General features: G+C 39.1%; 14 protein-coding genes across 25 annotated transcripts; 5 read left to right on the top strand and 9 right to left on the bottom strand.

Annotated features, from left to right (window-relative positions):
• The first annotated feature begins 423 nt into the window (after positions 1–423).
• On the top strand, positions 424–17,894 carry CCZ1 (CCZ1 homolog, vacuolar protein trafficking and biogenesis associated). The gene is made up of 15 exons (XM_032197378.1): positions 424–670; positions 2,294–2,391; positions 2,520–2,613; positions 2,711–2,785; positions 3,801–3,848; positions 4,487–4,570; positions 6,967–7,142; positions 8,276–8,357; positions 10,132–10,193; positions 11,132–11,243; positions 11,862–11,895; positions 12,238–12,355; positions 15,288–15,446; positions 16,547–16,674; positions 17,553–17,894. The coding sequence occupies exons 1-15, from the start codon at positions 566–568 to the stop codon at positions 17,606–17,608; spliced, it is 1,431 nt and encodes a 476-aa protein (XP_032053269.1). The 5' UTR covers positions 424–565; the 3' UTR covers positions 17,609–17,894.
• On the bottom strand, positions 9,337–34,339 carry LOC116495118 (radial spoke head 10 homolog B2-like). Of its 3 annotated transcripts, none has more exons than XM_032197376.1 (22): positions 34,300–34,339; positions 32,961–33,269; positions 32,149–32,224; positions 31,812–31,880; positions 31,400–31,573; positions 30,834–30,919; positions 30,068–30,188; positions 29,040–29,216; positions 28,204–28,345; positions 27,601–27,722; positions 26,973–27,162; positions 26,133–26,244; positions 25,366–25,445; positions 25,111–25,259; positions 24,203–24,310; positions 23,143–23,319; positions 22,247–22,378; positions 21,029–21,080; positions 20,427–20,543; positions 19,092–19,284; positions 18,462–18,700; positions 9,337–10,340 (listed from the first exon to the last, which is right to left on the bottom strand). In XM_032197376.1, the coding sequence occupies exons 2-21, from the start codon at positions 33,191–33,193 to the stop codon at positions 18,493–18,495; spliced, it is 2,718 nt and encodes a 905-aa protein (XP_032053267.1). In that variant the 5' UTR covers positions 33,194–33,269; positions 34,300–34,339; the 3' UTR covers positions 9,337–10,340; positions 18,462–18,492. The 3 variants fall into 3 exon arrangements, with proteins under 3 accessions (XP_032053267.1, XP_032053268.1, XP_032053266.1); XM_032197377.1 differs by lacking the exon at positions 34,300–34,339 and adding an exon at positions 33,893–33,980 and having other exon boundaries at positions 33,153–33,269; XM_032197375.1 differs by lacking the exon at positions 34,300–34,339 and adding an exon at positions 33,893–33,980.
• Positions 34,340–34,999: 660 nt separating this feature from the next.
• PMS2 (PMS1 homolog 2, mismatch repair system component) lies at positions 35,000–47,554 on the bottom strand. Its single transcript, XM_032197925.1, has 15 exons — positions 47,506–47,554; positions 47,179–47,318; positions 46,583–46,669; positions 45,482–45,584; positions 44,614–44,797; positions 43,937–44,104; positions 42,727–42,824; positions 41,864–41,963; positions 41,498–41,582; positions 40,753–40,905; positions 38,638–39,529; positions 37,612–37,779; positions 37,028–37,128; positions 35,878–36,047; positions 35,000–35,504 (listed from the first exon to the last, which is right to left on the bottom strand). Exons 1-15 carry the CDS (start codon positions 47,526–47,528, stop codon positions 35,361–35,363), a joined length of 2,616 nt encoding a protein of 871 aa, XP_032053816.1. The 5' UTR covers positions 47,529–47,554; the 3' UTR covers positions 35,000–35,360.
• Positions 47,555–47,892: 338 nt separating this feature from the next.
• AIMP2 (aminoacyl tRNA synthetase complex interacting multifunctional protein 2) lies at positions 47,893–51,761 on the top strand. The gene is made up of 4 exons (XM_032197907.1): positions 47,893–48,015; positions 49,750–49,956; positions 50,488–50,719; positions 51,243–51,761. The coding sequence occupies exons 1-4, from the start codon at positions 47,899–47,901 to the stop codon at positions 51,626–51,628; spliced, it is 942 nt and encodes a 313-aa protein (XP_032053798.1). The 5' UTR covers positions 47,893–47,898; the 3' UTR covers positions 51,629–51,761.
• A 59-nt stretch (positions 51,762–51,820) lies between these two features.
• On the bottom strand, positions 51,821–70,005 carry EIF2AK1 (eukaryotic translation initiation factor 2 alpha kinase 1). Its single transcript, XM_032197906.1, has 15 exons — positions 69,486–70,005; positions 68,872–69,030; positions 65,814–65,950; positions 65,010–65,041; positions 64,419–64,518; positions 63,774–63,854; positions 63,270–63,369; positions 62,057–62,108; positions 60,983–61,352; positions 60,603–60,714; positions 58,533–58,639; positions 53,599–53,719; positions 53,396–53,475; positions 52,655–52,888; positions 51,821–52,192 (listed from the first exon to the last, which is right to left on the bottom strand). Exons 1-15 carry the CDS (start codon positions 69,604–69,606, stop codon positions 52,070–52,072), a joined length of 1,929 nt encoding a protein of 642 aa, XP_032053797.1. The 5' UTR covers positions 69,607–70,005; the 3' UTR covers positions 51,821–52,069.
• A 131-nt stretch (positions 70,006–70,136) lies between these two features.
• On the top strand, positions 70,137–91,029 carry USP42 (ubiquitin specific peptidase 42). 5 transcript variants are annotated; one of them, XM_032197901.1, is made up of 20 exons: positions 70,137–70,258; positions 72,634–72,750; positions 74,329–74,566; positions 75,295–75,495; positions 76,649–76,759; positions 76,920–77,022; positions 77,183–77,250; positions 77,407–77,477; positions 78,012–78,094; positions 80,245–80,356; positions 80,715–80,855; positions 81,050–81,150; positions 81,611–81,749; positions 82,441–83,175; positions 83,551–83,639; positions 84,239–85,738; positions 86,222–86,514; positions 87,058–87,140; positions 87,734–87,776; positions 89,332–91,029. In XM_032197901.1, exons 3-20 carry the CDS (start codon positions 74,338–74,340, stop codon positions 89,370–89,372), a joined length of 4,143 nt encoding a protein of 1,380 aa, XP_032053792.1. In that variant the 5' UTR covers positions 70,137–70,258; positions 72,634–72,750; positions 74,329–74,337; the 3' UTR covers positions 89,373–91,029. The 5 variants fall into 5 exon arrangements, with proteins under 5 accessions (XP_032053792.1, XP_032053794.1, XP_032053796.1 ...); XM_032197902.1 differs by lacking the exon at positions 70,137–70,258 and adding an exon at positions 71,591–71,635; XM_032197903.1 differs by lacking the exon at positions 72,634–72,750.
• A 577-nt stretch (positions 91,030–91,606) lies between these two features.
• On the bottom strand, positions 91,607–143,472 carry CYTH3 (cytohesin 3). Of its 3 annotated transcripts, none has more exons than XM_032197291.1 (13): positions 143,328–143,472; positions 116,979–117,061; positions 116,341–116,405; positions 115,840–115,906; positions 111,537–111,655; positions 107,712–107,792; positions 105,657–105,769; positions 103,739–103,887; positions 102,665–102,776; positions 96,539–96,615; positions 96,390–96,461; positions 96,134–96,288; positions 91,607–95,167 (listed from the first exon to the last, which is right to left on the bottom strand). In XM_032197291.1, the coding sequence occupies exons 1-13, from the start codon at positions 143,356–143,358 to the stop codon at positions 95,095–95,097; spliced, it is 1,197 nt and encodes a 398-aa protein (XP_032053182.1). In that variant the 5' UTR covers positions 143,359–143,472; the 3' UTR covers positions 91,607–95,094. The 3 variants fall into 3 exon arrangements, with proteins under 3 accessions (XP_032053182.1, XP_032053185.1, XP_032053183.1); XM_032197294.1 differs by lacking the exon at positions 143,328–143,472 and adding an exon at positions 140,444–140,509 and having other exon boundaries at positions 96,539–96,617; positions 102,664–102,776; XM_032197292.1 differs by lacking the exon at positions 143,328–143,472 and adding an exon at positions 134,755–135,177 and having other exon boundaries at positions 96,539–96,617; positions 102,664–102,776.
• Positions 143,473–143,713: 241 nt separating this feature from the next.
• RAC1 (Rac family small GTPase 1) lies at positions 143,714–189,809 on the top strand. Of its 2 annotated transcripts, XM_032197539.1 has the most exons (10): positions 143,714–143,949; positions 144,060–144,183; positions 146,247–146,329; positions 146,999–147,133; positions 156,643–156,726; positions 181,506–181,577; positions 182,990–183,107; positions 187,095–187,157; positions 187,878–188,037; positions 188,177–189,809. In XM_032197539.1, the coding sequence occupies exons 5-10, from the start codon at positions 156,644–156,646 to the stop codon at positions 188,305–188,307; spliced, it is 627 nt and encodes a 208-aa protein (XP_032053430.1). In that variant the 5' UTR covers positions 143,714–143,949; positions 144,060–144,183; positions 146,247–146,329; positions 146,999–147,133; position 156,643; the 3' UTR covers positions 188,308–189,809. The 2 variants fall into 2 exon arrangements, with proteins under 2 accessions (XP_032053430.1, XP_032053431.1); XM_032197540.1 differs by lacking the exons at positions 143,714–143,949; positions 144,060–144,183; positions 146,247–146,329; positions 146,999–147,133; positions 156,643–156,726 and adding an exon at positions 175,089–175,318.
• On the bottom strand, positions 163,886–165,531 carry LOC116495210 (small integral membrane protein 10-like protein 2A). Its single transcript, XM_032197541.1, has 2 exons — positions 165,313–165,531; positions 163,886–163,946 (listed from the first exon to the last, which is right to left on the bottom strand). The coding sequence occupies exons 1-2, from the start codon at positions 165,496–165,498 to the stop codon at positions 163,926–163,928; spliced, it is 207 nt and encodes a 68-aa protein (XP_032053432.1). The 5' UTR covers positions 165,499–165,531; the 3' UTR covers positions 163,886–163,925.
• An 823-nt stretch (positions 189,810–190,632) lies between the features above and the next one.
• DAGLB (diacylglycerol lipase beta) lies at positions 190,633–203,184 on the bottom strand. The gene is made up of 15 exons (XM_032197912.1): positions 203,069–203,184; positions 202,537–202,688; positions 200,861–201,035; positions 199,934–200,195; positions 198,750–198,875; positions 197,584–197,711; positions 196,436–196,562; positions 195,985–196,068; positions 195,460–195,537; positions 195,007–195,087; positions 194,788–194,915; positions 194,317–194,385; positions 194,151–194,223; positions 192,927–193,180; positions 190,633–191,760 (listed from the first exon to the last, which is right to left on the bottom strand). Exons 1-15 carry the CDS (start codon positions 203,161–203,163, stop codon positions 191,568–191,570), a joined length of 2,025 nt encoding a protein of 674 aa, XP_032053803.1. The 5' UTR covers positions 203,164–203,184; the 3' UTR covers positions 190,633–191,567.
• A 1,823-nt stretch (positions 203,185–205,007) lies between these two features.
• KDELR2 (KDEL endoplasmic reticulum protein retention receptor 2) lies at positions 205,008–216,458 on the bottom strand. Its single transcript, XM_032197801.1, has 5 exons — positions 216,250–216,458; positions 210,208–210,308; positions 207,052–207,210; positions 205,825–206,077; positions 205,008–205,046 (listed from the first exon to the last, which is right to left on the bottom strand). The coding sequence occupies exons 1-5, from the start codon at positions 216,338–216,340 to the stop codon at positions 205,012–205,014; spliced, it is 639 nt and encodes a 212-aa protein (XP_032053692.1). The 5' UTR covers positions 216,341–216,458; the 3' UTR covers positions 205,008–205,011.
• An 8,073-nt stretch (positions 216,459–224,531) lies between these two features.
• On the bottom strand, positions 224,532–256,172 carry OTOA (otoancorin). Its single transcript, XM_032197755.1, has 28 exons — positions 256,094–256,172; positions 255,720–255,748; positions 255,598–255,628; positions 255,477–255,504; positions 254,511–254,598; positions 252,902–253,033; positions 251,553–251,788; positions 251,248–251,351; positions 249,445–249,551; positions 248,859–248,998; positions 246,280–246,403; positions 245,617–245,832; positions 244,914–245,078; positions 244,465–244,605; positions 243,816–243,871; positions 243,363–243,480; positions 242,958–243,031; positions 241,708–241,843; positions 240,701–240,891; positions 238,588–238,681; positions 237,631–237,760; positions 233,911–234,098; positions 230,509–230,664; positions 229,046–229,188; positions 228,512–228,648; positions 227,841–227,938; positions 225,769–225,961; positions 224,532–224,599 (listed from the first exon to the last, which is right to left on the bottom strand). The coding sequence occupies exons 1-28, from the start codon at positions 256,170–256,172 to the stop codon at positions 224,532–224,534; spliced, it is 3,402 nt and encodes a 1,133-aa protein (XP_032053646.1).
• Positions 256,173–261,239: 5,067 nt separating this feature from the next.
• Positions 261,240–280,806, bottom strand: METTL9 (methyltransferase like 9). Of its 2 annotated transcripts, none has more exons than XM_032197892.1 (5): positions 280,529–280,806; positions 276,189–276,379; positions 273,701–273,910; positions 272,466–272,650; positions 261,240–261,970 (listed from the first exon to the last, which is right to left on the bottom strand). In XM_032197892.1, the coding sequence occupies exons 1-5, from the start codon at positions 280,700–280,702 to the stop codon at positions 261,768–261,770; spliced, it is 963 nt and encodes a 320-aa protein (XP_032053783.1). In that variant the 5' UTR covers positions 280,703–280,806; the 3' UTR covers positions 261,240–261,767. The 2 variants fall into 2 exon arrangements, with proteins under 2 accessions (XP_032053783.1, XP_032053782.1); XM_032197891.1 differs by having other exon boundaries at positions 261,240–261,973.
• On the top strand, positions 262,789–269,298 carry IGSF6 (immunoglobulin superfamily member 6). Of its 2 annotated transcripts, none has more exons than XM_032197894.1 (6): positions 262,789–262,879; positions 264,226–264,576; positions 265,389–265,486; positions 266,582–266,638; positions 267,322–267,405; positions 268,952–269,298. In XM_032197894.1, exons 1-6 carry the CDS (start codon positions 262,813–262,815, stop codon positions 268,988–268,990), a joined length of 696 nt encoding a protein of 231 aa, XP_032053785.1. In that variant the 5' UTR covers positions 262,789–262,812; the 3' UTR covers positions 268,991–269,298. The 2 variants fall into 2 exon arrangements, with proteins under 2 accessions (XP_032053785.1, XP_032053784.1); XM_032197893.1 differs by having other exon boundaries at positions 267,322–267,380.
• Positions 280,807–286,191: the final 5,385 nt, after the last annotated feature.

Below are 286,191 nucleotides of genomic sequence, written 5' to 3' on the forward strand. Positions count from 1 at the left end.
ACATGTCCTTCAAGATATTCAAAGTTGTGGATCTCATCTCTCAAACCTTTTTTTTTTTTTTTAACCCTAGAAATAAGGCGTTTCTACTTTTTCAGCTACTGGGCGTCTTTGAGTGGAAGGGAACTGAACCGTGCTGTGGTTTTGCTCTTCAGAAAGGGGCAGCTTTGGCCAAAAGCTTGGTGATTTGGCACCGTCCAAACCGGCAGGACCCCTCGCCTGCAGAGGGGCTGCTGGAGGCTCCAACAGGGCTCGGGGATCACCACTCGCTGAGGGGGACTCCCGCCCCGCTCCCCAGCCCCGTCGCCCCTCACAGCACAGGGCCGTGCCCGAGGCAGGGCTGACCAGCGCCGCCCACCTCTCTCTCTCCGCCGGCTGTGGCGCTGCGGAGCGCCGTGTCCCGCCGGGCACGGGAGCACTTCCCGGGCCGTGCCGTGCCGTTCCGGGGCGGGGGAGAAGGCGGAAGCGGTGTGGGGCTGGTGCCGGTGCCGGCGGAGGGCCCTGGGCTGCTCCCTGATGGTGTGTGGCGGCGGCGGCCGGCCCCAGGCGCGCTCGCTTCCAGCTCGGTATGGCGACGGCGGCGGCGGGGGGAGCCGCCCAGGAGAAGCAGCTCGCTCCGACCCTGCTCAGTTTCTTCATCTACAACCCCAAGCTGGGGCCCAAAGAGGGAGAGGTACCGGAGGGAGGGACGCCGCGGCTCGGGGCTGCGGGGCGAGAAGGGCGCGGGGGCCCTCCGGTGCTGTCCCGGCCCCGGGGCGGCTGTCGGGGCTCGGCTGCCCCTCTCCGAGGCCCTGGGGGCCGGGGGGTTACCGCTTCCCCTGGCTCCTGCGGCCGCCTTCCTCTGGCCGTGTCCTGCTTCTGGCAAAGCAGTGACCAAGATGTTGTCAGTGGTAGCATGTAAAATATTGCAGGTGGTCTGTTAGGTACTGTGTTTTACTCATGCGATAACTTCTTCTAAAATACCTTTTTCAATCGCTATAATCTGGTAAAAAACTTCAGTCATTAATTTAGCTAAATCTAAGCTATTGCTAGTTAGCACTAGCATTACAGTGCTCATGCCACTGTGATTTTTAATTTCAATAAGCCAGAATCTGTATTTGTAGATAATAACATACTGTATGATTTGTGTGATAGCCTTTAGATTTAGTAGTGCTTTTGCACAGGGCTGTGGCTGTACTTACTTATTAGTGACTAACGAGGCTGACTGCACCCTCGGTGAGTCCGTGGATGGCTTGAAGCTGGGGGGAAGCTGTTGATGTGCTGGAGGGCAGGGCTGCTGCTTGGAGGGATCCTCAGCAAGCTGGGGAAACAGCTAGGAGAAATCTCACAAAGCCCGACAAAAGCAAATGCAAAGCCCTGCATGTGGGACAAAACGATCTCGTGCAGCATGGGCTGGCTGGTTAGAAGGCAGCTTTGCAGAACAGGACCAGGGAGTCCTAGTGAACAACAGGTTGTACATGAATCAGCAGTGTGCCCTTGTGGTAGTGAAAACCAACAGCATCCCAGGCTGGTGAGTGAGAGTGTATTAGCAGGTCAAGAGAAGTGGTCGCTTCCCTTTGTTTGTGGTCACTGTGGTCCCCTGGGGCTTCCCAGAGCAGGAAAAACACTGACAGACTGAAGCAGGTCTAGCAGAGAGCCCCTGTTGGTCAGGAGGCTGCAGTACCTGATGTGTCAGGAAACCCTTAGAGAACTGGGTGCGTGCAGCCTGAAAAGCAGAATGGTGTTGGAAGGGGGTCTTGTGGCTGTCTTCACCTGCCTGAGGGGCCCTTAGAGAGAGAATGGAGCCAGGTTCTTCTTGAAGAGGCACAGTGGAAGGATAAGAAGCAATTATGAGATGACATTGCAGCAAGGGAAATTCTGATGAGATAATTTCTTCATGTTGAAGTGGTCATACATCAGATCAGGGCCCAGAAAGTCTGTGCCATCTTCAGCCTTGGAGATACTCAGAACTTGACTGGACAGGGCCCTGAGCAATCTGATCTAGCTTTCAAGCTAGTCATGCTTTGATCTGGCTTTGAAGCTAGCCTTGCTTTGAACAAGCTGTGAAGTGGTTATGGCCTGTTATTTCAATAGCCTTGGAATTTATAAACCATTTTGAAGTGTCTTGGGATGACTGCTGAAGCATGCTTAAATATGACTTTTAGCCGTTATTACAGAAGCCTATTTAGGTACAAGATAAAATTTTGCCTAAAAGACTGTGATTGAAGTTTAAAAACAATCAGAACATGATCTGAGTATTCTTTAACTTTGATTCTGTTAAAATGCATTTTGCTTTGATTCTTATTTTAAATTTTAGGAAGAAAAGAAGATTCTCTTCTATCACCCAAATGAAGTAGAAAAGAATGAAAAAATTAGAAATGTGGGACTGTGTGAAGCTATAGTACAGTTCACAAGGTATAAAGTCTGACTGCATGACTCATTGTATTAGCACAAACAAAATGCTTAACATTTCCCACTCATATATGTTTTCTTTTTGTGTGTGTATATAAATATCTATATCTACATTAATGTTTTCTTTCTAGGACCTTTAGTCCAACAAAACCTGCAAAATCCCTACATACACAGAAGAACAGACAATTTTTCCATGAACCTGAAGAGAATTTCTGGATGGTCATGGTACTTATGCATATGATATGCATATTTCTAAAACATCATATCAGAATGTTCTCAATGCATTCTGCATTGTCTAATGCCAGCCTGTTCCACCTTCTAGGTTGTACGAAACCCTATAATAGAAAAACACAAAGATGGAAAACCAGTCTATGAATATCAGGAAGAAGAATTACTGGTAATACTGAACTCTCCCTTCTCCCCCCTTTTAAATAAGTTATTGCATTTTAAGAGTAGCACCAGAAATACCTTAGTTTGATTCTTACTGAACTGCAGCCAAATTGACTTAAAATATGCATATAGCCATAAATGGAAAAAAGACAAAGTAGTTTTCAATTCAGTTTAGAGAAGACAGCAAGACAGGGAATTATCTAAATAGCAGTTCAAGATCACCTAACAAACATCAGTGAAATACACAGCTGTGAGACTTTTTTGCTTGGAATAGGCAAGTATTTCTTAGGATCTGTTAATTTTTATTTAAGAATCTGTAAGATTCTTGAATGTCATTTTATTAGGTTTAAGTACATGTTTTACAACTTTAAGACTACCAGTAATCTTTACTAATAAGCTGGAAAGCCAAACAGCTAAAACCTATCACAGGATTTCTCATCCAGACTGCAGTATCTTTACGCCAGTTTAATTGTATGCAGGAAAGGTATTTGGTCAGCTGAAATAATGTTTAAAGAGGTGGTTGTTTATGCTGCCTCTGTTCATTACAGTATGCATACTAATGCTGTTACTTCTTTAGTCCTGTGATAAAGATTGGTGTTGTCACTCTGTTTCATCAAACAATAAAAGTATTTTTTTTCATTAAGATTTTAGTGCAATAACAACTTGGTATGATGTCCCACCTCCTTTAGCCTTTGAATATGAAGAAGAGAACAGTGGTCAGAAATAAGTTCATTTTAATTGACCACTGGCCTTAGGGAAATACGCTATTTGTGACTGATATCTTGTGCTTGAGTTAATAATGTTTGATATTAAAGGGGGGAAGGACTCCCTTTGAAATAGTACCTTATACGTATGAAGAAATCTCTAGATGTTGACTGAAAATGCTATTTAACTTTTCAGAGACCAAATTCTCTAATTTGTGCATGTGCCTGCTCTTTGAGTGTTTGTTACGTGTAGTTCATAGCAAGAATATTTGAAATACTGTCTCTGCTTGTACTAATGCCTTGCTCTTTTTTCTGCAGGATAAGGTCTATAGTTCGGTCCTGCAGCAATGCTACAGCATGTACAAGGTAGAGTTAATAATACAGAGGCTCTACTTCTGGGCAGAGAAAGAGATCCTTATGGTACTATTTGGATGTGCAAGCTCATCATTGCTTTGAGATGCTTGTCTCATTGCTGTTGGCTGCAGTAATAACTCTTAATAACTATTCCTGAAGCTGTAATAGTGGTGATGGAAGAGAAAAAATAAAGCTGTTGCAGTTGCCAGTGTTAGTTCATTAGCTTACAGTAAAAATAAGAGCCTTCTAATTTCCGTGAAGTCCAGATTTCTTCTTTTGTGGACAGTTATGACACTAAGCACTTGCTTTTGATGTTTATATTATCTGTTGGAGAAACAATACTGAATAAAGGCCATCAAAATGGCTTTTAGAAAATAAGGAATTAAGATGTTTAAGCAACAACGGTAAGTAACTTCTCTACTAATGGAGAATGTGTTTTCCTTCTCTAATTCTGACCATGCTGCTATGTATACCTGGAGTCTGCAAATCTGAGAGAGGATCTTTCAATAAGGGAGGGGTAAATTGGCATCTATGCGGAGCTGTAGTACTGAGGCACAGAAGCTGTATTGTAATCTAGCTATATTCATAGTCGAGTTACTTGAAATTAAGGTAACTACACAATTATCTGACTGACTTCTTTTAACCACTAGCTTTTCAATGGCACATTTGTGAAAGCCATGGAAGATGGAGGCGTAAAAGTTCTAAAGGAAAGACTAGAGAAGTTCTTCCATCGGGTAAGACTTTATTTTTCAGGCATATACAGTGTGATTCTACATTGGAAATAAAAAGTAAAACGTTTCTCTATGTGGCTTCAGTGTATCTCTAAAACATGAGCAGTGGAAAAGATGTAGCAACAATACAAAAAGCCTAGTTACTTGTTCTTTCCAAATACTTCCTGCTTCCTACTACTTCTTTAAAGGAGTTGAACCACAAAAAGGGTTGTAGTTTGATAGAAGAGTTTAGCTATTGAATATTTTTTTTTTCTAATGGAATCATGTTAATTCTTTGGAAATTCTGCTTTAACGTTTGAATTGGTTAGTGGGATAATCGTTTGTGCAGACCTATCTGAGAAACTGTTAAAGAATGATTCAAATTGGAAAGAACCTGGAGAGGCTATTGTAGTTCAACCACCTGCTCGAAGTAGGGTAACATTGAATTCAAATTAGGTTTCATGTGGCTTTGGCTGGTTGACTCTTAAAAGTATCCAGGGTTGGAGTTTCTACAACCTCCATGCACAGACATTGAAGTTCCATAGCACAGTGAAGTAATTGATAGTTGTGATTTTTAACTATATTTTTTTTCTGTGTGGGATCAATAGTCATGCCTGAGAAGGTTTCAGGAAATAAACCTTGTTTATAACTTGTCTTCAGTATTTAACTTCAATTTTGAACAGCAAATGCTTTAGTAAAAGGATGGAAAGCAAAACTTACTTCTGAGCAGGAAGTCAATCAAATATTTTCATTTAACTTTCATGTAAAGTAGTCACATCTAGCAAAAGTTTGAGTTCCTACATGCAAAGTTTAATCGAGCTGACTTCAGAAGATAGCAGCCAAGTGTCTGTCTGCCCCCATTCTTCTCATTTGCATGGAAGGAAATGGAGGGTTGGTGTCAGCAGTTAGTTCTCTTGTTGTAGAGATTTGAATATTGCTATCTCTGATAATGATAAGAGTGTAGACATTGCATACTGATGTTTAAAATTGTCTCTTATGAACTTTTAAGAAAAAAGTGTAAAAAAAAAAAGCACAATTCAAATCGATTTTAGGATAGGCTTCTTTTTTTTTTTTTTTGGATTGTTTTGTTTTTCTTAGTTTTGGATTTTTCTGTTTGCATGTTGGTTTCTTGTAAGGCTATCATAGACGCTAGAATGAACTCTGTTGGCACAAGGAGTCCTTCTTTGATTTGCTGGTGTACACTTTTGTCTAGGCTGCATTCAAAAAATACAGCATGGCAAAAAGGGAAGTAATAGATCATCTTTAAAACATTAGTTTTCCTTTCAAGCTCCTAGTGAAAATAAAACAGTAGTCACTGAGATTAGTATAACAAACTATTAGTATGTTATTAGTATTAGTAGATTAGTATAACAAACTTTTCCAAGGAAAAGTTTTCTCTTTTTTGCTGGGGAATTAGAAATGCTTAGAAAGTTTGGTCATGCAAATTACTCTGTTGTAACCCTATTGAATGAATTGGTTATGTGCTGATAGCAGGCTTGGTCTGCATTGAAACTGTGAAAGGAAATGAGACTTAGATAATAAACTGTGACAGAGATCTGTCATACTGTCTGTAAGTACCATGGAATAAGTAAATGTGAACAAGAATACACATTTTTAAACGGAATGAGAACAAGCTCTAATTTTTAAGCCAATAAAATTATTCTGCAAAGCTGAAGATTGACCTGAGCAGTTCAATATGTGTGTATGTGCTTGGTTGAATGCAGATATTTTTTTTTTTTTACTGGGTAGACAAAGATCTTTGTAATGACTTGATAACAACTTGCTTTAGCTATGCTGTCTTGTGTGTGTGAAACTAATTTTTGTTGACTATTTCCTACTAGTCTAGTACGGTGGTAATGTATGCAGTGCTGACGAGTGAAGTTCAAAAGCGGGGCTTGTATTATTGCTTGGTATTTGGTAATGTGAAATGACTGTAGAGGGAGCCACTGGATAACTCATTTTTCATAGACCAGGGTGTCTGATAGTGTGTTTAAAATCTACTGGTAAAGCTTACAATGTATCAGGAAAGAGAATAATAAAAATTTTCTTTTGCACATTGCAAGCTAATGTATTTATCTAATATTTCAGTGAAAATATTTCATAGAATTATTCTGTGATTCTATGATCTAATATTACTACAGAGTTATTTCTGAAATTAAATAGTAGTATGATGGGCTGTGCGTTCTTGTCCTCTCCAAGGATCTTGAGCTAGCCTTAAAAGCTGTTGTCCCTCATTAAATAGTAGTAAATTGACATCTGGATCACACTGATACAATAAGGAGTACTTCAGGCAAACAGGACTAGAAGGGATTTTTTGGATTTTTAGTCTAGATTACAGGAAATTAGACTCAAATTTGTCATTTAAATGTACACATTGGAATTTTTCTGAATTCTAAAAACAACTGTCATTATCCTCTTAGTACTTGCAGACACTGCACTTACAATCTTGTGATCTGCTGGACGTATTTTGTGGAATCAGCTTCTTTCCGCTGGATAAAATGACTTACTTGAAAATTCAGTCATTTATTAATAGGATGGAAGAAAGCTTGAACATAGTCAAATATACTGCATTTCTCTACAATGATCAGCTTATCTGGTAGGTACTCTGATAATTTCTTTTATGTGTTTTTAAATTATCATTCTATAAATAAGTGCCATAATAGCAAAGCTGAATCAGTGAACAAGGTGCATGAAAATGCAAAAACAGAATGCTAGGAAGAGTGACATGGAAGAAAGTCTTTGGTCTTTTGCTTTAAAAATCTCTAAGCTGTACCAAATTATTATTTCCAAGTAGCCCTAAGGAGCAGCTATAAGCCTGTTCTTGTAGTTCCATTTTATGTCTCCTAAAATCAATGAATCTCTCCATGCCTGCAATAACTTTAGGTCTTTCCAGTTCTACCAAATATTGATTGGACTTCTATGTGAGTCTTGTTCCTACTAAACTGCTTAAGGTGAAGTCTATGAAACTTTTGAGCTATCATCTCTGCTCTTAAACTAGGTAGTAATATGGCAAGTAGATTCAAAAGTTATTGAGGAAGGAATGTGAGCCTTTTATTAACCTAGCTGCCAGAGCAAACCAAGCAAAAGTTCCAATTTATAGATCTGTATTTAGTTTTGCAGGGGCAACTTAAAGTAATAAGCCTTGAAAAAGCATGTTTGATACTTAATTATTCTTTAATATGTCCCAGCCCTCATTGTGAAAAATACTGGGGGGAAGCATTGTTTTTTTTTTTAAACAAAGACAAGTATTTAAGTTTGCAAAATCAAAGCTAACTTAACTTTTCAGCTAATCTAGGGGGCATTTACTGACGTGACACAGTTGTTCAAGGCATACTGCTTCATTCGCAGCTAAACATTCTATTTTTCAAAGGGTGTGAGGAAATCATAAGAGAATTGCACTGTGTTTCAGATGAGAAATCTTGTGGGTTTTTTTTGGAAAGACTTCAAAAAAAAATCCCGCTACTTTGTACTTACACTATGTAATTATGACATCAAATATGAGTTAGTAGCGGAAGATATGACTTGTGTTTTACAGCAAACATGGATGTTAGTTTGTTTCCTGAAAACAAACCCCATCCTATTAAAAATGAATATTCTGGGACTGAATCTACTGAGACACTGAAATGTTGCTACCCTAGTTTCATGTGTGATTTGCTGCCTGTGGTTGGGGGAAAATGTGTGATTTGAGCACTGCAGGACAAACAGCACTTGCTCTACTTGATGTTCTAGGAGTGGACTGGAACAAGATGACATGAGAATTTTGTACAAATATCTCACAACATCTCTGTTTCCAAGACACATGGAGCCTGAGGTATCATAGTGGGAGTGTTTGTTCTTTTTCCTTCTGTCTATTTTGCAATGCTAAAGCCTAAAATATCAAAGAGGAGCATCTCTTTTCCCATACCCACCTTAAAATTCAGTTTAGGAATGCCTGAGATGTATTGCTTTGGCTGCATTCTACTAAACTCAGTAATGTTTGTACCTATCACTTACAGTATGAATTCCGCTGATAATTCGAGTAAGGGTCCCTGATAGGGAATTTCCTAAGTGTTGATACCTGATGACTCCTTATAGCACCAGTGGAGACCTGCTCAAACTTAAAAGTGAATGCTCTGCATGTTCTTGACTGTCACCCTCGCAAAAGCCTACACTGGTCGAGGCAGAGCTGGGTAGAGCTGAATCTTTTATGAGTAGTGGACAGTGGGATTGAAATAAGCTTACTGCTCTTCCAATATACTTCCATTATCATGAAAAAAAGAGCATTTTAATGGAAGTATTATTTTAAAACAATTTTTTTTAAAAACATGTGCATTTGGGTCTATTAAAGATGTGCAATGTTAGTGATCGAAGCCGTGGAAGCTTTTAAAGTAATTGAGTAAATTGTGTGTGGTTTTCCAGTTAATAAAGTGTTGCTCAAATACACCAGTTTTGATATACAACATTGTAGAAACTCCTTAAGCTGCACAAATACCTAGTAACTGGCCTCTGAGTCTTTGTCCAGCAGCTCAGTGCTTGATGAATAGAACTTTCACACTGCTTAAGGTGAATTTCAGAAGTCATCGAGCCTTATTGACAGGACTTTTTCTTCTCCTGTAACTGAATCAGGCGAGCTTCTTAAAGCTTTTAGTGAGCTTTACAAAAAGAAGACATTTGATTTAGGGTGTTTGTTTCAGTCTTCCATGGATTAGCATATGAAGCTGGAGAGGGGAAAGCTTATTGTTCCCTGAACTTAAAAAAAAAAAAAAAAAAAAAAAAAAAAAGTATTTGTAGCAATTTAATTAGCTGCTACGTGATGTTCACAAACAAAAGGGGAAACCCTAGGTTTCATTTGAGTTTTTCCACCTAAGGATATAAATTTTGATGCTAAGAATAGCAAGGGATCTCATTCCCAGAGAAGACTATGGCAACATAGGTAACAGGTGCTAACTGTTTGAGTTAGTTCTCACAATAACTAACAACAAAACAGGGAGAATAGTGCAGAATATCTTCTAAGAAGAAGAATCATGTAAACACAGAACTGTTTACTTCAGTGAGGATTTTTTGTGTGTGAGCTTAAGTGGCTGATGTAAATAATTACAGGTAGTAGAAAGTGTGTGGCACAGCAAATGAAAAAGTGAGGGCTTAGCTAATGTGTGTGTTGCTAATGTAGAACTTGACTGCAGCAGATAAGGTGAACAGGCCTGCCTTCCCTGTATGTCACTTTGAAGAATTCATTCAGATGTGTTTTGTACCTGCATAATGAAGATACTTCCCTACTTTGTAGTCCTGACCATACTCAGTATTGCAAACAAATCACATCAGCCTAATGGCTAAACAGAACATGGAGTTCTTTAAGACCACATGGAGTTAGTTATCCTTTTCCCCACCCCCAGCAAAGCTCCAAAGTAATAAATGCAAAATCAGAATGTTCTGTTCTGTCAGCATCTCTTTAGCTTTGTCTCCATCATGTTACACAAAGAGTATATATCTTCATGAGCGTTATTTTCTGCAATGGTTTATATATAATATGATATAAAGACAGTCTACAAAAGAGTAATAGAAAATACCTCTAAGCTGTTTTTTTCTTGTGTTCTTTTTTGCTTCAGTTAGCAGGAAGAGATTCTCCAATACGTGCTGAAATGCCAGGAAATCTACAACATTATGGAAGGTAGCTCTTAATAACTGTCACGATCTACTCCTTCTTCCCTCAAGGGCAAAACATTTGAGAGGCGTGAATTTATTTCTGGGGACGTGTTCCACATGTAGTCCATTCCACAGGGTTGCACAGTAGTCAGTACAATGTAAAACTTGACCTCTGAGAGGGAAAAAGAAAAAAAAAAAAAAAGAGAGAAAAATAAATATGCAGAAACAGAAATTAAGCCTTTTCTTCCCTACTGTTCTTAATGCACTGCATGAATAGTTTTGGCAGTGCTCCAGACACTTCTTTTCAGTCAGGCACTTCAGACAAAGGTGTATGTATCTAGTGATTTATTTTTCCTCTGTACTCGGTATGTTAGAGGGGGGAATCCTGTACCTAAGCAGCTGGGCAACATCTCGAATAATTGTGGGTTCAGTCATCTTTCTTTAACCACTATAAATAATAAACCACTGTGCCTGATTTAGTGTATTCTGTTGGGATAGAGGCAGTGGCACGTGCTTTCCTGCTTTTCCCCTCAGAGTTAAGTGTTTCTAATGCATCACTGTTGTATGTAAAGTTAATCTGAATATACTGTTGGAAAGCAGAGGACGAATGCCTTCCCAGTAGCAACAAAAAAGGCTTTTTTTAAAGTCACAACTTGGATGTGGAAGGATTTTGGCTGTTGTTCACCTGACAATCTGTGCAGCTTATTTCCTTATTACTTTTTACTCTGCTTTTCTGATCCTGTTTCTGTAGCAGGAACATATATGCAAATAATACTTCGAAAATAAGAGTGCTGAGATAATATATAAAGGAAAGGGTTCTGTGCCTATCTGGATAGCTGAAAACGTATTGTATGAAAATGCATTCATGCATGCAAGTAATTGCTAGTTTCAAAAACATCTGTTAAATAGGAAAAACTGAAATATAAGAATTCATCACATCTGACCTGTTAAATTATCTTATAGGTTTCTTACTGGACCCTTAAATCTTAATGATCCAGAAGCAAAATGCCGATTCCCCAAAATATTTGTTAACACTGATGACACTTATGAAGAGCTTCATTTAATTGTATATAAGGTATTACATTTTTCTCTGCAATTATTCCTCAGAATTAGGAATCTATATATGAGAAGCCAATGATGTGAAATATTTGTGAACTGCATAAAGAGATGCATTGATTGAGCAAAGAGACAGAAAACTGTGGAATTTCTAGCAGTAGAATTTAAAACCTGAGTCTACTTCTTCCGCTCTCATATACCCTCCGTAAAACAAAAAAAGTTTTATCAAAACAAAATGCCAGCCATAGTAAGTTTACATGATTTCATACCTGGCTTTATATTGCATTAATCCATCGGGAGAAAAAAATAGTATTTTTGTAATGAAATGCAATTCATTGCAGACATACCTCCTTGCATAAATGCAGTTAGTAGCAAATTTTACATTTCCCCTACAGCTTAAATACTCTAAACTAGGCTGAATTTTAAAATCCTAACTATCCCATGTTATGGTAGATTGCAAAGAAATTGTCCTATTAAAGGGTAAGGATAATCACCTTTAAACTAGGTGATTATTTTTATTATTATTATTTAACTGGGTTTACCTATGTGTGACTTCTCTGAAGTATTGTCAAATGACTTTGAGGTAGTTGAGGTAACCTGTTGTAAATGTTTTTTTGCTTTAATTTTTTTGTTCCAGGCCATGAGTGCAGCTGTCTGCTTTATGATTGATGGTAAGTACCTACTAGTATCACTTCTTTGGTGAGACACAGTACAAAACGCATACAACTTGTTTTACTTTTGAAACTACTCAATTTCTTATTTAAGACACTTCATGAGTGCTTTTTATCAGTCTTTTGATTTTATTCCAGCAGTATAGGTAATTCAATTTACACAATAAAATGACTAAATATTGCTTAAAGTTAACCTTATGGATGATTTGGAAAGTGCACAGGTATAACTGAGAAATTTGTCCGAGGACTCTCAAGGATGTTTAAAGAAAGCAACTACAGAAGCTGTACCTTCTACTGTGGGAAGGGAATCTCATCTCTCCTGTTTCTTTACATGCCATGTAGCTTCAATTCCACCTACACTGGAGTTTTGCCGTAAACTGGACAGCATTGTTGGGCCTCAGCTTACCGTGTTAGCATCAGACATATGTGAACAATACAACATCAACAAGAGAATATCAGGGTTTGTACCATGTTTCTGTTGCAGTCCTGCTTTAGTTGGTTAAACATTAGCTTTAATGAACTGCTAATATAATGGTAATATGATTCCCAAATGTTGAAAGCACTGAGTTAATTGTGTATCTTAGGACGTTTATCTACTTTTCTGCATCTTAAGCATTTATAAAGTTCCTGTTGTTGCATATTCAGGCCTCCTTGAAATAATGACATACATGTTATTAATTTTGCAATGAATGTTTATCATGTGGCTGAAGCCTTTTTCCTCTATGTGCATAATTGCTGCAGAAGAATCATGTAAATATTAAGATATTAAATCTCATTTATTGATCAAGTTTCTTCAGCCTCATCCTGAAGATGTCAACAGTCTTTTCAGATACAGCAGGTGGAACTTCTGGGTTTTGCTTTTTACATAAGTGAAATTGAGCTTGGTCTATGGAGATGCATAGTTCAGTGGATTAGTATGCTTGCAGAAATACATACAAGATGGTAAAAATGCAGACTGGACTGATAGTTTCTGTCTGTCCTTGCCATGTTGAAACAGAAATAACAGTTCCTGCAAAACTTTCAGTTTATATTTTGCAACATTTCTTGATCAAACAGGATCTCTTAATGTTCACAAATAGCCTTTGGGCAATTAGAACTTTTGAGTTTCTTAAAAATATTACTGGCTTTGTGCCCACCTCCTTTCTTTTGTTGATTTACTTTGACTTTTGCTTTCCTAGACCGATATTTTCTGTAACATTAAAAACAGAGAATTGTCTTTTTCACACCAAGTAGATGTTGACACAGCAAGCTCTGTCTGAATGTTCCCTTAGACACATGCATCTATAGCTTGGACAGAGTGTATGCAACTCTTAAATCTGTTACAAATGCACACCATGTGTTTATCAGATAGCATGGATGTAAAACCTCTGGGCTTGAGTTGCTGATTGAGAAAAGGGCATAGAAATCAAGTGTGACCTTTCATAAGCAGCTTTATTTTCTTGTGTTCTTCATTTGTAGAAGTACTGTACTTGCACATCAGGGCATAATGGGCTGCTCTTTGTGACACTTCTTTCAAGTGGAAGACGTAGCCTGTAAACAGATGAGTGGGTTTTGAATAACCCAGTTCTTCCTGGGGAAAGACCTAGATGCATCCAGCGTAGTCTACTTTATGGTAGCCTGGCTGAGTGAAGACTGTTTTCCATGGGACTGATGTTCTTGTCTTCCTTTGTTATGTTGAGATATTCCCTTGGTCCCAAGTTCTTGTGCTCTCTTTAATTACCAATTCCTGGCAGGGAAGCACTTGCTTTGTCATAGTTTCTGCCTCATCTGTAGGGCAAGATGGGTGTTTGTTGTTTTTTTTTTGTTGTTTTGTTTTTTTAACTCCTGCAGGTTAAACCCTTATCTCATTTTCCGGTTCCTCCTCCAACTGTCCAATTTAAGAATTTTCTTTCATGCTGCGTTAACCCAATAGGAAGATAGTGAGAACACAGGAGAGGCAACTTTCCTGCTATTGCTTTGGAGCCAAAAGTCTGTGCAACATATTCGATGGAAATCAAAGGTTTTATTTAGGATGCTGAAGCTAGGTTCCTTATCGGAATGATGCTACAAGGAAAAAGAAGTTCTAGATACTAGAATGACTTATGTTGAACAGTTTTGTTTTTATTTTTGGAGTGGATTATTTTTTTTGTTACAATGCAAGCTTTAAAAAGTACTTTTATTCAGAAGTACTGCTTCTCGGTGTGGCCACGTATGGTAGGCGAGGAAAAAATGATTTGTTATTTTTCTATTTTGCAGAACCAAGGTAACAAAGGAAAAAAAAATGAAAAAGTATGCTAATGCTTTAGAAATTTTGAAACAAATCTCTTAAAACTATAGCTGATTCTCCATATAAAATGACTTATTTGTAGGTAAATTTGTTAATTGTGGAACCAAGAACTGCAGTCACATAAAACAAAAAATGAATTAAATCAAAGATAGGTGTGAGTCTTAATTTTTGTAGTGGTAGCATGCCAAATCAGCAGAATTGCAGGGTACAGAGTAGGATGCACTTGAAATTGTGCCAATCTACTAAATCATTAAACTTGGCTTTTTTTTTTTTTTCCCTGTCATCTGGGACTGGTTTTGGCTGCTTTAACCCTCTTAAAGTTTAATGCCACAGTGTCCTGAAAACATGATACAGTTTCTTGACACTAATGCGCTGGGGTGACAGAGACAAAGGGTATCTAGTTGTTTGCTAAGGTGACTGGTGTCATCACAGTATCTCCTTGATTCTGAATAATACATAGGCTGAAGTACCAATTGCTGTTGCCACTTTTTGACGATCTAAATTTGTTGTGGCTTAAACCAAAATTACAGCTCTAAGTGACAGATTTTGTATTACCTTAATAAAAGAGGAAATGGAGGAGGATAACTGAGGCAGGAGTTTGAAAATAGTCTTGGCTGGGCCACAGAAATGATGGTCGAAAACTAATTGCCTGGATGAAGGAAGAGTCATTCCTTTTGACTTAACAAATAAAGATGTGAGTGAAAGATTCCTAAGTAGTCAAGTTAAAGACCCATTTCCATTCAAAGCAGACTGAGCTGACACAGCAAGGAAACAAAATGGTGATGGAAGGAAAAAATAGTTTATTAGAAAGATCTGAACAAAATACTAATGGGATGTGGGACCAGGCCCTTAGACTCCACTGTGTCTATTTCTTAGCATCCTAAGAGAAGGAAAAACTGGTCTTGGAGGGGTTTTTTGTTGTTGTTGTTTTTAATATTATTTAAGTATTGAAATTAAGTTTGATCTTGCTGCAAGTCTTAATGTACTTGGTTTCTGCAATGTGAAAGTAACTTCATGGTGTCTCAGTAAGTTTTACGCTTAGTTGATAAATGTTTTCTGTGAGTCTCGTGCTTATAGAACATGTTAGTATTTGCAAGTCACTTTTTTTTTTTTTTAATCTTCCTAGGGCTGAGAAGGAGCCACAGTTTAAGTTTATCTATTTCAATCACATGAACCTTGCAGAGAAGAGTACTATTCACATGAGGAAAACACCCAGTGTATCACTTGCATCTGTACATCCTGACCTCATGAAGATTCTTGGTGACATCAACAGTGACTTCTCTAGGTAATGCTTAACTATTAAATAGTGTGTAACCCCTTCTGTGAAGTAGATTTTTCAAATGGGTGAAGCTTACGTGCCTTTTTGTTCATGGATGGCTTTCATAGCTCTATAAGGAATTGTGTAATGTGGGACATATTTACTACTTCTAACCAACACAAAATATTATGTCATACATAAATTTTTCTTGTCCTTTTAAAAAATAATTTAGAAGCCCTGGCCCTTTCTTTATCTAACAAAATATCTAATCTATGTGAAGCTTCAGAGTAACCATGATAAACTTAGAAAGGGCCTGAAGTGAAGTGCTTTTGCACTTAAATCCATCTAGTGTCATGATAAGTAGCATAAAGGACCAGGAAACCTGCTTCTGCCTGTTACATTAAACCCTCTGCTGGGGTTTAATAGCTGGCTGCTTTTAGGGTTTGGACAATGGATAAAACACAAGCCTTGCAGTTACTACAGTACTGCTCACAGGAGAGATAAGTGGCTTTTTGTAAAGGGTATCATCTTATCTAATTCAAGGTTGGAGAGACCTTCCTAGAACTACAAAAACTCATAAAAATATGAAAATGTGGAATAATTGTGATGTCTATAGCTCTAACTAGGGACTAGCAATAGTCCCACTCTATATAAGGACAAGTTTTTCATTTTCAGTTTTAAGTCAGAATTTCATCATATTATGGAAGTACCAGGTTTAGTGACAGCCTTATATAATAGACTTAGTTGTTCAGCTTCGTTTGGTTCTATGTTTAACAACTTGATATGGGGTGAGGGTCTACTATCTCTATGTTCTGTAATCTGGTCACAGTGTAGCAAAACATAATGCTATGAAATATGTCCTTACTTCAGGGACAGTGTTTTCTTCGAAGTGCAGGAGTGTTGACCAACAGACAAAGCAAGAATTGTGCCTCCAGATGAGTAAATCATTCTGTGTAGCTTATTTATGAAGTCTCGGAATGATTAATTATGTTGAAGTTAGTACTCTGTTAGTATCTCTTGATACTCCATGACAATTTATGATGTTATTATTAATAAATTAGTACAACTGAAAAATTGATGACTATCAGCTTGCCACCACCTTCTTTACTTTTTGAAACCTCTTTCAGAGTTGACGAAGATGAGGAAATTATTGTGAAGGCAATGAGTGATTACTGGGTAGTTGGGAAAAAGTCTGACCAGCGAGAACTGTATGTTATTTTGAATCAAAAAAATGCAAATCTGATTGAAGTTAATGGTAAGGATTGGTTTTTATTACTTTTAAATACGGTTACTAGTGAAACGTATGCCCATGGAAAAGTAATAAAATCCATCTCATGCAAAATCTAAGAGAGGGAGGGATTGGTGATAGACCAGGTAAGTTTGTGTCAGGTTTTAGTCTGCTTTCTCTATCAGCTATGAAAAAAACAACATAAATATTCATGAGACATTCTTAAATTATTGAGTCATTATTCTTTGAAATAATAGAGGAGTACTTTGTGATATTTAGGAGTAATTAATGATGTGTATTACAGGTTGGAGATGAAAATACTTACATCTGATGTAACCTACCCAGGGATCACGGACATAAAACTTACTTATACATCATGTCACTCCTGTCAGTGATCCTTCTGCCAGTATGAGTGTTTTTAAGAGCAAATCAGTCTTCAGTCTATGAGGGTGCATGAGCATTAAGATGCAATCTATTTTAAATAGATTGATTTTTCAAGAGAAAGGGCAGTTTGAGTATTATTTGCAGCAATTTGGGGGTTCATGGTTTTTATAAACAGGCAATGCTCTGATTTGGATGATAGGAAAGAATTAATATTTTTTCTATTACCTAAACTTAATAACCTAAATTTTAGAAAGAGGATCTGGTTGCACTTACCACTTACACTTCAGCTGCTAAACAATACAACTTACCTTTCAGACAGTCTGGAACTTCAGATTTAACTCAACTTTCTCTTACTGAAGACAAAATTTATTATTTCTACAAGGAAACTCCTACTTTTTTCTATTTGAATTAAATTATACTGTACTTGATGCTTGCCATGGCTTTTCTTGCATAGCTTCCTGTAAAATATACTGATTTCTAAAATTTGATTTTTATTTTATTTTTTTTTATTTTTTTTACAGAAGAAGTGAAGAAACTTTGTGCAACACAATTTAATAATATTTTCTTCTTGGATTGATCTGCAAAGGGCTGATTTATTGAAGATGTCAATGTCAGACACTTGTTCAACATGAGAAGTTATTAGTCATATTATTGACTGGAATAATGACAATAGTAAAGCAATACTTGCTTTGTAAGAATCAAAATTTCTACTAAAATCTGTAAACTGATCATAAAATTTTTAGATTTTAAAAATGTTTATGTGCAAACTAATTAAAAACCAGTCTGAATTCATCTGTACCATTCCATTCTGATGTTATGTGAATATTTTACTGGAAAATAAAATTAATAATTGTTACACTTTTAAGGGCATCTTTTGGTTTCCCTGTGTTGATTTGTAGAAAATTAACAGAAAGTCATGCTGTGATGTGGAATTAGACTGGTTACACAAGACCTCAAAAAAAGTGCTAGAAAATTATTTGTTCTAAGTTGAACTGTTTTTAAAGCTTCTACTTCATCCCGATTCACCTTTTTTGTTGTCAAATTCTTACTTAAACATAGGTCTACTCCAGACTGGACCACAAAAATACTTGCTTATATGAAGCATTTCAATCAAATAGGCAATGATTTAAGGAGAAACCATGTACTTAGGGCATACACTCATGATATGGGATATCAATTCTATACCCGCTTAGCAATGATAGAATGTTTAGTTAATCATCAAATACTGACTTTTGGAATGGTTTTCTTTAAGCAAAGGGTTACACACCTAACTAACATATTCGTTTTCCCAAAGCCCTTCATTTAAAGCAGCTCGCCATGAAGTTTAATTTCCCTGTGAAAATGTGCCATGCAGTTTTATCTCACTTGTGTTTTAAATGCTACTGCAGGTGTTTCTTGGTGTGTTTGTTTTTTCTTCAAAGAATACTTACATACTTGAAGCTTCAGGCCTCATCAGAAGATTTACTTCTTCTTTCTCTTTGCACCTGCAGGCACCTTGGTAACAACAGGGGGTGGTACAATGGATGCCTCTTCCTTTGGAGGAGGTACTAACTGTGCACCAGGCTCCTCTAACTCCTTATTAGCTGTATTCTTGGACTCAGAAGATTCTTTTTCAACTGTGGACTCTTCCTGCCTTTTTGCCTCTTCTGCTTCTCTTTCAGCAATAAGCCTGAGTGAACAAAGTTTCATTTTATGTACTGCAGATTTATACTGGCCAAGCAACTACACCTATATTCACATTATAAGCCGTCATACTGTAGAGAAGCAGAAAGTCCACCTAGTTAATCCTTCAAGTCCAATTTACAGTATTCAAAAATACATTTGACTTGGCTGCCTTTATGCAGAGCAGAACTAGGAAAGATTGTTCTGTAACCTAAAGGGAGCCTGCATTCATTATTCCTGACAGTAACAGAAGTTACATTCTATACGTTGCTTACTACATTTAGATTAGCATACTGTAACTGGGGAAAAAATATACTACTGTATTACAGTGGATTTCCTGTTTTCAATAATTTTGCTAATAGAAGATAAAATATTTTGAGATAAGATCCCATACATACTTTGCCAGCTCCTCATCCTTCATCTTTCTCAGCTCAGCTAACTCAGCATCCTGTATTCGATTTTCTTTTATTTTTTCCCTCAGTGCTTTTTCATGATGGTAGGCAGGAAAGAAGTTTTTTATAAAGAAGATTTGCACCTGATACATCCACTGACCAAATTCCTCGTCTTTTCCAGTTTTGGCTTCTAGTTTATCTGCAACATACAAATTAAACACGTTTATTTAACAGAATATTTATATTTCAAATGCCTGTTGGACTACAATATTTCAGATCTGCTACCCTGCAACAGAAAAGTCTAGCTGCACTGATCATTACGCTCCTCACCTCTTCATATCTGAGCAATACACACTTGTTTCTGCATGGTATAAAAGATGACAACTCAGAAACTGAGAACTGATACATGTGAAAGGGGATAGCCCTTTTGCAGGTCTTCAGACTCATCTCTGGGAGTGGCATCAGAAGAATATAAAAATTCCCTTTAATCTTATGACAGATGTCTTAATTATGCAGTAAGCTGACAACATTTAAGTGCCCATGACTCCCATACATGGGGGAATGGAGGGATTAGCATGCCTCTCTGAAAGAACAGAACTGCATCCAATTGCTGTGGCTATCAAAAAGTAGGCTAGGTTACATCTGCTTGTTCTTTAAGAAACACAGTTTTTTCAGCTCTAACTTTTCAGTCAGATTTCAGTGAAAGACATAATGGACTGCTTAAAAAAAAAACCTGCCTCCTATGTTATTGCATTTGAGTTCTTTACCTATGTAACAAGTTAACAAAAGAACAACCCTAATGAGACCTGCTTGCCAGCCAGAAGGGTGATGTTATAAAAAGGTGAGTAACAAGAAAGTTAGTAGGCTTTATATGAAAATGCTCTTAGCAGTTTTTCTTCTGCGTGAATGCTGGACTGTCATAACAAAACATTTTAACCCAGATAATGGTGGCACGCCATTCCTGAATATACAATAATAATTCTTTTAATAAGTAAAAGATGCAAGAAATAGCCATAATATATTTTATTTATCCAAGATTGAGCTTCCCATACAGTAAATAAAAACTAAAATTTACAGTTGCCCTACAGATAAGATGTGGCATTTTAAAATTGTGGAAATAATATTTAAGTTTTTTACTTTAAATTCTCAATTAAGTTACACTTCCTTTAAAATAACTCTCTTAAATTTTTTCTTCAAAAAAATTCCTCCAGAATTAATGTTCATTTACTGCCCTCTTGTGACAAGCTGAAATCTGCATATACAAATAATATTTCACAACTGAGGAGCTGTGAGGGGTGTGTGTGTGTGCATGTTCATCTTACAACAGTAGGATTGCTTTACCTGTCAGTTCCACTGCTGGAAAGAGATCTTGTCCTTTGTCTGTATCCCAGCTGGACAATGAACAAACAGCTTTGACTTCTCCATGACTTGTGTGGAATGGGAGGACAGGATCTGGTACTGCAAACATAGAAAAAATAAAATGACTCAATCTGTAATTCTCTGTATTAAATATTTGTTTTGATCTTCAGCAAAAACAAATATAGATCATCATCAACCTTCAGGCTTGTTTAGTGGTCGAAACACTTCCGTACCAATTAAAGGATTGTTTATAATGAATACACAGTGCAGAGTTCAATCTCCTGCTTCCATACACAAGAGTGGGACAGACCAGTAAGAATTTAACTTTAAAAAAGCCTCTGAGGATTTTTTGTTTTGTTTTGTTTTAAAAAGCACAGAACAGATTCAAACTTGCCCAGCTAACTGAGCATAACATGTTTTGGAAGCTAAACATGGAGAGGTAAACCTTGTCATAATTACAGAACTGAATGCCACTACCCTCCATAATTACAATACATCCAAGTGTTTCAACAATTAACTACTGTTTTAATCGTCTTTAAATCTGTAGCTGCCTATAGATGCTTGTGGTTAACTACAGTACTCACCCATTAGAAATTCTTGCAGAGACTGCCCTCTGTCTTCACTGGGTCTCAGTGGCTGGCAAGAAGTTTTAAATTCAGTTACTAAATGCTTTGTCTTGTGTTCAAAAAAAATATTGAAATTATATTGTCCATTTGGATCATGCAAATATCTACCCCCAAAGCACTCTCCTAACCAAATACATTCTTCAATTATGCCTATTTCAAAACATTTAACTTACAATAGTGTTTCACACATTCAAATATTAGCAAAACAGTCACAACACTTTGCTTTGACAATGGCCGGGGAATTAGGATTATCCTATTTCAGAGTAAGGGAAAGACACAAGTACAGAGAACAAAAGCTCCTGCTCTTAGACATGCACCTCTGTTCATTGTGCTACATTCTATTAGTCATCTATTTCTGGCTATAGGAATATACTACAGGAACTACATTCAGTGAAAAGAGAAGACCATTATTTAAAAGTGTATCTGAGAAGGATCCTTTGAAATCTTCCCTGCTGTAATCCCAAGCTTTTACTGTATCCCAATGATGCCACTCTTCAGACAAGTGAAAGCAAAAGTCTCACAATAGCTCAGGTCAAACATGGTTCCATTTTCAAAGTGTTGGTATATTTTATTTCATTGTAAGTCAGAAAGTTTTTAAATTCTCTGACTAATCCTTACTATCTTACCCTAGAATCTCAGACATCAAACAGAACATTTTTGTTCTTGGAACATTAAGAATCTCACCATAATCATATTCAGTTATCTTTACTTCACTATCTGATTCTACCCACGGTTAAAAGAATACAGCCTCAGTGGGTGCAAAACTGTAAAGGTGGTGATATTGAAAAAACTGCCAGAAGAAATCTGAGAAGTGTTTTTAGGAAGTATGTTACAGTTACTTTCTCCAGTGCTACTAAATCTCTTTGCCCACTTCTCACCCTCTAACTCCCCACCATGGTAATACAGATAACACACGTCGCTTTATTCACCACTGGCTTCTGCTTTAGTTTATGTAGAAAATACCAACGAATATCCTAAATAAAAATAGCTAAGAGTATGTGTAGGAACAAATGCTTTGTTAGCAGTAGAAATATCCCACTTGTATGCATTCAAGCAAAGGAACACATTTTAATATTAGGTGAAATTCTTGCCCCTTTCAAAACATTTAACTACCTTGGCTTCTCTATCACCCATGAATGGCAAACCCTCAACTTTCAGTATAGGCTTTTTATGTACCTCATGCTTCTTTATGTCATCTTGTGATATGACACTTTTGCTTGAAGACAACCATGAGGAACTGTTGAACTCAACTGCCTCAGAAATGTCATCGTTTATGTCTGTACCCATTATGCTTCTGCTGTAAGCGTACTAGTAAAAAGTGAACAAGATATTCAATACATTTTAAATGAAGATTTTTCTATTAGTCTGTGAAAATGAGCTAGTTTAATTGGCCTGTTTCACTGTGCTACTGCATGACTACTTGCAGTAATGCAAGGTAATAACATTACACAGGAGAGCAAAAAATGGACAGAGAATGGGAAAAGGTGATGTTCAGCAGCACTACGTACTTAGAGACTGAAATCAGTTTCTGAATTCTCTGCAATTTAATTGAAAATATTTTAATCTTGTGCATAACTCATAATAAGTCTTGCTTTCAATTACCCTGTGTCCCTAAATTACATGAGTGTCATAGGCAGCATCTTACAACCTACAGAATCCTTACTCAAAAGATTAGCAAAAAGAGGAGTACAGCATAACCTCTGGGAATGCGCAGGTCCTGTCATGTCCAATAGCTTCAAGGCCATTCTTACAGAGCAATTTTAGACATCCCACTTAGAGCAGGAGAGGCATGTCCTCCACCAGTCAACCCACTTATCAATTCCCCTTTGAACACTGGAAAACTTGAAAGTATTTTACGTGTATTTATAGTTACCTATGAAAATGTGCAAGCCTCTTTATACTGTCTATACTGATAATGCAATCTAAGGTACCAACAAACAGAAAAAGCAGAAGGATCCAATAAAATGAGCATTTATGCAAAAAGAGGAATTTGGTTTCTATGTTCAGGCTTTGCAAGGCCTGACTTTGCCTTCTAAGTGGACATACATTTATCAGGTCTGTATTAACTTTACCTGGGAGAGAGAATATTCTGGACACAGAGAAGCATTTGTGGTTTTCTTGGAGAAAACCTCAACTCTGGAGTTACTTTTCTTCTGATTATCATGATCTACCTGCTCTTTAATCACATCATTGGTAACATACACCAGTGCACAATCAAGAAGAGCTTCAACAAATTCAAGAAAAACCAACTAGAGTAAAACAAAATACAGTTATTAATTCATTAATTTTCACAAATCCTTTCATCACAGATAAATGTGTCTGAGCAAACAAAGAACTCAAAAACTGATTGTTCACAAAGCATCGCCTGGTTCATGTATCTACTCAAACATCCCTTCTTTTGAAGAAAAAAATGAAAATTGAAAAATTCAGTCAGTAATATACTGTCTTATGCCTTATACAAATCTCATTAAAATAAAATACTGAATAGATTTTTGCTGTATCTGGAGCTACAAGAAATTTTTCCCTGAGCAATAACATAAAATTATTGGCATTACTTAAAATGTTTAATTGTACATGATGCTTCCAGAGAGACCAAGAATGGATGTATAATGAATCCTTTATTAATGCTTATACACTGTACTCTCACTTTATCAAATACTATTTAAAATCATATTCAAATCATATTCAGTCTTATTCAATTATGTCATTTACAATAGATTCTCACTGGATAAGAGCTAGTTCTTTAAGGGTGAAGGCCCTCTATGGCATCCCACCTCATAGCTCAAGAGTCATCTACCATTCCTCAGTGGATAGTGACTCTTGGTGACACCTCACGCATCACTAACCAAGTATTTCGCCCTCTGTGTCACAATACTTTTACGGTGTTATCTCTGTGATCAGTGCACAGGTATGCTGAGACTATACCAAAGGCAATATAATAAGCAAAACATGGAGTTACTTGAGCTGTATTAGAAGATACAGGCACAAAACAACAGAAGATAAAAATATTACAAATTTTGTGCTCATTTTTTGTCGTAATAAATTACATTTTCTTCCCATTCTGGCAGAAGAGAAACTGTTTGCAACATTTTCTAAAATTAATTTTAATTGTTCCTGTAGCAACGAACATACCTCCTGCTCCAGGTTGATACTACTGCTGTCATGTAGAGATGGACCATCTTTGACGAGTATTTCCACAAGTCTTGAAGCAGTTAACTGTTTGCTGAGAAGTTTAAAATCCTGTGTAAGATTAAATATTACATGTTAACAGCACTTAAGGCATTCCCATATGAACCTAATCCAATTCCCCTTAAAGCCTGTATCGAAATTTCTATTGGTTTCAAATGATACTTCCACAACACAAATAATGATTGATTGAAATTCTGGATCAACAGAAGTCAACAGTAATTTTTCTGGGAATTCAAGAAGCAGTGTTAAGAACTTGAGAAAGCTCAAAAATAAGAATATTTAACATTACAATTTTACCATCTGATAGTTTTAATTAGAAAATTTCAAGGAAAAGAAAAAAGGCTTGGATTTAAACAGTGAAAGGGACTCAAAACACAGTTATATCAATGGAAATTGTTCCATAGCTTCAGTGCAATCTATGTCTGTCCCTGGATTCCTGAATTTTAGTAAAGAATCTCATGACCACGATGCAGTAAATTAAATGAGTACCTTATTAAAATTCCTTATTTTGTTATTTCAAAAGTTCCCAATTTTTGAGTTCTAACAGTATGACATTTCAGCATATATGTTTTATGGGAGGAAAATGAAAAAACAGCAAAAACATTTATATTCCCTCAAAACATATGTCTAAGATTTGATTATTTGAAATAATCAAGTAAGAAATCAGAAGGCAATCCTGTGAAGAGAACATAAATTTCCATGTAACAACTGTAACATCTGTTGGACAGTTTGTACAAACAGCAATACTCATATTTTTTCAACTGTGCAGAAGTCACAGGGAGAATTTTTTAAATGCCTATAAAAACTGAAAAAAGTGCACCTAATCACACAAAATAACAAAAATAGGTTACATTCAACATCCAAAGGAACTGCCTCATTTTCATTGTGGGTTCAAATGGAGATTTAGTATTTGGTCTACAAAAAGTTCTGTGTATTTCCCAGCATTTGTCTATGTAGCTCAGGACAAAAACCGTACGACGCTGTTCAGAAAACAAGATACCTGTAAAAATGAATTGGGAAAAAACAACAGTTACCAGAAAATTGTGATGTATGTAATATTAAATGAATTTTACACAGTACAGAAGAATATCCAAAATATTACTTACCCTGGATATGACATGCAGTGGGAATAACATTCCTGGACACCATTTCTACAAAACACTTACTCAGATAAGGACCTTTGTCCCTACAGGCGAAAACAAAAATTACATTTTTTCCTTTGCACAAAATGTAAAATTAAAGTTTTTTTTTATTATTATTATGTTTTTTAAAAAAGTACATTTATCCTGTAAAAGTTTTACAACAGATTTTTCTTGGACACTCTTCAGTGAATTTCAGGACTCTTGGTAAAAGTCCTTCCCAAAACCATCTTGAATTATGACTCCCTCGTATAGAACCAAGGAGAGAAGATTCACATTTATTTCTGTTCAATATGAAAATGTCATTTAATTAATGCAAAAAACATTAAGTAGAAATTTCAAAAACACACTCATGTCGTAGGATCAAAAGCCCACTGAAATTCTACAGTCTACCTTGCACTTCAGAAATATTTGCTACAATTTATATAGACTAGTTTAAAAAAAAAAAAAAAAAAGAAAAAAAGAAAGCATTTCACCCATACAACCACCTCCAAAAGCACTAATATTTGGTTTCTGCAATACCACAGCTAGTACTACTTCGTTAATAGTTCCAGTATTGGTTACCGGGATATTTTGCCCAGTATCACAACAGGCAACAGAAAGAATGAATAATCAAGAGTGCAAAGGCAAGCCTGCGTCCTGGGAGAAGCAGAATGAAATGAGAGGAAGAAGTCCTTGTCTGGGAAGAATCAAACATTATGCTGAAATAAATTTCACTGAAAGGTGAAACTTACTTGTGCTCCTTATGATAGATATGAAATGCTAGATGAATAAGGCGAGATAAAAATGTTCTGAAGAGTAAAGTCTCATATGGAGAATGTATCTCCTCAAGTGGTGTTTTATCACCTAAAAAAAATTTGAAAAAATAACATCTATTGCTATCATGTACATTCAAATGCTTTATAACTGTATTGAGCTTATAGCTTTCTTATCCTCTCCGTCTCTACCTATCGCAGTGAAACAACACGCCTGGAAGAATCAGACAAGACACAGCATCACTTCCAAATAAGCAGGGCAAGGGAGCACAGTCCACCTCTATCTATACCTTATCATTTCTCTTTCTAAAAATTCATCCCCTCAGCATATGCAAATAGAAGGGGAAGTGAAGTTGGAGTTAATCCCTTCACACGCTGGGGACACTGCAGTGTGTCTTTATAACAAAGGCACAGTGTCCTGGTTTCAGTTAGAACAGAATTAATTAATTTAGACCCACAGTCTGGGTCTAAATGGAGCTGACCCATAAACTGACTCTATGGAAGAAAAAAAAAAAACAACAAAAAACTACATGCAAACTTGAGATAAGAGCACTTAACAAAAATATGAAAGATTTTTGTCTTCTACCAGTTCTTCTCAGACTTCTTAAAGTTATGTGTAACTGTAGCAACAAGACCAGGGGTGAAAACATTTTTATACAGATGTCTGTCTCCATATAACAACTTTTAAGTGGTATTTTAATTTTGCATTTCTCCCACCTAAGCACCTGAAGTGCTTGTAAAAGTGCTAATACATCCCACTCTCCATAGCTTACTATTAAAATACCTAGATTCTGTATCCTAATCAACGGAAATACAAACCACTCAATATTCGATCCATTTCAGCGAGAGTTATGTTGGAGTGATGAAGCTGGCAGTCCTTCAGAAATCTCCAAAACTGGAGCCTAGTCATAAGGAAGTTGTTGTCATGAGCATCGTCACAGCCTAAGCTGCTGTAGAAACTGTAAATTCTTCTCAGTTCTGTAATATGTCTCAACACAGCAAATTCTACCTAAATAAAGCAGGGTATGTTTTCAGAACAGTCTCACAGAAAGTAGGAAGCAGCTCACATGGAGCATGTAATGCTTCTGATCTTCTAAATTCCTGGCTAAGGGCTCAGCAGAGCATTATTCAAATGAAGTTAAAATGCATATTTTTTGGTGACTGATAAAAATAAATTTGTCTCTGTCTGCTAGCAGACAATCCTCCCAGTAACTGCAAGTAGTTGCTGAGTGCCCTTAAGAATGCTAACGTATTTTTTATTGTTTTCTAGTAGCTGCTCGGTAAGAGTCAATACAGTGCATTCATTATTTGTGCTTTTCTTTTTTCACAGCCTTCAGATTTTTGAAAAATTATTGAAAGAAAAGAATTAGGCTAATATATGTCAACTAGAAATAACATGAATCTCACTGTAGAAAAAAAATGGAAATACTAGATAGTAGGCTCTTACTTGTTTCATTTCTTCCTGTCTCTCTTCCCCTGGCAACAAGTCAAGTAGTGAAGATATATCTAATTCAATATCTGATCCCAGAGTAGAAGGATTTTCTGAGTTGTTAATGATTTCAATGGTTTCTAACATACAAGTAAATAAATCAGAAACAAAATGAAATTAAATACACACAAGTAAAAGAAACTGTACATTATTCCCTCTTGTTTTACTGACTTCAGAGAAAAGCAGACTCCTTTACAGTGAACAGTACATATTTCATAATCAACAGCATAACCATTAAAGTATATTTTTTTTCAAATCCAACCACTAACAAAGAAAAGGCAGATATTATATCTGCTATGAAACTTCTAAACAGTGTTCCAAAACCATAAGAAGATGCAGTGTGGATGTGTCACTGTCACACACTAGAAACAAGAATAGGAGCAAAAGAATATTAAAATAACTTTTAAATTAAAGCAAAAAGTATTAAAATAATGTCTGTCTTCATCAAAGTTCTTCAAAGAAATAGGTCTGGCTCTTGAATTAGTATGAACAGCTTCACATTATAGAAGAAAGAGCAACAAGATCTGAATTGGGTAGAATTCGTGTTCTTAAGTTACTTACCAGTGCCAAAATGACTTCCTGTGCAAATGGCATTCAACTCTTGTGCATTCATTTCACCCACTTGAAAAGCAGGATATCCTACCATATTATCATCTATAAACTCTCCTTCATAAACATTCCCATTCTTGAAAACAAACTTGCCCTACAGACAGATGTAATTGATTAATTTTCTTATGTAATCGAAGACCGGGAAAAAATAACACTAATGCTCTCAATTAAACCTCCTTTTAAACAATCTTGGTTATACAGCATTATACGAGATAAAATGAAACACAAGAATTTTTCATACCCTCTTTTATAAAGTATTTTGTCATCTGTTAATTAAAGTACACTGATGAAATGAAGAATTGCCAACATATCCTTTTTATTTTGTAATGTATTTAGAAAAAACACCCCCCACACAGACCCATATAGAAAGACTGAAGTCAATGTGCCCATGGTTGAGTAGTTTTTTGTTTGTTTGTTTTTAACAATCTGCTAAAGTGAGAACATCTCTGTGCAAGGATAGCTTGAAATCCATTAGCTCATAAATAAAAGCACTGACCAACTGCTGCAAAAATCGAGATGCACAAATTGAATTTCAAGTCTCCACAGTGAAATATATTTCATTATACACATAACACACACCTAACTATAGAGTCAGACCAGTGGCCCAGCAAGGTCCCTTAAAGGCTCCTACTGCTCTCCGTGGACTCTGTCCTTTATGTTAGGATTCCATCCACAATGCAAATTTAATGTAGTTTTTGGTACAGAAATCTTGAGATCCACTATACAAGATCAGAATAGATTCATCTGGTGTTTTCTCTTGCTTTGTCTCATTACTTGTCAATACACACCTTGCCATGCTTCTTATTACAAACCCATTCACCATCGTACACTGCTCCACTGGCATAGATGAACCTCCCACGTCCATGTCGTTCCCCATTTACAAAATTCCCTATGTATTTATTTCTGAAAGGGTACTGAGATGCAGGCATTCTCTTCAGAAACCATATGTGGGTGCCATATCCATGCTGGAAAAAAATCACATGGTTAAAAAAGTCTCCAGAAGAGCTACTTCTGTTACCTGTCCTATTATAAAGGACAACCACCTAGGTAGGCATCTCTACGAGTTGCTACTGGTAAATCTCACAAATAAACGCACACAGTGAATAGCTGTCGTACTTCAAACCATACATAGAACTATGTTCTACAAATGTGCGTGGGAAAAGCATTCAGAGGATATACTGAATGAACATATACTTAAGCAGACTTTACCAACAGGACTCCTAAAAACATCCTTCCTATCTGAATCCTTTCAACTGTAATGCTGAACAGCCAGGTGAGGAACAGCATGCCACACAGCGCCGTGATGTTCCAGAAGCTGGACTCCTTGAAACTTTTATGCAGAGTAAAAAGACAGAGGAAGTGGCTCCTGTTCTTTTTCCAATAGAAAAATATATAGAAGAAACAGAAAATGCCAGAAATGTCCTTATATCATAAAATTTTTACAAGAGGGAGCAGTGAAGTCTCATATTTTACAGATGACACAAGTAAACTGTCACATACGGTCATGGCCAAAGTCTTATCTCACGCTAAGTACAGCCACAAAAATTTAATTTTTCTAATGTGAAATAAGATTCTTAATAATCAAAAAAAAATTTTCAAAATTAAATTATGATTTTGTAAGATTAAGTCAAAAGCCGTTAAAAATGGGAATATTCCAAACATGAGAATTAATTTACAACAAACATCATATTTCCTCCATTTCAACTAGCAACATCATACCATGCTCTTTTGATCTTGCACAAAACTCCCTATCTAGTTTGAACAGAGCAAAGGATAAATGTTCAACTAAAGAGGTTGCTGGGGAAGAAATCAATACCTGTATGCCATACACCCACTGTCCAATATACTCTTGATTATCTGTCAACCACCTCATTCTTCCTCTTCCATGACGTACATTTTTCTCCCACTGACCTTCATAGGTATTGCCAGACTTATAGCTGCAAAAAGAAAAAAATGTTAAGATTTCACACTGAATTCTCAGTGGGTCTTATGGAAGGAGTTTATGAAAAGCCTCAATGCTAATAAATTTAGCATTTCTTAATGTCAAATATTAGTGTTAGTTTGTAAGCTGGCTCACTGTGACATGGATACACAGATTTGACTATACTCACTCTTTACCAAATTTTAACTAATAAACCATTGTAAAAAAATATTAACCAGATCTTTTTTTCTCCAAAGAGTCTTTGTCATAACTAATAAAAATATTATTTTATATGAAACTAGAGCAAATAATTCATTTATTCATGAAAGCACCTCTATCTGTTCAAATCAATTTAGTTCCTTTGTTTTGAAATGTTGATTTGTGGTTTACTAAAGCTGATTCAAGATAATTTAATCTTTATAGTTTATCGTTTCGACAATAACCAGGACAAGTATAAATACATTAACATAAAAATATAACTCATAGAGAAGGTCTACGTTATTACTGTCAATCACTTAGTACAGTTATTTTTTCCACTGGAGGAAGTACATACTACTATGAAATGGCAGCACTTGCACTTGCTTTAAATAATAGGAAAAAACATATGAAAATACATGCAAAATAAATAATATGAAGGTAAGAACAGAAGTGTTATCTTTACCATCTCATTCCCCATCCTTCTTTGACGTTATTTACCCAGTCACCTGAATACCAAGAGGTGTGCTCCCGATCATAAAAAACGGTACCCTGAAAGAAACAGTACCATCAATTTAAATCAATACCTAAGTATTCATCTACACTTAGAAAACATCACTTGGTCTGTCTAACACAGATGGGAGGTGGGTTCACTTTATCCTTTGTGGAAAGTGGTAACGCACTGCTGATAGAATGTGGCTATGGATACAGTCATCAATTTTGGCTTTGTCATCATATAATTGGAGCAGCGTTAAGGACTAACAGAACACACAACAGACCAATTACTCTTTTGGCAGACTACTCATCCTTTCTACTACAAACAAGAGTCCAACGCAGTTGTTTTAATTATTATTCACAACCTCAGAAAAGGTTCTGGGAAAAAAAAAAAAAAAAAAAAAAAAAAGGAATCTCTATGTAGGATAAGACCATGCAATGACACAAAACATTTTTAGAAAATTCCTGCACAAGAGTGGATTATATTCTAGAAAGTACACACTCAAAACTATGCTCTCATTTGATGTTTTTATTTACCTTTCCATGTCTTTTGCCTTTATACCAGTAACCAATATAAGAAACTGGATGGGTACTGCTCCTGAAAAAGCCAAATCCATGCCTAAGTCCATTCTCGATCGATCCTTCATAATAGCTGCCATCACTCCATGTATAGCATCCATTAAACATCTGCACATTCTTAACAAATGTTCCCTAAAAGATTAAATTACAACATTTAAAAAACTAAGACATTTGACTCACTATTCCTCCTTAACGCAAGGAAGATATAACCAACTCTGAGGACTCAGATTTATGGCTGAAATCGCTACCACAGTTCTGCAGTTGCAACCTGTATTGTACCAATTACTGCAATGTAAGTAACTACTTCCCTCAAATTTACACATCTAATCGGCTGTAACAGTGTTCAGTCACAAGGTATAATGCACTTTACCTCATACTTCACTCCATCAGCCCATGTGTAAGTCCCTTGTCCATGCATAAATCCTTCAGAAAACATGCCCTTTAAAAAGAAAGAACAGTACTGTTTGCAAATTTATTCCAACCACAACTGAAGCTTACAGTGATTATAAAATTTCATAATAATAGCATATTAAATTATCTCCAACTACCAGTTGCCAATGAAGCTTTAATGCCAGAAACCAACAGAGCTTTCGATGCTTACACATTTTAAGCACTCAACCTCCACCTACATTAAGAGGAACGTCCTGTTTGATCTAGAAAAATAAGTTGATCCATCACTACTATTTTTAATTAATTTATACACTCACCTTATATGTGTTTCCTCCCTCAAAATATGCAACACCTTCACCCTCATACAATCCATGGACTTTTTCACCTTCATAGCTACAAGGAAAACAAACTAAAGATGAACATTTCAAGTCACCAGTACACCTAAATTATGGCAGACATACAATAAATGACTTCTGTTTTACCATGGTTTGAACACAGGTCGGTTATTGTATCTTGTGTAGAAAATAGAGCTACAGAATTCCCAATTTTCATAATCCTTCCTGTAGTATTTGACACAGTTACCACGTTGCCACAGACCCAAATTATTTTCAATTAAAAAATAAATAAAATCATACTGGTAGCATTTATTAGCTTATAACCAGGCAACTTGGTGAGTATGTGAAACATTACATACAGTTCCCTTGAACTACAAAAGTATTTGTTATACAATGGCATTCATCTGTCTCCCTCAGTTCAGGATATTTGTAAAGGGTATGAACAGTCCTACACATTAAAAGGCAGCAACAACTGAAAATTAATGATGTGGGTAAATTTTTTCTACATGTTGATATATTTAGACTAAACTTCACCACATCTAAACAAAGGTTAAAGAATTAGACTTGTGGCAAGCAGCGAGTGCCAGCAACACTCTAGGATCCAGGAAGGCAGTAGAATTTCTATGTGTATCACTTTTATAGGGTGTCAAGGCTACTAGATCTGAATAACCTCATTTGCTGCCTCAAATCACGGATTTGATCCATATTTGTATGACAAAAATATGTATCACTGTACACCACAGATGCTTAAATGAGAATTCTCAATTTAACTGATATATCTGTAACAACCATACCTTTTTACAATAAGATGAGTAAGAACAGGCTCATCACAGTATTGAGGAATATTTTGGACTGGATGTTCTTCTACCTCCTCTGGACCTTTATCTGATACTGCTGCGCTTGTCTGTGCTTCCTGTAAATCTGTTAGCTTTATTGAACCACTCTCAGTTCTGGCACCTTGTTCAGCAATAGAAGGACGTACAGACCTTTCTGACTTCTTGACATCTTTCTTCTTATCCTTTGCCATAACTACTGAATTGCCTCAACATCTATTATCCTCCCAAATATCTACTGTCTTCTTACGTGAAGATTTTTGCCCATATCTGATGCAAAAACAAACAAAAGCAACACAGATAATTACATGAAAAAATTATCTTTCCTTAAATATATACATACATTCATACAGGTATTTAAAATCAGTGCTGTAAGAGTAATTCCTCAAAGAAGTGTTTTCAGCATGTGGCAGTCAGACTGCAGGGTTAACCAGAACCAACGTCTGCCTCTATGAAATCCATCAAATACTGACAAAACACTATCGTCAGTAGACCAATTTTTGCTATGCAGAGAGGTGTCCATCTTTACTAGGGGAGTTTTAGGGTCTAGATTTAATCATGTAGAAGAGTTGAACACCTTTTCTTTTAAGAGGACAGTTTAGTGGGCTTCTTTAAAGTTACAGTTGCAAGAGTATTTTGGATTTTAACGTGTTTTTGTTGAACTGCAGACAACCACAACATACAAAACCCATTACAGCTTAAGAAAAAAGAGACTATTTTGCTAGTTGTTACTCGAATGCTTTGGGACAGCTTCCCCAGCCACTATGACAAAAAAAATCCCACTCCTCTTTTCACAGACGGGCCACCGCTGCTCTGTAATAGAAGAATCAACGCCACATTTTGCAGCGGCGGGAACCGCCAGAGCCAGCCTCAAGCACCCGCCATGTTCTCACCACAGCCCGGCTCCAGCAGGCGCCTGAGCCCCGCAGGCACTACCACAGCAACTGGCGCCCAGGCTGCGCGGAAGACCCGAGCGGGCGCCAAATGGCGGCCGGCTGCAGCCCCCGGAGCACGGGCAGAGCCGCAGGGCCCCCCGGGCCGCCGCCGCCTCACGGCCGCCGCCCGCTCCCGCGCAGCCGCCCCTTGGCCGGGGCTGCCGTAGCCTTAGCAACTGCAGCGCCCAGTCCGGCCAGGCCCCGCCGCCGCCCGAGGAAAAGCCTGGAGTGGGCCCAGCCCGTGCCGCCCTCAGGGGAGCGGCCGCCCCCTTGTCCGGCGCTGAGGGGAGCCCGGCTTCGTGCTCGCTGGAGGGCCGGAGGAGGTTGTTTCTGCCTTACGCGGGCCGCGAGGGAAACCGTTTTACCTTGGGTTTATTTTACTTTGTGAAATCATGGATTCAAACTGCCTGTTAGCAGATGTTGAACTCGTTCCACAGAGACTGTATTTATGGTACTTGGCACATTCACACTCAAACGTAAGCCAGCTACAGACGCTTGGATGTGGTTTCCGTGTGTGCCCATCAAAGCCACAAAGCTGGGAGAAGCAGCAGATGCAAACCTGCACGAGGACAGCTCCACCATCACAGCCACAGTGCTCCATAAAAAAAGAGCAGTCAAAAATAATAATAAAAAAAAAAACACAAAGTCCCCTAGGTCAAATCTTAGTCCTACAGAAGTCACAGACCTTTTTAGTTGTTTTTTTAATGACAATTTTCTAACTACTGTGATCCACATAAGAGAGAATTTTGTTCTGACATGCAATACTCCCTCTCCCCAGTACCTGGGGAAACAGCTTTATGTGTGTTCATTCTCTGAAAAACAAGCACTGTTCTTGAAAAAAAGTGTTTGAGATATGAATGGGAACAATACTAATTAAAAGTAAATATGCTGGATAAGTTATTCTTTTTGAACATTAACCAGTGATGTAAGTTAATCGTTAAATGCAAAATTAATGCTTGAAGTAATTATCAAATGAAAACCAGCTTTAGTGTAAGTAAAAAACAATTGTATTTCATTTGCAGATCATTTACATTTTCTTGAAATTATCTGTTTGTACATCCTGTATATAATAATTTTATGTTTTATGGTATTACTTGACTTAAATTAACATTACAGTGATTCTTAAGTGTATTTGCTACAACTGAGGGTCACCCACTCTTGCTCTTATATATAAATATTTATTTAAAAAAATCGTGATTACAAAAGTAATACAGAAGGCAAATCACAATAAAAGATGTTATTTACACATGAATTCCAGTATGTAGATATCGTTGATAATGAAACCCTGATTAATGTTTTTAAGTGCTATTTTCAAATTTCCAAACTGGCTAAAATCATTTTTAGTCAAAATAAGAGAACTGTGATAAAAGGTTGAAACATTGCCAAGTTATTAAAATTGAAAGTGTTAATAAACAGAAACTGACTGTTACTCTGATGAAATCAAGTCTAGACTGACTATGTGTCTCATAGTAGGCCTTCCATGGGGGCAGTTCCAGGGATGCTCAATCTCACCCATATGGGTGACCAGTTTTCTCATCTCCTGTATGTTCAGTGCAGTTCCAATCATCACCTGAAAGTAAATGCAAAAAAAAAAAAAATCTTACTCCATATTGACAACTGACATACAGATAAGAGCAGTACTTCCACTACTACAGCAAGGAAAATACTGTGCAAAGCATTAAAAGCAGAAAGACATACAAGAAGACAAAATAGAAACAAGTATGTTGTTCATCACTGCATTAGTTTGAACCAGAATAAAGAATTACCAGGATTCTTCCCAAATTTCACTACACAAAGACAAGGAATAAAATGAAGGATGTTGGCTGCTGACACCTAGTAGTAAATAAACTTCTCTTGAAAGACGTATGCAGATACAGCCACATATGATACGACAGAAAATACTGTATTTACTTGAAAATAAACATCAAGTGCTGTATACTTACAGATTTTCTGCAAGCTCGAGAAGCAAACATCTGTCTGACCCTGGAGGGTCTACACATGACTCCGGGACAGTCACTTAACATGAAGATCAGCTCATCTATGTCTTGTGGACCAAAAGTCCAATTTTTGCTTGTTGGCAAAGATATTAACTTCACTCTCTGAGTTACAGGAGCTGAAAGATTTGCAATAATTAATAAAGAAACAGCCATTATTTTAAATTTATCATTAAAGAAGCATTATTTTTTCTTGAGAGAAAAACTGAGAACCTACTTTGATATGTTACTGTGTTCTGCATATATGACAAAATTTAAATTTATCCTTTTGATGGGATTTTATTAGCTAACCAAAGCAATGACTATAGCAGACATGCTTTTGTTTTGAACATTAACCAAAAATTGTTTGCAAACTTAAAATCAGATAGATCTGATTTCTGACAAACCCTACAATTTCAAAGAGATTTATGAAGGTGTTTTGAGGTTATGTGACTAAAAAATAATCAAGGATTTTTGTTTGTTGCTAAAATATTAATAATTAATAGCATTTCAGGCAAAAAAATGGAGATTCTGAAGTGAAGAATATGGAAAGATCTGTAGTGACTTCCCAAATACTAAAGTGGTAACATACAGTACTTTCACAATCCTTCCCAATAAAGCTCTGAGATGTAAAGCAAGGATAACACATGTATAAGGAGCTTGCAATTTATGCAGTTTGATCAGAAATATATAGCAAGTTAATGCTACAGCCATAAAGACCAAAGAACACTATTTACCAATGCTATCTAATAGTTTAAAATTACTAGATTTACCATTTGCCTGTATCTAACCTTACCGGGACCCACAAGTGTAATAACAAAACAAAATTATTTTAGTGTGACACATCCAGAAAATACACATCCTGTCATAAAGCCGAACAGTGATGCCAAAGAGTCTACAGCAACTTGAAAAAAAAATGGTGAGATAAATATTCTACAGCCTTCTGTTAAATAGTGCAAAACCACCACAGAATGATAATTTTTTTGTTTGTTTGTTTTAAAAAAAAGCCTCTATACAATAATACATTATTTTAATGTTTCTGCCTAAAGGGATTCTTGGATAAGAATGGGAATGAAGCCATAGAACTTCCTTACTTCCAGTAATTTTGACACAAACTCACCATCTTCATTTATCACAAAATCAAACCCATTTTTTCTGAATATTTCTAGGTTTTCAATCAATACTGTTTCATTTACAGCAGTTAAGTTGAGATTTTGAGGCCTGAAAGAGAGAAAAATACAGTATTGCATAGGTACATAGTAAAGACTGCTTAAAGTAGTGACAGCAACACAGGGCTCTCTGGGAGAACATTTCATTTTGCTTTGTAAAAAAATCTGACTACTGAGCAGAACACTTCGTTTCCAATTGTTACTCAACAGAGTAAAATGAACTGGGCAGCACTCCTTGGTGCTATAGCTGTTTCCCATATCTTCACTATATGACCAGGCTTACCAAATTAACATGTAATCCTGCCATGAAATCTGTTTGACCACTGACTTTCTGCATAGCTATGACTATCTGTGGAATTTCATTGTAACTCTATGTGAAGGTTGACTCTTTGGAACACTGAATGTAAAAATAACTTTTGTTGTAAGTATTTTGATTGTGTGAAATACTACGTAAGTATAATCATAGATACCTTTCAAAAACATTGAATTAAACTTGTAAATTAGAATTGTTAGAATAAACAATGAAAATACTTACGCTATCAGCTTCTGACCTTGAAGCACTGTGTGTTGTTGTAACATCTCAAAGTTGTATTTCTCATCAGTAGCATGTTGGTCAATTATGAAAAGATCAGAATTCAATTTTGCTATTATAAACCCTAAATTGAACTGGCCAATGATCTCCATTTTTGCAAACATTTCTTTACTGTATATAGAAAATATAAACAGATTACAAGTCAAACCACATCAGTTTCCATGTTAGTATAAAACTTTAAAACATCATTATCTCCCCTGCAGAACATACTTTACATTTAAAACAAAAACAAATACAAATACAATTGTAATTTAAGCAGGATATGAACAAGAACAAAGAAAATGGTGATCTGGAATCTGGCACTGACTGATGATGCCACTCCTGGCATAGCACAATCCATCCTTAAAACAGGACTTGATCAGCATTCTTCCCATTATAAATACAGCCACTAGCAGTAATAAAATTAGAAACATGCAGTATGGTGATAGTCTAATTGAATAGCACTGAAAGCAGCATCATGGTTTTGAAGTAAGGTAGCACACACTTGCCGCCTTCTTGCTCTAAGAAGGCTTTGTTAATACCTTTTTCTTAAAATCAAAGTTTACAAATCATACACTGTTACTCCCCAGTGATCATCTGAACAAAATTTATTTCCACAGACACGTATCACTGAGTTTTAAATTCACATGAGGGAGAAATATGAGTTATGGAATCTATTTAGTGTGAAATTTGACATTATGAAATTTGACATTCCTCTGAAAATTACAAATCTTAGCCAAGTCAAATCTGAGGTTTGTTGCCTTTTTAATGTTTTTTTTTCCCACATTCTGCTTGTACTTAGTTCAAACAGCTGCAGACCTCTGTCACTCTTGCAAGAATGATGTTTTAATGGCGTAAGCTAGATAAGAGATCCCCAAAATTGGAAAGTAGATTTAAGCATCCTTTCCACCTCCCTCCACAAGACAGTTCATCTTTTTCCTTAAATGTATTGTGTTTATTTATGAGTACATGTTAAGAAGGTTAAAATACCTGATCTCTTTTCTTAATTCATCTTCTGCTACTTTATTTTCTCCAGGACTAATTTTTGCTCTAAATCTTCTGTAATTTTGCGTTTCTGTACTTTTCCGTTGTTGCTGCATTACCTTTCTTACCCTTTCCGCTAAAAGCTTCATAGAGAACTCAAGTGGCACAGTTTTCTTTTTAACTTCCACCGGTACATCAACAGTTGGCATGTAGTTTTTAGTATTCTTCACGTCAGGATGTATACCTGCCTTGAAGTCACCTGACTCACTTTTAAAACATTTTCCTCTTGGGGAAGAGTTACCCGCTTCCAGAGATAAGTTACTTTGATTATTCCAGTCATTCACGCGATTTAACTTAAGTTTACTGCCCAAGACCTGAACATCACATTCCAATGATTTCTCACCATGTCCAGCAGTTTTAGGACACTCATTTTGAAGTTGTTCTTCTGAGCTAGAGATTTCTTCTTCAGGAGGAATAATTACACTTTCACTATTGACGCAGCTCCCAGCTTCTGCTGTATTATATCCAACATCTGATTCAGAGGTGCTACAGAATCCAGAATCTGTATTGTCTTCTAATTTTCTCAAACATCTTTTTGGAATTGACATCTTTGATTCCATCTCATGACAACTCTCAGACTCCTCACTCAAGGCAGTCTTTCGAGTCTTCACAGTACTCAAAACAGTATCCAGTGACAGTTGTCTAGGGGAGCTGTGCTGCTGTTTTGACCTTTTAGGGCTTTGAAAATTACTCTCTGTTTGGTGGAGAGAGAATGACTCCCTTAATCTTGCAAGAGTCATTCTTTTTCCTCCACTGCTTGCATTTTCAGTCTCAGAATCAAGCAGCATTTCTTCCCGAGGCTTTTCTGTCTCTTCAGGAAGTGTTTTCTTCAAGTTGCCTAATAAAACCAGAATAAAAAGTATTTCAAGATTTTAAGTTAACTTATAACTTAAGTTGAAACATACAGGGAATCAAGTGCTTCAGTAAAAGGAGTGAAGGAAGAAGTAGAAAACTAACAAGCTCCTCAAAGGAGCCCTTCAGTTTCAGACCATGACTGAGTAGGAGCTGAAATGTATTACTATCCAATGGACAGGCAGCTACATCTTTAAGAAACTTAATATGAATGAATTTATAGTATCTTTTTAAACTGCAACCGCAATCAGTCCAATCAGCGCTCTTATTTATATTATCAAGAGTTTAAATGACTGAATGACAAAAGTGAATTGCTCTTCCACACCAATGGTCACTACAGAAGTCTGTGGGTGAGGAATTAAGGAGCTGGCACAACAAATACCTCTAGTACATGTGATTCACAGATAATTAGAGGACTTAAATCTTTCAGATTGTTGGTCCAACATGTATTTTACTAGAGATGAACCTAAAATAAATAATACTCTGTCTGCAACTGATCCAATACATAAAAAAGGAAATTAGAAGGGTTTTTATTGAAATGGGAGAGGAAGAAAAGCTCCTGTCAACATTGAAAAGCAACCCTGAAAGTTTACAGTGACGGGAGAAACAGTGATTTCTGTGGTTAATGTAAAAGAACCAAGTACTCAGATTTCAGTTTTTAAGACTTTAACCATTTTTTCAGAAGCACATTTACATAAACGATGATTCTGTCCAATAATCTTCACCTAGCCTTTTTAGTTAGATCATAAGCTCGCAGTAAGCATCCTGATATCGTCCATGACAGGTATAAGAAGTATTCTCTTTTTAAAAAGAACAGCCCAAACAAATCAGATATGACGTTTCATATACTTCCATGGGTTAAAAAATAAATAAATAGCAACAATGAAAAATAAATATACATTCTTTCTCTCTTCTTCTGGGAAGAACACAGAACTCTTCCCAGTATTTTGTGAAAATTCTTTCAGACATCAATTAATTTTTTGTTAATCTTTTCCCTATACAGGTGACTAAAAATCATACTGTATTAATAACTTTCAGTCTTCCTTTATTATATAATATTTCAGTGTAAGCAATACATGAAAAAATCTGCCCTGAAAGGCGTGTTAATTAAAAAACAGAAACTTTTGTAATTTCTTCCTTGGGCTTAAAGCACATTTTTAAACTCTCTACCATATATTATACACAAAACTTTCACATATTGTGTCCCACCTGTAATGTCCAGAAGTTTCTGATTGACGTTCAGCTTGTTAAGGTCACTACCAAACATCTCCATCAGAGAAGTTTTTAAAATTGCTAATAAAAGTTTTTCCTCCTGAAGTAAAATTTGCCTTTTGTCTGGAGTTACATTGATGTCAACACATTCTAAAAATCAAAAGAAAGACAACCATATTATACATGGAAAAATAAGTATTTCTTCCACCCTTTGTTCAAAGTTCCCTGCAGTTTTGCCCTCCATTTTTATTTCACAGGATTGAAAACAAAACCACGGTTAACATTCAAAGTATATCTGCAGATTAAACTTTTTTACCATTCTAGCAAACAAAACAGAAGCTAATTCTGTGCAGTAATATGATGATCTTGTGGTTAGCTTAAATACAAGATAGCATTTTTCTCATTCATTAAGAAGGTACTTCAGAGTCAAGTAGAGACTGCAGAGAAAAAGTAGAACCACAGCTAGACTCCATCCTCACCAAATGTAGATCAAAAAAATCATTTAATTGTATCACTGCATAAAGTTAAGGTTGGAAAAGCCCTCCACGTTCATCTGGTCCAACCATCCCCCTACCACCACCGTCACCCACTAAACCGTGTCCCTGATGGGCCCCCAACCTTTCCTTAAACACCCCCAGGGACTATTTTCTTAATAACTATTATATTATTTAAATAAGTATGATTTATTCCTCAATGAAGTTTTAGCCTTTACAGAAGTTACTGAAAATTATTCATAACTCACCAGAATCCACAGAAATGTTAAGGACAACAAAAGGATACTGGTGTTTATTGTACAAGTGATAAACTTCATTCACAACCTTGACAACCTGCAGAGGTGGAAAATCGATTAAAACTAGTACTATTATCTTGTCTTTCAAACCAGAATGCTATTTAACCCCCCACAAAACAACAAATGCTGTATACCTTATCTCATACAATTAAGCTTTTGTTCACGTGAATGGACCAAATGAAGACATTAACTCAAGACAGGAATTTGCAGCGTCAAGCCACAAATAGGTATATCAGCTACTAATCAATGAAGTGATTTTCAGAGGATAAAAAACAAGTTAGTGTTGCCATTGTTAGGAAACACAAAAAAACAATTCACCTTTGCTGGATCACATGGACGTTGGTTGATAAAGAAAAATTGCCTGTCTGTTGCGCTCCTTCCAACACCATGATCACAACGAGAAATGAAGCCTGTAATACTGTTGAATAAGAAAATAACAGTAAGGTAAAATGGAGGAGGAAAACAAAAGAAATTTTTCTGAGTCAGAGCATATTTCAGGGAAAAGTACTTTTTAAACTGCTAAAAGAAACCCTACTACACAGCATCAGCAAGAATGCATACTTGTTTTCCTCTCCCAGTTCCTTATCTAACAAATGCTTGACGTTCAGCTCTAAAAAGTCGTCAAACATTTGAAAAAAATATTGACTGATTTTAAAAAAGTGGCATTTGTCATTTTTTTTGCTCTGACAGCAGGAGAGGTCAATTGTGAACTGGCATTGGTCAGATATTGATGCATCTATTTGTCAACCTCACCTATAGTGACGGGGAAAAAAACACTTTAAGTAAAGGGTAATTTACTTACACAAACTGATTCACATTCATTTCATACCATTTCTCAGTAACATTACTGAAGAAATACAGGTGTAAACCATGGATACAACTCAGGCATGCAGTTACTCAGAGCACCTTCATGGATGACATTCAACAGAAGATTACAGTAATATAAAACTAGATGGGTCACAAGGAATAGCAGTTCAGTTATTCCCTCTCATCTGACTGCCAACATCTTAGTCCTGTCCTGAGTCATCTTTTTTAATCAAGGGATCTTGTTTCCCAAACTGTATACTAATACCTAATATGCTGTTCTTAGTTATTTTTAGTACTGTTAATTGCATTTTTATTTTCATTTAGCATTATGCTAAAATGCCACTGGCAACACTGTTTTGTACTTCTATAATTACCTATAAAGATTTTGTGGCATGTCAGTAGCGTTAAGTCCATATTCTTCACAAACAGCTTCATTAGGAGGTAGCTGAACAAAAGGGATGAGGCTCTGCAACTAAAAAAAAAAAAGTCAATTTTCTTCTATTACTATTTATTAACCTTAAACTCCATTTGATAAAAGGGTATTTCTTTTCAAGTTGACTCATTCAAACTACCCAAAACCCAAATCTAGCCTAGCAGAAGGCACTAACACTGCTAAGTGCTGAAGGTATCACTACGTTTAAGGATAGATTTAGATTAGACATTAAGAAGTTATTTACTATGAGGGTGGTAAGGCACTAACTAGAACAGGCTGCCCAGAGAAGCTGTGGATGCCCCATCCCCTTTTACTGCACAAGGAGCAGTAAAATATTTTTGGATATTTTGATATTACCTAACCAAGTTATAATCGATATGTTCTACTCAGGTAACACTGAATTTTCATCTACACTTGTTGCTATCTGGCAAGACAAAGTTACATCTTCTGTCTAGTCTTTCAGCTACAGCATGAACAGGCTGTGAAAACTGCAAGAACACTCTGAGGGGTAGAAGGGCTTAACAAGCAGAAGGCAGCTATCAAGCACTCAGTATTCCTGGTAGTTGTAGAGTATGGTTCTAGAAAGGGTGCTTTGAGTTTCTTTCCTTTTTGCTTCCTACTAGATGCTAATAATTATTTTTATAGCTATTATTTAGAAAGCATCAGAGTCCACACTTCTACAGGGGCTGACTGCAACATCCATTTAAAGGTTACTGAGGCAGGCGTTGCCTCAATTTTCTATTTCCCAGTTAAGACTGTCACATCACAACTATTTTTAGGATTATTTTTTAATTGCTTGCTCTTGCAACAGACTTTGATGTCCATAATGTTTTTTGAAAGCACAAATCACACACTTTCAGAGGCTTTCTGTCAGAACAACTCATAAAACTGGCTTCAGAGATATTAAGCATTAACCCTACCTCCTAAACCATCTCATCCATCAAAACAGTTCCTCTCCGATTTAGGAACTCCAGATGAACCATAAAGGCTGCATTGTTTCCCCTTCTTCAACCTGTAGGGTGTGCTAGAAGTCAACACAAGCTCCATCCTTGTGTATTTTTAAAGGTTTCCTGCAGCCCCTCTATTTTAATAAGGCGTTAAAACTACATCTCTCCAACTACATGCTACTGAAAAGGGAGGTAATGTAATACCTGTTTTTGCCCAAATACTGCTCCAATGTTTTCCTTTAAACTAGGACTTCCAGTAGTGGATACCACAGAGCTTTTTTTCCCTTGGCCAACCTGATTAGTGCAATTAATCCGCACTCCTTTTGAAATAATACAGTATGCTTGCAATATCTGGACCATTTTTGCATATTCCTATTAAAGAAAAAAGAAAGTTCACACTTACACAAAATGTCTTTTTAAAACAAAATTGTACAACATTTTCAATATTTGCATGCAACAGAGACTTTATTGTGTCCAAAAGGGGGAGTGTCAGATTTTTTCTAATTGTTACAAGCTAAATGTAGGTGTATATATATATATATATATACACATATATGAAAAATAGATGTGTGCAAATAGTCATATTTATTAATCCATGTCATATTTACAAGATTGATATTCAGTCATTTTTAACACAGCATTCCCTGATTTTAAAATACACAAAAGTGATGTTGTTGTTTCTTTTCAACATATGAAAATTTGAGATTGCGCCTCTAAAACTATTCATTGTAATTCGGAAGTGTGCATATGGGCACACTGCTTATTATATGAAGATGTAAGACAGACGTGAAAGAGTGACAATATCAGAACTGAACATTATTCAGCAGTGAAAAAAATTGAGGTAAGCCAGTCTTAAATTAATAATTTCTGATTTAACCTACCTTTTTAATGTTTCTTTGAAATTCTTTATGTCGTACTGGCAGAGTATAAAACAACTGCTGTATGTTAACAGTTGTTCCTTGTTGTCGTGGATAAGGAGTTTTCTGAGTAATTTTACCATTGTGATCAAATACCAAACGAGTCCCAACCTTTGCAGATTTATGACAGGTAAAAATGGTAACATCACTGATGGAGGGAAGAAGGCAACAGAATTACTGACTGAGCATTACCTTTTCTTAACCATTCCTTACAACCTAGTCAGGCACAGAAAGCATTCATGTATTTTTAATTATAGTTTTCACCACAACCAACTTAAAATAAAACTGAATAGTAGTATAACATTTTGCTAGCTACAACACAAACATTTTTATCCCTTTCATTCTTCTCATATATAATGCAAAGTTAAAATCTGGTTTGGTAGGACACTACACTTGTCATACTAACACACAACAGCAGAATATTCTTGTTGCAAAAAAAGCTGTGCTATTTGAAACACAGTTTCTCTTGGAGGAGTTTAAATGCAGTTTTAATGAATTGCAGTAATTGCAGTCTAGCAAGCAGCACTTAGGTATAACATCAGGGTATCAAAGACTTCTGCAAATGCACAATTCCATCCTGCAGAGACTTGCATACTGAAGTAACGCTAAATTTTGTACATAAAAGGACCATTCAAAAGCTTAGAATCTTAGAATAATTTTGGATGGAAATAACCTCAGGATGTTGTGCAACCTACTACTCAGAATGGAGCTTACCTCAAGTAACTGCAAATTCCAAAGCCTCAATTTATCAATAATGTTAAACTGAAAAGTTGGCTTCAGTCTTTTTTTGAGTATAGTAACTTTCTACTAGTAAGAAGGTTAACGTTAATACCTTAATGCACACAGTGAACTGAGAGCTTCACCTCGAAACCCAAATGTTTCGACATGTACTAGATCAGAAAAATCTTGTATCTTTGATGTGTAATGTTTCAGAGCTGGAAAGAGATATTTAAAATATATATATTTCACTTCAAAGTGACAGTGGTATATGCAAGTAGGCTTTGCATGCATATCAAGAAGCAAAGAAGATTTTTGTATTATTCGTTATTTAGATAATAATCAGAGGCAAAATAATTAAATATGCAATGTTTCCGCTATACAAGATCTCTCTAAAACCCTCAGATATACCTGTTAGTCCATACTTACACCTCAAACTCACACAGCATTATTGGCACGTGCATCACAAGATGCTTCATAGCAGCATGCAGTAACTGCTTCTGCCACTGTTGTACCTGTCACAGATGCTGCCATGCAAAAAAAATCAACTGCAGAGCCATGCTGTGTAACTGTATACAGCAGGCAGGGATAAGCCTGTACACCGTGACCATAGCTGGGAAGAACTCACTCTACACAACCAGCACAGCTCTAGTCACCAGGTAACAACCTTAGCTCCTGACAGTGCTCCTGAACATTACAGGAAAGAGGAAATATGAGTATTTCCATTGCAATGGCTAGTTACATTTATCAGACAGTATCGGGGCTGCCATCATTCTGCATTACTTAAAAATAGCAAATGGAAAATTTGACAGTCAAGCATGTGATGTCAGTTCATGGTCTGCAAATACTCCAGTTTGTAATTCATTTCTCAAAAGCAGTCACTCTCACAAAGTTTGCCTCCTTCAGCAGTGACTGATGACTCAACATGAATAAATCTACATGAACAGTTCTGGGGCATTCTCCTCTATAATTACATCTGTTCTATGTTCCACTTAAACAAGCAATCAAATCAAAGTCTACTTCTGAGCTACAAGAACTATAACCACAACAGCACTTAGGAAGTTCATTCCAGTTTTGCTCAAGTCATGCAAGTATTATGTAAATGCCAAGTACTCATTAAAAATAAGCAGATATAGAAAATTTGTAAAAAACAACAACACAACATAGTAGTAATTATACTGAAAATATATTTTCAACGTGTCCAGGTTAAACTTACTCAAGCCTTCAAAGTTTTCTTCTTCCACTCCACCTCCATTATCTGAAACCTCTATCTGTTCTGTTCCATGGTCCTTCAGTTTTATATCTACAAATTTGACAAATAAAGTCTTTTAACTCTGCATGCTTATAGGCAACATTCAGCATTAATTCTGTACTTTAAAGAGATTTACCATGCAACTGTTTTCCATACAGTTTTAACGAAAACAAAAATTCCTCATATCTGTCAAAACCCAGACAACCTAATGCAAGCCTGCTTGTACTTTCGGGTCATGCTTTGGCCTGTGAGGAAGTTTTCCCCATTGTAACAGCTCTTAGCCTGGCAGTTCTGTTAACTGCACTCCTGCCTTAAAGGTCTGCGAGCTAGAGGCAGCAGAGCCAAATCACCACAGCAATTTAGGAGCAGAGCAGGCTGCCGATGAAGAAACGCAGACAAACTGAGCCTGCACGAGCTCAACTGGTGCCCAGGAACCCAAACGCTTCGTGGATACGAGTGGTAAAATCGCTGCCAACGCACTCTGATGCGCACCCCGCAGCGAGGAAACAGGCACATCCCCAGCCTCGGGGCGGTTCGGGGAGCGCTAACAGGCTCCTTACCGATGTTGGTGGCTCCCGCGTCCAGGCTGTTCTCCACCAGCTCCTTGACGGCGGTGCCGAGGCTCAGGACGACCTGCCCGGAGCAGATGCGATGCACGGACCTGCTGTCGATGGCCCTGATGGCCTTGGCGGGCTCCGGGCTGCAAACAGAGAGAAGTGATGGGGGGCGCGGGCGGCCTCCGGGGGGAACGGCGGGACCCGGGCGGGGCGGGCCCAGCAGGCCACGACTGCTGCGGGGCCCGGCACGGGGAGGGGCAGGGGGAGGCCCCCGGCATCTCCGGGCACACGGAGGCCAAAGGGGCCCGGGCCCCATTCCCGTTCCCTCACCTGGGCTCCGCCGCCGCCTCCATCGCGCCCCCCTCAGCCGCCCGCCTCCTCCACGGCCCCGCTCGCCTCAGGAAGCCCCGCCCCCTCCGGCTTCCGCCATTGGCCACCGGAGAAAAGCGCCCACCAATCCCCATCCCCTCTTCCCCCCTTCCTCGCCAGCAATTGGCCGACAGAACTGCCCAATCGCACCCCGCGCCGTTCTCCCCGCGGCGACACGCTGACTGACTCAGTAGCTCCCCCCTCCCTCCGACCAATAGGAAGAAGGCGAGAGGCACCCGCGCGGCGTCCTCCGGCTCTCATTGGGCGGCGGGCCCGTCAGTACGGAGCCCTGCCCAATGGGCGCGGCGGGGGGGCGGTGCGGCGCGGCGCGGCGCTGCGCGGAGCGGGGGCGCCATGCCGATGTACAAGGTGAAGCCGCTGCACGGGGCGCCGGGCGCGCTGCGGGCCGAGCAGCTGCCGAGCTGCATGTACCGCCTGCCCTGCCTGCACCGCGCCGCGCCGCCCCCGCAGGTAGGAGCGGCCCCGCCGCCACACGGCTCCCCTCACGCGCGGCTCGGGCGCGGCCCCGCGGGGCTCTCGCGGGCTGCGCCTCGGCTCCGGCTCTCATTTTGGGGTCTTTCTCGCTTTTGGGGGTCGTTCTCTCTTTTTTAGGCTCTTTTTCTTTCCTTTTGTTTTTTAAATTCTTTTCTCTGGGGCTGGTCGGGCCGGTTCTAAGCGGCCGGGCGGGGCCGAGGCCCCCGTGTGGTGCCCGTCCCTCCGGCAGCCGAGGCGCGGAGCCTTGGGAGGGGCCGAGGCAGCGCCCGGCCTGGCCCGGACCCGCCCCGGGGATGGGGCCGCCGCAGCCTCTCTGGGCAGCCTGTGCCGGGGCCTCGCCACCCTCTGAGGGAGGATTTGCCTCCTAACCTCGAATCTGCCTCTCCCCTCGTTTAGTTTAAAGCCGTTCCCCCTCGTCTTGTCGGTATCTGATTGAGCAAGGAGTTGTTCTCCGTCTTTTTTTATAAGCCTCCTTTAAGGGCTGAGCGGTCGCAGTGAAACGCCAAGTGCGTCGTGAGTCTGCCTGGCTCCATCCCCTCAGCTCTGTCAGCAGCCCCGTGAATTCCCCAGCACCCACGGCCCGGCTCAGCCCGGCAGCGCCGTGTTCAGAGCATGCGGCTCGCCATGGGGAGCCCTGAAGAGGATTAAGCTCGGGGGGCAGATCTTAACAGGAACCCTCAGTAGCACGCTTAGCACTGCAACAGCCACGGGCTAACCACCAGCCTCCTCCAACACTGGGGTTTATCTTGTATAATTGTGTGCTTGCCAAAACCCATTTGCTTGAAGAAGTGTCTCAGCATATTCTCTATGAGAATGGTGTGTAAGCTGGTGGCGTGATCCCACTTAGATACCTTGCTTATCTCTTTATCCATTAGCCGGAAAGATGAAGTCTGGTCGATAGGTTGGGTTTCTTTAATGGCTGCGTTCAGGAGGCTTAGAAATTGACTACCTACATACAGATTTTTCTTAACATTGATGTAAGGCTGTAAACTTAAAGCCTCCCATGGAAATGTATTCTTCGTCTTTTAAAGAGGTCACATTGTAAGATGGGAGACTTCTAGGCGGAAACTGAGATAACAGAAAAATCCATTGGGATTAGCATATCACAAAATCCATGGGTTTGGGGTTTTGATTTTTTTTTTTCCTCATAAATTCATGTTCTCTGAAACAAAGAGCAATCTCATACAAGGTACCACCCATCTAAAGCTGCAGCTTTCCCTGGCTTTTATTAACAACATGAACTGACAGGAAGCACCCTTGTTTGGCAGCATCAACACAAGCTTCATCGGTTTACTCAGCTAGGCTGAAGGAAATCTTGACAAGCAAATTTTGGCTTTTCACATTTTTAATTCAGCTCATTGCTGCTAACTTTTAAGTGTCTGTAGTTCCGTGGTTGTGGTCTGATTTTTACTAGATTTTGGTTCACTGTAGCTAACAGGTTTGTCTTTTTTTATTTTTTTTTTAAATTAAAAAAAAAAAACAAAAAAACAAAAAAACAGTTTTCACCAATTTGTTTAAAGAAGATATAAACTGTTTCACCACATCCATACAGATTGGAGAGGTAGACAGAGGACCTTAATATGCCATGATGTAGGGTTATGATTTGAATAACACGTTTGAAGTCTTTCAGAATCTGTCAAGTAAGCTGTGAACTATTTAGACTTTGAGCTGATTGAACACTTCTGTGATTTTCTTTTTCCCCTGTTGTAGGAAGAGGTTGACCCATCGCTTCAAGCGCTTGAGTCCCGCCAGGAGGAGATTCTCAAACGCTTATATGAGCTGAAGAGTGCTGTCGATGGTCTCTCAAAGATGATACAAACTCCTGATGCTGACTTTGATGTAACTAACGTAATTCAAACTGATGAATGTTCTACTTTGACAACAAATGGAGCAGATTTAGATCTGATGCTTGGAAAGGTAAGTTCCATTCAGTATATACAAGGATGGATATTTTCTTTGCCCTCAGCTCCGCAGGGGTGTCAGGGAGGCGTTGAAACTTGAAACACTCAGAACTCAATTTACAAGACATTACATTCTTAGGAATAACCTACAACTACCAATTTATTTTGGGCATACAAATTAAAGCTGTAAGTCTTTATAAACATTAAACCATATATATTCTCATTTTAATACCAACCCAAGATGGAATGGCTAATGTGGAAATCACAACAGTTGGTTGTTTCTTTGTTACTAACTGGAACTTTTAACTTCAGGTTGGACTAGAGTTTATTGCGATCATGTTTGTAAATTGTTTTATTATTGAAGAAAGATGTTTAATTCTTTTAAGTAAACCTTAAATGTGCAAACTTGAATTGTTTGAATATCCATAGAATTTTAGACACACGTGCATGACTTTGTACATTCTGGTGTCAAATGAAAAAAAAAAACAGCACTTCAAAGTCTTATTGGGAAAATATCTGCTGATTTATTTTTTTGCTTTCCATTCAGGATTATGGTGCCCTGAAAGATATTGTAATCAATGCAAATCCTTCTCTACCTCCATTGTCGTTATTAGTACTACACAGTCTGCTTTGTGAGCACTATAAAATATTATCAGCTGTTCACACACATTCATCAGTGAAAAGTGTGCCAGAAAGTCTCTTGAAATGCTTTGGAGAGCCAACTAAGAAGCAGCCACGCCATGAGTATCAGTTGGGCTTTACTCTCATCTGGAAGGATGGTAAGAATAAGTTATCTTGTAGGTGAATACTTAATAATAGGTCAGAAAATGAAACTTGGGCTATAAAACAGATGGTTTGCTGTCTTTTTGCTGACACGTGATAGACACTATTGCAGGCAGCATTTTTTGCTCTTCTTGTAAGTATGGACTTGAAATTTCATAGCTGTATGTAGTAATTGGAACAGAGCAGGAAAACTGAATTACTGCTATTAAAATACAAATGGCATTTAACAGGTGGTTATTTGAAAAACACCTCTATGCAAAAATCCTGTGGGTACAGTTTCTGCAAGTAATTTATTGGAATATAAATTAGGTGAGAGACTTTGCAAACTTCAGTCCAATGTGAGCCTTTCTTTTATTTTATGCTAGGTTCTTGCATTAGCTTAAGTATTTAGACTAAGAAAACTGAAAGTTGGTCATAAAGTTAACAGTGGGCTGGCATCGCAAATGAAATAAATTTTGAATTACCAGTTTATTTAGCTTCTCTACCGTGCGGTAATCACTTTTCTTTTCTCGATTTCAGTTCCAAAGCCTCAGATGAAGTTTAGCATTCAAACGATGTGCCCAATTGAAGGAGAAGGGAACATTGCTAGATTTCTCTTTTCCCTTTTTGGCCAGAAGTACAATGCAGTTACTTCAACTCTGATTGACAGCTGGGTTGATACTGCCATCTTCCAGCTAAAAGAAGGGAGCAGTAAAGAGAAAGGAGCAGTCTTGCGATCTATGAATGCTGCCCTGGGCAAGACACCGTGGTTGGTGGGAAATGAACTCACTGTGGCAGACATTGTTGCGTGGTGTGCACTTCAGCAGACAGGTAGTACAAATGCTGCACCAGCCAACGTGCAAAAGTGGATGAAGTCCTGTGAAAACTTAGCACCTTTCAGCTCTGTTATTAAGTTACTAAAGTAAAGCTGTACTCTTCATCATGGTATAATTTTAATCTTTTTCCACCTCGTGGCTAGTGTAGTGGTTTGAGTCCTTTCTGAGCTACTCAATTTCTACAGTTGGACAGAACTCTAAAACCAATAAAAGATTACAGCGACCTTTTGTGTGATCTTCCTTCTTTGTAACCCATGTATAACAAGCATGTTTGTTTATTGAATGAGAGTTATCTGAAGTTGTCCTCTGCAAATACCAGCTCTTGTTTTGTATTTTTAGTTAATTCTTTCACTGTACCCCAGAAACCCCCGTACAGGTTAACTTGGACTCCTTTCTGTTGATGGGAGATTTGCCTTAGCAGAACAATGCAGGCCTTTCAAGAACTGACAGGACAATCAAAATGCATTGAAATGTTTTATGTAAAAAAAGTTTTATATAACTTAATGTACAATAGTTTTGTTCTTCCTGTGCTTAAACTGGAGAACCTAGGCTCATAGGTTCATTTTGTTCATTAGAAAGGCGTCTTAATTTCTCTTTCAATTTTTCTATTTCTTCCTCTTGCTGTCTCAACTTCTGCTGTAGATTATAAATAACCTGAAAGTAAGAGTCAGTTTAGGTCATTTATATACAGGCAAGCATAAAGCCTTACTACTTTATTTGTGTGTCTGTACTGGATTATGAACAAGATTCATTCTGCAACACCCCAGGTATTGGGGGTATTTGATATTACAAATTGAAAAAAAACTGGCTCAAGGAAAGGGAAAATAAATTCTGAGAGCTGACAGAAAGCTTCAGAAACTTACAACACTTATCTCAAGCGGTATGTAAATCAAGTGTCCAGTCTTAATTAAATTACGTTTACCTAATGACCAGAAAGAGAGGCCTAAATATTATTGGGGGGAAAAAATAAAATCGTTCACGCAGTCCTTTTAAGTTATTTGAAAAAAAATAAATACAGGCACAGTAGAGGCAGGGAAGTAAGGGGATCATTATAAAGCACTTTTCTTTCTGTATTTCTTTATCCTGGCAAAGGCTGAGGTTATTGGCATAACTTACATGTTCTGTGGTATGAAATAGTTCACTTTCACGAAGCTGAGCAGCAGTTGGTCTTTCTGTAGATACCTGACTGGTGAGAAGCTTAACATACTTGGCTTGAACAGGCCATTTTTTGTAGAAAGTATGAGGAATGTGGCCATTCCTTAAACGTGTGAGAACTTCTGCTCTTTCCATTTCTGTTCCGAATGGCTGGAAGAGTTCGAACAGGATAACCCCCAAGCTATACATGTCTGACTGGAAAAGGGATGAAGAAAAAGTTCTGAGATAATCCTTATTTTAAATGACTTACTAGATTTCTGCTCACCTAAGTTTCACAGTATAAAAAGGTTTTGTAATGAAGTTCCATGGCAGTGTTAAAGCAACTCAAATTCAAATTACACAGATTCTTCAAGATGAACCTAGAAATGCAAATTTTGCATTTAGCAGCTTAGTTGAAATTTGTTTCAGGAAGAAAATGGAGTAATGGTAGAAGAGATGTTTACCAGCTATGATGCACAGGTGAGGGGCTTGTTCTATTCCTATACTCTATTCTAAGTACGTCTTACAGAAATTAGTAATTTCACCGTAAGACTCTTTTTCAGACGAACTGTACTATTAAAATTAAACATAATTTTTGAAAAATTACATTTCAGGTTCCACAGATAGACGCAAGGTGTAACATTAGACAATCTGAATATCAGTGCCTAATTTGGTAATATTTAACAGAATTTAATTGGCTTCATAGAAAAAAAAAATCCCTACCTTGAAATCATAGTCAGATCCCTGCAGTTGTTCTGGTGAGGCATAGAGGCAAGTCCCCACACCTGAAGTACGTGTCAGACCTTTAAAAAGTCAGTTTAGACTTAACTCAGATAGGGTTACCATTTTACTTTAAAATTTAGTATTAACATTTTTAACATAATAGAAACTTAAATACTGAAACCTACAAAGATTTCTGCTCTTACCATTTATCCGTTCTGTGTGAAACCACTGATCTACATCATCCGAAAGGAGGTCTTTGCATGCTAATCCAAAATCTCCTATTTTAACATGACGATCTGATCCATGTAGAAAGATATTTCTGGGCTATAAAATGAGAGAAAGTCTTACACAAACCTATACAAAGGATTATGATGTATTCAGCTGTTTCAAAATCTGTAACATCCATTCAGAGGGGTAATATAGTGATTATTTAATACTTCTGTTAGTGAGATAGAAAAAAATAGTCATGGACTATCAAATTGTGTGTTAACAAGCACTGTTTGCAAAGACCACACATGAAGGATCTAGGGAAAAGTAAAGAAAGCAAAACAGGAAAAACAAAGATTTAGTGAAAAGGCAAAGTACTTTTTTCTTCTCAGCTGGAAACGGAAATTTGCAGAACAGTAATCTTAACGGGCAAGAATGCATGGCAAATTAGACCAACTAACATAGCAGGAAGGACTGAGATCTTTGGGCAAGGCATAGCATAAAACAAACATACTTTTCTGTATGACAAGCACAGCTGCAATGTGCTACTTTGTTCCAGGAAAGTTGCTAAGAAAGTAAGTGCTGAGAGGCTGCTAAGTAGGGAACGCTGACTGTGGAAAAACTGAAATAGTTTTATCTGTGTGTTTTGGCTGTATAACCACTAAGCAGGCATGTTAGTGCTCTGTGTCTAGGAAAAAGAAATACTTGCCACATGAAAGAAAACATAATATCAAAGTAAAGTTTTTACTTAGTCTCTGCAGCACAAAATTTCTGAACTTAGGTACATTTCTATGAGAAATGAAAACAGTGTTGCTTAGTAAAGATTTTTTTCCTACTAAATAAAATGAACACTGGCAAGAAAACAAAGGGAACAGAAGCCTTTTTCCATTCTTAAACTTTCGCTGCTTTTATAGTATGTTTAAAATCTTGCACTGAATGGTGAGGTTACTTCAAAGCTACTCTCGAACCAGACATCCCGCAACATCACAAACAATGATGGTGCTCAAGTGATAGATTCCCAATCTTTTATTTCTGATTATGGATTTTCATTACAAAATCTACAAGTCCCTTGTCTACGAGTAACATGATCGAGAGAGACAGTAGAGAGACCTGCCACTCTACATTTCCTCCGTTCTCCTGGGAACAGAGGAAGCACTGTGAAGAACTATATGAAGTAATAATGGAAGATGACAACACTTAAAGTCCTACTATCACCCTGTCAGTGAAACAGTGACTGCCTGGGGAGGACCCTTAACTCATAGACCTGCACTCCCTCCAGGTAACCATTTGATTGGGATTATAATTTGTGTTTAAAGAATCTTGTAGATTTAAGAAATCCCACTTTTTCTAATGAAAAAAAAAAAAAATCATTAAAAAGACATTTAATGGTTGTGGCTTCTAATGAAAACAGACTCCAAAATCTTAGTAAAATTGAAGTCACAGGGCTTGCAGGCATAAGTATTACTTCGGGGAAAATGGACTATGTATCTCCAACAGATCACAAGAGGTGCCTTCCACATCTCACATTTCTTTGAAGGAGTCATTGGGCCTCTAGTTAACAGCAATCAAGCTGAACTCATTTACATTAATTTCAGACAGATATTTGTCCGGACCCTCATTGAACTCAACTGTAGTGAAGTTAGAGGGAAGGTCCCCCCAGATAAGTAACTAGCTTAAAGACTTAAAAGAAACAATAAATAGTCAGCTTTCAAGGTGAAAGATACTATCAACTGATTTTTTATGAATTTGTGCTGGGAACTATGCTGAACAACATATTTGTAAATGATTTAGAAAAAGGAGTGTAAGTGGTGAGATGACAAAGTTTACCGACTATACTGTATTATTCAGTGAAATAATGACAAGGTCTGAATGCAAAGAACTGTAGAAGGATCTTGTGATTCTTAACAGGCAGGGAGTACAATGACAAAAGGAATTCAGTGCAAATAAGCATTAAAATGTAAATGAAAGAAAAAGCAATCCAATTTTATATGGGCAACAACTGTCTGCGAGCTGACTGTTACCGCTCAAGAGTGGTAACTGACAACTCCTAAAATGGCAAATTGATGTTCATCAGCAGTCTATAAAGCAAATTGTACATTACCAACTAAGGGGGGATATAAGGAAGAAGACATCATATGATACTACATGAATTAATATGCTGCCATCTTCAGTACTGTCTACAGTTCTGAGCCTCCCATCTCAAAAAGCACATAGAGCTGGAAAAATGTGCAGAGATGGTTCACATGAACGCTGAAAATTTGGAATGGCTTCCATTCAAGGAACCACTAAATAAAAAGCACAAGACAAACTGTTAGGTTTAAAACATCTATTAAATCATGCATGGAATTGAAAAAGTGAGTAGAACACACTACTCAGTAATTAATATAAACAGAAACTATAACTAGAGGTAGTATCTGTTGACTCAGAGTCATATCATTATCGAATACACTTCTTATGCTGAAAACTGCCTTGTTACCATAGATTTTTTTAATGACATTTTCTAAGCTGAAAATAGAGAAGAGACAAGAACTAATCACTAGCTGATGAAGCCATCTATAGCAAATCTGTCCAAGAAGCTGCTAAATTTTGTTGATTTACAACCCAAATCTGATGACAGAACTGACCTATAACAAGCTGTAATCCACACGTCCTGAAGCCCAAGCACTGTATCACAGACATGATGGTTCTGCCTGCTTATGCTTCTTCTATGAGCTTCAGTGACCTGAAGCTGAACTACGATGACTCATTTATCGTCCTATAAAATTGGGAAATAGAGGAACTCAAGGCATAACATCATTTTATGCATTCCTGCTGGGCACACAGAAGCTGTGGTTAGCAAAAATGAATTAATGACCTAACTTCTGCTAGGTCATAGCAACCCATAAGATTTATTCTGACAACTAACATTTTTGCAACCTGTTATGATGCTATGCCCTACCAGTCCAAAAGTATTTTAAATAAAAATAAAAAAAAATGAAACTCTGTTTTATATTACAGAAATAACAAGAGGCTACACAACATTTCATCTCGTACTAAATTTGCCTAGTACTTATAGAGCTGGGAGATCCACTTCAGGCTAATTTCAGAGAGAGATCAGCAAACCTGACAGCATAATACAAAAAAGTGTCTCTGTATCTTGCACACTGTAATACATAGATAGATCCTGAAATGAGTAATTACAAACATGACCATCTGCTACATTCAGGCCAGCAGTCTGATGATGCCTTCCCACCTATACGCATTCTTTTTGAGTATTGTCTCAACATAAAGGACACAGCCAAGTCTGGCTGGACACCTCTTCACATAGCTGCAGGATCACTAAACACTGAGGAAATGGCAGCTTTAATCGCACGTGGAGCAAATACTAATTCTGCTATTCCAACTTGTGGGAGAACTGCCCTTCACATTGCAGTGTGTGCAGCATCATCTAAAGCAAGCAGAATTTTAGGTGTCAACACAGATTGCATCCATTTACTGTTAAGTAACGGAGCCAGCGTAAATATCCAAGATCGTGAAGGACGAACAGCTATTCACGAGGCCTGCTCAGGTGGCAGAAAGGAAATAGTTGACCTCCTGTTAGAGTATAAGGCAGACATGAACACTTTAACAAGAGATGGACAATCTCCACTCTTCTCATTTCTTCAGCGCAGACCAAATTTGAAAGATACAGCACTGTTGAACAAGTTGCTGGGATTCTCCTATCCACTGAAGCTAACAGATAATCAAGGACAACTACCCACTGGACTTCTGCTCCCAGAATTCCAAGCATTGAAAGACTTCCTTTTAACATTATCACAGAAATTACTGTCCCTGCAGGATATCTGCAAAATCACTGCTAGAAGAATCTATGGTGAAAACAACAAGCACTGGCTCAAAAATAAGCTCCCAGTAACTGTATGGAATTCTTTATACAGCTACCAGGAGTTTGGAAAATACAGCCATGACGACGCTAAACAGGAAAGCAAACTGAAAAACTGTTAACCCAGAAACAGCCCATAGAAAATTAAAATTGATCCAGAATGAAGATTAATCTTGTGTGTTTTTACATCATTCCACGTTTTCTTATGTGGAGTTTTAGTAACTAAGATAAGATTTACAATAATTTCCTCATACAGGTGTCACCTCAGGTGCAGAGAACCTTTGAAGGAAGCACCGTAAAATACACATTCACATCATTGATAATCAATTCCATGAGTTTAAGCTGGGGGGAGGGAGACACGACAAGATGTATTCTACCTATGTTTCACATTTAATTCAGCAAGTCAAAACTGTTACGATTAGCATTCCAAAAACCTACAGAGGAACATAAAATGGGCATCTATTCTAATGCATTCAAAGTGTATTTTTCTAAGTCTGATCTTAACTACATTTAACATGAATGAAAACAAACTTTTAATTCTTTCACTGTAGTCACCTACAATTTCAGTCCCTTACATTTGATAACAACCATTTTAAAAGACAGCAGTTATTTGCAACTGAGGAAAAAATTATCAAAAAGTAAGCACGTAATAACTACAATTTGAACTTATTTTCGAAAGCTAACTGATTTGGTGTTAGAAATTGAGGAGCTCTCAAAGGTCTTTGCTTATTTTTATAGTTACCTAAAAGACTGCTTTTTAGGTAATTTAGCTCCTACCCTGTTTAAGGAAGGAACAAATAAAACTAATCTGTCCATCCCTGTTTAGGACAAGACAAGGGCTTCACAAACTAGAAGGCATTTCCAGAGCTTAATCAGAATTTAAGTAATTCAGAAATATAGTAAGGAAACACAGTAATGGTATAAAGGAGGCAATTCATTTTTCATATATAATATAGCTAAATTCTTAAGAGCCCAGGTCCTCTCAAATTAACCATGAAGTTGCTTTCATCCTCCCATGATGTAAGCTATCTTTGTTTTCTTTAACCTCAAGTGATAATTCAATGAACTTACTTTAATGTCTCGATGCATCACTCCCATGCTGTGGATATAGCATACTCCTTCTAATAGCTCCTGAAAAATTTTCATTGTCCAGTTGACATCCACAAGATGGTATGGACCTTAAAAGAATTTAAAATCTGTATTATTTCAGCTAATTTTGCTGGCTTATTTTAGTTTATGATACTATGTCTTGTTGAAATTCGTTTATTTATGAAAAAAAAAAAAGAATAGAATGAACACAGCTTAAAGAATGAAATTTCCCATAGTTCTCCTAAGAGAGTGTTTTGAAACAGTAGAAAGTTACTCAGATCAAAATTCAGAAGGCAACAGTTCATGGGACATGAATGCATCTGCATGAAAAGATTTGTCCAAACCCCACCATAGTTATTAGATTAAAAATTTAACCATTACAGACTCCAAAGTATCCTCACTGTGTGTATATTTGACTCTGATTTAAATTCTCCTAGGCCCCAGTAATGACTGGCAGTTGTGGTTTCCATATATTAATTAAAACGTTTGTAAAACTGTACTTATTTGTTCTGGATTAAGAGAGCCATGAACTGCATTAAAAACAAACCAATGATATTCTTATCACTCGACAAGAGGATCAGAATGGTATACGAAAATGAAAAGAAAAACAGGTTATTGTCTTCCTTATAACATAAATGATGGAGTCTGAAAATCAAGGAAAACACATGACAATCTCTTAAATGCTGTGAAACATCGATGGACTTAAATGCTGTGAAACATTGATGGACTTTTTTTTATTGTTATCTGCCTGACCACAGCATCAGAGATGACTGACATCTGATTACTCTTCACTGTGCACCTTTTGTTCCACTCCCACATCTCTTCTTTCTTACTACTTCCCATGGTTTCTGCTTTCATTCAAAAAATTTGTTGTTCCTTTAATCCCTTTCTACTGTTTTTTCCTTAACTCTTCACTTCCATGCAACTCATAGATTGGAACAAAAAATACAGTTCTGAATAAAATCATAATACTTTGCACAATGGTATGATGTCTGTATTAAATTGCAACATTCCTTTTTGGATCTTTCTGCAGTTGTGCTTCCCTCTGAAATTCCCAAACCTTCTCTGTCTGCTCTTGTCCTACATAAACTTAACAACGTTTTTTGTTTTGTTTTGTTATGTTTTTTTACCATTTCCAAAACTATTATTTTATTAAACTGCATTGACTTCCTACTTTAATGACCCAGATCTAACATCTGCTGCTACTTCGAACACTCATCGTTTTCTCTCACTTGGGCTTCTATTTCTTAATTTCTAACCCATAGCATTCACTCTTTTTCTCCTGTTGCTTGTGGAAAGTTTGTGAAAATGGCATTTTGCAAGGCCAAATGCCCTAGCAATTCTGTCATTCCTAGAAGAGAAATGTCAACTCTTAAGCCTATAAAAGCTATAAAGACTATGATTACAGGAGACATCAGGGAAAGTCGGCTGATGGGGAAAAATAGTTAGCTGCTAAACCTCATTCCATGACTAAATGGAAAACAGATTTACCTTAATAGTGATTAAACTAAGATTAAATGTTATTTTTTTTTAGACCAATGGCAATTAGCTTTAAGAACAAACTTGAAAGCTTTAAAGTATGTTTTAACTTGTCTAGAACAGAAGATGTACATGTATTTATGTTTTCCCCAGCAGATAAATTAGCCTGTGTGGAGCTCTGTTTTGTAGCAGCTAGACTGCTACTAAAGTAAAAATTCAATTATTTAAACAGCTTACTGAGAAAGAGCAAATTCTCTCATTAAAAAATTATATTCCAAACAAGTAGTAGTGTCCACGCACAGATCTCTCCAGGTAACAACTGTGCCTCAGGCATACATTCACTCTTCTTTGATGAGTTGTCTAAAACTCATGAACTCAAACCTCTTTTACCAACACATAACATTAAAGGCTCAATACTAGCAGCTACTAGATGAAATGAATAAATAATTTAAGAATATCCATATTACAAACTGCTGAATTAAAACATTAAATCATTTAAATAGACTTTCAATTAAGACAAAGCAAATATTAGCTTTATGATATGTAAATTTTAAAAACAGTGATGAATCTTACTGGCAGTTTCCTCCGTTCTCTCACTGTATTTTTTATTACGGTCAACAATCCAATCCCATAAGGATAGTTCACACAGTTGCATCTGTATATGAAGCATCAAACGATACTCCACCTAACAGAAAAATAACAGTCTATGATTCTTCCAGCGTAATATGAACAGTATTTCCTTACTTATTTTCTCTAAAAAGTAATAAAAAATAAGTTTATTTTAGACATAAATATGTTACAAGTAAAACTTTTCTATAATTTTGGTTCTTTTAGCAGTCATTTTCTTTTTTAAATTTATCATTATAAATCATTTTCGTGTTTACCAAATTCTACTTTATAGTCATCATTAAACCAGACAGTAGCTAAAAGTATTTAAAGAGAAAGGCATTTACCTCAAACCCTCCACAGAGAGCTACATCGTTCTTGGAGCATTCTTCAGTGCTGGACTTACTTTCAGTGCTAACATCTAGATCCAGACTACAATGAGGTCCATGTGGTGAATGATTTTTAAAATCAGTTGACCCACTGTCAACATTACTTACAGAGTCTTCTTGTACTTCTAGGGGGAACTCACATCCATTTGGTTTCATGCATTCTTTACTACTGCTGTTAGTAAAATCATTCTTTACATCCATGTTCTGCACTGATTCACTATCCAGATTTCTAAGACAGGTACTGTCATGGGACTTATCTTCTTGTGAAGTAAGGTCAGCAAAGATAATTGAACTACCACTTCCCACGCTCTGAATGCGACAGTGATTACTGAAAAGGATAAAGGGAGGGAAATCAAAATATGTACAGTTTTATGCCATCTGTTTGTGATAACACCATTCTGAAAACTTTATTTTTTATTATGAACTGCATTCCAGAGTAAAAGTTCAACTGCTTCCCCACATAAAACATTATGTAACTGGCAGTGTAGGTTCTAGCCTTTTATATCTTCCCTCTGCACAGATTTTTTGATAGCTGACCCAGACAGCTCATAGGTACACACAGTCCTGGGTCACAGCATTTACTGGGCAGAAGTATGATGATCTATTCCTTCTGAGTTAGGAAGTTACACTATAAGACACCTCATTGGACTCTGTCTCTTTATGAAAAGGGCTAATCAATACTTCTGAGAAACAAAAGGCCACTTTGCTCTAATAAGACTTCACAGTACAAATCAGTGTCAGTACAGAACTTTTGAAGTAAACCTGAAGCTCAGTTCAACACTCAGACACTCTGAAACTGAGGGACTGAAGAAAGGAGGGAGTATCCAGCAACATTCTCCAGCTCACACAACCAGAAGAGAAACAATGACAAGGATAACTAACACTTAGTCTTTGTTACAGTTTGGAAATAAAAATCACTTGTGAGATACATGCTGAATTCTGTACTGTTTTATTGTTACTTTAAAAAAAAAAAAAAGGAAGTCTTTCTGTTAAAGACAAATTAATGTTATTATTGAGATGTATAATACTTACTTGCCACTCTCTTGCCCCAAAGATAACGACTGCAACTTCAATATTGTCTTATCTATTGGATGAAAATATAAATATGGTATTTTACAAAACAAAACATGCAGATGAGTACTACAAATTAACATTTAATCTGTATCATCTTACTGAACTTCATTATCTGCAGATCTCTCCCTCTGCTAATGCGAAAGCCATCTCTTAGTCTACTAACAACCTCAGTAATTTGTTTTTCATTCTTCTTTATAGGAAAGGAAAATAAATGTTATAAACAATCACTGAAAATGTTGTACTGGGTTTCCTTACATTCACCCAGATTTCACTTCATAAGGTGGACTGGGCATCAGTCCACTGACTTGGAAGGCAATAAGGTCATATAGAGGATAAGCAAACCTCCCACTAAGAGAGGATCAAAAGATTTAACTGCTAAAGGCTTTCCGGAAGAGAATGAAAAAGAAAAGTGACCAACAGATTAGGGTTTGAAAAGGACCAAAGGACAAAGTGTGGGAAGAGCTGAGAATAGAGAAACTGGGAAAAAAAAAAAAAAAAAAAAAAAAAGGGGGAGGAAAGGTCACCAGGGAAGAATGTGTAAAATGAACATAAAAGTAGAAGAATTTTCAACAGCTACAGATAATAGCTGATGCCCACACACAAAAAAAAAACAAAAAAAAAACCAGATTTCTCTATCACTGCAGAACTATGAATCCCAATTTGTCAAATTTAAAAACTCTCCTGCAGAAAGCAAAATAAGTTTTTATTTTTTTCCCTTCCCATTAAAGTATTTGCAGTCTCTTACCTAACAAGCTTTTTTTGTTTTTTTTCCTCCTATTCACCCCTTTTCTCATGGTAGCTGAAATGGTTAATTCCCAAGTATTCATTCTTCTCCTTGTTAACTCACTAGTTAACATTAAGAGGTTTTCATTGCATTTCACTGAAATTCACCCAGCTTTAAAATCCTCCTCAAATACTACCAGAAGAGAAGCTAGTATTTCCACACTTCCAAATTTATCATTATCATCATTTGTTATTCATCAAATAAACACAAGCAAAACTGAAGGGCACATAGGGACATAAAGACCTGGTGGTCATCTTTAGTTTGCTTTGTTGGTGGTGTTTTGAGGAGGAAAAAACACAGGTATTTTATCACAGAAGTACTGTCCTGCAAATAATAGTATGAAGGTTATACATAGGATGCAAGAATTGCACAATATGCTGTACTTTCCTTTTGGGCATAAAGTTTGAACATGTTCCATCCAAGCAGTGTGATAGCCCACGATATTAGGATGCTGCAGCCCAGCCAGCACTTTAACTTCTCGTAGTACCTAACAGGACCAAGAAGAAACAGTCTGTGTTCTTTACTCTGAGTGCTTAGTAAACCTAAATGGTAACAAAAAAATAGTTTCTGATAGAAAAAAAAATAGATAAAATTATTACAAAAACTGAGGAGATTTGGAAGCTTTAAAACAAATTAAGATTTTTATATTTGAAGAGATGACGAAATTCAAATTAATATACTACTATTAATGGACTTAAACACCTCTTAATTACTTTTTTCTATTAGGTACTGATAGGGTCAAGTCTTTGGAAACACAGACTACTAAATGTATACCAAATTATATTAATATTTTTGATGTTTTGAGAAATATTAACTGCATTACTAAATTAAATTGAAATCAGTTAGAGGAGACACAGAGTTAGAACAGAGACAAACCAGGATAAATGATACCTTCATGCAATCTCTTCTTGTAGCCTTCTTAATATTGATTTTTTTAATAGCATAGAACTGACCATCTAACTTGTTTCTGACCTGAAAACAATTGTAATATGACAAAATTAGATCTTAATGTGTTTAGACTAATGAGTTATTAAATCCTTTAGAACCAACCATTTTCTAGTAATTAGTTTCTGCACTCTATTTGAATAACCTCTCACTTGTATCAGAAGGAAAACGGGATGAGGCCCTAGCTATCTACAATGAGAATATTATATTTTTACTATATTTCAGGCCTTCAAACATCTAATCCAATCTTTCTGAAATACATATCTCTACATCTGTCTTTCCATCAGTTAAAAAAAAAAAAAGCTGATAGGTACCGAAAACTGCTCGATCGGGTTCCCAACAAATCTGAGAGACCACAACGGTCATTTATATATGGCACCATACCACATGGGGAGCCTTAGGCTGGCTATATACTACAAGTGTTCACTACAATTCAAGATTAGGTTGAACAATTTACATACAAATTAAGGTTGCTTTCTTTTCAAGCAGCCACAATAGGAACATTGGGATATGCAGATTAAACGGCAAATCTAAATTTGAAAGAAGAACTAGCTGTAAACTGGTAAATTATACATGGAAAGTAAAGAATACCTTGAATACTTGACCATATCCTCCTTTTCCTAGTCTTGCAATCTCATCAAATTCATTCAAGTATCGTGAAGTCTGTGCTTCCAATAGAACTTCTTTATCCCTATTTGAAAAAGTTAGGCTGCATTAAACTAAATTGAAACTTTTAAGGAAGGTATTATATATGCTACAGGTACAGACAATCTAAAAATGCTATCTACATTATAAAAAGAGGAGAAAAAGAATAATTTGGCATTGCAATACTGCATACTGAAAACCAGGAGACTGCAACCGCATGCACATCGGCAGTTATGGTAAGAGGTTGTGCTACATGCTAGCTACATGCTACACATCCATACCCCAAGTTAATGTAAGTTTTCAAATGATTTAAGTTTATTCCTGAAAAATTTGTTTTTATACAGCCACCCTAACCATGAAAGTTGTACTGAAAAAGGAATTTTCATCAGATCATTCTGAGAGAGTTTGGAAAAATTATCATTTTTTTCTATGTTTCAGAGAGGAAACATGAAATGCAGTATTAATTAAATTCAGAGTGGAGCACAGAACTTCAGGGAGGGAGTTGTTAAATGTCATTTAAATGCTTTGAATACATACCCAATTGCATGAGAATCTCCATTATCCAGTTCCTGTGAAACAACAAAATCCAACATAAAAACATGCCAGAGTGATAGGTCTACCATGCCATCAGCACAAACAGCTAAATGAAAACAGTAACTAAAACTATGCCCCTAAAAGAAAATGAGGTTACAGATAGCCTTTCATTCTGCAGAGAGCTTCACCAAATTAAAGTATTATTATCCAGCCAGTAATCTGCTAACATCACTTTACTGGAGAGATTATTGTCCTGCAAAGTTCTGCTGGCAAACAGGATAAAATGAAGGCTCTAAAATGTGCTTAAGACAACATTAACTAGCTTAGTTGAAGTAGCTAGATAAGCAAACTGGTCTCATTCAGCCTGAAGCCTATTATGCAGTATATAAAATTATGCCCGCCATTAATATTAATCCATTATAATAAACAAGGTTGTTAACGCAAACAACTGGAACAGTTAAAAGTTGTAATGGATGCCAGCCTATTGTTGGAAAAAAAAAAGAAAAAACGTAGCAATAGAACACTTAGAACTTGCCTGTGTTTAACAGGGAAAAAAAATCACATTTAAAAAAAAATAGGATTTAATAAGGAATGAAATATTGCTGGCTTCAAAAGCATTGTTTTGCACCTGTAAATCCAGATTGTGTCATCCCAAACAGAAATGGTAGAACTGGAATACTATTTTGTATAATTATTGAAAACATCCAATCCAATACTAAAAGAACCCCAAAACAAAAGCTTCTTTGGATGCAATGATGTGTTAATTCCTTAATGCAGAGGTTGCCAAACAAATTTAACAAAGCTTACCCCATTAAGTACTTGTCGATTAGCTGCTTTCATTAGTTCAGTAATGGCTCTATTATGCTGCAGTCTTACAGTACTAAATTCATCACAGAAGGCAAAAGGGGAGAGCAACCCTGTTCTTGTGAAAGCCTGACGAAGTACTGTACAGAGGAACAGAGAGAAAGGTCACATTAAACAAAGCCTGCCAATAAGCAGCTGTTTTTTAAATGAGAAAACTTTATTTGAAAGATAGCACGTCTGAAAAACTGAACATTCAGTCGCTCTTATTCTAATGCCCTTTCCCATACTCTTAGCAATAAAAACTAATTAGGACCAAACTAGAGCTGCTCTGGGGGAATCCGTTTGCATAATGCAGTCATTTGCCGTGCCTTTCATGGCATCTCCTCTTTTCTCACCTCAGTAGGTGAATTATACAAACATCCACACGTTCACTTACTTGTCACCTCTAGACTAATTTTGCTTAGTAAAAAGAGAAATTCAAAGCATGTTTACAAGTATGAGGATATGTTTATAATAAAAAGTGGTATTGTCAAGACATTCTAATTCCCACACAAGCTCACGCATCTGTGCATGTACTTGTAGCAAAGCATCAGCCCTGCCAAAGCACTGTATATTTCACAGTCTGAGTTAAACATTGCTGTGGCAGAGAGAAAACTAACAAATACTGGAGATGGGTGCAGCTGTAAAGATACTACGAAGAAGATTTAGGAGTTTCCTGTTCCGGCAGGGGGACTGGACGGGATGATCTTTCAAGGTCCCTTCCAATCCCTAACATTTTGTGGTTCTGCATTCCAAGGTCTTAAACTTGCTTGTAAGATTTCTTTAAGATGTTTTTTTATTATTGGTTTTTCAAAATCAGCCCATTATCTTTTAATGTACATAAAACTTACTGGAAGCAAACCTGTAAGGAATCAGGAATTTTGCTATACAATCCGTATGGACACAGTCATATACAGCAGAAAAGTGTGTGTGTGTGTGTGGGGGGGGGGGCTGGGATCCACCCATGCCAACATAATTACACCAACCAAAACCACAGAACAGATGATTACTGCAATATGTATTTCTTTTATTAATCAGGTTTATTCCACTTGGGCAAACAGTTTAAACTATACCAATGGAGGAATGTTATCTGCCATGGAAGTACACAGGGAAATCAAGCAGCTCCATACTTCGGAAGGTGCCTGTGCTATACCTGATCCCTGGTCACTGGGGGGACATGGGAATAACCACATCTTACCCAAGGCCCTTGGGTCAATAAGGGGAATGGAGAAACGTTCAAGTATTCAACAATCATTTGTTAGCTTAAATAAACCCTCCAAGATAAATCTAAGATGCTTCCACTCTTCCTACTGGCAGAGCTGTCAATTATTAGAAAACACACACAGAGCCTTGGTCACTCTCTCGGGGTGCTTGTGACTGAACCAGCGAAAGCAAGTTCTGATTAGACTCATCTTCTGGATAATTTAGTGTTTCTAATAATTATTTTACATATCAGTAAGTAGATAAGTATATGGTTAACGGTGAAATACTTCTATCAGGTAGGAATTTAGTGTTCCCACAATTCATTTTTTCTTCCTCCTCTCCAATTCAACAAATTCTTTTAAAATTATTTTAATTTTTGACATGATAGAGTAGATATGACATATCAGTATAGGGCAGCCTATAACTCTATAGTGTTGGACAACCTAATCCTTTATCACATAGGTAGATACAGAATTTCAAAATAGGTCTATGTTTTTATATTTTTCCCACTAATTACTATTTAACATACCATAAAGTAAATAAGTATAATGATTCTACTGCTCTAAAATCAAGCATCCCTTCCTCCAATCCAAATGTTTCTAAGAAATATTTTGTTTTTATTTACCATAAATTAATTGTGGATATGGATACCAGTATAGAATGATTTTACTTTTCTAAGGTAAATTGTGCTTTTAGAACAGTGAAGATCCAATCCTTATAATCATTTCTTTACTTTTCCTTGAGCTATCATGAAGCAGACAGGCATAGGCTGGACAATTTAGTCTAGTCTACTACTAGACCTTTATAGGTCTAGGCCACATAAGCCTTTACAGGTTAACTTCATAGGTTTTAACCTATATAGGTTTAACATTCACAAGTTAAAAATTCAAATGCCTTAATTTATCTCGTATCATAAATCGGGCATATCAGTATAGGCTGACCATGCCCATATAGGGCGACCTATACATCTTGTGGAAAGTTACTTTTTCATTGTTGCTGTGTTTCTCTTCTAAAACAAGGAATGTGCTTCTTTTGTTTTTGACAGGTATTTTTGCTTTTGATAAAGATATAGTAGGACCTGGAGCCAAACATCTACATCATACTTCAAGAATGAAAAAGTGACAGTTGTCTGTCATTACTGGATGCTGGAAACAGTTTCAAACATAAGCAATATATTTTGGCTAGTTTTGTTTTCTATTATTACATAGAATAAGGAAAAAAAGCTTAGATTGTTTCTCAAATGCAGTACGCATATGCTTAATTAAACAAAAATACCTAGGATACGCCATATTACAAAAAGCTAGATTTCAGGAGAGACACCTCACACCTAAGATGCAAGGTCCAGGATTACGTCAAAGGATTCTACTAGAAAAGACGACTTCCAAAACTATTTACTATGATTTTCACAGAACATAATTTGACAGATGTAGTGAAGACTATGTCACAACTATTTCTTGATAAATATTTATGGTAAATCCCAATTTATCTCTGTTTTTAAAATCATATTTAACATTTCCACTAAGTGTAGTCTCTTTTTAAAAAAATTGCCTTGCTACCCTTCTTGTGATGCAGCTCTCATGATTTAGGTGAAACAGAGCTGTCTGTTCCTTGTATCAGCAACAACATTTGCTTACTATTTTCAAAAACAACACAGGTCCTCAGCCCCCATTAAAGCTGATTCAGGGCATACAGCCTCTTCTCAGAACTAGTCCTGTCACCTTATGAGACAAGACCTACAGCTTTTTACTGATATTCCACTGTAATCCTCCACAGAAAATTCAGGTATATATGGCAGTAGGAAAGCACTACTCTTACTAACTTCGGAACAAACACCTCGAATGAACAGGGTTGTGCGTGTACATGTGGCAGAGATGCTCCAGCAGCGACACAAGCAGCAGCTGGTTTTGGATGGTCGAGGTGAAGTTTACAAACTTCTGTGACCCATTTGCAACTCGCAGTTCTGCTGGCACATCTGATTCTGGAAAAGGAAAACCGGAGGAAGGAATTTAGAACTGATTATATTCCAAGTTATCAAAAAAATAAACACACAAATACCCACCTGCCTTCCACAGCTTTAACACAACCCTGGCTCACAAAAAGGCGCGCGAGCTGCTGCTCAGCAAGAAGCTTTAGTTGCTGATTAGGAATCTAATTATAATTAATTTTTATAAGTGCCTATATAACAAAGTAACCGGAGAAGACGAGGCTCCCCGGGGGCGGCCCAGCTCCCGCAGCGGTCGCGGCCCTGCCCGCTCTTGCATCACCCCGCGCGGCCGCCGCTTCCTCAGGGCTGAGGGGCAGGGAGCAGGGCGCCCATTTCACCTCTTCCTCACTCAGGGAACCGAAAACTCAGAAAACGAGGGGGAAACGGGGACACCTCCCTCCTTCCCCACAGCCCCCGGGGCTCCCCTCACGGCCCCCAGCCCCGCTTACCGTCGAAGCGCGGCTCCGGGCTCTCCTCAGGGAACTCGATGGCGGGCGGCGGCGAGTGGGGGGCCCCGGCCCTCGGTGGGGTCCCGGGCAGCCGCCCCGGGCGTCCCTCGCCCCGCCACATGCCCGGTGCCGAGGTCGGGGCCTTTTTACCCCGGGTCAACGGCGCCTTCCCGGCCGCCTCCGTGTGGGCGGGCCCGGGGGCCGGGCCAGCGGTTTATGGCCGCTCTTTGAGCGTAGAGCAATAAAACGTTAATTGAGGGGGGGCGATAAATCGGAGCGAGGTAAATACAGCCCGGAAGGCAGAGCCGGGCGGGAAGGCTACGGCCGAGGAAGGGGCTGGGCTTGCGGCCCCGCGGGGAGGATCGGGGGGCTCCCCGCCGGCAGCGGGGCCCCCTCACCTCGCCGCCGGGCTCGGGCTGCCCGCATCCCCCGGCTCCCCGCCGCCTTCGTCGCCCCCCGAGCCGTGACCGGGGGTCGCCGAGCCCCCTCTAGCGGCTCCCGGCAGCGGCACAGGGGCGGTGCTGGTCCCCGTGTGACCCGGAGGAGCTCGCTTCTCTCTCTCTCTTCTCTCCCCCCCTGCCGCCGCCGCCGCCTCCTTTCCTCCCCCCCGCCCGCTTATTGCCCGGCCGGCGCCGGGCCCCGGATGGAAGAGGCCGGCGGAGGGACGTCATTGTTCCCCGACGGGCCGTACCAGGAGGCGGAGCGGGCCGGGCTGAGGCGGGGGCTGCGGCGAGGGGGACCCGGCAGCGCCGAGTCAAGCGGGGCCGAGCCAGGTAATGGGGCCGGGCCGGGGGGTCGGTGGTGGCGGCGGGGGGGAAGCGGCGGGCCTGGCGGCGGCCTGGCACAGCCCGGCAGCGCCGCGTGCGGCTCCCTGCCCGCAAATCAATGGGCCGGGAGGAGGGGCCGGCCCCGGGAAGGGAAAAAGGAAGGGGAAGGGAAGCGGCCGGCGGGAGCAGCCGGCCCGGCCCGGCCCAGCCCTGCCCAGCCCACCGGGCGCGCTCGGCCGCTGCCCTCCCGGCTGGCGGGCAGCCGGAGGGGGTGGGACCCCCGGGCGGGGCAGGGCGCCGCCCCCAGCGCTCGGCGGGGGGGACCCAGCCCCGCCGCCGCCGCCACCACCTCCGCCGCCGCCGCCACCCCCTGGGCCGGCGGGACCGGCCCCTGCCCGGCGGTCGCCGCTCCCGCCGCCTCCCTTTCCCTCCTCCTCCTGCCGGCGCGGGGACCCGGCGTTGCTTCCCCGGCGGGCGGGCCGGCTCCCCGTTTCCATCCCCTTCCCCCGACTGCCACGCCGTTGTTGCCGGCCGGCCGCGGAGCGGGCTCCCCTCGGGGGTCCCGGGCTGCCCTCGGGGGTCCCGGCCTCCGCCGAGCCCCGTGCCGCCCTCTCCACCCCGTTGCCATGGCCACTGCCGCTCCGAGGGGCGAGCCCTGCCCGGCCGGGCCGGGAGGCGCGGGAAGGGAAAGGGATGGAAGAGGAGAAGGGAACGGAGAAGGGAAAAGACCGGGAGGGCGGGCGCTGAGGCGGCACGCCCCGGCTGGGCAGGGCGCCGCGGGGCTGAGCTGAGGCGCACGGGGCTCGGCGGAGCGGCCCGGGAGGGGAGGAGGACGGCGGGGCGAAGCGGCGGCCCCCTCAGAGCCGTGTCCCCGCCGCCCTGCCCGCATGTCGGGGCTGTCTCGTGTCGCGCCCTCGGGCTCTCGCCGCGGGCGAGATGCTGCTCCCCGGCGCGGACATCTTGCGTGCGGGGCCTGCCCGCGGCGGCGTGAGGGAAACCCCAACCCCGAAAAGGGAGAGCTGGGGCTGAGGGCCGATCCGGCACCGACAGCAAACACACGCCGGAGGAAACGCTCCGGTTTTAGCCGTGAGCACAGCGCCCGGGTTATAAAGGCGCCACGCTGGAGCTCCGAGTTCGGCGGCGGCCCGAGGCCCTCGGGGCGGGCTGTGGAGACGGCCCCGGCTGAGGCGGCGGCTGCTGCCCCCGGCACCCCCTTGGCACCCCCCCGGCACCCCTCGGGACCCCTTGGGACCCCCGGCACCCCCCTGGGACAGGACCTGTGGCCCCGGGGGCTGCCGCTGCCTCCTCGGCCAGCCCGGCAGCAATCCTGTCCGCACAGAACAGCTCAGTGGCTTTCTGTGCATAACCGGCATCCACTTCGGGGTAAAGTGACGATTAATTTCTATTTCCTGGCTTGGTTGCTGGTTTATTCTTTAACGAAACTTCAAGCACCATGACATGTGTGTTTGGGGTGTTTCTTTCCTTTTTTTCCTAGCTTACGGCAGCTTTGGAGGATGGAACGGCAGTTTGTAATTCACGCGTGGTCTTAATATCTATGCCATAACAGTTTTCTCTCGCTGCTTATTGCTGTTTAGTTCTTTGTGTGTTTTGTTGTTTTACAACCGCTGCTGCAAATGTTTATTTTGTAATAAGATATGTGCATACCGACTGCTGCCTCGTTAAGCTCAGTTTTGTGAATGGGATCTTGTGCAAAATCTTAAGCTGTGCTTGACTCTGCTAAGCAGAGGCCAAATGCCTACCGCCTGAGAACCAGGTCGTAAGCGGTAATGTTTTGTTAAGAGACTGCCAAAAAAATCTGAACAGTACTGCTGCAGAGCTCTGAATGGGGGGATAGCAACTGTCTTAACTGATCTGCAATCTTGAGTTTACTTTTCAGTGGGCAGGAGGAGTCTATCAAGGCAAACAGAGAGAGAAATAACACCTGATGCTTATGTCAACATAAATTTGTGTTCAGAGTTGTGTAGGAACAGCATCAATGTGTATATGGAACACTGGGAGAGGAAACAGTATCAGTGTTTGTAGTTCTCCTGCTTCCTTGTCAGAGAGATGTTATATCCAAATCAGAAATTGATGTATTTTGAAAAAGTGATGATGGATCTGATTTATTCTTACTTGTGTTAATATTTGCTGTTGAATAGTGCTTAATATCTGGTAATGCATCAATCAGTTGTCAAAAATAAATTTAAAAATGTCTAAGGCTTATCTTCACTGGTCAATATAAAGCTCAAGTTTGTTTTTTTGTTTCTTTTTTTTTTTCAGTAATGTTCTTCTGTTTTTCTTCTCACTGCAGTCTTGATTTTGTTTCTTGATCCTCAAGTATGTTTTCAATGTGTTGTTGAAACATTTTCCCTTTCAATCAGAAAAAAGGAGATGTCACTGATGTCTGCAATTTGAAGACTGGATCTTGTCTGAAAATCACTGAGCCCAAGAGCTGTCACCTTAGTCTTCCAATAGGACAAGGATGTCTTCATTTCTCAGTTAAATGCATTTTTCAGTTTTGTGTATTATTTTCTCCGAAATAGCAAGTGTGTATAGAATGGATTTGAAGTTTAATTTTAGATTAAAAATGTAAAGGGAAAAAAATCTAATTACAACCTCTGCACACAATTTGTTAGTTCTGGGACTAGGAGTTTTCTTATTTACTGTGCTTTGTTTAATCGATAGCAAGCAAGTTGTACTATAAATCTGAAAACACTTTATGCTTTGTTCTCTCAGTCATTTCAGTATAACAAACTAGCTTGTGTTTTAAACCCTCCATTAAGTTAGTGGTTTCCCTAAATGTAGCAAGTCTGTGTGCTACAGTAAGACAGTAACAAAAAATTAAGTATAGAAGTTCATCATGTCATTATTCAGCTTCTGACTATGCACACACAATTACACTTATTTAAAGTGGTATCATCTTGAAACCTAATCAGCATTTTAAAAAGGACTTAATATCAGTTACTGCCTTTCCTCCTGGAGGGCTGAGGTTTGTTTTGTTTTGTTTTACATGCAGCATTTCCTTTTCTAGCTTACATTCCCCTGTTGTTTTGCATCAGGAAAATGTGCAACTTTGCAAAGTAGAACTGAAACAGAGGCTTTTTAGTCTAACTCTTCAGTTTATCGTAGGAGTTCTAAATGTGATAGGTGCAAAATACCGTAAGTGCTGCTGCCAAAGTTATATCCAAACAAGTATTTCTTGGAGAAACAGAAGAAGCCCAGGGAGAAATAAATTTACAAACATCTTTATGTTCTCCTTTCCCAAGATTTCTCTGAGATATATCCCATCTTTTTTTTGAGGAGGTTTTGAGGTATGTGGCTCCAGGAGTGAAAAGGAGGGCCAAACATCTCTCCTCTTGGATCTCAACATTTCAGGGGTTTTAATGTACTGCCACTTATGGCTCCAATTGGCCTGGAAAAAGTGACCTCATGATGTAGAGTGAGGAGCCCTCACAAATAAACTTGCTGTCACAAACTGACATCCAAAAAAGGTGTATTTAAAAGCTAGGCTCATTACAGAATCACTACAAGCCTATCTTGACTGATGCAGTAGACAATGAGGGCAAGCCCTGGAAAGATAGAAAAAAAAGTAGCAGCCAAATGTAACGACCTTTGTGCATACAAAACAGAAAAAACGCAGGCAGTAAAGTAATAGTGTTCTGTTATTAATGCCAGCAATAGACAATTTCAACAATTATCTATTGGATAATAGGTAATAATTAATAGATAATTGAAAAATTCAGAAAATGCAATAAATAACTGATTCCCATCAGAGAATGTCATCTACATTTTTATATTAAAAGGACTCTAGAGTTGTAATAGATTAAAATCCTGTGAAAGAAATGACGTGAGCCACTAGTTCTGCAGAAGCTAAAAGTAATACTGATAGAGTTTTGATGGAAATTTTTACCTTGCGTGTTTAGTTTGGGGATTCTTTTTAAATCATTCATATGTTTAGTGCTATTTAGTTTTTCAGGCTAATTCTTTGAGATTAAGTGACAGGACTTCTACTACTCTTTTCTTCTTGGAATGCTTTTTGATATTCTTACGTCAACTAGAACTTTTGTCTCTCGCAGATATGAACAATGACCATAGTTAACAAACCAAAATCTTCAAAGTCTAAAAAATCATCATCAAGGCGGTCTGGCAAATCCAAGAAACCGTGTACTAAAAAAATGAAGTCACGCACCGCAAACTGGGGCCGGATACCACCCGCAGAAGATTCAAACCAAGTCTCTGTGGCCCAAGGACGTGGAGGTGCTATTTATTGTAGATCATCTGAAAAATCTAAGCCTTTTGCCCAAAGAGATCTAAGTAAGTGTACGTTTTATCCTGCCTCCATTTTCCTCAAAACGAAATTAGAAAGTGCAGTTCTTACTTGTTATACTGATAGAGAATGGGACTACTGTGAATGAAGACTTCAAAAGGGAATCCTCTAAGGCAACTGAAGTGACTGATGTTATAGAAATTAATTTTGATATATTTACAATCGACAGCGAAATATGGGGAGCTTTTTGAAATACACAGATTCATCCATGTCTTTTCTGATTTGCAAAGAAAAGTGTTTGTTGCTATTCACAGCTTCCATTATTCACAAGTTTTTGAATGATAATGTTGCTCAGGAAAAGGTCTGATATCTACTGTCCTTGCTAGTTACTTGTTTTTACGTTGTCCTTGCATTTATTACCATACAATTTCAAGTATAAGATTGTGGTTTAAGTTATAATAAGGAAAAAAACAGTAGTTGAGTTAATCAGGTTAAAAATTATAGATGGAAAGGCACTTGGCATTCGTTACTAAAATCAGAATGGCAGTTAGACTCGCCTTAGAAAAATTAAAATGGTTGAACACACTTTTTTTTTTTTTCCCAAAACATTGTGTTGACCAGCCAATTTGAATTTGGCAGTATTAAAGTTGTTTGTAATAAGTTTTTCTGTTTTGGATTGTAGCTAGTTCCTCTAGGTGCTCCTGCAGAATAGTATTTTTTAAATACCTTTCTTAGAAACAAATAAAATCTCTTTTTAAATATAACTTTCTTGCAGTCATTAATGATGGAATTGCTCCGCCACAAAGAATTCTTTTTCCACCTGAGAAGATTTGTATGGATTGGCAACAAACACAAAGTGTTGGAGTTGGACTGTACAATCTTGGCAATACATGTTTTCTTAATTCTACTCTACAATGTTTGACCTACACACCCCCACTTGCCAATTACATGCTTTCTCTTGAGCACAACCAGTCATGTGAGTACTTTCTAACAGTATTTTAAATGTGTTGGATAGCTCTGAAGGTGAAAGAACAGCACGGGTTCTGTGACACAAAATGATTTGTCTCATTTTACCTGTAGAAGCTGGCTTTGAACGTTGTATTAGCAGTGGGCTCAGAATAGCATATGGAGTGCATTTAATGCACCATGTTAATAATAAAAAATAAAGGATCATTTCTTGCTTCATGTGAATAATGAAGTGCATTGGAAAGTAAGGCCTTTAATGAACATTTGGCATTTGGGCTTCCTGCTGGTAGAAAGGCAGGATCAATAAAATTTAGGATGTTGGCACCACAGATCTTTAGTCTTCAATGCCTAGATTCCATAATGCGCTACAATAAATGGTATGTTCATTGTTGAACTAATAAAAAAAAGTAGAAAGCAATATGAGCTCTTATGAACTTGACTAGAAATTTTAGTGGGACTGTATTAAAATCTAGACTGATTTTGTCCTAAATAAAATATTGTATTTTTTAAACTGTTGAATTTGTGTTCTTTGAATTTCATCATTATACTTAAGTTTATTTAACCCTAGGATCCTGTTGTCATATCTGTATATGTGTGTTTTTACAAAGGCACCTGTATGCTTTCTAGCCTGGAATCTTTGTACTGATACCTGGAAATTTGACTGTTTTCTTTTCTTTTCTGTACATAGAAATCGTTTCAGTTAAGAATCCTGTTGAAAAAAGGAGGGTAGAAGTACTCTTACATACATTACTTGAAATTTTCCTTTCTTCCAAAGGACCCGTATCGTGAAGCTCACCTGACAGCACTGTGCTGAAAATAACACACATTCTCTTAATGCTGTATCATCAATGTCAAATATTCTTTCCTCACGTATTTTGCAGCCTGTGGAGTTCACATTCCTGTCAGCCTTTACAAACGTGACTTTGCAGTAGTCTTTTAGATTTCTCATCAGAAAATGCATTTGAATACAGGCTTAATGGATATTTTTATTCTATAAAGTTTTGTGAAATTAAATGTTACAAGACTGTTAGGACACTCCCATCTTAGGACAATAGAATATAGCAAGGAAAATGGATATTGTATCTATAGTTTAAATTTTCTTTGTATGTTTGTAGTTACGTATATTTTGCTAGACTGGGATGCTATCTTCTTTCACTCTTCAGGTCGTGAACAAGGTTTTTGCATGATGTGCACGATGGAGACTCACATTAACCAGGCCCTGTGTTGCACTGTTGATGCCATCAAGCCTACACGTGTTATCAATGATCTTAGACGTAAGTGGCTTCAGATATGTTTCTTTTTCGATATCTTGTAATCTTCAAATAATTATTTGATGGGTATAAATGGTTTTAACACTATAAAGAAGAGAGATCTTAGAAATAAGAGAACTATTTTATTTTTAAATGAGGTAAATACTATAATTTTCTTATTTAGGAATAGGAAAACATTTCCGTTTTGGCAGTCAAGAAGACGCACACGAATTCTTGCGCTATACTGTAGATGCTATGCAGAAAGCATGCTTGAATGGAAGCACCAAGTAAGTGTAAACAAATTCACTTTTATATGTTCTCTAGCACCTTTTAATCCTTTATTTACTATCAAAAATGAAAGTCTCCATCCTTGTTTTTCATAAAACTCTTTGAAGAGTTAACTCTCTACCTTAAATCTTCTGAGGTCTGATTATAATTTATTTCCAGATTGGACAGATCTTCTCAAGCAACCACCATCATTCATCAAATATTTGGAGGATTTCTAAGATCAAGAGGTACTTTTAAAAGTATTCCTGTCCTTAGAACTGATCTGTGTCTTTTGTTGATAGTAAAGCAATCTGTAGTTTGTCTAAAGTAGTACCTATCAACAACTTGAATTTGGATGGTTAGTCTCCTTCACATATTGTTAAGCATTTATATTTTGCTTCCAGTAAAGTGCTTGAATTGCAAAGCAGTTTCGGATACGTATGAGGCATTTCTTGATATCACTTTGGATATAAAGGTAAGATGTTTTGTAAATATGATTCACGATGTTTAAATGCATGTATAACTTTCTAAAATAAACTTGTTTATCTTAAAAAAAACAAACATAATGTTAAAATATAAGAGCTTGGTAGTGGTTAGGAAGTAGATTGGACATGGTCCTTCTGTGGAACGCATGTAAATAGTCTGCACATTTGCATTGGGCTAAAGCTGAATGAATTTTGTATCTACACGAATTATGATACTGTCATATTTCTTTGTTATTCTACCTCAATGTACATCTAATTGTTAGACTGATGGGTTTGACTGTTCCCATTACTGATGACAAAGCACACTATAGATGCTGTCTACATTATTGGAAAATTATTTGTTTCAAAGTAAAATGACTTCCAGGTGAGGTAAATGCTGAGCATGCTATTTCTGCCTCCTTTTTCACGGTGCTCATAGTAGATTGCTTAAGTATGTATTAATAAGATTATCTTATAAACTACTAATACGTCTTTAGAATTTTGAATTTACAGTGACTTTATGTTCTTCTTTCTTGCTCCCTTAGGCAGTTTCATCTGTTACCAGAGCTCTAGAACTATTTGTGAAACCTGAACAGCTGGATGGAGAGAATTGCTATAAATGTAGCAAGTAAGATTATTACTAATTATGTCTTAATATTAGATACTAGTTTAATATATTGCATTGACTTAGAGCGTAAGTTATTGTTTAACTTCATGTAGAAATAGAGACACAGCTTCGTTGTTGTTGTTGCTGCTTCATTGTGTTTAAACAACTGATGCACTGAAACAATCCCAAACTTGAAAACATTACCTTTGTTTTGGAGATGTAAGAAGAGTGCCTATTAGCTAATATTGGACTTTTATTCCTAGTATTGTCTGCACCATGGCTTGTCAGGCTTCCTAGGTGTGTAGTTGCATGCTGAAATATTCATATTGCAAGAAGTTAAAAGACATGCCCAGTAAGTAGTGGTGTGCTGAAGCAAGTTGCTATGGAGAATGATTTAGAGTGGAAGGCAGCAGCAGGTTCCTGAAGGTCCTAGCGTTCACTGTGAAACAAAGTTAGATTGAGTCTCAGTGCATGTGAGCTGGCTCTGTGATAATTAATGTTAGCAGCCTGTGCTGGCTCACTGAACAGCATCTTGCACAGTTCTTACTGTAAAACCTGTAGACGAATGTCTGAAATGAGCTACCTGAGTACACATGCTCAGGGAAAGCATATTGAGTTCAGGCACTCAAAATGCCGATCAATATGTAAAATGTTTCTACGTATGTGAGAAACAATTGAACATTTGTATAAGATGGTTTGGCAAAACAAGTTGTTATTCAAACGTACAATGAGAAAAGCAAGGCATGCCAGGATCAGCTCTGTAGGATTCATGCCTGACCCCTCTAAATTAAAAATGCAGTATCCACTTTTTGTTGTTGGAAACTAAGTAAATTAGTGTGTCGAATCAAGAGCATTCAATAGGTTATTAAAGCAATTTAATCCCAGCTTCGTCTTAGCCTGTGGATGCTAGAAAGCCACATGTAGTATATTCAGGATCCTCATAACTTATGTCTGAGGAAGAGAAAAACTGTAATAAGCACCTCACATCTGAATTGCGTGGTCCTTCATTAATGTGCTCTTTGAGGTGTGATCAGTTCAGTAACACACAAAGCCAGAATTTTCTGTCTTTTTGTGAGTTTAAAAGGAAAGGCCTTGCACATGTGCAGTACTTTCTCCATTGCTGACAAACTATCTTACTACTTTACGTTTTTTGTAATTGACATTTTCTTTTATTTTCTACCATGAATTCTTCTAATAAAGAGGACTGCCTCTAAACTTTGTGTCTAATTACAAGTTCTGTGGAATTTTATAAAACACTTGGATTTTTGTTTCTTTTGAGAGGGAAGTCTTTCTTGTTCATAGGCGTTCTCTATGGGTTTGGAATTCTCTGGCATGTATTTTGACATCAGAATTCAAAAAGAGATACTTTAATTCTTTCTATTTATTAGCTGTCAACAGTATTTCTCTTGATGTAAACCAACCAGTTTCAGTTGTTGTCTGGGCTAGTGGTTAAATTTCACTGCTTACACTGTAGGTCCTACCTTTGAGCAGGCAATATATCAAACTTAATTTTAACTATTTTGTTTCAAAGGATTGCAGATGGTTTCAGTGTCTTTCCAGACAACCTCAGTGCATGAAGACTTATTACTGTTAAATGTCTCCCTCCTGTAATATGACTGTGTGCTTCTGTTGTACTTTTGATGTCGATAGATGATCTATTTTGGAAATTATTTGCAGTTTCTAGTCCTGAGGACCAAGGCTCTCATGTTCTACTTTCAGTATTTGTATTTCACTTGAAAGCTGAAAGAATGTACCCAGGATTGGAGTTCAAATAGCCACTTTTGTATACCAAGAAATGGTACCTTGCCTTACAATCTGGTGATACGCTTTCGTGAGAGATTCCTGTTCCCGCTACGCTGAGATGTTGGGAAAACTTACCTTTTTGGCATAACAAAATACGCGTTCAGACATTTGCTTGGCTATCAAAAGATAATGTTCTAAATCCTTTATTCCTTTATTCTTTGTTCTGTAGAGCTGTCCTCTAATATCCTGCTATCTTCTCTGTATTAACAAACCTGAAATGCAGTGTATGGATTTATGAAAAGAAAAAAACATATTATGCAAGTAAATATCATTCAAATAGCATAAGCATGTGTGAGACATTAAAACTAGTTTGATTTTAGGGCAAAAAAGAAGATGCTTTTAAACAGTTGTCTCTGCTTGTTTTTAAGGTGTAAAAAGATGGTTCCTGCATCCAAGAGATTTACTATACACCGTTCTTCCAATGTTCTCACAATATCACTGAAAAGATTTGCAAATTTCACAGGTGGAAAGATCAACAAGGTATATTTACTGCTGTAATGCAACTTTATCATCATGTAATGGGGCATCTCCCAAAGCTGAAAGTTGTTAATATTTTCAGACAATAATTGTAGACTAACAGCTATGGCTTGTTCTTTCTCTTAATATCAATAAAATTCCTGCTTGACAAGAAGCATATGCTTTCCTCTGAGAAGGCTAATTCATCAGAAAATAGTTCTCTGCAACTTCTATTATTAAACGTTGCTTATGGGAAGACTTATTTTTAATGAATCAAGAAATATATTCACATAATTCTAGTCTGTATTATTTGGAAGTGGTTTTCTCTGGCTAGTCCGCAAAGTACTCTGGGATAATTTTTATATCTTCTTGGTCTATCTAGGAGGTAAAATATCCAGAGTATTTGGACCTTCGAGCCTACATGTCTCAATCAATTGGAGAACCACTCCTCTACGCCTTATATGCAGTGCTGGTGCATAATGGTATCAACTGTCACGCAGGACACTATGTATGCTACATAAAGGTAGATATCAACATCATTTCTAACAGGGTAAAAGTTGTGCTGGCAAACCAATTAAAATGTTACTAGTAACTACTGTTTCTAGGGAAAAAGATTTCATTACATGTTTATTTTATATGTGTGTATTTTGTTCCTATCTGTGATTTCATTTGGAAAACATGCAATTCATCTAAAGATATCGTTGTCTTTATTTGCAGGCTGGTAATGGACTTTGGTATCAGATGAATGATGCTAATGTAGTCCGTACTGACATTAAAACAGTTCTTGGTCAGCAAGCTTATTTACTTTTTTATATCAGGTAATAACATATATTAAAATGTGTTCAGAACAGATTTACTTTCCTGTTATTGATATTTTTCTTTTTTGCAAGTGTTTTCCTTTCTATCCTAGGAAAAAATTATTATTTGTATAATTCAGTTCTGTCTAACCTGAAATTCTCTGTGTCATTTATTATCTTTTGTTGCTTGGCCTTAAACTGCAGCACTTGTGTAAATTGCTATATGTGTGTTATCTGTAGCTGGTTAATTTAGAGAAGAGAAATTAAGGTCATCTGTGGTGTAAGAATGAGTTATTGCTCTGAAAGTGATAGTCATAGTAGGAAGACCGTTATCTAATTTTCAGTTTGTAGTCTTGGTTAAGTCTTGTGTATAGAACATTTCCAGATCATATGAACTGTTTCTATAAAATTATAGAATGGGATTTAATCCAAGAGTAGGCCAAAAGAAAAACTAAACCAAGATCACTGCTCTTTTCCGAAGGCGCTATGATCTGACACTCGGAGAACGTGCTTTTTACTTACCAGCACCATCTTATCCCCGTTCATTCCTTGGTCAGCGGGGGGCTAATAGTAAGCAGACTGGATTTATGGGACCACGACTTCCTCCTCATATGATTAAGGTAATTTAGGGAAGCGGAAGGGCAGATAATGGCAACAAACTGACAGTGGGTATGGGGTTTGGTGTGGGGGTTTCTATTTGGTTTTCAGCATCTAAGTTTTGTTTTCCTTCCCATGCTGCAGCTTTCTTTACAGCCCTCATGCTAGAGCCGGAGTCATTCAAACAGTGGCTACTGCTGAATTGTACAGTCGTGCTACTTAATTACCTTATACCTCGAAGACAGCTTTCTAAAGCACAGAGAGCTATGCTCTTTGACAATTTGAGTGTACTAATCCTTGAATCATTTAAGAGAGGACTTTTTTTTTTTTTTTTTCTCCTAGCAGCATCTTTTTAGCTAAAACAGTGAAAACAAATCGTCTTATTCCTGAGTACCAGAACAATTATTCCAGGCTTTTCAGGGTGTGTTTAAAGGGAAAAATAAATATATGTGGGAATAGTTTTAGGTAATATTAAGTTGCTTGGATGGCTTTCAAAAATGATGTTCATTTGATAACAATATGTGGTAAACCAAAAGCAGGAATGAAATACACTTATTGGACTTGCATTTATGTATAAAGGGCGGTGTGTTTTTTTTTTTCGTTTTAGGTATTAAGACCATTTGTAGAAATTCTTAGTAGGGAATTTCTTGTTTAAAAATTTTAAATCAAGTGTTTGCATTAATCTATCTTGCAATTTCTTCTTTATAAATACAGAATTCAAGCCGTTTAAATGGAAATGGATCCTTAAAAGAGGATCCAAATACCATTGGTGTCACCCTAAAAAGGCCATCTTCAGCACCGCCAACGGCTTGTGTTCAAAACTGGGCAATTACAAGGCCTTCAATTACTGATCCATCAAAAAAACAGAAGATCACTATCAGTATTCACAATAAATTGCCTGCTCGTCAGACTGTGTCACAGCCTGACTGTCTTAGCAGTGCTGTGGAGGATGAAGATCTCAACAAGGCTGTTCCTTCATCCACAATTACAAATTCCACTGCAGCAGAGTCTACCTCAAATCCATCTATTATGTCAGTTACTACTGTTTCCAAACAAGAAGTTTCTGATGAAATTTTCGTGGAACCAACAGTGAATGGAAATCCTAAACTCAGCTCTGATAACACAGTCCCTTACGGTGCAGAATCTTCAGGAAAATCTGAGGAGGAGTCGAAGGGCTTATTTAAAAGGAAGTGCAATGTAATATCCTCTAATGGAATTTTGGTTGGAAAGGTAGTCCGTACATTGCAGAATTCCCATTCTTCCTGTCAGAATGCTGAAGAAGAAAGATCCCAGCATGAGCTGCCAAAAAATGATTCACTAAATGGTGCTATTAGTTTAGTTAATGAATCTAAAGAAAACGGACTGAAACTTGATGATTCCACTTGCCAAGCTGAACCTGTTAAACCTTCTGAGATGTTCTTTTCTAAAACAAATGGATTGCTTGAAACAGTGAGTTGTTTGCTCCATCTAGAATTTATCACCTATGATGTATTCAGGAGTATTATGTTCCTAATTCCTGTGAAATACTGAGAAAACACAGCACAAATTTGATTGTAACACTTTGTGATATTATCCCATTCGAATTTGCAGAGCTGAGCTGACATTAGAACTTGTCAACTTAAGCTCAGCTGAGATAAAAATCCATAAGTTTCATAAAGTAGATTTTTGGGGGGTGTGTTGGGGTTATGTTTGAAGTGTAGATAATGCATGTAACTCAGAGTGGTCTTGTTTAGCATTTAAAGGAGAAATTCTGACAACACTAGCCTCCAGTACTGCTACAAATAGTATTTTTTCTGTCTGCTGACTTATGCATTTTAATTGCAGATGCCTATAGCTATGCCTCCAGTCCCTCAAGAAGTAATCTTAGAATCCCTCACAGACAGCCAGCTGAACAGCTTGTCAGAGGAAATAAGGTAAAATGAGCACAGTCTGGGTAAAACAAGATTTTATGGAAGTCCCTTGTGGTTTTATCTGTCTACTGATACTATTTAATGGAAGGATTTAAATCAGTAGAATTCTGTACTGTATGTCCAGTGTTACGAACAGAACTAATGATCTGCACTGAGGTTGGTGCCTCATGGAGAACTTCTGTTTCTTGATAGAATGTTTTTCCATTTTTTTCCATTGTCTGGAGAAACATTGGCTCTTCCCCTCCTGTTTTTTTCAGTCATAGGATATGTGAATGTAAATTCTTGGGAGAGAGATAGAAAAATAAGTTTCAACTGTTGTTTTTTCAGTTATGGGGGTGAGCAAATACAGTGGTTTTGGATATTTTGGCTGTTACTCAGAGCAGCACGTGGAAGGAGACACGTGTTTGTTTGTTTACTGCAATGGTTTCAGAAGCAAGAGGGGAAAAAACTCTTTCTCTGGGAGCTGAAGAAGGTGTAATAATCACAGGTTGGGTTTCTATGTAGAATATCTTTTAGAGTTTTCCTGTAGTCGTGAGGTCTTTGTTTGTTTCTGTTTTTTACTTAACAAGATTTTACTCTTAATATGTTTTTATTTTGTGCAGTGTCCCAGGACCTCAGAAGTCTACAGAGAATGATGCTCTTATGGAAACTGTAGTGATGGAAGCACTATTGGTCTATGAAGAATCCAGGAAAGTTCCTTCTGACTTCAGCTGTGAGGCTGAGAATCCTTTTATTCAATCAGATTCTGAAACCATTTCTACCAAAGAAGAAGTTGGAAGTATTATAACAAAAGCTGATAATGCACATCCCAGTATCAATGGTCAGCACAAGATTAGGGAAAGATGCTTTGATACTGAAGATGAATTCCTTGAACAGTACCGATCTGAGGACCGTGGAGACAAAGACAAACCAAGAAGATCAAAAGAACCTGAACTCATTTCAAAAGAAAATATTTTGTACATCAAAGAGTCTTCTGAGGCTGATGAGGACTTGCGGCAAACTTCCTCTCTAAAGTCTGACAGTGAATGTAGTTCTAAAAATCTTTCCTCCTTAGCTATTACAGATAAATGCCAAGATACAAAGGACATATCTAATAACTACGTAGAGGTACCACCTGTTAATGACTCGTCTATTACAAAGCTGGATAAAGTTTTGGAAAGCCAATTCTCCAGACCAAATGAAGAATTTGGTGATAGGAAATGGGAAGAAGATGCCATGCACAGGAAAAAAGATAAGAAAAAGATACACGAAACTAAAAAAACTGACAAAGAGCATTACCGAAGAAAGAGGGAACATTCTGATACTGAAGAGAAGGAGAGTCAAAACAGAAGCAAAACAGATGGTCATTCCAGCAAGAGAAGGTGCTCTCGCAGTGTGGAAGTTATTAAGCAAAATCGTCATAAGCAGGAGTATTGTGAGGGAAGCAAGTACAGATCTTTCCATAGTGAAAGAAACAGCCCTGATAATGGGAGAAGATCAGTAAAATATTCCAAGTACAGATCTCGAAGCCGAGGAAGATCAGAACAAGATAGGAATAGATATTACCATTCCAAAGGGGAAAGAACTTGGAGCAGAGAAAGATACTATCAAGATGAACCACGAAGATGGGAAAAATGTAGATATTACAATGATTACTATTCATCTCATGCAACAGGAGACAGCAGAGAGAGAAAGTTTTCTCACGGTGATAAAGACTTTGACAAATTGAGTCAAGCTTACAACAGCAGGTCACATAAGGATTATCATTACAAAAGCAGATGGCCTCACAGTTCCCTCTCTCGAGAGGAAGATGTACATCACTTTAGCAGCCACAGAGTAGACTTACATCGTTGCTCAGTACCTCAGCAACATTCTGAAAAATATTCTCGTGAAAGACATGCACTTCCACCTGTGTCAGGTCATTTTGAGGACTCTCCCCAAAAAAATGAAAAAGAAAGAAACAGAAAAAGACAATATAGTCGTGCAGAAGGTAGTGAAAGTGAAATAGAAAGGAAACGCAGAAAGATAGAAAAGGAGCTTTTAGGTGATGAAAAAATGAAAAAATATAAGAAGCTCAAGAAGAAAAAGAAGTCTAAAGATAAACATCGAGAGAAGGATTACAAGTAAGCAAGGATTCCAGCATAATCAGCAATTTTTTTCCTAATTCTTTTCTGGGTGTTTCTCATGTCTTCCTTTTTTTTCATAGTTTCAAAGTTATTTTGATAGCGTAATCTGGCTGGGGATCATGTTATTAGGTTGATCAGTGAAGATAGGAAAGATATTGCTGAATTGTGTTAGAACACTAGATTTAGACCACATAGTTAGAATCATATCTGCACACCATTCTGGATTAGGTTAAAACATTTTTTTTAATTGCACATATTCCAGAGCTAGCCATTGTTAATGATTTGTGTACAAACCAGGACCTATCGTCCTTCAATCAGAGGGCTTAAGTTTTGCATCTAAAGTAAGTTACATGTGCACAAAGTACCACAAAATAGCTGACATGCCGCAAATCATCACCTGTGGTAAAATAAATAAAGTTTCATATATGCATCAAGTGCCACATCTTTTTTTTCTATTTTTAACTTGCATGTTTCCTTCAGACTTTATGATTTGGATTTCTCTGTGCTCCACTTTGACAATGACAATCGCAAGCGTAAGAAAAAGAAGAAAAAGAAGAAACACATCAGGAAACTGAAAGGCTTCTTGGAATACTTAGATCCTCGTTTCCAGAAGAAAACACGGGAGAAGAAGGAAGAATCCCGTCCTCCAGATGGCTCTTTTTGCGAGCAATACAGAAATGAGGGCAGTAAACAACCTTACAAGGTAGAGAAACCTTCCAGTGCAGGTGAAAGCAAGAAATACAGCTCCACTGCATCCAACGAGTATATTAAAGGTAAGCGGCTACAGCATGTTTATGGGATTCCTCTTTTATTAATACAGAGTATTTAAAATGGTCTTAAAATGCTTGATGACTGAACAGTCTGCATGGATATTAAAAAAAGCAAAGATGATAGACTTTTTCCATTTTTTTCCATTTTTGAATGACCACTAGAAAAGAAAGTCTGAAACAAAGAGGTTAAAAGAGAAATAATTTGATTTGATGATTAAGTGGCAAACAAGAGGAAGAGATGCAAGATGCCTTATTAAATTCAGTCCAACTAACTAGGAAAAATAAACTTGGACAGCTGTTATCTTGGAAAAGAATATTGTAGGTAGAAAGGAGGTTCAGTAGTCAAGATGGAAGACGATGACATGAGGCTTACAGGCCACTAATGTAGTAGTGAAACACAGTCTTTCTAAAAAAAAAAAACAAACTGCCTGAATAATTCATTTGAATAACATACTATGTTCAGCTATTTCATAACATAGAAACAGTGCTGCCTGCTTATTCAGAGTAACATAAGTTGGTGATAATACTGAAATATTTTTGTTTCAGATGTAGATCTGCCTTCTCCTAAGCACACTGAATTCACAGTTATTAATCCTCCAGAGGACGCTTTGCAATTTAACACCTGGAGAGTATGTTAAATTCCTGCTATTGTTCTACTTGTGTTTTTTTTTCCTATTAGTATAGGCTTAAGAATATAGAGAAATGGGCTGATAAAACAATTTTTAGTATAAAAAAGCCATCTTGGTACATCTCCTTACAGAAAACTAAATACAGACTTGAGCTCCTGATTGGCTTCACACTGAACTCTGTGCTGTTCTTGTCATAATCTTGGTCTCTCAGTAGATAATACAGTTTAATTAGCTATAGAATCATGTGATGAAGATGACTGCACGCTGCAACAATTCAACATCAAAAATGAAATTTTATGTTTTCCATGATTTTTTTCCTGAGCAGAAGTGTGTAGTATTAAATATATATGTATCTGAGATGAAGCCACAGTCCCAGTTACTCAGATATTTTAATAAGCACTTGCAGTAAGATAAATTGCTGCATCTTTTAGCATTATTTGGTTTAATTGTAGGGTTAGAGACACATTGATTCAACAGAGCTGTAAAGTTTCTAAAAGCTCACTTTGAAAAATAACAGCTAAATTACTGGCAAGACTGCACCCGTTCTTAAAAACAAACAACCCTCCCCCCAATCATCTATTTTCCTCTTACAGATAACTGAAGTAATCCCCGAAGAAGACAGTTCACTATCCAAAGGCAAGTTTTATTTTTAAACATTTTATACATTTTATACCTAGCCACAACTTAACCAGTTAACAATGAACAGGATTGTTACTGACTGTTGAAATTGCCATTCTGGCATAGGAAACAAAAGAATTCATCTTCTTGCTTTACAGCTGAATGCCTTTTTATAGAATGGTTGGAGAAGTTAAATCTTGGAAGAGATTTTCAAAAATTCTGCCTCCTGATGAAGTAAATTGCCATAGTCAGGAGATTCTGGCACTGAAAACTTTCTTCAAGATAAAGAGGAAGTGCAATTGTTGCAAAGCATGTTTGTGTTTTGAGACCTGGATGACCAGAAGTTTTAATATTAAAATACCACATGGAGGGGAGGCTGGTTGTTCACACGTTCTTGCAGACTTTAATGCAATCTGTCCTATTATCAAGAACAAAATTAGGGACTGAACTGAGGTCTTTCAAATACCAGTGTTGCAAAACCAGACTTTTTATGATACTAATGTCAAAAGAATCCTGATTGTACTAAATTGTAAGCATCTCTTCTAGCTGATAAATCAGGAACAGCACAGAAGAAAATGCATCTGCTCTAACGCTCTTTGGGCTTCAATGAATTCTCTGGCCAGCAGAGGGCAAACTCGTTTTTTCTAAACCAGACAAAAGCATAGGAAGAATGTAAATATGTTGCATACATTCCACTAGTCTGGGGCATTAAGATCACTGGGCTATGTAAGTGAAAGAGATGCTCATTGATAAATACAATAGTACCCCAGTTAGATACGCTGCTCGCAACATAAGCGGGATAGAAGGGCTGTGCAAAGCAATTTTGGGAAATTGAGGAATTCGAGTATTTCATCAAGGCTAAAGATTAGTTTCATTTTGGGGAAGGTCAGTCTTTCAAAGAAAATAAAAAAATGTCTCTTAAGCAGGATTTTCTGAATGATGGAATCTAATCTGAAAAAAGGTCACTTAATCAGTTTGGTTTTTTTTTTGTTTGTTTTTTACAGTATTGAACCTCTCAAATAAGCTAGGGACAGACTAGGAACAACTGAGGACTTGTTAGATTGTGCCTTTTCACCTGGACTCATGTTACTTTGAATAAATTAACAAGGATAGCTAGTGATAATTTGTAACTTAAGGAAAATCCAAATACCGGAGAGAAAGAGCAGCATTAAAGCAGTTAAATCCCTGCATTCCTAAGTGCTCTCTCTAGCAAGTTTCTGAACGCTTCTGTGGCTAGGATTTGGTCAGCTGACCACACGATCACTAGTAAAAGAAGGATGCTGTCCAATCAAACCTTCAAATAAATTTAATTTACCTAAGGTCTACCATTTGCTATTAAAGCAGGTAGTTTTGTCCTAACGTTCTGTACAGTTCACCAATTTTAGCATAGAACTGAAATGCAGCAACAATTTCTTTGGAAGCTACCTTCTCTAGCCCGTTCAATCCTGTAGTCACAGATAAATCAAGCCATGTGCAGAGTTGTGACTTCTGTTTAGAAAGAAAACCACTGAGCCAAACAGTTCCATGTTGAGTAACTCAACAGGGAATGACATTTCTTCCTTTCGTCTTTCAGACGCAGAGCTTACAGATGGAAGCCTTCAGTACTCAAACTAAACCTACCATCAAAACTGATGACCTTTTTACCATCCAAACCAACCATTTTACCATCAAAACCCAACAACTTCTTACCATCAAAAACCCACCGTCTTCTTACGACTTCTTACCGTCAAACCCAACGTCTTCTTACTGTCAAAACCAACCACCTTTTACCTTCAAAACCGACGACTCAACATTATCAAAACAAACTATCAAAACTTACTTAAAATTTATCAATACCGTAAAATTACCATCAAAACAAAACCCAATCATAAGTGGTGCTTCAAATGTCTGTACAGACTTTTACCATGAAAGAACTTTTTTTTAGCTTTTAACTTGAGACTTTCTTTTTTAAAATGTACTTCTAATCCAAAAGGGTGGAAACTTTCTACAACTGCTGAACATTGTACATTACCAAGTAAATATCTCACTGAAAACAATGCCCTGGAATAGAACATCTCAAATGCTGCTTAATTACAGACTCAGGTTGATTGTGTGTTATTCATGTAATGTTACTCCAAGTTAGACATCTGGTGCAAGAACGACCAGGAAACCACAGAATTATAAAATTTGCAACTGACAGTCTGTATATTTAATTTAAAGACTTATTTAAGATTTCACAAGCTCTCACATAACAGGAGTTTTGCAAGAGCTTCATCTTTTTTGTGACGCCTGACACTAGAAACTAATTTACTTCACATTTTAATTCTATTCAAGATCGGAAGAATGTTCTGGTTTTCAACGCTGTGGAACAATGATCAGAATATGCAGTTCTGAATGTATCTCAGACTATTTGTATACTCTTCCATATGTTTTTATTACACTTTTTAATACAGCGTCACTTGTCTTAAGTCTTGGTTGTCTGTTTTGTCCCTCTAAAGTTTCTAGTTACAGACAAATTCATACTGTGATTTTTATTTTTATTATTAAATGCTATCAAACTGTGATGCACTTATTACTCACTGGTCCTGCATCAGGAGATGAGTGGGGAACCTGTATTAAATACAGTTCATCTGAATAATCTGTCTGGTTTATACAAGCTGTGTTGTTCAGAGATGTCTAAAGTTTGATCTTTGTTTTTTTAAAGATAAAAAGCACTTGCCCCACTGTAAATATATAGCATGTAAAATTTATATAGTATATAAATACAGCGAAGTTAAAATGGATTTTTACTTGAGTTTTACTTGAGTTATTTAACATGCAATATGTCATGTGACTTGACAGCTTTCAGAGTGTTGGATAATCAAGAAATCAGATCTTCCTTTCAGTGGTAGGTGAGAAGATGCTGTTGGTGTGACACAGAGAAGACAAGTAACTTGGGACTTCAACTGCCTAGACAAGAATGCAGAAGTCTTTCTCCTTTGAAGTTAACAGCTTCCCAAAGCAGGCAACAGCTTGGAAGCTTGGCAGTAGCTTTCCACTGCGTGTGACACTAAAAAAGGAGCAAGGTTAATGTTTTACTAGATAATTCAAGTAATATTTTGGTACATGGAGAACACCATAAAGCCAAACCATAAGTGTACCCTGCATAATGTTCCTATGGCAACAGTTATGTTAAGTTACATAAAGTAACATGACAAAGAAAACACCCACCTGTCCTGTATCTGGCTTTTTTTTCCTCTTTTGTCCTTTGGCTCCAAGATTTGGTGTCTTGTGTTTTGTCTGATCATTAACTCTGGGCTTAAATGTATAAAAGGAGTTTAAATGTTGACTGCTGTACCTTTTTAGTGCTCTATTAAGCGCGTCCGGCAACAACTACTGCTGGAACTAGCTGCCATACAGGAGTAGGGGAGTGCAGTGAGAGACAGCTTCAGCTTAGCCCTCTGAAGAAGATGGGACAACTGCAGCGGTGCTGGCTGCTTCTGCTGGGGGGAGGTCTCATTTGTCTCCTGGAGGAGAGGAGATCACTTTTTCTCCCATTTATGTTTGACTGAAACACAAGGAAATATTTTGTCAGGTCCTTTCACTAATTTAGGGTGGTTAGGGTGGTTCACAAAGGGTTCTCAAAGGAAACAGATCTCCAGCTCTTACTAGAATTAACATTTGTAGCTGTAGCATACTTTATTCAATCTATTTTGCAGTGAAAGGGTTCTCTGTAACCTGATCCTTTAAACTGTTGTGCCTAAAAGGGCACTTGCAAGAGCAGTTACAATCCATGCTATAAAATTGAATCACCCTCTAGGAAGAAAAAAAAAAAAAAAAAGCAGTTATCTTGCACATACTCTTGATAAAGGAGGAGCTATACAATAGTATATAGTTTCACACTTTATTTTTGAGAACGTCCAGGTTTAAGTAACAGCTCTTGATGATAAGTGAAAAGATTAATATTGCAATGGATTTACACAGAACATTACATTTTTAACAATGATCGATACAGAGTATTTGTCATGCAAATCACCTGTGTACACCAAGTAATACTTATATCAATACATATCTGTACAGTATTTACATTTTATATTTAAACTCTAACTAGAAACATTTTCCAAGAAAATATAGAAATGAAACTGGTAAGCCACAAGTCTTAATTTGTAGCATTTGGTCTACAACAGACCTAGCTTTTCCAGCAAGCATATCTACATAGATACGTAATAAATCTTAAAAAATAGGCATTGTTTTTATATATGAAGCATTATAAATGCTGCTTGGTTTATAAAGGTTCAGTTTTGTACCAGTTTAAAACTGTTCAAAATGTTAAGTGATTTAGAGCTTATTTTGTCAGAATATTGTAAAATTTAAGTCAGTCCAGCTGAGCTTAAGTATTATATACAGTTCTCTCCCTAGATTGCACTGGCAGCATGGCTGAAGTTAGTGGCCAAATGGTTTAGGTATTTGAGAAGCCGTCTGTGTGGCAGAAGCAGTAGCGGCTCTTGCTGGCCCCTGTAGTTTCAGAGGGCAATGGTAAAGAGCTGAAGAATTATGCAAATTTCAGCGCAATGGGAAGGGAGAAGTCTGCTGTCCCCAGAGGACTTTTCCTCAGCATGGCCAAACTGTAACAGGTATTGCTTTAGGCCACAGAGCAGCTAGCCTTAGTAGCTACACCTGGACTTGAAGCCCAATAAAAAAAAAGGGAAAGGTTGAGAGATTTTTCTTCACCCTCATGGATAGTACCTGACTTGGCCAAAATTTTCACAAGCCACTTTGTTTTACTGGCCTCGTGGCCAGTGGAAATTCTGGGCCAGTTTCACTCCCTGTTAATACTGTTACAAAAAACATTTGAAATCAAATATTATCACACAAAAGAATGATATTCCATTAGCTTTGGTAAATTAAATAGTTACATTGAGCACCACAAATAGCTGGTTTAGATGTTGCATTTTAATGCTAGAAATAATATATTTCCTGCTATATCCTCAGTTACATGTTAATCTAAATAATCTTTTCTGCAGGATATAAGAACTTTAAACCAAATACAGCAAATAAACTCTCAAGGCATTTCCTTCATGCTTACAGGTAGACACCCTCACCTGGCTAGATAAACAGATTTTCTTGAAGGTGATATTTCAGAATGTAAGAATTGATCAAAAAAAAAAAAAAAAAAGTGCTTCATGGCTTACTGTTTTTGTAATCTCACATTTCTCCAGGAACACTTTATTTGCTGCATTTCACCGTTACACTCGTCAGTACCACTGGTTCTGGTTTATCACTATTTGCATTACAAATCTGCTTGTCCAAAGCTAAAACTGATGTATGCACTGCTTGAAAACAAAACTTGAAGTTGCAGAGTGGAAGACTCAAGTCATTATGTTAGCAGCTGTGTAACCATATTGCTTTCCAAACAAAAGATGTACAACTTAATTCGTTTCTATAAAGAGTTTAAATGCCTACCATTAAGCAAAGATGTCCCCACATTTATACTTACTGTTAAGCAAGGATTCTACCTCCTTTGGCTGAGGTTTGCTCCCCTACTGACATTTGAACATTCATCCAAGTAGCCTGCAATTCCACATGCTCGGGGAGTATAGAAATAGTGTAGAGTATAGTATAGAAAAGGTTCCTCCAGGCTCTTCCTCTCAGCCTTTTTTTGAAGCATGCAATAAAGCAAGATATTCACAGGCTGACATTCCATGCAAAACAAGGCAAATTAGTAAGACAGGAACCACAAAACTAACTGTCCTTTAAAGTTAAAATGAGATTTGAAATAGATCAACTTAGTGTCTGTTTTTCCCAATGCAGCACAATTCTCTATCATGTATCCAGAGCTGCTTCTGTTAACTCCGAGAAGCAAAGTGTTGCTTTGACAACACACTGTGTCACCAAAGCATTTGTTGGCACAGTAGGCCCGGCTCAGGTTCAACAAGTTTGTGAAAAAAAATGAGTACTAACAGAAGCAGCAGGGTCCAAACAAACACTTTATGTCCCCACTGTGAAATGAGGGGTTTTACCTTTAGTGTTATGCACACTGTCAATAGAAAAGCACTGTAACAGACTCTGCCATGGCAGTTTGTATGTTACTGAAAGGCCATCAGAGTGGGACTGCAAAAAGATCTTCCAGAAGTTACAAAAAAAATCGTGTGGGTGGGAGTTTAGGTGTGTTAGATAACACAACCTTAGATACAGATTTTGTTCTTTACGTAAAAGTAAGGATGTCTACTCACTTCTTCAACTTGAATGACTGAAGCACAAGTCTGAAAAATCGCCTTTAAGAATGTAATGAAAATATTTAACTTTTCTGTATGTTATAAGTTTGCTACAGGCAAAGGAATGAATGCTGATGCCTTAACTATCTAGGGCTGTATCTTACAGAAAGAGCACACCTTCCTGTTTTTTCCCTTTAAAAATATTAAATGCATGTGAAATTATTAGGAAGTGTTTTCACATGCAAAGCCTAATGCAACACATGCAAGCCCTGTCATCTTATTCCTTTAGTAGTAACTTAGTGTTACTTTAACTACAACATATCTAAAACATAAGAAGGATGTTACTATATAAAAAGCAGATGAAACCGGTCATTAAATCTTACTGCTTATTGTGCGTGAGCAGACTGGAATGAGTTTTAGCCTACTGGCAAATATCAAACCACATCTGTACTCAGTGTCATGCCTACAGACAATCCTTTACTGTTGGGACCTGCATATTTTTCAGTGCATTCAACACAAACCCTTTGGCACAACTAGTTAACTATGTAGCTGCCAGTCCACCACTCAGCTGCACTTCTGAAGAAGAAAAGCTATTTCCATCTAACATAGGAGCACATACCCTAAATGAAAGCTTCACTCAGCTGGTCATTTACTGCAAGATGCACAAGATTTGAAAACTGCTACTGAGATTGTGGTTTTTCTGCTTACAGAAAAATCAAGTGCTGCATCGCCCCCGACTCCACTTCGTAGTGCTGCATTTAATGGAGATTAAAACAATTTCAATTGCTCCTCTGTTTATGGACAACGAGCTCAAGGAAGAGGTACAGCATATTAGCCTGGAATTCCTTCCCTGCCAATCAAAGTAAACTGGAGCTGTAACTAACACAAGCAGAAACAAGGCTTCCATGTTTTCAGTTGAATAAAGTTCCAACAAAATCATCCTCTGGGATTTGAAGTTTACTTCAAATTATATGCCAGTAACTATTTACCTTGAAAGATCTTGCCAAGTTTTTATGTCATAGTAAAGTGTATATATATATATATATATATATATATAAAATTTACAGTTAATGTCTTCACTTAGTTTGTCCAATTTTTACATTATCACTCAACTGTATGTTCATTCATAAGTTGATGCATGTGTACAAGCCGCTGATCACATTCTATTTCTTGTTTGCAATTCTTCGTTTCCTTGTTGCCAGCATATCGTAAAATGGATCCCTGCTTATACTTGCTCTAGAAGAAAAGGCATCATCAGTTTGGTTAACAAATACCCGTTTCTGAAAACTAGAACTGTTTTGTTCTCTCTTCCCTTCGAATGACTCCACACTTATAATCAGATAATGGATTGCTGACCTAGAATGACAGAACATCCCAAGGTGGAAAGGACTCACGATAATCGCCGAGTCCAACTCCTGGCTCCACACAGCATCATCTAAAAATCAGACCCTACGTCTGAGAGCGTTGCCCAAATGTTCCTTGACCTCTGTCAGACTTGGTGCCATGACCACTGCTCGGGGAGCCTATCCCATTGCCTGACCACCTCTGGGTGCAAAACCTTTTTCTAACACTCAGCCTGACCCTCCCCTGTCCCAGCTCCACGCCATTCTCTCAGGTCCTGTCACTGTCCCCAGAGAGCAGAGCTCAGTGCCTGCCCCTCCACTCCCCTCGTGAGGAAGTTCTGTAGGCCTCTAAGCACCAGAAACATTTATTTTAAAATAAGATCATATTCAGCTGTGATTTGTTAAGAGTTCATACCTTCCTCTTGAACATTATTTATTCCTTTAAGTGTGGGTCTGCTTTATAAATCTTACAAGATGAAGTCAAATTATCAAAGTTCAAAGCTGCACTGTGAACATGCTCAAGATAGATGTCACTGAAGTTATTTAGTAGTTGAAGAATTTAACAAAATCAGGGTTAAAGATAATTCACACACGGCTTTAAATTCGCTTCAACACAAGAAAAAAAAAATCCACATTTTCCTCATTTGAGTTAGTAGTATTACTATTTCCTTAGGACCAGACAGTAACTGGAAACTTATCCTGATCTATCAACCCCGTGTAGCTTTTCATTAATCCTGGAGGGCACTGCCACATCAGAACACTTTACATAAGTTAGAATACAAATTCTCTTAATACCTTACTCTTCTCAGAGAAGAGCTTACATTTCATTTCTGAAAGACATTTAAGACTCAAAACTCACTTGATAGATTTAATCCATTCTTCTTTTTCTTCTGGGGTGGGAGCAGATATTCTATACACTACATGGTTGCCTTCTACCACTCTACCATCAGCTTCAGTTTTACAGGCTTTAATCACTTGCCCTTTATGACTGGGGTTATAGAGCTCAAAGCAGTTCTGGAAGGTAGAAGTGGAAAAATAAATTAAAAAACGAACAAATAAAACAACAAACAACTGGCAAACATCTTCAGTAAAAACTTATAATGAAGATATCTTACTGGTTTTCTAGGGTCTTCAACTTCTCTTATGCTAAGGTTTTCTAATGGAATAATCCCTCTAGGTTCTTTGTCCTAAAAATGAAGAAAGTATCACATTAGCCCCTTAAATACCTGGATTACAATTGAAGCTAACTGCAATATATACTCACTGTCGTATATTCAAAGTAATACAGGCAATTATCGGTCAGAATAAACCACCTTCGTTTCCATGTTTTTACTCTTCCCCCTACAATCAAAAGGTATCGATAAATTAAACGTGTGTTGCTGTCAAGGCTTCAGTAACGGATAAGAAGAAAGTATTTAGTTTTGTTTTTCAAAATATGGCTTAATTAATTGCAAATGGATCAGGCACAGATGAGCTGAGATTAAAAGAACGTGTTTCCGTAGCTCTTGTACTGAGATCAAACTCCTGAGACTGCATTAACTACGGTGCTGCTGACCAGCCACATGAGCTTCTGTCCATGTAGTCACAGCTATTTCAAAAATATTAATCAAAAACATTAATCCTTCATGGTGCTCAGAAATACAGAGCCAGTGCTGCTATGGGAAAGGAGGCCAAACAGCAAACCCAGTAACTGGGTTTCAATGACAGGACCAATCCTCTCCACAGCCTGTCTTTTTACAAGGAAGGGGTCTCATCAGTAAAATTAGTGATGTTTTATCTCCTTCCTTGCACTCCACTCATGACCATCCATGTGATTAAGAACCTAGCTCTCTCTAGTACTAGATTTAACATCAAGCACATCAGATGCTTACAAACATTACCACTTGCAAGCAGAACAACTCTGATGAGTCATCAACTTGGAGCAAATGCAGAAAATGATACACCAAAATGTATCATTTGTAGTGACTTTTCATCATTTATTGTTTTAAAAACATGTGCTTTTTATGGGGAAATATGTAATGGAATACACCCAACAAAAGGCATAGCTACTGCTCCAAAAATACCATATTTTTTTCCCCCCACATTAGTGGTTTAGAAACCAGCAATCACTGAGATGCTCTTTCTCCCAGCTGTTAATGTCACACTGTATGGAATTGATCCTTTTAGAAACACACATTGTCTCGGACTTTTCGCCTATTGCTCTGCAGTGTGCTACCTCACAACCTCTCCAGTATTCTACAGTTATTATTTTCAGGACAGACAATAGTAGATAAAGAATTCACGTGTGATTGACATACAGGCTTTGTTCCACCATAGTTATATGACTTCAGGATTATGTCACCACCTGTGCATCATCCATTCAGCAACGATTTCACCTCATTAACCCAAATGTCTCAAAATATTGCTACTGAACACCCTGGATAAAAGAGTACCATTAATATACACAAGGCCCCCAATTTTATTTAGGTCATGTAACTAAATTTAAGACACAAGCATATTTTTTCATCTGCTCTTCTTGAGACAGTTGAAACTTTTTTGATATAATCCTCAATTCTAGGAATATCGTTATTTTTTATACCAGTCTACTACGTATTTGCAATGCAGACCAAGTCTTGTTGAATGCTGTATCTTTGTTTCAGTTGGTTTAATGACCTGTGTTATAGCCCAGTGCTAACACGCTGCAATGTTCAACGTACTCAATAAATTGCACGTTTCCACTACACGCACACATATCCCAAGAAAAAATTAATCTGCAAGCAGGTGTGGTGAAATAAGAGAAGGCAAAATAGTGCAAGATGCAGAAGCCGTGACAGAATGGATGGTTGAGTGAACTGGAGACAGTGAGGGAAGAATTGGTGGCATTTTAGTACAACCACTGTGACAGGTCCTTAAATAAATCATTGTAGGAACAATCAAACTGGCACATGAGTCACTAGAAAAATTCCCATCACCTTGACTAAGCGCTGGTTCAAGTACCAGGAAGTATTTAGGCCAGGAATGGAAAATCAGCCAACTTTAGCTTGATTCACTTCTCAATCAATGAATATGCAGCAACCAAGTCAAGATGACTGCCAGGGCAGTCCTTCCTATCGCCGTAACAGGATCTATTTTTCAGGTAATCCAAGGTTCATTGCAGTGTTCATTGCAGCTCCCTTCTCTCAGCCAGCCAGTAGCTCACCAGGTCACAGCACTCGTACGAGCTGTGGAACTGCAGCACAGGTCTCTGTTCCCAACCAAGCTATGAGTTACTCTTCTCTTCCACAAAAAAAAAAAAAAAAAAAAAAAAAAAAGCGAGGCAGGATATTTTTTTGCCCAAGATAAGCAAGTATTCTAATATATAAATCTCTGTATCCCCATCCCATTACTTAGTTGCAGCTGTCAACAGCACAGAAACTCTAATAAAAAGCTTGAAAGGCAATCTAATCTGTACTCATCAGGTTTGCAGGGGTCACCATACGTGTTTAATATGCCTTTAAAAATGGGCTAAAACCCAAGAGGCTGGTTGATAAGGCTTTGGGGATCATAAGCATGGCATACAAGATTAATGGTAAGAACTACTGATAACAAAAAATTCTTTTCCTCGGCCAAAATTGCTGTAGGCTCACAAAACAACAGCACAGAGGGTTAGTACCGTGCTTCATGTCTTATTCCAGTTGTCAGCTTCTTCGAGATTAAAACTAAAAGGAATTAAGTTATCAGAAAAGGATCAAAAAAATGGAGTATGAATCCATATACTTTTACAGAAATGGAGAGATACAGAGCATGTAATTCTCAAGGATCTAGCTGATTAACTGAAATGCAAGGACAAACAAAATAAAGTAAATCTTGTCAGTCAAAATTTAAGGAAACTACAAGAAAAGGCCGTAATGCAAAATGTATAGAAAGAGAAAGAAAAATCCTCTTCACCTAAGTAAACCAACATTGGATTTTTTTTTTCAACTCTGGAGAAAGTATGAACTAGAGAATAAGGTAAAATAAACAACCTAGGCCAAAGGGAAAAAACAATTGGCACTGACTTAGGAAACACTGACTTCAAAAACTAAAAATGGTTTTACAACCAAAGGCAGCAAAGTATCCGAAGTCAGAAAATTCTACTCAAATCTTCAGCACATTTGTAAATAATGTTTTAATGGGGAAATAGAGTCATGTAGACAGAAATAAAAATAATGTTTTTCTTTTTTTTTGTATGTCTCAGTTCATTTAGATACCACTAGGTGGAATTAGACTCAGAAACTGCAGTTACACACAATTCTGTTTGCATTTCTTTGAAAACGTTTACCTCAACAGCAACATCGACTGCCTTAAACTAGAACAGCATCCATGCGACCCAGATGGGAACCGGAAGGCATCAGTTTCCTGATCACCAACCATTATTCTCTCACCCTGGATTTAGGAAAAGCAGTGACATCCTCCCAAGGACAGATGTGCTAGAACAAATGCCATGGGCAGAATGGGCCCAGAAGCGAGGCCTTTGGACAACCTCCAAGCTCTCAGTTGCTGCCTGAGTGGCAGAAAAAAATTAACACAATCACGTGTCAGGCTTGAATCATTTCCTCTCCAGTTTGGTAGAGCTATGTCACAGCTTCCCTCTAACTAGAAGGAATTACGCAAATCAAGCTGTTTGCCAAGAGAAGCTGTTTTAGACACGGGAACGCCCTCCCTGAGCGAAATGATTATTAGTTAGAAATTAGGACAGACAGCCAATATAAAAATTTCAAATACCTTCAGTTGGAAGGTACAAAATTTCATGGTAAACACCACCACCAATCATGATGCAGAAACATCTAAAATCTAGTGATGTCTCAAGCTGCTCTATGTGAGGATTCATAAGCACTCGGCAGCTTTCAGCTTCTTCTCACTTGTAGCATTTGTTTTCATTACACCATGCTTCAAATGATAATTCAGGTTTACTGAGACTAAGAGCATCTACAGGAAAGAGCCAGCTGAGTCTACATAGATAAAGCCAGAAGTGCTGCCTGGCTGCCCGGTTTGGCACTTGGACTCACACTAAGGCACCTGTGAACAATTCAGAGCAGCAAGCTTCACAACAGCAAGCATTTGGGAAGCACAGCTTTCTAAAAACACATCTGGCTAGAGAGCTGGGGAAGTCTTTAGGACAGGTGAATTTTACTATATACGGTAGTTCCACAATATCCATCTCCTGCCCAGAGAAGAATCAACGCAGCAAGCTGCAATACCAAATAGAAGGGCACAGGTAGACAAATGGGAAGAGAGACTGTAAGTAAAACAAAATAGTGTCTTGATAAGACTCAGGATTTGAGTCAGGGCTTGTCTTACTCATAGTTTTATATATGAACTTTGATCTTTTATGCAAGAATTAACACAATTGAGCACCTGAACTCTCACACAGGAATAGTATCTCCTCAGCATCTCAACAATACCAAAATTTTAAACATCCACATCTTCCAGAAATAAAAAGAAACTCAAGTACTCTGAAACTGATGGATTCCCAACAGAAAGGGTTGTAGCGATGCAGATTATGTGGATCAAGATAGTACTCTCTAACATATAGTTTAAGACTCCTAGTAAATAGGAAACTCAAGGGAGGAGAAAGAAGGAGGAAAGAATGAAAAGGAAAGAATATTGCCAGGTTTGGTTTTGGTCAATTCACCTCATTTAGCAAAATGTATTTGTCTGTAAGCAGTCTGCGCCTGCTGAAAAAACGCAGTCTTTCCAGGAAGCACAGCTTCATGCATTCATAGGCTGATTCACCGAAGGCTTCAGGACACATTTAATTTCCTTATTCAAATAACCCCGCTGATGTGGGAGTGTCACCAGCAACACCCTGCAGTCTCATGCACGCTTTTGCTGTTGGGTTTCCTGTGTATTGTCTCTCATTTACACCATCCACAAGGAAAAGCTGGCTTCATTGGCCCTACTTGCTGCGCTAGAGGTGGCAGGTGCACAAGTACCCAGCAGCTTTCAGCAGTCACCTTTTTTCTTCAACTTCCTTGTTCCTCTATTTTTATTTCTTTCAATTCTCTCATATGTATTTTATTGACTCTTTGTTCCACAGTGGATGTTTGGCACTCCTCTACGTGCACACTCCCACTCTTGCTTGCACTCTCTGTATGCATATAATTCTATGAGGAGTATTGGCAACCGACAGAGAAGGGACAGATATGCCTAGCATTCATAACAAGAGCTTATTCCCAACCTCTTCTCCAGAAAATGCATTTTATCTACTTCATCCTGAAAGCCTTTTTTTGTTGAGAAAGCTGTGCCAGGAGACTGCAAATTCAAAGATTCTAGTGACCTTGAACTTCGCACTCATTTAACATTCTGTAAATAATATATATAGTTTGCTTAACAAAGGAAAATAAATAGCAAAAATAACAACTTTTATATATGTATAGTTCAAATGTACATCAATTGTAATAAAATTTCTCAATAATCTAATACATGTAACAAAATCACCCTAAAACTTGATTACAAGGATAAGAAAGGCTTTTCTCTCGGTTGAAATTACTCTTCCCTTGTTGTATTCTTCAGTGACCATGAGAAGTTCGCTGAGAAGTCATCTTTATTTTTCTGCTTTACATTTAAACACTTTTTTTTTTTTAATTAAACAGAAGACACTTGCATGTGAGCTAGACACTAACATGCCAGTCTTTTGTGGACAGAATACCACTGATGATACTGTTAGTGACACTGAGTGAAAAAGCAAAATGCTATAATAAATTTGATTAAAAAAAATAAAGAAAAGAAAAAAAAAGAAAATAAAAGACAGGAGGAAGGAGGAAGAAAATAAAAGAATGAGCAACTGAACAAGATGGGACTGGAAAGCAATCAGATACGTACCTCCTAATGCAGAATAAGCAGAGACAGCCAGTCACAGAACAGAAAGGTGATAGGTCATAGGCCATAAGGAAAACAAGAAGGCACATTTAAACCACTCATTAAAAAATCATAGCCAAAACCAAACCAAGAGAAACTCACAAATAATATGGAAAAATAAAGACATACAAAAATAACTATTTGAAGAGAAATCCTTTCTTTTTGCACACAGAAAACTGAATTGAAATTTCATATTCGTTTTCTGAAATGACTTCATGGAGATTTAGATGTTATTTATCAGTCACAGCATGTGGCAAATACCATGTGGAGTTTCCTTTCTGTTGCTGAGTTTTCACTTCTCAAATATCAGAAATAAAACTCCAAAGTTGGAAATAAGATCACTAATTTGGATATGTAAAACAAGAAGTAACGACCTTTAGTTGTAAAGGAGTTACTGATTATGGTATACATTTTTAAGTACAAGTTACAAGATTAATCCTATTACATTTAGGAGAAAGCAGTTAGACACAGAAGGAGCAGACATGCTAACAACGAACAAACACATAGCAGCAATAGTGCCCTTATAACTAACCTAATTTCAGCAGCCAACCTTCTCTATCTGGATTAAAAAACGTATGCGTTAGATCATTTCCATCATCCTCTGGAATTTTAAACGGCTCATTCTTAATACTTTCATATAAATTCTAGAAGAATAAAAAAAGAGGAAAAATACCTCATTAATAATGTCTAACAGAAAATGCATCCTACTGCTTCTCAGACTATTTGTATTAAAAAAAACACAAAGGAAATATTGTCCATAAAGTTCGGGACCATCCCTTCTCAATCGTTGTTTACTACTTTGAGTAAGTCTGTTTTTAAATTACATCATCTATAAACAAGTGTCTCTTTCTCTCTACAGATTTTACAAGTACATCCCAACAAAGACGTTTTTCTTTCAGAATTCAGTATTTCAAAGGTTTCAGCTTCTCAAACAGTACTCATTTAATACAAGTGTGGCCAAACAAATCCGGATTTTCAGAAAATACTTTAAACCATCACACTGTCTTAGAGAAATAAGTACGTCTACTGGTATCTCAGGGGACAGGACAAAGCTTCACAAGATACACGGAAATGTATCAAGGTAATATTTTTAAACTAATGCGGAATGGTTTTAAACTAAAAGAGGGGAGATTTAGATTAGATGCTAAGAGGAAATTCTTCACTCAGAGGGTGTTGAGACACTGGCACAGGCTGCCCAGAGAAGCTGTGAATGCCCCATCCCTGGAGGTGTTCATGGTTGGATGAAGCCCTGGGCATTCTCTTCTACTGGGAGGTGTCCCTGCCCATGGCAGGGAGGTTGGAATTGCATGGTCTTTAAGGTCCCTTCCAACCCCAGCCATTCTATGATTCTATGAAGGAACTGCCGAGGGTTACACAGAGTACTTCCTCTGCAATCTCCCCTCCTCAACGTAAGATTGAGAGACAACTAACCGAAGAGGCCATGAACATCAGAGAATGCTTCTTTCAGCTTCTTAAATAGTTATGCATGCTAGGAAGTGTTCTTACTTCCCTTGACAAATCAGTCTGAGAACTGTTGCATGTGCTTTCAAGTTTCCTATTAAAAAACACAAAGCAACCTCTTTTTTATCCCCCCAATTTAACTTACTCGTAGCAATTCTTCTGGAAGGTCTCCACCTTCATTAATTCCACGATTCATAGAAATAAACCTCTCTACTGTTGGTTTATCTCTTACATTGTGGTTGTGCAGACTGGTATTTAACATAATGATCGCAAATGATAGCACATAGCATGTATCTGAAATGAGATTTGAAAAGTGTTTTATATTTCTTTGTATACTTTCTATAAACCCATAAAGTGAGTATGTAGCTCATCCCGACTGATGAAATACTAAGCACTATACACAAAAAAAGTCACAAATTTTTCTATGAACTGTTGAGTAAGCCTAAGAAAAAAAAAGAAAAAAAAAAAAAAGGTAACAACTCAAATTAAAAGCCAGTATAAGAAACTCAGCAGAAGAATAGAATATGAAAAATTTTAAAACTCTGAAATCATTGGTATCACCATGTATTAGCACTTCACTTGGAAGTCTGAGGTGTTGGGCAAAATTTAAGAGAACTGTCATTTCTGTTTTCTGCACACAGATTTGGCACTGATCACGTAAAAGACTTGGTAGATCCAATAACAGACTTGATCCCTCAGATTCTGACTCAAACTACCTCCAAAGCTATCACAATCACCCAGATAAAGAACAATCTCTTCAAAATCATACTTTAACTGTATTTAAAAAGACTGAAAATAACATTTGAGTAAATTTGTTGGCATAGATGAGGGGGTTAATAGCACTGGACAATACCAAAGGATAACAAGAGATCTCATCATGCCTTTTGATATGGTTATGACTGTGGTAAATTATCCCAGAATTCAAGTACAAAATCCCATGTGAGAAAAAGCAGGATGGAAATCCTTCCAAACACATCTTTCCACTGAGGAAAGATGTGTTTGCATCTTCAGCATTTTGTTTTCAATAAGGATTTCCCTCTGTAGCTGTTGCTGACCTGCTTTATGTTAACCTTTTCCTCGCCTCTTTCTTCCTCAAATTAACTGAGCAGCAGCGAGCTGTGCGTGCATATAGCAATGTTAGAACACTAGGGCATTCTGTGCAGTATCGCAGAGCTTTGTTAGCTTTTTATGGCCCAAATAACCCTAGACCAAGCAATTAAATGCAAAACTGAGGTGCATTTTTAACTGAGATAAGTCATTGATGAGCAGACTGCAAAAGAGAAAGGACACAGTCCTCGTAATGAAAAAATTGATGACGTTCTTGGTAATATACTATAGCCACATATTAGGTAGACTTGATAAGGAGACATTCAGGTGTGAAGTCCTTATACCTGACAGATGAGATTACCCAACCTGTAGGTCTCACCTGGCTGAGCCCCTTAGTCTATGTAATCTTACGTATCTTAGAACCATCATTTTTCTTGCAGGTAGCTCTGCCAATTATATGCATGTCTGCTTTAAGGGATTCCTGTCTGCTGTTTGGTTAAGTTTTTCTGTCTTTCCAACTTTGTCCACCATCAATCATTTACTACTTTTGTTTTGTTTTTCCTTTTATGTTTCTTGAGGAACAGGTAATGTATTATTATCCTGAAAAAACATCAAAGCATCAAGATCTTCTTGGGTCATCACTGGAACTGCTGCTTACAAAAAATGGCAGTTTTACCAGGATATACTGATATCTAATACTAGAGCTTAAAACACACTTTAGAAATGTCACCAGAGATTTTTGGCTTGGAATTGGAGAACTAAGATTCCAATTAGCTTATATATGAAAGGTAAAGTTTTGTAAATGGAAATGCATTCTGACTATCAGCTTGCACCTCCTGGACATAAAGCACAGGATTAGACAGTGGCATTTTCTGAGTTCTCAGAAATGTGTTAGTTCACATACTTTTTTATCCTGAACTTCTAAATTGGCCATTGTTTCCTTGCACCAAATATAGGAGAATACATATCAAGGGGGAAAAAAAAAAAAAAAAAAAAAAATCACATAATTAACTAACCTGTAGACTGAAAAACTCCTGGGTTACAAAGGCAATAGCGTGAAGCAAAAGCTTCCATCATACGATCAATTTTTTGAGCCTCTCCTGGGAGTCTGAAGCTCCACAGAAACTGCCTACAGAAAGGAAGAATAGTTGTTAGACTCATTCCAGTCATTATGTATTAAGCATCTATTACTGATAATTGGAAACAAAAGTCAGCAATATCTATATAAAATGTCCTAGAAATAGGTTCTCAGTCTCTCAACAACACAAGTCAGGAGCTATTATAAAGCAACATGCACAGATGGCTAGCCCAGTAATTCAGCCAGCAACACTGCATGCTATCAGGCAAGGTAACATGGCAGTTCATATTCTGAGACTCTCTTCATTTTCCAGACTAGTAAACAATTTTCTGTATGCATCCCATTTTGCCATGAGAATACTACAGGGAAACAAAACAGTTCAGTCCTCCCCTAGGTTTCCTGGATACTAAAAGCAATAAACACTCAACTAGACTTCACTTTCAATGTAAAAAGACATAGTAAATAAAATATTTCCGGAAGGAGAAAGCAGCAAAGAACACTACACTCAACATCTTTGCCTGAATTCCTCAAACATTAAAAAAATAAAAAAAAAACAACAAGAAAAACCCCAGTGCTTTGAGAGAGATGCTGCCTGTCAAGCGTGAGTTCACCCTACAAGAATCAGACGCAGATCTTATAAAGAAAGACTCGCGATATCATCTCAGTAATTTTATAATATATGTGGGAGATCTGTTCTCCTGTTTAGCTGCGTGAACTGAAATAGAGTTTTTAGTTTCACAACTTACTGTTTCTACATATAGGTACACTGGAATGCATACAGGACAGAAATCTTTACAAATTCACTTTTAGCACACTGTGGAACTAAAACGCTCCAATGAATTTAATCACTTGTTCTTTTTTCTTTCTTAGCAAAAGAATTATCTAAAATAAAACAGGACCTAAACCAGCAAATTTACATGCTCTGCCATGCAAAACAAGTTCTCTATATTCCCTGTACACTGGGACCCAATATAAGAATCATTTACTTCCATCCTCGTAGGTTTTCATTTTAAGACATGATATCAAATTGTCACAGGCCATCTTTAGCTTGTTCAGTTCTACATACTGTCTTTTACTCACCTCGTACAAGGTTCCAACCCAGCTCACGAATTTTGTAAGCTACCAAAATACAAATATTTAATAGTAGCAGCTGCTAAGGAAGAATAAAGTCAAGCCTAACATTAAGTTGGGTAAAAGAGACAGGAATATGAAGCCTCCCAGACAAGCTTCAGCAGCCAGAGCCTTAGCTCAAGCCTCAGGCAGCTCAGGTTATCATCACCACATCACTCGACCATAGCAAAGCTGTTCTGACACCACATCACAAGGCACTGCACCAGAGACAAAGATCACATGAACAATTCAATTTATCTGGTGTCAGGAGGGAATCACTTGTGGCAATGAAACTGGCAAAACTGTCTAGACCAACTTTATTTGCTGGACTAACTGTGGATTTCCACCAAGACAAGAGCAGCCTTCACAAGGTCACTGTACGCTGCCATCCCAAAGAAATCAAGTCAAGTGTTAACTTAGAAAGGGAAAAAAGTATATTAAGATTTTACACTTTTGTTTTCTGTCAGCAGGACTCCCCCACCCACCCAAAGGAACAAGTTAAAACGGAAGAAAAGGAGAAAAAAGAAGGCAGTAAAGAAGATTTGTTTGCTTGTTTTAGGTTAAAAACAAACAAAACCTTATCTCTGTGCTAAGATACAAAATGGGTCTTCAAATGTCCACATTTGGCAGGCACACCTAAGAGCGATGGCTACTGTTCAGTTGTTTGTATTTGTCTGAAATAATAACATTTTTCACCTTCAAAGGCAACATAAACACAAACAATTGGAAGTGCTACAACAGAGCTGTCTCTGCTAACTTGTGGAATATATAACCCTGCTGAGCTTTAGATCAGCTTTCTGATGGTAAATCAACACAGTGACTCATACAAACATGCAATTTGATAAAGGAAGCTCTGGGAGAAAAACAGAAAAAATTTACTCACCTTAAGGCTTGTACAAGATTGAGATCAGCGAACTCATGGAGTTCAACAAACGCCTGAAGAACTTTAATATTAAATTCATCTCTATGAAAGACAAGAATGGAAACAGACATTTAGAATTCTGAACTTAAAAGCCTTCTTAGTTATCTTTATTTTTCTCCCTGATAATAAGCAAACAAATAGATGATCATACTGATCAAATCAAACCACCAGAAATTGTTTACATATTTGAGTATTTTAATTGCTAGTGTTTTGCCCATTTCTGCAAACACTAATAATCTAAATTAGCAATAGCCAGTATACTTTAACGGATTTCAACTGCTTATTTGATTGACCTGAAAAATGACCTGTCTTCCTTTGCTTTGTTATTTATTATTACTGCACCTACTTTGACATGGGAAGATATTTGATAAAACTGGTCAGTACAAAAAAATCTTTTGCAGAAATTGTGTCAGGAACACTTAAAGCAACAGCTAATGTAGGTTTAATTTCTAATACAACACAGAGAAAATAGATTATCCTCTTCCCCCCCCCTCTAAGAATGAAAAATATTAAATCAATATATTAATTCACATACAGAAACAAGCAACAGAAATACTTCAACCCATTATAACTAAGAAAATAACATTTTTTTGAAAGAGCTACTTAATAAGCATCACATTCTTATTCCATTCTCAAAACCTATTACAATACAAGTTTACTAAGATCAGAATACCTTTTTACTTGGCTTGCACTTAACTATCTTTTACATTGTTATGCATCATTTGGCATTGTGAGCCAAAGCGTGCTTTGTTTGATACAAGGGTATTTGAATGCAAAAGTAATATTTAAATGTTGATGAACACAAAATGATTTGGATCCAGATAGAATTTAGTCTACACCATCACTAAGTTCACAGTGCCAGAAGCATAAAGGTTTGTAAACCTTAGGGTGTGCTTTAAATACATCACCAAGGCAGAATGTTGCATATCAGCCTCCACCCAAAAATAGAAAGGTGTGCATCCACCAAGAATGATCTGTTGCATTACTGACTAAATACGTGTAGCCAGCCCAGAATACTCACAAGCAAATACTTAAAACCAAGCCATTTGTTAAGATGTTTCCATGTTGTTTACAGAAGCACACATCAGCTCCGTCAAGCAAAAAGAAGCAGCTCTCAAATTCACTAATATGCAATTTAGCTTCAAGACTATTTTGCAGGGCAGTACACTGGCACAAGTGTGCAATTAAACTGAGCACTCAAGAGGGTTATTTTCGTATTTTAAGGCAAAGATCTATCTTGCCTACACATACACAAAGCTGAAGTAATTCAGAACAAAAATTAGCTTTATAATCTAATTTTTGCTTTTCTAGGTTTTACTGTAGACTGGATTAATAGTTATACTTGTGCTGGGTACAGCTCCAACAACACAAGCCAATATCACAAAAAGTCTAGAAAGCCACTTAACAATAAATGAGGACTTGTCCATGTATAAAGAAAACTTAAATCTTTCATAGCATGCAATTCATCTCTTATTTGTTGTACATTTTTAGGTATTATTTTGTTCCATTTTGCCATTCATTTTTTCCAGTTTGCAGAGCCTGTAATACTCCAGAAGTCAATAACTTAAAGCATCTCTCTTTATGCCATGATATTCTACTAATTTTTCATCCTGTTGTCTGTCCTAGCCTCATCCTCAGCTAAATTTAGCTAGAATGCAGAAGCAATTTCATGATAGGTCCCTGGGAGGGAGTGGGCTAAGTAAAAAGGAACATCCTCAGACTCCAGGTGCCTTAATAAAAGGTAGGAAGTACATAACTGAACAAAAACTCTTCTGTAATATGTGCTGCCATTTGCATAGCATAAGTTAGTGTTTATAAGGTAGTCACAAAAGCAGAACTATCAGCTGAAGACCACCTCAGTTCTCATATTCTGTTTAATCCCAAGGCAGTTATTTCCCCCAGGACTTAAAAGGCCTAATATATTGTTTTCAGGGGAAAATGAATACATATTATTAGGCTTCTGGGAAATTAATTTTGCATTTAAAGAAGTACTATGAACCAATTCCCATTCCAGACCTGACTACCTTGAAATTTTCATACACATTCCCAAAAATCAAACTGTCATCTCTTCACCTTCCTAGTTGCTATTAGTGGGGAAAAAAAAAAAGTAGACAAATATAGTTTCCTTTCCCACTACTATGCTGGTATCATATCCTTCACAGAAACGAAGAAACAAGTAAAACCCAACTAGAGTAGAATGACTGAATACGTTGAATAAATTTTATTTTAAAACAAAACATAACTTAAAATATATATATATATATTAATTTAACTGCTCCTTAAAATGGACACGCTTCTGCTTTGTGGCAAAATAGGAATAGCATTTTATTTCCCATTTCTCCTCAGATTTTATCACCTATTTAACAGATTTATTAAAAAAATCCTGATCAAATTTGCTATTCAGGACTGATCGCTAAAATTTCTCTTACTTAAATAATGAGAAATCAAGAAGATGCAACTGAATTGTGTATTTATCAGTATACATGCTCAATGTTAATAAACGTTGCCCAGTGTTTCCAGACCAAATGACAGTGCTGCCCAGCTTGGAATGAAAAAGGATGAGCAATACATTTTTGAATTTTAAATGTAAACCTATAAATAGTCACATGACTGTTCTAGACTATGCCTGTAGGACTGAACATATTGGAAAGACCTTTCTGCATGAGTATGCAGGTTCCAGGATTAGGGCTAGAAAAACTGGAAGTATTTCAGAAGGTAGAATGCAGCTGTCAAAAATGAATACAGACTGCTTTGTACAAGCTTTGTTACTATTCTGTAATTATGGACATTGACATAATGAGTAATTGTGTAACACTGCCCAAATATTCAAGATGAACATCCTAATGCTTTCATGTAAAACTTGTTGAAATATGGTACAGCAGCTCCATGGCAAACATTTTCAAAATGTATGTATCACAGTGAAAACTTTCATTAAACCTGTTAATGTCAGGAGGAAACTGCTGAGCACAAACTAAGCTGCTGATGCTGTAAACAGATTACGGATGTCTCAAAAGGGATCTGCCAGAACATATCACTGCAGGAGTAGATCCTAAATGAGTCAGCTTTCAAACCTCCATAACTGGCATCTGAAGCAGAACATGTGCAAGCACGTAGATACATGTACTTCAACCCACTCTCCACTTCTGTCTCTTGCTCTTGCCTTTTCCAAAAATCAATTCCTAGTTTGCACACCAATGGAGGTAATTTGCATTTTTATTATGTTATGCAACCATATGCAAAAATATGCACGTTGCACGTTTATTGCATTAGAACTGATATAGCTATGGTGCAGCTGCTCTTTGAGATACCTACTTACTAATGGGAAGTCTGTGTGCAGAGATGATGGCAATGCTAAAACCTTCTTAGAACTGTCCCAGGAACTACCATCTTTTATAAGTTATTTCTTTACCATCCAAATATAAGCAATTGTAAGGCACTCCTTGTCTGGGCACGGTATCAAGAATTACCGGAACTGTTGCAATACAACTCTGTCATTCCAGAAACTTATGGCATTAAATTGTGTGTTATAGCCAAATTTAAAGATATTTTCTCAAAATGGTAAGTTACAATTAATTAAATATTTTTTTCCACAATGCATCCAATTAAAAAGAACAACAAGAAAGCAGAGAAAAAAAAAACTGTAATAGGTTAGTATTACTTCCCACTGTAGTTTTTATAGATTTCAGAATAGCAGCTATTATGTGCAGCCTGTGAAGGGGAAGGTAACTACCAAACCAGTAAGTATGCTTTGTAAACAAGAACAAAGTTCCAATATTTTTATTTTACCTTTCACCGAGGTAATCGCCGATTACGGTTTTATTTAATCCTTCTCCTTTGTAAAGGAACTGTGCAATGTCTTCTGCAGTGTTCTGCAGGAGGTCATTTTCTATCAGAAACTGTATTCCCTAGGAAAAGCAATTACAGAGGAAAATAAATGTTATGTTTTCTTCCGCAAACATTTATGTAAATACTGCTCATAACAGTTGGCATTAATATAGGGACACAGACATACACATAGCATTTAAGAATTAAATTAGCCTATAGAAGTTTGGTTGTTTTTTTTGTTTGTTTGTTTGTTTTTTTTAGACAAAACAGTAAACAAATGAAAGTTTTCCAGTCAGATAAGCAGTATTTAGTACTGGTTTACACATAAAAATGGGAAGACATTTTAAGGCTAGAAGTACTAGGTGGCTGTTAGAATTCCTCAACTGCAAATATCAGATATTGTTTTAATTGAATAAATTGAATTCCATGCTGCTCTGTGGAGTCGATGCGCAAGTTGGCCTGTTCACTGTATTGCATAAATGTCTGCAGAGCCATAATCTGTAAAATCATATAATGAAGTATGCAGGAATAACTTAATTACCACCACGACACAAAATAAAGCATCTGCAAACTGCAACCCAATACATCAAGCCACTACTTGCAGTAGAAGTCGTGGCTGAGGACACTGAAACCAGTTTACAGAATTTATGCTGACACTGGGATTATCGCTGACTGCTGGTTGTGCTTGAATTAAACTATTCACAAAGGACTATCCAGAAAAAGCAGTCAAGCATCTACCACAGAGCTTCTACCAAAGCCAGGAGGACTCTTACCCTCAGGTAAGACCTCTCCCCCAGTGGGCGCTCAGTCAAGCCCCTGGGCCCCTACGCTTCCATAAATCACCGGCCCTACAACTTGCCCGCTCTGGGGGTGCCCAGAGAGCTTTCTGCAAAGTGGTTAAGACAGGAGATTGAGAGTTAGATAAAGTTTACAGGAAGGCTGGAAAGGATGTCATCCCACCACCTAACAGGTCATGAAGAGACATCTATTCCCCCACTCCAACATAACCCCAAAGTTGTTAATATTCCTGCTAATTTCACAAAACTGTGAGCAGCACGCTGCTAAAAAGGAGAAATGGCAGCTGCAAGGATCCTTAATGCCTTGGATTCCAAGTATGTACAGGAGAGCTCAATAAATTATTCCAAATCTTTCCTGCTAGAATATTGGATAATTTCAGAAATTTTCCAATTGCCAGAAGTTTTCAAATTTCTGCAAATGGAATATATTTAGTTTTTATTTCATTACATCTAGGAAAATTTCCATTACTTTTTGATATAGCACAGAAGGCCCTGCAGTAATATTCAAAAAAGTAATTATCTTCCTGTTTGGTTGGTTTTTTGTTTTTGTTGTTGTTTTCGTATGGATGGTTGGTTGGTTTTTAGCTTCAAGACTGCATCTTCTTTGTTAAATTAGGCCAGACAATTGACTTCTTGTCAGGCACATAATCATTTAATTATAAAAAAAAAACAAAGTCTGGAATACAATTCCTCTCATAACAGCTTCATCATCTGATACTTAGTTCAGTGACATGCTGGTAGTCTGACTGACAACTCAGTATTTTTATAACTCATTTCAGAACAGAGATGACTTTGTTGCAAGGAAAATAACAGTTTTATCTTGAAACAGAAATAGCTGAGCTTTCCTCAAAACCGATCACTACAAAGCTTATTTGGTAACTTATTATTTGTACAAAAAATTAATTTGAGTATGAAACAACACTTTTTTTTCCCATAGCAAGTTATTCAAAAAGCTTTCTCAGATCTGTCAACCACCAGAGAACCTTCCTTCTAACAAACATAAGAAACAGCAGTTGCAGATTCCCTCATTCAACACCCAAGACCGTATTATTCATGTTTAATGTAGACAGACTGTCCAGAGTAATTTTTTAAAAGTCATACAGGTTACTGAAAAATGGAAATTACTAGAATCATGGAAAATAAATTTCTATGCACAGAAGCAGCTATCTTAGCATGCTACAAAAATTATTCTTTTTTTTTTTTTTTTTTCTTTTTCCTTCAGATCTTTAAGAACCAGAAGTCAGATAGACAGGAAAGGAATGTCTGGGACAACTCCAACGTCTGGAATAAATTGTAAAATAGGCCAGCCAAACACCCATCAACTCCTACACTATCTTTTGTCTTGATGCAAATTTTCTTTCTCTAGACTGATACGAGATGGGAGGCGGCTGTACTAGTTTGACCTCCCCATACAAAACGCACTGTTACAGGAATATTCGATATTCACTGCAAATATTGCATTTATTTATTTATTTATTTATTTAGGTCTGTTCAATGCAGTCTTCCTTGAGTTTCAGTTTTTATAGCATCTTAATTAGAGAATTTGCAGTTATTTAAACCCTGTCTGTGTTATAAAGAATTCATTTTCTGGGCCCATCACAGACAGTACTGGCATCCAATGCGGGGATCTTCAGGCACAGCTTTACATCCCCTGCACTGGCATTCCTAAAGTGTTTTTTACAAACTTGACCGTCACAGTCCTTTCCACACTATCTAACCAAATCTGAACAGCAAATTTGGTGATGTTACATGATATAACTGCATTAAACGCATATATTGTGATGATGTTTTGCTGGTAAGGGGTCAGGGACAATTATTCAACATACTGGGTACCACATTAGAAAATTTAAATCTTTAAATAAAAATGGTTAAGAAAGCTCAAAATGTTCCTGCTTCTATGAAAACATTATATCTCCATTACTTGATTAAAAAAAAAATAATACACCACCACTTTGGGAATTCAGTGCACATATTATTACTTTACTTTTTTCACATTTCTAAATACGGAGACCATCTTCCCTCTCACTACAAAAGAAAAGCATCGTTTTCGCAATGACCCCAAGTTCATTCTCTCATACAACATGAGAATGACACAGATTTCAGCTGCCTGTTATTTCAAGTAGCAGCTCCTAACAGAGAGACAATACAGCTTTAGAGCAGCCAGCTACTGCAGGCCGCCACTGATTCATAAACATTATTAAGGAATTACTACTCTAAGTCTGTTTACCACATTTATATTATGTTACAGTAGTAATGTGGCCACAGCATCTATTTATAGAAATAATTCCATCCAACAAGAACAATAACAAAAAACAGTTAACATTGGAACAAAAGCATCTGACATCATTCTGATTTTGCCACAAGCTTCTGGAGACAAAAGAGCTGGAGGAAAAGAGCAAACTACCAGGATATTGGGGATATTCTGCCCTCAACAGAAATGAAGTTACACTGCTACCAAAATGGAGAAATTGAAAAATAAAACACATGGTCGCTAGCTTCAAAAGCATTCTACATCACAAAACACTTGAGTGCTTCTCGTAAATTGAAAATAGCCAGAAGAAGGAAAAGTCATCGAAATGTAACTGACTTCAACACAATCTGAAAGAAAAACAATGTTAAGGCAATTTCAAGAAAGATGTTAAAGAAAATAATTCAAAATGGAATCCCAATGAAGACTGCAGAAGGCAGAAAAACAAAGCCAGAAAGATGCCAAATTTAACATAAACAGTAAAGAAACAAAAAATCACATATGTTGAAACAGTTCTTTTAAATATATTGGGAAGTCTGTAAGAGAATGTTCAGGTCACGCAGTTTTCAAGACAATTATTAACTCTAAGAAAAGTAGAGGTATTGCAGAAAAATGAACTACTTTACTTTTCAGCTAAATGAAACTGATAACAGAAGTTCCCACCTGCAGGTGTTTGTACAAACTGTATAGGTACATATATGTGTATGTACACAAATATACAAATGTTCAAATATGACTTTCACAAACAGAATTTAGATATACAAATGTAAGAGCCTGTATGAGAAATAATTATCAACCACGTTAAAAGCATTTTGGAAGAACCAGAGGGAATTAAAGTTAAATTTATTTCCTCACTATTAACCAAATATCAATGTATTTTTAGAATTGTTTGACAAGTCAACATTGAACTCCCTCTATCAGGTACAAATAATCTGTCTGCAAGCCTGCTCAATCAATACCTGGCATATTTGATTGTTGATAAAAACCTTTTCTGATCAAAAAAAAAAGTTTGCTTAAGTGAAAAAAGCACACATGACTGGCAAATGACTAAAATGACTGCTTCTACATTAACCCTCTGCTCAGTGTACTAAAGGATATACAAATAAGGCCTAACAATTTATATTATCAGAAATGTTTTCTTAAGAAAACAGATTGTATTTGCCATAGATCATATTACAAGCAGGAACTTGATTCCTGACGAGCAATAATAATTCTTTACCTTCTTAGGGTCCATGTTGAATTTCTTCCTTCCCATAGCTATCTGTTTATTTCTTTGTGTAGTTTTGCTACACATGGAGAAAAGGGAAAAAATAAAAAGCAGTTATAAGTTATTCTTATAAAACAGAACCATTTCTGGATTAGTTTCTTTTAATTTGTATTTTGATTACTTCGTATTTTAATATTATGAAAGAGACATTCACTTTTTATAAGGGGGAAAATTATGTTACTATTTATGGTTATTTCAAGTAATTGATGCTTCCATTAACTGTATCATTATTAATTGGACCATCTAAAATATTACATTCTATTGAACATATTCTCAATCCAAACAAATGACACACCTGAATGGGATAGTGTCAAACTTCAGAGGCTTTATATTAGACTGAATAAAGGTGATCAAATGTTTGTTTAGCATAATAAAGCCATTTTTATTTTCTGTTCCTAGAAGAGCTTATTCCAAGGTCTTACTGAATCATGGCCGTATGTTGGCACTACTTACCTTTCTTCCACACTGGTCAGGTTATCAATTTCTGTCATAACCTCAGCTATTTCAAATTTTAATCTCTGCCAAAAGAAGGAAGTGAATTAAATTAACCCACATTAATACTCATTTTTAAATTATCATGTACTAGTAAGACGTTAGTTTTTTTTTTTTCTTTAATTATTTGATAGTCAGCTGAAGACAAGTGATAAATCTCATGGTTTCTTTAGATACCTTGTTTAAAGATTTTACCACAACTGAATCACTGATCTGAAGTATATCATTCAAGTATATGCTCATGTCAGAAGATCAAGACCAAACTGTCATTACCAACCTCAATATAAGATTTATTTACCCAAATTTCTTTCTCGCTCCTATGCTATATACAAATCCACTGCTTCTTGAGTTCTTGATTACACAAATCAAATGTGTACATATACGCATAATGCGTTACATAAATACAGAAGTTAACATTTTTAAAAGCACATAATGAATTGTAAATCCTATTGATAATTAGTAAGCTTTAGCTTAGGCCATTCACATGCTTTTAAAACCATTACGTACAGTGATTTATACGTACAGAGAAATGTCGTAGTCTGTTATAAATTTCATCTACTGAAGTAGTCTCCTAAGGAATTTACAGATAAATCAATTACCTCAATATCATCAATCAGTTCTTTTTTCCTGCGACGAATATTTAAAAGTTCTTCTCTTTCTTCTATGGAGAGGTCATCAGGCACTGAAATAAGAGCAAAACATAGCCTTTCATGCATTTGCTAACGTAACTCATAGCAGAAAACTGAATAAACTTGATTAAGAAAAACAAGCTTACAGGAAAGTTTTTTTAGTTGCAATTATTTTCAGTAAAAATATTTACAGAGAAAAAAAAAAAAACAAAGCAAATTTACTGAAATTCTATTTTGTAAAATCATAAATAACGTAATAGACTAGGGACAGAATCAGTCCTTCAAAAGAAGCCTAGACAATTTAAGGGAACTCGTTATCATATGATACGTGGTAAGATTTGATTCCACAGTTAAATTGCCGAAGTCTGGTACCATTCCAGTTATTTTAGTCATGGACCAAAATTTTTCATGTAAGTAAATTATCACTCAAAATACATTCACCTAACGTTTTGCAGGTGGGGAAAGCCAAAGAAAAGCCAAGACTATACAAAACTCATTATCAAGATGTGCATCCTGATACTGATTTCCCACATCATAACTGCAAGAGTAACCTTTTACTTGGCTGCTTTTTACCCGTACATATGAGACAGAGGTAAGTAGAACACTACAGACATCCCCAACAGCAATTACTTTCCATCAGCTGGATAAACATGTTTGCTCTTTACAAATAAATATGCAGTTACAATCCGTTATTGAATAGAGCCTATCATGAAGTTCTGCTTTTGTGTAGCACCACTTGAGTGAGTCTGAAGCATTTAACTCAATTTGAAGAACCTCCTTGGCCATGCTAAAACAAATATGTTACCCTGCTGATAAAAAGTATTTGCCTCTGAAGATGCAGATGTTTTCCTGCGTGATTGTCAGCCACTCTAGCAAGAGTCCCTTACCCTGCAGTCTCTGACAACTAACAAACAAAAAGTTATTTGCACAAAACCTCTGCTTTTCTCAAGCAATCAGATCTTCACCAGCAAGAAACTTGCTTGGCCATGGATTACGCTCACTTACTTGTACAGCAGTAGCACACCAACCACAAATATTCACCTCCTTTGCAACAATCCTGTAATAACAGTTTTAACACTACCCACTTTCTTGGAAATTGCTCCTTATTTATAGAACAGCTTTTCCTTCCAGCTCCAATGGAACAACAAAAATAATTATTAAGTTATTTATATGGTTCTGTACCAACAGTAACAACCAACAGTGCAGTCACTTCAGAAGGCCAAGGGTGTTTCCTCATGTCATATATACATTTAATGGACACAACAGGATCACGAGCAAAGATTCAGCTTGACAAAAGTTTTTTCACTTGGACTCTTGAAACATAGCCTCTGTTCAAACCTTAATAATGAAATATATTGATTACTTTTGACATCCAGTGGTTAAGCTCCTTTCCTTTTAGGATCCAAATCATAATATAAAATCCAAACGGCAACAGAGCTTGTTAGACATGAAGTAATTATGGGAGATGATCTCATTTAGCTATTCCAGATACAGACATGATTGAATTACTTCCAGTTTAGGAAATTACAGGCTTCTGTTGAAAGCATACTAGACTTCGATGTTTACCTGCTTTTTCCCCTCGTCAGATCAGAAACTCACCCATTTCTAAACGTTCCTTTCATGCAAATACTGGTTAAATCTTTTCACATCAAACCTCAGAAACACATGTGATGCTTAGACAAGGGATCACACCATTGTCTCGTGTACTCAAAGATTTTAACCATCCAAACTCAAGAGATTCTGTGCCTATGCACACACTCTGTACCTACATACACCAGAGTTAACTTGGTTATCTGAGGACTGAAAACAACAAAACTCAAGTCTGTTACCCGATGTTGATTGTTTGAAAGGCAAAACACGTATAATCTATGACTCCCCTAGCTGGGAAGTATGCTCAAGTATCATTAAAGCATTTTTGCAGTGTTAGATTAGTAGACAAAATTAGATTAGACTTTGCAGTATCAGTAAGTCCTCCACTTACACACTTCCTGCCATAGCAGAGACTTGGCTGATCTCACCTTCACTGGTAACTAGCAATACTAAACAGAAGGCAAATAGAAAATAACCTTAAAGCTTTCAGTATTTAGTATCCACAGATGGTGCTTGGTTTGCCTTCAAGCCAAGTGTATTTGCTGCTACCACTAACTCCGCCCGAAGCCTAACGCCAGTGAGTGCTGCTGCAGTTCCTTTTCCTTTACGTTACTACCCAGTGAAAGTGTGGAATATCTGGGACAAGTGGAATTTCTATTTTAAATCAACATGACTGATGACAGTTTTCTGTGCTCAGGCTACCGAGTGAAGGAAAAGAAATAAAACACCAAAATAAAGAAATAAAACACCAAAGTCCTCTTCCTACAGCTCTCTGAGTCTGTCTTCTGGGTTTTTTCATTCCCTCTGATCGCAGCAGCAACAGGGAGACAGCCCTCACAACACAATTAATAATCCTGTTAGACAAAAAGGAAATAAACTAAATGGAGTCAGACTGTCTTTTGCATTAGGAAATAACATCAAGTATCTATCTGCCAGATGAAAGACAAGAAAAATCTGCTAGAAAATAAGATTCTAAGAGCTCTTACAGAGCACTCAGAAGAGAGTACTTAGAGGGAACTCCACATTACTGCAACATCTTTAAGTAAGGGTATTAGTATCAGAGCCAAAGGACTCCAATACCCTTTGATAAGGATAAAAAACCAGGCTAGAGCTAAGCAAGGGTCACAGTACTGCTCAGGTTCCAGCCACTACTGGTGCAGTCGGTATTTATATCCACTCACACCAGCAACAGAGAAGGGGTTCTTTAATTGTAGGAAGCGCACGGTCCTATTGCCACCATAAATTGGCAGGTGGGGAAGATAATACTGAAAGTGTTTGTCTTATTCTCAGCCTTCTTTTGGTTGTGTACCATCACTGCTGCCCTTCTCCAGCACTTCTGGTCGTGCTGATGAGGAAGCATACCAATGGGCACACAAACTCACCAAGAACATTTTGGAACTGCCCACGGGGCGTTACAGCCTGCAATTTCAGAGGCTACAGGTGTCTGCTCCAGGAGGGTGCATGACCTCAGCCATGGTTGGTGTCCCTGGTGTTTCAATTCTCCTCCTTAAAGCAAAATTTAACAACAGTATTTCTGTATTTCAATGAAGGTTTTTGATACACTAACACTGCATGATGTTCCTACCTGATCTGAACAAAAAAAAAAAAAAAGAAAAAAAAAAAACACAGTAGAAAATACTCAACTGCTGCTAAAAAATAAAAAGAAAAATCACTAATGCAAAAGGGCACGCACCATTACTTAAACCTTCTCCTTACAAGGAAGGATCTACTCTATTTTTCACTTCAAATATTCTTTCTTTTTCATTGATCTCTAGTGATTCGAAAACAGAAGAAAAACTCAGCATCCTACTTCTAAACAGATAAAACGTTTCCCCAGCAGTAGGGCTGAATGGCAATCAGTCTGTCTCACTGTGTGCGAGGTGCCTTCCACAACCTGCAGAGCAGGCACCGCAGCGAGAGCCTGAACAGAATTTTCTTTGGAAAGGAAACCTGCGGAGCTGTGGTGCCCAGGCATCCTTAGACACCAGAGCTAGTGCTTGCCATGCTTCCAACCTGAAAAGAAAAATTCATTTATTCAAAAAGTTCCAAAACTACAGCCGAAAAGTGTGACATCCAGGCTGACATTTGGCTCATGTCAAGCAAACGTGAGACCAAAGATGCCTGAAGAGTAACCACAGTGCCTTGAAGCACCTCCACAGACCTCAGCAAGCAGGTCCATGCCACAAGGGATGTCTGCTCTGAGAAGACTGCTTCCATTCAGCTGTACTGAATGTGCAGGCAAGTGTTTGCTAGCTAGAACACTTAAGATTATTTTTTTTAAAGCTTGTGCCCATATAACCCTCCACATACAAGTGCTCCTTGAGTGCATATTACCTATTTGTTCCATAAGACAAATTTCCTAGCTCTCTCCTCTGAGTCACTTCCAAGCCTTTTTTTTTTTTTTTTTTTTTTTTTGGTCTTTCACCAATTCTAAACACAAAGTAGACAGGATGGGAGGAGTTAGCATGAACATTTAAATACTGAAAGAGAACAAAGAGCTGGATGGAAAAGCACTTTGGTATAGTGAACAAACTGGAGTTGCATCACGCTTTCATGCTATCTTCTAATCTTTAAATAAAGACAATGTTCTATTTCCAACGTGAGTCATTCATGAGAAAACCCTTCAGCTCACAGGGAGAGCCCTTCCTTTTTCTAAAACTTCAGAGTTTCAGCTATTACTAAACAGAAAGACAATTTGCCTAGTGATGATTTTACTAGATAGGCACGGCATTGTTCTAAATCCAAATTATATTCCTGGCCAAGTAGTAAAACAGAATGAAAGACAACAGTATAAATCTTGCTAGTACTAAAAAATAATAAGAAATCATTAAAAAAAAAGGCTAAATACATATTCCAACTTGGCCCATTTCTGTTCAATTACTGTAACTAACTAAATACATGTAGATGAATTTCCTGTAAACAAATACTTATCAGAATATGCACTTTTAATGCAGGTTTGTTTGCACTAAAGGTGTTACCATAAAAACACACATCCCAAAACCAAAAAACAAACTGTAGTTTGCCATAGCAATCAGTGCTTTGTCCTGTAGCTGTGATGATGCCGTTTTAATCATTTTCCACTATCAGCAACACAAGCACAGCATCCAAACACGGGCATTAACCCAGAACTCTGAAGCTTACAAAGGCACCTTCAGTATTCATTTCTCTCTACAAGTCCTACTAAAAAGCATGGGAATCAATTCACTTCTCAGATGCTGACATTGAAGGTCATAAAAATTATCATTAAAAAATAGAAAATTCAACTGTCAAATGCAATTCTTTACATTCCTGTTTCCAGATAATTTCTTTACATCTTCAACTGTTTTATGTTCACTTTACATTTTTGTCCTTCATTTACTAAAGCATGAAGCAAATGTAATAGCATGACTTAAATGCCATCAATCCAAATGTGGCATTTTTGAGCAAGCAGGAACCAAAAATTAAAAAATAACCAAGTCTTCTGCGCACTGAGAAAGAACTGCAACAGACCAACACACAAGGAACATGCCACAGGTCACTGCAAATTAGGAGTGTATCCCTAAATAAGAGAGACAAATCCAGTACTTCCTAAATCCACATCCCTCATCTTTTCCAGTAGCAAAAAATAAATCCTCTCCAGTGATGTTACATGAACCAACAGAATTCCTGTGTTTGAAAATCTTCCCTTACTAGTCTTTCCCCCAGCATTCACTGGCTAAGAGGTAACGCAATCTTGCTCCACCACTTCATGTGATTTCAGAGTTCAGATTCTCAAGAGAACACCAAAATAATCCCTAGCCAGAAACAAAAAAGCTCCTCAGTATCTATCAATAGATAACACTGATTCTCTAGCTCACTTGACTACTGACACAACGAAGTTTTGGTTTCGTAAATACTCTCCTCCTACCGTGTCAGCCCCAAAGGGGTGATGTTAAGCACTCCCATTCCAAGCAAAGAGTTTCATTTAGATAGAACAGATAGATTTCATTTTGCTGCTACTGAAGTATCTCACGAGTACAAAGATAGTTACACAACACGAGGCTTAAAACTAAACAAACCTATCCTTGCCCATCCACAGATTCTGCACAACTGTTTCTTCTGACCTTTAAAAATAATACACATCCATCCTGAGAACAAATCTGATCGTCTCAGGACATTTGTCTCAACGGATATTCTCAGGCTACTCTCTTCCTTTCCCCCTACACGCTCCCTTTTTTAAACTTAATTATAGGAACATTCTCCAGCTTTCAGGCAAGACGTATAAACAAAGCTGTGACCACTTGTGGCTATTAAAAATTCCACAGAGGGTTTTGTAGGAGGACATCCTCCTGCACGGATTTATTTCAGTGTGAAAACAAAATATAACTGCATTAAATTCAATCAGTAAGACTAGTTTTATTTTTTAAAGGCAACCAAATCCAACTATCCTACTGCATTAATCTTTGCTATTTAGTCACTGCTGAGCACATTCTAGCACAGTAGTGCTCACACGTCCATTAACAGTGAAAATAAACCTTTACACAATATCCTTTTGCACACAAAATTACCAGTTAGCGGTATGAGGAATTTAGGACTGAGTCCACGGCTTGCAGAGTTATTTTGAGAGTTTTTGGTCACGAGGGATGCTGTGACCAGAAAGCACATTAGCAGCAAAACCCAGAAGAGAGCCTCAAACGCGCATCCATCATTGTAATTGTTTAACTACCGGAAAGCACACCATTACAAGATGTTGCTGAAAACATCTTTCCCTCTAGGACAAGGATATACTTCACAAGCAACTCATAGCTAAGATACCTGTCCTCTGGGGCTTCTAATAATATGTGAAAAAGCCCAACTTAGTATTAAATCCATTATTACACAAAAACGTATTTTCAGGAATTTAGAGGAAACGGTTTCCCTCTGACATGACCCACTAAATCTCTTATGTTTAGAAATTGGTTTATTTCCTCTGCAGGGTAGGTTTAGTTATACCAGTTCTAGTTATACCAGATTCCCATTCAACATTTTTTTATTGAAAGAACAAAAAGCGTAAAAAATTGGAAATATAAAATGCATTTTTATTCTACACAGAAAAGAGACAGCAGGCTAACTGCTGCCAGGTACATAATCACTTCTTGGAAAAATCAAGCATTATTTTTAATTGAAAGAATTAAAGTCATTCTTACGCATTATGTTATAATGCGTAAGAATGACTTCAAATAACACAAAATTATGTTTTTTGTCCTGGTCAGAAATGCCCACATATAATTTAGTTGGTGTTACCATGCTTAGTCAAGCAGAAAGTAGGGAATTCTGAAGTTGTGCAAAAGCAGGGTCTAAAAAACACCAATTTGTGAAGAAATATATGTGTATATATATATATATATACACACACACACACTCCAATCCATGCCATTTACCTGCCTTCCCAGAGCCAGCATTAGGGTTTCACCTATCACACACAGGAGACTGCTGCACATATGCTTACATCTATAACGTATAAACCACAGTAAATGTGTTTCTTGAACTCGATGGAGCAGGAGTTTGCAGCGACCGACCGCAGCATATGGATCTTTACAATCTGCCCATGCTGATAACAGGAGCAACAACAGCTGTAAAGAAACAGACGAGTGTACAAAGGCTTTTTACAGCTCACATGAGCAGCTAACCCTCGCTGTTCCTACTTGCCCTTCCCAACAGCAGTGAAGCACAAATAGGTACAGCTTTACAACAGCTTTCATATCTTCACCCTGCTAGATAGATATGTTGATAGAAACAACCGAAGAGCCAACCGCCTTGCTTTTTATTTCCTAATTATGCCACTGACACACATATCTGCCATCTGAAAGCAGTGTTTGTTTAAGTTAATGATCACTTCTCTTTTACCATCCCTGTTATTTTTATGAACAGGCAGTACTGAAGACCATGATTACACTACACTTACCTCCTCTACATCTTATATTCACTAATGTACCTTGTCTCATCATTCTGATGCACTTCCATTAGGAAACCAAGTGTTTTGCAAACACAAGTAAAAGAACCACCTTCAAGCAAATGAAGGGGTGTCATGTGTGGAGGAAAGAAAAACCACACAGAGAGCAGCTCTGCGCGACATGCTTTGCCACTTGCTGCTGGATTTACAGCCCTGCCCGCATCCCGCCTTGTTCTGGGTTTGTTTTCTGCCAGTTTAGCAAGCCAAACGCTTTCACACAAGGATCACAGAGCTGCCCAAGCCAAAGCAATAGGCACAGCAAAAGCCCTGGCAGAGGGAGGAAGAGGGGGCAGCAACCCTTGAAACATCAGCCAGCCCTAAAACCAGCTCAGCCCAGCCCTCAAACCCCACCCTCGCAGCCTGTATCCTCTAAATCCTGAAAGTAGTTCAACCTGATATTAAAAATAGATAAGTGTGGATTTCCTTTTAGGTGCATTTTTCTTTTGAAGTCACTCAGCTCCTGCTTCAAGATCAGAAGATGCTTCTAGGCCAACTTTTTAAAAGTATGTAAATACAGATCACTGAATATGGAAAGAAAGATGGGTTTAACTTCACATTCTAAGTCTCTTACCCAAATAAATTAATACTGGCATTAATAATACAGTGTTAAAATATGCATGGTCATGCATATTGAATAAATACAGAAAATTTTTATGCTAACTAATGTGGAAATCATAAAGGGAGATGTTGGTCACAACGTAATGGGATGTCTTTTGGGGTGGGTTATTAACAGATTAGCACAGATAGTGGAAACACTACCCAAGTTAGCACGTGCCTTTGTTGGTAGGGATTGCCAAAAACTGTTCAAGAAATCTGGTGAATCGCCAGTCAGATTACAGTGTTACACCCATATACTAGTAAGTACACCATCACCTTCACATCGCCATCCTCTTTCAAAAGGGAAAACACTAAAATAATGCAGGACAAAAGCAATACCTTTGCAGTGCTAAGCACTAAAAGTAAAAATGTATTCTTTTATTGTCTTGCTGCATTATTTATATTGCCTTAAAACTTTCTTAGATTTTAGCTTTTAAGCAAAATGATTATATTTGATTTTCCCCACAGTGAATAATGGGAAAGGGTGATCAAATCAGCTCTGTGTAGCAACACCACCAGTAAACATGCAGATGATATTACGACTCCAAAATTAAGAGGTGTCAAGCCTTTTCTTTACGCTACATCAGATCAAAAAAACATTGTCAAACAGAATCAAAAGATTTCTTCCCCATCAATATGTATGCTGCAAGGCAGAATCTCACGAAGATGTAATTTTGGGAGAACTCAATAGTATTTTTCCTCCCTATTGAGCAATCGTTATGCACAGAACCGAGGAAACATAGGTTACTTTGTGCTACAGCTGAAATTGAACTCCGTTCCTCTGATGTTTGCATTTGAAAGCCCACAGTAAGTGTTACTGTAAGTGTTAACACAAAATACAGTCTTTGTAAAAACTGCAGATTCCATATTTCTCTTGTTGACTTTCACAGAAAGATCCAGGTCACAACAAATTCTCTAATTCTGGCTTGTGTTTCAGCACTCCAGAGTGAGAGACTGATCCAGCAACAATGCCAGGAGAGGCCATGGTAACAGCTGATAGCAAATTATGCACCCGTCTGCAACACACAGCAGCCACTTTAAGTGGGAGTCTTGGGAAACAAATCAGGGTTCCTCCTCAGCGTTATCTAGGTGGTGAAAGCAACAGACCACCGTGCCAAGTATGCACAGCTAAGTGACACATGAAAGATACCGCATATTTATTTGAAACCCTTCATTCATTACAGTGCGATAAAAGGGCAGCTGAAGATCAGTGGATTTAGCTTGACTACAGTAGGAAAACTCTGAAATTCAAAAATTAAGACTGAATAGCTTCCCAAGAGTTAGATCCTTTAAGTTCCAGAAGTTGCACATACAATACCTTTTAGTACTTTTTAACTTGGGGCATTTATGATCTTGCCCAATAAAAGCATATTGTATCACACAGCATACTACTATAAAGATTTCTACGAAGAATGGGATGGAAAGGGACTGGATGATCCCATGACAAATTTCTGTGACAGAACTATTTGCTTCTAATGGAGACAAGCATACAGGCAATGCTGACAGTAATTTTAAAAACTTGAAACAACTGCCAGATGACAAAATTTCAGATAAACAAGGTTTAACAGATTCCCATCAAGTCTTCGGCCGACTGACATTATGCTGTACAGCACAAAGACATCATCTAGTTCAAATCCAGGTCAGAAAATAAGCAATTATCCACCTTTGTGAGTTATGCTGCATTCTCTTCTAATGTAAAAAGGGAAATGGTTAGCACTTGGCTACCTCCAGGTCATCAGCCACCACCAAAGCCGCTCTCCCCGCAGGGCACAGGAGTGGTCACGTATATACATGCTCCCCAGGCAGCATTCAGCACCAGCTACTGATGGAAATCAGGTCAAGCACACGCAATATGGAGCAGACCGGGAAGCTGGATTGCTTGAGCTACTGTTACCACTGAAGAGGGTTTGGCTCCATGTTCACATTGGAGGATACGGGATGATTCCCAGGAATTCAGCATCTCCCACTGGCACGCACCTCCCAGTAGCTGCTGCGAATGACTGGACTAACCACAGACGTCTCGCTTCCAGCCTAGGCAGATTCCAGCTCCAACATCCAAGCATCCTGGACCAAGGACAGGACAATTCCCAAATAGCAGAGATTATTCCATCATCTGTTGGGTGTGGGAGAAGCAAACAAGAACACACTGATCCTTTCAACTTCTGAAAGGACACTATGAGAAGAAAAAATTTGCAGTGATGTGTTTCAGCTTTCCCCTACCACAGCACCCCCTGCTAGAGGCGAGGAAAGCATTGGCTGGCTCACACCTACATTTCCTAGGACAGACCTGGAAAAAGGCTCATAAAGCAAGCACACCAGAGCAGCAACAGACATTCCTGTCAGATTCATTTTGAGTCACAGCATGGAAAATCGACAGGAATGTCGCTGAGCAGCTGCAGGGGGGGGGCCCAGAGGGCAGACCCCATGGCTGCCCACCAGCAGTACCCTTAAATCCTGCTTTAGATGTGGGTGCAGTTCACCAGACCTACCGTGCTCCCAGCACAACGTCTGGGGCTCAACCCGTCTTGCTGTCATAATTTTCCAGTAACATCTACTCTTGGCAATGAGGGAGCTGCTCTCTGTACTTCACTCATTAGTGGAGAGCATTAGTCAGTTACTTATGATTGCTGGCTCTTTCTGAAGCACACAAATCCAATTTTCAGAAAAAGCAAGGGAAAACTCATCCTTCCCCTTCCCCCACCCCTGCCTGAGACAGCTCTGGAGTTAGATTTCAGAAGCAATATTTATTGCAGAAGCTTTCTATTTATTCATTTTCCAAGATCAGTTGCAGGCTAAAGGAAGCAGAGCAAATGCTGGATTTGAAAGCAGTCTTCGTTCTCCAAAGAATGTCTCCAGACAGCAACCAGAGAGTGCCATGGTAGGACTACTCACGCATCAAATGACTGCTTGAGTAGCATTTACTTTCCTCCAAAAGAAGATGAGCTCCAGGGTGTTAAATAGGATACCTGACATTGCAAACCATCAAAGTTCTCAGTCTCGTCCAAAAAAAGTAACCCTGATACCTGCTATGGAAGCTGCTGAGCTGCAATACCTGAAGGAAAATGCACTTTAGGTCATACAATATTTTACTGCTTGGTCATCTTCAGCTCCAATGGTTCCAGCACTTTGCTATGACATCAACAAGCCCACTGGCCACATGCTCTGTAGCCCAAGAAGAGACTTCAAGAGGTCAGAAATTTATAGGTTTCTTAGTGAAGGAACAATAAGGTTTAGTTTAAGACTGTAAAGCGTTTTCAAATTCCTCACACAAGAGTATATTTAGCATTTGTGAATTGTTGGTTGCCATCACTCCGTGCAACAATTAGCTTGACAGGTCACTAATCCAGATATAAAAGAGCTTTTTCTCTGGTTCACTGATAAGAAGTTTGCTGGATGGATCACTTACTGTAAGGTCAAACCCCTGCTCTCCCATTCTTAGCTTGGCAAAAGACAATTGGTAGTTTATACCAAATGTGGCTCATCATACTTCCAAAATAAAGCACATTCGCTTTAAACATACTTTTAAAAAGTCTGAATACTTTTTATTTATTTTTTAGAGTAGACATAAGTTCTATGTTGAAAAAAATACATATTTTTTCATACTTCAAGCAGATCCTCTGGCACTCCAAGAAAAAACTCCTTTGAATAAATACATTCTTCTATTTAAACTTTTCCAAACAGTTTCAGTCAGATCTGCCAAAATAGTACATTGCACTTTCTAGGCTGTTTTTCCTGCCTAATATTGACAAAAAAGTCACTGCGTTCCTTCCAGAGATCAATGAAAAATAATCTGACCATGTATTTTTGTACTTTATTAAGTTAATCATTTTTCCTCAGCTAAGTGCTTAACAAGAATCAATCTGTACCCCTACAACTTCAAAGATCTAAGCAATTAACTTCTATTACTCTCTCTGTCTCAGACTTATAGCATGTTAAATTCAGCATTTTCCCTGAAACTGAAGAGAGAAAGGTTTACAAAGGTTTAAGTAACTAACTGGCATTCAACCCCAACCTCTTTCCAAATCCCTCGACTCCTGCTGCTCCTATTTATAAACATTCTTACTCAGATTTCCACTTCATCCTGCCATGCTCAAATAGCAAACATTTTTGTCGATTAGGAAACAACTGAATGGGACCAAATGCTTTAGTTCTGTTACCCCTCACCACAGTGCAAAAGGTACCAATAAAAGATAGCACTTTATGCTAAACTAGTAAAACGTACAGCAAGTCATGTTGTCTTTAACTGCAGATACCAGCTTCATAAGACAATGTGGTTATATATAGCTTCTGAGAAGCAAATTTCCAAAGAGCTCATCGCTCCCTTCAGAGCAGTGCTTTACCTGGCATGAGCTTTCAGTACACAAACTTTGTGTAAGGCTGAAAAAAATCTGACTCATTAACAGTCGCAATCATCCTAAATTTGCCTAAGGGCAACCAGAAACACCAAGTTGGAAATTCTGCTGAGCACTCTGCGCCAACAGTGTGTTTGTCTGCACCTCCATGGGCACAGCTAGCGAGGTGCACAGGGAGAAGACTTGTCCACCCCGTGCAGAGATCCTTCCGTTTTTCACAAATCAGCAGTACGGCTCTGGGTACAAAACACCCAGTGAATGCTGTTTGCTGACACTCTCTTGTTTTAAGTATCTTTTGCCCACTGAGAAAGGCAGTTGCTACTAACAATGGTGGCATTATTAAGCATAGGTTTTTGCTACCGAGCCACCTAATCCCAACAGCATACAGCCATGTAGAGAGCAGTCTGCATCACATCAAAATTTTACAAAAGCTAGTTCAAATTGATTTGGACCTTAAACTTTGCTAAAATATTTGAAGCACAACCAGAAAAACCAAGTGCCACATCCACAGACGTCCAGCCAATCTCTCTAAACATTCAGAAACAAATTCTGAAAGATTACCTTTGGATCCTTAAAGAAAAGAAGTCAACAAAAACTGCTCTTACACAAATTTTGAATCAGGTTGTTAGAAAACATGAGATGCTTCCACTTGTCTCTGCAGTTGTAAACCTTGAGGATGAACTCTGCTGTAACGGAATTTTTTTTTTCCTGAATTTTCCTGCAGTTGTAGTTTAAAAAATGTCTTCCCATATGCCAAAGAAACACAAAGTCTAATTAATTGCAAACTGTCAATGGAAGTCTAGCCATCCTGCATTGTTCCAGCTAAGAACTTATGAGCTCACTAATGAAATCTAAAAATACTCCCTACTGATTGAATGGCGATACACACGTTTTCACTAAGTACCGCGACACGCAACTTTGCATGGCACACATAATGTGTTCATACTGAATAGATGACATAGCTTCCATATGAATTAATAGCAATGGAAAAAGACAACTTATACAGACCCGCAGAATATAATCACTACATTGTTCGTTGATCCCTGCCACCACTGTTAACTCTATTCCAGAAAGTCTCGAGAGGAAGCAAGATATAGCAGCAAAGGCTGAGGAACGTCCAGCTGCAAGGGGGTGGGAGGGAAAGGAAGCAGACTGATTAGTTGAAGAGATTTATTGTATGCACATATTCTATGTTAAAATTCATTATCTACAACAACAAATTTCTTGGAGTCATTTAACTGTTCTCAATTCAAATACAGGAAAATGCTATCAGGCTAACATGTGTTTGTTCAGCACTAAACCCTTTCTTTAAAACGTTAAATGAGGTTGTGAAAAGCCAAGACTTTCACAGAATTATCATACAATTATTTCAATAAAGTGAGAAGGACCTTCTGATGATTTTCAAATGTGATAGGATAACTTCTAGGTCCATATGAGTGCTAGAGAAAAATAAAAAGTGTAACAATTAAAAAAAACTGCAGCATTCTCTCTCTTTCAAGACATTATTACACTGCTTTCTTCAGTGTAGCTGGCATATTTCATTCTCTAGGCAATACTTCCTAAATTTCCTTTCAAATACACCATGAATGCAGCCAAAGCATCCTGAAGCATAATTCCTTATTCTAGTTGCTGTATTTTAGTGGCCTTTGACACAGGCAGAGTCTACATACAACCAATTCTGCAAAAGACAACTGGCATTAGGCATTCTACAATTTCGGATCGTAACACCTACTGCTCAGAAGAACTTTTAATACCATTCTTGCAAAACAAAATGAAGCAATACTGATAATCTAATCACTATGATGTTGGGAAAAAAAAAATCCATGTATTAATTGCATGTATAATATTGTGTTTATAAATAAGATAAAACACGGGTGCTCAGGACAGGAATCAATCTCAACAAAGCCCAAACATAGCTATGCAATATATGACACCCAGTGCAGTAACACAGCAAAATGAATGCCATAATTTGCTTAATTAAAAAGAAGAAATAAATGCCATATAGAAAAAGAAATTTGGTTGCAGGTTTACAAAACATGTTCTTAGTCTCCATGTTGATAATCACCACACTGACAGTCACCAACCAACCACACAGATTCAGTCACCGTACAAACAAAACCAACTGTTAGTACCACTTAGCCATGGACTGCAGCAATCCTACCACAGGAACAAAACTTCCCCATTCTTACCGTTGACACTGGTGGGCAAGTACAACTACTCCAAAGATTGTTACATCTTACATAGCTGCATGGACAACATAGGGATTTCTACACTGCAACTGATTTGCTTTAGAAGTATTGTGCCTTCAAAGCATACCATTTTGTCCACATTTCACTTCCACTTTGAAGTCACAGATCAGCTCCTACTAGTTCAGGAAGGAAAATAAATCGTTGTTGTTGTTATGTTCTAGCACGGTGGGGTGAAATGCCAGGCTGTCTGGCAAGCCAGCAGGCTCACCGCAAATCTTTTTTTTTTTCCTTTTTTTTTTTTTTAATAAAAAATTAGCAGGTATATATACTAATATTTTCCAAAATTATGCTGTAGACTGTATTTATGTTTTAAAATTCCTCTATCACTAATAATATAACTTACAATATTTCAAGCTAGTTCTTCCAGTCAATTAGGACTTATTTGTATACTATTGTTATTAAACTTATTAGTTTGACTAGCATAATTACAAAGTGATTGAGTAACTACATTCAAAATTAAAGACTCAGTGGCATTAACAGAATTGTTAAGTTTAATAGCCATTTGAAGGACTCCACTTGCAAATTTAGTGTGAAAGGAAGATCTGAAAGGTAGGCAGAAACCTAACAGCCACTGCATCATTGGTCCGAAGTAACTCACATACAGGATGGCTGGATCAATTATAAAGAAACTCAAGAAATTTGACCTTTTTAACAAAGAAAAAAAGAAACAGAAATTGTTTTGAAAGAATACAGGATGCATTATTTTGGTCATCCTTAAATATTCTCAAATTCCATGTACCTACTGTATTGCTCACTCATTTTGTTTAACCTGGATCCAAACCATCATCTACATAGCTGGAAGCACAAAATATACCTAAGGGAAGCTGAACTCTGAAGAAAAATATTAGGCTTCTCGCCTCCTTAAATACTTAGGCTCTGTAAAACAAAGACTAGTGAAACACAGCATAAGTGACGTCAAAACTGCTCAATGAACATTGTAGAACTCATTACAGATTGTACCAATACTTTAAAGACAGTAAAGGATTTTGTTTCAACTAAATCTTGTACTAGCAGTGATAAATTGATACCTTATTCCGAAAGTAATCTAAAAGTATGGCTACCTTCCCATTCCATTCAGGCAACTTCATTTCTTTTTTTTTTTTTTTTTTTTTTTTTTTTTTAAATAAATAAATAAATAATCCTAGATGACTTAAAAGTCTACAGCAAAATCTGAAGGCGTTTAAGTATTTCAGGATGGGATTTATGGCAGAGTTCTGAAATGGATACTCCTAGTTCCTGTTGCTTTTACTGGAATATTTTTATGGAGAGTCACTTTTTTCCCACCCTGCCCTTTTCCTTTACTGAATTTCCACACAATAACTTAGATTTGACCATCACCGGACATCTGAACAACAATAAAAAAAAGTTACAGCTGGATCCTGTATTAGTCCCAGCTGCATAGGATCTCTGGCTGCGTTCACAAAACAAGAAAGCCAATAGGAAAACAGTAGGAGAATTTCTTTTAGCAGCTTAACTTTGAATAAATTGCTTTTCCATATGCTACTACAACAAACTATTTTACTACTCGATGCAAACTGAAATTATTCTTCCTATTTTTCATCCCCTTTTTCTAAAAAAAAAATAATAATAATAATAATAAAAATAATAAAAAAAATCCTTCTTCAAAAACCTTTACTACAAAATGCCAGAAAATAATCATCTCCATATGGTCTTTCAAGTCTAACATACCACAATGGATGTATCTGCCAAGTCCACCCACCCACAGGCTCCATAAACTTTAGAGTATTATTTGTATTTAATTTGGATTACCAATTTCACCCAACCTTTCCCCTTCATAATAAATGCTTCTTTTTCATGCTTGCAACACAGGTAGAAAATATGAAAGGAAAATGAGTTTTCAGCAATTAAGAACAATGACGTAACATGTACTCTCTACACTTATCACTGAATTCATAGTGGAAGGACTTAAGCTAGCCTTCTTTTTATGTTTGCACTTATAAAATATCACCTAATCTTTTAAAACATTCATGTGAGACTATGTCATTTATTGGTACAAAACCAAGACTAAACACTGCAGTCCTTCCAACTTACAGTGCAAAAAACGAGGGTGAAGAAAGATGTATTTTGATTTCAAAAACGCTGGGGGGGAAGTTTCCTCTCAGATATTTAAAAGAGAAAGTTACTATATTTAATGCACAAAAATGCACTTCCTATAGCCAAAAAAAAAAAAAAAATCAACTCCATATGCTCCATTTATCTGTCCTGAGCACACCACCTCCAGCAAACTGCAGTGTCACAGGCTGCCCAGAAAGGCTGACCTCACGTCACACACAGGAGTTCGCCTTGAGAACCAGGCTGAGATTCCCAGTCCACAGAATTCACCAGCATCAGCTACACTAAGAAACAGCAAACCAGTCATGTACCTGAAAGCCTTTAATCTCTCCCTTCTGTGGCTGGAATCGTTCTCATAGACACAACAGTCATTTCTCTAACTCTGCATCCGACTAACCTTGGCTTCCAGTTTCAAATTCCACTTTAGAAAGTTTCTATACAAACTGCAATTCAGGAGTAGCAGCACAAGGCAAAAAGCACGCAGATAGGCTCCTTGTCCCCAGATGAATGCTGGATTCTCCTTTAGAAGTGTTGCAGGTACAGAACATAATAATCTGAGTAACTAGAAGGGCGGTACAGTAGGTCAGAACTCACTTGCAGAAGAGCAGGTTAAAACAAAAATTTACTTTTGAGACTATAAACATAGACTTCCACAACACAACGTGCCCATTAATGTGTTACGTGACGGATACCACATCCAGAATGAGTCCTCCCCAGTTAGCATGCACCAGGGTTACGCCACGGTTTCCTCCAGGCTGAGCGAGGCTCCTGCCGGCGAGCTCCCCAAACACCGAACGCTTGGTTTGGGCAGGGCCCAAGCAGGATCCTTTCAGTCAAAGGGAATACCACACAGAAAAGAGAGAAAGAGAACCAAAAATGGAGAAAAACAAAAAAGGGAGAACCGCAAAAAGGTATACAGACACGTGTTTACCTACCCCAAGCAATCAAGTCCATAGATCTGTGAGGGATCACCAGCCAGCATGGCCTGCACACAGCAGCTCCTGCGTAGGCAACCCCGAGCGGCCGAGCACTTACATGCACAAGAAAGGGGGCAGGTCCCTGGGGGCTTCTCAAGAAGGACTCAAGGCTGTCCTACATAGGACCAAGCCCCTAGCCTGAAGTTGGGAGGATTTTCATGGTCAGAAAATGCATTTAACTTGCAAGGTTCCTCCCAAGGAAGGGAGTTGCTTCGTACCAGGGCTTCTTGCAGCCACTTGGTTTAACCTCCACTTCTTGGGAAAGCCTTCCCCCACAGCCCCCAGTTGTGGGATACAGCCACAAAAACACGCAGCAGTTTCACAAATTCAAAAATGGCATTTGCAAGTGGTCAAAGTTGTACTCGGGGAGAGTACAGAGCCTGGTGGGAAAATTCCTCTTCAGTCGATTTGAATGACGAGGCAGGAAGTTCATTAGTCCACGCTTATATGAGCGAGAATAAAAGAAAAAAAGTACTCAAAATCTGACTACTGAATATAAGAAATGCTACTTTACACGACAATAATCCCTTATTTTGTAATATGCAGCTATAAATGCCCCTTTTGCCTATTCCCCTCTCTTGTGCATGCCTCATGAGGCAACAGGACCCGTTCGGGTCAGAAGTTGACCCTCCAGACAACGTTGCTTATGAGCTAAACAAAGATCTTATTAAGGAACATGATATTTACAATATATGAAAGCAAAAATGTAACAGCAAATAAAGGCATCTGAAAACTTGGGAATGGAGCAGGAAAACAACCTGACTGGTATTTAGCACTCAGGATCAGACGGTACGAACACACATCTCCATGCTGGAAGTTACACTGCCTATTAATGAGGCTCTTGTATAAAAACGGAGAGGTGACTCACTAAATGATTACATCTCACTGTGCCTTTCACAGAAAGCAGCAAGAGGCAGTTTCCCTGCTTGCACATGCCAATTTTTTCAGCCTTTTTTTTGCGTGTGCATGTGTGTGAGAACAGGAGAGAGACAGGATACATCTCTTTTCCTCCCCATCTACTCCTTCTGCCAAACGACGTCTTGCGTACCACTCAATTTCAATGTAATTTGACTGAAGGGTGGATATTACAAGCCTTGTGAGAACTGGTAACTGGCTAGGGGAGACACCAACATGAATTCCCACAGTCGCTGCTCAGCCGCTCCTGCACCCTGAGAGGCAGCAGACGGCGAGCGAATTTGCAGACGCACTCTACGTGGCCACCCCGCGCGAGCCCTGCTCTGAACCAGCTGCAGAAAATCACATTATTATGCAGATAAATGCATGGGGAACGAGGCCAGAAATAGAATACCGTAAGGAGGAGATGCGTGGTATGTCACTGGAGACATGAAAAAGATTCCGGGCTCCTAGGAGAGAAGGCAAAGCTTTAGAGATACCAGACCATTTCCATAGACTTGGGTTTCATCATTTTCATACAACTTGCTTGTTTTGTTCAAAAAGTTCGAGGTATTTCACCTAAAAATCAACAACTGTTTTTTACTTTGGTATTAAGGACCCATAGCAGCTCCTCACAATCCAACCGGGCTGCTAGATCTGATAGGGAAAGCCAGATCCAAACTCAGATTCAATCGTCACAAACTAAGTTACCTCCAAATCTTGTTTTAAACACAATTTTCTTAAGAAATTCAACAGCATTATTAATCAATAGTCTGGCAGTAAAATCTATCCTTCACAAATCTTCCATATTCCCGACATAAGCTATTTCTTTTTATAATAAACAGAGCATCTGAAAATTAGGCTAATTAGTAAAGCCATGCCAAGAAGTCCAACCTATTGAAAAATTAGATCAAAGATCTCCAGTACTTCATGTCCTGGTTGAGATTTCACAAGCTTCCAGAGTGCTGCATTTCCTGTTAAACTCCATGAGATCCTACTGAATTTGTCAAAGAAGTGCTTGTTTGTTTTCTGGGAAATATTAGATAACGTCTGTATTTGCCTTTTGCACGTCAACTTATATTGGAAAAGCTACCCGCTTATATCCTACCTACGTGTAAGTAGACAGCAGAACTTCAACAGAGTTGTGGAAGCAGCTATGTATCATTGTTGTTTGTTTGTTTAATAAAACTTTATAATACAGAATAATGGGCTTAAAGAACTTCAGAAAGTAATGAAATAAATGTGACACAGATGTTCACCAAAAAAAAAAAGAACAAGAATGTTTTTACTTCATAGCAACCAAATAGGTCAAGCCATTTCCTTCTTCAGGCAAATCTCAGAGGACCACAAAACACATGGTTTTCTAGTGGATTTTGTGTGTCTATCCCACTAAAAGGAAACACTGTTGTCCAAGAAATTTGCAATACTAAGTTTTCCCATGAAATTGTTGGAATTAAAAGAAGGAAGTCATATGCAATTAAAAACAATTTGCTAGATGCTAAAGTTATACAAATGGTATATAATTAAACCCACTTTTACTATCTAAGTCGCATACCTTTCCTCTACAACACGCTGCTTTAAACGAATGCACAGTGAAGAACTCAGAAACACCACTCTTGTCTGTTCACATGAAATTTTCTTTGTCTTTATGAATATTAAAGTGAAATATCATGAGTTCTTCACGTCCGTGGGATTGTGGCCCTACAGCCCTGCAAGCTGACAAGCTTTCCCAGCAGACTCGCTGCTAAGGGCTTAATTTTATCCTCAGTGAAAGAAACCCCTGGTCAGTGTGTCCAAACTCTTCACTACAATGAATGCTATCTTTCAGTACCTGCTTAAGTACTCACGAACTACAGGAAGACAAAGCGAGGCAGACATCCTTAACTATAACTTTGCCTTAAAAAGGTGGAATGGATTCCCACAGACAGCTTCAGTCACCACGAGACACTACCCCAAGTGTTGCCTAGCCCCATGCAGAAGTATGAAGAAAGCATAGTGTGGGATCCCATAACCAGATTAAATTTATTCGTGCACTCAAACAGGAAAACAAATATTGCATAGGAACATGCAACTTATTTCCTAACTTCAGGAGTAAGATTGCAAAAGTGTTCAAAAGGTTTTGCATTGCCTTTTTAAATTTCTTTTTTTTGTACAACTTTTCTACAGACTTTTTAAAGAAAGAAAGAAGAAATTCTAACATCTGATTATTTCCTTGTCAACAGCCACTTGGGATGTGCCACATGTCCATGTGTGCACCCATGGACACCAAGAAAGGCAGTGGGTGGAAACAACATTAACAGCTCTGGTTTAGCCTCATTAAACTTAAGATGACAATTATGCAATCTTAAGATCCTAAACAAGACAGCATTTTAGTTGGGACAGATGGCACTGGATCCAGAGCAGACAGTGTATGCTGCGAGTCATCCCTTTAAACACAATAGTTTGATATCTATTTGCAAATTTGATTGTTCAGAACAAGGAAAAGGGAGGAAGAGAGCAGTAAGACAAGCACAGGATCCTGCAAATCTTCACAAAAATTTGGAAGCAGAAAAATGACCTTCCATATGAAAAAGCGATTAATGAGATTGGAGGGGAGTGAGAAGACAACACTGAAAGAAGCCAAGAAAGAGTAAGATTTCAAAAAGAAAAGTATAGTAAACAGTACGAGAGGCAGCTGGCAGGACAAAGAGAAGGAAGGGAATGTTCTGAGTACAAGGGGTCAGGACAAGTGTGGAAAGGACCTAGGATGAACCTGGAGGAGATACTCTTCAGACGGCGACTGCAAACAGCTCATTCGATGACTTTCAACATGAAAAGGAGATGGGGCAGTAGTTCAACAAGAAAACGGGGCCAAAGACAGGGTGTAAAAAGAAACAGACCAAAGCATGTTTGAACTGAGAGGGAAAGGAAGCAAGCAAAAGATAGCAGCAGATAAGATGGAGCTCCAGTATAAGCGAAACATCTTAAAGCTCTTAATGCAAGAGATCAAACTTTTCTATAGTGCTAGCAAGAGCGAGACACAGGTAGAAAAGACGGCAAGCAGAAGAAACTGCAGGACAGACACACCTTATTCCATCAATTTTCCCTTGGAAAGTGTTCAAAATCCTATAAAGAAAGAAGGGGAGGCAAGAAACATGATGAGACTGAAAGATTTGATGTGAACCGCAGGATGTACCTTGGAAAACCCTGTGCTGCCTTGAGACGTGCAGCCCCTAAACTTGTAAAAGCTTTTATGGAACCATTGCTATTAAAAGACTGCAATATCCATCCTGTAACAGCAGCGCATGGGGAGCCCCCTTTCACGTGGCTATTACTGTGATTCAGACACCGTTCTGCAAAAAACGCTCTGTTCCTCTCAGTAAATCCTACAGGTGTTGTTTTTTTTTTTCCTAGATGTAGTAATACATGCAGATGCTACGTTATAGGCATGCTGTTCCACTAAAATCCACGCCATGCACCAGACACCAAATGCTACTTAACTATTTGTCAAGTTTGGCAACCTCTGGAAATTTTATCAGCAAATAAATATTTTCTGCCAAGGCACAGCTATGAATATCGAATGTTAGGCTCAGGAAAAAAAAAGTGTTATTGCAATTAAGATGCCCATTTTCCGATACCATTATAAATAATATTAATGATTACATTGTAAATATTAACGTGTTTGAAGCTAAAAATTAAGATCCTATTGAACCAACAGGTAGCCTGTATAAATGTGAAGTAGGTTGAGCACATAGAAATATTTATTTAAGCAAAAAGTGACTTAATGTGAAGCACTGCTGGCTAACAGAAGACATTTATGTTGTTTAATTTTGTGCTGTATCCTCAAATCTGCTCTTTTTCCTCTTCCTAGAATCCCTACATGTTGTTAGTCTAACACTCAGGTGCATTTTTATATTCTTGGCACTTCCCCAGTGTTATTTAAAGCTACAAGCCTTCCTCCAAAGAACTTCTGGGACAACTTTTTAAAACCACCAGTACAAGTTATCCACTTTGATGAGTCTGGAGTGAAACATGTTTAACATTCTTCTATGCTAAATAAATTCTTTATTTCATTAGTTTCTTTTATTATAAACAAAACATGCAGATTTAGTCTCAAATGCAGAGCAAACATCTAGAACCATGCACAGGCCACATGGATTCTTCTGTCTGTAACATCTACCTTTGAAAGACACAACAATGCACAAAAAAACAAAGCAACAAAAAAAAAAAAAAAAAAAAGAACACGTCCAGAGGTTACTGCCTGAAGTTGAAATACATAACTATATATATATATAAATCATTTTTAAAAACACTTTTTCTAAGAAGAAAATGTCTTTCTTACATTTAACAGATTTTGCCTATAAACGTGTAACTGCTTTGCCATGCAGAAGAACAGAAGTCATCTTGCTAAATTTGGTTTGGCAGCAAATCTATTCTTCTGAGTCTTCTGCAAGACGATCTGGTCTCTTGGTCTAGTTCCTCATGAGCGCCTGTCTGCATAATAGAAATCAAAGCGCTACCTGGCACCGTCACTGCAAGTCGGGCCAACTAGCACAGCCTGGCAACTGAACTGCTCTAACCCCCCAAAAAAAGCTTCATGATTTGGGAATAAAGAACAGAGCTTGGGGAACAGTATGGAAACCTCACTGTCACAATCAGTGACAATTTTTTCATGTTTACTAAATAGAAAAAAGATTTTCGCATTTTTGAATGTTTGCTTAGAGCCCTTTATGGAGATAGCTCAGAACAAGCACACACACAAGTCACTACGTACTTGATCTTGTAGGTTTTTCCAAGCAGACCAGCGCCGGATTTGGGTGACTACGAAGCAACTGCACAACTCAACTCAAATCCAGGGAAACAAAGAGGAGCACTATTCCAGCCTGCCTTCTACACACCTGCTGCAATATTCAATGTAAAGATCTCGGTGCAATGGTACCACCCCTGTGTAACAGTAAGCGTGTTAGAAAAGCCTCAGTCAGATCACAAAACATGTGATTTTAAACCAGGCGAGGAGAGGGAGGGGGAGAAATTTCCTGGATCAAGTGAACCACAGAGATATTTTAATCAGAACACAAAAGAAGGCTGAGACAAACACCAACTGACTCGGATCATATCACATCAATAATCCACGCACACAGCCTCCACTGAAATCAATGGGAGGTTTGTGTATAAGTGGCTTGCATAAAATAAATGCATGCCCCCATTTAGGCTCCAGAGAAGAGAGAAAACACTGAGAACAATTCCCGTAATTAACATTTCTCTTCCGTCAAGTGTTTCTAAAATAATAAATCCTAGCTTTACATAGCTCCGCTGTCATTCACAGTTTTTACAAGAGGTGGCAAAATAAGTGACCCCGTTTGACAACTAAGGGAACTGAAGCATCAGATGCAAATTACACAGCAGAGCAGGGCAGCAGGCAAAACTGAACTGGGAATAGCAGTTTACCTTCTGAATCACAGTGTAATGTCCTAGATATTTAGATGTTTATCTAGATCAAGCCTCTAATTAGGGTGATACCATGCAGTCCTCAAATAATTGTGCACACTTCCTAAAGTACCTGTGCACATCAATAAGCTCGGCTTTATGAGTCTGCCAGTCAATCATGTGAATTTTTGAGCACTGGAGGTGTCCTGCAGAGGTTCAAATGCTGGGCAGCCCTGCTCAGACGCCCTTGGCAGCCCATGACTCTCAGTGGCACTAAAGCATTTTAAAATTGGTTATCAAATCAACACTTTTCACATGCCTTCTATTGTTTAGAAAGAAGAAAAAAAATTACTCTTAATTCAAAACAATTCATTAGCTGGAAATGATCTAATTAATCCTGGTGTTCCAAACTGACTGTGTTCCATAAGAAAAAGCCAGACAGGATCTCTGGTCAGGAAAAAAGTTCAATACTCACAAGAAATTAGTGTAAAACATTAAGTACTGTTTGAAAAAAAAAAATTACTAATTAGTCTACGATTGTTTTAAACAAAGACAAGTAGGAACATAATCTATTCTGTTCTGACAAAAAAGCAGCATGTTTATTAATTACATAAAGTTATAAATAATAGTTTTACTTGCAGTCTACATGAAAATCTCATGTCTACATCCACTAAACCAGCTTTCAGAGCAATACAGACCAGCTCCTCCCAAGCTTCCATCTTTTTCTTTCTGTGAAAATGCAACTCTGAAACACTTAACACCTTCTGAAAGGTGATTCTCAATTCAGCAAGAGGTCCACTTGGTAGTCTAAGCCTCGCACGTGAGCAGGTACTACACTACACAGGGCTCGTGCCGCCAGCAGGCACGGTCATCTCCCTTTACTACAGATCTAAGCCCATAATGCTGTGAGAACATATTTTGAGTTGAGCGAATTTTCTGGCCTTTACAATTACACTGTTCAATTGTTGCCAATTACATTTTTTAAAGGAAGACTGTCTTGTTTTGTTATTTGGTTTCCTTTTTCAGATTTTTTTTTACAGACTTCAGCCCAACACTAACCAAGGGAGAGAGGTGCTTGCCGAGAAGTGGCCATGCTTACAGACGACTCCTTGAATTATTTTTCTGATTCATCACAGACTTTTTTTTTCAAGTTGTCAAAACAAACACCACACCCACTTGATTTCCGAGTTCTGGGTAATTATATTTAGAATTAGCAATCACCGTGTAACTATTAATCATACAAGGCTTAGCCATCACTTTACCTATCTAGAAATAAAGCAACACGTTCAAACGCAGACGGTTTAGTGCTTTATTCAGGAGAGATCCCCATCGCTCTCCGCTCCGAACCATGCCACTGCTGCAGACGGCCACAGTCGCAGCAGCAGCAGTGAATATAGAGCTACAGTCTCAGCAACAGCAGCGAATATAGGGCACTGCATTGAGCCAGTGCTCTGCCCCAGGGCAGGACCGGCTGCTCCTCAGCACCATTATCACTGGCGGCACCCAAGAGCTGGGTGTTTCAGGCACAAGCTTTACACACGCGCCCCCAACACGAAAATCACACGAGGCTGCAAATCCTGGCAGCGGGACGGCACACGGCCCCGTCTCCCAACGATTAAGACTTGAGACTAAAAAAGCTCCCCCAGGACGCGAGCCCTGACTTTCTGAAGGCAGGCTTCGGGAGCGCTCGCACCGCTGCCTTCAGGCTCGGTTCACCTTGTTCAAACTGGCCGAACCACTCCGTGATTATCACCGAGCCGCCGCGAAGATGACACACACAGACACACACACACAGACACGCACACACACACACACTCGCAGCAGCCCTCACAGAACATAATTACCCTTTTCACCGCCCGCTGCCAGCCGCCTACTTTTCCCCCCTCCTCCCCAGCAGCTGCACCGGGGCAGCGCAGCGATGTCGCCGGGCGGGAGCGGAGCCAGGAGCGGGGCCGGCTCCCGGTGAGCGCCGGGGACCCAGGGCCGCTGCCGCCGCCCCTTCCCCCCAGCTCCGTGCCCGGCTCCCGGAGCCTCCGGCCCGACCCCGCCGGCCGCGAGGCGCCGAGCCAGCCCCCGGCGGGGCCGCCGAGCACAGGCGCCAGCCCCCGCGCCCGCCCGCGGTCCCCTTCCCCTCAGCGCCCGGGGGAAACGTCCCGGGCTCGGCGGCGGCCCCCAGCCCGGGCTCGGGGCTCCCCGGCCACGAACGCGGGTGTCCCCCCGGCCCCACTCACCGCCGCCACCCCCGCCGCCCTCTTCGTCCATGTTGGGGCCGCAGGCAGCGCGCTCCGCAACGGCGGCGGCTGAGGGAGGCCCGGGGCTCGCTCCACCCGCTTGGCGCCTTTCTCGGCGGCTGCTCTTCCTCCTCCTCCTCCTCCTCCTCCTCCGCCTGCCCTGCCCCGTCCCTCTCCGCCCAGCTCTGCCTCAGCCCCGGCGGCAGCCGCCGCCTCGGCCCAGCCGCCCGCCCCTCTCATGTGACGGGCGGCGGGGGAAAGGCAGGCCCGGCCGGCCCTCTGCCGCCGCCCCCCGCCGCCTCTCCCCCTCAGGGGGCGGCAGATCGCCCGCCGTGCACCCCCCCCGGGCCGAGGGGCCTCGCTCCTGCCCTCTCCTCCTCAGGGTGTTCCCGGCAGGTTTGGCCTGGCGGAGTTGAGGCCATGCAGAAGCATTCCCCGGGGGGCGACGGTGGGAAGGGCTGAGGGGAGCCGTCGTGTTGGGTATCGCTATGGCCGGGATGTCTTCTGGGCTCTGTGGTAGCCAGAAAATGTCTGCAGGGTCGTTCCCAAACGTCTACAGAGCCACAGAAGTCGTTCCAAGGTGTCTATGAGGGGAAAAAGGTGACAGGGAAATGAGAAGAAGGTGAGGGGTGAGAGCTGGGCTGGTGTCACACTGTCAAGGGGGATGAGGTGGATCGAAGTGTCCAAAAAGGGGCCTGAGGCTCATGGTGTCTGTGCTTGTTTCTTCTGCAGTCTTGCTTGCTCCTGATGCTTTGGTCTGGTGCTGGAGAGATGCTGGATGCTTCCCCTGCTGCAGTGGTCATGAAGTTTTGTGTATAAATGGGACTGCTTCATATACAGCACACGGTTTTGCCTGGTACGTATTGTCTGTTTTGGTAAGGGAAAAGATTTGCCTGCTTACGGATTTAGGACACAAATATTTGTGGGATTTCCTAAGTCCTTGCTAAAGATTGTCGGTGCGATACCACGGCGGTCAGGATATCAGCCGCCTCCAAAGTCTGTAAAGGTAAGCAGAAGTGTGCTGGCACAGACCAGTCTTCCTTCCTTCCCAGGCACCACCCCACTTTATTTTTTAAAACCTTTGGTGTCAAAATTTTATTCAGAGAGGAAACTGGGGGGGAAGGGGTCAGCCAACAGGAAAATATCAGGGTTTTCATTTTCCTGTTGTAGGCTGGCATGGGACAGCATACTGTCTAAAAAGCTGTGTCAGGAGTGCTCACCTCTGGACACCACTGCTAATCAGTGGTTCTTACATCCCCTTTTGATGAGAGCTGAGCTTTGGTTCTTAACAGCTGCTCTGGTGATAAAGCGTTTTACCTCAGCAAGAAATCATAAACGTCGTAGACCTCTAAGATACTCCTCTGTATTTCATATTTTAAATAACCTTTATTATAAGTTTAATCAGTTAGTGTATAAAAAGGAGATGATTACATAAAACAGAAGCATTGCCTTGGTAAGAGATTTATTTTGAAATGTGTGTCTATGAAGTGAAATTACAGAATGATTTTTAAATAAATTTGAATGCGGATGAGCTGACAGTGGGTTCTGAATATTTTTGCACACTGAGCGGACTTAATTTACATTAGAGGGGAATCTGTTTCATGAGAAAAATTCAAATTCTATTTTGATCACAGATTGTTTGCTTTCATTTAATCTGTGTGGTTTTGCACATTTATATAAAATATATTTAATTCTGTTCTTGCTTTTGTTTAGCAGTATCATTTTTCCCTTCCTGTATTCCATTATAAACTAATATGCTTTTGATACACAGAAAATTCTACCGCAAAATGAAAGTCCAATCACTAATTCTTGTAGCAGAGAAGAGTGAGCCATGGTCTTCCTCCCACCGATTCACCAGCAAAATTCCTGTTGACTTCAGAGGAAGCAATACTAAGCTTTAAATTTATCAAAATTAGTAACAAAGATGAAAATGATATTGTGATGCAAGCAAGATGAGAAAAAAAGGACTGCCCCAACTATAAGTGATCAGTTGGGATATTTATATAAACTTCATGCTGAAATCAGATAAACTTGTGAAATAAACTAAATGTTCTTTATTATAACCTAATCATTAACTTGAGCAAACAGTTATATTTCCATTTTTTCTGTCCTATTGAATATGTAGCTTACTCTGTTGTAGGTTTGAAAGATATATCATTCAGTACCCTCTCAAGGAAAACCTGTTCTTTCAGTCCTCTTTTAGTAGGATGACTTACCAATGATACAAAATACATGTACATAAGAGCATTTGAAATTATAGTGTCTTCTTCAAGGCTGTATGTCTCTTTTTAAGATCAAAATTGTTACCTTATTATCTCCTTTTCACATGTTTAACTTCAGTCTGTCATGTCTGGCTAAAAACCAAATTAGGGCAGGAGAAGATTTTTTGAAAATGTACAGAATAAACTAAAAATTACAGTCATAGTTCTACAGTGTAATTAGAGTACTTCTACCATACCAGAACAGCTCTGTATTTTTTGGTAATTCAGCAATAACAATGCTACCATTATTAAATACTGGGCAGTTCCCTACCAACAAAGAAGCAGATCCAGATAATGAGACAGGTTATAGTCTCAGCAAATTTTAGGATGCACTCCAATAAACTATTTCTTACCCATGTGAATAATTCTCTCACATCTACTTTGGTTTCCTGAACTTTGATCATTCTTCTGTTATGAAACATATCAATTTTATTTTTCCCTGTGTTAATAAGGGTTTCAATCAACAGTTTTGTGAAGATTGTTTGATCTTTTTTTTTCTTGCATGCCATCCCTTCTGTAGTCATAGCTCTATTTTTACCACAAATACGTTTTGCCAGTTTTATATCCACAAGTCTAGCCTTCTGTGTTGGAAGAACTTCATGGTCTGTCATTCATGTAAATAATAGTCTAATAGTTGGTCTGTTTAAATTATTTTTAGGGGAAAATTGGGCATTCTCCAAAATCTGCTGTTGGCGGGGTTGATTCCTTGATGATAAATGTGGATATTTGCTGAATTTTCAGGTAATATACTTTGCCTTTATTTTCCTTTTTTAGATAGCTTAGTATCTTTTTTGATTAAGTTTCGACTAAGTAGTAATTTATCACGTTGTGTTTCATTTTAAGGGGTCAGGAGCACATCTGTTATGACATTTATCGTAACACAGAGAATCAGTGAAGACAACTGAATCCCTTACATAATATTTTTGTGGTTTAAGTGGCTCATTAAATCTTGAGCCATTTTTATGGATTGCAATTTAAACCAGACTCCAAGTGATAGTGAATGAAAATCACCCCCCCCCCATATATGTTTTTTAATATTTGAAGAATTTAGATGTAGGAAAGCGCAGTTGCTTATCACCTGTTTTCCTCAGCATGAGACTATTCCCTTTTTTCTGGATTACTATTTATCAGTTAATGGAAATTCTGAAAAGAATCTCCATTATACATCTTCAGTTTACTTGTAGAAAGAAATAAGCTTAATCTTAATGTGATAAGTTTCCTCTTCCAGTAATGTAAATGTTGCAGTGATGTAAAATACCATTTTATGATTATAGATTTTGTAAACTTTTAATTTCTAAACAAAAGCATGAGCTATGGTGGTGTTCATTACATCAATTACAACAGGAAAGTAGATGGTAACATTATATATTAAAGACGTAAGAAATACCATTCTGAATTTTCTCAACACAGAAAGAAATAAAGAACCTGCCATTGTGCCATCAGGCTGGATGTCGGTATCTAACACAGGGAAATGGAATAATGCATCTTAGTGTTGAAAAGAAGAATCTGAAATCATATTTGAAGAGGCAGTCATCATGCACGCAGGTAGTCCTATTTCATATGTTCAAGACATTGCTAATTGGCAACTTTTGCTTATTGTGACTTTGTTAGATTTGATAAGAAGGATTTTGTAGTTACCTTTAAGGAGGCAAGTTACTCTTAAAGAACAAGCATCTATATGCTTTTAAGAATACATTCTTAAGGAAAATGGACGCATCTTTTAAAGAATATACATAAATCTTAAAGAACATAGATGTTGTGCAACATTTTCTTTACTACAATTATTTGATTGATTTTATTGCTCACTTAGATGCTTACATGGTTGGAAAAGTGGTGCAAGCATTTCATGTCCTGAGACAATGTATTTTCTGCGACAAAGTCATCAATACTCAGCTGCTGTATTAAAGATTACTTCTGTTTAAATTCTAGACAATCAAACAACTTTTATTTTTTAAGAAGCAATGCCTGATAATTTCCAGGCAGGAAGGTCTTAGTCCATCACCATGTCTTTTTTTTCCCTGTTTTTGTTTATTTATTTATTTATTTATTTATTTATCAGTACTTGAAAAATCTGGTATTCTTGAATCCCTAAGGCAAACTCTTTGACTTCCTCTGTCTGGCAGATGGGTTTTAGTCATGTATTGTTTCTCAAAATGTTTGTGCTGTCACACACATCATATTTGTCTCAGCTGGAAAAACACATTTATAGAAAATCGTGTTTGCTGGTTATCTTAATGGTTTCAAGACTGCTTGCACTTTTTATTAAGTCCAAGAAAAATTTTACATGTAAGTATTTTATATTGCTTTGGGGAACATCAAAGCTCAAGCTTAGCAAGTATATCATATTTTATGAATGGTGCTTTTTTGTATGGATAGGAAGATCATTCCCCTAAAATAGTCAAAGAAGCAAAATTAAATATGCTTGTTTTTTGAAAAACTTATGTGCTTTTTATGCAAATTAACTTCTAAATCACATCCTGAATTTTATTTGTGACATATTTCAAATTCCAATTCTTGACATATTTTTTTTTTGTTGTTGACACTTCTAAATGAGCGTAATCTATTCTTAGCATCAAATATTACTGGTTTTGGAAGTCATTGCTGGCTTCCATTGTGTATCACTGATAGGACAGCTGGTGAATGATTGAGCGAAGAGCACCAGAATGATCCAGTGAGGAAAATCAAATGCATTAAAAACTGTGGAGGTCCACCAGCTCTGTAATGCTTATGATGTGAAGTATACTAAGTGTTAGAACTTGTTCTACCTGTATTAATTATGCATAGTACTAGAAACAGACAGGATGCTTTTGAGTATGAAAGCTTTACCAAAAATAACAGAAAAAGATGACTTGGATTCAAAGGATCAGGGCTGAAACAGATCGATAGTGGAATTTTGTATAGAACTTGAGGGTTTTTTTTATCTAAGGGAAATGAAAGAGCTTGATATAAAGTAGTTCTCCAAGGGCGAGTGCACTGACTACAGCCATGCTCTGTTCTTACCCTGAGAAATAGCCACAGTCTGTTAATTCACCTCTGCTGGTACTTCCAGTTTGAGGTGGCTGCAAATATTACTGCGTAGTGTTCTTCAGTCTCACCAAGACCTGGGATTTTGAAAGTCCTTATTCATCCTACCCTGGGAGCTGTAGCTGGCTACAAGCCACATATGAGTCCTGTTCTATCTGCATACACATGGCAGCAGTTGAAGGATTTATTGTAGTAATGCTGATAACAGGGGAGGCCCCCACGGTTCCTTCCTCCCCACCTGGAGAAGCCTGCTTAAACAACTCCACAGTGTAAAAGGGCTGGCATCCCAGTGTACATACAGCAGCCAAGTGACAGGCTGGACTCGCTCGTGACGTGCAGTGTTAGAAGGGTTAGACCAGGTGCTCTTGTTGATTCACCAGCGAGCATCTGAAATGCAATTGCATATCTCCACGTGAGCTGGCTCAAATCTGGCTTTTGGCAAGTCAGCAGTGCACAAATCTGGGTTTAATAAGTATGGAACCATAAATTTAGCCAGGAGTAGGAACTGTCAACTAATGATGGTGATTTTTAGTGCCCTCTTAGCTGTTCATGTAACTGCCTGGAAACCATGCTGTAAATCAGAATACTCAATCCAGATTTTAAAAGTTATCTCTAAAATAATAATTTTCAACCTGTATTACTCCATTGATCAAATGTACACCACAAACAACTGCGCTGGCAGAATTGCAATATCAACTTTAATTTAAAATCATATGGGGGTAAAACCATTCTTTACTCCTTTTTTTTTTTTCCTAAACAACTTGTACTATTGGATTAAGTATGTATACTAAGAATTTTGTGCCATGTGGCCATCCAATAACTGAATTTAGTGTAGCATGAAATTGTAGTTGTATACTGGTGAGAGTATGTCTTCAGCATCTTTTGTACATTATTTTTAAATACATAGCTCCTGATGAGTCCTGAAGCAAAGGGGAAATGATACCTTGTTAAGTGGTGGTGTTTAGTATTTTAAATTCTTACTGTCTCTAACCAGGAAAGGTCCCTATTTATTCCAACTGCTGTAGTTAGAAAAAATATTCAAAGTCTGAAGCAGAAAAACACCACCTAAATCCTTTCCTTCTCATGTCTCTGCCCACTATTTTATTCCTTGCCTGTCCTCATAGATGTAAGAAAAATCCTGTACTCTTCTGTATCAAAACAGCAATGTTTTGGTATTTTCTTGCCATAAGTGTACTTTCAATTTAAAAAACAGTTCTTCACCATAATTGTCTTTCTTGTGCTGTATTTCTCTTTATAGTCTTAAAGAAAAGCTGTCTCTAAGTGCAAGATGATGTTAAGCAAGGGAGAGTCAAAGTTAAAACTTGGCAAGCACTAAAACAAAGAATTTTTCTAAGGAAATGGTGGAGACGGGTCAGATTAATTCCTGATGTAACTCCATTTACCTCAGTGCAGTTACATGAAGGATGGATTTGGTACCTTATGCCTCTGGGGTCAGGAAAGGATTTCTGTGATCTCAATCAGCAGTATAAAATAATCATTCTTAAGAAACAGAATTGTAAATTAAGCCTGATAGAACTGCCTCTGTTATTTTTAGTCTATTAATATAACTGTAAAAGAACAATAGGTCTAGAGAACAACAAAAAGGGCTTCATAAAAAAGATTAGTACATGATGATTTGCAGCCAACATCCTCCGTAACAGTTTGTGGGAAAAAGGAATTATGGCAGACTGTTAAAATGGGCAGTGACATCAGGGACAACTTCCCTTTCTTGTAAGTGCCAAAAGCTTTTCTCCAGCTTGCTGCATTGCATCTTTATTTTTTTCCTCCAATCTCATTCTTCTCCCCGACCATCTCTAGTTCAGTTGTCCATTCCCTCAAGTTTGTTTTGGTTCCACTGTGTGCACAGGGATCTCTGGTCTCTCTGCGGCTACTCACTGCTGAATTATCTAAATTCTTCTCTTTAGGCAGAAACATTCAATGTCTTCGGATGGAGAAAGGAGAGGTGTTTGGCCTATGCCCTAATTTCTTTTTAGATTTTAAATTTTGATATGCTTAAATTTGATATGCTTTAAAGCAATGTATTTTCACTCTGAGAACCCAGCCTCCACGTGTCAATCTGTAGTGCTCAAATATAGCTATACCCAGATATTACTTCAGTTTTAAAGCCTTGTTATGAAACATCAACCTCTGCCTCCCCATCCCACTCTCAAATTGAGGAAATACTTCTAATAGCACTATATTAAGATCTTTCCATAGTATAATGTAAAAAAGCCATGTAGTACATTAGTGCAATTAAATTGAAATCAAAAGTCTGCCTTTTTTATCCTTACCAACATGCAACTGTCAGTTTTAATACAGAGGAAAGGATCTATGTATACATGCATATAAAAGATGTGAAAATACAAAGGCATTTATTGAAAACAGACAAAACCAGGAAGATGATAAAATAGGAGGAGGAAGGGGCCTCAGATATAAAAACTTGCTTTGTATAGCAGAATTTATCACTAAAAGCTAGGGTTGGCAAATTGCCATGCTTTAGATAAAATAAGCTATGTAATGTAAAAAAAATGCTTGACAGTACAAAATACAGTAGATGCATTTGCAAAACTAATGTCCGACCAAGAAATTCAATAAAACATTTTTTAAAGTTTCCTTTTTTTTTTTTACGTGTATCTTTAAAAGCTTAATTATATTTTCTAATACCAGAAATCTCAGTTGTACAGATGCTCACTGTCCTCTGAGGATATCTTTATCAGGTGTACCATTCAGCAGGATATAGAAAAATTCCAAATATCCAAATTAAAAAAAGATTATGAAAATGTATTTTGAAAGCAAATTTTTGTTAGTCAGAACTATTGAAGCATGTTTTATAGGAAGATTATTTACATTTTAAAATATCTGCATTTTTAATCCACCAAGCTACTCAAGGAAACATGTACTGCTAAACATTTTCAAACTGAATAAAGAATATTTTTTCATGCAGAATATCTTTTCCATTTCCTTATTTGTTTCTGGGAAAAGATCCAGAGCTTTAGGAAATAAGAGGACGCTTATACCTGAAAGACTTGTCATGTAAAAGTTTTTGAAACCTGCAGAGAACACTACAAAAACATGAGAATCTTGGGTATTTAGTTCAGTTACTGTATCAGCTTAGAATAAATGAGCTCTCTTCCGCAAGGATATTTTCTTCCCCTGGCCTGGCAAGGTCAGAACTCTGGTCTTCCTGCTAGAAGAGAAACCATTGCAGTAGATGATGGATAATGAGCACAGCTAAATTCTCATGACTAACAGAATCATGCCCTTGCTCTCCATTCCCATCTGCAAGGCTTTTCCAGAGCTCAGCATGTATGGAGGATACCAAACCTGAAAAACAAGATGGCAGATAACTACAGTTAAACCAGATAATTTTTTTCAACATCTTCATCAGATTTACAAGATAGACTGTTACCTGAGTACTGCTCATATTCTTAAATAAGGTCTCTCTCACAGCAAAAAACTTCTGTAACTTGTTGACAGGAGCTATTATCTCCTTCATAGATTACATCATTCCATGAAGTATTTTTAGGCAGTTCTTGTATCTGAATCTTCAGCGTCCTGATTGCTTCTACAGAATTTCACATTTACTCTTTATGAAGAACAGTAGGTTGGCAGTTCTTTTTCTAGGTGCTGCTTGTTCCCTGAAATGTCCTGGACTTTCTGCATAAATTGTACAAATCTCTCCATTCTATAAATGTACTTCTTCCTGCTTTAGTAAAGCTGAGATACATAGTTATAAGTTAAAAGGAGATAAATTCTTCATTATTCTTCAGCTAAAATAAATAAATGCTTAAAATTATTAGAGAGGAGATAAAATTGTTTCTGCTAGGTTATGAAACTGCAAATAATGGCAGATAAATGCAGATGAAGTATTTTTCTCAGAAATCTAAACTTATAATCAATTGAAGATACTGTATCAGAATGCTGACCATGTGCAATAGGAACTAATAAAGCAGTAGCTTTATCAGGATGGGCTTCTGGAAGATCCACATTAATTCCACAATAATGCAACAGAAAAGGAAGGTATGCTTTTATCATGCTTCATGTACATTGAGGAATGTATTTCCATTCTTTGCTAACAGACTTTTAATAATTTATGGAAAGTACTTAAAACTTTAGCAGAAATATACTCTTGAGCTAGAAAAGTATTCATGTATGTGTATATTTATATGTAAATATATGTATGTCTATATACATGAAGGCAAAAAAATACAATTTCATATTTTATGCTAATGAGACAGTCTTTTATCCCTAGATCATAGGATTAGAGGCATTCCTGGTTGTGTAATGAGCAAATGACTCTCTGAAGGCTGTTACAAAGCCTGCATGGATATCCTGCCTTGGTTTCAGTCCAGTTTTGAACAGAGACACGGCACTCACTTTCAACAGCTGGTTCTAATGGGAACTCTTTCTTGATTTGTTTACAGACCCCATTTACAACACATGAGGAGCAGACTCTACCTCTGACTTTGGAGTCTGCCTTAGTAAAATCATTTCTCCTCCCATTCTGCCAATCATCAGCAATTGTTTAACACTTCCATAGTACTTCTTTAATAAAGAAAGACACAGCTAGTAACAGCAAATTAAAAAGATATCATCAACTGAAGTAAAATTCTCCCTGAATTATTGAATTTACTGGTAGCTGGGGTGTCTTCTTTTGTAAGTGGAAATTGCAGGGAGTCACTCTATTACTGCTGGGCCTATGTGTGTGCGGCACAGTTGCAACACCCTTTAGGATAACTGGGAGAAACTGACTGGGGGATTCTTCCTTGTGATAAGAAGCCTTTTATATATAGAAGAAGAACTTATTACAGCATGGCAGTGTTTGTCAGATTAATTTGAAAGCATGATTTGAATAAAAATGCTAAACTTTTTCTCTAACTATAGCACCAATGTCAAGCAGTTGCCTTTAAACAAAATAATGCAAGAGCCAGTACATCCCATATGAACAATGTATGAGCAACAACAACAAAACCCTAATGCTCTAGGAAAGAAAAAAAAATTAAAAAAAATTATTTGCTCTGCATAAAAGGCCATAACTGTATTAATGACTGTGTACAGTTCATTCATGTGAGATTATCTAAGTTTAAAAACCAATATTGACTAAAGCTATGTAAAAAATGTTAGCAAAAATTATCAATTTAATCATTCAAAGAAAGTACCAAATGATACCATTTTATAAACTGGAATTCCCAGCAGTTTTATTTGTTTTAGAAGGCCACCCAGTGTGCTCTAACTTTGGACATTGTATAATTTACTTTTCTAATTCTCAGCTACTAAATGCTGACAGTGTGATTCTAAATAATACATTTACTTTAATAGTGTTTATTTGGTAGGAGCACAATATTTGGAAAGTATGCAATGGATTTGGAAACACCTCAGACACATGGTATTGTATCCATTTGAACCTCTGGAAAGGTGCACGTTGACTCTACTGTCAGTATGCCTGGACCATTAACTTTGCCTAAATTTAAGGACATTCCCCAAAAACACAGGTCCTGACCTTTTAGTTTGGTTCACATAGGGATATCCTCATGCTTACAGAGCTCTGATTAAGTCAACAAGGCTAGACATCAGTACTGATCCTGTGTGATTGGATTACAGGATTAAAGTTGTGATTTGTCCTACTAAAACCACTTTAAGTTACTTAAACAGATAAATCCAACTATCAGATTTCTATTCTAATTGATTACACTTTCCAAAATGAAAAAAAAAACAAACAACCACCTTCACATTTTTAATGAACTATTTCACCTTCCTGTTTACTTTTTCATAAGGTGTATCTAGGGTGGGAAAGATAACAGAAATAACAACTCTGAGGGAAAAAATAGTAAAGGTGTTATTTCCCTTTCCCATGAAACTGATATAAAATACTTTTACTTTTTTATTCCCTTTGATTCCATTTCCAATCCTTATTTAAGTCCATCTCCCCATGGCCCCTGTTCTGTTTGACAGGTACTTTCTATAAAGGAAAGTCAGCTTATATCCAGGTTTTCTCATCTCATGCTGTAATTCACATTCCTCATCCTATGTTCCTGGTGAAAAGATTTATGAAAAATAACCAAGGATACGTTCAATATATTTTTTTTTCTCTTGTTACACCTTCCCCTGCCCTGGGTTTATTCCTTGCCTCTCAAGCTCTTACATGCTAGGTTGAGTCGTCCTGTATATGTCATTATTTCTCACAGCTAGAGTATCTGCTAGGATGTGGAAATGTGATTCCTTCCCAGGCAGATCAGCTGCTGGATTTGACAAGCACGTATGAGTAACAAAGGTTTACCAGACGTGTTTTCACTGATAAAAGCATTCTTTTATAGTAACTATAGTAGCTACAGCAATATCCAAAATGCAGTTGAAGTTTTGGACAATGCTATTTCAATAGGAGCCTTCAGAAAAAGCATTTCCTATATGGAGGAAAGACAGGCTGCTAAATAATCCATTCAGGAACAGCTACAATACCTCATGGGTACTTTATGAAAATACATTAGAATTTACTGTAAATTGAACAAGTAACAAAGAAGCTTGATGAAGCTTTAAAAAAATACAGTGATGAAAATCTCTACAGACTTCTGGATTGCTGGGATTGCAAAGTAAACAGTTCAGCTAAATAGAACTTAGAAGGTACAGTTACCAACTAAAAATGCCTGATTATAAACCAGGAAGAAAAGTGAAGAAGAACTCTGAAAATCATGTTTGACAGTGACAACACAGACCACACAGTTATTATTTCAACCAACAGATTGTAGCGAACACATATCATATATCACAGAGAAGGACTAGAAGCCTGCTATAGTCTGTACAGATGTTCTCACTAAGCAAGGAGCTAGAGAACAGAAGATGAAACCTGACCTAAAAGTGACCTGAAAGTATACAAGCAAGCCCTTAGAAAGGTGCTCTACTTCATCATATTTTTTTTTTTAATCTTAAATGCCTTTATATTGTAGGAGAGGAGCAAAGGGCAGAAATTGGAAATGTTATAATTATTTCTAACTCTGGAACAAGTCATACGTGCTTGCAGTCATACTTGGAATGCAAGGCTTAAGATCTGAAAGGCAATTTATAGGAAGCTCTGCTGCAGAAAAGATTTTTTATTACAAGAGGCCAGACAGGAACACTGAGCTCAGAAGGGTCATTTGTGAATAACTTCCAGCTTAAGTGATTAAGGGCTCCAGCCACTAGCCCGACCCACCCCTCCTCCCTACACACACACAAAAAGGCGTATCAGAAACATCCTGTTTGTCACTGCTGCTGGCTTTTTGTTCAATGAGCAAGAGGGGAGCATTTGACTTTTGTGTTGGTTTTGGTTCTTTGCCCTTAGGGATACTTCTAACAATGCATAATACATGAAAGAATTCTGAAATACTGATTTTTTTTTCTTCTTTGAACTATAAGGTTAAAGATAAATGCATTTTGATATGCATAGAAAGCATTTATGATAACAAATAAAAGCAGCACTTCCTAAGGCTCAAAATACTGATAATGTACTTTTACAAGCATGCTTGACAAGATCCTAATCTTTTTTTCTTTTTTTTTTTTTTTTTTTTAAACGTAAGGTAAAACAAATAACTTTCAAAAACCTTCTTCTAAAGAGATAGGCATAATTTCATCATTTTGTTGAATTATTTTAGTTTGGTTGGCTTATTTTTTATTTTAAGCTGCTATCATATCTGCCAGAAAAGACAAGAAATAAGAAACATAATGCAAAGGTGAAGGATGTATGAGACTAAATTGCCAATTGGTTCCTTTGTCAATTTCAGATTCCCATAGAGGAGGTCTGTGCTCCTCTACAATGAGAGATCTATTGTGAAGTGCAGAAAGAGAATTGATGGCACTCTGTTAACTGTGGATGTCTAACCATATGCTGAAAACTCACAGCACCTCCTAGACTATTAGATTTATTACCCCCGTTTCTTTTTTCTCACATTAAATTTATGTTTTGAGGGAAAAGACACTCAGCATTTATCATTAATATGTTTGAATTTCACGTTCAAGGCATCAACCATTTCTTCAATATCAATATAATTTCTTTTCAGAATGAATACTGCACATAACAATAGCATGTTTCCTCAGTATCGTCACTTATGGCATCAAGGGACCCTAAGAACAACCAAAAAAACGTAAGTTAATTATGTCTTTTGATTCCAGAATAAATCATCCAGTAGCAGCTTTCAGTAGGCAGATCTGAAGTGTGAAGGTTTTCTGGACATTTTTTTTTACTGCTCAACATCAAGCAGAAAATAAATGTTTATTCTACTCCTCTAGCATCACTTTGGTCAGCAAAAGCAGTAAGTCTAGCATTTAAACCCTTAGGAAAAACATCCAGCAGTATTATCCTGACTTATGCAAGAGAATTGCTGTGTATTTTCTATGTTTATCATGGTTTTCTTTCCTCTTCTAAAATGAAACTATGGTGCAAGACTAGATGTAGTTAGTAAATACCTTGGAATTAAATTCACTGTGACTGGTTCATTAAGGTGTGTCAAAGAAAAAAAAAAGTGTAAAAAGAAGGCCAACCAATTAGCATGGGTTGCTAATATGATTAAGCTAGCCTAGAGCTCAGCTACCACATTTCCAAAGCCAAGCATAAATGCACTTGTTTTAGAGGTTTTTAATGTTTGGTATGAGATAAACATTTTATATTGTCAGGAATAGGAGCTCTTAAGTTATATGCACATCTGTACACCTGACTGAAAAATCAGAATGAGGAGCAGCACAACTAGCTCTTCCGTTGAGCACAGACAAAAGATCTTTTTTAAAAGATTTTTATTTGTTTTAAATAGCTTGATAAAACCCACCAATCGGTATTCAGAGTTCAATTGTAAACAGTTACAGTAATTTACCACTGTGTATTGATTTTGTACATTAAGCTATTTGCAGTGACAATCCATAAGACAAGTCAAATTCAGCATATTTATAAATTGAAATGCACTGTACTAAGATAAAACAATGCCACAACTGAAAATGTTCAAAAGACTGATGTTTAACTCCCTCCTGTGGTGTAAGCAAGCAGCATCACAATCGGCTCCTGGCAGCTTAGACTGCACTCTTATTCAAAAGCCTGTATTCATTGCATTAGGACAACAGATTTCAAGTTTACTATGGAAACTCACAAGTTCAAAAGTGTTATAATAAATTTCTAAAATACATACAAAGTTGTAAACATCTTTCTCTGGAACACACACAAAAATGGTTTGTGCCAGCCTCCTCTGTCTCCCACACTGTAATAAAAAAATAATTAGGCCAAAGACCAAGGCCATGGACTAAAATTGTTTTGCATGGGTAACATCACAGTTCACAGAAAGTATTCTAGTGTCAGCATTTATAATTAGTGTCACCAGCAGGGAGCAGAACTCATCTTAAAGGAAGTTCACGGAACACTCATCAACTGATGAACCAGGCACTAAGCAATAGATTTACCTATTTTTAGGAACAAAAGCTTAATTACATCCAGATATTTTTATATTTGAAAAAAGGTGAAATTGACTGTAAGCAGAAAATAAAAGAACATTTCTACCTGGCAAAGATGGATTTTTTTTTAACCATTTTTGCTATCGGGTTCTAACTATCTAGATCTTGCACAAAAAGAGATTTTCCAAACAGACTATAACTATATTGAGATCACACAAATACACAGGATCGTTTCAAGGCAGATTTTTTTTTTTCCTGGAAGTCCCTCAGGCCATTTTAAAAAATGTCTTAGTTTTCAAATCGATTTCAGCATTAACAATGAAGTAACATTTTACTTGGTCTGAATCTTGTACCACAAATTCCAAAAAAAAATAAGATCATTGATATCTTGGAATGCAATACAGAATTAATTTCAAAGTACACAGTAATACGGCTTACTTACTGCAGGGTAATAAAGGATAGCTTCATTCTAGCACTTCCATATTATTCTTATTTCACAACAACTACCAGCAACTAGTTTGTGTCCTGGTATTGAGTATATGAGCTGATCATAAATATTAACATTTTCATAAACAAGTTGTTTGTTTGAAAATTCTGTCAAGTGCAGCTCGTCACTGAGGATTAGAGGGTTTGTAGTCTGAGATACCAAAAGGGAATTCACCACAAGTATTACAAAAATCCTAAAAAGTGTTTTTCTTTCCAGTTATTGACTGTGCATCACAGAAACAAGCATCATGACACATTTTGTAATATGCAGTCTTGAAAAAAAAAATGTTTTAAAGTATTAAGAGTATTTTCATGTGAATTTTTCGGAAGGTCACAGTATGACTTAAAAACAAAGTTTTGAAGCTAGTGTAACTGTTTCTTAAATTTCAACCTCAATGTATTTGATAAGCCCTAAATTCTAGCTGCAATTCTCAGCCAACAGATGTAAACAAACTTTAATACTAGATTTTAATCAAAGCAAATGCTTTGTTGAGAAAAGCAGAAATACCTCACACTACCTACTTACTGTTCTGTCAGATGTATCACTCGTCATACACCCTTATGACAGACTATGGATACTTGCATCTTGATGTGGTTACTGTCAGTTTATGTATTACAGGGGAGCATTTCTGAAATTACACAATTTCAGCATATGCTTATGCTGAAGAATGATGTGGAGGGAAGAGAAGGAAAACATAAGTAGGATCAGGCCATAATTAAAAACAAAAGGAACAACTTGACAATAAGCTGATATATTGGAGAAGTAAGTAGAGACTTGCTTCTTCCAAAAATTAAAAGAATGTATACTTTTAGTATAGGCATACACACACTCCTTAAGGAGGGGCAAACGTGGAAAAAAAAAAAAAAAAAAAGAAAACTTTGGCAAAGTTTAAGAAAGTGCCATCTTTACAGTTGTAAAAAAAAAAAAAAAAAAAAAAAAAAACAAGTAGTAAGAGGTTAAAAACTGTCTACAGTTAAAATTGTCTCATGGTGCATGACAATGCATACAAATAGTTTCTAAGATTGCACTAATACCACATTGAGAATTACAACATCATCTGTACTGAATTTTGCATTGTAATGTCAAGAAGTAAATAATAGTTTGCATAAGCATTCCAACATCATACTGTGATAATACATTTTCACCCACATGCAGAGCTCTGTGCACATACATTTAAAAGTATATTTTCTTTTTTTTTTTTAAAAAAAAAAAAAAGCAATACACCATATAGTAAATTTCCACTTAAGTGTATATTTGTGGGAAACTATTACGCAATTCTCTAAATATTGAGTATTTTCATTGTTTTCTAATGACAGAAACACAAGTTTCCTATGTAGTACAGGAGGGATCTGGACACTGGTTGATGAAATTTTAAAAAGCAAGAATTGTTTAATAGAAATACCCCTTTTCAGCAGCAGTAGAATAGCAGGATTTAAGAGGAACTGGAAATAAGAAGGCAACTCCCGGTTCAGTTTAAAGATCCCTTGCCCCTATTAAAAGTTATTTTTCTGTACTATAATAAATCATCCAAAAAACATTCTCAACCCTAACAACACATTTATTCAGAAAAGCAATTTCCATATAGAACTTAGAGGCCACAAAATTCCATACAAACTGGTTCTAAGCAGAGACATTTCCTATTTTTGAGATGAGTTGATATTGAAACATTTGTGGAGAGAACAGTGGCCTAAACCACGTACTGTGTTTGATTTATATATAGCTTCAAAGGATTGACACCCTTTTGGTTTACTATTCTCCCACTAGAAAAGAAAAAAGCCATTTGAGCATTGTCTCTGCTAGTCAAATAGATCTATTAGTGCAAGAATAGTGTTTCCCATTTGTGGCCTCCCCATGCTTAAAGTGCAGTATATTACATGAGATTTCAGCATACCAACATCCTTTATTTGAGTTTCAGAAGGAATGTTCAAGTTAGAAAGTTACCTTTTAGGCTTTAAACAATAAAATCCAAGGCAAAGTACATAAGCTATCTTAAAAATGGATTAAATCCACTCACTTAAGACATTCTTTAAGTCTTATATTCAATATACATATAATACACAAAAAATAACATGTCACTTAACTGTATTGTATCTGTATTTAAAGTGATCCTGTAATAAGTAATTAAAGGCCACTCAATGCAAATTTTGCTTGAGACAGGACTATGTTATCTGGACTGCGATACATAGTCCAGATATTTCATCATTCCAAGATTCCCACCTGCATAAGTTTATCAATAATAAAACAGCTCTTGGCACCCCACTGTACACACAGTTCAATGCTAATTAACAGGTGGTTTCTCTCATTTTTCCTCTTTTTTTTTTTTTTTTTTTAAATCACCATTAAGAGTCAGTGTGTTAAAAACTGGATTAGTGATTTTATGCCTTCAGCAACTTCTCTCACCTAGTAACATGTACTTGGTACTACTTACAAGCTTTTCTTTTATGTACCGATGGTTCCCAAAATACGTGGTTTCCAAATGACGTACAACAGGGAAGAGAATCTTCCAGGCCATACTCTTCATGTGAACAGAGGAGGTTCTAGGCAAATACAGGTACAACCATACCAACAGATTCTCTAAATAGGAAGTTCAAGCAATCAGTTGTGGATTCAGGACTATGTTTGGGTGCAACTTTAAAAACAAACAAAGAAACCTCACCATACCAGAAGATGGTATTTCTTTACCTGCGTAGCTACTTATAGAAATTAAAGATGCAGTTGCACATTTCTTTAAAGCAATCAAGCCAGCTTAAACAGGCTCCAGCCCCAACCTCCACTTTCATTTCTGTACCCGCAGCTCTGCCAACTGTTAAACACAGCAGGGTTAAACTCTATACAGACAACAGTTGACACCATAACTCAGATAAGCCACAGACTTCTGGGGAAATGTCTTTGTTTCTTGTGTTTTGGGGAACCACATAACCTCAGCAATCTTGATCAATAAATGCTTGCGTTACTACCACTGCAAGAGTGATAAACTGCAGTAGTGGAGATGGGAGAGAAAAGTATGAACGGCTTGACAAGAAGGAAACTATTACTGTCAAAATAATTACTTCAGATACATAATGCATTATTATTTTGAAGTTCCTGTAGTTTTGTGACTAGACGTCATGTAGTCAAAAGTCTTGAACTTTAACAATTAATAAAAATATACACCAGGGGAAAAGCTATTTTTTAAATTAAAGCAAATGGCTTTTTTCCTCTTCTAACATCCAGAAGAAATAGTCAACCAGTTGGGATAACAAAAACACAACATGCCATCTAACACAAGAAGTAGTGTACCTTACTTTTAGTACTCAAGTAAGGCTTAGAAAAAAATATATCCTCCAGTATCTTGCCCCATAACACTGCTAACCAACATCTCATCTTCATAATCACGGACTTCTCTATGCTAGTATACCAACTCCCAAGCAAACATTAGAAACACTACTAGCTTTCCAGGTCAATACAATTCAAACTGAACGCAACATCATCATTTACTCCATTTCCAAAGTGAAGTAAGCTAGATAGTAAAAATGACGTGATATGTCACCCACTGGCATGAGTTTACTCCACATTAAATCCCCACTTTTAGCTCAGACTGAAGAGTTAGCTGAAGACATATCCTAACCCATCACATCAATACCTCCTTCTTTAGGGAAGTCCAAAGACTAAGGCGCACTAAGCCTATCTATACTAAGTCAGTTGTTGAGAATTTTGGACACTAAGTTCAAATTTTGACCTACTGCACAATGAGTTTCTCCATCTACGTGTCCACAGGATCGTATTCCTACAATTTCTTATTCACAAGCAGCTCTATTGATTTCAACATGCTTGCTCCATTGCTTGCCAAACCCTGTTTTCAGAAGTCTGTCCCAAAGCCAAAGTCAACAGGCCTAGAAATTATTATTATGCCTCAGTGATAACAATCACTATTTCAAGGAAATAAATTGTTCTCTTAAAAAATTATTTATAGTGTGTCTATTGTAGCCCATTAAAACTCATGAGATCCTGTTTAAGTTAGAGCAGTATCACCCTTGAAAGGAACACTGCTGAGAATTATGCCATATTGAAGACCACCACCCCAAGAGCTTTCTGATTCGAAGTGTTTTAAGTACTGATACATTAGTTATGGTTGATTTCACACTGGGAATTCAATTCTACAAGCAGTAGTTTCATTGGAAATGGTTGTAAACAGTAGCCAAAGTAATCAGCAAATACAAACCCTTAAGAAAACAAAAGGATCTGTGCTAAACAGTCAACTTGAGTTCTAGTCTAGTGTTAACAGGACACCTGCAGAAGTCCCAGAAAGTGTTGAAATTAAGTTTGTTCCAATCAGAGGCAGACATTCTGTACTTAAAAAAAAAAAAAAAAAAAAAAAAAAAAAAAGCCTCTTATTTCAACAGCCAGTTTTACCAGCAACTACACAAGTATAATTTCACTTCAGCTGTCTATCACTAAAACCTGAACTGCAACCTTGTCTCCAATTTAATCAATTCAGTTTCTATTAATGTTAAAAATAATAACTATTAAAATTTTAGTATGTTTTTACCTTCACTACTGCATACCAGAGACCTGCTAGTGCAAAAGCTAGGACAGATATTACTAGCTGTATGACATGAAAACTGGTAGTCACATATTGTACACTTGAAAGCATTGTCTTATATCCAAGTGGTTGCTCTGAAGTAACAGGGATTAAGTAACAAAGAAAAATACACAATTTCTGGTTGTTTAAGAGTCCCATAGCATAATCATTCAGTGAGGCAACTGGAACAAAATAGAGATCAGTAAGCCCACCAAACTCCAGCTCTTCGAGAAGTGCAAGCTGCAACTCATTCTCTATGCTGCTGCTCACTTCTAATTCCAGAAACTGCAGTTCTTGATTACACTGCAACTTTCCCAGCCATTCATGTACAAAACATACAAAGTTATCTCCTGGGCAGCTTAAGCTAAAGTCTGCAGCAAAACTACGAGCTTTCTCCAGCCAGCCCATTACTGAAATATTAATGCAGTGAGAAATTCCATCAAGCCTGGCTTCCCCAGAAGAAAAACACAGACAAAATGAATCTTTCCAAGGAACCGCTGGACTTGAGTTTCTCCCTGCTGATTCACTCAAACTCAGAGGCATTTCTTTGCCAACATAAGGCGGAGGTATATTAATAAAGAGAGAACAATTCCTGATGTTAAAATAAAGTAATTCTTTTTGTAAACTGCTACTATGATTCTGAGAGTTGTTCAACACGGAATGTACACGTGTCAGGTGAGCTGCAGCCTTGTGATGACCTGGGCCACTGTCACATACTCTTCCTGGGTTTAAATCTTCTTCCTTCATATTCCTAGAGAAGACAAACATAGCTTTGCTTTTTCACAGCAGAATGAGCTTGAAGAGGAACGTGACTGACTGTAGTCGCAGCATAGAGTACGAGCAGCATAACAAGTGACGATTCAGTGGATCTCAATATGGACCTACAGAGAAAGGATACAGAATGTTATTACACTAATCTCCCGCCCTGATATTTTTTTTTTCTAAGCTCATCCCACAAGAAAAAAAAAAAAAAAAAATCATCTTTTCTCTAGATCTTAGTACATAGAAAAACAAAAATTCTTTAACATAGGGAGGAACCCAAATGCAGAACTTAAGAGTAGTCCAAACAGACAAGTCACCCTACAGACTGCTTTGAACATATCTAAAGGGGTAGGAGGTGTAGCCAAATATGAACTTTATTCTGTACTTTGAGTTTGATGTTACCAAAAGAGTTTGTACCAAACATCAATGTGAGTCAGCAAACGAGCAGCTAGGAAGATTGACTCTGTAACAGCATGATTTTCCCTCACCAGTACAAACACAGACTGTAACTGATTAGAGGCTTAACGTTAAAGGCAAATATTAAAGTCATGTTCCTGTAAACAGAAGTACATGCTGCAGTCAGTCAGAGACAACGCCGGAAATCAAGAAGGTGGCGTGAACAGCTTCCCGAAGGGAACCGGCCAGACTGGCAGTTAGAGGACACTGCTTATGCTGCAGCCAAATGACAAGCTGATGGTATTACAAGAGAACCATTACGTAGCAGCATAGATAAGAAGCAAAGGCGAGGCATTTTTAGCCACCGAGCTTATTACTATGCCACGTGTGTAATTTTTGGCAGCGTGGCTCAATATTAAGCTTCAGAATTGCAGGACAAATGCGTCCCAAAAATAAAAACATGAGGCACCGCTTTTTGACCTCTTCCCTCTCCAGCGTGCCTTTTACGAGTCGCAGGCTGCAGGCAGCCTTATCTGTTAGCACTCGGCCACCAGCCAGACGTCAAAACTTTGAGCACTGCTATGTTTACGAGCAGAGAGAGCGCCCAACCTTTGGCTACACCAGATGTCCGTAGCCTGCTTCTGTTGCCAGTTATGTTAAAAGCAAAGCTCTTATTTCGGCACCAAACCAATAAAACTTCCACCCTGTGAGGGATACCAGGAATGCCTTTAGGTCACAGCTTGTTTAGGGAGCCCCCCGTTTTGTAGAAGCCAGGAGAGACGTTAAACGTGACCTGTCATTGTCACGCAGTTACATTGGGAGTTAAAGCTACCCCTGCGTTCTCCCTGCTAGAGCTTGTTCTTGGCTTTAAACACGTCGTTTTATTAGGAAATTATTTTATCAGGCACCGAGCACACGACACCCGAACAGAAGCGCTCCCAACCCAAGCTGAGGATGCCCTCAAGCCCAGGATGACTCGGTAACGGGGACAAACGCGAGGACGGCACACGGAGACACGGGGGCTGAGCAGGGAGCACCCCGGAGGGCAGCCCGGAGCACGGGGCCGGCCCGGCGCCGCCGCCCACCCACCTGCAGCCGCACGTTGAGCATCATGGAGGCGACGATGTAGAGGTACGGGAAGTTGATGCGGAGCTTCCAGGCCAGGTCGAAGAAGATGAGGAGGGTCCTGGTCAGCCCCTTGCAGAACACGCCGTACGACCTGGCCGCGGCCGACTGGGAGAGCCTGGCAGCCAGGGCGGACAGCGCCGCCGCCATAAACCCGCGGCCCGGCCCCGCCGCCCGGGCCCCGCCGCCGCTGCCGCCGCCGCCACCGGGTGTCAGCAGCGGGGAGGAGCCCCCCGCCCAGCGACGTGCGCGCCGCCGCCTGCGTGCCGCTGCGTGCGCGCCGCCGCCGCCTGCCGGCCGGGGCACGCCTGCCTGAGGGCGGCGCGCGGCCGTTGTGACCGTTGGGGTGGGCGCGGCCGCTCAGTTCCCTCAGCCCGGCCGCCGCCCGCCCTCGGATGTTGGGAGCCCTCGGAGAGCGGCTGGGGCTCCTCACAGCCCCTCCAGGCGGGTGGGCTCTCGCCGCTAGAGAAGAGGAGCCCCAGGGCTTGGTTCGTTGAACCTCCTCAACGCAAATGAGTGGGCTGTCCATGTTGATAATGATTTTTGCTTCCCCCCTCCCCCCCTTTTTGTTTTTGTAATTCTGTGCTTTATGCAGTTCGGCGATCAATGCTGAAAACCACCTATTTCCACAAGCAAACGCTTTATGCTTTTCAAGGCAGCACTTCAATTCTGAATTTAAAAGCAATGTTCATAGGTTACACTTAAACATTTTTTAGTCATACTCTAGGAAGCTCTTTGAGGTACATTATCATCATGACACTTAACTTTGCCAGTAGGGGAAAGCACCCCAGAACAGACAACCCATATCATTTATGAATATAATGAAACAAGAAAAAAATGCCCTTTTCTACCAGAACTCTTCTATGTAGTTTTCATTCAATTAACTTTTAATAACTGTAACGTGAAACAGAAAAATCAATCTATCGATCTAAACTCTTCGTGAAATATTATTGTATTGCCACAGAATCACTCTGGTGCACAGGGAGAAATTCCGGTACAAAATTGGACACGCTCCCAGGTTTATCTGCAGTCCCTTTGTCTGAAATGCTGTTTTGTTCGTTAGCTACATAATAGAGCGGAAAACCCCTGGAAAACTCACTCTGTGTTTGGAAACTGTAAACAGTCCAATTAAGGAAAATACAGGCACTGGCTTGTGCTCTCAGGAACTGGAGTATTTTAAGGATGCGGCGTGTTTTGAGGGCTTGTCCGTCCTGCAGGTGAGGAGGTACCGCAATACCTTCCTGCTGCCTGAGGTACCAGGCAGCCCCTCCAGCCTGATCGGGACTAGAACGTGGTTGTCAAGGGCAGAACCAGTCACTGGAGCTGTCCTTAACCAGTTCTTTCATCTTATCCAGCTTCTGAACAGATCTGAAGAAACCCGCTTGGATCTCAGGCCTTCAGATAAGCCTCTTATGAGTGTGGAAGTCCAGGACCCCCTTCCTTCACTCCCTGCTTTTTGATTCTGGACAGCTGTAGCTCATTGCGGTCATCTAAGCAGATCTGACCGAATGTCAGACTGTGGAGTTAAATGCTCTCTCAGAGCTCTCTCAGACTATCCTACTGATTCTTAAAAGCAAAACACTGCTTATTCAGATCAAAAAAGTATCAAAGAAAATGCATCTTTTAGAACCCACCTTATCAGATACCTATCCATCTTCCCCAGGGTTTCCAAGCAGATTCAAAGCTCTTTGGGTCCCTCTTCAGTCACAGAAGAAGGACTGTTTGTCAGTCCTTTAATCAAAGCTGAAGAATCCCCTTTGAGGCCAGGATTGATCTGTCTATGATCTGTGATGTCTATGATTTGACATCTCTGTGCCTAGGTCTCTTGAGCCTACCTGCACTATTAAAAGGAGGAGACAGGGCTTACCTGCACCATCTTCATTTTGGAGAACATGAAATAATAGCCTCCACTCTCCTCACAACTTCATTCATAAAGTATCCCTTGGGTTATTTCAGCACATCATTCAAAAAAAAGGGAAAGAGACTGAAGTTATGTATATTATTCATAAAGTGAATGCAATAGCTTGCAATTCAAAAAGGTTTCCAAAGATGGGCATATGCTTCTTTCTGCAAGCAGTAGTATTATTGCTGTGTAGTATGTCTATCAGTTCAGCTGGGCTGTTTTGTGAAGACAGTGGTGCTGTATCTTTTTTTCCTCCACATCTGAAGTTTTTAATAACCCTGTTAGTACTGAAGACACTGAGGACACAGGAACAAAGATGTGTCCAGGTGCTACAACTGAAATTCCAAGTTAACTAAAATTCTTCAATGTCTCCATTCCTTTCTCTGTTATATGTACTGCAGCCATCTATTCTAGCAGATGAGCACAAAGTAATTTAGCTGCTCTAAGACATTTAGCAGCTTTTTGAGATTATATTGAATGCAACATGATATATAAAGACTAAATCAGGAAGCTGATTAGGTTGTATTTATCAGTTGGTATCTGTCAGATTCTCATTAGTTTGGGCTCATGTTGTTAATTGACAGAATTGTGACACTATCAATTTCAAAATCTTGATTAAGAATTTGACACACAAGAGAAAATACTGACGTTAAATTACTTTTTACACTAAAATAAGCAATATCATTAATAAATTAGGTCATAACAACAAGTTAGCGTTGGTATTGATTTGGATCTAATTATTTAATTAAATACTGTGTTTGATAAAATAATCTTTAGTTTTCCAACAAAGAAATGCAAAATGAAAAGATAATTCAATTGAATACCAATTGAAGAGCTTCATCAGATTTTGTCACATCAGGATTTGGAAATTAGCTACTTATTCAAAATTAAAATAAACCCCAAAGCCACCCCCCACTTCCTCCTTTGATTTCAGCTCTGTCATGGTGGTAAAATCCTTCCTTTTCAATTTAGATAAAACACAGATTACTTTAATATGCAGAAGTTCAAAACTATTGACATGCAATTTGTGGCTGAGAGCTGCAGAAATCCTTTTCCATCAATTTAGTGCCATCATTCCATTTTGCTTCCTAACCCTGACTCGCCTTTCTCTGTTGTATCAGACAAGCACACCCTTATCTTTGAAGTCCTTTCATGTTTTATTTCATTCTGCTTAAAATTTCTCCTCAGGAATTCAAATATTTATTCTTCTATTCAAAGAAAAAATGTTGTTAGTCAACATTACTCTTGTTACATTTTCAAAATGTACTCTGAAGCTTTCTCAACTTTTATCTGTTATGTTTAGGAGTTCCTCATATGCTCATACAAAGATTTCTCTGTTCTCCTTCAGCGCTTATATGATACTTTACTTCCAAAAGAAATAAAAATTAGGCCCTGGATGTGCATACCACATAGACCAATGTTACCTAACAGCATCCCCATATTTAACTATATCTGTCTTTCATCTGCTTTTGGATAGGCCTGTTTTGGGAAGGGACGTCTCTGCGCTCTGGTGTGTAACACAAAAGTCCTTGTGCATGTGATTGGGTCTCCAAGGTTCTCTGTAAGAGCTACAAAAGCAGAGATACACTATGAGCACTTTGCATTTCAATGAGAGAGAATTTAGGGTTATTTATACTTAGTTTCTTTCTGGTATCTTTTTATATCCATTGCTATTTATAAAAAAAAAAAAAAAAAAAAAAAAAAAGACAATTGACAACAAAATGATTGCAAAAGACCGAGATCATAACAAAAACTTGAAAAAGAGAAAAGTCAGATTTTTTAAACAATAAAACATTTTGTTCTCTTCAGTTCCTGTAATCTTCTGTGCTCTTTTGGACTGAAAGTTCACTTAAAAATAAATAAAGAAAATAAAAGAAAAAAGAGAGAAAAGAAAAAAAGAGCCAGATGGTTCCTAACAAACCTCTTCTTGTGAGTGGGTTTTTAGGGCTGCAAGGAAACTTGTCAACAGCTCTGGTAGCCCGTCTGCTGATGCCGTGCTTTCCTTCCCCAGCAGCAACCAGCCTTGGCACTCTGCAATCCCAGGCGGCCCTCAGAGGGTTTATTGTCCCTGCTGACAAAAGCGTTCAGTTTACTCTTTTGGTTTGTGATGTCTAATTTTGAGCCCCCTCTCTACAAAATCTTTCAGAAAATTAGGTGTACAACACGCTGCGGATTCTAACAGCACATTGTTGTTGAGTCATAGTTAGATGCAATTGAAGCTCCTGACAATATGAATAACTCTTGCAGAAGCTATTGTGTTACCATACAGCGCTGCAGTGAGCTTGTACTGAGAAGCATTGGTCCTCTAACATACACAATGCTCAAAAGACACGAGACTACATTTGAACAGGCGTTTTTTGTCAGTTAAAAAAATGCAAAATCTAACAGGATATCAAATTAGCTAGCTGCCAGAAGTATGCAGAAACACCAGGCACCCAATTGCATCTCTTGCTATTGGGTGAAAACAGAAGGAAGGTGATTAACCTATGCCACCGTTCACATAGATTGTTCTGCAAACAGGACAATTTTGTAATTGTTATATTTAGGAACTGCGGAATAAATCAACTTATTTGGGGAAGTCTTCCTCTTCACGGGAAGAAGCAGTTTAGCAGCTTACAAATGTACATGCATTGGGAAAAAACAAAAATCAACAAACAAACAAACAAACAAAAGTTTTCCAGAAAAGTTTTTAATTCAGCTGAGAAGTAGGCTTCTTACCTTTTGCCTGTCCTCGGGCAAATTGACCACAGAAGACTTGTCCTTGTAGGTCCTAGCTTTACTGAAGCTCATAAGCACGCCTGCAAGCCTGGAGCAAAAGTAACTCTTGATCTTTCAAAGGAGTTCAGGTAGCCAAGTCAAAGCTCGTAGCCTTCAGTCTTTATTCATGTGAAGAATAATTGGCAGGTGGAAGGCAATATAACTAGTGGGGCTGAATGGACTTCTGTCATGGCTAAACCTTTACCCATTTCCTCAATATCTGAAAGCTCATTTCTGTGAAATGCTTGATACCAACATAGGTAGAAGATGAGGGGAATCTCTAGTTTACACATCTGTGTACTTCGGCAATGTCTCACCTAATGGCATAATTTGATGCCTTTCAGTTGGCAAAAAGACTTATTCCCTTATTTCTGCTGAGGTATTTACAGTGATAAATAAATAAATAAGAGAGTTCTAATGTCTTGTTAATAAATATATAATAATGTCTCTATTCCAAAAAGCTTACAGCCATATACAGGTATTACTGTGTAGTCCCGCTGTCTTCAGCAGCTCTTGCTGTAGTGAGCGCTGTCTGTTACTGCTTGCTAAACCTGAGGGGAGGCAGAAGTGAATGCAAAGCCTTATGTGGTTTTTATAACTGAAATTCTGCACAGAAGAGGTATTTGTCAGAAGCTATCTAAAGAAAATACAGGACTTGTTTGTGTCGTGTATGTATACCAGCTAAATCATCTATGCTAATATGCTAATATCACACAAATACAATGCATTTATTTTACAACTTTTCCTTATTAATTTAGAGATTTATATATGAACATTTTATTTGCATACTCCTTTAATCTCTTCTCTCTGATGCAGCAAATGCTGACATTTAAAAGCTGTGGTTCCTTTTTTACTGCTGGCTTTGGTTCCTCTAGAGCAGACTGAGTACTATATTTGAACAGTGTACATATCACATGCTAGTACTGTGTTTTTTTTCAAAGCTCAGGAAACTAATCATGCCAAAAATGTCTGCTTGGAATAGCTAAAACTTGTGGATGATTATTTGTGGATTATATTATTTTTAATATGAATTTTATGTTACTATATCTCCCCAACTTCTGTGAAGATTTCCTCTTCTCCAAACAGCTTGAATACATCCTTCTATCTTGATTTAAAAGTGGGAAGGCAAAGGGGCTCAGTGAGTGACAGGAAGGCCACAAAGGCAGGTAATGTCACAGATGGAACTAGAATCCAGGAGGAAATGTTGGTTCCCTAGTCCTGTGCATAAAGATTTCTTTCTACCAGTTACTATATATCCCTAATACTATATCATTAATCACTTGAGTTTTACCAGCAACTCAAATGAGGATAAAATCTTTAAGAACAAAATTTTTGAGACAATTCTTTTAGCTTTTATTGTAAGATGAAAAAGCACTGAGAAACCCTATTTTTCTCCAGTAAGATAAATCTCTCAAGTTGTTTTGGGTGTTTTTGGTGGTGGTGGTATGTTTTGTTTTGTTTTGTTTTCTTCCTTTGTTTTTCTTCTGATTCTAATACAAATATGTAAAGAGACAAGAGTGCAGCATATGCTGAAAGCCTTACTCCACCCTTTAGTAGCATGTGATTCACTTCATGTAAAATTGACTCCTTCAGTCCAACCCCTAATTTCAAGTGGCTGTGAGCTCCGATTACAGCTTTTTGCCCCAAAAACAGTTTTGACGCTACCCATAAACAGTCTTTTACTTTGACTTAGATATTGTAGCATGTTATTTCCTGGAGGCAATTGAACAGAACTGGTGTCTGCAGGAAGTGTCATCTAGGAGCAGTAGTACACATCCATGAATCACTCTTAGGTGTCCTGTTTTTTTCACTGACGTGTTTTCTCGTATGTACCGTGTGTATACTGGTACTTCTTTACTTCTCTGTGCATTTGTTTATGGTTTTATTGGCGAACTAACACGTTAAAGAAGACAGTAATAGTTTGGGATGAAAGATGCTATAAAAGTGCAAATTATTGTTGTCTCTGTAATGCTGATGTTTTGTGTCATGGTGACTAACACTTTCCAGTATTGCATCAGTGTGATTACCCTGCCACTCCCCATCCACAAAGGATAATAATTCTTCTTCAGTGCCAGCACATACACAATACACATATTCAGGCAGTACCCGAAACAATTTTAAATAAGGATTTCCTCTTGATGTCTAAGAAATACTTTCAACAATTGTAATGGATGACAGAAGACAAGGTGATAGGTTATGGAACAATATTAGGACTGATCTAAGCCTCGACTTCATGATTCATAACTTTATCAGAATTATGGAAAAATTTATAATTGGTTATAGCTACTGCCATTCATTCTTTTCTTTTTACATGCTCCTCTGTGTACTACATCTGTAAATATTCTATATACAACTCAGCAAAGCAATCATATCTACCAAGCTAGTATTTTTTTTCTGTTAAGCTGTTTGTTATGAACTTCTCGCTCCCTTGTCCTGTCTTTCATCCTGTTCTTTGGTTCTACGTTTATTTATGTTGTCAGATCGTTTTGGTGTATTCCCTGTGTCCACTTCTCTGATTCTCAGGGGAAAAACATATATGCAAAGTGTTAAACATTAATAGCACTATGTAAGGGACTTTTTTTCTTTTTGAAAACAAATACACTTAATTAGAGTGAAGCAAAAATGATGTAAGAACAAATTGAAGCATATATTAAATATGTTGAAGTTTAATAATAGAATAATTAATGTATCGTGTCATCATATCAAGGAGCATACACACAAGAATTTGTCTTCCAGAGCATGTAAAGAATATTTACCTTAAAAGAGATATCAGTTAGGAATGCAACTGAAAATTTTGAACAATTCCAAAAGGCTCTTTTTTTAGGATATTGGAAGGACTAAAGATATACAAACATGTGGGAAAAACACTGTAGGACTCTATTACTGTCATTATCTATCCAAACTGTAATATTGTTTTCAATGACTAATAGTAAATATTTATCTACATATTTTATAATATTAGCATTTATATATCCAATTACAACTGTAAATTTAAAGCGTGCTTGAAGCATACCCTGTGCTTTGACTTAAGTAGTTTTTGACAATGCTTAAAACAATTGATCCCAAAAGAATCAGATGGAGGAGCACTGAAAAGAACATACATAAAAAGATTGCTTGTCTCACGGCAGGATCATAAAAGCAATTGTTGCTAATGTGAATGTTTTCTCCATTACAGCCTTCATGCCTATCTTTCTGTGCTATTTTGTAATGAGATTGTAAATGTCGCTGTAGTTCCTTTTCATGTAAAAAATTCCAATCATCCATCTGGGTTACACTGAGCAAAAAAGAACCAGGGAAGGAATTGGTAGGTGGTGGGAAAATCAGAAGCAGTTTTACACAGCACTTGAATCTGTCCACATTCTGGATCTCCCCAGGACCCTAACATAAATTAGACAACCTTTACGTCTGCTCTATTTCTGTGCAGTATCTCAAAGGCCTCAAAAGCTGTTGTAGCAGCCAAGAACAGCAGGAGCACTGTGCTACTGCCCACACCTCTCTTCCGCAGCTCCCAGCTGCTGGGTAGGGAATGGTTGCCAGGTCATTGGCAGGAGCAGACTCTTGGCTTTCAGGATATTTAGCTTAAATGACAAGTCATTTTCGCTTCCGTCTGTATGAGGGAACACGGACATACAAGTGTTGCAAAAATAGCCTTTTAGTTTACAGCAGTTGTTATGTTTTCTTCACTAACGTGAAATATCTGAGAATTATCTTTGCTTGAGAAAGAAAAATGGAAGAGATTAAATATCATGGGATGCTCTGTCCATTGATGAGGTTTTGTTGTATGGTATCAAAATCATTTAGAAATGTTCTGAAATTAATAGATTAAACCACTTGAAAACCATCCTTGGTGGTACACTCTATCAATTTCAGTGAACTCATCCACTTGGCACAAGAAGCATGTGCTTTTCCCCATACTTTCTTTGAGGCCTGGACGGATGGCAGTGTGGAGAGAACAGTGGTTGTGTGCATCAGTCCAACCAGAAGCTTCTCTGCCAAGTAGAATAATGGCAAGAACTAACTGTAGAAATGAAAAGGCTCCTGGGATTGTTGGACCTGCTCTGCTTGACTTTCACTTCAATAGTTACTAAAAATAACTGGTTTGCTCAGGGAAAAAAAGGAACCCAAGGCTCTTTGTAGCCTGGCAGTCCTACTATGAGTGGCTCGGGCTGTCCCGTCTCATGAAGCTGACTGTGCACTGATCTGTCTGAAACTTGCCAGCAGAATTAATTAATGTCACAGCGTGTCAGGAGGAGGGAGGGCAGTGCGAGGGTCTGTCGATGAAAGGAATTGCTCTGGCCCTGCGCTGTGCTGGCACGCTGAGCAAGAGGGGCCGGCCTGTGCTGTGTGGCTGTCCGGGGAAGCTGATGTCTACCCACAGCGGCACGCAGGGAGCCCGGTGGGTGTTCCAGTGCCCCGAGTTACATCCACGCGGCGACTGCAAAGCAGATGTCGCTTCACACTGACACATTTCCAGAGATGCCGAGCGCTAACTCGTGCACCAGCCGCAGATGGCTGGGAGGGCCGTGGTGGACGGCCTCAGGAGCGAGGCACGGGCTCACACAGCGGTGTCCGCACCCCGCCGGTTGCCGAGGGGTTGCTCGCGGCCCGTCCCCAGCCGCGGGGCCCGAGGGGCTCACAAAATGGTGGCCACACCCGGCTCCTCGCGCCCCCCACAGCAGCCAGGCTCCTGCCCTGACGGGAGGCCGGCGGGGCCGCGGCGCAGCCTCCCGACGGGCGAGCTGCGCCCTGGCCACGGCGGGACAACGCCCTTCGGCGAGGCTCCGGCCGAGAAAAGAGCCAAACGCCGAGGGACCGCGCTGGGGACACCCGAGGCGGGCGGCGCTGACTGGGCCGGCAGCGCGGCCATTGCGGCCGCTCCCTCCCCGAGCCGAGCGGGGCCGAGCGCTGCCGAACGCGCCCGAAGTCCTCGAGGCGCTGCCGGAAAAACCCGAAGGGCGCCGGTTGAAACCCGAGCGCCTCCGGAGATAGCCGAGTGGCGCCGAAGCGGCGGCGCTGAAGCGGCTGGCCGTGAGGGCGGGGTGCCGAGCGTGGCCCGGGCGGATGTGAGCGGCGCGGCCGCTTCCTGCTCGCCCGCGGCCCGCCCTCCGCACCCCTCCTCTGCGCTGCGCTCCGCTCCGCTCCCCGCCTCGGGTGGTGGCCGCTGCCTCGTCCCCGCTGCCAGCCGCAGGGCGGAGGCGGCCGCGACCCGCTGCCCAGACCGCCGCCCGCCTCTCCCCGCTCGGCAGCAAGGCCCCGCCGCGGCGGCGCAGCCCCGATGCAGGCCATCAAGTGTGTGGTGGTGGGCGACGGGTGAGTCCCGGCACGGCCCTCGGCAGCCCCGGCGGCCGGAGCGAGCCCCGAGGGAAGCGGCGGGGGGAGGCCGGGCCCTGAGGGGAGCCGCGAGGGGGGCGGCGGGGCCCTGAGGTGATCGGAGGGGCCGTTGGGGGGGCGGGAGGGAGGCGCTGAGGGGGGCGGCGGGGCGCTGAGGGGGGCCCTGAGGTGATCGGAGGGGCCCTGAGGGGGCCGGGCCCTGAGGGGGCCCCGAGGGGCGGCGGCGGGCGTGGGCCGCGGCTTCCTGCTGGCGGCGGGGGAGGGGAGCGGGGCGAGGCGGCGGCTGCCGACAGCAAATGGTGGCTGCGGCGCCGGCAGTGCCGGGGCTCCGTCCCCTCCCGTCTCCTCCCCGGGCCCCGGAGCGCGGCGGGAGCCCCGGAGCGGGGGCCGGGGGGTGCCGGGGGCCCGGTGCTGCCGCTGGCACTTGGGGCTCGCTGGGGGGAGCCTTGGGAGGCGCAGCGCGCACCGGGACGCCCCGCCGGTGTCTGGGTGCCTGCGGCTCGGAGCGGTCCCGCAGCCGGGGCTCGCAGTGAGACCGGGCGATCTCAGCACGCCTGGGATGCTCGGGGCTGGGACCGTGCCTCTGGCGGCCCGAGTCGGCTGGTAGGGCTCCCAGCACAGGGTTAGGGTTCCTAGCCCAGGGAGGCTGCTGAAGCAAGGGAAACAGCCAACAGACGGCACGCAGGTCTGTGCTGACTGTTGTGCCTATAGCGTCCTGAGCACGGTGTTACAGACTAGTCAGGAACAACTTGAGGAGGCTTTTTAGAACCAATTTAACTCCCAAGTTTCAGATTTCAATATAACGAATGCCAGAATTGTGGTGGGGAAAGAGTTGGTGTGTTTACCACCGAGTATTCTCTGTGATGCTATCGCCATCAGCTCAGAGGCATTCTCTCTCTTACTGGTCGTCAGAGCTCAGGGGAACATCACGGGCCAGCTGGAAAACAAGACTCGTCTTATGCAGTTTGAGAGTTGTGGTGGCTTTTTTTTTTTTCCCTTGGTAGAAACAAAAATCCCAGTGTAGGCTGAGCATAATTGGTATCACAGCAAACTTCTGTAGATGACAGAGGAGTGTAAGTGTAGTTAAATGGGCTGGCCACTCTGTGTAATTTCATGTGGTGGATTAGTCTTCAAGCTATTTGTGTGTGTTTTAATTTTTGTAAATATACTTGGAATTCCTAAAAGGCATCTAAGTGTGCTAGAAAGATAAAATTACCTAGTATAACAGATTTGTTTCTTCTTCTCCTGCTGTACAAGATTCTGAGCAGTAAGGACATGTGTTCTTCCATGTTCTTCTTGCTTGACAACCATCTTGACAAATGGAGACTTCTCAGAGCAGTGTAATTCAGTGATGCTGGATAGAATGACTCTGGACTGGCCTTTTGGTTGTATTGATTTTAAAAACAACTAATTTGGTTTTTATTGTGTGTGTTTTTTTTTTTTTTTCAATTCAGCTGAACTGTTGTCTATGACGGTGCTGTAAATAAAGGTGATGCATCATGTTTGGGTGGGGAAAAAGTTCCATCTACTTCCTCCTGGATTTGAGAACTCTGTATAGGCAAACTGTACGTTATTCAATAGTTCGTTCAACAAAGCAGCTCTTTTTTGTCTCTGGCTTTATAAATTACTCCTTTTCTAAATACATTTACTGCTGCTTGTATTGGAAATGAAAGTGGTGCAATTAAGTTATTCCCATATATGTGAACAAAATACAGTAGCTTGATTGGTTTTTCTTCCTCCCTAGTTAGCAGAATGTCTCTCAAGATTGCATTTAGATACCGTTGCTCATTTTTGGTAGCTTTTTATTGTCCTCCACTGAGGTTTTTAGGTATTTACTTACTTGTGTTTCTTTGCTGCTTCAAAAGCTCAAGCAGTACAGGTATTATTGAAAATGTGTAATGTTTGGCTTAGATAAGGCTAGAGCTTTAGTGTTTCTGTAAAACAATGCAAGTTAAAGATTTGCTTATGTGATATAAAACTTCAGTACTGTTTTATGTACCTTTTGCAAAGGTCTGCTAGGAACAAAATAAAGCTGTAGAAGTACCTGTGACTTCTTTTTCTTAATCTGTAAATGAGCAGGCTGTTTCTGATATACAGACTGTGTTTGTTCTTCGGGCTCTGTCTGATAATCTGTTTAGAGATCTAATGTGACTGGCAAAATGCTGGAAGGAATGCGAGTTGTGCTATCTCATTTTGCCCTTGCTCTCCTCTTCACTGTGGGGATTGTGTCAGGAAAAATAAATGGCAACTGTTGCTTGCACTTCTTGTAGATGCAGATAAGTAGGAATGTGCAGGACAGATGAAGAGCACTCCACTTGAATAACAACTACAGGAATTGCTGCTGATTGACACTTGAGAGAAAGCACTGGTATAGGTTATTTTTAGCAGCTTTTGTTTTCACTCTAAAAAAGCATCTGTTAAGTGGTATGAAATCTCAAGTGATCTCATGTAAAGCTAGGGGAAGTTCTGCATTTTGGAGAAATGATTACTGGGTGCCAGAGAAATGGTCAGACTTCACGCTCTGCTGTATGTACCTACTGCAGAAATATTGTAAGAGCGGGAGAGGTGAATGGAGAGCCCCTGTTTGAAATTGGGCTCACCTTGAGGCCCTGCCTGCTAGAGCCATGCTGTCGAGAGGAGTGGGGAATAACTGGCTTCTGCTCAAGTGCAGCGTGGTGCTTGGGGAGGGTACTGAACACCTTGCATCTCTCCAGTCCACAGAGAGCACAGTGAGTTGAAGTTTGGAGATTTCCATTGTTGCCATTCTAAAGTTAATGCATAAATAGATGTAAGTTCTGAGCAGCGTACTGGGGAGAGAGTGTCTCAGCAAGCAAAACAGCTTATCTGGAAGAACAGTGGGTAACTCAGCCTACAGCAGAAATGCTGCGCTTCGCACCTGACAGTGAAGTTTGAGTGGAGACCTGGGCTGTGCATCCTGGCAGAGAGAGAAAGAAAGGAGGGAGGCACTCCAGGAGTTCTGCGGGCTGCCACCTGTTTGCAGATGTCAGCGTTTCCGGACTGAAACCAGCAAGTACTGCAGCTGGCCTCCACTGCCATGGCTGCAAGTGGCAACGAAACTCTCACAACTGGTTTTTAGTTGCAGGCAAGAGGGAGACTGTGCACCATCTGTGCAGCCCTGGTGCCTTCAGAGCAGAAGAAATGCTGGTGCAGGTCCTCGGGTGGCATTTCTGGTGTCACCTAATGTCACCTAACATGGCTCCAGGCAGCCCCCGTGCTTTGGGGAAACTTTGCAGAACTGGTCAGTGTGAATGAGGCCTGGGAAGAGAGATGGCTTGTTCTGTTTGCAGGAATGAGTACATGTGTGCTTTTGTAAAGATTGATTCCTGGATGGTGCCAGGAAGCAGCGAGGGATTCACTGCCGTCTTTGTAAGCCTTTTGCTTACTGTTAAGTGGTTAAAATGCCGGATTTCTGTAGGCCGTGCTTTTAATTACAGCCAAATGTTACCAGTTGCATTTGATGTACTGGTGGGAGGACAGAGCTATGATTAAGTAGTTGCTAGAAATTTTGTTACAACTAATACTGGCTTGGTGATATTTTAGGGCCTTAATCTTTATGTACAGGGGTTTATACTTTGCCGAGCAATTGGATTTGGAGTTCCTTAGTGCAGAACCAGACACTTTAAAGGACAGCTGAAAGTACTCAGAGGCTGTTCTCTATTTATAAAGATAGGTGTTGGTGTTCATTTTTAAGACTGGTGACTATAATGATCTGATTCATGGGGCAGTGAGCCAAAAGGCAAGGAAAGCAGGAAACCGAGGATGGAGCAAGCCTGAAACAGGGTTGTTGAACGTGTTTTTTCTTGTTCAAATGACTGATCGGTGCTGCAGATACACACTGCAGACACTTCTAAGCTTGGAATGAAACCTTTCACCACCTCCTCCTTGCACTGTTTTGATTAGCCAGAGCAGACTCACCAGTTTCTGAGCAAGGTGAACAAAGAAGCCTGAGCACAGAGAAAAGTTCTTGCTCTGCTGCTGGAAATGTAAAGTTTCACATCAATTTGTTAGAAGCTTGCATTATCTGTAAGGAGCCTGCTGGTAAATGAAGCATCAGACCAAACAGGTTCCAGAGGCATGAGAACACGTGGCCTCAGAGGTTTCCCTAAGGATCTGCCCTTTGCTCCTTGGTGCTCTGAGGGTTTTCACGTTTGTCCTCCGTGAGCCTGCTTTATGGCACTAGGAGCACAGTCCTGCGATATGCTGTGGCTGCTGAGACAGCCCAGGGAGTGAAACCCACACGGTGTCCCTGTGGGGGAGGGAGCAGCTTGCTGAGGCTCCTGGTGCTGGCCTGTTAGTAATGCTCGCTGGGGCAAGAGATAAGGTGGGATCTCCTCTCTCCTTCTGACGCTGGGTCGCGCTGCTCCCAAACTTCTCCACCACAGTTTCTGTGAGGTAAATCCCTGTCCTGCTTCTGCCAACCAGCAGATCTCAAGCTTGTTGCTTTGGGAAGACGTTCAGAGATTGTATTTACCGAGAGTAGAGAGAAATTGTGGCACTTAACTCTTACAGCTTGGTACGAGAGGATGTGTGCTGACAGCAGGTCGGGCTGTGGAAGGGGCTGGCGTCGCCTTCCCTGGGGGCAGGCAGGGAAAGCAGCACAGACAGGCGGCCACTGGGGGGGGGGGGGGGGGGCACAGAGGGCTGTAGGTGGGATGTTGTGCTAGGGGGCAGCTCAGAAACATTACACCTAAAAAAACGGGTGTGCGGGACAAAATCCTGATGTTTTGCACACTGAAGCAACTCTTCTTTCATTGCTTGAGTGCAGGTGGTGGTGTCATCAGGTGCTGCTGTCGTGTCACTTGTGGGCTGCAGCATGCTTGGGAACTTGTGGTTATGCACCTCAAATTCACTGAGCCTGCCTTACATCACGCGTCACTGGGTAAGGCTGGTTGGGTAATGCTGAGTGCTAAATGAATTTAAGTAATACTTTGAAGATGGTCGTGGGTAAATGAAGTGGCAATCCATACTCTTCCAGACCAAGAGAAGAAATGCCACGGTTCAAATGTGAAATTCAGATGTGAATGCCTCAGATGCTTGCAGCAGCAGAGCTAGTAAGCCCATGACTAAAGCTCATTTCTGTGAGCTGTTTTTTTTCTTCTGCAAAAGCTAAAGGATAAAAAGATATTTTTAGTAGTAGCATTTGGCTCCTGGGAATATTTGTTGTTGTTTTTTAATATTAACTGCAGTTCTGAACTAAAATCTTGCTGAGTTACTTGAGCTTGTGGCAAGTTTAGGAGGCATATGCATTGAACCTAATGCTGATGGCAAGATTCATCTGTAAGGACAGTAAGGTGTCAAAGTTTCTGCTGGCTTGCTTTGAGCACGTGGTTTTAGAGATGCAGTTTGTCTGAGAAGAGTAACTGAGAGGACTGTGAGACAGTTTGGATTCTTTCAGGCATTATTTGCCATCACCTCTGAACTCTCTAAAGCTGTTAAAAGACTGCACTTGAAGTGAGAAGGCAGCAAGGAGCCCATTTTGCAGTTAATTAAAAAAAAAAAAAAAGGTCCAATTTCAAGCATTCTGACCCTTTAATTGTAACTGTAACAAAAGTTTAATTATGTTGTTCATGTAATGTTTGACAGCAGATAAGATGTGAGGAGGAGGGAGGAGAAGGAAGGAGCTTGTTGCCAGAGTTCTGAAAGAAACCTGGAAGAGAACCTTGTCGTGCCCCCAGTTGTTCCAGGCTGTCCAGGACTAGATCTGTGGGGGAAGGTTCGGTGTGCCAGTTCCTCCTTCAGTACTGGATTGTGATTTATCTGTACCTCAGTTAGCGAAGTGTTGGGGTGGTCGTTGAGTGGGTGTGAGGGGACGTTCTGCAATAACCATAAGTATCGTGAGGATTGCTGTTTGTATTTTCTCAAATACACAAAAGTAGTGATACGTTGCAAAATCATACATTTCAAGCTTTTTCAAACTTATGTAAAATAAAACTCAGGATTATCAAAATGGATGTTTATATCAGGTATGATTCCATTACCAGCTACCTGAAGGCCACAGCCTGTTAGGAGTTTCCGTGCATGGTAGTGACTACTGACACTCTACATTGTTCCTTAGACGATTGGATGTAATCGATTTTCTTCCCTAAAAGGAGTATTTCTTACTGAAGATGAATGGTTCTTACATGTGGACTTTTTCTTTTTACAGTGCTGTAGGTAAAACATGCCTACTCATCAGTTACACAACCAATGCATTTCCTGGAGAATATATACCCACCGTGTAAGTACTTACAAAATTCTAAAACCTCATTTATATCCACGTGTGTACGTTAGCTGCCATTCCAGGTTCCTTACTGGAGCCTTTTGAATTGGCTGCAGGCACCCCTTGGTTTCACCTTAAACATTGAGCTGGGCACCTAGGTGTGTTCAAGGAGAAGCACTTTGGACTTTTGCTATTGAGCATGGTCATACCAGGGCTTGTTCACGCTAAATCGGTTCTGCTTCTCTGACCACTAAGCCTCCCTGACTAGGGACTAGTATTTACTAACATTTTATCAGTTTTTATTCTCTTTTTAAAATTTCCATGTTAAGTATTACTCATAATAAGCAGTTTCAAGGCTATAAAACCTTGTAAAACATAGACATAATTGGTTTACGTGACTACAGACAAGATTTTTCTGTTCCCCTCTCTCTTTTTTTTTTTTTTTTTTTTTTGTACTAGTGCCAATCCTGTACTAAGCCACAGCTCTGTAGCTCCTCAGGCATGATTGTGGGGACTCATTTATTTTGCTGCTTCCCATTTTCTTACATGGACAAATTTGTTGGTATCAGTATTAGTGTAGTTCTTTTTTGATGGTGTTTTGGGTGCCAGGGGAGGTGTTTTACAGACAAGCAGCTCCCCTGCCTTTTAGAGATGTCTCTATAAAATACATTTATCTGTCTAACTTGCTCTCTATAAGCACTGATGATTTTTTTCTGGTTAAGTACATTTTAATGAGATTTTCAGATTACTTTAAAACAAAAAGGTCTTGGAAGGGTAACTACTCCTGATGTTATTTTTTTTGTTCTTAAATTCAGATTTTTGCATAATAGTATGTATATATTCTTAGTGAACATAGTTTATCCTTAAAATATCATGAAAACCTTTGCACCTACAGTAGTGATAAAAGCCATGCCTGTCCTGGCTTCTGGTTATTAACTTTGGTATTGCATTAGAGAAGATTTTTGTGGTGGCTTTTGATTAGCAGGGTTAATATTTTTTTTTAATCTTACCTATTGTTGTTGTCTTTAAGGATTCCTCAGTTGTTGCTGATGTAGCTGCTATTCTAAATCTTACAAAATGAGGCGGGCTGTCACTGTTTATTGTCCCACTAAGACTGGGAGATGCTTGTTAAGTGCACCACCTGCTTTGCTCTGTTCGCTGAGACTGACAAGACTTCTGCTGGAAGACCAATGAAAAAGATGACCTGCTCAGACTGGACTAAGTGTTGTGCATATTTATTCCCTCTGCTACTCAATACCAGACTTGGTATTTAAAAAAATGACTTTTTTTCTTGGAGCAGAATGATGCAATAAATAAAAGCTTTATTTTGTAGTCTTCCCAGTTAGGACTCTATAAGAAAAAATCTGTGGGCCCTGTTTTACTGCAACCAAATGCATCTAGCTTTTCACTTTGTTATTTTTTACTTTCAGTTTTGACAACTACTCTGCTAATGTAATGGTTGATGGAAAACCAGTCAATCTGGGCTTGTGGGATACAGCTGGTCAAGAGGACTATGACAGACTACGCCCACTCTCCTACCCGCAAACAGTAAGAACTTCAGTGTCAAACTTTACGAATGCATGGTTTTGTCTAACATACGGATTTCTTTTTTTAAACATTTCATTGTCGCATCTGAAGTTGTATTTATTAGTAACTGTGAATTGTTTCAAGCCACCTTCCTTCGTCCTACGTGCTGTAGCTGTAGTATTAGAATCTCTGATGTGTGTATAGCTGTCCAAATGTTAAAATTTGCATCCTCGGGTATTTGTGTGCTGGTACATGTTGGCTTCTTGTAGTTGCAGCCTCAGAATTAGCTTGAATCCTTGATTTTAAACAAACAAGCAAACAAAAAACCTGGGTGAATAGTCCCATCAACAAGTCCATTGATTTTAAGGTTAGCATGCCTGCCAAAAGCAGAGTTTGTTTTTGTTTTTAGGCATGATGTTTGGCTGCAACCTGACACTGTCACTGCTAAGCACTTGATACTGTTTAGCCTCTGTAAAGAGGTACTGAATGTGAGAGGCGGTTGTGAATGAAGATACTACTGCTATTGACAGAGCCTGGGTTGTGGCTTTCAAATGTACTTAAGCCCATGGCTATTTTATTACTTACTGCAGTTTGTGCTCTAACATCAGTATAAATGTGCTTCTCTCTTCAGGGCTTGCAACTGGTTAAGTCCTGTCTGCACACTGTGCATTTCCTTGTACAAAGCTAATGCTGGAGTAATCTGCTCTTTTCTTTCCAGTGCGACTTCAGCTACAGTTGATCTTTGTAGACCATTTTTTCTCATCTCTTTAAAGTTACTTTTATCTAGTGGAGTTGTCCTTTAAGTAAAGAAGGGTGGTAACTTGCAGATTTTGTTGTCAACTCTTGCTGATATGTTCGGTGCTAATAATGTAAAACAAGGACTAGTTCCAATTATTCTACATCGTAACTGCTCTCTTGAATAATATGAATCTTATTTAATTAACTCTAGTGCTTTTTTTAGTAAATTTGTCTTAATTCATAGTTTTCCTTAATTCACTGCTCACTAACTCTTAAAATTAGGCTTTCTACTCGGTTTCAAGACCCAAGATGTGCATGAACTTGCCAGTTGTAGACAGCTCTAGTAGAAATGCCAGAACTACCTGTCTTCTATTGTAAAGAAGCAACATAAATTTGTTTTTCTCCAATATTTAAACATTTTTAGGATATTAGGAGAACTTCAGGTTTGCTTAAAATCTTAACTAAAAAAAAAAGTATGGTGGAGCAGAAACAATATCCTAAAAGATCACTCAGTGTGCGGCAGCAGAATTGTAGAGGAAAATATTGTTCCTCTCCTGTGCTGAAGGGACAGAGTGCACGTCTGTCTTCAGCCTGCTAAAATAACTGTGGCTTTCTAATAGTCTGTGGAAGAATTCTATATCCATCTAAACACACTTGTTAGAAAGTCTCTTCTGTACAGGCATGTATAACTGACAAAGGTCTGAAATACCTTCCGTTATTCAGATCGTATGTTTTTTACAGCAGAAAATGAAACGAAGATAGGGTGGTAAGTCTTGAACTTCTTGTGATGCAGTCTTTGGATCTTAGACTTATGCAATAAGTAAGCTTCATCATCACTTAAAGGACAAACCCCACAAAATCAATGAATGTTTTGGGGAAAAAAAAAAGGGAGAACAGTGGAACTAAAGAAGCCTGACTTCTGCAGGATCTGTATTCCGCCTCCCCCTTCTTTCATTGTGCTATTTAAAAATCACCCCCGCATGCACGTCTTTCCCTGTACGTGCACATGAGCCATGTTCTGGGTGAGGTAGATGCAGGCACTGCCTTTAGTGGGACCACACATGCATTTCTTGATTAGCCAGGCAGCAGTCCAACAGCTGGTAACTTCACAGTAAGAACTTTGCTGCAGTGGGGGTGTTCATTTGTATCTTTTCTCCTGTATTAATTTTTCTTAAAATATACAGGAATTTCACACTTTCTCCCAGATATATTTGAAGTTTATGAATATTCCTGGGTATCTGTGGGAGGGAAGAGGTTGGGAGAGATTATTGGGATAATCTTGTTTCTTTGAGAGACCAAACGAAAAAGGAAATTAGCTAGGAGGTTGCTTTTTATGTGGGGTTTGCTCTTGCAAGTCTTCTTGGACAATGCAGACAAACATCTACAAGCTTAAGGGGAAGTCTGGTGGCCTGGTTTGTGTGCAGGTAGTTGGTTGTGCTGAGTTACAGGGTGACACATTTTGGAGAAAAAGTCTTGTATTTGTGAGCACAGATCGCTGGTTCAGAGAACATTTTTCTCTTAAATCCATTTTGGGAGTAACTTTATCTCATGCTGTTATTAGGTTGGAGGAACCAATGGTAAGAATCTATCTTCCAGTCTGACAGATCAACCTATTGCCGTATGTAAAACTTTAAGTAAACTTCAGTCCCTAGTTCTGTACATCTTGTCTTGCTTACGATAGTGATAAATTGGCCCCTATTTTATAACAAACTACTTTTCTTGGAACTAATTGCTAGATCTGAGAACTTTGTTGCATTTCTTATGAGTTGCTAAAGACTAAAGCTTTTCTCAGAAATGAATAGTGTTTCCTCCTATTTGTTAAGATTGGTAGTGTGCAAGACACCTGAAACCTTGAAATAATTCCTCCAGGTCACTGATTTTTTTGATCTCTGGAGATAGCAAAGGAGAGAGTCTGCATAACATAAATTCAATCACCACAAACTGCACATTTGGAAAACAGAAGTAGTGGCCATAGTATCACATATTTGATGTTGTTCCTTTCTTCTTTGGGGACGCTGCTACGGAAACTTCCTGGGGTGATGCATGAACAACTGGGTTGCAAGTGCTTAGCAATGCAGATGTCAGATGCTGACCTAACAAAATGCCTTGAAATGCAGCACAATCAACTAACATTCTGAAATGCCTGATTCTTTAACACATTTGATACTGGAGTAAGTATGGATGCAGAGGTAGGCTGGGAAAAGTTGGGCTTGCTTGAGATGTGTTTACTGAGTTTTGGGTCATACAGCAAGACTTAAGAATGATCTTCATCTGGTTAGGTAGAGAAAACTGATGTGGTTATTCCAAATGCTTGTATATGATTATTATTGTTTAATGTATACTGTACAGCAGCTAGTGTGAAGATTTATGTAATATTTTTACCTGATCTTATTTATAATCTTTTGTTGCTGTCAACTGACAGATGGGATGTGCAAGATCCCCCAAAACATCAACTCTTCTGTCTGTGCTTTTTAATAATTTAGAAATGGAAGAAAGGAGCTAGTGTGATGCTTAGAGGTTTTTTATGCCCTCCTCAATCCTACTTTGGTTCTAGAGAAATTGTGGAGTGTTTTTGCAGTGATGGTGGTAGTGACAGTTCTAACAGATTCTTCTGCATTGGGCATGGAAGCAATAATTGTGGAAACTGGTGTACATTTTTTCTATTTTTGCGGTTCCATGCTCTGTACTTTGCCTTTGCAATTAAAGATTACTTTAGAGTAGCACATTGATAAATACATTCATTTTTGCAGAAATTGGTGTGAATGGTAACACTTTGCAGCAACCTAAGCCGAGGAGTTGGCATGTCTTAAGGCTTAAATTGCTCAGAGTTCTGCAAAGAGCCATCCATCCCTGGTTTAGAAGCCAGTCTGACTCTTCGTTTGCTGTATCTTTAAGGATTTGAAGTGTTTTTCATTGAATGTTAGTAAGAGAAGGAGTGACATTTAGGGAAAAAAGTTTGCAGTGCAATGATATTAGAGTTTAGTTGCTGGCTACTGCAATAGCTGATTATAACTTGAATACAATCTGTTTGTTGTTTCCCTCCCCACCTCTTTGCCTCTGCTTGTAGCTGCCTGGGAATGGATTTCCCATGGGGAAAAGGACCTCGAATTGTGTTTTTGAGCTGTGTTGTTGACCTTGCCTTTTGCAAGTGTGATACGGATGGCAGCGTGATGGAGATGGTGGTGATACTGGTCTTGGTCTCTTCATGGTGATATTTTTTTTTTCAAATGGTTGCTCTGTCAGGCTAACTTCTGAAAACTTGTTTTGTAGGATGTCTTCTTAATCTGCTTTTCCCTTGTGAGTCCCGCTTCTTTTGAAAATGTCCGTGCTAAGGTAAGTATAAGTTGCTACCACTTTATTTCAATATAATGTTCATGTCACAGCAGTTTCAAGAAAACATTAGGTGACTTTTTGGCGGGCAATTTAAATGTAGTTTGAGAAGGCAGAAATCCATTTCCCTAACTTCTAAGTCGTGGAAGTTCAGGGCACCTGCAGCACTGTAGGTGTGAGTTGCTTCTTGATGCAATAAGACAGAAGAAGATTGAGTTTTCAGCCAACAAGATGTTAAGATCACAAACAGGAAATCTAATTTTAATGCAATTTAAAGAAAAATATGTATATATAAAAAAGTAAAAATTGGGTTGATGCCATTTGTTTTATGGATGGGATGGCATTTAAGTACATGCTGTGCTACTGTTGCAGTTTTTTCATGCCTCTGGACAAGCTTGTCTATGGCAGTGTGGCCATAAAAGAGAGCTGGTTGCCACGGGTGGGAGAAATGCAGATCAGGGGTCTGCCACAAAACAAAGGGGCGAAAATACAGCCTTTAATAGGATGAACTTTTAAAGTATATGGAAATACTTGTTGGCATTGTTTAAAAATGTTCTGCAATTGTGTATTTTTTTAATACTACCTTAACAGCTCTTACATGTTCCCTTTAACTCTCCCCTGCTTGAAAGAGTCAGGAAAGGCTCTGAGCCTTTCATTTGTCATGTTGCATGTTGCAGAGCCTGCATGGAGATCTGCCCCCACACAGTTATTTTGTCTTTGCAGTGGTATCCTGAGGTGCGGCACCATTGCCCCAACACCCCCATCATTTTAGTGGGTACCAAACTTGATCTCCGAGATGATAAAGACACTATTGAAAAGCTGAAGGAGAAGAAGCTGACGCCCATCACCTACCCACAGGGCCTTGCCATGGCAAAAGAGATTGGTATGACTGCAGCTGGGTTACTGGTGGCTTAGTCAAATTCTGTGGAAGAAACTGCAACTTTATTAAAATAAATGTCTCTTTTTTTGTGGTGCTAACTAAGCAGCAGTGCTGTTTGTAATTGCCCTTTCACTTCCCACAGGTGCAGTGAAATACCTAGAATGCTCAGCACTTACACAGCGAGGCCTCAAGACAGTGTTTGATGAAGCTATCCGAGCAGTTCTTTGCCCCCCTCCTGTAAAGAAGAGGAAGAGAAAATGTCTGCTGCTGTAAAGGTTACCTTCCCTGCCCCACTCTCCAACCCTGTGCTTTGCTCAGAACGATGGAGCAGTCACATTCAATGCCAAGTCTTTCTGTTATAAATTAGTTCTCTTCCATAAATTTTGAACCAATCAACAATTTCATGGTTTCATTTGTTTGACGTACGAAAGTTACTTTTCATTCTACTAAAAGCAGAATCCTGAAAAGACAAACTTATATAAAGCCTTATTTTTAAAATCCTATTCTTGCTCAATTAATTAAGTGTTGCCAAACTATCTGCTGAACTAAGTTGCATTGTTGTGCTACGAACACTAAGCACTAAACTGTTTTTTAAAGATTCTTCTTGAAGATGACTCTAATTTCTGTTAGGAAATGCAGAAACACTTTCTAGTTTTTCACAGTAACAGTACCGTATAATTAGCAAAACACTGCAGCCTGATGTGTTTTATTATTAAAAGTTTTCTCAACCAGGGTCATTGCATAGCATTGTATATCAAACCTAAGTCATTGATGACTGACACCCTTGAGTCACAGTGTAAAATGCTTTATCATTGGTAAGGGCTTGGTTGCAATCTAGTTCTTGCTGCTGTGATTTAAAAAAATAAATAAATAACTATTCTTACTGAAGTGTATCTAGTCCTTTTGACAGCATTGTGTTGTGATGGATAAATGAAATATTGGATTGGATCACCTGATAGTGCCAGACAGTATTTTGACACTGTACAGATCAACTTACACTACACTGCCAGAGTAGTTGAAACTGAAGTGACTTTATTTAAGGTTAAAATTGGTGACCGTTTTCCCAGTCATGCAGTAGTGGAAGAGAGGTTGGTGTTCATAGGTAAATTCCTTTGAATTTCAAGTAGGGCATTCATTTAGGTACAACTTTGATCAGTCATTCCCACAATAGTTGTGTAGTAAATGCTTTTCTTGTAGAATTTCTTCTTACTGAGCAATATAACTTGTATTTTAAAACCTTTCTGATGGTAGAAATTTGCTTTTCTTTTTCTTTCTTTTTTTTTTTTTTTTAATAGAGTAGAATGTTCAAGCATAGCCTCCTTATTTTCCTGGTATTTCTGACCCAGTAAGTTATACGCTTTCTGAGAAGCTTTTAGTCTATTAACTAGGTGTAAAAATCATGTGAAGCAGCTTTACATGTTTTAGTAATTTTTATATTTTAGACCTCTATAAACTATGAACCTTCTCAAATATCACTATTTGCCAGCTGTCCCCAACACTGTAACATTACTAATGCAGACAAGTGTTTTTTGTCACCTACATGTCCATGTGCAGCATAGATTGAGTAATGGTAACTTGGGTCTGTGAGGTTCTGTAAATTAGTGCTAATGTTCTGTACAGCCTGAACTGGCAGGAATACGATGTTCAACTACACCCTTTCAACCACTAAAGCAAAACTTAAAAGTTGCAAAATTGTGAAGTTTTTACATTGATCTTTTGCTAATGCAATTAGCAGTATGTTTTGCATGTATGACTTAATAAATCCTTGAATCACACATGTGGTAGTGTTTGAGTTTCTGAGCAATGTTCTCATTCCTGCAGCACGGTGACCCAGCAGGCTGCCTGGGCCAATGGCAGCTTGGGGTACCATCTCCTCAGGGCTGTGTGCACTAACCACAGCCTCTTTTGATGCTGTGTAAGAGAATTAAATGCAGGCCTTCACAACAGCTCTTCACAGGCCATGCAGCATCAGTAGTGTTGTCACTAGCTCCCATAATGTTCTAAAGAGTCTGATAACCAGAAAAAATGCATGTAGCACACACATACATCATTCAGCTTATTGAATGCAAGTAAAAGCGATGATTACTTACTTTCTTCTAAATCTTACAGGCTTTGAAAGTGATGGCTCTGGTGCAAGCTACTTTGTTTAGCCTTTTAGCTGTAAATGGAGCCATGCTGTATGTGTCAGTGCTCCAGCCCCACCCACCGGGAGCTCATGATGCACCAGGGGAGGGGAGGGGTGAAGCTGCAGCAGACTGACAGCAGCACCACCACTGCTGCCACCTGTGCACTGGTCAAGGTGCTGGACCTGCGCTACTGCTGGTGACTTACCTGAGTGAAGGGCATCAAGCCGTATAACCACTTAGAAACCTTTAGTCTGGGGCTTATACCCAGAATACCTGAACATAAGAAACAAGTTTTTAGCATGTATTTTATTTTTTATCTACATTAAGCATCACAGCAAGAACACAGCTATTCTCAACCATGTCATATGGTTACTTACTTTTAGCAACTTCTTTTAATAAGAAAGAAATGTTGCCTTAAAAAAAAATTGTTCAAGTAGTACATACTAGAAACAAGGAAGATTTTTTTTTTTAAATCAGTTCCACCATACAAATATATATATTTTTTAAATTTTTGGCAGAATTACAAATTGATCTTTTCATTAATCAGAGCTAGAGCCTAACATGATAAACACAGAGCAAGAACATTTTTTTTTTTCCTCATTAGGTAATTATAGTATTAGTTTAGTTGCAAACTAATAAAAGTAGTCCTGTGTATAGACAAATACAAAAAACAGGTAGATCAAAGAATATTGCACATGTATGTCCAAGCAGCACTTAAACACAACCCCACCACCACCATGAGGGATTATCACAATCTGTAAGAAAAGTAGTGCAACCAGAACTGCTTGAGTTTAAAAAAACACAAACAAAACCAAAACTAAATTAAAAAGGCAGTATGGGCCTGCCTTCACCACCCACCTTATCGCTTGGTTACAAGTGGTTCCTTACTTACCTGCCTCCAGCACAAACACGCAGCCAGCTCACACTGCAGCGCTGCGTTACAGCACCTGCTCTACCACAAGCTCCAGGCTCTGCAGGGGCAGGTAACGGGACACCACTGCGCACCGACTTCCACGCAGCACTGGATGTGTTTGTTTTTTTTTTTTTAAGGTCTGACAGGGCACTGCTCTGCAGGGCAGGCTGAGCTGGCCTCGTGCCTTCATGTCAGTCAAGCAGCCAGTTGATCGCGCAGCTCTCTTGTGACAGTTTACAGCAGCTGGGCTAGACCTTGTCCTACTGGTCCATGGTTGGAAAAGCGCAAGCTTCAGTTTAAGAGTGCAATACGCGCTTCAACCATCAACATTGCTTGAGATCACTGCAGAGACAAGGCCACTGAGACCTCTGGTTTATTATACACAGTATGAGAAAAGTACTGCAATCCACTGCTATATGAAAGTGGAATATATCGTGAATACTTGAAACCTGCATTTAAGAACCAAAAGCATACCTCTCTCTATGCAGCTATGGCTATACGACATTGGTGTTAAGTTCCCGTGTCTGACAAGAAATACAAGATCCATGTTCCTGAGACAAACTGTTCAGCGCATTGAGCACAACATCTGGCATGTGGTCTGTTATCATCTTGGGACTTATTAAAATGCTGCTGAAGACTGTTTCGTTTGACCAGCTTGCCGTGTATTTAATATCTGAAGAGCACAACCTAAAAAACACAAAGACTGGACTGTCACAGGTGATAATCCCAAACTGGGATGAGGCTTCCTGAAGCTCTGAACAGCCTGGAGAGGGCTTAGGGAGCAATGAGACCCTTCTCACTGCAGGAAAACGGGCTTCCAAAGAGCAACAGGGCTGGCCCTTGGGAAACAGATGGAAACACTGCTATTGACCAGCCCTGAGGACAGAGCCATACAGTTTCTTTCACCATTAAGGCACAATCCCTGTTAAGGTGCAATCAAATAATCCTGCTCACAAAGTGCAGAACACTGAGCAAAGAGTGAGGAGGGATTAAGCAACGCATTCACAGAGATACCAGCGAATTTGGGGCAGAAAGCATACAGTGGGATCAGTACAAGGTCAGACACCAGATTTAATGCTGCCTATACTACCTACTTAGGATTTTATTTTACAGAACAGTACACAATGGGGCTCTCATGTGCTAGTCTAGTCAAGAACAAAAAAAAAAAAACAACACGATTAACTGCTGTGCTGTGGAGTAAACGAAGGAGAAAAAAGAGAACTCACTAAAGTAAAGCAGAACAGCTGCCATCAAGAAAATCTGCCAGGTCTTAGGTGTTGAAGTATCTAACTTATAAAGCCAGTATTAAAATCTTTAAGCATTAAAAATTTTATGAAACTTAAATGAAATACTTACTGATGTATTGAATGGGAGGGGAAAAAAAATTTCCCCATCCCTTTTCTTCCCTCTTTTGGGAAGTCAGAGAAATTTAAGTTAGAGATTTTTTTTGTGCTCTGTAAGATGGTCTTGTGCTTTACAGATGCTCTTATTCCTGCTTCAGAATAAGAAGGGACAGAAGAAGCAGAAAGAAGCAGGGAGGTGCAGAGCAAGGAAACAAACAAACAAAACCACCACAAAAGCTGGCTAACATACAATAAACAAACATGGTTGTTGGAGATGCAGAACTGGAAATGTACTTTGAAAGTAAGAAACAGCTTGAAATAAGTTTTAGGAAGACAGCACAGTGAATATTAATGAACATATACATGAACGAATATATACATTTATATATATATATGAATAAAGAACATATAATAACAAATGCCATTATTGAATGAACATATACGAATATATATAAAAATAGATAATTAATATTTAATAATGAATGTAATGAATCCCATTATTCCACTTACCTCTTGGAGCTGCATTCTTCTACAATATGGATAATCTTCCCTGGAAGATACAGATGCGGATACTGTGGCGGTGAATGTAAGTGCGATTCACCATCAAGGGCATTGTATGAAGGGGACCGATGAACCATTAAACTCTCCTCAGCTAGAAGAGGCTGGGTCAGGGCATCTTGGTTTCTACCATCCAGCTCAGTTGGGAAGTTATCTGGATCTCCTCCAAACACTTCGTACCAACACCCACGCAACAAAATCTGGTACTGAATTCAGAAAGAAAAACAGCTGAACTGAGGCTTGGTGTCTCTTTGAATAACTGATTCTAGTTGTGTGCTTGCATGCACATGATCTGAAACTACAATAAAAGATTAAAAATGATTGCATGCACACACTCCCCAAACTTTCCTGTTTGGTAAAATCTCCTTACTGAATTTTCCCCACAGTAATATATACATCTATTTCACCAGTACCCAGCCCAAGACAACAGTAATGCTGTGTAAAACATTACAGTCTTTACCACGTGAATTATTCTGTGTGGATTCTACTGTGCAGATTTAAGTCCTCTTGCACATTTATTTTCTAACTGTCCATTAATTTATTCTAAATTCATAATGTCATCCAAATAGTGCATTACTTCTAATCCTGGGACTACAAGGAAATCTGGTGGACACAGCACATTTAGCTTCACATATACAGAGATGGCTGTTTTAAATCTTTAAACCTTTGCTCCATACCTTCAGTGTCATTTCACCTGACAACACTGTTCCAACACTTTCAGAACTGTGTTTCTAACCAACAGTAAAGATAAGAGGTAAGCAATTAACACTTTAATGGAGAATTATTTGCCTTCCAAATTAATTCTGAAGGGAAAATTTAAACAAAGCCTCTAATTTCTTTACTTCCTGATACTAAATGGTTATTAATGAAAGCAATCCTATTGATTTTTTTTAATTAGTTTCTTTTAACAGCAAAACTAGCAAACTGATCATTTCAGGTCTTGGATATTGTGCATTATTATCTTTCAGGTCTTGAACCTTGATGTCCAACAAGATAGACTTCTAGGTAAGACACTATCACAAATGTCACTGAATTAAAAAGGCAATTTGTTCCAAGACACAATCAACTCCCATCATTAAAACAAAAATACACACACCACCTGCCACTTCATTAAAGCTGGGGCTTAAAACAGCTGATGATTCCACTGACTTTTAACCATTACCTGCTTTTAGTTACCTTAGGTCTGTTGCAGTTTGCCACAATTCTCACTATTCTCCTCTTTAAATCCTCCATGTTGGGCATGCTTAATCTGTTCAAACACATATAGAACAAAGTAAAGCCTCCTATTTTATGTAATCTAACTCGTCTCTGAAAGAACAATTTAAAAATATTTCCATCTCACCTTGCAACAAGGTCCTTTCCAAGAATGACTGAAACAATGAAGTGCTTAGTGTAATCTGCAAGTGTTTTGCTAAAAGAAAAGACACGCTTTAGATACCTTGAAGAGATATGCACAATTTAGTTTTATTGTGGTCACTACTATTCAATAATAATACCACTATGTGGCAAGAAGGACAGCAGCATTTGCAGTCGGTTCTTCAGTAGGCCTTCAGCCTTCAGACCTACTCGCATTTAGGACAGAGGAATTTTGATGCTGATTATAACACTAACAGAGCATTTTACTTCTGAAACATTTATACATTCCCCAAAGAACTCAACTGTAACTAAGAATGAAGCAAATACAATTCTACTGGGGAATGTACAGAAAAACAATACAGTCAAGCTCATCATCATCATCTAACATATCTGTCAACTATCTTGAAGTTCTTGACATCTTAGATATAGAACCAAATAACATAAGTCTTGTACTTACCTCAAAAGTCCTCCTGGAGGAGAAAAGGCATAACATTTTAATGTTGGGAAAGAGTTCCTTAGCATGATTGCCAATATAGAAGCTGTTCCACCACCCAAACTGTGACCAACTATCACAAGTTTGTACTCCTACAGAAAGAAATAGAAGATTGAAAAATGGATACAGAAAAAGCTTGGTGTAACTATTCTGGCAAAACAAATCATTTGGAAGGCAACTTACTGGAGCAATTGTGAAAGCCTGGTTTAAAATTCCATCATTTATTAGCTTTTGATAGATGTAATTTGCAGCTTGAGTTATTCCCTGCAAGACAGCATTTAAAGTTAGAAGGATAACAATCTAAAGTGTGATACATGTATACTTTAAAAGCAATGCTATACAAAACCAACCTTCTCTTTTAACACGCTCCTAACAGCAAACTGTAACTAAGTGGTCTTGGGCAGAATGGCTAAAAAGCTTTCAGAATACTCAGTAAGGGCATGAGGTTGGTCAACAGGATTACAAGTTCTACCTTGCAGTGCCAGAGACAGTATTTGATGCAACAAGCAAGCCACTGAAATAATTTGTGCAATCCATCTCATTAAGAGAATGCTCTTCTAGTTTAACTACAGGATCCCAAGTATTTCATTTTCTTACCGCAGAGATCAATTCTAAACAACCACAGACTGCACACACCTTATGTACAAAGCCATTCTCTAGAACATCCTCCAGTGTCAAGTCTTCACAGTCTGCTGACAGATCAGTGAGAATGTCCTGTAAACAAAGCAGCTTTTGTCAGACCTCTCTGCAGGGCTTCATGGCTCACAGGTCACGCTGTACTGCTTAACGTTCTCATAGGAACAATCACCACGCTGACTTCCCAGTTTGTAAGCAGCCAAACACAACTGACACCAGAACAACACCCAAGCAATCATATACAGCAATCACAATCGTGATTTCAGCAACTATTTCCAAGCTGCAAACACGTGTTGCAAATGCACCTTCGCTCACAGTAAAAAAGAACAACCAAAGTCCTCCCTCCACACTCCTTTCCAGAGGCACAGGGAAAATCACCCACCCAAGGACAGGAGCCTTAAGCCTGGAAGACCCATACTTGTGAGTGGGTTGTTTTTAAATGTGCCAGTGTCAAACAATTTTCTCTAGATCTTAGGAGTTAACCCAGTCCTATAAAACCAATTGCATATATCAGATGGATGATACCTCAAAAGACAAGGTTCCTCTCACAGCAACCACAATAGCTTCTTTTTTGTGATCCAAAGCAACAAAAAATGGGATCTCATAGATCTGGAGGGAAAAACTGTATTCAGTAAACATACCAACTTTTTATAAAAGTAAGCATTTGTTCTCACCTTCTGTAAGCTCCCTTATTGAACTCTTTATTCTATTATGGAAAGAAGCTGAATTGTTTTTTTATCAAGTTACTATTAAATGCCCTTATTGCAACACTGAGACAGATTTATGTCAATGGTTTTGTGACTGTTCCTTTAGACTGAAAAAAAAGAACTGAAGAACATGTTTCAGGGCCTGTTTTAATTTGATTTTGCATCTTGTACTTTATAAATTTTGAAGGCAAACTAGAAACTTCACCCCCTGCTTTCACTAATTTAAATCATTAACCTTTTTTTGGAGAATGCCTGTCCAGATTGTTTACCTTGTTATGAAAACTGATATGAATGAAGTCTCTGTACTGCAGTCCTGTTATTTTTAGGATGGATCCAAAGTGAAAGTTATGACGATCACTGCCCGTTATATCAGAATCTGTTGGTCTACTTCCGCAACTAACAAACACAGAAGAGAAAAACTTTCATGGTCAAATTTTTTAGGTTTCCTTTCAGGAATCAAATTCATTACATTTGCAGAATGATTTCTGCCAGGAATCAAAAGCTCTTTTTTTTTTTTTCCCCTCCCCCCCAGTACTACTATTAGTCTGTAAAGGATGCTACCTCTGCCCACAAACCTAGTTTTGCCTGAGCAGCATGCCATACATTTTCAGCTAAAGGACTGGCAAATACACCATTGTTACAGGACTACCAGCAGAGCAAACAAGGCAGTTAAAAAAGAATTCTTAAGACTAGGGGCCAATGATAGAAAATAGAAACAAGCAAAAGGAAATTTCAAACAAATTCTCTACAGCAGGCTTCTCTGATGTTTATCCGTTGCATTATGTGATTTTTTTCCAAGGGATTTATTATTTCAGAAGATTAAACAATTTCATCTTACTAATTAATAAAACCATGATTGCAGTCATAAACCTCAGCGGTCAATTAACTATGTGGTAATCCTACTAGTATCATGCACACTTCAACACTGACCGCAAAAGATTTTTTGAGTAAAGGGGTCAGAGGGAATAAAACAGAAGCTAGAGGTACAGGGAACTTTCCCTAATTCCTTTTTGGATTGGAAAAACTGCTGACACATTTATTTCTACACATACTTACCCAACAGACAGCTCTATAAAGCCTCATTTTAAAACATGGTTTAACTCTAGTACTTCTTTGGTTTAATTCCAATCAGCTCCAATTCCTGTGTCATTTTGCTAAATTAATTTTATCTCAATCACAAACTATTCTTAAGAAACAAAAGCTAATCGGTTTCTGAGGACAGAGAGATGTTGAATTTTTTTTTTCCCTATTGAATTTATGAAGGATAACTCTACCAGTCAAGCTCATCTACTCCCATGAGTGACATAATGAAACAAAAAAAAATGCTATTCAAACAGTTTTGTTTCTGCTAACACTAATTAAATAAAAGAAAGCTATCTGCTTTTATGGAATGTTACGTGTTTGTGATCCAACCTACCAGTCACCATTGAGCTTACAGAGTGCAGTAAATGGGTTGGTGTATACGTAGTAGGGCCAGCCATAAGCAGCTGCAGCAAACAGCATATAGTGAGCAGCATTCTCCAGCTCAAAGTCCAAACCATCAGTCTGCGAGGACAGGGGGAAAGAAGGAGGAGGAGGGAGAGGAAGAAGGGTGTGTTAGGCAACCCCAGTATAAAACCTGAACACAGACTACTGAAAATTAAGGCATGATGAAATACTTTTCAAAAGGAATACCTCAGGGTCTAAAAGGAACTTAGAATAACCACTCGTATTCCAGGAAAATAATCTGTTTATTTACACAGCTATAGAGCTCAAGAATCTTGAAAATCTCTCATTGAAATATTTTTCTTCCAATACTTATTATACACCGATAAGCTCAATACTGATAAGCTCAAAGGAATGGCTAAAGAGCAGGTCTCTCTGGAAGGGATGTTTTAAGCATGACCACATTGCCTAGTTTCAAAAGTAACTTGATAGGAATGCTTTGATTGAAGTAGAATTATATACTTCAGTGCAACACAGACCAAAAGAAGATAAAATAATTTACAAAGACGTTTTACCATAGCAAAAATCACTTAGCAAACTGTAACCCATCATCTCTACGCATTTAAAGAATGCTGGGTTTCCTTCTCATCTGCTTTGGCCATTTGTGTCAGACAGAACACTATACTAAGAGACTACTGAACCATTTTCTCTCTGTTCTTTTTCTCACATCTCTTCAGCAATGACCAACTGTCTTAAATGATTCCTTTTTGTACTTAATTCCCTCCGTTCATACATTCCGTGAAACAGAGGCACTATTAGTATAAGTGAATACACATTGAAAGCTGGAGTTTTCAAAGAGCCAAGACAACTTGTATCTCTTTTCAAATACTGCAGGAACATAAGCCTTTGAAAAATCCTACTCTTAACGTCTTCAAAAGCTGTGTCAGTTTGGATTCATAATCAATTTCCAACCACTCACTTTTAAGTTGTATTTATACAAAAAGCAGACAAATGTTTTGACTGAAAATTCATCATGATGTTTTCGGTGTGTTTATTAACAAGTTGAATTGTGAATTTTTATAGTAGTGTTTAATTTCGTAAAAAAAAAAAAGAAAAAAAAAAAAAGGTGCACCAGGTGCTACAACAATCCTATCTTACCACAAGAGATGATGGAGAATGACAGAGGACTTCTTCAGGCTCTTTTGGGCAACTTTCCATTTTATCTTGCTCTTGATGGAGTAGAATCAGACCAGCTGCTATGTCACTTGGCACCAGATCAGTGTCCTGTTTAAAGAAATGAAAGAATGGTTAAAACCATCCCATACCTCAACATGTCAAAACAATTTTGCAAGAAAATGCACCTCAAATTCTATTCTTTTCAGTTTATATGAAAACTAACTACCCTCTCCCTACCTTTAGTACAAAATGAATGTTTTCTTCAGTAAGACTGATGAGGACTTTACACAAAATTTTTATCATTTAACAACATAACCTACAAAGGACTTGCTCAGCCAGATAACAAATAATGACCCCGATGTTACTGACCATTCTATGTCACTACATGAAAAACTTGTTTCTTTATACAGCTATTCCTACTCATTGAATACTGAGAACAAGAAAGAAGGATTTTACACAGGAGAGGACTCAAGGGCTTTTATTCAATTACCTGGGACAGTCACCTCTCCATAAGACTCACACCCTTTGCCCTACAAACCACTGGGCGTGCTGTAGCTGTAAATCAGCCTGCACTAGTACCGCTTAATAAACAAGAACTACTTGTCTTGAAATCATGAACACAGCTCAGAGTCCACTGAATCACGATTGTTTGAGCAGTAGGTGACCTAAGTTTGAGCTAAAATACTATGTCTGTGTAGTCTTGCAGTCTACATTCTGTTTCCAAAAAGCAGCTTCCTGCTCGTGCACAGCCTAGTCTGGTGTTTGCTCAGAAGTCATTCAGACCAGGAAGACTGCCTTAATATACTGCAGGGCTCTTTGTTTAAATAGTCAGAAAGGAGTCCGATTTTCTGCTATGGTTATGACTCCTTACTTGCAGTCAGGAGGTAAAATGCCCAGATCTTCACATACTGAGGAAAAGAAAACCGTTCTTGCTCTCCTGACTAGACACCTACGGAGAAAATACTGTTTTCTCACAGCCCTCACATTTGTGATGGGAGAGACAAATCAGAGTTGTATACACTGTGTGAGAATCACCTTTAAATTTGCAATTAGCATGTTCAAAACCTGATTTCAGTCAGAGACCTCTGGCTGAACAAAGGCACACGTAGCAACATCTGGAAATTCAGTTAGTCAAGAAAGAACACTAAAAAAGCTTTCCATCTTACTGAAAAGTAGTTGCGGAAAAGCTCTGCGATACTTGTAAAAGCCACTCGATGGTCATCATCTTGCACAATACAACAACACATTAACCTGATTCGTTTTTCCCAGACTCTGGTGGCAGTGTTCTTCACATTAAATAGCAATTGCCCTGACTGGCTGCTTTCCAAGTTCCGATTCACACCATCAGTGAGGTAAAACGTCTTTTTTCCTCCAAGTGGATCAAAGACGATTAGCACTCCAATGATGGTAAAGATGATGATAACCCAGCTGCAAAACAGGAGGAAGCAGGATAAAAGGGCTGTGAAACCAGGTATTTCTGACACATATGCAAGAAAATAGAACTATAGGTCTTGACAGACAGAAAAAAAGGTTAGGTACGAAATATCACACAAACATAATCTGTTACTGTCAGAAGAGTGCATGCTTTATTGTCGAGCCTTCAATTCACTAGGTGTAAGGACAAGGCTGTTTGCTCATTTCACCAGGGCACCAAACTCAGAATCACAGCCCTTCTCGCTTTGGAAACAGAAACTCTGGTACACAAAGGCTTCATTTTTCACTACCAGTTAAGCAATCTAGTCACTCCTCTCTTCACCTTTATCTGGTTTTCTACATTCCCATCTATCCTTCTTACACATTCTGATTGCCACCTCCTTTCTTTCACCCTTGAATGCACTCTTGCAGGGCAGGAAACTCAAGCCTGTTTATGTAGGGAAGGGCACAAACTCATTCCACTTGTCTAGACTAAAAAGCTTCTCTCCATTCACAAAGAAAATGTGAAGAAACCAAAATAATTCATAAGAAATATTAAAGCCCTCATCTACTGGTAAAGCGTTCACTGAACACATACCAAACAAGTAGAAGCAATATTTTCTGTTTCACGTGAAGTGGAAAACTTAATTTGTGGGTAGCAGAGTGGAGGACACCTTTACCTTGCAATAACTGTCCCCAGGATGGCGTTTATCACAGTCTTCTCGCAGTGCACACTGCTGTCTGACACCCACACAGCTCCTACAATAGCCCAGATGAATTCAGGCAAATAGAGAAGTAGGCGAGTATAAAGTAGCTTGGGAAGTGATTTTCTTGGGCCTGGATTAGAAATTGTTCCTGAAAAAAATGGGGATAATTTAGAACAAGAACAGTTTACAAATGCATCTTAAGTACATAAAATCCTACACAAATAACTTTCTGAGCTGTAGAGAAAGTAAGAAACTTAATTGAAACTACAAATTTCAAACTAGTGGAAAGCTATCAGTGAAGCTGAGGAAAGAAAACTTCTTTCCACTTGAATAATTTAAATACTCTTCTAATTAGAGCGTGTTGTGAGAACCAATATATTAGGAATTGTGAGGTCTCCTCTATCACTCCAGAGACCACATGCAGATTTCAGATTAATCTTCATGTCATTACTTTATATTGAAGTGCCTCACCAAGAAAAAAGTACTTTTCTAGCATTTTTAAAATCCAAAATGAAGTATTTCTACAAATGACCAGAAGTTGCACTAAAGTTCTGCTTAGCCACGCACTTCAAGCTTTAACTCCTGTTCTACTTAACATTATTTGCTGGGTTAATTTTATTGCAACATTTATAGGGATCACTTTCCTATGTATTTCTGCCACAAGCAATCCTTTGCAGCTAATGAACTTTTGCAAGATATGACTAAATATGCCTACGCAAGGCAAAGTTTACATCACACTTCAGGTAAGGAATGGATTTGGGATAAATTCCCACAAACTCCTGTCAGAGACACTGAGCAGTGTTCCATCCAGCTCTGGGGCCCCCAGCACAGGAAGGACATGGATCTGTGCAAGTGGGTCCACAGAAGGGTCATGAGGATGATGAAGGGGCTGAAGCACCTCTCCTGTGACAACAGACTGAGGGAGCTGGGGGTGTTCAGCCTGAAGAGGAGAAGGCTCTGGGCTGACATTACTGCAGCTTTTCAATACTTACAGGGGACTTATAAAAAATGTGGAGAACATCTGTTTACACAGGCAGACAGCGATTGGACAAGTGGGGATGGTTTTAAACTAAAAGAGGGGAGGCTTAGATTCGAGGCTGGGAGGAAATTCTTCATTCAGAGGTGGTGAGGCACTGACAAAGGCTGTCCAGAGAAGCTGCGGATGCCCCATCCCTGGATGCCCCATCCCTGGAGGTGTTTGAGGCCAGGCTGGATGGGGCTTTGGGCAGCCTGGTCTGATGGGTGGCAAGGGGGTGGAACTGGATGAGCTTTAAGGTCCCTTCCAACCCAATCATTCTGTGATTCCATGGTTCTAGGTCACGTGCTAATGGTGAACGTAGAGGAGATTTTTAAGATGCTCTGGTGGCAATGAACGTATCATTTAGCCATACCAAATTATTGTGCTCATTAATTATTTTAGATTTCTGACTAACAGAATAAATACTATTGACAAATATATATATATATGCTAGCATTATATTAGCATATAAATTAATGCTGACGGTTACTTAAGTTTGACTACCATTAAAGTACTTGAACTTTTATGATTTGTTTTGTTCTTTCCCTAAAATATCAACACTGGAAGAAAAGAACACAAACATATTCAAATGCTACTAGGTATGTATAAGACATTGTTATTAACTCTTTACCTTGCATACTGACGTACACAAGAGCAGATAACGCACATATTATAGCAGCCAGGAGGACGAGGAGGACGAGCAGGTAGCTGTGCAGTAATCCTCCCCCGGGACAGTTGAACTGCCCTTTGTGAACGGCGTAAAGCACGAGGATGCCGATCCACCTACGGGAAAGTACGATAAGGAAACCTGTAGCTGGGAGCGAAAAGCGAGCGCTGAGGAGACTGCGTGCCACGAGGCTTCCATCCCAGTGACAGCAGAGTAACGGAACGGACGCGTTGTGCGGGGCTGCGGGGCCGTTAACACGAACACGCGGCACCGATTACCCGAAGCCGAGCAGCGCGGCGCGGACCCCGCCGGGAGCCGACCCGCGGCCGCCCTACACCTCGGGCAGCGGCACGGCCCCGTCAGCACGGCCCCGTCAGACCGGGCACCGCCGAGCGGGGCCGGGCCGGGCCGGGCCGCAGCCGGCGCTCACCCGAACGCGCCCACCGCGCACCGCCCGCAGGCCGCGGGGCACCGGGGGTCGGTGCCGGCGCCTCACCACAGCACGCGGAGGGACAGCTCGAAGGCCCCCGGGAGGACGAAGTCGTCGCTGCCGATGGCCCAGCGCCTCCCGAACACCACCAGCCCCGGCATCGCGCACGGCCCGGCCCGGCCCGGCCCCCTCGGCCCGGCCCCGCTCCCCTCAGGCAGAGCCCGCCCCGCCGAGGCGGCGCGATCCCGACCCGCAGCGTCATGACGCAGCACGCGGCGCACGCGCCCTTCCCGCCCTCGGCGCGCGGCTGGTGGGGGGTGGGGGGGGCCTGGGCTCTGCCCGCGTGCATGCGTTGAAGACGCCAGGACTGAGGCGCGTGCGCGGGGCCTGCTGCCCCCACCCCCCACCCCCATCCCCGCCCCGCTCCCCTCACGGAGCCGCGGCTGGGTCAAAGCCAGGCTGAGAGCAGGGAAAGCTGCCCCGGGAGGGTTAGCACCGTAACACCTCTAACCGGGGGAACAGGCGTGGTAAACTAAGAGAAGCCAAACGATTTCCTAAAGATTTCCTGAGCAAAACCATAAAAGAACCAAACATTACAGCAAATTCCTCCATTTTAAACCCCGTCACAGCAGGCTGAAGATGGTGCTCGTACAGAACAGAACCAAGGCACCACGGCTCCCTTCCGTGACAACACCTCTCCAATCCTTGAAGAGAAGCTTGTATCAATAAAGCAAACAATGACATCAAATGGCGTGTTCTTGCCACAACTCTTCTTCCAGGCTCAGACTAAAGGAAAATTTTAATCCAGGAGTAATAAAAGAAACGCTTTCACCATTTCATAAAGTGTTTATTGAGGATGGTAACACAGGATAAATCATGCAACAGCTCAGTAAAAAAAGGGAATCATTTAAAGGATAAAGAATGGTAACTGGTGCTGCTGATTTTGGAAAGTCTATAAAAAAAAAGTAATTGTCCAAAAGTGACATCAAAAACCACTTGAAGCTGAACATGGATGTTGCTTATAAAGCATTCATTAAAAAGAAAATGTAGACATTGGTTAAAATGATCACCTACAGATTACTGTAATCAACAACTTACAAGTCTCCCATTTCTATGGCTGCAATGGTGTAGCAGGGCTGTACATCCAAGATAATTAACCTTCTTTTCCAGAACAAAGAATACAGTTACAAACATTTGCCACTAAGCAACAGAATCACAACTCCCACCCTTCACAGCCTGCGATGCCAAGCGCTGTCATTGTTGGGATTACCTTCCCAACCATCGTGGCAGAACAGGAAGGGGCACATTCTTGTGGCCACAAGAGATTTCCTGACTGTCCTCTTGCCATCAGCCTGTTTTAGAAGGGGGACAACTACAGAACGTGACTGTTCCCCTTCTGGCACCAACATACATTTTAAATAAGGAACTCCACGTCAGCAGATGGCACAAAGACTGGGCACCAGCACATCACATCAAACATAGGTGGTTTCAGATTTAAGTTGACGTATATTCACCTTTTGGAAAAAATAAATATAGTGGAATGAAAATTGAATCAAAGGGAAAGAACAGATGACTACCATCCATCAAGGATGCACATATTTGTGCACTGAAAAAAAAAGAAAAAAAATCAGTCATTTCAAAGAAATTCTTGAAAATTAAAAAAAAAAAAAAAAGTTTGCACTTTTTCCTGGTCATAAACAATCTCACAAAAATCTCACTTTTGGAACTATTCCAATTGAAACCATACACTGAATTTATTAATACAGTATAAGTTTCTTTATGTAAAAAATCTTTATACATAGTAATAAAAAAGATAAAGGCAAGATGCATCAAACAGAAATCTGCTGGTTGTTTTTCCTCCGTTCTTACAGAGCCGCTGATGACTACCTGCACTATAAAGAGCTGTGTTTCTGACTTTCTGTCTCAAGCATCTTCACCTTTGCTTGTGATAAGGATTGTTCTGTCCAAGCATCCAAAAGGACAGATGCTGGTGATGTTTTTTTTGGCACTTACGCTGGCAAGCTGAGCTTCTTTCCCTTGAGTACTGTAAGGAAAAATATGAAAGAAAACGGTTAGCAATATGAAGCACACAACTGTCAAAACTTCAAAGGAACCAAAACCTATTGTAGAGTCACTTTGTTACAAAAGGGATATGCTGCCATCAGCTCTCCCCAACTTAATACAGACCAGTAAAACTGCACTGAAGTAACAATTCCAGCTCTGCCCTCTTGTGACACCCTGGTATTCTTACTTTTCAGCCTCATCTGACATATTAGCCTGTGATTGTGGTTTCTTAAGAGTTTTGCCTAACACAGCCACATTAGCATAGTTTTGCGGTTATATGATGGATGCTGGAATACCAGTAAGTGCAGAATTACTAATAGATCCAGCAGGAACAACGGCTTCTATGCTTAGTGTATTCAGAAACAACCAAAACCTTTTGGACTCCTCAGGTATTCAGAACAGAGAAAGTTGTCTTTAAGTGTACAACCTAAACTAAAAGTTGTTTGACAGTAAAAACATGAGGATCATGCTTGTTGACAGAAGAAAACTGCAACATGTATTTAGCCATACTTATTTTCAAAATTGCCAGTTAAGTTTATCAGATCATTTATACATTCACAATTTTATCTGTACTCAAAACAGTCCTCAGAAACACCCCAAACTAGCAGAAAGTGTACTTGATTAAAGCTATCAAGGAGATCACAGTGATACCTTGCACAGAGAATTAACAACTTTGTTATGTCTATACAGTAGATCCTTATGAATCTGTTAATTGCTACATTCTACTACCTGAAGCTGTAAGTTATTCCAATACTCACCTTTTGTAACATACAAATAGAAGAAGTCACAGTACAGAACGGTCTGGACCACACCAGCAACGACAGCTATGAGGTCAAAAAATCCCTCAAAATAGTAGCGCCAAATCCAGTTGACTAAGTACAAGGCACGGTACAGACCCAAGAAGAAAAGATAGTGAGTAGTGATGGTCTCTGCTTCCCCGGTTTTGCTGATCATAAACAGTTGAGGGAGAATAGCAACTGATTCAAGGTAGATGGAGAAAGTCCACAATATCTGAAAAGAAACAACCATGGATTATTCAGCTGTTTTACTGATAACAGAAGCAGAGAAAGCATTTTAATTGCCTTGTCTTTTCACTCTGTATCAATGTTAGCAACAGGTACAGTATTTTGGCAAACTATTGTTGGTACAGGAAAAACTAAGTCAGCCCTGGGATGGTACAAGGAAACAACTTTCAGACAACGCTCTCCAAATCAGCTGTCTGGTGAGCTTGCCAATACAGGTTTACTCATGAGGAAAGCTGGCACACATCTGTCAGCTCAGGATACACAATGCCATGAAACAGCGTACAGAGCTGATGCTCTGAAAAGCTGCATGGAAGATGAAGTCCTTTTTCTTTCATGTTCTTCCAACTTTTTCAATCAATTGGTTTAAAGAACAATTTAACAGAACAAAGTTTAAAACAAAATCTCAAAATACTGCAATTAAAATTATTTTCCTAATTATATCATGTAACTCCATTGAATATAAAAAAGGCCTGCCCACTTAATATGAGCATCTAAAGTTATCTTAATTTAGTGTAAAAACGTACCTGTTTGAAATTACATTTTACACATATTTTATTCTGATAGGGAAACACAGCTACATTTAAGAAGTATTATCATTTCTTTTGTTTTCAGCAGGTGGCACCAACTACTCACAAGTCGCATTCTGGGGTATTTCTTTAGCAAACATAAGAAAAGGAAGGATTCTTTTGAATTAATGTGACAATCAGAGTGCACTGGGAAAGAAGGCAGTCTTCCACTTAACAGAACACTCAATGTTAATTAATAATGCTAGGCTCCTAAAGAGCCTTCAACTTGCAGAGACATCTATAACATAGAGATGCATTACAGAAACAGCATTAGCCCGAACCTACTAAATACAGCCGTCCTTCTAAACATTCCGCATTAAGCTAAAGAATGTTTACCTTCATGAACTACATATTTTAGAGGAAAAGTGTAGCCTCCTGCCCATAACCAACTCACCTCCAGAGGAGAGAAGTCATGATTGACAAGAAACGAGAGGCCGCCAACGGGAACTATCAGAAACTCCACCCTGAATGTATCATGGTTTCCATCATAGGTGGCCTTAAATTTCATGTAGATCAGGTACACGGTGGCATACGAGCAAGCAATGTAGATAAGCTACAGATTAAGGAAAGAAAAGAAAAAAAAAAAACACAGAGGTTGCAGGATTACACCAAACTCACTGAACGAAGATATTCCCAGACACTAAAAGGAGTAAGCTCTGCCTTTTTTAGTTGTTTGTATACATTATTTGTTTACATGCCTCTGCAAATTCATGCTACCTGGTGGCATTTAGCTTTTCTCAGCAGATTAATAATTCAAAACCAATGACCCAATGATGTTTTCAAATGTCACCTTGCCTCTGGCTGAAGTGATTGTCAGAAGTTTCTTTGGAGATTCTTCCCTGCGTAGACAGAACTACAGAACAGACTGGAGATGGAAGACTACTTCTGCAACTGCAGAGCCCAAAACATTTGAATTAAAAATGTACATGCATATACATACAATAATTATGGGAGAGGTCTTTTTGAATTCAAAAAGCCTGGGGGTGGTGTGGCTCATGTGGCAATTAAAAATCTATTGAACAAGCCCCACACAGACCCGTCCATTTAATGTCTAACAAATTAGCTGATTTGATTCAGACCTTTAAACATCTCTTAAATCAGAAGAGTGGCCAGTGTCTTCCACCAACCTGCAGGCAATAAAACTTAAAGCTAGAAGACTGCCAGAAGCATTGAACCTGTCAGTTTTAATTTCAGTTCATCTCAAACCTTACTATTGCTCACTGTTATGGCACAGTAGACTTCACACCTATTCCCCGAGGAACGGGTAAATAGCTGTATTTTACAGATGAATAACAGAGTCAGAGAATACATGACTTTCTGAAGGTCAATCTACCACCATCAGGACACAGCTCACAGTGCCCTGAAGAAAACATGGTACAGTAGACTAAACTGGACAATTAATTTAGCATCTGCCTCAGTTTCATCAGAAAGGTTAAATATTCCAGTTTATTACATTAAACTTAGGTTCTTCACAACTGAAAAGTAACAAATTTAAAACAAAAACCTCTGTTTGCAGATTCTATTCACCACTAAAAGCAGTGCTCACAAATACAAAATTCTACAAATAAAACGTTAGGGAGCTCAGAATCCGAAGACTTATTACACTAGCACCCTGACTGGTCGTAGATAAAGGACCATGTGACAAGATAATAGATTTAAGAAATGCATACTGCAGCTGTAAGCTAGTCATAATTGGTACCATCACGTAAAGCACTAAGGGATGTGAATGAACCCCAACTCCTTACTGGGAGTTTCTTCATGAGAATTACAGTGTATTTGGGGAAATCACAAAGTTTTTATTTTCATTTTCAAAGGTACCAAAATAAAAGAAATGCATCCAATACTCAGATACAGGTGCTATCCAAAAATCAACTGTACGATGCACAATGCTAAAAATCACAAAATTCTAGTCTACAGATCAGTAAAGGCAGTTAGTAACAATTGCATATTTACACACACACACATATATATATATATACAGACACGCACACACTCCTGTAGCACAGGAAAAATACGCATTTTCTTAAATATCTGATGATCGCTGCCAGACGAATACATCTCAATTTGGCACCTACAGTTTAATTTATATATATATATTTTAAATGAAGTTAATCCTAACTATGTGGAAACTAACGGCTTTTTTTTTTTTTTTTGGCCACTGATTACAGTACCTTCCTCTGACTAGAAAACTCATCTAGCAATGCTCCAGGTCAACTTATTTGTATAGTAGCTACTGTTCTCTACCCCAACTGTGTAACGTTAGATAATTCTGAATAAATGCAGAGAGAAGAAGCTGTGCTAAGGGCACTCAAGCAGCTTGTCTTGGCACTACAAGAACAGGCTGAAAAGCCAGTTACATCTAACAAAGTGTGTCTAAGTAGAATCTTTGAAACTCTAACTGTAGTTATATATAAGCCTGTAACTACAGGCTTTCATTTTGCATGTTAGTACTGGATCTGAGTGGAGGACCGCTCTCCCATTGCTAGAAAGACAGTTCAGTACACGCAAGTATCACGTGTGATTTCACACATTCATTCATTCATTTTCTGGGTACAAGGGCTGTAGAAGACGCTCGGCCATGACTTAATCATGACCATTAAACAAACAACTAGCTGCTCCTTTAGGGCATCCAACACTAGCTTTCAATAGTCTTAGAAATCCCCTATGAAAAACAGCTTGTGTGTCAAGGAAGTTGTACTTAACCCAGAGCTCTTCATCTAGAATGTTGATGTTAAAACATAATCATATGCATATTTGACTTGTTAGAAGACAGCAGCCTGAGCAGGTTTAAGATCTAAAATTTTATTTTACAGTATTATTCCCTTAATTATTCAGTACATTTCGTGTTACAGACTGCCTAGTCTTCCCTCTTGGCAAAGTTACATTCTTGTCTGAAATACAACTGGCAGGCATCAAGAAACCCAAGAACAAAGGAACTGGATTAAGAAGGTGTCTGCTCCAGTGCCATAAATGCCGAACAAGCTGCACTCTTCCAGTCTGATGCTTTATTTTCTTGTACTCATCATCAGAAACGGCACAATCAGAACTAACAAAACCAAATTTGAGCTCACTAACATTCAGTGGACAAACAAAAGGGGTATAATCAGATGGAAGCTATGCTCCTAAAGCATTCTCCAACAAACTTCTGATCAGCCTCAGATAAGACATTAGCTGCAATTCTGGCTACAGAATATTCTGAATACCAATTTACCTTGTAGCGTGCAGAAAGATTTTTTTTAAGCTCTTCTCTCCCCAATGAGAAATATAATTTATGTGAAACATTTTTGCCACAGGCTTTTATTTCCAATAACCAAACTGGCATTTGTTCTAAGTGTCACAGTACCCATTACAAACAGTTTTTAGATAATTACATGTAGAGTGTAGAAAGAGTAGGGTTTTAAGTCCATTTTCCATGTTCTTTATCCAAAGCCCTTCCAGAATTTGTTCTGCACTAACTGTGCAGTGGGCCAATTAAAGAGGCCTTGATTAATGAAATTATGCGCTCTGCATGCAACAATACTAGCTTTTCTAACTCTTCAGTATACTCTACCTTCATAGATGTGTTATACAATGAAATGAATGAAGTGAAGAGGTCCAGATAACGGGTAGTGAAGACCAGTGCAAACAGAAGCTGGCTTTTCCCAGAAATACCTAAAGCAATAAAGGAAATAATTAATTATTCAGAAAGTGATGATGTTCTTTAAAACACTTGATGCACAGAAGTAAGGGGTATATTCTTTCTCAGCCTTGGCAAGCTGATTACAAAATGAGGACAAAAACTAGGCTTACAGAACAAAGCTATACAATCAGAACAGTTAGATAGCTGTTATCTCAGCAGCGTGAACGTACACTACCTACACACTGCTGTACTGGAAAAGGTGCAAGCACTACTTAGAAGTCACTCACAGTAGTTAGTATAATCTCCAAAAATACCACCCGTGAGCTATCTGTTCTGCATTATCATTATCAAGGCTGCATTAGCTTTCAAGTCTCAGTGTCGTCATGCACTACCTTTAGATGAATACCTGGAAAGGTGTAATGGCAATAGTTACTACAGATAGTTATCCAGAGATAATCAGGAAGTGTGTGAGCACCGATGGCAGGATTTTAAAGGAATTAAGTGATTTTAAGGCTCAAGGAAATTCAATAATCAAACTTACGGAACAATGATGAAAAATAATTTTATCACTCAAAAAGAAATCTTACTACATAATACTATTTACGAAAATAGAGTAGTGAGCTAAAGTAACAGACATCTACATAGAATCTTCAAAGTAACTTTCAACTTTAGGCCAAAGCTCAGACATCAAAATCTTTGTTCTTCGGCCACCAGAGTTTCTGAAGGCAGATATACCACTAAACACAGCATTCACTGCTGAAATGCTGCATTAAAGCTTTGCACGGTCACTAAAAGCTTCTGAAGATTCAAGTGACGCATCACGCCATAACACTGATGTGGCGGCGTTACAGCAGGGGCATAAAACCACCAAGCCTTTATCTTGTTATTACAATTATTCTTGTTTTCAGTCATCCAGTGGGAAAATAGCTTAATTTGTTTAGCTAAGCATGCAAACATTGTTCAGAAAAACAAGATGGGAAATTATTTGCTAGAAAAGGGTTACGATGCAAGGCTGAAAATCCTCGTCCCTTTACACCAGCACTCTGACAACAGCTTTCATTAACAGTGCCATAAACCAATTAGAAGGCAGGCTGTGTGCTATGGTCATTGAACTCCTTTTCTGTTTAGGCTTAGGAAACACTGAACTGCCCCAAATGAAGGGACTTTAGATTCACAGATGAAGCACAGGAATGGCTGAAATTGTAACAATTAAAAGGTTTTTGTTTGCAACATTTGTACCTGAAATGTTTGCCATTCAGGTAAACCTAAGGTGGTAGCCACAGAAGCACCCAACTGCCAATTACCAAGCGTAGTTCAGTGAACGGTAAGCACCTCAACACTTTGTTGTGCAGACTGTAAAACTGCAAGGCAAAAGCCCCACTAAAAAAAATAAACAAAGACATGGCTTTCCAAAGTTAACAGAAGAGTATACTTGACGTTCCTTGGACCCAGCTGCAGCCATGCCTTGCAGTCTGAGCCTGCAGACACAGAAAGCCACGTGGATCAGAGCATGGCATCACGCCACTGCGTGTAACGATGCTCGGTTACTTCGTGTGCTATGTTCTTTTAGGAAAGAATTGCAAACAGCAAGAAAAAAAGCATACTGAATACATGAATTATTGATCAGCGATTTATTGTAGTCAAAAGTTCAAGTTGCTGAAACACATCTTAAAGCCAAGGCTAAACTGATTTTCAAGTTAAGTTGGCCAGACTAGGCAAGGTTCAAAGTTTAAACCAAAGGCCTGCGGGGAGACAGGCAAACTGGGAGAAAGCTAAGATCTATTCCCTAGCAGAACAACAGGGAAGACCCTGGCACAAACTCTGCTGGAAGGACTTGATTCACTTCTAGCCCTTAGAAAGGTGTCAGTACACCTGCACAGTGCTGCCCAGGGCTCGTGGCTGACATCTGGGACAGAGCAGCCACGCTGCTGTTATTCTGCTCCACCTCCCTCACGCATTACTTATCTCTTGAGCTAAACACACGTTTTTATTTCTTCATCTTGCAAAGCTCTGGGCTCAAGTTTTCAGGAGGCAAAGCTCTCATTTTTGTTTCATCCTCATGCATGGAGAAGCTCCTTCAACTTCTGCTTGGCTAAAAGCAAGAGGATGAGATTCTTCCAAAGCTCTGTTGATTTTCACAAAGAGGACAGCAGCGCTGAAACTGGAATACTTTCTCATCAACCACAGCTGCTGGTGTGATTTCGGTGGTGTGACAGACTGCACAGCACAAGCATTCAGGCAGCCTGGCTACGGAGTCTGTGCACCACTTACCTGAGCACGAGCTGCACATCACAGCTGTGAGATCTGCAGAAAGCCAGTCTGTACACAGTCATGGAAACCTCACAGGCTTTTTGTAGAATTTAATGAAAACTTGTTTAGCATGAAGTCCACATCAGTCGCAGAACCACAACTTCATTGGTTCTGCTAATAAAATGCTGACATCAAAAAATCAACCAAACTCTAAACTCAGATTTATCAACTAAAAGGCAAAGTTCTCCTTCAAAAAGTGAAATGAAATTCCAAACCTACCTAAAGCAGTATTTTCTGAGAAAACACAGACGAATTGGCAACAACCTATGGCAATGCACTTTCTAAAGTCTTCAACACAGTATACAGTCTGGTCCATAGCAGGTGAGATGGCTACACTACCTAGCAAAAGTGTTACACACTCACTACCTATGCAGTTGTTTTTTTTTTTTAATTTAAAAAAGAGAGACTATTCAGCATATAATTTGACAGCCTCACAACTGCAGGTCACCTTTAACACTTGACAAATGACACTGAGAAAAGCAAATCAATTTTCAGGTAGTAATTCACAGCACAAACAATCTAATTTGACTTAGGATAGATTAGAAAATACAGTCTGAACATGACAATGTTTGAAAGCAGAGGATTCTTCAAGTCTCATGAATTTCCTAATCATGACAGGAGAGTCAATAACAGAGTTACCTGCAGCATTCTCCACAGCTTCTGGTAATTATTTCTGAGTTGTTACTTGGAGTGGCGAACATTTTTTCAAATTCTAAATGTGGAAACTCAAATAACCACTCATGCAAAAAATTGTTGCCCTGCCAGCACTGAAATCATGACTTGATTTGCTTTCCCCTTCTTATCTTTTTAGCATATTGACTAAATTAGGAAAAAAAGAAGTAGATTAAGCTCATCAAACACTGAAAACACAGACTGCTTCATAACGCAGATTATCCTGGCCTCATCAGTTTTCCTCAATTAGAGGATTTGCTTCTTAGGAAAGGGAACAGGGACTGACACATCTCTTCAGAAAGCAGGAGCTCGCAGCAGAGGTACGCGGGCTGCCTCCCGCTCAGCTCCAGCTGCTTTTACAGGCCTCCTAGCTCCTCCTGGAACAAAGGCCTCAGACACACACAGATGCAACTAGATGAGAGGAGTCGGCACCATGTGGTTTGCCAGCTCTTCATGGATCACAGCCTGCAGTTTAGCAATCATTTAGAAGCCTCTATTTATTTTCTAAGCTTCTACTGCTTCAGAAGGACACAGTTAAACCAGCTGCTGGTTTGCTCGGTTTCCTTAGTCACCAACAACCATGGGGCATACATTTATTTAATTTATAATCTGCTCTGCTGACCATGCAGTCTAAAGGAATTGCGTGAAGCCCTCTAATAACGGCATTGAGCAGCTGCTGAACAGTTACTGGCAACTAGTTAGGGGTTATTGCCATGAACTTTATAAATATATTTTATGAGAATTTGTATTTATGAAACTTTTATCCTCAGAAACTGCAACCAACAACAAACCACTACAGGAAGGAGCCCCCCAAAATAGAACCCCATGCTCCTCTGGGGCGCTGTTCTCCTAGCCAACTCATCAGGCCTCTGACACAAATACCGGAGATACAATGGGTCTGGACTTACTCCTAAAGACACAGAGCAGAAATTGAAGACACCATGAAACAATCCCGTGCAAAAGGGATTTCAGCCTTTTCCTGAGGAAAATGCACGAAGCAGGCTTTTCAACTGAACGAGCGCATGCAGGTGCACTTGTGCTGGAGGACACTGGCTGATTTGGTGATGGGAAGAGCTGAGGGTGATACAGGCCTCTTTACTTCTCTCTGTTGGAGAAGGCAGTACCAAAAACGACTGCTATGATTCTTCCTCCCTATAAGTAAAATCCTAATAACAGAGATCCTCAGTCATAACCGAACCAAGGAAAACAACAGATCACTTTTTAAACAGAAAGATGGGACTGGGTTATGCTGTACTACACTGTGTCAATAACCTCGTGTCCAAAGGTCAATTACGAATCTCCTGGATAAAATGCTATTAGAATTTTAGTCTTGCACCGGAACTTCTCATTGTCCTTCTTCAGACAATAAGACATGATTATTTTTCAGCTCGTTAACGCTTTAGTCGTTTTTAGCCTTGACAGCATTTCTCAAGTATGACGGAGGAAGAGAAAACTCCAGAGAAGAGTTGGGGGCCAGATCCTCTCCTGACAGATCTAGACAGAATGCCTGATCCACCAGAGCTCGAGCCAGGAATGTTCATTTAGGGCAGAGCTTCTGGGCTCCCTGGCCTCAGATATGACAGTTCTGCACTATCACTGTATTTCAACTGGGAAGTCATTTACTCAACACCTTCATGTATAAAGAAACGACTGTTCTAAACCAATGCTCTTTATTTACTATGATTTTTCTTTTGCGCTACCAAGTGATTTGCAAAAACCGACCTGACCTGAAAACAGAGAATCTGTACTTCCTCTTACCTGTAAGCTGAATGAGATTTAACTTCCCCATGCTCAGTTCTTCCAGGTTGAAGCCTAAACTAATTCCTCACATTCTTAACCAAATACTTCACAGACACATCTGCTCCAGAGCGTACTTGCACGTTATTCCACGTCAACGCCCGGCCAACCGACCTGAGGCATAATCACCCTTCCTAGCAGCAGCACTCCCAGGCCTGCCAGCCTGCTCCACCTAACTCACACAGGGTGCAGAAATGCTCCTTCGGAACCCAGCTCCTGGCTGCGTGTTGGCTGGAGCCGTGCAGCAGTGCAGGGACCTGCCTGCCCCCCCCCCCCCCCCCCCCCCCCCCCCCCCAGGCCGCAGCAACCCCTGCGAGCAGGCGGAGGGCACGGGGCGGGGAAGGGAGGCCGAGGCCGGCTCTCCCCAGCCGTGCCGGAGACCGGGGCGCTGCTCGGTGGCCGCGGGGCTTCTCCCGGCCCCGAGCCCGGAGGGCGGCCGAGCCCCGGGGCCTCCCCGCCCCACCTTCCGCGGTGCCACGTCAGAGCAGGCCGGGGAAGGCTGCCGGCCCCGGCCCGGCCTCGCTCCCTTCCAGCCGGCAGCATCGAGGCTGCGGGAGGCGGCGGCACGGCCCGGAGGGGGAACGGGCTCGGAGCGGGGCTGGGAGCATAAAGAAACAAAGGGGAGAAGGGCGCGGGGCCAGCCCGCCGGGAGCGCTGAGCAGCTCCGGGGGAAGGGAAGGGAAAGGAGGGAGGGAAAGTTCAGGAGCTGCAGCCTGCGAGCCAGCCGCTCCCAGCACCACGGCGCCTGCAGAGCGGCGCTGCCAGAGACGAGCGAGCGAGCCCCGAGCCCGGCGCCCGCCCCCCCGGCCCCATTCATTCGGCAGCGGCGGGGGCTCGGGGCTGCCCAGGATTAAAGCACGAAGCAAACGCGGCCGCTGAAGCCGCGGAGCAAGGGCAGCCGCCACGGCGCCCCCCGGCCGGGGATGGGGGCGCCCAGCCGGGGGTGCTCCCCGCTGCCGGCTGCGGGGCACCGAGGGGGGGCGCTGAGGGGAGCGATCGCCCCTGGGCACCCGCCCGGCCTCTCCCGGGGGGCCTTGAGGGGGCGCCTCAGGCAGGCGCGACCCCCCCCCCCCGGCACCACCTCCGCCTGTTTTACCGCCCTGCTCGGGCAACGGGCGGCCCCCGAGGGGCTCCCCTCAGCCGCCGCCCGGGTCCCGCCGCCCTCCCGCCGGGGCCTGCCTCCCCCACACGCACCGGCGCAGGAGCGGCTCTTCCAGATCTTGAGCAGCAGGATGATGATGGCCGCCAGGTGGGACAAGTCCCCGGTGAGGCGGAAGATGTTCATGGCGGCGGAGCGGCGAGACGAAGGAGGAGGAGGAGGAGGCGCAGCCCGGGAGCCGGGGAGCGAAGATGGCGCAAGCTCAGCGGGCACCGAGCGACGTGGCCCGGGGACGTGGCCAGGCAGCGCCGCGCCCGCTGCACCCTGGGAAACGGGCGGGAGCGGCGCCGCCTCCCCCGGCCCGGCCCAGGCCGCGGGGCCGCCCTCAGCCCGCTGAGGGGGGAGCCCCCGAGCAGCTCCCGCTCCCGGCTCTTTGAGCTTTGTGACTGAGAGGATGGGAGGTTTTTCATCAGGCAGGAGAGGTGCCTGGGCTGATGGCGCTCCCGGGGCAAGCGTAATAGTGATAGCTATTGGCGTAGTGGTAGCTTTTGGAGCTAATCCTCCAAGAAAAAAAAAAATAATAAATTGCTCCTAGCACCAGTGATGTGTCTGTAAGTCAGCGTGCTGCACCTTTGCAGCCCAGAATCCCTGAACCTGAAGGAGGGCATCACCCTAACAGTGTCCAGTATCCAGTCCAAAGACCATCCCCTCTCTCCACTGTTGCCTGCAAGAAAAAATAACAAAGAAAGCTAGGTATAGTTTTTGTTGCTGTGAGGACAGGAATGGGATGTCCAAGTATTGTGGAAAATACATAAAAAGTTACTCCATGTAGACATAGGTACTTTACTTTTTATAGCATCCCCAAAGAGTAAGCTATTTCTTAAAAATCTCATTTGACATTATTACACACCCTGTAGCACACAAACCATGCTGTATAAAGTCCACAGAAAATTTCCATCAGAACAGCGTATATAGTTTGAAAACTTATCCTAGTCATAAGATGAGATAAAGACAGGGAGATCACTTACCAATTTCCATCACAGGCAAAGCACTCAACTTGGGGAAAGTTAATTTAATGTATTGCCCATTCTTCTCCCTTCCCTCTTTTTCCCAGGCTCAACTTCACTCCCCCCAAACCTGGACACCTTAATGCTCGACTGTAAGTCCCGCATCTGAAAGACAAAAGGATGTCACTCCCTGTCGTGGTATTTAGCCTCTAACTGAGGGAGGCCGGAGCCTGTCCACAGCTCAACCTACCCTGCGGCATCTGCACTGACCTGGCTCCTGCCTTCCAGAAGAGCTGGCAGCACTGCAGGTCGGCTCTAACTTCTGTGCAGCGGGCAGATGAGGACAGAGCTCCCTGTGTTAACAGCACAAGGTAGACCTCAGGCAAGTCCAGTTTGGCCACAAGTTTTACCCACAGGTTTAACATGAGAGCTCCCTTGTTTTACCAGTGATCCTACAGTTAACTGAAAAAAAGGGCAGACATGAGAAGTACACAAGAGAATTAGGAAAAAAATCTTTGCTTAGTTTTAATCTTCATCTCCATGTTTTTCTTTGGGCTTCTTTTTCTTCTTCCCCTTCTTGGATTTCCAGTCCTTGGGAATGAACTTTTGCTCATTTTCTGTCTTTCTCCTTTTCATTTCTAGTTTGCTTTCACTCCTCTCTTCTCAGATCTATTTTCTCTCTTTCTTCATTTTCCTGGGGAAAGCCAGCAAAGCTCCTTTTCCATCCACTAGTATTAGATGGGTCAGCTGTGCTCCCTGGCAGCCTCAGGACAGGCTTGCCACCCCCAGGTAAGCTCAGCTTTCCCTGTCCCTTGCTGTCCACATGTCCCCTTGAACAGCTCTGCCTGTTCTGGTACCCTGAGTTGCAGCTGTGCTCCCTGAGTGGGACAACAGGAAACTTCTGCAGAATCTCACTCCACTTGCCTAGGATACCTTGCACTCATCAACAGCAAGTGAAAGATCAGTTATCACCTTTCCTTGGCCCTTGACCAAAATCTCCAGGATCCTGACATTCAATGTCAGTGACTAGGCAAGAGGGAAAAAAAAAAAAAAAAAAAAAAAGTGGAAGGTGAGAAGCACATCTGATGCTCTGCTGGAGAGCTAGTGCTTCTCAAAGGCACTCTGGCAATAGAGCTCAGGGTACTCAAAGTACTGCAAAAGACACCACAGAACTGGACAAGGATTTTCCTAGGATGCAGTAAGGTACTGAAGTCCTATTTGTGCTGCCTGAAACCAATGCCCCATGAGAGGGGGACGCTGTGCAGTATAACGCCTTTGCTCTGCCTTGCTTTAAAGGATTAAGAACACTTTCATCATGGATGAAAGAAAATACCACCTGACAAAGACAGGTATTAGAGCATGAAATACCACATGGGACAAATATGCTGTCCTGGACAGTGGCATTAAGTGTATATTTCTGACTGTATATTTCTTAACCAGATGAAAGACTTCTTCAACGTCTTTTCACAGTGGTTTCAGGAAGAGAATCCTTGTGAAGTTGTCCATGGACATCAGCTCAGACACTGACAGGCGTTAATATTGTACTGTGTATTCTTCTGACCAGCTGAAATATATGCTACATTCCATGGATCTCTTCCAAAATACACTTCAAATTTCTAAAACTGACCTACCCAGCTTGACAAGGGCCCAGTACAGAAATAAAGTACTTAGTCTTAATGATCACTGTTCAGAAGAGAGCCTGAAAAGAGGGTGCATCTTCCCTGAAACAGCTGAACATACTTATTTCACAGAAAAACTTGTGATTAACCCAAGCTATGGAAACAATTACATGGTAGGAAGTAGGGTCCAATTCAGATAAACTACCTTGCATATCAGCTTTCTTGATGACCTGGTAGAGAAATGATGTTTCATCTTTTTCAAAAGCTATGGAATCAATAATATGATGACTAGAATAAACAACTCTTATCTCAGTTTATGCAGGATATATTCAGAGCTTATTTGTCATCTAAGTTGTTTTCTGACATCTGATTAAATATTGAAACATATCAGGTCTCACTTGAAGATGACCTAGGGCATCAAACCAGCACGTGATTTTAACTAGAGCAAAGACTATTATTTGGTAAATTAAAACAATTCTTTTCTATACAACTGTTAAAAGTTCTTGGGGGAAAGTATACCAGAAAAAATACCCTGCTAAATTTGAGATGAATTAGTATTTTCAACAATATTCTTTTCTCTTCTAGGAATTTACTCCTGTACTCTCTTCCTTTTTTTTTTTTTTTTTTCAGTAAAGATTTCAGATACTATGAGAGACACTGTTAAGTGTTTCCAAGGGTAATTAATATCAGCTAAAATATTAGGAGATAAATGTTACGCTGTTGCCTGCAAAGCAAGAAATTCAGCAATCACAATTCCTCCATTTAATACTGCAATGTATAGTCACCCAGATTGTAAGCTCTGAACACACCTTCTGTTCCTATATCATGAGGGCACGAAAATCCTTATTAATCCAGATCAGAAAAGCAGAATGATGCTGAACAGGAAGGGGCAGGGAGAGACAGATGGACATTGGCTGATTTGTACTCTTAGCAGAAAAAAATGTAATGCTTTCCCAGACTGTGTACTTCCAGGTACAATTAATAAGATGCTAATTCAAACAAAAATGTTTTATGGTACAAAACTACTACAGTCCTGATACTAGACGAGGACAGGTGGAGTGTATGAGCTAGTCTTATAATTTCTCTGTTTAGAAACTGAGTAGATAGGATGGAAATATACTAAACATTTTACCAAAATCTATGAAAATACATACCTGGATGATACATTGATTTGTTTGACAGGTTTGTCTTTTATCTGCACATTTTAAAGCACGCTGTAAAACTAAGTACAAAATACTATTTCTGAGGAATACTTTTAGATGTTCTAGGGTATTGATAAGAGAAATTTAACTTACATTAGGAATTTGCATTTATGCTTTGCAGACTTGTCTTTTCTATCCAGTTTCCTTCCTGCCTTATTGGGTAGGGAAGCCAGAGCCTGTCCGCAACAGCAGTGGAGTAAGCAGTCCACAGCATTGTGCCACATCGTATGATACAGGAGAGAATATTTTACTAATCAAGACAATAAGGATCTTAGTCCTTCTGAGACGGTAGGCTCATGTATCGAAAGCTCATTTAAAAAAAAAATAAACATTATCAAAATGTTATCAAAAACATTATCATTGAGATAAAGATATCACATTGCTTCCAGCTGCATATTAGCCTAAAATATCAAGTTTGTGTAGTTTTCTGTTTGTTTTGTTTTTGTTTTTTGAAGGGGAAAAAAGGGGAAGACATTATTTGATTTCTACTTTTCTCTAAGGATGGCAGCCTATCATAAGGGAACACAGTACTGCAATTTAACAAGTTACTGTTCCTCAATTGATCTTCCATAACTGGCATACTCTGAAGCAGAACGAGGCATCTACGACCACCACAACGCAGTAAGAGCCAGAACACCAGCATGTGAGCTACGGTCAGTGGGGATTATCTACTCACATGACTCATTCCAGGCAACTGTTTGATTCCTTGCCTATTTGTCAGTAGCAAAATAAGTGAGTTAGGAGGATCTCCCCGCTAACCCTAGATACATTTGGCTGGTACACCTGGAAGGAGTGGCTCACAACTGCTGCAGCATGGGTGAACAGAATGGGACTTCTAACAAAGCCCCAGTTGAACAGGATGGGACTTGCAATCTGTGGTGATGATCCTAAAACAGGCACAGCAGTCAAGTGGTAAATTAAATCTGCCATAATGCAGTGTGTAATTGCCCCTGGAGTATTTGAGCATATTATACAGAAGCATAAATGGCGTTTTAATTTTAAAATTAAAGAAGGATGACTTTTTTTTTTTTTCTTTAAAGTGGTCTCTTTAGAGCCTCACACTGATAGGTGTTGGTTAGTCCTGATGTGACAGATTGAGATCACTGGGAGTCAAGCATTCCAAGTACTGCACAAAAACGACAGCCATAATGTCTGCTTTAGAGGGACATCTTTCAGACACTGTGGATATGTAGTTGTTTCCTTATCTTCAGGGATTTAAAGATACCAGAAATGTGGGATTTCCCCAATGCCAGGTGTTAGGGATAATTTTTCCACTAGGGACCCCAAACAAGTAGCCCTTTTTTCATTTCTAAACATGATTCTGGACACAAAGGTGGCAGGCACCGAAATAACAAGCCAACAGAGTATTTCTTTCTGTCTGACCCTTAACAATCCTACTTCCCATCAAATAAATTACATGAAATACCTCCTCTGACATCCTGCTGGACACAGCCACTTGTCACGTGTTTCATAACACTCGGAGGAGCTTGGCCTACACCAGAGTCATGTCAGACTGTCAACAGTCAGACGTATATCCTGCAGGATGTACAGCAATGCCTAGCAACCATCAGAGTAGGCACACGTGGAGAGGAGAGCTGCAATATTCAGAGTATGCAGAAAATTACTGTCGTGACATATTCAACAGCAGATTTCTGCATTAGTCTGATTTTGATTTGAGAAAAGCATAAAAAGAGTGTTAAAACTAAAAGGGGATGGGGAAAATTAAGCTTGGTGTAAACAAATGTTACCCACATCTAAAACAAACAGCAACATTTCTTTAAGGATCAAAGAAAACTTTATACAGCATTTCTCTGGCAAAAGCCTTGGCAGTATGAAAAAAGGGGGAGTGTGAGACATCTTTCCCACGAACACATGCCAGAGAATGGGTATTTTGTATATAATACACAGCAGCACTGGTGACAGGCGCTTGTGGCTAGCAGTATCATATGGCACGGATGCCTGCAGTAAGCAATTCTGTGGTTTATAGGAGCAAAAAGGAAAGTGTATGTGTTTCAGTTTCTTCTTAGCAATGGAATCATGACAGATTTTGAATGGACAGCTGATTACTTACATGGACAGCAGACTAGATGCTGTGCACACTACTGCTCTCTAACTCTCTCCTCCCCACCCATTCTCTTCACAGATGATCATTTTCAAGAGTTTTGAGGAAGGCATCTCACGAACCACAGTTTTTGCAGAATGAACCATTATATCAGTTATCTTTGTAAGAGGTGCACTAGAAAAAGTAAAATAGCATTTCTCCAATACTCACCATCCAAGATGCTCACACCATCGCACAAACCAAAAAGGGCTTGTCCTCTCACCATGAACCAAGTATGACATTAAGTAGGTGCTCTGCATTTACTTTTCTACGCTACTCTTGTAAGAAATAGATGTCTTTGACTAAGTGTAAATGCAATGCCAGATATTAACATAATTATTAATTTAATAAAATAAATAAATAATCAAGGAGTTCAGCTATTTAAGAGCACTTGTGCTTGAAAAAAATCACAGCACAGATGGCACAAAACAAAGAGCTCGCTCCTGCTCCAATTAAAAGCTGAACTCTGACTCACATAATTGCAGACAGAATCACTACCAGGTACATTGACAGAAGATCATTTTCAGCTCATATGGATTTTTGAAGTGCTTGATATAGCTAAGTCACGTATCTGACTTACGCAGCTGAACTGGAAACGCTGACTCTCGTCTTGACTATGAAAATATTCTCCTGCATCTTCACTGAAATACACACAGAATTCAGGTCAAGTAATTTCTAGAAATTAAACAACCTTTTAGTACTTTCACATCTAAATGAGGCATGACTTTTTAAGATGAGAAAACAGATAAATCTTCATAATGTATTTGATCGATTAAAGCATTTTTGGTTTTTGGTGGGTGTTTGCATGTACTTGCTGGGATCATACAAATTTCTTTCTATTTAAGTAAATGCTGCAATCTACTGTTTACACGCAGAAAAGAAAATGCACTGGGAACACGCTAGAATTTTATCACTGGCACTAGAGAAAAGGGTGCAAGGCAATTTGCAACAATAATAGTTCTTTGCTTATAAAATACAGCGTAGTAGTACTTGTAACATCACGTCATATTTGCTAGGGTTAAAGATAGGCAAATGCAGTTCAGAGAGAAACAGATTGCTAAAGGGCAAGAGGGAACAGGAGGGGGTGAAAAATGGCCATGCTCTTACTGCTTCCTTTGCCAATAACAAAGCCCTGAAAATCAGGCTGGCTTCTGCTGCTGCAGGAATTACAGACTATCTGGGGATGGGGTGGGAGCTGTTATTCCCAGCAGCAACAGCAAACACTTGCTCTTCCCCAGCAGAAGCTGGGAGCCTCTTCCTTCCAGCCCTGATCCTATTCCTTCCCCACCCACAGGAAAATTAAATCTGCTTTCAGTACTAAGAAGCTAGGTCTGATGTTTGCCACAAAGAAATACAAATAAAAGTTTGAAAGGTATTTCACACAGGACCACTTCTTAGCTGAGCAGGATTTAAACCAGCATCCCAGAGATGAAATTATTTTATTGCAACAGCAGTAACTTTCAGCATGGTTTCTACTATGTCACACAGAAAGACAGCCTCTGTCCTGAGGAATGATTCAAAGTATAAAAAGAAAACCGAACAGATGGATAAAATAGTGTAATCAAATTAATCAACATAAAAAGGACTGCATAAGTTTTTTTCTCATGACACACATAAGGCATTTCCAGTTTTTAAATGTGTTCTGAAGCACTTGGAGGGAACTCCTGTGTTACTCATTAATGGTAAAGCAAGGAAAAGGGGATACTTCACATCACAATGATGGATGAAGGTGTTGCTTTTAAGAAATTAATCAGGTTGTACTCAGGCATTTGAAAACCTCTTAATTCTACTATTTGTGCTGAGCTGCATCTCTTTAGTATCTGCTTTGTAAGCTCCAGGACACTGAAAATCAAAAAGCAAAGAAAAAAAAATGAAATCTCTTGACATACCTTGGTTTGCAGTCTTTAAATGCTCTGGTGTTACACTCAGCGTTTCTTTGCTTAACTAGCATTTATAACATAAGCCCACCAGTGCTCTTGTTAAATTTTATTCTGTCAAAATTGTAATATCCCCTCAACAGTTAATGGCAACATTCATTTAGCTGGAGATTATCACAGCAGTTGTGGAATAAAATCTTATCAATGGACTGGAACAAGCGAAATACAGCTTAATACTGACAACACGTTCCAAATAAAATGCACTAATGGATTGGTGTTGCATGGAATTTTAAATATACTTTTTTTTTTTTTTAAGGCTGGCCTTACAGTAAACACGAGATAAAATGTTTTCCCCTTGATTAGAGTCAAAGATAGTCTAAGAGAGGTACATAAAATACAAAAAAGTTATTCAGAAATTGTTATCTCTGTATTCAAAGCAGGAAGGGGATCTCTCAGTCCTTCACACTGTTGTGTAAGTGTTAAGCCATCACTATTGCAGATGAACTGTGTCTCTATTATAAAGATACTTCCAACTGAAATAAAACTTACCACGAGCTTAGCAATGATAGATTCAGGAAAGCATGCACAGCATGAACATGGCACACAACCACATGCTGAAGCCACTCAAACAGGGAGCACCTAAAAAACAGAAAGCTTTATGCCTTAGTGTTGTGACACAGTTCAGAATAGTGCAGTTTTACCTAAGCCAGCATAGAGAGGAGCAGCAAAATCCAAAATTTCAATCCTCCCAATGAGATTCAGCAGCTCTAAAAATGATACAATTCAGAATGGTCAACTTCAGTTTAACACACACAGTTCTGAAAAGAAGCATTCCATAGGGGTAGTACAGAATGAGAAGTATACTCGGAATAATGAATGAGGAGCTTAAGAACCCAGGTGATCTTTACCCAGGAAACTCCTCCTTTTGGCATATCTACAGGGGAAACGTGTCATGTGCATGAGAGATCTGGGCTGAGAGCACAGTTCAGCTGCTTCCAGGAAGACCTGCTCTAATTCCTGCAAGGGCATCAGAGTAATTTAGCCACCTTTACTGCTATTTTAGCACCTCGGCATCCCTGTCTTTTCTTCACAGCTTCTCTCTCACTGGCGGCAGTGGAAAGAACAATATTTGCTGTCTGACAGCAATAACTTCTCAAAACTGGCTTGACTGTGTAAAATACCACTAAATGTAAAATGTCCATTAATATACTTGCCAACATAACTTGCCCAGTATAAACTGCAATATGGAGAAGTAGTAAGTTAAACTGAGAAGCCTAGGTACTAATAGGCTTTCATTCCAAATGGGATGGGAACAGAAGAAAAAAATACTCCAGGGGCCCAAGGTCAAGTCTGGGTAAAGGTGCTAATCCACCCCAGTGCTACCTCCTTTCCCACTTGCAGCTCTGCAAACCAGGTTCTGCTGCAGATAAAGGTTGTGATCTGAAGGTCCAGAGGTGGAGGAACCTGCTCTAAATTATTTAGGCAAAGAATATGGGAACAAAGAAGAGGGGAAAGATCACTGCTTTGGACTACATTCTACATAAGCTGGTGCTTAGCACAATGTGATGTGCTAGACAGCTGATTTATCTTCCTCCATTATCTCTTGCTGTGGATAAATCCAATACCATCCTTGCTGCTCCTCTTGGCCAGGTGCATGATTGGAAGCCTGAGTTAAAAAGTTGATTAGAAAATTCACTCTAGTCTACCCTCAGAAGATGTGAATGATCCTGGTGGGTGCTGAGATACCTGTCCCACTTGTGCACCAGTGGCCTCCCTTCTAAGCAGGAGAGGGGAGTGGCTGCACTCACCGCCTGGAGCTGGGGTCTGCCCCACTGGGGGTGCACAAGCTGTGCTGGGTGCCTCTGGGGTGCTTGTCCTGGCTCCATCCAGTGCCAGCTGAAGGCTCTGAAGCTGTGATACAGTCAGATGCTTACGCTGAGATCCTGTAACCATGGCAGCATTTTCAGGGCCCAGGTTTGCTATTTGTTCTGGGGACAATGCCTGGGAGGAAAAAGTCAGAAAGTCATTTAAGCTGCTGATAGACTAGTGGCTCCAACACTGGTAAGGAATCACTATTTTGCCTTTGGAATGAGGGGAAACAGCCTTCAACATTGTATTTCTATAGAAATACAGAGCTTAGAAATACCTTTTTGTTCATTTACTTCACTGGCTACTCGCCTATCTTACGCCCTTGTCTTGGCTGCTTGGGTCTGAAAGCTTGAGAGGCTTTCTGTGCCAACACTATATTGGACACTGCTTCAACACATAACTGGAGTTTTTTTGATATGTTATTTTCTGATATGTTCAAAGACTGATGATGCTGTGCATCCTCTTGTGTTTTCATTTGTTTCCTCTTATATCTGTTCCCAAGCGAACTCTCTTAAACCTATGTTTGACCTTTGATTTGAGTTATCAGTAGAGCAGTGAGATAAAAAAGTAATATGTTTCAATCTCATTATTCATTTTCCTCTTTTAGACTGTAAATCTTCCAGCTTTGGTCATATTAAAACTTGTGTTTAAAAAGGAACACGAAAATCATAATTTTACAGTATTTGTATCACACAGAAATTAATCAGTCATTAAAGCCTGCATGTATTGGCCATGCTGGATGGCTTGGATTCCAGCTAACGATCTGCAGTCAGCAGAATTGCAGCCCTCCTGTACAACATGCTGTCTGTGCTGCAACAGTTCTGCATCCAGGTTCTACTTTATCTTTGTAAGGGACTATATTCCCCTTCCAAGTAGGTCAGACAATGGAGTAAACCCTTCCCAGTTTTTCATTATCTAGCAAATGGTGTACTATTTTAAAACTAGTAAGCTCAAATAAATGCCTGTCAGTCCAGAAATGTTGAGATAAGCCACTTTTAAACTAAATTAGGGTCCATAATACCATGTAATTTTTCATAAATCAAAAGCTGAATAATGTATGCAGCCCTATACAAGACCTGTGTAAACACAAATTCTGCTTTGAATCTTTCAAAGGCAGAAAACTGTTCTGGGAAGCTTGCTTGTTATTTGTTAAGCACCTTTTGTAGTATCATTACTATTCTTACTAACAAAAATGTATGTTATTTGAAAGAAATTTTACATGATGTAGACCCTCAGCTTTGCCCGTTTTCCAGAGAGATAGTTTGACTAAGGACATCTCAAGCTTATCTAAACTGTTGGTGGTACTGTGCAGAACAGTGTTCAAGGAGTTTTTCTCATTTATGGAACCTGACACAGTTAACTATCTGTTTAGCTCATCTGTCCAGAAGTATATTGCCTGCCCAGGCATCTGACAGAGACCAGCCTAGGCAGAATATTAATCTTGTCACTAAGTCAAATAATGTCTGGGGCAATGATCTCAAGATCCATGTTCTAATTTCTGGTCCACATTCAGAACAGGTTTAATTAGATGTAATTCCTTTCTGATCTGTATCTGCTTGTACAATCTGTTTCTCAGGGCCAACTCCGGAGAATGGTGCCAGATTTTAAGATAATAAAAAGGCTCTTAGGTAGTCAAGCAGAGAAATGTGTAGCTGTGATAGCATCTCTGCAAATGTTAATAAACAGAAGAAAGCTCAGATCTGAATACAGTGTCAGAAGAAAGAGTCCTTTCTGTGCTTTCTGACCCTAGATCTTTTATTTTCCCTTGGGATGCATTTGAAGGAGAAAAAAAAAAAAAAAAAGCTTGTTTAACATATTTTATGTTCATCACAAATACAGATGATATAGTTGAAAGTTAATGTTTCAGATCTTTGACTGTCTCTCACTTAACAGACCGCAGAAAAAATTTTGCTGAAACCCCAAGCCAAACCATAAATCAGTGCTGCAGTTCATTCATAAGAGAGTAGAAATTACATACGTTTGGTTTCTTCTTCACTAATAAAGCTCTTACTTGGAAAATTTCACCAGGTATGTGGCTTATTGCTATTGGCTGGAAATATGGCATCAGGTTTTTATCAAAAGCTTTTAATTCATCCTCATTCAAACCACCTGCAAAGGTAATATGTTTTTTATTAGACTGACTTTTAAGCTAACACAAATTTTAAGCTCTTGCACAAAATATCTAATAAATGTATTTCTTCAGTGTTTCATAAAAAAATACCAGTTCTTTTTTTTTGTCGCCTCTTTCATTATATTCAAATATTAGAAATAATCCGACCTTAGCTATCGGTACGGAACCTGTACTACCCAAGGGACCATTAAATAACTCTTTTGCTTCTAAAAGAGACAGTTGAGGGGAGATGTGTTTAAATCTACAAAAATACAAGCAGTGTTATTCAGGAATGCTGCTTCACAGCTTCTTCTGATACAAGAAGTCTTAGGAAGCATTAAGTGAAATTAATGGAAAGTTTAAAAAAAGCACAATGGGAGGCACCTTATGGAGGCTACCACGACTTTTCCTTAGCACTACAGAAATTGCTGAACATCCATCCCTGCAGATGACTCCTCCCTGGAAGAAATATTTTGCCAGTCTAGAAAAATGCATTACTACATGAACCTGTCTCCTAATGCTCAATAATACTTCTTCACAACTATTACCATCTCTAGTCTGAAGTTTGTTACCTGCTATAGTGCCAATCTCCTGTAATACAGAGCCATTCCAGCTGGTTGCAGTTCCAAACACAGACTCTGCCATCTTCTTAAACTGCCTCAGAACAGGAGTGCTACACAGCAACAGGCCAATTCTTGCAACAGCAGCACTGCAAAAGGCAACAAGGTTAATATGACATGCTGCAATCACATGCAATATTAAAAGTGCTTGGAACATACTTAGTCTGCAGTAGCAAGACTGTAAACCTCTTTTCAAGTTAAAAATATATGTACAAATGCTGCACAGAAATGTTTAATGCTTTGAGCAAAAGCCCAAGTTTCTCAGTGCAATATTTGACTGGTGAGATATAAATGGTAGAGAAAATCTAAAATGGATTATATTTTAAACAGCTACTGTATGCTTTCCATCACATCTATTGCCTTTCTTAAAACATATAAAGTGCAAACTAAAAGAGGCCTTTAGGCTCTGGAAATCTCAAAGGAAAACAAACTGCATTTTGTCAATAGAGATACTAGTACATATTTCATAAGTATCAAATGCAGTACCTGAATTCAACGCTCCTTATGGACATGGTTTCTGTGGAGTTCAAAACACAGAGAATAGCTCCTAATCCAACTAAATCAAAGCTTTTTAAAGTACTCATTGTCTGACCAGAGTCTTCTAGAAAACTGTGCAAAATAGATCTTGCCTGCAAAAATAGTAAGATACTAGGCATGAACAGAGTGAACATAATTGAAGGCTTTGGTATTAGAAGCTCAAAGTCTTACTGGAAACTATGGAGTGTTACAATGGAGCCACCCCAACATAATTAAATGGAGTTTTGTATGGCCTTTAGAACAGGCACCACCTCTGTGAGGCATCTAAGCAGAGCATGGTTACAACATGGCCACTTCTGAAATGAAAACAAGTTAAAAGAATTCAGTGTGTCTTGTGCTGGGTCACAATGGACCACTTCCCCAGAAGAAATGTGCATTGAAATGCCTAACAGAACTGCCCAATTCAATTAAATTGTTCAAAAGAAATGCCAATTACTCAAAGGGATCAACATGAAATTTTTAGGTTTTCTAAAATAAGGCAGGACAACCTGATATAAGTGTCACATATAGATGGTGACCTGTGTTTAGGACTAAGATTCAGATGTGAATGGGATGTAGGTGCCAAAATGTCTTTGCAAACCTAAATCACTTAGGATGGTGCTCATCCTAAACCGACCATTTACAAACTGCATGTCTAGCTTAAATAGGCCACCAAAGTCAGTGGAAGAAACTAGTCTTCCAAGGGATCCTAATGTATCTGAGATGGTGAGCTGCAATGACTAGCTTAAACTAGCTGCCTGTCTTTTAGACAGTTGAAGTTGGGTGAGATTAATCTCTTTTAAGTTGCTACTCTTACTGACAGCAAGAAATCTCAAAAGCCAACTATTATTGTATAAAATCCTCCCAAGTGCTTCCTTCTGATAATGCTCCTCAGAAACTGAATCTATTAAGCAGACTTGTGATACCCTGCCAAAGCTGGATGCCACCATGCCAGCATCTGTGCAACTGAGTGGTAAATCAGAAATATGCCACCAATTACATAGACAAATAAAAACCTATAACTTTCTCTCATTTTAATATCAAAGCCCATTGACATAACTAGAAGTTATTCAAGGAGAGGGATATGAGAAGAGCATAGTATCCAAATGGCATATTTGCTAATAACTGCTGACCCTCTTCTATTACTTGGTGGGCAAGTGTTAAAGAACAGGTTGGTCATCACTACAATTAATACTTATTGATGTCCTCTTGGCCATCTCACCAGAGAAGCCAACAGCCAGGCAGACATCAGTGCTGACCTACCAGCCCTTGTTTGCAGGGGCCAAGGCTGAAGACAACCAGCAGGGAGTGGTGGGGGTGGCTGTATCAGTTTCCTGGGTGATTCTAGGACTTGAGTCCCAAAAAGGGGTCCTCTAGGACTCAAGTCCTAGAATTTACTACGAATCCAGTAGTAAATTCAATAATGTACTTACTTGGGTAGGAGTCCATTCTGTTTGCTGACTCAGTACAGAAATGGTGTCAATCAGATGTAAATCCAGCTCTTCAATTTCATCTTCAGTGAGTGCTAGAGCAATGCGCCCCAGAGAAACAATATGGTAACTCTTCCAGCCTGACAGTGATCCCCAAACCTTTAGAACAGATTCATTAATGTACAGCATCTGTTAGATCATTGTGAATCTTACTTTAGGTAAACCATTCCCAAAACTTTGGTTTTAAAAGTCCCAGTACCTGATGTAGGCTTCTTTGCACACAGAATGCAGAGACCGGATATTGTGAAGGTTTTGAAGGTTCTGCATTAACAATAGTTAGTTTATCTAAAATATCGATACCAACGTATTTAAATTGAGTTCTGCTTCTAGTTTTATCTGTGATATAGTTACAGTCACTAAGAAGCTATTACAGACCAGCCCCAAGGAAATTTTGATTACAGGAAAAGATCTGTCTGGATAAGGAATAACAAAAGGGCATCAAGAGCTGGATTTGCAGAACCTGGAGCTGTCAATAATATTTGGCTGATAGTTGGTGGGCAGTATCTCTCAGGACGTGCAGGATGTGGCCAACTGCCTTTGTAAAAAAAAAAACAACAAAAAAAACAAAGTATGCTAGGTTCTGGCTAAAGGGAGTAACTTGAACAAGACAGGTATAAGAAAAAAAATTCCCTTTAAAGGTCTCAGATACTTCAGCAACGTTGCAATATGTTAGTTGGTACAGGGAAATTTTCGAGTACATGATTGTGCTGCTAACTTCATCTAGAGAAATAAATGTAAAAAGCCAGACCTGGGCTAAGCTGACCATTCCATGGAAAAACTTCTTCTCTTTTCAGGATTGCCACGATCTAACTTTTGTTCAAAAAGCTGGAAGGGTGAATGCTAGTGAGGACTCACTGAAGGAATCTCTCTGTACTTGCCTACTAAATAGTGTTTGCACCGTAAGATACATGTGGTGCTGTACAACCCACAAAGGGCCAGACCTCTGGAATAAAATAATCCTCACCCAGAGTTGCTGACTATGTGCTGTTCATACCAATGTGCACATCTGAGACAGAGCAGCCGCAAGGCTGCTGAGGTGTTTCTTCTCAACTATGACCCTTGGGTTAAAGATTTGCTTAAGAGGGGCTTTTGCTGGACCTGTATCTCCTGACTGAGTTTCCACTGGATCTTTTATGCTGGTTTTACGATATCATAAAGAAACAGAACAGGGGCTTAAGCCTGGGAAATTTCAGTCTTTTCCAAGGAAAAGAGACAGTAAAAAACATTATCCTGATTTTAAAGCTCCTAATTCTCTAGTTTAAGAGGTACACAAAACACATACAGTTAAAAATGTTGTGTGTCTGTTTCCTGATCTAGGTCATAAAATACGGGGTTTGAGCTGTTTCATAAATAGCATCATCTGACAGCGCTGGATGAAATCTCAGACATAATGGTATAAATAACACAACACATGAAAACTGAACCACTCCTTTGTCCTCATTCACCTAGAGAATGCAAATCCATACATCTGTTACTATCACAGAGCCTGGAGACCTTCCACTTCCAAGTGAGCTAAGCTGCTTACTTTCATTAAGACCCAATCTGATAACTAGGTTTTTTGAATTAGTTTGGGACCATGGGTAGTATGTAGTTTATTTTGGAGTAAATAAATCAATTTAGGAGAAATTAAAGCTGGTTTAATCAAACATTTAATCAAAGATGCCCTTTAGTTAATAATATAACAGCATCTTATAATGTCAGAGAGCTGTAGTCTTTGCCTGTACTATCTGATTTCTCATGCTTGGTATTCAGTGTAACACTAAGGTCTGTTCCACAAATTAATATATAGGAAGTCTGTCCTTGTCCAGCAGCAGTCTGTCTTACCACAAAGACCCAATATACAAAATTCAGTGCACTACAGATCTGTGTATCTTTCAGTGTCATTGCATTGAATACAGCTAGGCTAGGAGCATATTAACCTTGTAGACAATTTCTCTAGAGAAGCTATCACTCTGTAAGCATGCTGTTACATTGCACTGCTGTAAAACACTTTAGTTTCCACCATCTCAGATAATAAAAGTAGCATTCACCTTCTAGGATTTTTTTTCCCTTTTCCTACCCACACATCTCCATGTTGACAGAGGAAGGCTGTCTTGGGATGAAAGAATTTGACACGGGGGGCTGTTGTCCTACCCCAGCACGGCAGCAGAAACAGAACTGCAGTCACTGTCAGCTTTCAGAAATCTAACCAGTGCTCTCTCCCTTCGAGCACCTGTAGTTTAAGAGTTTTAAAAGCTGAGCTGCACTTCTAAAAATTGCACTTTCAGCCTTATTTACCCAAAGGTCATGGTCAGAGCCACTGCTCTGACTGCAACTCGTGATTACAAAGATACTGCCCAGGCCCACCTTGACCCTTGTCCCAGCCCTTAGATCTCCAAGCATCTGCACTGATCCTAGTGGCAGCCAACTGGACTTGTAGATGCTTCCTACCCTTGTTCTGTCAGAGCGAACCATAAAAACAACTTGTTAAGGGTTGGATCATTTTGGTAGAATGGGATTCAGAAGTAGCTAGCCATGAAGAGATGGAGACAGAGAGCAGACAGCCTCCATCAGATGCTGGTGACATACAGCTGAAGACATACTGGGCTCGGTAACCTCTTCACCTCTGGGTCTTCTGCAGCCAAAACAAATGGTTTCACTACACCCAAAGGCTTTTTTTGGCTGAATCAAAAGTCTGTTTGTGACAATACCAGGAAGCAGTAAAAGGAGATCACCTCCAGGAGCTCACCAGTGCCAGGGATGGGGTGAGGTGTGGCTTCCAGGAGTCCACAGCTGGCCAAGGCAGCAGTGATCAGCACCCAGGCAGCCTGCTGATGGTGGCCCCGGACACAGGGCACAGAGCTGGCATCACACAACTATGGCCTGTGCTCTGGCAAACACCATGGGCATCGGGTATAGCCTGTGCCCAGGGCAGAGACCTGTTACTTACCCAGCTAAATACCCTCTTGGTCCACTTGGTTTTATGCCACCATAAACTGTATTTAACGTAGATGTAGACACTTGAACACTCTAAGCTGAATTCTCAGCAGGCCAACCAAAATCCCATAGGACAGCTTGCTGGTTTTTCATTTATAAAAGAAAAGCAAGGAGCAAGCAACCAAAAAGCCATTGGAAAGCAAAAGCACTCAAGTTTTTCATCAGCCAATAGCTCAGAACAACTTGCCTGTTGACTCTAAAGCAAGACAATAGCCTTCTATCACAATCTCACATTATTTTTCCAATAAGCAATAGATATTCCTGCAGTAATAGTAACATTGCTATAACACAGTTATTTTAGAACTGCATAGTTCAATAACAGCAAGTCAAATTATGGATTTAATTTTCTTTCACAGACATTACAGTTACCTGCTTGGCTTTTTCCTTCAACACCATAAGCTGTGAGCTGTTAAAACCAGAGACAGTCCCAAGACGTTCCACATTTTTGTCAAAAGTCCTTGCATCCATGCATTTCAGTTCCTGAACTGACCAATAGACATTTGCTTCTCCTAATTTAATAATTTCATCTGAAGAAGGGGCTCTGGTTCCCAGGCAATCTGGAAAAAAAAAGTGAAATACTAAGAATTTTCCTCAAGGAGACTGCAAAAAAGAAATTCACCAATAGGAAAATTTAAGAGGCTGACAGACTGAATTAACTGCAGCCAATGTGATATTGATTAACTAATTATCTTACAATGAAATTATTTCTTTAAATATTTACATCATTGATGTAGTGGATACAAAAGCAGAATTTGCCTAATTTGCAAAAAATCAGGTACATTCTTTGTCCTCCAAAGGCAGCGCATGCTGGAAAAGAAAAGAGGAGTAGCTGTGTTTCAGAACAGTTACAATATACAATGCCAGGGGAAAAAAAACAAACACTAAAAACACTAAAAACTGAATGTGCACAGTGCTAAGAGCAACCAAGATGTTCCAAATTTCTTTCAAGTCCAGTTCTGTAAAGGAAGCAAAACCCAGACAAGGGCTTAGTCTGCGGTAAAAGCACTGCTCACTGGGGGCCATGCTGCAGTAGGACTGAAACACAGATCTCTGCAACAGCCTCAGTGGAAGCCTCCTTCCAGTGGAAACCCCTGATCTCCCAGAAAAGCTGCAGTTGAATGAACTTCACATTCAACCAGCACATATATGAACCCAGCTCCATAAGAAAGTAACAACCACAAGGGGCCCCTTCATGCTAAAGTACTGTGACAGAGATGTATGGCTTGTAAGACTTGCCTGACATTTAAACAAGGTGAAGACAGAAACTGGATGTGTCAGAGGAGCACGGTGCTTGTTCTCTGTATCAAGCAGGTTGTTAAAATGTCAAGAATGAGAAAGAGTGGCTCACTTAGAGCACAACTGTTTGGACAGACAACCTGCATTTAAAAATCTGATTTATGGGCAGGTTCTGGACCCATGCATGATCAAATGAAACATTTTCCAGTGTGACTTTTAACAAAACCTGGTCTTTGTAATCTACATCTAATATTGATGGAAAGCAGAAACTGGAATCCTAATGTTCTCACTTACTTCTCTTTCTCCTGTCACTAATTTAGGAAAACCTTATTAAATAATGACCTAAACCAAATAATCTTTACATGTCTTCAGATATGGTCATTACCAGTAAAAATCAAGAGTTTCACAGATGCTATGTCTGAGCTAAGCTCCCACAGATAAATAAAGCGAGGATGTACAAAGTAGATTTGTACTTTGAAAGGAGGCAGAGGAGGGATTTATTTGCATCAAAGGAAGCTGCAATAGTGGGTAGAACACTGAAAAGATTGAATCTGTTGAGCAAACGAAAATGTTGTTCAGCTTGCAGTGTACCAGCTGATGTTCTGCTCTCTCTGTATGTGCTCTCCTGTGAAGCTGCATTGTTTCACTTTCCCATGCTGCAAAAAGGTCAGCTTTTCTCATGTAAATACTGGCATCCAGACACAATGCAGTTCCCTTCCCCAAGTCGTGAAAACCTATTATTTTTTGTTCATGGAAAAAAATATTGATTTTATTATTTGCAACACACCAGATACTTTGGCACTATTACAGAGGGAAATACTAATTAGTCTCCTGGCTTTACTTCCTGTATCTGATGCTATTTCATTCTTCCTTCTACTATATAATCATATTTAGTTTGATGAACATATTATAATATGGTAAAAGGTAATATATTATAACATCTCAGTGCTGTGAAGTAAGCAACTTGAATTCTTTTTCCACCACTGCTGCTCCATTCTGGTAGCATTTTGGACAGATGATTCCTTGTATGCTCCAACTTGCCTTAAACAAATGAGTTTTGCCCTCATATGCTCCAATCTGCTTTAAGCATCACCTGTGCTTTTTCTTTGGCGTAGGCATAGATGTAAGAACTGTCACTGTAATTATTACTTTTGTTACGATTCGCTCACAACCAGACAGTAGGAAATGTTAAATAGCAGGTTGGTAGCATGGAGAGCCATCCATGTCATTCTAGAGCCACTTTCCTAGTAGTCAATTTTCTAGTGATATAGAAGTCAGATAGAAAACTTCATTCCTTACTGAAACTACTGTGTGAGCTCTGTGGAGTTGATAAGATTATGATTGGTAACAGAACTTCAATACTACACTTGGACTGCAGAATTTCTTGGACCAGAACAAACAATCCCTCCATTTCTCATCTTCCACTATTGCCCCCAGCTAAGCCAGCACACCCTGAGTGAAGAGTGAGCAGCCATGGAACCCTGTTATCCTTTGACAAAGATCATTAGTTTCACTAGCAAGTTTATGTTGGTCTTGCAGTGCAAGTAAGCTCTGCAACTGCACTGGACAGAAGTTTGATTAGAGAAGCCTTTGGGATTTGTATGTTGTGATCCAGAGTTCTAAAAAATCGTCTGTGAGGACAGAAATGTGCTGAAACATCCGATGCTGAACCTTTAATCCTGTGGCCCAGGCCTACACATTTCTTAATTAATTTCTTAACAGTTAATGATCTGGTGGTTTATTTGTTCAGGGAAGAGTGAATTTGATCCATTCAGCTTGACTCTGCTACTCTACCAGCTTGATCCTGCATTTTTTAAGCATGCAAAATGTGTAATGACTTCTCTGCTCAACAGAGGTCATAGTTTTGTTCAGGCAATGCAAAAATACAGCTCTGTATAACACTTTCTACCTCCCTCTGTGCATGAATACAGCATTGTAAGGGACACCAGTCATCATTCAGAATTGCTGTTATACAAGTGGGGGCATTTCCATGCAGGCACAGGGCTAGGTGAGAGCTTGGACGTGCATTCTGTTGGACAGAACTGATGGGGAGGTTTTCAAAGGCATAAAGATAGTACCAACCACCCTGAAACTGTTGGGCTCTAAATTCTAAGCAGTGTATTCAAAAGCCTCCCCTACAGCATTGTTGTTCTCCACAGCACAGGATAGCATGGCCTAAAAATTCTGCCTAGGTGAATTTAAGATAAAAGAAGGAATTGTTGTAATAGAATATAGTCAGAGTATACATTTTTTACAAAGAAAATGATCCATTTGTCACTAGAGATTCTAGTAGGCTGATTGCTAATTAAGATATATTTCAGATTATAACAAACTTTGCCCATTTGGACAGACAAAACACCGTGCTACCACTGATGTCAGATTTCAGAACAGCTGAGTCAACACACAATCATGTGTGGCAAAGGATTAACTACGTGTAATCTTTTGGCACAACAGTAACTTGTCACCTCCACTGTTTCTTAATTCAAGGAGTTTCATTTCTGTTACAAAGGAAGCCAAAAAAAGCCAAAATAAACAGGAAACTGTAATACAAGTCATTAATCTTTTCTTTCGTGCACTCACAGACATGCCAGGAGATGTCAACCCTGCAATCATGTACGGAGATCAAGGTTTTCAGCAATTGGTCAGTGCATCAGATGGCTACACACTCACTGTTTTAGCTAGAAGACTCATCCTTGGTAAGTTACTTTAAGTTGCTTTAATTTTTACTGTCCTGCTCTTGGAATGCATTTAATGACTAAGTCAAAATGAAAAGTCAGTTTAAACTATACCACCAGAGCACCAAATGCAAATCTGGCACTTTGACACCACATAGACACCAGGTGAAACACTCACCTGGTCTGATGAGAGGTGGTCCAGTGTTGGCAGTGGCATTGGAGACGGATTCAAATACAGTTGATAGAAGCTCTTTGGCTGAAGAAATTGGCCTGACTGTCTTTGCTATTTGCAAAATGATATCTTGGAACTTCAAAAGGAAAGCAAAACAATGAATAAAACATCTTTCCCCCTTTTAAAACAAATTGCTTTGGAGAGAGACTCCTGCAGACCTCAGTGAAGTAGGGGTTAGTAACAGCTCAGCCTCCTTCCAATTTGTGCAGATGTTTCACAAGAGAAGGAGAATAAACTGGCTGCTTCTGAAACGTTAGTGGAAGATCTTTAAAGAAAAACAATGTTAGAAACAAAACAAATTCAGGGCAATTCTTCCTCTTGTATGTCCTCTCAGCTTCTGGCAACATGTGAGAACTGCCTGACTGCAGACTGTCTCCAGACCTTACTGTAGCAACGAGCTCCTCTGTTGCATGATATAGAGTATGGAAAATATTTTGTTTCACATTTGTCAGATAAATATAAGAATTAAGGATATGTACCCAATTAAATTATGAGGAATATTTTTTACCTGTTCACCTTTTCTTTTAGGCTTTTGTGACGTTTTGACCTCTTTCCTCCACCCTGCTAGACACCTCCCTTTCAGTTGAGAAGTCCTATTCTATTCGGGCAATTATATGCATTATCTCCTGAGGAAAAATTGCTGACTGTGCTCACATATTTCTGCAGAATAATGAAACCTCATTCCAGTATAGTTTACCCCTATGCATAAAAAAATGTAAAATTATATGAACTAAAGAGGGCAAAGAAACTACAAAGTGCAATGCTGAGGATATCAGTTACTGCTGTGTGTGCTACGTTATACCTTGGGCAAAGGGCCACATATTCAGGTTACATAATTTCAACTGTGAAACCCAAATTCTAACATTATCTCTTACAAAATTAAAAGTTAAAATAAAAACATACCTTTTCAGCAAGTACATTTAATTCTCCTTTTGACAACTGAGCTATGAATGGTCCAATATCTAATGTTGTTTCAGCTGTCCAGTTCTTTGGGGAGCTGAAGAAACATTTTGGAAAAGTATATTGATCAAGAATGTTTGCAATCAAAATTATACTAAAACTTCAGAGTTTTTATTATGCTGTATTATACAGAAAAGACAGATACTCCTATGCCAGTGTGATGAATCATATGTATTAGCATCAGACTGTACTTTCTCATCTCTCTCTGACATATGGGGCATTAGTGGAATTCAATACGTTCAGAGAAAGCCTTCAAACATTGCAGTCATGGAGCTTTGTTCTCTCTGTCTCTCAATGCTCACAGCGTTCTTAGCATGACAGTGTTCAAGCGAGGAGAAACAGACCTTTAAAAAAATAATCCCATTTTCTCTCAGATTCATGCTGCAATAGTATCCTGCTAAATGGCATCAAAAGAGAAGCAGAAACCTCGCAGCCAAACCTGAAACCATCTTTTTTCCAAATAGCATATCCTAAGGATCAACTTGGTTAATACTCAGGTAAGCAATATTTACCAGTACTTGCTTAAAAATCTGAACAAACAAACAAGCCTATTCCAATATTAAATCATTTGCAGTTTTTCACAGGCTGGTTTTCATTGCTGTTGGGCAACTGCAGCTTTCTCTGATGCCAACAGGAGCTGTGGGTGCTCATCATTTCTAAAAAACAGGCCCACGCACACCTCACAAGAGTGGACAGTTTCCCCCTGGTTCTGAAAAGATCAAATTCACAAAACAATTCAGGAAAGTAACTCAAACTTTTTGAAACTAAGGGATGGGAACATGAAATGTAGGTGATGAAACAGAAAACTTAAATACCTATCTTATTGGCTTCATATTTTTTACTCTCAGTACTATTTTCTTCATCTGTAATGTCAAGAGTAGTGAAAGGCAGCTCTAACACCTTGGAGAGTCACATCTAATGACACCTAAGCCATTTCTGTATTAGAGATTTTCTCTCTGATAGGTACCATACCTTCTGAAATAACATGCTAAATTATTTGTAGGAATAGGAATGAAATTCAGCTCTGAGTGGTGCTGGAAGTTTCAAAATACATGTTGCTTAGCACTATGCCTATTTGGGCTGTGTGACACAAATCTGACAAACCCACTCAGGAGTTGATTTAAGACACAAATCTGACACGTTTGCCAACCCACTTGGGAGTTGATTAAGAGAGCACTTGGATAAATAAATTTCATCCTGCAAGCCCCTGCAAAAGGTGGTAGTCCAACCACTCTGTTTGTGTTCTCATAGAAAACTGTGGAGTTTGTTGCCCCATTATGAGGGCATTGGACTAGACAAGTATTTTCTTAATAATAAAATGAAGTATTACTTAGCACAGTGTATCATGATTCATTCAGATTTATGCAGGGATGGTTTCTGGTGGAAAATATACATGTATCTACTCCATTGCCAGAAAAAATGCTCACAACTAGGAGGAAACTGAATGAGCAACTAAAATGCCTAGAAGCACTGAGTGACAGACTTCGGGACTGAAGGCGTGGTCAGAAACCGGGTGTTCAGTCTCCATCTTCAAATGCAAGATACCTCTAAGAGAAAATGTAAGAGAGAGATGGTAAAAAACTTTGCTTTTTGCATGACCGATACAGCAGCGTGGTTCGAACCAGCCTCCTAATCTGAGTCATTAATGACATCCAACATGCTTTCCGCTCTGTTGCTTCACCTGGTTGAACTTTACATCCCTCTGCTTCCTCCTCTGGCTCTCTCCCTTTGCCACAGGTTGTCTTTATTTCTCTTCTCACACCAGTGCACTGAGTGTGAGAATTCTTTGCATTCCTGTGCCATGCCTTGCCAGTATCACCCTTGCTCTTGCCATGACAGATTCTCTTTGCCTGCCCCTCCCTCAACTGTTACGCTTTCTCTCCTTTTTCTCTGGGATTTAACTCATTCAGAGTGTCCCTGGGGCTGTAGTTTGTTCCACAGCTATCACATTACACACCAGAACAGAAATGTCATTCTAGTGAGCAAAGAGCACTGCCTTAATACCTTGCATGCCTTAACCTTCAGCAGAAGCAGGGTGGTATACCTAATACCTTACCCATATAACTCAAGGAGTTTGTATTTAATTTCAGTCTTCTGCTCATGGCTGAGCTGTTGGCAGAGTTTGAATTGATGAAGGGCTGCTGCCATTGCCTTGAGGGACATTCTGTCGTGTAGAAAGGTTGGAGGTAAGTGGCAGATTAGGTTTCCAAGTAGGTCAACATCATATTCATCAGCAATGGAACCATTCTGAAACAAGAAGCGTTTACCTTGTTGGCAGAGCTAATCTTGGCTCTTGCCCTGTATCACTCGGCTGCATCAAAACACATTTAAGCTTTGTGATCCTCTAAGGAACAAAGACACAACAGTTTGCACTGGCAACTTAATCTATAGTTTCTGTTGAAGCCACTTTATACTTCTTGCTCTTACCAACAAAATTGGTGATATTTAATATGCATTTGATATTTAATAAGCATTCTTTGTTTATTTCATATTGAACTACACTTAAAAAATAATTAAAACTAAATCTCCTGCCACAATCTCCAGGTGACCACCTAGCAAGTGCAGGAGCTGTGCAATTCTGCTAGATAGGAGAGTCCTCACATGGCCCTGCATGGCAAAGGGGCCACAAGTTCTTGCTATAACAAAGCTTCACTCTGTGGGATTTCTCTAGCCAAAACACAAGGGATTATACATCTGGTTTGTATGTACAAGGACATGAATAATCACAGCTACATCAAGAACTAGTTTTCCCTAAAAAATGGTAAATGCTGCAGCTCTTTGGTGGCAGAAGCCACAAAATATGCCAGGTACACAAACACAGAGCTGAAAACATCAACCAAAGGCACAGGCTCTATCTACAGAAGAACACAAGCATCTGCGTGCCGACTGGAGAGTACAAGCAGGCGGTATGACTGTGATGCACCATATGACAATAAAGGGAGACAAAGCTAATCAGCAGCTCTCACTGAGTTTGGAACCATCAGTGGCTAATCACAGACGACTTCTGTGCAGCTCCCCCTCTGCCACTGACTGCCCCCCCCCCCCTCCCCAAACCATGCCTACCAAGCACTCCTGCACTTTCTGCAGGACAGCATCTTTTTTGTGAAGGCTTGGATTCAAGAGGTCCACCTCAGTTTTCCCAAGGCTTTCAATGAAAGGGACACACAGGGGGCCTGAAACATACTCCAGGTATTCAACCCTGCCAAAAGAATTAAAATGGTATCGGAATGCAAACCTGACCCTCAGGTGCCCAAAACCACATCCATAAAATCTGTGGAGACTGAAAAAATTCAGAGGCAATCCTGAACTTGAAAAATGATAAACTAGGCAGGCCAGAAAAGTTGCAATTAATCCTTGACACATTTTAAATAAAATTAATGCCTTTTTAAATAGAACCATTTTATTTTCTCACTTCTGATCAGGTTTTTCTTAAATTAGTTAAAAATATTCTTGCAAAATAATAGTTCTCATACCATTTTATCTCTTTCAGCAGGTGTGAAAAAAGAAAGAGAAAAAGGAGAATTCACATGTGAGGAGTTACAGCTCAGCAGTTCCTATCAAGGTAAGATTGTTAGTTTTTTTCTGAGGAAGAAAAGCTTGACTACTTACATCATGCAAAATTTTTCTAACTAACAAAAAATGTTTCTAAACACACTGAAATGTTTCTAATGACACAGAACAGTACTCTCGGGCAGCAACGTGATGGCTTTATCTTGCATCTCTGCTTTCAAAAAAAAAAAACACCATAAAAAAAAGTAAGTGGAACTAAGTGGAATATTAAAAAAAAAATAATCAAGCAACCCCCCCCCCCCAAAAAAAAAAGCCTCACAGTATAGGAAAAAAAAAAAAACACAACAAAAATGCAAAGAAAAAAATCCAGTGTAAACTATATTTAAGCTCGTTTTTTGATTCTCAACAAGACACTCATGACAACCTACTCAATTATCCCCTTTATTTCAGCAGTTATCAGAAACACTGTAAACTGTTTTATAGCATAACAAACTTTTCCATTGCTGCTGTATCGCTGTGATTCACTCTGCACAGAACATGCTTCAAGGGGGTCTGATTTCAAGGATGCAAAGGAATTCACAATTGGGACAAAAATAGGGTATGCTAAAAGACACCAGGCGTTACCAGCTTTCACTTGACGTAGACTTTGGCTGCAGTCAGCAATCACTTTTTACATATTATCTTTTATCTGACTTACTGGCTTTCCCAGGACTGAAGAGGTCATTAAAAAAGTGCTCACAAGGACTACTGCGAATGTTCTACTATGGATGCGCTAACTTACGATACAGTAAAATGTAACTTACGGCAGCACAAGCAAGAGGAAGGGAGGAATGGATGTATTGGAGGCTTTCCAAAATTTCCAAGCCAAACAATTAACCTAAAAGTAACAAAAAATTAAGATCTTAAGTATTTGTTATTTTTGAGGAAGAACTGAAATATGACTTGTAAATTAGCATATAGAAGACTGCATGTTATCTTCACAGAGAACGTTTTTCTTTTTACAGAGGATTTTACTTTTTGCAGACATGAGAGATAAAACACCCTATATTTGGGTGCATAGGAGTGTTTGCATCTTTCCAAAAGTTATATATATATATATATATATATATATATTCAGACAGATTATTCATGGATTAGCAAGTTGGAATGACTGTAGAAACTTCTTGCAATTCCTAAGTGAAAAATGAAATTGCTTTTTTTGGTCTTACCTGATATGGAGAAAGCAGATGAAGGTTCTTTTCAAAGAATTTAAAATGGCTTAAAAAAAAGTCTGTGCCCATACTTTCAATCAACTGGCAAGTCACTCCTTTCACAAGCTGTCCTGTGCTGATAGGGAAAGCAAAGTTCAAATTTTTCAGTATTTTTAGCAGAATTCAGTCCTTACTCACCACAACAATGACCTAAGGTTTAGTTTCTACAACCACCTTCCTTCTCTTCCTTGTAATCTGAAGGCTGTCAAAAGAAAACAACAACAAAACAATACCTCTGCAGTGCAGTGATTTGGATTTGGAGACCCTTTTTAAGGAAGAAGATAAGTTATCTTGTGGTACCAAGGAATGAATAAACAAAACAGTACAAAATAACCACAGCGTTTACCTCAAAGTTGTTTTGATCACAGATCTAGACTTAAACCCTTTCCAAAAAGAGACTATCATCCATACCTTAGGAGATCAACAGGAGAGCTTTTCTTAGACAATAACTTGTACAGATATAAAGCCTGAAATAAAAACCACCACACGAAGTTAAACATTGGCAATGCAGTTGCAAGATACAATAACTACTGCAAGGTTTTTGTTTACTTAATGCTCTTATGTACCCTAAAGGCATTTCTGCGGTCCAGCCTGGCCAACAACAAAGTTTGGCAGACATCCAGTGGTGAACCTGTTCTTCATAAGATATCAGTGACTGGCACTGTGGGATGATGTTAAACATGTTTGTGGAACATGACCACAGAATAAAATTTAAGTTTAAAGGGACATCTGGAGGTCATCTGGTCCAACCCTCCGTCTCTGGAAAGAGCCAAAGGACTGGTCGTACATGCAAGCATCTAGTATACACAGCACCAGAAAGAGAATTTATGGCAGAAACTTTAAGATACTAAAACTCAGAACATGAATGCTTTTCTTTCCACTATATTGACTTAGAATACTGCCAGGCTGTAAGTGACCACTAGCTGCTTACACGAAAACGCATGTGCGGCTGTTCCTTCCTTTTGCTTACATTCCTTTAACACATATCTATTACAACACTTTTCCTGTTCTCCCATCATACTAAATCGCAGTGGAATGGAAAGCTCATAATGCTTTTTACCTGGCTTCTTCTTAGTTCTTTTTCTTTCATCACTGAAGAATTATATCCATTCTCTTTCCATAAATCAGGAAGAGATATTTCTCTAAAGAAAGCCCCTTGTATATCTGTGACTGGTGAAGAAAAATCTCTAGATGAAGCCATCTAAAAAGCGGAAGAGACAAACACATGACATTTCAGAACTTATGCTTAGAATTACAGGATCTGACTTTCTATTCTGTATAATATTTCTCTAAAGAGGATAAAAGAAAAACTTGCCAATATTAAGAAAAGCCATAGACTAAGCTAGAGAGAGCCTTCAAAACAGACTTCTTATCCAGAAAAAAAAAACACAACACTAGAAAGATTAACCATTGAGTTAAACCCACATCTCAGTGATAAGATTTTAAATCATGCTCTGCATATTATGCTTTATTATGCTTTTGCACAAAGAGAACCTGCTACACAGGTACCTTCCTGAGGATCCCTTGTTGTTGTGCAGGTGATAAGTCTGGTGAGTGTTGGGATATTGTGCCTCGAATGACCTGAGAAAGCTCCTTTGGGTTCATCCTGTAGAATGACTGGGTGCTAATACCAGTTACCAATGCACCCATTTGACTAACATTATAAAATAAAACCTGCAGACATAACAGAGGAAACAAAGTTATCTGGGTTGTGTACAGCAGACACATTAAAAGTGAAAGTTAATAAATCAAAACTACTTTTCTTGAATATTTAATGTCTTTCTTGCCTAGGGATGTACTTTCCTCTGATATTTTTCAATCCAGACAAGACTGTCCACAGAACAAATGCAACCATTTTCCAGAGGCTCCTTTATTTTGAAAGGGAGCAGCCTGATTCCTTCCATTATGGTACATTTGAATATATAGTCTGAGATCTTTGATCATGCAAGTTCTGCTGCATGCGGCAGCAATACAAACAAAATAATATATACAACTGCCAAATGCAAATAGGCATTCTCCATGTCACTAGGAAATTACTTTAGGCTACAGTTTTGAATGTTGTTACTTGATTTAAATAAAAACTTCTAACCACTAACAGTACTACAAAAAGTGTCATACTGATACTAAACTTCTCAAAATCTACAATTATTGTTAAGAAAAAAGACATTTCACTAATTAAAACGAGAAGATGGGAAAGCTATATCAGAGATACCTTTTCATAAGAGAGGTATTTACTGGATAAAATCATAACTTGGCTTTTTGCCCATCCAGAGACTTGGTTTAGTGTCGCAATAGCATTATGAACAGCCTCAGGTGACAAAGATTCCAGTTGACCTGAAGTCAGTCCAACCACAGCGTCTGACAGCGATCCAAGGATATCATTCAAAGTCTGGTTCTGTATAGCAATATTCAGGAGCTGAGATTTGAGCTAAAGCAAGCAAACAAACAAAAAAACAGATGGGAAACAAAAGTCTGCCAAGAACAAATTTCCAATTATCACCCAAAACTTTAACTAGAGTTTTTGGAATAGACATTGGCAAGCATTTAGTGACCATACAGTCCATAAAAATCCAAAACTAGAACCACAGTTGTCAAAGAAATATGGAAGAAACGGAACAAGAAAAGAATGAACACTGTGTGGGAAAAAAAAAAAAAAAAGAAAAGACTTTTATTCTTTGCATCATGCACTCAAGAACCACTTTTTTTTTTCTTAGATCCCAGTAATTTTTCCACTCTCTCTTTGTGTTTTTTTTTTTTGTTGTTTTTGTTTTTGTTTTGTTTTTTGTTTTGTTTTTTTGTTCTGTTTTGTTCTGAATTCAAGAAGTCCCTCCTCCTGTTTTCAGGACTAGGAGAAACGCATGAACATGTTACCCACCTTCTGAACCTCGGCCTGGAAACCTCTCAATTGATTGCATTTAATCATTTGATGAAGCAAAGCCCGGGCCACAGCGGCATCCATCTGTTCCATGTCATCATAAAAGCAAACCAACAAACCTAGCCTATATGGAAGAAATACATTAGCTAGCTTCTGAAATAAAAGCTGTCACTCTCAGGAACGTGAAATATGGTATGTCCTGCTTGTGCTCCAAAGTTAAGTCATTTGTTTGTCACTAACACTTTAAGAAATGATCTTTAAAACTCTACTTGGCCTGAAATGTGGATATGAGAGACTTGCACTATTCTCTGTAGTTAGCTAAACTCTACTCATGTTTGTGCTGTCAAACATTTAAGTTTCCCTGTTCCATTTGTCCATTCCTGGATTTTTCCAGTTACTAGACTCCACTGCCCTTGGCAGAATTGGCAGTATGATCTCCACTTTGAAAAGGATGGAGGGCTATTAATAAGTCTTGAAGTGGCTTGCTGAGTTCTTATCTGGATTGAGTGTACACTTTGAACTCTACTTCAAATCCTGCTTGGATTTCACAAGTAACACAACTCATTCATGTGGTGGCACAGCAGCTAGAGCATTGCATAGCCTCTCTGTTGTCTTAGGTTGAAAGGAAGCCTACTGTACTTCTCACCAAACATATTTCTTTATCCCTATGACAGGCCCTTGGATGGATTCAATGTGCTGTGGTTCATCGCCTCAGTTGTACCAGCACAGTAAGGCTGTGTTGTGAACCAGATGAGGAGCTCATTTGTCTCCACACTACCTCTACTATTTCTTGGCATTTTCATTAACCTCTGTAAAGTACAACCACGGCTGTAGTCAGTGGGCAGATATCTTCACACCACCAAGGGCTAGCACCTGCTGTACATGGCCTCCTGACTTGTGCCTTGGGAATATTTGTTGCTGTTTCCTACAGCCCTGCACTGAAGGGGCTCTGAATTGTGCATCACTCTCTCTGGACTTGAAACTTTAAAGCAGTGGTAATGAATTAGTTTGTAAGAAGCCTGAATCACTCCCTTGTCCCTGAAAACTCCTGGCCTTTGCTTTCATAACTTATACAAGACAAGAACTTGCAAAGATAAGGGCAAAGCACAACTCACATGCTGCAGTCTGTGTTTTTTCCAATTCAAGGATGCAGGTGTAGGCAGAGTTCAAATGCCCACAACCTAGATCAACAGTGGACAATGCTGCAGCCACAAAGTTTGTAAAAACAACAACAAAAAAAAATCTGCTGTGTACAAAGTCTCAGCTTTTAGTTCCCCATGTCCCTCAACAACAACCAGCCTAGTGATATAACAAACTACTGCTTCTGCAGCCCATCTGAATTCATGGGACATCATCAAACTAACATATAAATCAAAGAAACATTATAACTGCACTTTTATAACAAATAATTACTTTCTGATGCATTATTGCATAACCACCAAGAGTTCTTTGTCTCCTTTGGGATTGGCAGTAATGAATAATGCTACTTCTTAAAAGTAAAAGTGCATTTAAATCATCAGTATGGTTAAAATGAGTAACATAAAATAAGTGTGTTGGGAAAATGGAATATATTAAGGATTATGGAGCATGGTATTTCTCTCATTGGTGACGATCTGGCACCTCTCATGGGTGATAAAATCACTTTAAAAATTTCTGACATGAAATCTAGACAGTGGGTATAATTCTTTTGTCGCTTACATCCCTGACAACCAACAACACTTCTTGGAAGTCAATGAGTTACATTGCAATAAAGACAGGAGCTCTGAAGTCATAAAGCGTATTCTCCATTATTTTATACCTCTAAGGTATTCCCCAAGGAGACTACAAATAACTCCAGAAAGTGGTGTCTTGGGACTAAATACATCCACTTACATGACAGCGCAAATGTAAATGCAGAGCACAGCACTCTCCTGCAGGTAGCTCATGCTCACTGCGTATTTATGAATAAAAGCTGGCTTTTTTTTTATTGTTAAAGTAAATTTAAAAAAAAAGTGCTAATTTGAGAGCCCTAAAAGTGCAGTTTCCTGCTTGCACACATAAAAGTTGCAAACATCTAACCATTGCTCATCTCTGCTCAATAGGATCACTTGCAAAGTGGACAAGGATGGGCAACCCTTCTGGTGACACCACCAAGTGGACACCACCTGCAGCCGTGGCTGGTGTGAGCTAAGATTTCCTCCTCAAATCCTAACTGTAACACAATTTCCACAAAATATCTGCTGTGATATGAACACCCAAGGCAGCTTGTGTCCTGTCATCCCAATTTGTTTTATTGCTGTACCATACAACAGTTTTGACTCAGTCCCCCAGACACTGCTGTGGTCCTCTTACTGATACTACAGACAACTCCTCGCTGCAGAGCTGGAAACAGAGCATCAGCTAATTAGGCTCATATCCAAAATTCATAAAATAGCAGTTCTTCACTGTTGCTAACCAGGGTTGGATTTCAGCCTAGATTTTTCTGCTAGAAAGAAAAAGCTATGCCACATCAACAAACTCATCAGCTATTTACTTCTTTCTTTTCTTCTCACTTATTCTTTCCATACACAGCCAGAAAAAAAATAAAAAATCAGTCTTGCCTGTAGATAGTTGAAGTGTTTCTCATATCAAATCCTGATGAGTTTATTCTTTCCAGGAAAGCTTGTGCAAGCTCTGGTGTGATATCATACACTGTGTCCAACTGCTTTGTTGCATTGTCGTAGCTAATGAATAGTCTTATCTGATCAATGCAAACAAAATCATGCATGAGGATTAGGAAGTGATTGCATCTAATAAGATGTTTGACACTATAAATTAATTGATCCCATTTATGTTTTACAGAAAGGAGGATAGATTTGGATAACAGTTTTTGAAGGCAACACTGAATGAATGATTCTCCGTTGAACTGTCAAATATCACTGGTCCCACATCTTCCGGTATAAGTCACAGAAGCCCAATGCGGATAAATAATTACATATCAATGATAGTCCTTTTGAATTACAAAAGAGAGGAATATTTGGTTGACAATGAATTTGAATTCCCATTATATTTATTTTAATAATCATATTTAAGAAATTCAAGTATATAAATTTCTTGTTCATGTTTAAGTTTACATTTATTTATACTGTTTGTAGCTGACGTAACTGGACAAAGATAGATCCAACCATATCTTTTTTTTTTACTTACTTCATTGAGACTAATTTTCAGAATTTCTTCTAAAGGCAGATGAACCATGTATCGTCCCATAATCCACAAATTTTCTGCACTGACCCATGAAGCTGATTCATTGAACTCTGTTTTGTACAAATAAATACTCACTAAAATGTTTGGCAAGTCATCGTTTTTTTCAAATGTATTGTACCCAGTATTGGGTACAATTATCAGTAAACAAAGAAAAATACTTGCAAATCAGAAAAATGCTTAGCAGAGAGTCAGGTTCCCTCCATTGGCTAGTTTTTAGCACCACATTTTTATGAAATAATACTTTTTTTATGGAAACGAAATAGCATTGCAAATGTTTCTAATTTTCTCATATGAAAATGATCAATGTTTTATGTTGTTGAAACAGAAATGGATAAAGTATGGGACTAGAAAAATTACACCACTAGCATTAAGTATGGAGCAGCATTTTTTAAACTTGGTTTTCCTAATCAAATATATTATTGAAGAACACCAGGAAGGCATGATACTTTTTAACACCTGATATATGTTATTAGTGATGATACCACGTATTTAAGCAATATGCAATAGCGATAACAGAAAATTAAAAATCATTCATTCATATACTTATATGGAAAAAGTTTGGCAAAAATACAAAATACTGCCTAACAGTTAAGAAATGTGATTCATTTAGTAATGTTCTCTCAAAGTATTTAAAATGAAAACAGGATTCCTAAGAATAAAGCATTTACAGACTAGCTGGGTACTCTGAGCTTCAAAGATGGTGTTGTCTCCAAAAGTGTCTTAACTTGGATGCTCAACATTATGCTGTACCTTCACCATACCTGCTCTGCTTTGCATGTGAAAGACCAAGCAGGACTTAAGAGAGGCATGGTAATTCTCAGTCCCTTCTGAGCTGAGAGATCTTTTATTACCTTCAGGCATGAACCATGATGTCTGATGCTGTGGGATTTTCACAGGACTACTGAGTACCATCGGGCAAGTCCTGCGTCTTTGCTTAGCACACGATGGCATGCATCATCACAGTGTTGTGAACTTCTCCTCCACAACTTTATGCTTTACACTGATATTTTGAAATAGCCATGCTCTCAGAAGCCAGATTTTGCTCCACTGAAGCAAGTGGGAATTTTGAATTTGATTTCCAGAGGGACAGGAAGAATATACACTGCGATGTTTGGTGAATTTGGTGAAACCCAAGTGCTCGCTTTGACATGTCAGTGGTACTGTATTACAGCTCTCTCATGGAACACTCCCAGCACTGTCCCTGCTGTGGCAAATCTAATTAAGAGACATAAGCCAGGTGAACAAAGGTAAGAAAATGCATAAAACTGGATTGAATCCACTTTGGTTTCATCTTTGTCCCTTTTCTGTGCAAGGCAGTGTCACGTGCAGTAGAATTTTTGCATTTTGCAGCTTCCTGCACACACACACATATATATACACACACATATTAAATTGTGTGTTGGCTAATGTGCTCCCAGACAGACTCTAGTCTGAGCACAAGTTCAGAAGTGAGCAGCACACCTGTGCAAAGTGCCTGATGACTGTATCCTATTTAAGTCTTAGAAAAAGCAACTTGGAACAGGAACTTGGTACACAGCTCTGTGCAGAAGAGGTGAAGAACAAGTGTCTTTGGAGAGCTATTTGTTGCGAACAATACAGTATGTTTATTGTATTCTGCAGCAAAAGTATTCAAGACAGCTACTCTTTAACAGTCCTATGCTAAATTCGGGAACCAATACAATGGAGAGGCCTTTTGTTGACTTATTTTCTTATGATAAGCAAGAAAACACTTTGTACATAACATACCACTCGTGTTATAGGATTTTTGTAGAATCTCCCTCATCCAGCCATACAGAGCTTTCTGTGTGTTTGCTGAGGTTTTGTCATAGAGGTCCTTGAATACTGTTGATCTAAGTGACACAATGGCATATTAATTCACTAATTAGTAAACTTTTTTAAAAAAGCAACACATGACCAAATGTTTTTAGAAACAACAAGATAAAAGCAGAAAGCTATAGCTGACAAAAGCGAGACCAAATAGAAATCTCTTTTTACAGTCAGCAAATGCTACATAGTACTAATTGTGATGACTGGAAAAATAAATGGCTTACAAGTTTCTGAAAGCATCCTCCTGCAGAACTTTTGGGAGGTTCCCAATGACATCAGGTTGGAGATAGTTCACTGCTGACATGTGCAAAATCTGGCTTAGGATAGCCACACAGTCCATAGCCCTCAGGGCCAGAAAGCATTTCTCCAGCGTTATAAGAAACAAGGTCCTGTTCACTCCTGGGCTTTGGAAAATTCTCTCCCTAGTGTTTTTCCAATCAAGAACAACATTTCCCACTTCCTGCAAGCAACACAGGGTTAAAATGAACCTAGAAAAATGAAAGGATACTAGAATGGTATGGGTATTATTTCATATACAATTTAGTATGTTGGCATCTCCAGAACAGATCTTTTCCCGTGCAGTATTTCTTGCAGCTGTTACTACAAAGAGTCCCTCCAAGAGGATCAGGCACATGAAGAAACAAGCCCAGGTAATAAAGCCAAGCTGGCTGGGAATGGATCACTTTTTTTTTTTCCTCCTCACAGACTGGTGTGTCTATGACAGCATGGTCAGAGCTGATAGTCCAAGGGCTGGTGACTTGTCACTGCTATTAGTGGTCTTGGAACAACAGCGTGCACCATTTGAGAAGACAAAATTCACAGCGTACTGACAGGGCTCATGCTCTGCTGCTCTGGCTCCCATCCGTGTGCTTAGCCAGCAAGAGCTGCACCTCCACTGCTTGAGTAGTGGAGCATCCAGCTCTTGTCCTGGGCAGTCACCTCACACATCCAGAGAAATGCTCTGCCTTTGTCCCACGTTAGTCTGCAGCCCTGCAGTGACACCCATGCTGGAGGCCCACAGGGAGGATGCCAGGTGCTGTCACCTGCAAGGCCACTATCCTACCCCAGGGGTGGTGAGCCCCTCTGCAGGCCACCTCTCTGGGGGGTGCTCGCTGGTTTTGCATTTGTTGAAGATGGGTCACCCACAGAACACACCAGAGGGGCAAGCAAAACGTGTTACACTGCTTCCCCTCCAAATTGCCTCATGATTTGCTTGTATGGTGCTATAACAAGATAACTAATTTCACCTTCGTTAGTCATCTTGCCTCTCTTTCTAGCCTACGTAGAGAAGCAGACGCTCTCAGAGAACAACTTGTCCTACTCTCCCAGTAATATCTGTGCAGGAAGGTAGGTCATTCTCTGGGGATGCACCTTTCTCCACTGGGTTTAGAGCAAATGTACACTTGGATTTGGCACCAAACCTTTAGACACTGACCTAAGGAGAGGGGCTACTGCAACCTGCTCCAATCCTGCCAAGTAACAGCACAACGTACACAGTAAGACCCCTGGTCCGGTCCCTTCCCCTTTATCTAAGCCTTTGACAGCAGCTTTTGTTTCTCAGGTAGTGACTTACAAGATGGTCCTTTCTGCTGTTGAAGAGGCACTTCATTGCAGTCTGGAACTGCTGCTGATCAAGCTGCTGAAACGCAGACAGCAGCTGCCTAGGCTGGTATAAAAGGTTCTGCAAGTAACTTTGTATGGACATCTGAAGTGTAAAAAAAAATATGCACAATAAACATAAAGCTCACAGTATTCTACTAGGGGCATCTTTTAATCCCTGAAAATCTACACTTGAGGAATAAGTGTTTAGCTTTCTGTATTGTCCACGTTGTCAATGACTAGAGTAACCATCCTCAACACAAAACGTAAACTGAAAACTGCATCTAAATGCAATGCTGAAAACCATTTTTAAAGGCTATTCCCGGTGTATTAACAAGTGCTCTGCAGTGAGCTATTTAACAAAAATGTCTGTTTCTCCCTTCATAAAAACAAGGGTAATAATGCTTTTCTGCAAATGAACCTTTTAAAGATCTCAGAACATGTGGTACTGTGTGCATATTATTACTACTTAAAAAAGGAAGGAAATGTGCAATTAAATGGGAGGCAAAGCTTGTACCAGGTCATAAGGCGAGAATCTCCCCTCTCACATCAAACTGCATTACCAGCTAACAACCTTGTGCCTGTTTTAAAACTCTAAGGGGAATTATAGCATAGAAACAGAAAACACTGTAAGGCTCATTAGCACCAGACTGGAGAAAATCTCTTCTAATTCCCACCAGAGTTATTTCAGAATTGGTTAGGAATTTGAGTCAATGCTGTCCTCCTTTGCTGTCTTAGCATGGCCACCACCACGTATTAATACAGCTAGGACCTTGTTTGGCTGGAGAGTTCAGGGCTGATTACAGCCTTAAACTGATAATAAAATTCATCTGTATAAGTGAATTTTAAAGACATCAAGAGGAAATATGAAGAGGTGGTGTCAGTGTCGTGCAGGTTTGTAAGAGCAGCAGCAGTGAAACAAGACTTAGGAGTAGATTTTGGTGCTGCAGAACTGCAGAGCTGTGGGCTTTGGGTACGAAGCCCAAGGTTGCACATTTGGCATTTTCATTTTTCAGAGTGTGTGTGTGGAGGGAGGAGAAAAGCTCCATGTCTGGGATAGCAGGCTACGGGTCCACTTAACCTGGTGAAGTTGGGGGATTTGGCCCCTAACCAATCATTATGACACAGGATAAAGAAAAACAAATTTTTACCTACGTCACTGACAGCTTACAGAAAACAGAGCTCAGAAAAGCCTCACAAGATGGAAGTGTTTTGTAGGATGCTCTGGAGGTTCTCATTCCATAAGAAGCAATGCAAATTACAGCCACAGTCAAAATCTGTGAGAAACCTTCAATTTTTTGGAGGAAAAAAAAGCACGTGCATACACACAATTCAGAAACAAACATGGCCTGAAAACTCCAAATTTCTGCTTTCCATCAGAGCTGATACAAGAAGATCTTCTTGTGATTTAGTCCTGCTGCAATCTTGGGGGGGAGCTATTCCTATTTCCTGTTTCTCTGCTACGCTACAGTCATATTAATTATCTCTATTAACAAACTAGCTTTGGCTGTGGAGATAAGTTGCTTATTAATTAAAAAATCCTTTCAAAATAAGAATTTGGATGTATTTTAAATGTCACAAACCTGCAGGCTGCTAAGAGTAAATACAACATCTTGGGCATGAAAATATGCCATAACTTTTGTAAGCGTATCTGCTGTCCAGGCATTAGAACTGCAACAGAAAACAGGACCAAAAATGCCAGTAAAATAATACAACATGTAAAATGGCTGATTACAAGACAAAACAAAAACAGGAGAAGCAAACAGTGTCACTATCAACATAATGACACAAGTATTCAGCTTTTTGGCCTAACCAGATTAATAGCCAATATATTTAATGCAATAAAAATTAATAGCTGGATGAGAAATCAATTAAGTTTTTCTTTATCTAACTCCACTTGCCCCACAATAATCTCAGTTTTCTGACTTGTTGCCATTAATACCATCTCCAGTGGCTATTTGGGAGCTCTAGAAGTACTCCTGGCACCTTGTTCTGCCTGCCCTGATCTGCTTATAGAAAGAAAGTATGGGGACTCATTTTTACTGCCTTTCCCCCAGCAGCATCTTCAACGTTTTTCTTCTTTACCCAGCCATTGAGTTTCAGAAAGGTAGAATTGTCTTTGAGGCTTTTATTGCTCTTTCAAATTTAGACAAAATTAGAAAATAATTCAAAAATTGCCAGAAGCTGGAGGAAAAGGAATGGATATGGGATGGAGTGGGACTGAAAGATGGACAAAAAGCTGGAACTGCACCTAATTTCCTTAGAAAGCCATTCTGAAACATATGAACAAAATTGATTATCAAAGTTTTTGAAAAGTGTAGCGTGTATCTATATTCTCAGCCTCATTCAATGCAAGGTTTTTTGTTTTATCATGAAAAATGGCTTTTCCCTCATTAGGACAAAATACTCCTCACAGGAGATCTAAATCAAAGTAATCACAAGCCCATTTTATTCCATCCATAATGTTCCAGCGTTTGTGGAAATGAAACACATTGTGTATGAAGTGCAAGATGATACCTAAAATCAAAATGGTGAGAGTAATACATTACCTCTGAAAATGAAGTATATCGAGGAGAGCTATACATGAAAAATTGAACAGAAACAGTTATAGTGACATATTGAGTTTTAATTCCTTTTAGAAACAGAAGTGGGAACAATTTTGCATTTTACCATTCAGATATTTCCCAGTTATTACTTCCTCCTAAGGAAAAAAAGATAAATATATGTGACTGGGTATTATTTTTAGATTATGTGACAAAATGTTATTAGAAAGATCAAATAAAAATACTAACCACAGCTTTTTGTAATAACGGAGGCAAATCTGTAAAAGATTATCCCATTACTAAAAGTTGATTTAACATTTTACCATTCAATTGCCACACAAAAATGTTTGTCATGCAGATATCAAACTATATATACACACCTATAACTTACTTTCACACATGCAATGCAGCTTTGATTAAAAGTATTTCTAGAAAAACACTGAAAATAAAGGGCTACTGTTTAATAAGCAATCTTGGCTAAATTCTTTGCTGGCATAGCTCCACGAAGCCAAGAGAGCAGAGAATACGGTCCTACTTACTAAATAGCACTGCATCTATTTTACTACATACAGCTTTTTCCATCCACACAGAATTCATCCCTCAGACAGGATTTCTGGTCTTACCTTCAGAGCTCTGACTGTGCGTAGTCTCAGCAGGACTCATTAATATCAATAAGAAACATATCTTCAGAAGTCTGGGCATTTCTTCTAGTGTTTATTAGAATCAGAAGATATTTGGAGTGAAAAGGAAAATTAAAAGAACAAAGTCAAAACGCAGTATTCAACCCAAACTTCCATAGCTATCAAGTAGAGCCAGCATAACCTATGGAGTGCAGACTGAGATCAGAATGATCTAAAAGTGCTTGCTCCCAAGCTATCCATTTAGACCTTTTTCCAGGATAGAGATATGCTTTATACAAGCCTACTAGGTGTATGTGTGCAGCCAGGTTTCGTTCCCTCTTACCAAACAGCTCTTCTACTTTTCTTCTTAGCAGCACTGTTTCCTTACTAAGCCACATTCCAACTAAATATGACTTAAATGCAATTTAGTTAGAAAAAAAAAATCATATAAAAAGAAATAGAACGAAAAAAGAAATTGAACTCCAAACAATCCCAAAGCCTTCCCTAGCTTGTGGAATTGCCTGTATGACCACTGCAGAGCAGCCCTGGGACCTTCCACTGGCAGAGCTCCGATCCGTACCATGGCCTGGCCTCCCACATCAGTGCCAAGTGCTCCACGCCTCCCTCATATCATCACTCTGCAGAGAGCCCCACAAATACACCTGTGCCCTTCCGAAGCAGTAGAAAGGCAACACATGGGTTCACGACCACGCCACTTCATTTAGACTGCTCAAACCTCTGGTCTTTGTACTCACAAGAAGTACACCATCAATTTTTCCAGCATTGGCCAGGTCGTAGTTTCTAGGGAAATACGTGGTTTAGTAGCTTCTGTTATCCCTGCTGCCTTGTGCTGTGCAGCATGAAGGTCACCAAAAGCTAAATGAACTGGAAGGAAGAGCAGTAATGGGACTCCCAGAGCTTTGCACCAGGCCGTCACTGATTCTTGTCAGAAATGGCTGACAGTCTCAGCTGTCCTATACAACGTGATTTCTTTTTTTTTTTCCATTTGGTCTACATCCTGAAGGACAAGGATACATAGCACAAAGCTGCTTGGCCTGACACACAGCCAGGATTGAAAAGAAGTGGGGACCAAGCAGGTCTCCCTCCCAGAGGCATTTCTGCAGCCACGCTCCCTCCCCTGCACCAGGGCCATCACCTGCTGCAGCAGATCCCTGCAGGGAGGGTTTCCTGCCTCTGCCCAACCACTGTTCCCACAAGGGAAGCAACAAATTAATTCAGATATTAGGCGATGCTCTGCAGATTGCAGCTTCTTGCACTGGAATTACTCCATGATTTTTAACAAATGATACAGAGGGCCCCATGAGCCAGCTTCGCTCCAACCACAAGATCACTTTGTTAGGCTTCCTCTCCCTTTCCTTCCTTTCAAAGGCTTATCTGCTGCTACGCTTAATTTCCCCGTTTCTTTTTGATGCTGAATTTGGATGTGGTTTTTTTGGTTTTTTTTTTTTTTGGTTGTTGTTGTTCTCTGTCATAGATTGAATTACAGATTTGAACATCTGATAATTAGAAACACCTTTTTCAGACTATTTAAACTCACGTATTGACAGCGTACTCTTATAAGAACGTCTGTCAACAGCCTCTAGCAATGCTTCAGTCTAACACAAATACGTAACTCTGGTAACAGGAGCGACTCAAACTGATGGATGATGAAAAAATTAATCATTAAGCTTCAAGAAGCTAGCACCTCTGTACTTTTCTTACACACACTGAAACCCTTTTCAACAATTCTTTTGGGAGTGCCACACTGCAGTCTCTCATTCAGATGTATCTGGTTTCCTGGACAATGAACTTTCTTGTGTTTGTTTCTGCCATTGCCCTATTAGTTTTGCAGTAAGTTTTTACTAATCTGTAGGGTTTAAATCATGCTACTAATGTCAACCTTGATTTGTTTATTCCAACACACTCACTTTGATCAGGGAGCGTATTTTAATTAAAGCATACCAAATTAATATAAAAGGAGTTGTAATATAAGGAAATATATAAGGAGGGTAGTGCTGTTTTATCCCAACTAATTTCAATGGACAATTAGCAGGTGCAGAAGAGATCTGCTGTGAAATAGCCCTGCTTGATAAAACAATCTGTGGGATGAAGTATTTTCCTTTGTCAGTTAAACTAGTCCATTTACAGAAGTTGCCTAGAGTGCTCACAATCCCAAATCAGCCTGTGGCTCTGCAGATCCCATCTGGCACCTCCCTGCAAAGCTTTCTCTGCACCACCGCAGGGTATGCTGTGACCAGATCTCTAAGACTTCCCTTGCAGGACTCTCAGGTTATGGGGAACTCACAGCCTGCCCGTCCCCTTGCTCCCCAAACACACGCTCCTCCATGTAAAGAAATCCTAGACATTTTATCACCCACCTCCTCAATGCAGCCAGAGTCTTATCTGAAGCCTGATAACCAGAAAGCTAACCTCATAATCAGAAGTCTTGCCGATAACCTCATGCGCCACTGGTGCCCGTCCTCCCCCTCACAGCCAGGCTCTCAGCACCTCCGCGAAAAAGCCCTACACGCAGCAGCGTATAAACCCTATAGAAGAATGCTCAGGAGGTTCAGGCTGCAGAGGGAGGGAAGGAAGGGGAGGGCTGTGAAAAGAGATGCTGGGTTCCTGTGGCATGTATAGAGACCCAGGGCCCCGCAGCACTTTACCTGCCTCTGCTGTGTGCGCCTCCTTCCCCGCGCTCTGCAGTGCAAGAAGCAGGCGGCTGCAGCCAGGACCCCTGCAGCAGGGCAGGGCAGGGCCCGGGGCCAGCACCGCCTCACAGCTCCAGGTGCCTGCCCAGCAGCACCCAGCGGGGAGGGAAAGGTCTCTGCTGGGGGGAATCAGCTGAGGGACTCCCACAGTGCCTCTTCTCATACCTGAGATGAAGAGAGCTCAACGAACTGTATGGGGGCAACAAACGGGGCCAGGCTGGTATTGCCCAGGGTCCCCCAGCCTCTGCACCCCGAGCAGAGGCAGGTGGCTCTGGGCTTCTGGGAGCAGGAGGGGAGCTGACTGTACCTGAGGCCACCCTGCCAAAGGGGGATGTGCCTTCTGGGAGATGAAACTCATCCAAATTTCTGCTGAAAGTTCCCAACTAAACCATGCCCTTGCACGGCATCTTTTTTCCTGCGATGCTACATATCCAGTACCACCTCAACAAAACAGATAATTTAGTTACTTTCCAGGGCAAAATACAGCACATTACACCACACACTGTGACTTACAAGTCGCAAGTTCCATAGGCCTAAGCAGGCTTTTGAGGATAATCATGAGATACACTAAACACTTATGCTTTCCCCTAAAACACAGTTGCGTAGATTTTCTGCCCAGACTATTATCTTTACAGGACAAAGCTAAGTAATTTTTTTCTTCTGTATGACTGTATATATCTGTACATAGCAGATATATTATAGAAAGGGAAACTAGGCAAAACTAGCAGAATATTAAGAACAGGACTGCAGTGTTTTGATTAGTACCTACACTCATATTCGTGGCCCTTTTAACTTGCTTGCACTTAATTATGCATCACCTTAATAACAAAGATAATGTGATTAGACAAGCATGTGACAAGTGCCTTGTGTCACCCATGATAGTTATGAAGCGAGGAAGCTGTCACACAGCAGTTTCCTGTGCTGTGAGTGGTCCCCCCAGCACCCCACTCCCCAAGAAAACCCCAGAGGACTAATTACAGACTTCTGAAGACCAACACTCTTGCAAGACTCGGTCCCTTAGAACTCGAGCTTACTCTGGTCACAGCTTTTCCCTGTTATTGCTCATGTTTTAGGTAAGTGTTTTAATTTCATACCTCAAGTGTAAGAATACTTGTTTAAGTAAAGGGAACAAAATAGGAAATTATAAGAAAAAAATTACTTGTACATTGCATCTTCTGTCCCAAAACATGTCAAAACTGTTACAAACTAACATCCTAAATGACAAGACTAAAAGATGTGAAAGATGTGAAACGTAGTCTTTCGTGTGATTGTAACCTGTGGAGTACAACTTTTAAGTACCATTGAAGAATTTTGTCTTAATATACATTTACTACATGAAGCTAAATTCATTACACAAGAACCATATTTTCCTATTAATATAGGTCCAAATAAAGTAACAAAGAATAAACTCACTCCAAAACATACCCAGCTCATTTTTTCCAGACAAATATGACTGTTTTCTGTGCCAAAATTCAGTAACAGATGCTGAAATAATTCTGAGCCTGAATTACTGTTGGAGGAAAAAAAACACAACCAAAAAACACTAATCAGGCCTCTCTCTCCTTACTACACAACACAATCTTACACAAAGACAACTGAGAATAAAAGGCTATTAACTTTGCAAGAGAAATCACTAAACATCAGTCAAAGGAAGTCCAGGATAAACCTAAAAAGACAAGCTAAAACATCCTACCTGGTGTAAGATCACCAATTGCTAAATAAATAACTTTATACTTCAAAAGCATAAGACAAATCAGTTCTTGCTTTACTTACCAGTTGATACACAAGCTAAGGTTCTTCTGCTCTCACAACACTTACATCCCAAGCAACAAGACACATGCCTGTCAGTTCTCTACTCTTTACTGATGATGCCGCTTGTCGTTTTAAAGGAAGGTTTTATCTCAACTGCCAGAAATTAGCTATTTTAAACAAGATTTTTAAAATAAGACATGTTAAAATAAATAGCATTTATTCTGTAGTCATGGAAAAACAAACAACTGTTCCAAGCTGTTTAAACCTTCAAAATCAGGTCCCTATAGCCTAAGCCTCAGAGGCAGTTTGACTCGCAAAAAGTTTGCAAGAAAGTGCCTACAGGTTCTTTAAGACATTAGCTTTTAGGAACAACTCGCTTAGGAGGTTTGTTATCAAACCCATCAAGTTAAAGTGCAGTTTTGTAAAGTTCTACCATAGCCCCTTTAGCTGGAAAATGGCATATGCAAAAGCAATGAGAATTTGTGAGGCATTGAGAGGAATATGAAAGAAACCCAACCAAAAGCGATACGTTTTTTGTGGACTGTTATCCCTTTAAACAATACTTAAATGCTGTTTAAATAAACTCAACTTTGTGCTGCTACTGGGAGTTCAATTCTCAAACAGCAGCTGCTGTGGACAAGCGTGGCTATGGTTACAAAAAAGAACACGAAAGTTAATGCAAAAAGTCATCTCAAAAAAGTTTATTAGCATGAATAAAAACATGAAGAATGACAGTAAGAGATAAAGTAACTTAGCATGGAAGAATATCCATTTCAACAGTTTATAATCAACAAGGTTTGAACCGAATGGATAACTTTATTGCCAGATTTCAGTTGATTTCTTTAACAACAATTCACATTGTATCAGTTTCCTCATTATCAGGACTATTGCTTTAGTTTGGATCTGATCCCTGTTGCAGGTAAGTGTAAAAAAAGTATCCCCCATTGCTGCTGGATTGTAGAATGCATTGTTGGTTTAAGAGCTGGTTAAAAAAAAAGATTCTCAACTGAAGAATCTGTTTAATAAAACAAAACCCTTTTTTTTCCTAAATACTACAAAGAAATACATTAGTATTTTGGCCTTTAAAATTCTTACATGGTATTTATTTAGCACAGCAATACCCCAAATTCCCTCCCTTTACATAACCGTAAATCAAAACTCTCTTTCAGAGGCTGCTTCTTGGGACCGATTCTGGAGATTTACTTCATATACGCTTACACTGGCTTCAGGACAAAGACAGCATCATCTAGTACATAGTAGTCATTATACATATCACCTTCACATAGGTATGGCAGTCTGGTGAAAGCCTCTATGGCAAAACCAGCTTTACTGAAAACTTCTGGCAGGCTATTAACCTGTTCTTCCCAAGTATGCCCTTTGATTTCCAAAACTTCTGAGGGTTTTTCCCACTTGCCACCTACTGAGAAAATAAAAGAGTATTGTTTCAGTTATAAAACAGACTTTTTTTTTCCAGAAATTATATTACACATTATATTCCATTCCACTCCAAATATGAGGTTGACAAGCCATTTGTAGAATTGTTGATAGATCAGGTTTTTTTTCTCCCAAGTTCCTCCCCCAGCCCCCCCTCCCCAAGAGTTCAGAAGAGGCTCCTTCTTAAGGTTATCTTTGGCTACGTTTTTAACTAGCAGCTCCAAAACTGGCTGAAAAGTAACTTCCTTTATTGAGGCTGGTGTTCAGCAGACATGGACGGACAGACAATTTAATATAGATATTTTCCAGCATTATCATTTTTTTCTTTATGCCTACTGTCTGGCTAAAGATGGCTTCAGGTAGTTACAGTAAATAGAGACAGCAAGTTGAAAATTATCATTTGCTGTTACTTTTCTAGGAAACCACCACATTAGTTAGATAAGGGATGACTACAGAATCTGTTGCTGTCATGGCCACTTACTAGCTGATGCAGTAAAAACAGTCTAAGGCCAGATAAAATTACAAAGCTGAATATATGCATTATGTTGGGAAACATGTTATTTGTAATATCCAAAAAAGTAACCTGGCACAACTTGCAAGTTTAAAAGTAAGAAGCGTTCACTCACTTTCAAAGTAATGTCATCCACAAACCACAGAAATGTTTTCTGGTTTGGTCTGTACCTTTAACAAGTTTGCCAAATACAACAGTAAAAGCCCTTCTCAACAGGAAGCTCTAAATCGCGTGGTACAGAGCATTCTGCAACTCCAAAAATTTCATAAGTTCCTCTTCCTTCAAGCAGAATCATTTCCAGACAGATACAAGAAATGGCATCTTTCAACAGCTTCCAGAAAATTCTAATGCTGGCATTTAACTGGATTCTGTACAGTGCTGGTAAGACATTAAGCTTCTTGTATTTTCTCATCTAATAGAAATTACAGGATTGAAAATGTTGTGGTTATGATCTGCAACATAGCTGTAAGTATAGTAAAAAGTTTTGCTGCGAATTGAGCTAATTTTTGCTGTCTTCATGCAACTTCCAAACGAAATGACTTAGTAAATGCTTTTTATTCCATAATTCTGAAATGTAATCTATGATTTCTGGGTGAAACCCTATGGCACTCTCCTGTAAAGAGTGCCCCAGCAGCAACAGCATGGTTTCAGTGCAGCTGTGCTTGTTTGGTAGGAAGGTTTAGGAAGTCCAGCAGACAATATCTGTATGAACTGAAGCTACGGTGTTCTGCTCTGCAAGGTCAACCATAGCACAAGTTAACTGGAAAGGAGAAGGTGATCAATTGCAAGAGCACAACCTACTGTCTTTCACAGTTACGCTACTAGAGCCTTCAGGTTGCTGTAGCTGCTATGGAATGGCTCTGACGTTCATCCGATGGAGAAAGAATTTAACTTTATTCCCGCAGAAGTCACAGACACTGAATCTGCTTGGATTTGGTCCATAAAATATTTGGTGAGAAAAACCACGAAGGGACAGCATTGACTGTCTGCAGTAGACAGGCTTATCAATTGTGTATCAGCAACAGATTAAGAAAGATTTCAGTTTATTTTTATTCTAACTTTTTACTTTCTAGAAAGGACGAAAGGATGCTAGTAAGCTACTACCTTCATTTTCACTGCATAATCCTCATTCAATTGTTTAAATAACTAAGCTATGTGCATAAAACTAGACACATCAAAAGTATCTAAATTATAGATTTCAGTAAGGACTTTAAAACATATAACTCTCCCAGACAAGTCATATTAAACATTTCAGTTCCTTAATTAGAATTCTCTTCCCTGATTGAACTTCCTGTTTTCTCTACACAAATTTTTAAATGTCAGAACTAACAAGCAATATTGTTATCCTTAGAAACCCAGAGTCAGTATGTACCACGAAGTGAAGGCATATGCAGGAACTATTATGAATTCTAATCAATGTTATGAAATTGCTAAGTTTTAAATGTCTCCATTTACGACTCTTCCACCACCTGCAATCAGGCTGTCTCACTTTACTCCCAAATCAGGAAGAGTAGAGGAGAAACAAACCTTTGGGGAGACATACCGTTGAACATCTAGATTTACATCACCCACCTTGTCTATCCATCCTTAAAAAAAAAAAATCAAAGTTTGAAAAACATTTTTTCCCCTTTCCACCTACCTTTTCTAGCATGAACCATAAGCAGCTTATTTTCTTTCTAGATTATGCCTTGCTTATCTAACTAGCCCTCATTGTTTATTCTCAACAGGTGCAGCAGATAAATGCCAAGTCACTGTAAGACAACCCAGATATCAGAAAGCTGAATATTCCACCCAAACAGTGTCCCTACCGTGTGATTTCTCTGCCCCTGAATGCTCCCCGTCCAAGCTTCAAGTTCTATGGTTTCGTTTTTTCACTAACAAGCATGAGGATTTGTGCACTCCTACATGCACAAATAATCAGAAGTTCAAAGTACAAATATCAGACAATAGCACTTCACTTCAGATCAATGATCTGACTGTAAATGACAGTGCTGTTTATTTTTGTGGAATAGCATTTTCAGATTCAAGTTCACCCCATTCTAAGCAAACAGGAGGTGGAACCATTCTAACAAAAAGAGGTCAGTTGTTTATTCATCCTTAATGAATCATCATAAAAGAAAATTCTTTCCCAAATACTCTATTATACTCTCAAAAATGGCATTTAAGACTGAAATACCAACAAAGCAATTAGGAGTAGTATGAGTTTCTTAAACTGTTAATTGTAAAACTATGGAGGGATTCTACGAATAACCATCTTAATGCCATTTGCTGGTTAGACTGCTCTTGTCATTACTTTAGAATTCTAGAACAGAAAGAAATGTTGTGCTCTGTACTATCTATAAAGGGTGTAGAGTATTGTTATAGACCTTAATGGCTGTCAGAAAGGAAGTATCATCAGAAAATGAGAAGCAAAGAAACAGTCATTTAGTAGAAATACATTCAACAGAGTGCAGGGTTTCAGAACTGGAGATTCACTGTGCCAACTTGAGCAAACTGTTTTAGTTCTCTACTTCTGTAGTGTTTGCCTTCTAACTAAAATATAATGAGGCTACATTAATTACATTTCAGTTTCACATGGCTAAAATAGAAAAAAAAATAGGGAAAACAATCCAGCTGTATTAATTCATTCTCCCTGTCTAACTGTATTCCTGAACAAAAGCCTGTAATTCCATAAACAAAAATAAGAAGTCTTCATTGCCCTGACAAACATTCAGAGAAACAGAAGTGATCTTGCTAGGGAATTCAGACTGAAGTTAAATCAAAAAGTATTGATGCGTATGAAGTTTTTTTTAATTCCTCAACGGAAGGGGGCTGAAATTCAGAGTCTTTAGAAAATTACATGAATCAGAATTGTCCATTATTCTAATACTTACTCTTACTTAATGACCAGAGAGGCATAGCACTGAAGAATTTAACTGCATGATTGTCATCTCAACCTTACTGCTTCTATACTGCACTGCTGTATTCACAATCCTTATAGTCTACAAGGTAGGTTCAAACTGATTTTGTTCATTATTTAACTTTAAGCAATCTTAGCATCTCTGTAAAGAGAATAAAAGAGAGTCCTAGTTCCATAACTTCTACAGTTAAGTCGTAAAGAGATGCTTGGTTGAAGTTCATATGGTGCACGCACCTGCAGACACATACCTGTACTCTAAATAGCAACCACATTTTAAGTAACTTGTCTAAAATAACAGTATTATAAAACTAAAATTATACCAAGTGTATTAATCAGCAGCTTGGATACTGGATCTGTCAAGGCACACTCAAAAAGCAAAGTTATAAATTACCATTGCAGTCATAAACTTTGTGGATTAGCTTCCATTAAAAGTAAAATAATTTAATGTCAAAATATTTATAAGATGCAAAGTTACTGCAATCTGACTTTGCTTGTATAATGAAACTGTATTCATATACTGTACATGTACAGAAGATAGACAGTGGTAAAAGATTTAGAAGTATCAGAGACTTGGAGAAATTTTATGGATATAGGAAACAAACAATAGAATGCACGCAGTTAAAATTATATAAATACCAGATTTTTATTTTTTTCTAGAACAAAATTGTATTTAGTTAAAAACAAACACCCCAAGCTGCAACTGGAATCTTTAAATAACTACTTTGACATGAGAATAAGGACTTGCAGTCCTGTGTGGTATGACACGGTAAATGGCTCTTTGCTGCAGTGATAGCTGTCTAAATATAAAGACAAGACACTCATTTTTGATGTTGTTTTGTTTTCTTTAAGCTACCCGAAGTCATATAGTAGAAAGAATTAATCATGCCTTTTTTCAGGAGAAAACCTGGTATTTACGATGTAAATTGGTTTATTTTTGACAACTAGGTAGCTTCAGGCAAGTTCTATTGTACTCAAAGCAAAGATATGGATATGCGCAACATCTACTACCAGAAGATGAAAAAGGCCTTAAATGCCTGATTTTTTTTCCAATGGTATAAGCTGACCTAGTATCTACTTATCTACAGACTCTTTTCCACTGTAACAGGGCAAGACTAAACTATTCTGCTACTTTAGCTGTTGCTATATCATGTTGTTTCAAACTTTTTTTCCCTTCCTCCTTCTAGTTAAAACCAAAGCTGCTAAGTAAAAGTGGAAATGAAGACCAGAGGACAGAGAACTGCGTACGTTATCACTTTGCTGTATCTGTAATTCAGAACCTTCTTTTTTTTTTTTTTTTTAAAGTATATATCTGATACCAATTTTGTGATTAATTGATGACTCAGTTAAAGGGACACATACAGCTGTTAAGGCTTCGGTTCAGATTTGTACAGAGCTGGTTAATGATTTTACATTTACCTCATGTTTAACTAATCAGTTAATTTGTAACTATCTGGATACAGGATAAAGTCAAATCTACCTAAGGATCGTCCTTTACACGCAGTTTCCTTTAGGTTTTGCTTGCAAGAAAATTTTGTTTGAACTCTTTTTTAGAATAACTCTTCAATATTGATTTTTTTTTTTTATTATTATTTGTTCAAATGGGGCATTCAGGTAAACCCCTAGTTTAAAAGTCTATTTAGACCATTTATTGCCATAATTCCTTAAATTAAAGAAAAATATCCATAGTATTTAAATATCTATTAAAGAAGGTATATACGTTAAGAGATGTAATATTAATGCAACTTAAACCCTTCTGACTGACTAACTATATGGTCCTAAAGCATTATTCAGTAAATTTCCCACAGACATACATAAGCAAAAAAAAAAAAAAAAAAAAGATCAGAATTACAAAAAGATTCTAAAAAAGATGCTTCTCCCAACCTCAAACGTAATACTAAGCTAACATATTTTACATAATTTGCAGAAAATCACTAGCGGACGAAAAATTTTTCAAGCAATTGCCCAAGAACTTCAAAAGCAGAGGTACGCTGAGCACTCCCGACAGCCTGTAAGTTTCTACTGGTATGGGTTAAAAAATGGGGGAAGAGAGGAACTCACAGTTTTTAAGAATTTACCATTTGTTTCCTCTGGAACTAGATTTTTTTTTCTTATTTAAAGTTGATAAAGGTCTTAAAAAAAAAAAAGTATTCTGCACAATAGTCACAGATTCTACATGATCAAGAATAGATCACGACAGTTTACAGGAACTTTTTTCCTGGGACAGATACACATCTTCACATTATGCAGAAACACACTCACGTGATCTGTAATATAAGAGCACAGATGATGATATTCCCGTATATGTAGTGTCTGCAAGTTCAGAAAAAGAAAGCTTCTATTTTCTAAGCTATCCAACATTTCTTAGTTCCAATAAGGCTAGAACCAGGACCAGTATGTTGTCTGGGAATAAAAATTCTTTTCCTCCCAGATGGACACAAAGTTTCATGTCATGAAAGGCCTACAGTACCAGCACTCAAGTTAGGCATCCTTTCTAGGGAAAAATAAAATATAAAGCAAGACGGTTTTGTATCAGAGATGCTCACGATGCCAATACGTTATATGCTCTTACATATATATATACACAATCAAATGAATGTATATACACACTGTACTTTTCATATATGTTAAAAAATGTGTGTATGTACACTTCACAAAGCCCCTTTAAGTTTGTATTTGGCCAAGAAGAGGTTTCAGCATGTTGTTCTGGACTGTTTGATAAAACACAAACCTATTAGAGCTCATTCATGAAAATATTTCAATTGTAGTTCCTCTCGTTCCCGTAGTCCAGAAGAGTACGATGACAGAAGCATAACAAAACATTTTCAGCAAACTCTACAACATTCTTACAGTTATTTCCCCACACACACAAACTTCTGTAGCTAAGTATTCAACACACTGGATAAAACCACACAGCTTATTTCATCGTTGCAACCTTAGGCCAGTAAATCTTCAGTAACTATTTGACAGGAATTTTGCATATGCCAGGTAAGTTACAGAAAATTTTAGAAATCATGTGTATGTGCAAGCAGTGAAAAGAGCTTCAAAATCATCCTTCAAAAAAAAAAATCTGTTTCTCTAGAGAAACATTAAAAATTCTTTCACATTCTAAGCTTATGCTGCACTATTTCAGAGATGTGATGAGAAAGAAAAAGAAACAGAATACAAAGTCAAACACTCCTCCTCTAAACATTTTTAGTTTATTCACCTCTGTACTGCCAACTGATTTCCTCTATAATTATCCCTTTAAAGGCTTCAAGTCCCTGCTGACCTGGTCCTTGGTTTAAGTGACAGATAAAAACATAGTGAAAATAAGAGGTATTGTTTTACTGCCTCTGTGCTCTTTGAAGATTAGGAGAAGCCAAAAGGAAAGGAAACATGTTTGGAATCCTGCAGGTGCCACACAGACAAATGGAATTAGATAAGTAGGGAGGGAAGGAGTATATTGAAACTATAAAGAGACGGAATTTGCCTCAAAAAAGTATTGCCTTTAAAAATGATAACAACAAACATTTGCATCAATGAGTAAACATTTCCACATTTCTTTTTCCCCCTAGGATCATCTGGACGATGACACTGTGTACCAGAACAGATGAGTATGTGCTGCATTTCCAATTTGTTGGACATTTTTAGTGTAACCAAAGAGGCAGATGAAGAAGTTAAGCTTCTTCACAGACTTACTGTGCTTTAAAAAGAAAGGAGAAAACCTTACAGGACAGTGTTCTTCACAGCGTTTTCTAAAGAGACAATGTTCAATGCACTTGATGTTGATGACCTATGTTACACATTATTTCCCATTCAGCATGAATTTACATGTATTTCTTGTATGCAAATTAAAACAGTTGTGTAAGATGTACATTAATCAACACCATTAGAAAATAAACTTGGTGAAATTCTGTTTTCAGTCATGTTAGTTATAATGGATATATAGATCAAGACTTATGGAGTCTTACAGCAGCTTAAACAGCAAAACATACATATTCTATGGATAGGCAAGAAGAAAAAAAGATTATATAAATGCATGTACTCTCATTGTAATGCTCATTTGGGTTGGGAACCTCATCCTAGCCTACTGAGGAAAGCAAAGTGGTGGTCATGAAAAGGTTACTCCTGCAACATTAAAATTCAACTGCTAGACAGAAAACCCCTTTCTTCCAATCCTACCATCCAAAGTCAGGGTTACTTGTAGCACCAACTTTTGCTTTTGTGTGCCTGATCAAAATGGATACAGGCACAAAACCGGAAGTACACTGAGAAGTTATTACCTAGCCAATCTACAAATCAGCACTTTCAGAAGAGACCTGTTGGTATCAGGCATTCTCCCTGCTAAGGAACAGTTAAATCTTTTGTCATCCTTTAAATAAAGCAAGGCTTTGTTTAGCAACTGAAGCCACATTTTGCATTTCAGTGACATGAGAACTGAAAAAATCAGGCAAAGTAAGGGTCCATCTAGTACTGTTTCCAGCTCAATTTACTACTAAATACTTCAGGATGATGAAAAATGCACCTTCCTCTTCTTATACATGTTATTCAATCATAGAAACATTAATATGCTCAAAAAGAAAATGTCACAATCCAGACTGATTATCTAATATTGCCTTCATATACATACACACGCACAGACACACACTGTCTATATTAGGAAATATAAAATATTTTATAATCACCTAGGGGGTGCCCATAACATGTTTTATTATGATACCACATGATTTGTATGGCTTGACAAATTTAGAAATGCACAGGAAGTGCATTTACTTGTTGTTCTATACAGTGAAAACAAAGCTCCTCTGGAGAGCTTAATTTGTGATTAGGCTACTTTGGACTCTAGGTGTCACTGTAATTCCAGGAACACAGAAACAAATTATACCTCCTACTCCACCTTGCTTTGTTCTCTTAGAGCAGGCTTTATACTGATCACACTGAGGGTTTCTACAATTACCTTCCCACTAAATTAGATGTTTTGATTTAAATTTATCTTTAGGTCTCCAGTTCTAAAAACTGATCTATACACCGATCAAACACCTTACCTTCCTAATTCCTTCTCCATTTATTGCCCTCTCTAAAATTCAGAAGTTTCACCAGGCAGGTCCAGACTTTTTAATTAGCTGATATAAGGAGTTATAAGACAGTCTGGCAGCTCACTATTTCTTTAGAGTATAACTGAAAAGATCTTAAGCAGGAAAGCTTTAGTGGAATGACACTAACTTGTGCATGTGGTAACTCGCACTGTCTAGAGATGTTTATATGGGCCCATATCCACATCAGTAATAAACAGACAAACTGAGTATGTTTGAAGTTACAGTAGATATTTACTAACTGGAACAGCCTCAACTGATACAAGCATACTAAAGCTACTGTCATACCCTACAGATCAGAAAAAAAAAAAAAGAAAAAAAGAAAAAAAGAACATCACTGCGCTAGCTGAGACTTACAAAAAGCAAAGGAAACAAAGCTGTCTTAAAGAAAGTGACTAATCGTTTACAGGTCGCCAGCACAAACTAGAGTCTGACTTTGGTTTACAAGACATCTTAGTCATTCCTACTTGTTGGAAGATGAAATCTGTTTTGAGTTCAACAATCAAAGGACAGGTTTCTATTCCGCCGGGATTTTTAAATTTAATATCCTATTCTTTTCCCAGTATGACATAGGCAGTTAGCGACAGATACAAATGGACCTGGAACAGTTTTTTCTTCCTTAATTTCCCCACCTCCTGTTGAGCAAGGAAGTAGCATGTGGCCTATCACATGGTTACCGAACAACACGTAGAAAAGTAGATGCTGTGTGCAACAGTGATTGCAAAACACCATGATACACAGCTTTGAAGTCACACAAATTAAACAGACACCCAGATCACTTCTCAATTTTTGCTTCTAACATGCTGATGAAAGTCAAGCAAGACATGGCTGTTATATGGAATTTTAAAGAAAGGAAATCAAATTGTTCCACATTACAGCAATAGGATGTTGTAACCAAATGTGCTTGGAAATACCATACAGGTGCTTAAGTCAACCCTCCATCTCATTTAAGACATACTACTTTTTAGAATAGCTACAAAATTATATGCTCAAATACTGTATTTTAAGGCATTCTTCAACTGACACCATTCATTTTTACACTTAAAGCTCTTTTTGTGGTGTCCTCCCTCCCTGCCCCCCCCAAAAAATACTATTTGCATATAAAAAGAGAAAAATAGTTTCATTTTGATTGCATTTACAATTTCCAGAATATTAAGGTTATTAGTTTTGTATTTTCTGTGCACATGTGCCTTTCCATTGACAAGTCAAGGACAGGCAGCATCCAAAGAATGACTGATGAACACCAGCCTTCTACAACTCAAATCACCTTTAGGGTGCCTCAACCTGAACCCCCACAATCACAGGCATCTAAAAAAGTTTTTAATCTCTTTTGAGGTTTAGTCATAAGGAAAGATTCATTTGAAAAGTCTCTCATGTATTTCTTTAAAATGCAACTACAGGAAATAGATGAATTTTAGCACTTAATTCGACTTTTTTTTTCCCAGTTACTAATAAAATAATAATAATGGTTGGTATTAGTATTAGTAAGGGTCTATATTTTATTCTGCGATCTCATATTGGACAGTGAACATTATCATCCTATGAATTTTTAGGTGTAGTTCATCTGGAACACTTGAAACAGTTTGAGCTAAGCTGCTCCATTCCGTATTACAGACAGTTCTGATGGATTTGTTCAATGGTCGCTAAAGACAACTGGGGTTACCTATATGAAGGCAGCAGAGGGCCCTAATCAGAGATCAGTTTTCCCATGTTGCTCCAACACAGCTCAAATGTGGCAACCTGCAGAACAGGATATGTAACTTCAATATCTGAGCTTTCTGTTGGTGCCAACAATGTATGGTGGGGAATTAAGAAAACATCTTACCTCGTGTGGCCTATTTACCTATGATTTCATACTTCTGAACATGCACCCTAGAAGCTATTTGTAAGACACATTTACATACGTCAATTATTTACGAAAACATTTAATTCAGGATGCTACAACCTACAAAAGCTTTCTTTACTTGTGTGAATAGCTATTAATCTGTGTACTTACCATTTTCCACATATGGGTGAAATGGCAGAACCAATGCTAGAATGACTCTGCCTCTAGTTGGCTCCAGTACACTCCTAATATCTTTTAATACAGTCAGTGGCTGATCACAACGATCCAGCAAATTCAAACAGCTGATAACATCATACTGAAATCCTGTGTTCTGCCATTCATTTATACCAAGCACCCTACAAACAGAGAGAAAGATACAGAGCTGAGTTTTGAGACCCACCGAGGATAAAAATTCCCTACAGATGTGTTCATAGTGCAAGTAAGGTCAGCCAACTAGGTAATGAGGAAAAGCAGACATGGTTTTTCTAGTCTTCTGGAAAAGAAAAACTAATCAATAGGCATGGTTACATATAAAGGTGTGGATGAATATTGCCTTACAAACTTCAGGCAGTAAGGGTAAAAAAAAAAAAAAAAAAAAAAAAAAAGCCAAGGTATTATAAAAGTGTGATGTTCTAGAGTAAAAGTGAATATACAGCAAGGAAAAACGAAGCTGAAATGTATTAATGGCTTGCAGCATTTTATCCACTCTGACCTTTTTGTGTGCAAACCCAGTTGCTGGGTTTTCCATTCAAGGACGCGTTAAGAAAAGACATCCACAACTCCTTCATTCTTTGGGTTCCAGTCTAGGGAGACAGTACCCCATATACTAGCCATTACTCAACAAGACTGAAAGAACCTCCAGGAGCTGTGACCAGTGCACAAAGTTCTGAAAGTGTTGAGGTTTTTGTTACTAAATATTCTTCAGTCTTAAAAGCAGTAGCTAAGCATAACTAGAATAAAAGATTCTTTACACAGTAATCCATGAGCACTCCTTTCCTAGTCATTAGAGATACCTGAATAATCTGCGTCTATTATCAGGATTCAACTTGCTTTCTTTGCAGTCGCTTTCCTTCCTCTTGCAATTTTGTACTGTTCATTCATCAGTATCTGAATTTTGTCTTCCTAACTGTCTTGATTAAAGCAATTTAAGCAAACTATGAAGAAAGACTTCAACACAGTTGTTGCCGATTCTGCCTTAACTGGTAACAAGGAACAAAAGCATAGCAAAAGTCCTGATAACAAGGAATATCAGATGTGTTCACTCTCCCTGTTTTGTACAGGTCAGTTCTTTCCATAATGATCAAACATAAGAATTGACTGAAAACACTGAACATTCATAAAATATACAAAGATGATTTTGCTGTAATCTCTGAAATACACGATGTAGGAAATATTCAGTACAATACCTGTATTTCTTCTTCTGAAGCTGCCATATCATAGTTTCAGACAACTCTGTGGCATAGATTTCTTCAAAGTGAGGACTCATGACTTTAGTAACTTCTCCATCCCCAGCCCCTAAATCAAGAAGTCTGTGGGATTTCCATTCTGGATTTATTTTAAGCAGTCTTTGAAATTGTTCTGGGGAAAACACAAACATCGAGCCCCTTCCCAGCAGCCTGAAAGGTAAAGATGAGAAATGTCCAATTTCATACAAACTTTAACAAGGACAATGAAGTAATTTAGAATGCGCTTTGGCAGCAATCAGTCACACAAAACAGACAAGGTCAATGCTCAGATAAATTTTAAATCCAGTTCAACTTGCCTTCCACTTGTCAGAGATCCACCACATAGCTACATGCAGTTATAGTGCCTAAGACTTCAAGAGGAATTGGTCAGGAAAGGAAGGGATTGTGGAGTGCAGCGCAAGATGATCACACACACAAAAAAAGCAGAGAGGGGGGAGAGAAAGACAGAAAGAGAAAGGCCAAGCTTTATTTGTCACATTTGCAGATTTGAATCTCTCCCACTTACCTTAAAAAAAAAAAAAAAAAAAAAAAAAAAAGGAGAGAGCAGAGGAAATAAAATGGCTGCAGACAGAAGTATGCACAATAAATGAGGAATGGGATGTGGAACTAGGAGGGAAGCCAGGGAAGAGATTTAAAGAAAGAATGGGGATAACATTGCTGGAGTGGCAAAAGAGATGACTTTTTAATTGTATGTTACAATGGCTTTTGCTGCTATCTGCAGGTCCTTCTGCATTTAACACGAGAGCTGTCGAATAAAAAAATAGACAACTCATTAAGGAATTGGGTAGAGGTGACAGCTGGATTCTTTATGGATCAAGTTAATGACATACCCGCCTGTAACTGTTTGAAGACTACACAGTGACAGATTTCAGCTGTCATAGCAGAAGATGAAAGTTAGCAGAACAAGAAGAGGAAGAAAGAACTGGTCAGTGACAGACTAGAGGTAGATAAAAAAAAAATAAAATCATTTAAACCAATGTTGGATAGCAGGTTAAATTTAAAAAATACAATCTACAGATTTCTTTTATGACCAAGGGGGAAAAAAGGTAAACAGAAAAAGCATGAAAGAATAAAAAATCTGAAAAAATAAGAGGCCTAAGAAAGATCAACTATTAAAAACAAAACCAGCAACTACAAAAAATATTCGAAGTTATATAGAAGAATCTAATGCAAGATGTTAAATATATATAAAAAATAAACAGAATACAGCCAATTTAAGTACAACCCCTTTGCAGCACACTTGTGTCAGACCACACTGTCTAATTGGCTCATGGCTATTATGCCTAACAGCACTACGAGGTGTAACTCAAAGTGCTGGAGAGCCTTTGAAAAAGAAAAAAAAAAAAAAAAAAAAAAAAAACAGGAAGAGAAAGGAAGAAAAGGAGACCAAAGAAACCTTTATATAAAGCTACAAGCAACTAAAAACACCACAGGAAAGCTCACTAAGACATCTGGTTAGAAAATAGAAAGATTATTTTCCTAGCCTTAGCAGCCAGCCACTATCCTCAAATCAGACTGCATCTAAGTATGCAGCAGGTGCAGAGGTGGGGATGGTGGAGAAGTGAGGTAAATGTAACAAAAGGCATTATTCATAGAGTTAAAACTGGTAAACATATGTCTGAATGACCAAAAGAGAAGTAACCAGAAAAGGCAATGACTTCTTGGGAAAACATACAAGATCACTTCTGAACAGCTGAACTCCCCTGCAGCCAATGGCAGATGAGACCAATGAGTAACAGTAGGAGAATCATGTTTTATAACTTCTCTATTCCCACCTTATTGATGTTTCATCAAACATGCCACATCAGAAGCTACCTGTTCAAGTACAGCTTACACACAAACTGGGGGGAAATTTAGTTTTAAAGAATAAGAGAAAGGAGAGAACTCCATTCCACATCAATGTTATAAGACACAACACTCAGCAACTTCTGTACTGTGTAGCAGTCTGCCTAGTTTTGCAGCACATATGGACTCAAACTTTAGGCGTAATACTGAACTGACTGGACACAGCCACCTTCTACAAGGACAATCACAACAGCACATGCTATAGATATGGCAGTAGATAAAGAAAAGAGCAAGGAGGAAGAAAAACAGGGAAGAAGGAAACATCTAACACGAAGAGAATATTCTCAAATTCTTTCTGAGTATTCTCTGGAATAAGACAAGTAATGGTTATAAAATACATATAGAATCCTCTGACTGTTATTAATTGCAAAAACACCCTCTGCCCTGCTCATACTGTAAATGTGGAAATGGCGTTAATTAAGAAGGTTTAAGGGAAGAGCAAAACAGGGCTTTGCAGATCTATTAGACTGGCAAAGTGAAAACTGTAGACATTTAACAAAACCGGCAGATCAAGGAATAGGGATGAACACCTGAAAAAAATTCAAAACATATTTAGTTTACCCAAGATTGACTTTTCACTTACCCATTGATAGATGTTCTAGACATAAAAAGGCTAAAAATTGAGGACACAAAAGAGTGATAGAGCTGGATAAACAGCCAGCCTGATTTTTCAATGCTGTTGTTTAGGAAGATCTGTGTTCCTTGGTCAAGGTAACTCTGGACAAAAATAGGCTGAAGGGATTCAGACAACTGCTCTGTGTTGCAGACATACCACTAGAGAAAGAAACAAAGTATTATTAAAATGTTCAGCAGCAATTTAAAAATAGAAGTGGTTAAAAAGAAACAAAACACACAGAAAACTCATATCAATTTCTGTAAATATCAAAATTTAGTTTTCCCTACAGATTTTTAAACCAGCTTCAGGATTAATTTAACTTAGATTGGAACTATAATCAGTTGAGGACAGATTACTCACTAGAAGTAACACTTATATTTTGTCTTACACAATACCCTGTACTTTGAAGAATTTTACAAAGCAACTACCCTAGAAAGCAAACACAAGTCCTCTAGGGAACACCACGAAATGGGTAAAATAGTATGAATTTGGATAACCTTGTTTTATGTCTTCAAACTCATTCTGAACCTGTCACATCCCCTGAAAAGAAATCAGGAAGTACATTTGCAATATTTTTTCCAGGAAAATAGCTAGATAGAAAATCCAATCTATACTTTAAACAGCTTTTCTGTCATGTATCACTGCTGGACTACATTTCATCACTTACCAGTACCCAACAAGCAGGTCCACAAGTCTTTCAAAACAATTTTGTCTAAGGAGCTTTCTCCCATCAACTCTACTAAAAAAGTAATCAGGTTCACATATTGAAGAAGTCAATAGTATCAGCTGAAGGACAGTTCTATACTTTTAGATTTGTAGAATATGAAGCCCAAGTTAAAATGGGTTCATGGCTCCTTTCACCTCATGCTACTTGGCAATAACCACTCCTATACAAACTACACCAAATCTGAGATGCCAGCTACTATCTAGCTCATTCTGAAGAAAAGGATGCTTCTTGCTATCAAATCTAGCTGGTAAAGTAATAAACAATGTCCTAATAGTCCATGTGTAAGGCACATCTAAACTTTAACATCTGGCTTACATTATTTTAAATGCACGGGACTCGTGCAGAACAAAACAGACCTATAAAAATTCTGAAGTTTAGAACCCTCATGCCCACCTTACGCACTTCCACCTCTAATGCTGCAGCTTTCCAGAATGCCAGCATGGAGTATAAAATTTAAAAGGTTGCTCATTGCTACATTGCAATGCCAAGCTAAAAACCCATTCACTCAATATGCTGAAGTTACAAAAAAGTTTTAAACATAATTTTAATTAAGAACATTGCTATTATTTTACATTCTCTTATACTCATGCAGAGTTATTGACAGCCCTTCTTACATAATTTCTAATGCCATTCTATATTCTAATATCAACAATTATTGCCTATAGCTAATATTTACTACCATCCCCTTAGATCTTGCAATGATGTTCCCAATCTGGCTGCAAGTGTTCATGGTGCAGATAGAGTCACAAGCATCTTAGAAAGGCATGGAGAGTTTCAACAGAATCTTATCAAAATGCATGCAGGACAGCTAATGGTCAGCTGGGGCAAGTGTGCAAAATTAAGTGCCTAAAATCATCTCTACAATCATACTACACAAAATACGCTTATGTCCTGTTCCCTTCACATTTGTTGCACCTTGTTGGGAGGGAACAGTCAGTTAATGCACGTTTATAGTGCTCAGCAGCACAATGGGACTTCCAGTCACTGCTGTAGCATGAATAATAACGGCACAGGTTTCTCAGCCCAGTATCCTGCTGTGTCCCAATACCAGTGCCAGCAAGCAGAGGGGAGCAGGCAGCTGCAAGAAGGCCATTACATGCTGGATTCATTAACAGGGGCTCCATCAAACAGTACCAAAGTAGGAAGGTGTTTCAAGACCCTTCAGCAGAGGAACAAACACACACCTTTTTAGGTCTAGTTTGAAAACCACTTTCACACTGGCCAAGTTTGTTGCAGAATCAGGCCCTCAGCAGTACTTTCAAGCACGCTTGTAGGTAGCACAAGTGTTCATTTCCTCCAAAACCCAGAGTTTGAGCAACCCTGCACCACACGATGGAGCCTGGCACTGAGACCCTCAAGACTGCTGATTTACCAGTTTGGGTCTTTTCTCACTGTGGCACAGTGCTAGTTGAATGAACCAGCACGGACCAGCAAGTCTCGAAAAGGATCCTTAGCAAACTGTTAAAAAGCACTAAAGCAGCAGCCAGAATACTTTGCCCATCCATCTCTAGAAACCAGTTTCAAGAGCTGGCAGAAGTGAACCACAGAGCTGAGGAGCAGGCAGGGATGGGTGTCAGCTGCAGCAGTGATTTGGGAGGCTGCTGCCTAGCTACAGCAGGCACTTGTGGAGTGCCTCCTTGCATTGCCATTTTCAATAGAGAAGAAAATGTATCTAAATATCAGAGCTGCAGTAAACATGGACTTTGACCCATACGCAATACCGCTACACATCTGCCATACTCAAGCTCATAAACCTTGGTTCTGCAATGAACTCTGTTACCTGCAGTCTCACCAAGGAAACCAGCTGCTCTACAATTCCTGTCCTTAAAACTTCCAAACTGTAATATATGTTGACATAAGCAGGGGCATAACAGTGACAACTGTGAGAAGAGAAGCTTATTTCCAGAAATCAGTCATTGTTTGAAGCCCTCCTCTAATTTCTTCTTTATGGTTAAGTCTGCCATTAAGCTTATTGGCTAAAACATGTGCAACTATCTATGTAACACCAGAAAATATTAGAAATGACAGAAACTGTAAGGAAAAAAACACACTGGATAAAAACAATCCAATTTCCAAATAACAGAAGTGGTGAAAAACAGTTTTATTCTGGAACTAATTCCTCAAAACAGAGATTGCTTTTGTTTTTCCCCACATCCAATATACGAAGAGCTCCTTTCATGACACGAGTTTCGTGACAGAAAGTTCATCAATCTGACATAGTGCAACAGTAGAGAAGCTACAGGACTAAGAAATCTGAAGAGAAATCTAAGGATATATAATAAAAAATATTGACAACTCTCGCCTAATATTAGTAAAAAGAAAAAAAAAAGTAACTAACTTATGCAAAACTAACAACATTAGTAAAACTGCAGAGTGCAAGTACCCAGGGCCTCCTAATATAATCCTTACTTATGAGTAATCTCACAAGCTGTCTCGCTAAACTTACTAAAGGATCAATACATTAGAATTAAAATCCAGATCCAGTAAATTACAAGTGTAGACTACACTGCAGACAATTTACCTGTGAATGACAGTCATCTCCATAGCAATATTTTGATTTACTTGTCTTTCTAGTGCAGTCTTTAACAACAGAAAAGATCTGCAAATTTCATTTGTTCAGCAGAAACGTGTTTTCTTCTGTAAATCTAAATTCCATTTCTGTCATTCTACATATGTAGTGAATGATCCAAATGCAGACCATATTCATTAAACCCCAGTAATACGGTCGCTTGGTAGCAAAATTGTCAGTCAGCATCCAACCAGAGCACTAAAAAAAAAAAAACACTTCAGAAGTGGAGAACTTCTCCTCAACTCGGAGAACTTCAACGTATACTTCTATTTTTTTCCTTTGTACAACATTTTTATTAGCTTTCCTAAGCTCCTGCCAGGTTTTCAGCAGCACAGATCAGAACATAGGCAGTCGTATCCCCAAGGCACTGCCCAGCACCTAACAGCTCCACAGAGCACTGCCCCACGTCCCTACGCTGCCCAAGTACAGCACCAACCTCTCGGTGCAGTTGTATCACGCTGCAAACCCGTTTCTAGCCTACCACCTCCTACCATCCCAAGGCCTCTGTGAGCTCAGCAGCTTCCCAGCTGCTCCCTTTTTGCGACCGGTTCAGGTTATTTTCCTCCAGACACACCGGCATTAACCAACCACCCCCGTGCTCATGGTGCCACCCAGGCAGCACCACCTGCAGACCTCGCCCAAGCGCCGTTACCCCCAGAGCACAGCGGGACGAGGAGCAGAGCGGAGGTTTCAGCCCCCGGGGGCAGCCTGACCCCAGCCTGACGCGGTACCGCTCTCGGGACACCGGGCCGGCCTCCCAGCCCCGCCGTGGCCGGCACCGAGCGGCAGCCCGGCCTGCCTCCCCCCGCCTCCCCGGCGCTTCAGGCCGACCCCAACTTTCTCGCCGGGAGGCCCCGGCCGTCGCCTCTCTTTGTCTGGCCCAGGCGGGCGCTGCCCGGCCCGGGGCCCCCTCAGGACGCCCTCAAACCGAGGGAATCGCGGCTGTCCCGGCCGTGGGGAGGGAGGGGGGAAGGGAAGGGGAAGGGAAGGGGGCTGCCTCAGGGGCCGTACCTGGTGGCTCTCCCTGGCGCCCGGGGCGGGCTGCCCGTGGCTGCCCATCACGTTGGCGTACAGAGACCTGGATAAAGGGCTCCTCAGGTACCTGGCAGGGCCAGACCACATCCTCCTCCTCAGCGCCCACAGGAACAGGGTGTAGCAGCACAGCCAGGCCAGCCACAGTCTCATGGAGGGGGCAGGGCCGAGGAGTCACCCCCTCCCGCTGCTGCCGCCGCCTCCCCTCCGCATGGCAGCGGCGGCGGCAGCCCGCGGCCCGCCGAGCTCGGCTCCACGCTGAGGGCGGAACGCGCGGCGCGGGGGCGGCGGGGGCCGGCCGGGACGCTTTGGCTGCGACACGCCGGGGCCCGGCGCGGCCCCGCTCCCTCCCTCGCCCCGGCCAATGTCGGGCCGGGCGGGGCCGTGACGCGCTGCGGGCCGGGCCCCGCCTCCCCCGGTACCGGCACCGCCCCCGCCGCGCACGTGCCTGGTCCCGCCCCACCCCGCCCTGGCACCCCGGGCTGCGCGTGCGCAGAGCGCGAGGTGCGCCTGAGGGGCGGAGGCGGGAAGGGGCTGAGGGGACGGGGCAGCGCCCCCCCCGCCGGGCTGTCCTCCCGCCTTTAGGGCCCCTGGCCCCTCTCCTCCACAGGTGTGCGCAGTCACAGGGCAGAACACAAGGCACAGCTCCTCTTTCACACTCCAAGCTGTCATTTTCAGCTACAGCGTTTCATCAGAGTTCAAATGACAAAATAGTGGGGCTTCTTGGAAACCGCCTGCGCCCCATGTTCCTCTATGGAGGTGTCTTTTGGGGAATAACAAGGGGCTCGGTAACAACCTGGCAAGCGTGAACTTTTCCAGGGAGGCTTCAATAATGACTAAAAACACTGCTGAAGGCCTGCCTGACCACATGCTGCTTAGGTTGTTCACATTGATATTAATGCAGGACCCTTCTGGAATTAGTACCTTTCCTTACCCTGAATAAAGTTCAGAGTTTTGGGGATTAGTTCACCAAATTCAGAAATTCTTGGCTGCTACAACAGTAAATACTTAAAAATGGGTGTGGTACTTCACCTCAACTTGCATTGGGTTTCCACTCTTCAGGTTTTTCCTCTAGACAGACCCTTAAGGTCACTAGCTTGGAGGGGGTGAGATTCCTGAAAAACACAAAATGCAGGCATCTTAAGATAAATAGTGTCTTTACAGAATTTGCCTTTCAAAACTTCTATCTGCAGATGAAAGAGTACAGCTGTTTGAAAGGGAAGATTTGGTTTTAAGTCCTCAAACATTGCATTTCTCTTGTAAATAACTATTTCAGAATGGCTGAGACTAAACCTTACTGATAACGTAGAATTTCTGGAACATGTTTTAAGAGTTTTTTTACAAAGCTTACACTCGGGTCTGTGGCAGGGAAGCATGGGTCACTAAACAGAAGGTTCTTAGGTCTACAATCCAGTTTTTTTCCTGAAGCTGTAGGGTGTGCATACAGAGGACAAAGACATTATGCAGGCAGGAGAACAAGAACTTGAGACTCGTGCACGCTGCTATGTCTGTGTCTGGGAATGCACTGGGTATAGTGGAGGCTAGCAGATCAATAAGTGCCCTGAATGCAATACTCTACAGAGGAAGGATAGGCTGGAAAAACAATCCTTACTAAAGCATTTTAATCTGAGGTAGGTCAGTCTGCAGAAAAACCTTGTGGCTTTTCACACAGGAGCATGTGCCCTTGCTAGGACAATAGCCTTAGTTCTTCTGGGTTTGGGTTAGGTATTATACCACTATAATCATTTATGTTCTAACAAAAATGTTTATTTGTGGTAATAGAAAGCAAGGAATACCATATGCAATTGGCACTGAAAGCTAATCTAGACAAAACCCATCTCATTAGTCAAAATTCCAGCTAAGTTATAAGGGCTACTACTATCTCTAGTCTCTCATAAAATGTTTATTAACAACCACAAAACAGTTGATATTTTTCCTTTTGATCCAATTTGAAAGGCTGGAGTCTAGCACCTTCATTTCCTGGTAAGAGTGATACTGGAAGCCAAACTACCAAGGCACCCTAGGTTCTACCTGAAAGATCTTCTGATCAAGCACTACTCAAATCCAACCTTGCTTATCCTGAGAAATCAACAAAACCAGAGCAACAACAAAATTTCGCCAGAGGATTTTTTTTGTTCAGTTCATTTTCACTGATGTTTAACCTCCTTGAGGAATGTTCTTGACATGAGTGCTTTAGACAGTTCTCCCTGGGAAGATTTTCTTTCTCCAGTAGTTAGATGGGCTAAGGCGCTTTTCAGTCTATTTATTTGGTTTGGGATCAGGACTCTGCTTTATATGTACATTCTTGTTTGTAAAGACAGATTAGCTTATTTTTCCCTTCAGGAATAAAACAACTTTATAATCAAAATCCAAAATGACAAAAGCTACATTTTCTGCTTTTTAAACAGACATCTGCTTGCAATGTGTAAACTAATAAATACAATTGCTTCAGGTTAATTACATGTTCTTCACAAGGAAATATATTTTATCATGTGAAATATAGGCAATGAATTGCATACTGAATAAGAAATACATTAGCTTTCATCTTTGCATTGTTAGTGTCCAACCTAGGTATGTTTTAATAAAGCATTTCAAAGTTCCTATCCAGCGTTACATTTGTCATTAATATTTTGCCGCAGTATTTGTATACTAAACATATTTTTTTTCTGGACAGGCCATAAAGTATGCACTATTCATGCACATTTAGGTAATAATTTTAATATATTGTTATTTACACATACCCTGGTGGAATTGTACCCTATATCAATTGCTGGGCATTCACAGAAAACTATTTGTTATATAAGTGCATGCATGCATATATCGTTCAAAGAAATTAGCATGCTTGGGGAGGATTTCTGAAAGAAAGAAAAAAAAAAAACACATAAAAAACTACTTTTCTACTTTCTCCTCAACAGGAGAAAGGTAGTATTTCTTCTTTCTCTTGGTGGAAAATTTATATTATCTATTTAATAATTAGTGCCCAGAAGGTCTAAAACATACTCAAAGGTTTTGAATACCGACCTAGAAAGGAGTATTTTTAAGACAGTCTGCATTTGCTTTGTGGTGATCACAAGGAGCCTTGTCTTCTGGAACAGGCCACACAGCTACAGGACCGGCTGCACAGCCTCATGTATTCTAGGACTGTAATTTTCCCAATTAAGCACAGCAGTTTAACAACTTTTCCTTTTATTACTATTAGTAGTAAGAAATCAACTACTAGAAAGAGGGTGTAAGATAAACAAATACAGATACCTGCTCTAAAATCCTTTCTCCCAAAAGTAACCTAGGAATCCAGTTCCTTCACACATTCCTCTTGGTATGTTTGGGTCCTTCCAGCTCTTTACGATTGGACACAACTGGACTCCACCAGTCTTGGTTGTATGTTCCTTTACAAAACCAGCTTGAATTCTTTTGATGGCATGTATTACTGAGCTTTTTCCTGAGCTGGTGTAATACTGTAAAAAAGAACTCATAAGTGTTTGTGGAGATGAAACATATCTTAACTGTTCCTTTCCCTTCCTGCTCGTCTTTCCTGACAGCAACCGTTAAGCTACACAACGGTATTCAAATGTAAACATCCTACTAGCCATGTCAACAGAGTGTATTCATGAATTACTGAGCAGTTCCAAAATCAGCACAGCAGGAGACTGAGAAGGTCATTTAGTACAAAATGAGGACAGAGGCAGGCCTGTAACCACCACAAAGTATAAATCTAATTTTTGCCTACTTAAATACTCATCGTCATTTATTCCATCTGTTTTCAGTTTATCACTAACCACATATTATATTACTACTATATAAAATTATACTAAATTTCTTACTATTAGATAATACTGTTTTAAAACTGGTAAACACTTATCTATTGATTTTCACTAAATAAAAATCATTCAGTGTATTAAGGTCCAAATTCTCAGAATTTATACAGAAATTCTATGTAGTAATGGGATTCTCATTCCCTGAAGTTATCAAAACATTTCCTATTTTACATTAGACACACTTAAATCTTCCTTATCAGTTATGAGGCTATTTTAGATATTCTTAAATTATCAAGAGTAAATTGTGGCATTTTTCCAGCAGTGCGATTTCAAGCTCACATACTATGAGCTAATAAGGAGAGAAAGCAGGCAAACCAGCTGTTACAAGACACTGAACTTTTGAATTTGATCATCCTTTACTTGAGTCACAGCCAAAACCAATCATGTAGGTTTAGCAAAGGATAACAAAGTTTAATGAATGTCAGAGAAATGGAGAACAAGCAATGTCAATCATAAAATACTGTCAACCTCCTGTCACTACTTTTTGTGGTTAGACTACCACCTGAATTTAAGCCAGTTTTCCAGTTCTCTTTTAGATTGACTGCTAGTATGATGAAAGATGCTTTCTTTTTCCTGCCCTTATATCAAGAGAAATAGGACAGATGAGAGAATACAAAATTCTAGTAATTTGAAGAATGATTAACATTTTCCTATTCAATTATTTGTATTGTGCTTCTAGGGTTTGTTTTCTCAACTGGGTTACTCAACACAATTAATACCTCATATTTTAAGGTAATCTTACTTTGAAATCTTTGACTATTTACTTCTCCTATCTTAATTCTAAATATACAGAAGTTTAGCAGCTATTCAAGGTGTGCCTTCAGTCGTATCATCCCTTAATCCTTTTTATTTCAGTAATTTAATATACTAGCTTTATCAAAAAAAACTTCCAAGAAAAAAATGAAAAAATTAAACAAAGAAAGAAAGAAAAAAATCTGGCCATTTCAAAGAATTCTTAGTATGATTTTGACACTTATTAATTTTCTTAATTAGTTTGACATCTTATTAGTTTTCCTGTCAGGTAGCACCATGATTTCCCAGTTGTTAACTACTCACTGTAACTAATAATGCTGTATTAGAAGAAATTAATAAACACAGTCATCTAAGAAACACTATTTATGCAACAACATATTCACCTGTCAGAAAATGTGTATGAGATTGGATGAGCATATGAAAATTAGAAAATATGTAAACTGTAAAGAAAAATAAAACTATTGTACGTTATTTATTCCCATTTAAAAAGGAATAATCAGGGAGAAAACAGTTTCATATACTGAATTAAGTATCACATTAACCTAAATTCCTTCAGATTTTTCTCCTTCATCCTTTTAGACAGAAAATTCATACATAGAACACAGCACATCTTTTAAAAATCAGAATTTAAACACACAGTCCATATCTGTTCTGGTATTTTTGCAAGTATTCTGTTTGGATATGTAAATACAACTGACAATTGTATATGAGCATAATGCTATTAGCATGTACTAAGCGAATAAATAACGGTATTTCTGACAGTACAGATAAAAACAGGTAACAAAACTTCATCACGTTTCCTCCTTCTTACATTTTAACATAAACCTTCACATTCATATCAAAGGGTTCACTTGGATTTCTAAATATTTAAAAGATGGTATTACACTTTTTCACTCATTGCTTTGAAAACACTTTGTAAAAGCAAGGAAACAGTTTTGTTCTGTTCACTACTCTGTGAATGTAAAAACTGAGGCATAAAATATTATTTTTTCAAGACTAGTATTTCAGATCTCAAACCTTCTCATTAAACGAGGCTATTGCCCAACAAGAAGCACAGTAAATTCTTACACTCCT

This window comes from Aythya fuligula, chromosome 15 (genome assembly GCF_009819795.1).
Source record: "Aythya fuligula isolate bAytFul2 chromosome 15, bAytFul2.pri, whole genome shotgun sequence".
NCBI lineage: Eukaryota > Metazoa > Chordata > Aves > Anseriformes > Anatidae > Aythya > Aythya fuligula.

Excerpts from the sequence above, each read along its gene's own strand:
- CCZ1 (XM_032197378.1), top strand. The coding sequence starts at position 566 with ATGGCGACGGCGGCGGCGGGGGGAGCCGCCCAGGAGAAGCAGCTCGCT. Across the intron at positions 671-2,293 it reads TGGGGCCCAAAGAGGGAGAG|GAAGAAAAGAAGATTCTCTT; the intron begins GTACCGGAGGGA and ends TTTAAATTTTAG. Across the intron at positions 11,244-11,861 it reads TTCATTTAATTGTATATAAG|GCCATGAGTGCAGCTGTCTG; the intron begins GTATTACATTTT and ends TTTTTGTTCCAG.
- LOC116495118 (XM_032197376.1), bottom strand. The coding sequence starts at position 33,193 with ATGGCAAAGGATAAGAAGAAAGATGTCAAGAAGTCAGAAAGGTCTGTA. Across the intron at positions 31,574-31,811 it reads CTGATGGAGTGAAGTATGAG|GGAACATTTGTTAAGAATGT; the intron begins GTAAAGTGCATT and ends TTAATCTTTTAG. Across the intron at positions 26,245-26,972 it reads AATGGATCGAATATTGAGTG|GTGATAAAACACCACTTGAG; the intron begins GTTTGTATTTCC and ends AATTTTTTTTAG.
- PMS2 (XM_032197925.1), bottom strand. The coding sequence starts at position 47,528 with ATGGAGGCGGCGGCGGAGCCCAG. Across the intron at positions 47,319-47,505 it reads GAGGCGGCGGCGGAGCCCAG|CCCGGAGCCCGCCAAGGCCA; the intron begins GTGAGGGAACGG and ends CTCTGTTTGCAG. Across the intron at positions 40,906-41,497 it reads TAACATTTCTGTGGATTCTG|AATGTGTTGACATCAATGTA; the intron begins GTGAGTTATGAA and ends TTTGATTTTTAG.
- AIMP2 (XM_032197907.1), top strand. The coding sequence starts at position 47,899 with ATGCCGATGTACAAGGTGAAGCCGCTGCACGGGGCGCCGGGCGCGCTG. Across the intron at positions 48,016-49,749 it reads GCGCCGCGCCGCCCCCGCAG|GAAGAGGTTGACCCATCGCT; the intron begins GTAGGAGCGGCC and ends CCCCTGTTGTAG. Across the intron at positions 50,720-51,242 it reads TACTCTCATCTGGAAGGATG|TTCCAAAGCCTCAGATGAAG; the intron begins GTAAGAATAAGT and ends TCTCGATTTCAG.
- EIF2AK1 (XM_032197906.1), bottom strand. The coding sequence starts at position 69,606 with ATGTGGCGGGGCGAGGGACGCCCGGGGCGGCTGCCCGGGACCCCACCG. Across the intron at positions 63,855-64,418 it reads GATATGGTCAAGTATTCAAG|GTCAGAAACAAGTTAGATGG; the intron begins GTATTCTTTACT and ends AATTGTTTTCAG. Across the intron at positions 52,889-53,395 it reads GATCTGACTATGATTTCAAG|TCAGACATGTATAGCTTGGG; the intron begins GTAGGGATTTTT and ends TCCCTTTTCCAG.
- USP42 (XM_032197901.1), top strand. The coding sequence starts at position 74,338 with ATGACCATAGTTAACAAACCAAAATCTTCAAAGTCTAAAAAATCATCA. Across the intron at positions 76,760-76,919 it reads TGTTATCAATGATCTTAGAC|GAATAGGAAAACATTTCCGT; the intron begins GTAAGTGGCTTC and ends TTTCTTATTTAG. Across the intron at positions 80,357-80,714 it reads CAGGTGGAAAGATCAACAAG|GAGGTAAAATATCCAGAGTA; the intron begins GTATATTTACTG and ends TGGTCTATCTAG.
- CYTH3 (XM_032197291.1), bottom strand. The coding sequence starts at position 143,358 with ATGGACGAAGAGGGCGGCGGGGGTGGCGGCG. Across the intron at positions 107,793-111,536 it reads GGCGATTACCTCGGTGAAAG|AGATGAATTTAATATTAAAG; the intron begins GTAAAATAAAAA and ends TGTCTTTCATAG. Across the intron at positions 95,168-96,133 it reads GAATGGATTAAATCTATCAA|AGCAAGTATAAGCAGGGATC; the intron begins GTGAGTTTTGAG and ends CTTTTCTTCTAG.
- RAC1 (XM_032197539.1), top strand. The coding sequence starts at position 156,644 with ATGAATACTGCACATAACAATAGCATGTTTCCTCAGTATCGTCACTTA. Across the intron at positions 156,727-181,505 it reads CTAAGAACAACCAAAAAAAC|TGCTGTAGGTAAAACATGCC; the intron begins GTAAGTTAATTA and ends TTCTTTTTACAG. Across the intron at positions 187,158-187,877 it reads TTGAAAATGTCCGTGCTAAG|TGGTATCCTGAGGTGCGGCA; the intron begins GTAAGTATAAGT and ends TTGTCTTTGCAG.
- LOC116495210 (XM_032197541.1), bottom strand. The coding sequence starts at position 165,498 with ATGGCGGCGGCGCTGTCCGCCCTGGCTGCCAGGCTCTCCCAGTCGGCC. Across the intron at positions 163,947-165,312 it reads TGCTCAACGTGCGGCTGCAG|GTCCATATTGAGATCCACTG; the intron begins GTGGGTGGGCGG and ends CTTTCTCTGTAG.
- DAGLB (XM_032197912.1), bottom strand. The coding sequence starts at position 203,163 with ATGCCGGGGCTGGTGGTGTTCGGGAGGCGCTGGGCCATCGGCAGCGAC. Across the intron at positions 202,689-203,068 it reads CTGTCCCTCCGCGTGCTGTG|GTGGATCGGCATCCTCGTGC; the intron begins GTGAGGCGCCGG and ends ACTTTCCCGTAG. Across the intron at positions 196,069-196,435 it reads ATATCAGTTTTCATAACAAG|ATCTATGAGATCCCATTTTT; the intron begins GTAAACAATCTG and ends TTTTCCCTCCAG.
- KDELR2 (XM_032197801.1), bottom strand. The coding sequence starts at position 216,340 with ATGAACATCTTCCGCCTCACCGGGGACTTGTCCCACCTGGCGGCCATC. Across the intron at positions 207,211-210,207 it reads TGTATAACACATCTATGAAG|CTTATCTACATTGCTTGCTC; the intron begins GTAGAGTATACT and ends CTTAATCTGTAG. Across the intron at positions 206,078-207,051 it reads ATGACTTCTCTCCTCTGGAG|ATATTGTGGACTTTCTCCAT; the intron begins GTGAGTTGGTTA and ends GTTTCTTTTCAG.
- OTOA (XM_032197755.1), bottom strand. The coding sequence starts at position 256,172 with ATGCCCAGACTTCTGAAGATATGTTTCTTATTGATATTAATGAGTCCT. Across the intron at positions 245,079-245,616 it reads AATACCTCTCTTATGAAAAG|GTTTTATTTTATAATGTTAG; the intron begins GTATCTCTGATA and ends TTATGTCTGCAG. Across the intron at positions 234,099-237,630 it reads ACCACCTCTCATCAGACCAG|ATTGCCTGGGAACCAGAGCC; the intron begins GTGAGTGTTTCA and ends TTTTTTTTCCAG.
- IGSF6 (XM_032197893.1), top strand. The coding sequence starts at position 262,813 with ATGGCATCTTTCAACAGCTTCCAGAAAATTCTAATGCTGGCATTTAAC. Across the intron at positions 264,577-265,388 it reads AACCATTCTAACAAAAAGAG|AGAGGCATAGCACTGAAGAA; the intron begins GTCAGTTGTTTA and ends CTTAATGACCAG. Across the intron at positions 265,487-266,581 it reads CAATCCTTATAGTCTACAAG|TTAAAACCAAAGCTGCTAAG; the intron begins GTAGGTTCAAAC and ends TCCTCCTTCTAG.
- METTL9 (XM_032197891.1), bottom strand. The coding sequence starts at position 280,702 with ATGAGACTGTGGCTGGCCTGGCTGTGCTGCTACACCCTGTTCCTGTGG. Across the intron at positions 276,380-280,528 it reads GCGCCAGGGAGAGCCACCAG|TGGTATGTCTGCAACACAGA; the intron begins GTACGGCCCCTG and ends TTCTTTCTCTAG. Across the intron at positions 273,911-276,188 it reads TCTAGAACATCTATCAATGG|GCTGCTGGGAAGGGGCTCGA; the intron begins GTAAGTGAAAAG and ends TTTACCTTTCAG.